The sequence below is a fragment of the Microtus pennsylvanicus genome, chromosome 11 (assembly GCF_037038515.1).
Source record: "Microtus pennsylvanicus isolate mMicPen1 chromosome 11, mMicPen1.hap1, whole genome shotgun sequence".
In the NCBI taxonomy this organism is placed as follows: Eukaryota; Metazoa; Chordata; class Mammalia; order Rodentia; family Cricetidae; genus Microtus; species Microtus pennsylvanicus.
In genome coordinates this window covers 31,015,239-31,303,596 of record NC_134589.1, presented here as the reverse complement: position 1 = coordinate 31,303,596, position 288,358 = coordinate 31,015,239, and the positions used below count along the sequence as shown (strand labels likewise).

At 41.3% G+C, this 288,358-nt stretch overlaps 3 protein-coding genes and 1 long non-coding RNA gene across 9 annotated transcripts; 2 read left to right on the top strand and 2 right to left on the bottom strand.

The window, feature by feature from the left end:
• Positions 1–13,060: 13,060 nt before the first annotated feature.
• On the top strand, positions 13,061–16,051 carry LOC142831851 (uncharacterized). Its single transcript, XR_012907080.1, has 3 exons — positions 13,061–13,285; positions 15,421–15,521; positions 15,880–16,051. It is a non-coding gene; the product is annotated as an uncharacterized LOC142831851 (long non-coding RNA).
• A 45,666-nt stretch (positions 16,052–61,717) lies between these two features.
• Stxbp4 (syntaxin binding protein 4) lies at positions 61,718–214,938 on the bottom strand. 3 transcript variants are annotated; one of them, XM_075991116.1, is made up of 18 exons: positions 214,867–214,938; positions 198,580–198,661; positions 197,846–197,973; positions 195,817–195,949; positions 187,229–187,335; positions 186,847–187,066; positions 185,890–185,968; positions 177,885–177,979; positions 170,675–170,771; positions 168,139–168,230; positions 160,657–160,746; positions 158,677–158,742; positions 139,654–139,830; positions 121,621–121,737; positions 120,583–120,632; positions 118,387–118,520; positions 81,354–81,411; positions 61,718–65,940 (listed from the first exon to the last, which is right to left on the bottom strand). In XM_075991116.1, the coding sequence occupies exons 3-18, from the start codon at positions 197,890–197,892 to the stop codon at positions 65,826–65,828; spliced, it is 1,677 nt and encodes a 558-aa protein (XP_075847231.1). In that variant the 5' UTR covers positions 197,893–197,973; positions 198,580–198,661; positions 214,867–214,938; the 3' UTR covers positions 61,718–65,825. The 3 variants fall into 3 exon arrangements, with proteins under 3 accessions (XP_075847231.1, XP_075847232.1, XP_075847233.1); XM_075991117.1 differs by lacking the exons at positions 61,718–65,940; positions 81,354–81,411; positions 118,387–118,520; ... (2 more) ...; positions 198,580–198,661; positions 214,867–214,938 and adding an exon at positions 131,844–131,903 and having other exon boundaries at positions 197,846–197,968; XM_075991118.1 differs by lacking the exons at positions 61,718–65,940; positions 81,354–81,411; positions 118,387–118,520; ... (3 more) ...; positions 198,580–198,661; positions 214,867–214,938 and adding an exon at positions 158,412–158,572 and having other exon boundaries at positions 197,846–197,968.
• An 18-nt stretch (positions 214,939–214,956) lies between these two features.
• On the top strand, positions 214,957–222,799 carry Cox11 (cytochrome c oxidase copper chaperone COX11). Its single transcript, XM_075991123.1, has 4 exons — positions 214,957–215,386; positions 217,315–217,470; positions 219,061–219,186; positions 219,852–222,799. Exons 1-4 carry the CDS (start codon positions 215,024–215,026, stop codon positions 220,032–220,034), a joined length of 828 nt encoding a protein of 275 aa, XP_075847238.1. The 5' UTR covers positions 214,957–215,023; the 3' UTR covers positions 220,035–222,799.
• Positions 221,659–263,650, bottom strand: Tom1l1 (target of myb1 like 1 membrane trafficking protein). Of its 4 annotated transcripts, none has more exons than XM_075991120.1 (16): positions 263,036–263,650; positions 260,247–260,331; positions 258,458–258,536; positions 253,430–253,579; positions 252,424–252,546; positions 251,714–251,818; positions 250,229–250,345; positions 239,515–239,648; positions 236,098–236,158; positions 235,659–235,776; positions 234,317–234,416; positions 228,494–228,542; positions 226,168–226,273; positions 225,719–225,791; positions 222,324–222,388; positions 221,659–221,794 (listed from the first exon to the last, which is right to left on the bottom strand). In XM_075991120.1, exons 1-15 carry the CDS (start codon positions 263,091–263,093, stop codon positions 222,325–222,327), a joined length of 1,422 nt encoding a protein of 473 aa, XP_075847235.1. In that variant the 5' UTR covers positions 263,094–263,650; the 3' UTR covers positions 221,659–221,794; position 222,324. The 4 variants fall into 4 exon arrangements, 3 of the variants coding, with proteins under 3 accessions (XP_075847235.1, XP_075847236.1, XP_075847237.1); XM_075991121.1 differs by having other exon boundaries at positions 221,703–221,841; positions 263,036–263,182; XM_075991122.1 differs by lacking the exon at positions 221,659–221,794 and having other exon boundaries at positions 222,265–222,388; positions 263,036–263,182.
• Positions 263,651–288,358: the final 24,708 nt, after the last annotated feature.

The window sequence follows — 288,358 nt, the reverse complement described above, 5'->3', positions numbered from 1 at the left end:
AGGGAAGAGAGGGGGACAAGCACAGCCTCGAAACTGTTCACAGTCCTTCTCTTCATGATCTATTTATTCATGAGCCAGACTTCAGTGACATGGCCAAAGCTGACGACATAGGTAGATGAGAAATGTGTCCAGCCCAAGCTGGCTGATTTCATCACTGAAAGAGAAAGCAATATGGGAAGATAACTCCCTGTCATAGAAAGCCATTGCCAGGCTACGCGCAAGGCAGTGGCATGATTTGACGTATCTTCCAGAAGTCCCTGTGGATACTGGGTAGGAAGGGAGCTCGAGAGGGAGGCACAGTTATGACAGCAAAGAGGAAGTGAGAGAGCGGTAGCTGGGTCACGTGTGTGACAGCTAACAGGGTGAGAAGTGGTCTGATTGAAGATGCTATTGCAAATCGCTTTTCCGAATCCCTCAGCAGGACTTTCAAGGGGCTGGACACAGGGTGTGATGAAGAAAGACAGTCTGGGCGAGCGAACAGCTTCTTGGAGTCTCTCATGGTTCTGCTGAAACCTCGGCACATCCTTTTGATCCACTGCTTGGTGGCAGTCAGACCCATTGCCTCATCGCCCAGGATTCTCTTCCTGGAACGCGTCTCTATCCAATGTGACCTTGTTTAGTTTCTGTTTGCTTAATTATTTTCTGTCTCTTCCACTAACAGGCATGATCCGTGGAGTGGAAACGTCCTATCCTGTTCATTACTCTAGTCTCAGCCTGTTGAGCGGTGCTTGACACCTGGGCATATGCAGAGCAGAAGCCAACTTTATTGAATATTTGCTGAATGGATGAATGCATTGAGACAGCTGAGCTACCAGGCACCGTGGTGCATGCCTGTAACCCTAGCATCTTAAAGGTGGAGGGGGAAAGACTGAGAATACAAATGTAGTCTCTGCTCCACGAGGAGTTTGAGGCCAGCCTGGGCTACATGAACAAACAAACAAGAGAGTTCATTCTTTTAAAGGTGATAACAGAATAGAAATTAAATTAAATGACAGAGTAAGAAAAGGGGATCATCAGGATTCTACACATTGCAGAGGTTATGATACTCTTTGAAGATGGTTAAATAATGACCAACGTTGTCACATATATTTTTGACCTTGTTCTTCTAAAGACCTAGTAGAAGAGTAGAAAAGACCAGAGGCTGTCTCTAGAGATTTAAGTGTGAGCCCAGAGTCAGTCAAATGATCACTCAACCACCTAGGAATTTGGGAAGTGCCCCACTCCTGCGACCTGTATTCGTAGGGTCTCTGTGCACGGTTGGAGTGTGTGACGCTGAAGTGTATATCTGTGTTACCAGCGAGCACTAACATTTATTAAACCTAAAATAAAATGGGAACGTTTTAATGGTCGTCATAAAATGTAACGTAAATGCCGTAATTCTTACAAGGGAAGTTGCACAATGCAAAGTAATAATAGAATATAAATTTGGCTGCTTTCACCATGCTGTGGTTTGGCTACAAAATGTCTTCCAAAGACTCCCGTGCTAAAGGCTCAATCTTCAGTGCAGCAATGGGGCTTTGGGGAAATACTTGGCTCATGATGTCTGTGTGGTTAATGTTTTCAGCTTGACCAAAGCTAGAATCACCCAGGAGATGTGATCTAGGCATGCCGGGGGGGGGGGAGTTCTTAATTACTGAGTTGATGTGGGAAGACCCATCTTAATTGTGGACAAGACTATTCTCTGGGCAGAGGATCCATCGCTCTGGTTTCTGAGTGTGGATTTGATGTGACCAGCTGTTTAAAGCCCCTGCTGTCTCAATTACACTGCATTGATGGAAACTGTATTGAACTGTGAACTAAACTAAACCCGTTCTCCTTTAAATAACTTGTTTTTCAGAGCACGTTATCAGAGCAACAGGAGAAGCGGACAATGGATCTCGTCTCATCCACGGGTGAATCTTCTAACAGGCTCACAGGTACATGGACAAGTGAAGAAGACACAGTCATGGGTTAAGCCGTATAGAAGACAGGGTCAAATTGGGGGTCAAGTGAAGTAGGTTGATGGAGGCACACCATGAAAGAGATATTCTGTTCCTACCCATACCCTCCCCCTTCCTTGCTGTCCGACGAGCAGCTTTGACACACCATATATCCCAGACCATGCTATCAAGCCTTACCTCAGCATCACAGTGATGAGGCCAAGGACCATGGGCTGAAACTTCTGACATCCTAACCAAAACATGAGAAGAATTTGAGAGAGTTTATGTAGGGTATTTTGTTGCGGTGATGAGCTATTGACTGATAGATGCGGCTGCCAAATTCATAGTCATGTGAACAAAATAGAGGTTTATTTCTGCTTTCATGATAGTCTGATTGCAATCATTTGTTGCATAATTATTAGATATTCTTTTTAAATAAAAACCTTATAGACATGATAAATGTTGACTAGAAGGTGATCCAATGGTAGAAAAGACCCCCTCCCCTCAAAGAAGACTGCCTGGAAAGCCGTCTTAAGAGTCAAATGCCACAAACTTCACGTCCACAGTTGATCATTGATAAATCTCTTCCTTAAATCTAAGATGCAGTAACTTTTAAAAAATGTATCAATATGCTGGGTGGTGGTGGCACATGCCTTTAATCCCAGCACTCCGGAGGCAGAGGCAGGCGAATCTCTGTGAGTTCGAGGCCAGCCTGGTCTACAGAGTGAGCTTCAGAACAGGCTCCAAAGCTACAGAGAAACCCTGTCTCGAAAAAAACCAAAAAAAAAAAAAGAAAGAAAGAAAGAAAGAAAGAAAGAAAGAAAGAAAGAAAAGGACTGAATCAAATCAAAGCAGCGACGCATCTCCATTGACTTTGTTGTCATTCTGGCCATTTCTATGTAACCTTAACTCTCCTCAAACGTGGGATTCTCCTGTCTCAGGTCTCAGCCTTCCATCTTCTATGATCACAGGCAGGCACCACCATACTCACCAAATCTGAGTCTTCAGCAGATAGCAAATGAAACCGAGTTTACAGCTTCTGTGTTATCCAAAGACATTTTAGAGTCTTTAGTTTGATTCCTGTGCAAATGTCATATACATGCTAACATTTTGTGCTCCATCTAGAGAGAAGCACGCACATCAGGGATGATGCTCTATTTACAAAAAGGCAATTAAGAACTTTCCAAATTTAGTCTTACTCCTTCTGAATTCATCTCCTTGAGGTGAAACTAAGGAGCAGAAGCAAACAGGGTTTCTTTGCACCTGCCTGATTTTTGTGAGAAAATAATGATAATACTTTTAATCATTTGAGAATACCTAATATGTGTTGGGCATTTTATCTACAATGTCCTTCCTATGAGTCCCATAGCAAGGCTGCCAGGAGTCAGGTGATGGCCAATCTGCAGGTGGCTCAATGAAGCTTGGAAATCAAAACAGAAATGGAACGATGAATGTGGGCTAGGCGTAACCAGGGAGAGCTGGAGGTCAAACTCCATTGCATTTGGTTTGGGTGAACTTCTGCTTGCTCTGCTGCTCCAATAGTTGGGTTTCTGGAGAAGATGAAGGAATCGTTTCTCAGTGTTTTAAAGAGTGTTTTCTCCTTCTCTCTCCTTCGATGTTATGTTTTTTTTTTTTGATTCCTTAATATAGCAACAGAAATGTGAGTCTGAAGGAATTGAGAGCTAGAACCTGTTTGATTTACAGTTCAGCAAACAAACACGATTTCCTTAAGTAAACTCTCCAGGAGGGTTGATGGGATCAAGCCTCTTGTTATTTCAGTGCTGTAATTCCAGAATGTACCTTGGTGACTTAACAAAGAGCACTGGTTTCAAATATTGCTCCCCATCTATTGTGAAGGACAAACGTTCGTTGTCGCGTAGAATGTGTAAGCTCGGTAGGAGAACATCACACATAATTTCAGAGATGCTGACTGCATTTGCAACAGCAGAAAAAAAATTCTGAATTGCTTCATTTTATGTCTTATAACCAACTAAGGGTCCTACTGTGTGTCTTTGGACAAAAGATGTGTCGTCCCTCTGTTGTTGATAGTACTGGGATTTGATCCTAGGGCCTCACATACACGACGTAAGTGTTCTATTGCTGAGCGACAGTCCCAGCCCTGAGTTGTTTGTACCTTTTAATTACAGATATATATTTCCATTAACGTAAACTGTACTGGCAAAGGCATGGTGTTTTAGAATCACCGAGTGAATGAACGTTGCATTGACATAATAAAAGTGAAGGAATGATGGTCTGGACAGAAACTCCTGCTCTGAGCTGGCGGTAGGCAGCACCGCATTTGCAGAACTGTCCTTGCAGCCCAGGTTTACCCAGTCACAATTTTTTAAGAGTGGGGTCACAGGCAAGCATATCTAGCATATCTTACAAGTGATTTTGATGTCCATCTTTGGTTAAGATCCCGAGACTGAGCTTTCCTTTCCTGGGATGTATCCCTCAGTACAGTGGTTAGCAATAACACATTACTTTCCTTGGCTGTTTGTCTTCCATTACAAGCAATTATTCTTCCTTCTCTCATTCCAGGAAAACAGAGAATTATACAACGAAATAAAGACCAGCAGATGCACTAGGGTGAGAGATCTGGACCTTCTCATCCTCAGGGACACACATTCACAGTCTGTCATGAATTTGGGTCAGAGGCCACTCACATGCTGGGAAAGGTTTGGGTGAATAATACCTCAGGCATTTATTAATGCTTTCTCTTCATTTACTAATCTGATGAATAGCTCAACTCTAGAAACCATCCATTCCAACTGCTTCATTTTACTTTCAGAGAAACTGAGACCGAAGTGGGAAGTGATTTCTGTGTTCCACAGTTTGCCCTTATACTACGATCTACCTAATGCAATGACCATTGTCAAAATACTAACCAAATTCTTCTCTCTTTTGGGAATGCTGCTTAGCTGGACTTGGAAAGCACACACAGACAGTTGTTTAACATGCTCAGAACTGAGGTCCCGCTGCTCAATAAAACACCAACAGACTGGCCAAGAACTGTTAAGAGAGAGGGGACAAAGGAAATCATCCTGAGGCAAGTCCTGTAGCATCACAGGAACCAAAAGAGATACGACCTCCAGAACGCCTTTTCTATTTGCTTTCCATTTGACGCCAACATGAATTGCTCGCTCAGGAAACATTTCGTGGTGGTGCTAGGCTGACCACAACTTCCCAAGCTGTTTGTTTGTTTGTTTGTTTGTTTGTTTTTCATTCTGGATCTGTTCTGAGATGAGACCTTTCTAAGCCCATTCTCAGTCTCCAAAGCCTAAATAAAACTGAGAAGAGATAGTTAATATGTAGGAATATGTCTGACATCAAATAACACATATTATATCCTTAATATCTTGCTGGATGTTATAGGCTCAATTGTGTCATCAAATACAGATGTTCAAGGCTTTGTCACATCGTGTGACACTATTCCTGAGGAGACATGACCAGATGTCTACTCACTCCAGAAAGGGAACTAATCACAGACCAATGTAAGGGTACTACAAATGTCCACCTTGGTGAGCCAGTGAATTTTATTGGGGTTACATACAGGAGTCTGGGTGAGGGGTACTTAGAGAAATGACTCAGGACAGCTGCATCACCTCCGCATGGGTGACAACAGCTGGGAACCTGGAGACACTGGACTACCTTCAGTCAGCTCTACAGGCTGGAGAGCGCCTTTGCAGGTAGCTCAATTGTTCTGAGCCCTTTCCAGGCAACTTGGATGATCTCTACTGCTTCTAGGTAGCTCTCTTGGACAGTTTGGCTGGTTTGAGAGTGTCTCTTGGCAGTCCTCGTTACTCCTCTGTGGTTGAGGAAGTAGGGACTTAGTAAATCTGGTGAGTTTCAGTGACTCCATGGCACTGTGTTCTACCAGCTTCCCGGAGACAGGCACACTGGACAGTGTATTCATCTGCGTGGAGATGAGGTTTTATTCACTCTCTCATGCTTGTGCTCAGAAAGAAAAAGCCAGTTTTATTATTTAGTGCCCTGGTTAAAGGTAGAGCAGTGGATGGCATCAGGGTGAATTTTCTGTGGGCAATTAACAATAAATGTATTCTACAGATGGAAACAATAGATAGCATGTGTTTGGCGGAACCAACAGAAATGTCTGCAAGTGTCGTCTGTTCCAGGGGTGACTTTCTCCATCCCTCTGTTTATTAGGTCAGTGGCTTGGTTACCCTTCCCCCAGGGTGAGAGGATGACATTTAAAAAAACCCAACTATCCATGCTTCTTCACCCTCACTCAAGGAGAAAGAAGAGCACCAAAGAAAGGTCCAGGACAGCCTCTGCCTATGCCAGCCACTGCTGATGAGGTGACAGTGGCAGTAACAGCAATTGATAGTCACTGAACACGTAATGTGTGCCAGCCTTTTCTAAGAGCCCTTGCAGCGTTCATTCCAAATGCTCACGGGAAGACTGATAGTGTGAGGAGAGACGGGAACTGTGGAAACAATTCAATGGTCCGCCGGCAGATAAAAGAAGAAAAAAAAGGCATAAACATCCAGTAGAAGAACTCTGCAACCTTTAACAAGAAGGAAATGTTTCCATATGAGACAATGCAGATGAACCTTGAGGACATTATGCTCAATGAAATAAGCCACTCACAGAAAGACGAATACCGCATGGCTCCCCATCCGTGAAGTATCTAAGACTGTACGCCATCAGACATGGGATGGAGGGCGCTTGGGGTTGAAAGAGGGTCAGGAGGAGCTGCAAATGGATGAGCATGAAGTTTCAGTCAAACGAGGTAATAATCTCTAGAGAGCTGTCTTAGAACGCTGAGCCACGATAGTGCACTGTAACATTAAACATTTGATATAAATGGTCAAGGGCGTCACAATAAAAAAATGAAAAGCAATAAAAGAAAAAAGATGTAGCGAAAACCAAAGAGCAATAGCACCGCCCTGCTATCCTAATTCAGTCCATGCCAAGCCCTGCCGCTGAGGGGAGGTAGATTTCCCCATCCCTTCTGAAAGTAGATGAAGAATGGACAAACCAGACCCAGAGTGGGTCTTAGGAAAACAGCCGTAGTGTGAACGACAGGCTGAAGCTGCTCCAGCTTTCCTCGGTGATGGGGCGTGATGCGGGCAGAAGCACACCCTCAAAGGCATGATCTTCCTTTACTGCCACTGTCATCTCTGTCACAGAGGGCTCTCTATGTAGCCCTGGCCATCCTTGGGACTCAGTCTGTAGGGTTAAGACAGCCCCCTTTAGAGGGCGGGGTTTGCCTCGGGCGAATGCCTGTCAATAAATGGGTGCTAGGAGAGGCGGCTCGCTCTCTTTTCCTCCCTACCTGTACTACGCTGGAACTTTGGTTCTGTAAGTTTATCATTAAAGTGGTAAATATTCTTTGATATCTGCATTGCATTTATTTTGCGCGGGTACATCAGTCCATAGACCAGGCTGGCCTTGAACTCATAAAAGGTCTGCTTGCCTCTGCCTCCTCCTTTGAAGTTAGAGGTGTAAGCCACCATACCCTGCTCCAAATGTCGAATGTCACATTATCTCCTTGTCCAGGTACCAATGCAGATTAACACAGGAGGCATACCTGCTTTTGGAAAGTACCAGATGTTTACCCAGCCCTCCTCCTGCACACCACAGTCATGATTTTGGTCAAATTACCTAGGTGCCTTTGGGTCTGCTGTAGCTTCCTTAACATTTATAGCAAGGGGTTAAAAAAGCACTGGATTGTCTTCAGGTGTCCTATGCTAATGGCTTGGTTGACAGCCCAAGGGGCTATTAGCAAGTACAGGAAAGCAGTTACAGCATTGGGTGGGCGTCCTTTAAAAACTCTTGAAAACCTCATTCTTACTTCTACTTTCGAAACTTAAGTCCTAACCCTAACCCTAACAGGGTGAGGTGAGCAGTATTCCCCTCAGGCATCCCTAGCCTTGAGGTCATCCCTTGCCACAGGCCAACCGGGCCAAGTGACCACGCCCTGACCCTTCTGAGATGACAAGCCAAGAGGAAAAAGTCCTCCCTTTAAGCCAATTGTCACAGCAACAGAACTAAGACACCTTGTCACTTGTTCTGGCTTGGGGGCATCTGTCATGTCTGTTACTCTTGGTTTACGGCAAGGAGTGCATTCCTCTTACACCCTCTTACCCCCTTTTCCAGCCCCCCTCCCCCAGTCGTGATTCCCTGCATGGAGCAAATGAACTGACTGGACCTTTTCCAACTCCCGAACTTAAGAACTTAATTCCGACTAGACTTAACGATGGCTCACAGAACTCAGAAATGCATGCACTGGGATTTACATCGTTCTTCTAAGTCAAGTGCCACTCTCGCTAGCTCTGGTGGATTTGAAATGAATAACTGACAATTCGCCAGTTGAATAAATATCTTACAAAAAATTAATTCTAATTTTTAATATTTAACAGTAATACTCAATGTTTGCTATCTTGTTACTACTTAAGAAACGATTCGACGGTGTTTATAAAATATTAAAACTTAGGGATGAGGAGGTGGCTTAGTGGTATACTGATGCCTAGTATGTGCATGCCTCGGGCTCCATCCTCAACCCTGACAAAAAAAGTTACACGATATTTGTATTTTTCATAGCAATCTAACTCCTAGGAATTACCTAAAAGCAAGAAGAAGAAGATCATGGCCACTGACATTCTGTCACAGACCAGCTTAGACTCACATACACATAAAGAATGTACATCTCAGCCACGGGCATAACTAATAGACAAGTCTAGTAACAACTCCCCAGGGAAATATTATGTAACTATTAGTAGCTCCTTTTGTTTGGAACACTTTCCCACCCCCTCTGCCTAGCGTCTCTGCCAGCTCACTCCCACTTAGCCTTCAAAACTCAGGGTACCCACCCCTGCACTTGGACGCCCCTCTTCCCCTGCTTATGTAACTCCTGGGTACACCTCTTGTTAAGAGAGTTATAACCTACTGCATGGTAACCCATTGATTTGGCTTGCCAATCTCCTCTCTGGAGTGCATTCATTGAACACGCAACAAGTCCAAAATCATGGAGAGGAAGCAGCAATCAGTTAATCCTAAGCTTGACTTCAGCTGTCCAGGAGCTAGGTTCAAGCCCCAGCCCCGTTCACAACCCCTTCTGCTTATCACCCCCTTTCCCTAAGACCTCGTATAGAGAAGGGGATCTGACTGTTTTCTGGGTTTGGTGGGTGGGAGATTAGAAATGGGGATTCTGAGATACTCCTGCAAAACTCCAGGAACCATTAACCTCCTTTGCATTTTCTTTGGAGGTTTGTTGACTGGACTGTTGGAGTTACCTCAGGTACACACTGAGACTGCAAAGGATTCTTGAGATTATTTTCACTTCACAGTGACCCAGGTTCCCTCTTTGCTTGCAGAATGTCTTGAAGGTGGAGAACAGTGGACTCAGTCTGAGCTCTTAGCCCAGTTTCCTCCCCCACTCAACTGTAACTCTGCTTTTATCTACCTTGTGCTGCATCGGCTTCTGCCCGCCCGACTCCAGACCAAGCGCTCAGAAGGAAGGAGAACCCACAGATCCTCCCTCGGCCGGCCCGCCCCTGCCCGCGCCCGCCCGCGCCCGGCCCCGTCACGTTGGCTGCCGAGCGCACCCAGGCTGCTGCGCCTTGGCGGGGAGGCGCTGAGGGTAGCTAAGGGGAGCGGGTCACGTGAGAGGAGGAGCCTGACCTACTTTCAGCTGCGGGAGGCGCATGCGTACTGGGCTTCTGCGCTCCGGGCGGGAGGCTCACGTGGAATCGCACGTGCCTGGGCGGCCAGGCCAGGCCAGTACGATCCTGGGGTAGCACTGCAGGGGGAGCCGGTGCAGACCGCGGGGTGCGTGGGTGCTGCTGTGGTCACTGTGGATCTGAAGTTTGCAGAGGACTTTTTTAGGAGTTTCGATTGCTCTTTGAAATCTGTAACTCGGAATTTACCTTGTGACTTGAGGTCCCTAGAAGGATCATAGCACCTCTGCCAAGGCGAGGGGGTGAAATAACCTCAGTGCCTGACAGCGCCTCGGGCTCAGTTCGTGGGAAACAGAAAGATGGCTGGAGAGCGCTGGGAAAGAGCAGTGGCTATGAGATAGCTCCGTAGACATCCAGGCAGAAAACTCAAGATACATTGTGTGCCTTTAATCTTTTTTAGGAAGTAGGCTGGTGGCAGTTTAACACTGTAGCAGAGCACAGACTGGCCTCAAATTAGCGCCAATCCTCCTGCCTCAACCTCCTGAGAGCCAGGGTTACAGACTCCTAGCTCTACTATCAGACTCGACTTTGAAAAACAGCTACAAATAATGAATAAGATATTAGCATTTGTGTGAAAGATTACATGCGCGCCCACGCCTACGCCTACCCACCCCTCGGCTAATCCACTAACTCCAGAAAGGTAGAGAGAAGATAAGAGAGGCTGGGAACACAGGCGCTGGAGTAACTTTAATTTTGTACCTTATGGGACTATCTTGTTTTTAGAATTAAAAACCAAAAACAACAAACAAACAAGACAGAACAATTTAATCCTGTGTGTGGTGCCTGGTTTGGGGTTTTATGTAAATCGTTTCCTTTTGCATTTACAGAATCTGCTACGTTGCCAGCTCGACCCAGCGAGCGTCTGAATGTCTAAAGTATTCTGATAACTGGCATGGGAAGTTTTGAGCTCCTCGGATAAAACACCCAAGTGTCTTCACATCTTTAAGAACCTCCCAGGTCCTGCCTGTTGAGGAAAAGGGTATTACCCAGGGATGGCCACTGATCAATAATATTTGCATAACAGTGCCCTTTACACCTGTCTTTAGCTTTCACTCTCTCCATCGCTCTGCTCTGAGCTGTCAGTGAGGACCTTAATATTTCTGTAGCTATTCTGTGGGTAGCTAACAGTGATCCCCCACTCTGACTGGGATTGGCTGCAAACAACAGAAAATAACCAAAGCAAGAACTCTGATGAAATACTCTAACTGAAATACGTAGTAAGACAGCCTTCTAGGGTAGTTTGAGTGACCAGCTAAACAATGCAGCTTAGGGTTTGTTTTTTTTTTTTCCACCCGCCAGAGCTTTCTGTGGCTTCAGCCATGACATTTCATTTTCTGCAATGTTTCTTTCTAAAGGCAACAAATGAACATCTTCCTCATACTCATTGGCCTGGGCTGGGGCCAGTGTGCACATCTGAACCCTTCCTAGAACACAGGATTCGGGACTGTGCTGATTTGTTAGGGTTCATGTACTGGGCCCTGAGCTTTGGGGGAGCCAGAGAATAGAGACCAAAGATAGGAGTGGTGGGCAGAGAGCCACTGTGTCCCTCACACCGTTCCTGCTATTCCAGGCGAGGTGGGATGAACTAAATGACAGCTTCTGACTTCCTGCACATTCGCAGCCAGTGTGTTTGCATTCTTCCCTGAGCTGCACACTTCTCCGGTTTAGCATAAGAACAGAAGAACTTCTCTGCTACTGAAAACACCACCCGAGAAATGAGAAATCAGCATTGCTGATTTGACAGAATTCTATAAAAGGAAGTCTGCAGACACCGTGGTGGAGAGGCTGTTTCTTTATCCACCCAGATAGTAAGCAGTCAGCGCCTACTATATGTAGAAGTACAAGAGCTTTTGGAAAACAAAAGACCAGAACAAAACAAACAAAGAGACAAACAAAAAGACATCCATGACCAAATCCAGAATTCCAAGAGGGATATAATGAGACAGACAGGCACTTGGCAAACATTGAAGGAGTACTAGACATGGAGCAGTTAAGAGCTTCTGTAGAGGCAATGCAGTGTGGCTGGAGTTCAGTGCATAGGCAGAGAGTGGTTGAAGAAAATAGTCAGTGGGAGAGGGTCATGGAGGATCGCTGAGATTCAGTCAAACAGACAGGAGAGACCATACGTGCATATGGCTGGACTCTGAGCACAGGAGCCACGCTTGATTCTCAGAGTTAAGAGGCCAGAGCTCATGACGTGGGGAGATTGTGCCAGAGGAGTGAGAGGTGATGAGAGGAAGGTGAGAATCCAGGATACCCAGGTCCTACTCTCCTGTGGATGTAGATGCATCGTAAGGACTGAAAGGCACTGGCTTCCTTCCCACCTGCTCATGTAGTTACACCACAGAATGGGCAGGCTCTTTCGTATGCGCTCACATATCACCCCCAAGAGTATCTGTCACACTTGTCCTCCCAGGTTCTGGCCCCTGTCTTAGCCTACACAAAACAGGGTGAAACAGGCCTCACTATCACTTAGCTAGCTGTTTGGAAAGAAGAGGGACGACCCAAGAATGTTTGCTGCATGTTAGGAGTCTAGCTTTCTTCCTTTTCCTTTTTTGTGAGACGAACAAACAAACAAACAAACACAACAAACCAAACCCTCAGATACATCGATTCCAGAATAATCAATCTCTCTTTCTCTCTTTCTGTATATGTGTGTGTGTGTGTGTGTGTATAAGTGTGCACTCTCACACAGTGGTCAGAAGAGGGTATTCCTCTGTCTGGCCACTGTCACTCTCAGTTCTATGCCCTTGAGGCAGGGTCTCTCACTGAACCTGGAGCCAGGTCAACAGCCAGCAAGCCCCAGAGATCCTCCTGCCCCCCATCCCACCATCCCTGAAGTGTCGGGCTTACAGAGGTTTATGGCTACCCTTGACTTTAAAAACTTTTTTAAAGATGGATTTATCTTTATTTTTGGTGTATAGATATTTTGCCTGCATGTGTGTCTGTGTTCCATGTGCATGCACGACCTGTAAAGGTAAGAAGAGGACACCAGACCTCCCTGGAACTGGAACTACAGATGATTGTCAGCTGCCATGGAGGTGCTGGGACATTGAAGCTAGGTCCTCTGCAAGAGCAGGTGTGCTCTTAACCAATGAGCCATCTTTCCAGTCCCTATGGTACTTGACATTTCGTATGATAGGGATCCAAACTCAGGAACTTATAGTTGTGTGTATGAAGGGAAAACTCTTTTCCTCTGAGCCATTTGCTCAGTCCAATGGGAAGATTCCTTTTGCATTCCCTGTAAGCCATGGCTTCCTGCTTCTGTGATACACCAGCAAGGCCATAGCTTGTTCTCAGATATAAAGTGGCTGATATGTATCAGTCAGGGTGAATCAGGGCCAGTCCCAGTAACAAAGAAACTCAAACCCTAGTGGTTTGAAAGAGTAATGACTTATCTCTTGTTCCTTACAGGTTGGGGCTCCCTCTCATCTTTATTCTTGGTTGGGGACTGAGGACAGAAGGCACAGCCATTATCGGGGGTCTCTTTGGCAGAGTGAAAATAGAGCTCAAAGGACCTCATGCAACAGCAATGAAATACTCCAGCTTGGAGGTGACTCTTGTTGCGTCTACAATTCTTTGGCTAGCACTAGTCATGTGACCCCCACTCAACCAGAGTGGGTAAGAGTAACTGTGTCTGAGGAAGAAGGATCTGGAATTCTGGTGAGCATCTTTGACTGTGTATCCTTTGCCTCAAGGTGGTTCAACAAAGTCCGACTTCCATGGGCAAGTTGAAATACTAGATATAATATTAATGGTAGGAGTAATAATATATTGTATTCACTGGGAACGTGCTAGCCTTATAGGAATAGAGCTAGACACTGGTCTAAGCCCTTCCCTGTGACCTCAGACACAGAGCTGATAAAAGAGAAGGTTGCTGTAGGATAGAGAGGAGAGCAGACTTAGAGCCATATAGGTTTTACTAATAGCAGAAAAGTTGACTTATTTTATAAACCAGGTTTGAGGACTGGCATGTGTTGATTGTAGATATACATCCACATACACTGTCAAAAGACGATGAGACAACGGAGCTATACATTCTAGGACACTAATACATTTGCAGGACCTTGTTTTCTGTCCTGTCCTGTCATGTCCAGTGATAATAGTTACTCTGTCAATTCAGGTACACCATTTTATCTCAGGGTTTCTTCATCCCAAGCAGTCACAAGGTCTCAAGGGAAACAACAATGACGCCTCCTGCATCTACATTGACGCAGGGGTGATCCCCGGGGGAACAAGACCAAAGTGTGATGTCCTGTGTATAATTCCATCAAAGAGACAGATGGAAAAAGGTGTATGTGGGGGGAGGGCACACACACACACACACACACAGAGAGAGAGAGAGAGAGAGAGAGAGAGAGAGAGAGAGAGAGAGAGAGAGAGAAGAGAGAGAGAGAGAGAGGACACACTCTGTTTTTCTCTCGATGTCTCTATAATTTACCCAGAAGTCACTTGAGAATCTCTCCTCTAGAGCCATTTTCACAGCCTCTGCCAGGAATCACTTACCAAGTATTTCTGAGCAACTGATGGTGATTCAGGAAAACGTTTCATGAATTGGACATGAAAATCACAAAACAACATTAGCTCATGTTTCTGAGTGTACTGTGGAACAAGCACCTTGTTAACTATCCCACAGACCTTACGCCATGGCCTCCTTGACAGAACCCCAGCAACAGCAGCAGCAAGCATAAAGGCCCTGAAGCCGGACCGTGCTGGGCATTCAAGAAACAGCACCGGGCAGTGGTGGCTGCAACACCCAGAACAAAGCGGCTACAGTGAAGGAGGCCATTGAGGCGGGTGGGGCTGCCGCGGACTGAGTCAGGCTTTCTAATCTACTGAAGAATAGGGTTTTAATGAAGACTGTGTTGGGGAGGGGTGGAGACCAGAAGAGTGATGTGGTGTCCAGATTAGGTAAACTCTGCTGGTGGCTGGCTGAGAACAGACCGTAAAGGGGAGGTCAGGGCTCTTGAAGGGAGGTCAACCGTTGACCGCTGCAGCCGTCAGGAAAGCTGACGATGCTCAGCCTAGAGCGGTGGTTACCAGCTACACAGTTCTTTCCCCTTGTGAAACATCCGGCAATGTCTAGGGATCGTTTGGCTTCTCACAGCTTAGAGGGAAAGGAGACTGGTGTGTGTTCCTAGTGGGTAGATAGATTTGACAGATGACACCTCAGAGTGTCCGGCTGCCTCCCCTTTACAAAGAATTATCGAGCCTGGGCCTCGATGTCCCTAGAGCTGAGGCAGAGGAACTGGTATAACGTGGTAACTGGTATGAGGGGGAGGGATGACCGACTTCTGAATATGTCTCGAAGGTAGGACCAGGGGGCTCTCAGTAGACTGGAGATGGGCTGTGAGAAACAGAAAGGGGCCAGGAGTGGTTTTCTGTTTGTCACAGGAGCAGTGAAGAGTGAAGTTTCTGAGGTGGGGAGGAGCAGATTACAGGAGCGAAGCCAGGAACTCAGTTTGAGACATGTTCAGTCTCATCAGGGCTTTCCCCCATCCCTACGGGTCTCCTCCCATACTGCTAGTGGAAAAAAAAATGCATAACTAATCCAAAGCAGGGAACCCCATGCCCGGTTGTTTCTAGTTAACTCTGAATTGCATTGTCTGCACCTCCTGCAGCTTTGCTGCCTTGCTTGTCTTTTCTGTTACTGCTTTTAGTTAATGGGTTTCATTATGACATTTTCATACCTGTGGATCATTGTTCTTGGCTCATACTCCCCCATCATTCTCTCGGCTCTCTTCTCCTCTTCTGACTTAGTCCCCTTCCCAACTCCAGTCTCTTTTCTGTTGTCTTAGAGGAGGACTGGAACAAGATATCCCCATTCTGAACCACCACAGAAACAATTTACACAACTCCCAGGGCAGTTGAAACACCCATCTGAGATCCTTACCACCAGGTAAGCAGCCCTAAGAGGAAGCAGGAGAGCCCAGGACTAGACAGGTTATGTCATGTTTTATTATTTTATGATGTTACAGTATATTGTGCTAAGACTATGTTACATTGCTTGTTATCTTAACTTTTAGATTTTGTTTTAAGTACATGAGTGTGTTTTACCTGCATGTGTGGATACCACAAGTGTGTCTGGTGCCTATGGGGGTCAGAAAAGGGAGTTAAATCCCCTGGCACTGGAGTAAAAGATGACTGTGAGCCACAAATGTGGGCGCTGGGAGCCAAACCCTGGTCCTCTGCAAAAGCAGCATGAGCTCTTAACCACTGAGCAGACTCTCCTGACTCAGGCTGTGTTCTTTTTAAAGAGGAGGAAGAGGAAGTAATGAAAGCTTGAATCTATGATAAGAAAAGAAAAGCTAAAGGACTCCTTACACCCAGAAGAAGGGACAGAGCAAGTTCCAGAAAGAACAGACACTTGGGTGGGCTTGAGTGGCTCTTGGCAGTGGTCTCAACAAAGTCCTGCTGCCATAGGGGGCTAAGCAGGAGAGTGCCAGGTAAGTCTCTGGAAAGACAAATGCTTCCTATTTCTCTGGCCAAGACAGCGGCATCGAGAATCTGCACCTTCTCGGTCATTCCTTCACTCACGTCACTGACCGCTCCCCCTGGGCTACATCACCACGTCAGCTGTCTGCAGTGCCAAGAAGGAAGAGTTACCGTCCCTGTCTGACAGCACAGTGACGTAGATACATGTGCCATTAGTCTAGGTGCAAAGCCAGCTGGAATTTAAGGCTTTGTTGGAGGAGGCATGGGAAGCATCTCACCCCCCTGAGCGCCATCAAGTATAAAAGAGAAATGCTAACTTTGATTTCTCCACATTGCTGGGAAGTGAGAAAACAGAGTCCGTGCTCCACAACCCCACAGCCCTGAGAATGTCTGGGTGTGGCAGATCGCCTGTGTCCAGAAAGACAGCTGTGTCCTCAGGTAGATGTTCCGTCCTCCCCAGGGTGCTTGGCTTCCCTCAGCCCCTCTCCTTGTTGTTGGGACCTTGTGAGATTAGTAACTCTGGTTAGGACAGCTGCTTAGAGGCTGTCCATCCAATGCCCTTCAACTTGGTTCCAGAGGTTCCCAGGGTCTATAGAGGCAGCGGCAGGTGAGAAACTAGAAAGAAAACGGGGGCCACATTCTCTTAAACTTCAACCGTAGCAACAGGTTTTCACTTATTTTATTGGTCTTCATCTTCGTACAAGATTTCATTTAATGGTGGGTTATAAAGCTGGATGTGGTTTGGGAAGCCCCCATCCTATCTGTGTAGAGAAAAATTCTGGGTGAGCAATTGCTTTTGAGGATATCACACGCAGGAAGCTAAGAGAGAACCTGGGTTTTGTAACTGTGTCCCCAGTCACCTCATTGCAGTGGTCACCAGTACAGGGCCTCTTGCTTCTCCTAGAAACAAACAGATCAGGGTCACGCAATAGATTTGCTGAGCGGGGAGAGGAAGAGCTGGGAGGAACCATTGTTTAGGGATTGTGCTGAGAACCACTCCTTGCCTGCAGGTCAAGGTGGTGCTAGGGAGAGCAGGAAGAACAAGGGTGTGCTCTGGGTAAGAAGCTTGCATTCCCCCAGGGAGCACCAGGAAACCCCAAGAGCTGGCAGGTGGTAACCTAGACTGCGCCCTAGAAGAAATAAAGATAAACAGTTCTCTGTCACCATGGACCCAGGTCGCTTTTCCAATCAGGATTCATCTCCAAGCTCTATGAGGGGGACACAGAGGAATCAGACAGGGTGATGGAGAGAAGTCTACAGCCCAGCAGGGGAGTGAGGGGGTGCATGTTAGTAACTGAGACACAGAGAGAGCAATGAGAATCGAGAGAGCAGGGACCATGCCACAGCTGCTGGTGGAGAGGCAACCATTGGTGCTTCCCCCAGAGGTGGCTCTGAGCTGCCACTTGAGGCAATAATCAGACAAGAATTGACAAGGGAGGGCTCAGTGGGAGGTGGGAACAGGGAGGGCCCCATTCATTCTGAAACAGGGAGAGTTCTGAGATGTAGCTTTCAAACATCCACTAAATCCCGTTCCTTCTAGAAGTGGAGGTGGGGTCTTCGGGCATCACTGTACTTTGAAAACCAAATGGGCCATAGCACCATAGCTCCAGATAGCTGTGAGATTTGATTGACAATGACCCCTAGGCTCATCTATTTGAATGCTTAGTCACCTAGGAACTGAGCTGTTTGGGAAGGACTAGGAGATGAAATCACTGAGGGTTGGGCTTTGAGGTTAAGAAGCCCTTGCCAACCCAGCTCTCACTGTCTGCCTGCTGCCTGTGAATCAGGATGTAGCTCTCAGCTCTTCCTCCTGCAGCACGCCTGCCTGCTGCCACACACCCACCATGCTGATAAGGGACTAGACGTCTGAAATTGTAAAGAAGCTCCCAATGAAATGCTTTCTTCCATAAGCTGCCTGAGTTAAGGTGTCTCTTTCCAGCAATAGAACAGTAAATAAGACTGTGGCTCAGGGGGATTTGAGTTTGCTGTCTGAGGAGAAGAAACCAGCTACAGATAGAGACTGTGGGAAGCTTCTGAAAAATATAACATCTCATTTATTCTTCCTCCCAGGGGAAGAAGCTGAGGTTGACAACAAGGGAAGGGACCACCTCATGCCTGTGCAGGTGCTATGTGGATGACATTCACTTGGACTTCTCCCTCCTTTGGATTTGCTTGGAAATCAGTCCAAAATCAAAAGGAATTATCATCCTTCCAGGTCAGATTGAATATGGCCTTTTGGCCCTTCTTCACATTGGACACGTGACATCACTCAAACTGTGGTGGGAAGATAAAGAAGCATTGTCAACCCCAGGCACCTCCTCAAACCTTTCTGGAGAGAAGATGCCAGATGGAGTACTGGGAGGGAGGTATTACAGCTATCCTTGGCTGATATGGTGGTTGGATTCTGATACAATCGGTGCTTAGAAAATTAAGTCATAATTAAAGAAGACTTGGAGGCAGTGAAACCTTGTTCTTCAAACTCCTTGCCCTGGCAAAATACAATGCTAAGTGCATCGAGGTTCACTGTGATGTGTAGACATTGGGGTCTGGCTAATTTCCCTGAGGGATTTTCTTTTATTTACAAGGTCTTTATAATAAAGTTCAGATTACTAAAATAGTTCTGTGCGTTCTTCAGTGGTCTTGAAGTGGAATAATACTTTTTTGGTTAAAACATCTTAATGTTTTACAAAGCAGAAAAGATAGCAACAAAGTATTGCATTTCTCATCATTGTGACACATCACCTGAGATAAAGACCTTACAAAACAAAAGGGCTGGCTACGGTTATGCATGCCTGTAATCCAAAACCAGGAGGCAGGAAAATCATCATGAGTTTCAGTCCAGCCTGAGCTACAAAGTGACACAGGGTTTCGCAAAAGGAAAGTTATATGTTGCTTCCTGACTTCAGAGATTTAAGTCCCTGCTTATGTGACTCTAGTGCCTTTGGACCCACAGACAGAAAATCATGGTAGCAAGTACACGACAGAGGAAATGGCCTGTCTCCTAAAGGTCAGGAAGTGTGTGTGTGTGTGTGTGTGTGTGTGTGTGTGTGTGTGTATGTGTGTGTGTGTGTGTGTGTGTGAGTGGAGGTGGGGCTGGAAATCCTAATTCCCTTTCCAAGGACATGTCCCAATCACCTAACTTACCCTCACTGGGCCCTATCTGTGAAAGGCCCCCCTATTTTCAAATACTGTCACACTTTAACTGGCCTTTAGCATAACGGCCTTTGGAACAGGATGGCAGTGGTAACCAGTATGAGTCAGCATTTTTCTATAAATATGTATGTCTATGTGCAATGGAAACACATGTGCATTTGAACTCATCTGCCTTCTTCAAATTTTAAGCATTAAGCATGCTTTTCTAAACATATATATTAGTATACATATAATACAAAATAAGTGTGTATTTTAAGGAGGTAAGAAAATTCCCCTCTTCCACTTCCCTGGTAATCAGAAGGAATACTCACTCATAGGTTAGATTGTTCGGCCTTCTTGTCTTGACTTTTGGGGATACACTTGTGGGTTACTTGCACAAAAAAAGTCCTAGGTTGAGATGTGGTCTGGTCCTCACAGAGTAGGTGGAGAAAGTCGGCAGGGTGAACGGATGCTTGCGGAGGCAGGAACATAATGAAGGCCTGCCTCCTAAAAGTTCCACCCTCCCACCTGGGATGATAACTGATAACAAAGCCGTTAGTATGAAGTCTTCGGAAAGTATTTCAGTTCTAAACCATTACAAGACATTACTGAACACAGCAGTCCAGGTTGCATTAGCGTATTTTTATGCTTAGATCCAGTTTATACTTACTTTTTAGGAAAGTGAAGGCCTGCGTTTTCTTATTTGAAAAGATTGACTGGTTCACCAAATCTTATGTCCTTGAGCTATCTATGGTCAGAGAGTGTATGGCTGTGGTTCTTAGAGACTAGGCTCAGAGACGATGGTGTGTACAGCAAGAGAAGCATCAAGCGGATCATACTGGCAGAGGGGTACTTATCCTAGCCAGAGACAGCAGACTCTCTCCAGGCAGGCAATGAGGCACAGAGCTGGCCAAAGCACACGTTATCTGGTAGCATTGGCCACCAGAGGTCAAGGTTTGGGCAGAGAAAGGCGCTGGGCACTGAACTTGCCATGTCGTTGTGTATGTGGCTTGGAAAACGGTTTGGTTAATTTAGAAGAGTTCGGCTTGAGCACACGTGTGGTTAGAGTTTGGAACCCAAGTACGTGCCTTGATATCTGTCTCCATTAAATTCGGTTCTGCTACAGTCAGTCCATTGTCACAGCTCAAAAAGGTGACAATGGGGGCATGATTCTGTCACCCACATGTCCTCGTTCCTATCTGTGTGGTCGAGATTTGATCAGCGTGTACTCTGGGCAGTGTATCATCTGCTGAGGTCCGTCACTAAAGACCCCCCCCCCCCCCCGCCGCTGTATCCTCCACAATGGTTCTTCAATCCTATGTCAGTTTAATCACCTTTCTCTTTCTTGCTTGTGAGGAAATCCTTTACTGTAGATCAGCTTTAGCAGCTAATAACCTTGACCCAGCATGAGGTGAATTTGTCAAGCCTCATTTACTAATCCTAACCCCTGAACCGTGAGGTGAATTTGACAAGGTTTATTTCTTAGCGGCTGATACCTCACCTCAGAGTTTTCTCCTGTGTTAGGTAATCCCAGAGCTCTGAGGGCTCTTTCCTGACTCCAGCAATGAGTATAATGAATTGCAGTACGTGGCAATAAACCAAATCCATCTCCACAGACATGTCCAGAATTTGATTTGCTAATTTCTGTTCATTCCCAAATATTTCTTACTCTGTGCGATCACTCTGCCTACGGATTCCAGCTGTCAGGCTACCCAATCATCGGACTTTGGCACTGGACTTGGCTCAGAATCTATCAATTAGCTTTGTTCGCTTAGAAGTTCTTTGAGAATCTAAAATGTTCAGGAAAACTAACGCATAGAAATCATACACTCCTTCAAAAAATTCATCAACACATTTTGAAGAGAATGTTCCTTGAGAGTCTGATTATTGGCTGGTGCTGCTCTGGCTGCTGAGGTGCAGTGGTCAAATAGGTGAAGCCTTAGACCTCGTAGAGCTTCCATTGGCGAGATCAATCATACAAATGGAAAGTCAGGTAAAAATAATGTGTCAGGGTTGGGGACAGAGCTCAGTTGGTAAAGTGCTCAGTTTGGTCCCCAAGCCACTGCAGGACATAGTGTGTGTGCACACTTGTAGTTTTAGTGCCCAGGGACAGAGGCAGAGTGACCCCTGGGCCTCACTGGCAGCCTAGCCTACTTGGCGAGAGACCATATCCAAAAGCAAACAAACAAAGAAAAAAAGTGTATGGTATCTGAGGAATAATACCTATTCCATAGCATATCAATGTGCTTGCATGCACGCATGAACACACACCTACACATACATACATACATACACACACACACACACACACACATCTGCACACGTCCACAAACAGTAATACAATTTCAGGTAGTTGCAAATGCCATGCAGAATAATTCAGGGTGGGACATAGATGTAATTAGCATAATGTAAGACGTAATAGCTGGAAAGGAGGTTAATCATGTCATGATTCACTTATAATATGGATATTCTTATCTTTGAGGGGATTAGTCTTTGCCATATGAGGGTAGAAAATTAAGTAGAAGAAAAGTTAGTAACCTATATGATGAGAAAAAGATGCGATAAGTTATAGTCCACCTATTGCATTTGAAGCTGCTAAGTAGATATGGCAGAATGGAAAGAAATGAAGTTCAAAACATTATACAAGTAGCTCAGCAGGAAAAAATCTATACAAACTAAGACTATATCTTAGATATGATCTGACCCCACCCCTCTCTCCCTTTTACCTCCCAATCCCAAACTTTACAAAGACAAGATACATGTACACCGCTAGGCTGTTCTGACTTGCCAACCTCTCTCTCTGTAGGACTGTTAAGCCACCCTGCCTTTGGAGTGTCACTTAAGGACATAGCGGGTCTACTACCTGCTCACTCGAATTAGCATGTATTCTGCTCACTCACACCTTGGACAGTGTTCACTGCCTAAGATGGCAAATTTAAAGTCAATGAACGGAATAACAGCTGAACTGGGTTTATTAAGTTCCTTTTTCTCACACGTGCTCCAGGTTCAAGGAACGCCAGTCTAGTCCAGAGCCAGAACAATCAGCACAAAATGTAAGGGCTTTGGAACTCGTCTACGTATTTTACAAGGATGCATGTCTTTCAAGTCTTGCAACAACAGCCATAGAGGAAAATTAGGTAAAATGATTAAATGCTGGGTGGCTGGCCCTTTAAGTCCTTGTTCTCTCTTCCTTCTCCTTTCTTCCTGGATTTCTTCTACTTATTCTCTCTTCCTGACAGCCCTGCCTATCCTTTCTCCTGCCTTACTATTGACTAGTCAGCTCTTTCTTTATTAGACCATCAGATGTTTTAGACAGAGAATCACAGCTTCACAGAGTTAAACAAATTCAGCATAAACAAAAGCAACACGCCTTAAAATAATAAACTACAACAGACGACGGTTCACAGGATTAGCTATAGTTAATTACACGGGACAGTTAATTTATAGCTGTTTAGGCTCTATCCTGTCTGCCCTGTAACGCCATTCTTACCCCTACCCTAGTTCATTCTGCAAACATGCTCACTTCACTATAAAATCTACACCTTACAATATGTAAAATGAATTTCACAATAAACAGAAAGCACAAGCCTTCTTACTGATGACTGCAATTCAGAAGTATTTGTGGATGAGGGTTTCAGTTTGTTTTGGGAGGATCATGATGTGCTCTGTTTGGAGTAACTGAAAATAAATGGTATTTGTTTCCACATTTAAGCCCGAAAGTCCAGCCTCCTTATCCCAGAGAATATAACCCGTAGTGCAAACTCTAATTGGCCTTAATAATAAAAACCAGGAGTTAGATATGGAGGTAAACGCTGAAAGATCAGAGAAGTAAAGGAGCCAGCCACTAGAGAGACTTTTTACCTCTATCAAATCCTCAGACTGAAGGGGACAAGATCCTTTCTCCACAGATTCTCAGCCTGAATGGCCCAAGCTACTGTCTCCTCCCACCTTATATACCCAGACAATTCCCTCTCTGTCTCCACCTCCCTAGTGTTAGGATTAAAGGCGTCTGACTCTCAAGTACTTGGATTAAAGATGTGAGCCACCACCACCTGGCTCTATTTCTCTTTGAGACTGGATCGGCCTAGTGTAGCCCCAGGTGGCCTTGAATTCACCAAGATCCTTCTGCCTCTACCTCGTGAGTGCTAGGATTAAAGGTGTGTGCCACCCACCACCACTGCCTGGCCTCTAAGGCTAACTAGTGGCTCACTCTACACTCTGATCCTCAGGCGACCTTTATTTATTATTATTTATTATCACAAACAAAATATCACCACGATGACCAGAATGCACCACGAATAGAATTTACAATTATGGCTAAGAGTAAAGTACAGCCTCAAGTACCTACCTCCAAAATTTCTTAAGAAAAAAAAAAAAACGAAACTTTGGTTGTCTCTGCCATGCAGGATTTTAGGACAGAATAAAATAATTATCGTCAAGAGCCTGGAATGATGGCATATGTCTCTCATCTCAGCACCCGAGAAGTTAAGGCAGGAGGACTAAATAACATGATCTTGTGTCAGGGTACTGGGGGAAATGTACCCCGAAGGAAAAGGGTAAGGGACTGGGTTAGATATCCAACTTCCTTAATCTGGACAATCCCCTAGCGTTTAGGACAATTCTGCTTAAGTTCTCCCACTTTCAAAGCTCACTAAATAATAAATAGATTTCGCAGGATAAGCAAAAGCTTGATCTGGTCATTGCCTTCTAAAATCATTAATGGTTTCTTCACTATTCAGCCCCGAGAAAAGTGTGCAAAGCATATAAAATATACCCCCTTTGTTATTCCAACACTTCCTTGCCTCCAGCTTTTTCATACTATGAATATTCAGCTCTCGGGTTTAAATATTTTTTTTTCTGATCTTTTCTCACGTAATCAGCAGAGTTCTGTCCTATCAGGACACAATTCTATTTTCAATTACACATACAATCTCTCTTGGGGACAATGGGAAGAAGTGAAGTCCTGGCTTCTGACATGGTGATTTAAAAAAAAAAATCTTTGAGAAAGGTGCAGAAAATGGGAAGTGCCTGAGTGAGCAAGAAATGCATCTCGGTCTGAAGAGGTGAGACAGCCCGGAGATGCTAGGCATGATGAACAGGTATGAATACCACTCCAGGAAGTGCCGCCCCATGGTCTTCTGAGCTGAGCAGCTTGTCCGAATGATGCTCAGCAGGAAAGGGCGATAACACTAACACCAGATAATGCTGCTCCACCAAGTCTACGGCTACGATCAATGTTTTGCTCCCCAGTGTCCCGGATGAAAGCCCAGTGCCAGGCACGTGTTAGGTGATAGCTGAATGCGTTTCAGGTACCTGCTGCATGTCTGAATGAAAACAACAGGCAGGCAACTCCTGTTAGGGAGAAAAATGTCCCCCTTCTTGCTGGGGCCAGCCAGGAAGTTAGGAATGTACCAGGGAGATGAAGAAGAGGTTCTGATGGTGGTAGAGATCCCAGGATGGACAGAGGTCATAACAGGACAGAATGACAGACCAGCAGCAAGAAACCAGTACAGGACTCTCTGCTTTCCCAGGGTCTGTCAGGGAGGGGAGGGGGCAGGAGGGTTTAAAAGCCAGTAATTCACATCAGACAATGGTGGTTAATGCCTTTAATCCCAGCACCCAGGAGGTAGAGGCAGGCTGATCTCTCTGAGTTGAAAGCCAACCTGGTCTACTGATCAAGTTCCAGGACAGCCAGGGTTACACGGAGATACCCTGTCTTGGAATAACATAAAACAAAAATCACAGAGCCAGTAACTCTCCTGGAGATAGAATACCAAACCTCAGTGACTATTACCTTCATCTAAGTGGGAACAGGACCTTTCCTATCTCACCCCCTCTCACTTTCCTTGTTAATGAAACTTGGGAGAAGTCGGAGTAAATTCATGGTTTTAAAGAGAAAGTCCCAGGTTGGCAGTACACTGGGGTAACTCTTATCAGCTTGTCTTTGTTCTTGAGCTGAAGTCTGGTTTTTGCCTCTTGGTAGAAGAAGCCCAGACAAGTAATTTCTTTCCTACCTGTTGTTTCTTCAAATGGAGGGTGATGGGAGTAGGAACGGGGTTCATTTTTCTTCTGTTATTGATCGGAGACTCTGGCCCCTCTACTTACAATTGTCCTGGGAGACCTTTGTTTAAGTCACATGTTAAAAATGTTCCTCACCTTGTGGAGGCTCATAGGGGGGTTTAATCACATAATTTAAAATGATTGCTGATTGGAGGTGGGACCTTGTGCTCCCCAGTTAACTTTCTAGACAACTCCAAAGTCGTTTCAAGCTGTAGACATATTAATCTGCCTTTGTTATAAGGTTAAAATATGTTCACTGTCTGATAGGCAGGAGCCATGGGGATAGAATTTCTCCATTGTCATTTCTCATTACCAGATTTATGAAATCAAAATGCCAGGCAAACAGTAATTCCTTTTGGGTCAACTGCCTTTATTTCTACTCCTCATTTCTGGGGATACATCTGATGTAGGAGGGCAAAGGTCGGGAGGAAACATCTCCTGGCTGACCTCCATCAATGCATATTTCCTCTAAGGGCCTTTTGGTGACTGATGGAGATGTATGTCTGGTGTAGACAGTCTCTTCTTTCCCTGGCTATAGGCTCAGAAGACTAGAACGTCCAGCTTCCATGCATATGCTCATGTATATGTTTGTGTGTGTGTGTGTGTGTATATATATATATATATATATATATATATGAACATCCAGTTTCCATAAATGTGTGTGTGTGTATATATGTAAAAACATACAGTTTCCATATATATATGTGTGTGTGTGTATATGTGTATAAACACATCAAGAAGATTAAAGATTCTGGATAGTTATAAATCAAGCTACCGAAAGTTTGCAAAATTATGTGTTCTGTGTCTATGAGTTTTGTGGCCAGATAAGTCCTGTCCATTATTTATTTTAGAGTTTCTCAGTGTCAAAAATTAAATAAAATAACTGTTCAATAGCTCCTGGTTTAACTTAAACTCCTTTCTTAGCTTTGCTTTTGTTTGTGGTGTTAGGGATTGAACTCAGAGAACTCCTGCATGCTAGGCAAGCACGCACTCTACCCCTGAGTTAAACCTCAGTCTCCAGTGAGCTTTCCAGATGGTGTAGATGGTGTGATTATAACTTCCAGACAGAGAGAGCAAGTTGATTGATAACATTAAGGAACCATCCAGCCGAGTGACGGAGCACGCCTTTAATCCCAGCACTCAGGAGGCAGAAGCAGGTAGATCTCTGTGAATTTGAAGCTAGCCTGGTCTATATAGTGAGTTCCAGGACAGCCAGGGCTACACAGAGCAACCCTGTCTCAAAAAATCAAACAAATCGGGAGAGGCAGGGGGAGGAAGGGAAGGGAGTGAAGGAAAATATATAGTTCAATAATACAATAAAATATTTAAAAAAGGAAAACAAAAAATAAGGAACCACTGTTGTAATAGGAGCTGTGGGCCTGCTTTTCGTCCTACCCTGCTCCCGCACGGCTAGCTTTACACCAGAAATAACAACACACAAATTGTATTCTTTTAAACACTGCTTGGCCCATTATATCTAGCCTCTTCTTGGCTAACTCTCGCACCTGGACTAGCCCATTTCTAATAATCTGTGTAGCATCAGTCTTACCGTGAAAGATTCAGCATGTCTGACCTGGCAGCTTGCTTCATGGCGTCTGCCTGGGAGAGGGGAGCATGGCCTCTGTCTGAGCTCACTTCCTCTTCCTCCCAGCATTCTGTTCTGTTTACTCCTCCCACCTATGTTTTAACCTATGAGGCCAAGCAGTTTTTTTATTACTTAACCAATGACCTTCCTCCATCAAACCACCCATAGGCTTACTGGTTTGATATCTGCTGATGTCTGTATTCTCTTTGATCTATTAGTTAAATTCCAGTTTTCCAATTGGCTTAACTCCCTTTATGATGTATTTGTCACTATATAAATATAATAATTTGAAGAAATCTTTACTGGAACACTGAACCTCAGTATCTGAGGAGAGCAGGGAACAGCTTATCCTGGTTCTATGCTGTTGCTGCATCTTCCTTTAGGAGGGAACACTCCTTCCCGCCCTTCTGGGTGAGTTCTGAGGCAGACGCTATGACACTTCAGGCCTCTTTCAGATGGCTAAAAAGTCTTTGGATCACATTAGACATCTAAACATCCTCAGCCTTGCCTAAAGTCTGAACCTTGACTGAACTGAAAGTACCATCATCTACTGGGGGTTCTGTCCACGCTCTTTACAGCCCAAAGGTGGGGGCGTGGGAGAGAGGAAGGGTGTGCTGCCAGGGGATAAGGAATGTTCCTGTCACATCAGTACTGTTCATCACTCTGGTTTAGATGTTTGGCGCCTGTTGTTGAAGGGCTCTCAGGGTGCTCCGTGGGTCTCCTAGTTCTGAGGACAGGATGAACTCTTTAACTCAGTGCCTGAGTGTCATACCACCCACCTCCTAGGTCAAATCTTCTTGATCTCCTAGATGGTCCAATTAACCAGAGAATCCTCGTTTGGCCCGAGGAGAAACTACTATCGGTGAGACACAGTTTCTTTTAAATCACAGCCAAGAGATCCCATCTTCAGGCCTTCCTTCTCAGGCACATGAAATATGGAGCAGATTCCACACAGCTGGGTCCCCACCTCCAGGGTACATTTATGAAGTTCTCTGGGTGTCCAGGTAAAAGCCATGTCTTGAGTGTAGATGAGAGCATCGTTTCCCTTTCTCCATGGTATATGTAGAAAGTGAGGCAGACTGCAGCAGGATGCGGTGTGAATGTGTGAGGACTAACATATCTTATGAAAAGGCTCTGACGTCCAAACTCACTTCCACACAGCCATAACCTTCCTGGGAGTCACGGTGACACGCTCTGTGTGAGTGGAGAGCGTCTCCCAATAAGCTCTCTAAAGGGTTCAGAATGAGTGTCGCTCTAAAACGTAAAAACCCAGCTGCCAAGAGTTTAAAGAGATATCTGGTGTCAAAATTATATTTGAGCAGTGTCTCCTCCTCACAAAATGGCAAAAAAAAGGGCATCATCTTTGTAGGCAGTGAGAAGGAACACTCAAGGTAATAATGATTTATGACTAGCTGAGGATGGGACGTTATTTAGACACAGAACATTGGTTTTCACAGGATATAGTCAGTGGTTAAAAAGCAAGGATAACAATATCAGATTAGGTGGAAAAGATCAAAATGCACATTTATGTATCACATATGATAGCAATTTTATAACGTGCAAGCTTATTTGTGGGTTTCTATGTTTGTATCTTCATAAAATTATTAGAAAGACGCATAATCTGGTATACATCTATGCCCAGTGGGCAAAGTGTGCCCATCAGGAATCAACGTCTTCATCTTTCTAATTTTGCCATCTGATGAAAACATTATAAACTGGCAGCAAGTGGGACCATGATCTTATTTTGGGGTTTGTTTTTTCCCCCTCTTTTTAGCTGTATCAAGAGCGGCACTACTGGCCTTTGAGATGGCAACTAGCCAGCACCGCAAACCAGGATTTTAATGAATTCCCTCCTTCTGATGCCTAATTTAAGCCCAATTTAAAGTGAACAAAACAAACATATCCCATAAAGGGGAATGAGAACTCCTTTGTTGTCCTGGCTTTGAGTCTTGGATCTCTTTAGAACAAGAAAAATAGAGCAAAAGAAACGAGCTAAATAGGCTCGACGCCTCTTCTGTTCGGGCTTTTCTCATTAAGGCTGAATGCCATAAGATGACATTTCAAAAGGTAGGTTTTGGAAGTGTGTCTTTGATTCAATTTCTTCACCTGAAAGTTGAGAAAGGAATATTCTAGATCTGTGTGTCGTGATTCCCCGGGGTGGTTGAATGATCCTTTCACAGGGCTCTCCTAAGACCATTAGAAAACACAGATATTTGCATTATAATTCATAACAGCAAAATTACAGTTCTGAAATAGCAATGAAAACAATTTTGTGGTTGGGGAGGGTTACCACAACATGAGGAACTGTCTGAAAGGGTAGCAGCGTTAGGAAAGTTAAGACGCACTTTTCTAGATACAACAGTAGGCATGTGTGGGAGATATTTCATCTTCAAACATTTTTTATCTCACCTCTTTCTCCCAACGAAAGACACAGACAGACACAAATATGCATGCAAGCATGGAAAGCTTTGTGTGTGTGTGTGTGTGTGTGTGTGTGTGTATGTATGTGCGCACACACATACACAGACAAAAAAAAAAACTTTTCTTCCTTCTGTATGTATATACCACACTCCCCACTAATCTGTCTTCTAAATGCTCCGAATCCCACAGAATAGTGAACTCGTGACTGACCCCCCCCCCTCAGAAGAGATGAGTGAAAGGTAGGATGGAGAGCCACCTCATCTGGAGGCTACATCTGTCTTTTAGCAGAACATGACCAACAGAACCACAATGAGAAGATGCCCACAGTGTCAACATCAGACAAGACACTACACCAACTGCTTGTTCGTGGGACAGAGGCTACCATCTCTCCACTTGGGACAGATGAGATGCTATTTAAAAACAGAGATCTGACTCTAAAATTTCCACCAAATTTCCCAATTTTTTACAATTGAGGTAGTTGCTCTCGTTTGTAACAGATGGATGAGGAAAGGTGGGTTCCGCCCAGGTAGTTTGCTAAAGTCTCTAATATGACATCCAGTGTGGGCCCTTCCCACTAGCTCTCAGGAGAGAAGACAGAATGAGGCAAGCTGAGCCGAGCATGGGGTCTCTGCTGCCTCCCAGCAGCCTTTGGCACAACCCTCCTGCCAGGGTCTGATCTCCTCTCTGCTCTCTTCTCTTCTCAAACAGATAAAGAGTCTGTGTTCCAAGGTCACTTTGCCTTCCACCGGTCTGCAGTCTCCTTGTACACAGCAGCACAGGGGGCGTCTAGTAGACATCTACACCTCACCGTCTGTAATCAAACCAACAGCCCTGAGTGCTCATTACCTATAACCTAGCTAAGTGGTGCAAAGGTTGAGAAAATGATGTGGGAGTGTCATATATCAATCTGTTGATTTAATTGGTTAAGCAATAAAGAAACTGCTTTGGCCCTCATAGGTTAAAACATAGGTGGGAGGAGTAAACAGAACAGAATGCTGGGAGAAAGAAGCTGAGTCAGTGAGTCGCCATGATTCTCCCACTCCAGGCAGACACAGATTAAGATCATTCCTGGTAAGCCAGCTCGTGGGCTACAGCAGATTATTAGAAATGGGCTAGTCCAGGTGCAAGAGCTAGCCTAGAAGAGGCTAGATAGAAATGGGCCAAGCGGTGTTTAAAAGAATACAGTTTCCGTGTAATTATTTCAGGGCATAAGCTAAAGCTAGCCATGTGGGCGGCCTGGTGCTGGGGATGCAGCCCCACCGCTCATATTACTACAAGAAAACACTGTAAAACTGTCATGGATTCTGTGACACTGGTGTCTAAGCTCAGCACTGAGATTAGAACATTCGCCAAACTGGGCAAATAATTTGACCCCTTATTACGACAAAGGTGCAACCATAGAGCTGTGGGTACCACCAAAATGGATCGGATTAGTAAACCATGTTGCCTGGTATTGTGAACCATAAATGGCTGATGTTATCAATGCAACCAAAGCCCAGCTCACAGGCATTCCTTTGGAATCTCCATTTGCATGATGGGACTCTGTTGTGGTCATCAATCAGGATGAGATGAAAGAAAAGATGAATGAAAGACCACTTTTCTACCACCCCTGTCCCTGGCCCTCAAACTATGATTGGGTGTGCGCTCGGAAGAGGGGAGAGAGTTTTAAATGAAAAGTAAAATAGAAGTTTAACTTGGACTAAGTAGTTCTTAATACTCAAGGGTGATCCAGGAAGAAGCTAAATGCATGAGGAAGTAGTGTTATGGGTGGAAGGGAACGACTTAGAAGCACATACAGCTTGGTTTCTGAGGTCAGCTTTTCCAGCAGCACATACATGTACACACACAAACACACACACGAGCACACATGCACACATGTATACACACACAGTTTACAAGTGTAGACATTTTAAAGATACACTATATTGTTTCTTTCTGTGTACACTTGCACATGAATACTCGTATGTTGTGTCTGTGGGTGGTATGTGCACAAGTGTATGCGTGTGCACAGAGGCGAGGCGAAGAACTTGGGTGTTCCGTATCACAGTACACCCGATTCCTTTAAGACAAGCAAGCCCTAGCAATCTGCCCACCTACTTTTGCTCTCCACAGTGTTCAGGTTACCAGTGTGTGCAGCCAGACCTGGCTTTGTCCATGGGTGCTGAGGATCCCAGCTCAGGTCCTTATGCTTACAGAGCTGGCATTCTTACCTTTGGAACCCTCTATCCTAAAATTTGGTATTCTTGCTTATTTTTAAAACAAGTAAAAGTACTATAAAGTAATACTTATGGATATGTCTTGTATTTTAATAAATATATAGTTTTATTTATAATATCTGTACAAGCAGCTAATTATTCTTTTACTTAGGGACTACAAGGTAATTTATAATTTTATACTAATAGAAATGATGGTTTAATATATCCTTTTATTCAAGTACCAATATTTTTAAGAGAAGCTCTTACAAGAGAGCATACTTATTTGAATTTTGTCAGACTTATTTCTGTAAAACTTGCATCAACTCATCTCCCCAGTAAGTGTGTATAAGAACTTTTGTATCTCTTCATATCCTTGTCACGAACTTAAATAAATATTTATACTTTTTGAAAGTTCAAAAAATTTCTAGTTGGGTTGGAGAAATGACTCAGGTTAAGAGCATTGTCTGCTCTTCCGGAGGACCCAGGTTTGATTCCTGGCACCCACATGACAGGTCACAACTGTCTCAGTGCCTTCCTCTGACCTCTGTAGGCATCAGGCATGCATGTAATGGACAGACAGACATGCAGGCAAAACACCCAGACACATAAAATAATATAACATTTAAAGCAAGGAGAGAAAAGCAACAATTAACTTAGAAACCTGATTACTATTTTTCAGGTCATTTACTGTCATGAAGTCAAGCATTTGAATGGGTTTATTGCTTATTTCCCCTTTTATATAAGCTGCCTGTTCACCTGTTCTACTTTTTGACTGGACAAAGGGTTTTACTTTTTCTTGACTTGTGTAAGTGTTCTCTCTCCATTTTTGCCTCTCTCGCCATTGCTGGTAAATGTGTGTGTTATGTATCTTTCCAGTCTATTGCTTGCCTATTGCTTAATACTGCTTATAGTATTTACTTACGATTTGCCCATTTTTTTAGTCTGCATACACATTAGTGGCTGCATTATTATGTTTCACACACTATGTCATTATCCTTTGTTCGGGTTCCCAAATGTCCCCCATTCTCTTTTCCTTTCTTCTCTTTGGTCTGCTTCCTGGCTCCCAATAGTCCTCTTTCACGTCACACACACACATAAATCTAGGTTCTGACTATAAGAGAGAGCAGAATTATTTTTTCTCTCCCATTACCCTATCCTGCTTTTCTCCTTCCTCTTTCTTTAACACTTACTCCCCCATTATAGATCAGTTTTACTTTAATACTGTATATATAAGATATATAATCTAGTTTTCACATATGAGAAAGGCATGCTATATCTACCCTTTTAATATTCTTTTTGGTAGTAACTTTTACATTACATACAATAATGATGGGCATCTGTTGACTTTTCACTTGTCTATGTAATTCTCCTGGGCTCACACATGTTCCTCCTCTTTCTCATCTGCTCCTTCTCATTAGTTCCTTCCCCTTCTCCAAATGGTGTCCCTCATGCATTCATGCCATATATTTATGTATATATGTACACTAGATGTACACCTAAGTATAGTTAGTTATAGATTTCTCATAGGAGAGGAAATGTGTGATATTTTGTTTCTTCCCCTCATTACCCTATGCTGTTCATTCTTTTTCCTTTTGATCCCCTTCTTCCAGAGACCCGATTCTCATGCCACATAAATGTGTATGCCAATTTTTATATTAAAAAGTAGATTCCATGTGTGAGAGAAAATGACCATATTTGTCTCTCTGAGTCCGCACTTTATGCAAATGATGTGATGATTCTTTTTCATGACAGATTACAACTCCATTGTGCTATATAGTATACCTTATGATATACAACTCCCCTGTGCATATATAGTGTGCCTTATGACATACAACTCCCCTGTGCATATATAGTGTGCCTAATACATTCAATTCCATTGTGCTATATAGTATGCCTTATGACATACAACTCCATTGTGCATATATGCTATTTCTTGTGTCTCCTTCTCTCTGATGTTGAGCATTTAGTCTGGTTTGTACATCTTGGCTTTTGTACTGCTCATGGTGTCTTTTGATCTATAAAGGTTTCATGTAATATAGGCAAGTTTGTTTTTCTTGTGTGTTTTGCAGGGTTGGGGACACACTCCAGAGCTTTGCCTGTGTTAGTCAAATGCTCCATCAGTGAGCCGCATCTCTGGCCCTTGTCCTTTGTTTTCATGATGTGTGCAGACCTATAAGAGTTTATTATCTTAATATAACTGAATATCATTAATTCATCTGACATTCATTTTGTTTTGTGTGTAATATTTTTCTTACATATATTATGTAACAGGTATGAATAACAATTTTTTTTGTTTTTTCCTGTTATATGGATCTTTTTTCATTCCTTTTTAACTTTTTAACATTTTACCTAATTCATAAATAAGCTTGGATGTAATTTGCACTTTTAATGGCATATAACATTTAATTTTAAAAAAGCATTAGTATTTATGTATCTAGTACCAAATTGATGGACTCAGGAGTTTAAGGCATCCTGTCATAAACTTTTGTAATGAGTCAATCAGTACAAATTGCTTACTCTTTGCTTCATTTATTGTTCATTAAATAGCTCTTAAACACAAATATAAATTATTGTATTTTATTAGGATTTTTACAGTCCTCTTAAGGCCATTATGCAGATTCAGAGCAAATTCAAAGTGTTTACTTGGGTGAAATTGCTATAAGATATTCCTAAAACTGTAGAGAACAATGTGGAGACATACTTCCTTCCTTACTCTCTTATTCATCTCTCCCAAAATGTGAAGTGTGTTTTGAACCCTTGCCTTCTCTGCTTTGCTTGTATCTGTCATCCCGAGTCAAGCCATTATTACCATTGGCACAAACCATTTCAAATAATTTCATTTATTATCCTTGTTTTTGGGGTTTTCCCGCAATAAGATATATATTTCACATGAGCTTGAGGGCAGGGAGACCGAGGCTGCTAGGTCCCTGGCAGTAGGAGTGTGAGGCCATTTGTTCACATCTCTATGGATAAGAATGAGGAGAAAGAACCCGGGCTGAGAGTGGGGTGAGAGCTAGCCCACATAAGGCCTCCACTCTAGTAACCTCCTTCCTCCAGCTGTGCTTCATCTCCTAAAGATCCGTCACCCTCCCAAAACAGTGTCACATGCTGCGAACCAGTTTTTTTAAGAGAAAGATTTTAATGGTGAGTAAAATACAATGCTATTAGTACTGCATGAATACAAAAACTGTGGCATGTTTGTTTTCTATGACAAGCTCTTCATGAGAAGGGTGGGGAAGATGGTGCTGGTGACTTAGGCTGATGTGAGTTATGGAACGTAAGATACTTGAATATGCAGTAAGGCCATCCTACTCAACCGGAAAGAGGAACCAGCTCTTACAGGAGGGACAAGTGGGATCAGACCAAGAATCAACATCAACTGTTCTTTCTTCCTTCCTTCCTTCCTTCCTTCCTTCCTTCCTTCCTTCCTTCCTTCCTTTCTCCCTCTCTCCCTCCCTTCCTCCCTTCCTTCCTCCCTCCCTCCCTCTCCCTCTCTCTCTCTCTCTTTCTCCCTCCCTCCCTTCCTTCTTTCCTCTCATTAGAATTATTGATTACTTATGGGTATTTCCCCTGCATGTATGTATGTGTACCATGTGTATGCGGAGATCAGAACTCTCTGAGACTGGAGTTACAATTATAAGCTGTCATACTGGAGATTGAACCCAGGTCCTTTGGAGAAGCAGACAGTGTTCTTATCTGCTGAGCTATCTCTCCCGCCCCATGCTTTCTTTCTTTGGAAGGAAAGGCAGGCTGCATGTTCCCAGCTTTGAACAAACACCTTGAGCAAGAGCAGAAGGAATTAAGCAGTGAGTCATCTAATCTGCCTTATTCTCAATTTACAGGAGCCAAACTTCTTCCTGCAGCCCCAACACAGCTTCCAGTGCCTGGAGAATGACAGCGCTCTAGGTGAGGTCACACGGTGAGAGATGGCGCTTTCCCCTTACCACTTTCCAGAGATGATTATTAGATGATCTCGTCTGACTGTGTGTCCCTGTCCCTGTAGATGTGGTGGAAGAATGTACGTCCAACCCTAAACAACTTGGAAGTCTGTGCATACTCTAAAATGCATTATGGATAGAAAAGAATCACTAATTTCTGTCCCCAGTGGAATCACACATGGTAGTGAAGCGACAGGACCACAATGGATAAAATATTCATTAGAAACCCATGAGGTCTGTCACACCCCTTTTGTCTTTTTCTAGTTAATGCTATTGGCAATTCCGTTCCCAAGACGTTTCCTATCTTACCATGGTGAGAAAATGGGATTCGGCATGTGTGTTACCGATCTCACCACTTACCAGCATCTGTGTTATCCCTGGCAAGTCGCTTCAGTTTCTTTGTCTACAAAATTCTGTGCAATGTCACCTTGGCTAAATTCTTGAGAAATTCGAGATCATCAATCCATATCCTCTTACTCCAAGACACAGCCCCTATGTAAAGTAGCTTTCTCTTGTTCTTCTTAGACTCTCTGGCATCTAAGTTATGTTTGAGAGTGAGAAGTGTATGTATGTATGCATGTATGTATGCATGCATGCATGTATGCATGCATGTATGTATGTATGCATGTATGTATGTATGTATGCATATTCCCTGAGATCAGGAGACCCTGTAGTGCCTAGAAAGGGCTAAGCTGGAGAGAGAAGAATGTAAATTTAAGTCATAATGAAGAAGAGAATGTGGGCTGGGGTAGAGGGAGCTTTATTTAGATTTTGAGTTGATTCTGGCACCATTTTATCTCTCTGTCCACAAATTTGTTTCTCTTAGTTCTCTTAGTTATAATGAACAAGTTAAAAGTAAAATATTGTTGCTACTACAAACAATGCTAAAGAATGAAGGGCTGGAAAAGAAGTTCATGGTGCAATTGCAACACTTGCCCTTATGTAAATCAATGACCATTTATGCTAATTCCCCTAGAGCGTAAAAGAGCTTCAAACACGATTATGAAATATCCTTCAGACCGAGTTCCCTGCGAGTTGCCCTGATAGCAACAGTTATCTGGGTTTACACTTGCTCAGCCTTCCCGGGGTTTTTGCCCTTGCAGCCTGCTCTCCCTTTGAACGTGGGACTGAGAAGGAAAATTGCTGAGGAGGCAAATGCAGACAGAGCAGACATCCTAGGGAGGCTTCTCTCGCTCCTCCTTGTCTTTGCGGTGAACATCTCCTCCTGTGTGACCTTGGCAGTTACATCTTGATTGGATTTCTTCCCTGGAATATGTTCAAATTTCCTAGGCATGCTGAGAGGAAAACTGAAGGCTGATGGGAATGAGAAATGCTGTAGTTACTGAGTATCTTAATAGTGAGTCAGGAATTAGACCTTTAAATTTATTTTCATTAATAATGAAAGCAGTAGTAGCCTCCTCTTTTACTCCCCTTCCTCTCATCTATCGGGATCCCTCCCTCCTCTCCCTTTCTCCCCATCTTCTTCTTCTTTCTTAATTTTAACCGTTACTGAGTGAAAAGAAACAACTAAATAATTTAAAATAGGTGTTTACTGTTTCGATATAGAAGGATACAATCGCCGTGCAAAAAGACAAAGAAGCCTAAGTGACTGGAAAACTTGCTCTTGCAATTATCACTTTAAGATCAGTGTGGCTGTGGGGAGAGAGGCTGGTTGGTTCTGCAGCCCCGGCTTAGTGCTGCCATGGAAACATCTGGGCTGCAGTGCGAACAGTGAAGCTTGTCAGAAAAAATCAACTCTGGCACGGGGAGGTGACATTGAATGGAAAATCATTTCGACCATGGGGGAACTTCTATTGAGCAAAGCATATGGAAAACCGCCTCTGGAGGCAGAAGAAAATACAGATGTGTCTCCTGCCTGCGACTGTCCTTATTAAGATGGATAGAGCAGTACTCCAGGGAGAGAAAGAGGGAGGGGAAGAGAGAGAGAGAGAGAGAGAGAGAGAGAGAGAGAGAGAGAGAGAGAGAGAGAGAGAGAGAGAGAGAGAGAGAGAGAGAGAGAGAGAGAGAGAGAGAGAGAGAGAGAGAGAGAGAGAGAGAGAGAGAGAGAGAGTGCTTTGTTGACTTCTTTTCACGGTCCTTTTTGAATAATAGTTTTGCTTTTAATATATGCATCACATTTGTTAATTGTTAAAAATGAGCACTGAAAACACAATTCCTCTTGCAAGCTGACTTAGCTGCATGTTCAATCAAATGTAAAAGCAAACTATTGTTTTTCCATTAGGGTAGATTCTTCAAAAAAAATAATAATAATGATCCTCTCCCGACGTTGGCAGGAGGTAGCTGACACTGAGACAGGGAAAAGGATGGGACAAAGAGGGAGCCTGGTAGGAAGGACCAGGACATTAGGACCTACATCAGAGTGCTTTTGCTCCTTAGTAACTGGTGATCTTAGGCCACCAAGAAGAAACAAAAACTCTGCGTTTCATGTTCATTTTCCCCTTTAGAACGGGAAAGGCTGTAGGGTAAGAGCCCAAGGAAGCGCTTTGTGAGTTACAGTGTGGCTGGGATTGCCCCATTGTGTGCATTCGCTCCTTTTCCCTCCTGGGGAAGAGAGAACAGGCTACCTGCTCCACTGCACAGCACGGTGTGGTCCCACCCTGCAGTGGGGGAGCCTTTCACAAGTTGCCTTTTTCCATAGATGTCTAAGGGGAAGGCACTGTGCTAGGAAGAGCCTGTGATGAATCCCAGGAAATTAATTAAGCTCTAATTACCTTTAATCATAGACAAAATCGAAAGTATTGTAGACAGAATCCCACACCCTGCTAAGGGCTCCAGAGAAAAGGATGTAGGCTCACTGAAAGAGAGGGTTGAAAACAGTCTAGTGTGTCTGGATGTGAAAGCCAAGGAAAGGGGGGTGCGGGTTGAGATGAGGGCTAGGTGGTGCTAGGCTCAAACAGTGTCACTCTAAGTGAAACAGGAAACCTTCAAAAGGTTTAAAACAACTGAGACACATCCATCTTGTTCCTGGGTTATGCTACAGAGTCTTTTTGAGCTCAAATTTTAGCTATTTTTAGAGTACCTTAACACACCCTTTAAAATCAACTCTGGTTCTCACCGTTAAGGGAAATCAATAGATTGGGCTGAGCTCAGTTTACTGTCACCTTCAAAGCTTCCATTGGAGACCTCTGGCTTCCATGTGTAGTAGACGGCGAGCTTAAAATGCTGGTAGCTTTTTAGAACTGAGGAACAAGAAAGAACAGACCGACGCTTTTTTTATCAGAAAAGCTAAGATAATGAATAGAAAATCTGAACTTCACTGCATGTGGGGGAAAAGACATTGTTGGAGGATTTTTGATAATTCTCTATAATTTTTTTTCTAAAACAGTCAAGAATTTACAGAATAATGTTTTCAGCAGGAAAACATATAAAACTCTGTTCTATTATGCTTTCTGTTTTAAAATTTTCTTCTGGGCAGAGTCCCACCACAGAGGGGGGAAAAAAGCTAATTGGACATTTGATTCATCTGGACAGCTGTGAATGGAATTTTTGCTAACCAGCAGCAGATGCCGACTAAAACAGTACAGCAAATGAATGGCCATTGGCATGGGGAGGATGCTAGTTAGCTGCATGTGCCATGCTCAGGTCCCCAAATGTCTCTGAGTCCTTCTCTTTATTTTCCTTGACATTTTTTAAAAATTAAATATGTCTATAAATTAATCGTAGTCATTTTAATGGGGCGTGTCAGTCTTCCCTTTAGCATGAAGAGACCCTGTCTGAGTTTTTGTAGCACTCCAGAGAGGGAATTGGTAAAGCCTTGTTGGGGAATGCTCGCTTTCCAATTGGAAACACGGGGCAGATGCTGGCATTAGGAACACTACCTCTGTGCACTTTATGCGCTGGATGGAATGTCATCCACCTTGGTCTTCAAACAATACTTTTTAGTTTATTTAGGAATGGATGATTGTTTGTTTGTTTCTGAGACATGGTTCCTCTCTGTAGGCCTGGCTGTCTTGGAACTCACTCTGTAGACCAGGCTGGCCTCAAATGCACAAAGATCCACCTGCTTCCACCTCCCAAGAGCTGGGATTAACAGCGTGCACCATAGATGCCTCTAGAGATGAGCCACCTCAGAGAAAAAAAATTGGGTGCTGGGAAGATGGGTTTTCCAGTTTGTTTTTATGCTGGATAAATTTGTTAATCAATTTTGTGTTAGAAGTTGGCTTGTTTTAAGGAATTGCAGCAAGTCACGAGTGAGCTCTTAAAATCACTTGTGCCGTTATAACACATAACAAAAGTATACAGGATCTATCTCTAGTGCCTTTTCCCCCACCCTGTTTGGTGGAGTCTGTCTCTTAAAACTAATATGGCGGTGTTTTTCTAAGCACTACCATTAGTTTAGTATGGCATGTAGGAGCAGCCATGACCCACTCAAACCATCAGGTCTTTCTGTGGCTTGGCATTTTGAATCCCCCCCCCCCCAATGCTCTTCCCTGTCTAAGCCCGGAATTTTGAAAGCAATCAAGATGACTTCCCTCTTGTACCTTGGTGAAAGCCATAGGCTAGCATCCCATTGTGGAGGCTCTCCCAGTCTTCCTCCTGTGCTTTGAGAAACCAAAGCTTTTCTGTCATTTACCGTCCTTTTGAAGGGAACCACACTTTCTCGTGTCCACTTGAATCTCTACAGTGGTTTCCTAGAAGTGGGGTTTCTGAAGGAGAGCCCAGAGAAGTTCTCAACTTTGTTTGCTATTCAAATTGTACAGGGTCCACTTTTGAAAAACTTAGTCTTTTTTCTCCCCACTCCTGAAAAGATTCTTATTTAGTTTTTGGGCTGCGGTGTCTAATTGTTTTAGTAGTTTCCTAGGTGGCTTAGCAGCCAAACTTAAGACCCAACTGGGCCCTAAGCATCCGTTTTGCTCTCCACAAGTCTGAAGAAGATCTGGATTATTATATTAAGGATCCAATAAAGAGAATTTGATTTTCATTCGAGTGCTGGCTGGGTTTGTCAGAAACACACTGGAATGCATGCATGTTCTTCATCATAACATTATTATGGCTTTGCTGTTTATGTTATTCTGAATGAGTTGATTTGTCTAACATCTGTGGGTTTTGACTTCAAGCCTCAGAGAATGGTTATCAATTTATTTTAGAACCAGGTGGAATTATTATGCTTTGGGGTCAGGGGAGGCTGTTCTTGTAATGCCCATCCATCTATTCTTTATTTGTTCATTCACCAATTACTGAGTACTTCCTATGTGCTGGAACTGGTGGCAGATGCTAGGGAGTCATGTATTTTTAAGGATGATCTCAGTTCAAACCCTGGGACCCATACGGTAGAAGGATAAAACCAGTTCCTTCAAGTTGTTCTATAATTTCCACTTGCGTGCCATGTTCATGTCATTCATGAGCAAGTCTATACACGAGAGAGAGAGAGAGAGAGAGAGAGAGAGAGAGAACCTTTAGCAAAAGTAAGATAGTTAGAAAGCTATGAGAATTCTCCATATTCTGGCACTTTGTGTAAACTTAATTTAATTTGGAGTAGCCTGGAGCTACTCAGATGTATAGGTGGGTGACTGGAATAATATGTATGTCTAGCTAAAGGAAGGACTTGCCCAATTTAATACACATGCTTAATAAGTTTTATATGGTCCAAGAGTCTTCATAAGGAAATGAAGACCCCAAGAAGACACACCTGAGTGTATTTTATAAGAAATTTGGTAAAGGGTGGATTATTTTAGACAAATATAAAAGAAAGACATGATCTGATGGCAACAGATTGGGGCAAACTTAGACTGGCTGGTTCATTTCAAGGCTCCTGTGTATTCTTTCATTTCTTCAGCCTCAGAAGCAAGGATGCTCCTTACCTCTGAGTGAAGGAAGGACACTTCCCACATGAGGGTTAGGGTCTCCTCTGGGGAAGGTTATAAACATCCTTCCTATGTTTTAAGACTGAGTCAAAGAAGAAGGGAAGGGTGAAAGGCTGGGAGACTTCCTGCACTGCTGCCTTCTGACTCGCCAAGATGGGCAAGGTATTTGGGGGTCACGTGTTCTGAATCCCACCAAATCCTATTGTTTTAGTCCTGATGTCTTGGTTTTACATTAAACTGACTTGAGTCTCATTTCTGGGAAGGCGATCCTGAAACACTGGGCCTGTGGTGCACACAGGAGCGCCGAAAGAATAGGTGTTGACTGGCTGGCAACCTGTGAGGGTGACTTTTCTTTGCTTGTTGCATAGGAAGGCAGCATAATGCCTTGGCCTTCGCTTAATGAGGGAAGGCAAAAAGAAAAAAACACAATGTGAAAAATCCCTGGGTGGCATAAATGGAATATGCATTTCTGTGGCCTTGGCTCCCGGCACATAACTTCTAAAACTCTTGGCTCTCTAGAGTGGCAGGAATGTCTTCTATATGCTAATAAGGCTAGTGGCTGGGGTCCTAGCCTGGAAGGGGGAAAGGGGCTGATGGTTAATTTCAACCATGATGGTTAATGGCTTGCGCATTCATGTCTATGTGAGAAACCCTCCATTCAATTCTAAACAATGGTGTTTGTGGAGCCTCTGCTTGGTGATCGCATCAACAGTGACAGAGAGAGGTGTCCTCAGAGGGTGTGGGAGCTTCATGCACTATTGTCCTATTCTTTCCTTCCTTTTAACCGTGACTAGGATGTTTTCTTTATAATTATCTAATAATAGCCAACAATAGTCAGCAAAACACTGCTTTCTTTAGTTCTAAGAACTTTTCTAGTAAGTTTTTGAATCCGAGGAGGACATGAGGACCCATACTTGGTAACCAATTAATCAGATTCATGGGAGGCCCAGGTTTTGTGGCTGGTAAAAGAAGTTGGGGGTACCTTGGGAGACTAAGCACTTAGACTGTAGGGTCTAGAATAATCCAGGGTGATTAGCATTGGAGTCATGCTGGAGTTGTTGGATGTGCAGTCATTATTCAGAGAGTTAGTTGTCATGTTGGAGAAGGCTTCAACTTGTCATTGTAAAGTCAAAGACCCAGTTTGTTGGTCAAACAGGGGCAGTGACAGAAGATTAGAGACTAAGACCAGGGTAGGGAACATGAGAAGCCGAGGTCAGGAAAAGAGCCATGATAGATGCCCCGTGACAGAGAATGTCCAGGTTCCAAAACCATCAAAGGGATGGAGACAGGTGCTGCCTGAGGAAGAGGCATTGGAGGCAATGATTTGGTACTTTGAAAAATAGGAAGGATAATCCACTGTCATAATCATTTGAAATAATTTCCCCTGGGAAACAGACTAAGATTGCTTCTGACTATGAAGACCATCCTTTTCCCAGGAACACTGACACCCCAGTGCCACCTGGAGAAGCAGACACTCCTCTGTCCGCCCAGGCTCATGGATACCAGTCTGTATTTTGATTCACAGCTGTCTCATATGCCCCTGAGAAGCTGAGAAATCCGGCCCCTGTGCATTAGGAGACCATTGGGGTGAGAACTGGAATACAGGGCCCATTGTTTCACCATGCTTTAGCCAGAGGACTCTAGAAACAGCCTATTCCCTCCCTGCCCCCACAAGCCTCATCTTCCTCATCCATGCGACGGGAATGAAAGATCTGCATCCCTTGTGTGTAGGACTTGTTGGGAAGAAGCAATTAAATTTCTATGTAAAGATACTTTGAAGGGAAGTGGAGAGAGCTGGCTTAGTGGGTAAGACCACTTTTTACGCAAGCACAAAGATGTTAGTTCAAATCCCCTGCATGAGCGCCCACACACACACACACACACACATTATAAAATATATATTAGAAAAAAATAAAGCCATATATGGCCATGTGTTCCTATAATCCCAGCATGGGGGTAGAGACACGGGGATCCCTGGAGTTTGTTGATCAGCCAACCTAGTCAAAATACTTAGCTTCAAGGTCTCTGAAGGACACCTGACATCTTCCTTTGGCATCCATGGGCACACGCACACATAAACATACATTTACGAGACCCCTCATAGTCCTGCACCAAAATCCCAAGACATGTACAAAGATACTTTAAAAACTGGCCCGGGCCCCAGATTCAAAGGCATTCCATTGCTTAGCTCAGGATGTTTCAGGGGCGACATTGACCTTCCCCTGGGCTATCATTTATGGTCCTAAATTGACGGCTCTAGTCTTTTTCCCTAGCACTGAGGAAATCTCACCATGTGCGAAGATGTGAGCGCGTCAGCAGATGAAGCCTTTATTTTTGAACACGTTAATTTCTCCATCGGCTCTATTTCTTTTCCGAGGGCGTCGCTGTATTGCATTAATGCTCTGAATTGTTAACAATACCAGCTGGCACTGTGAGTATCACTTATGTTCACAGTGTAAGAGTTCGGGGGACAGCGTGAAAGCTGCCACCTAAACCACCATGTTGGACTACCTCCTGGGTGTGTTTGCTGGCTCCCCTTGGGGACAGACCCACCATTTCCTCATCTGGTTTCCATGGTCTTTTATTTAGAATCTGTTTGGCATCAGTACAATTTATTTTGTTCCTCTTTGGTGAATTTTGAGACCTTGTCCAGACGGCAACAGTAGGTTTTCTTTTTTATCTGTTTGTGAGAGTTTGGTGTATATTAAGAACATGAGAATTACCTGTGAAAAAAATAAATACCTGCCTTTTTATCCTTACTCTTTCATCCTTTCTCTGTGTCGATGAACTTTTGCCTGATAAGGCCACCTTTACAGGGCAGAGAAGATGCCGTGTACCCATAGGCTCCCCTGGAGCCCTTTCAAAATGCTACCCACACACGCATGTACATTGCTTTTCTGTTTTGAGCTTAAAGTCCAATTCACTTCCTGGCTGGGGATGACCTAGAACTTCTGCTTCCTGAGGTTGGGTTTATAGGCATGGACCAGCCAACATGCTAGGTTTTATGCAGGGCCAATGACTTAACTCAGGACTTCCAGGATGCTAGGCAGGTCCTGGACCACGTCAGCTGAGCCACACTCCAGCCCCTCTGTGGGCACATGTAATGAATGTGTTGTGACAAGCACCTTTGTGAGCCTTCTGAGGGCATAGAGATTATCCTGTTTTTCTTCATATCCCCATACCTTGGGACAACATTTATCATAAAACAGATGATTAATAACTATTCATAGATAAAGACAGTAACTTGAAAGAGACCTCTGGCTTCGAGGATTCTTGCCTCTGCGGTTTTTTTTTTCAAAAACCAGTTCATCTCAACGCTAAGACAGCTCCTGTTCGGAGTCTAGCTGATTTCTCCTCATTTTTAGTAAGTTTCTCTATTTCAGGCAGTTTTCCGTGATTCTGACAAAATGCGTGAGGTGATCAACAGACAGGAGCAAAGGTTGACCTTGGCTCACGCTCTCAGAGGCTACATTTCACAGTTGGCTGGCTCTGTTGATTTTGGACAATGTTATGGCAGTAGGAACAAGCAGTTGAGAAGGTTCGGAAACAATGACAGAAAGATGAAGGAGTTGGGGGTTCTTGTATCACTTTCAAGGCCATGTTCCCAGTGACGTAACCCCTTTCCACTCAGTCACATCTACTATCTAACCCTTTTCTATATCATCACACCAGATGCCCAAGAATATAACACATGAGCCTGGGAGGGGGGCGGGAGGCAGGCATTTAAAAACCAAATCATAGCATGCTTTCAGTTTTTCTCTGTTGGCCTATTGCCGAGGGGAAGGAAGGTAACAATTGTATCCCTACCTTGAACGATACATGAGAAGTATTCTTCTCTCCACTTTCCTACACAAGAAAATGGTGTGTGACCAGGGTCAAAGAGCCCCTAAGGTACAAGGGAGGTTTCCAAACCAGATCAACTCAATTTGTAGCAACTCCTCCCAATGAAGACAATTGGAAGAGATCTTATGCCCTCTCTGGCATCTGTTCCTTGTGGAGAATCTTGTCTAAACAGGGCCATGGACCTCTCAAAGCTAGCAAGGAGTGTAGTCTTCATTAATCCCCCATACTGATTCACTTCCAACAGAATCATCTTGTAACTCAACCTCCACTCTCTCACACTAACCCATCTCCTTCTAATGGGAACACGTAATTTGACCCTGGACTTACAAACTTCCTTGTACTCCCAGGTCCAGGATAGTGATGTTTCTCCTTGGTGCTTGCAGATGTGCGGAGGGTTGATCCTTTTGCCCATCTGCTGGGACTGCCGTGAGACTCAAAGTAAGCTCTGATGCAAATCATTTGGATTAAAAAAAATCTATCTTTTCTTCTCCCAGATAAACTGTCTTTGGCTTTTCTATGCACGCAGGTTGTTCAGGGCATGTATTTTATGAAACTTCAAAAGGAAATATGGTCATCACGGTAGTTACTGTTTGTAGAAGGCTTGATAACATCTATTAAACTATATTCATCATAACGTATTTTCACTTAGTCTATTAGTTAATTCTTTCTTTGATACTTTGAAGCTACTTTCAGCATGTTTGCCAAGGATCCGTTGGACGGCTACCTGGATTCAGGTTTTCAGCTGAGTAATATAAAAAAATACCTAGGGATGAAATGGACTTCGGCTTGTAGAGGATTCATTTCCGAGGAACATGCCGGTGTCTACCCAAGGAACTTGAGGATATACTCTGAGAGGAGATGGGCTTTGAGAGCCTGAGAGCCGATGGCTCCCAAGTAAAGATGAAAAATGGGTAAGGCAGGGTGGGTTAAGAATGGATATAAAAGGAACCTGTGGTCCAATGAATCACTTCTATTTAATGCCTTTAAAGGAAAAAGAGAGGAATCTTTTAAAACAGAAAGCAAAGGAATGTCGGCAAATACTCAAGGGGATGGTTTCACTCTGCACACACCGTAACGGCTTTTTCCTGTCATTATGAGGTTGTTTTTTGGTGGAAAATATCTCTGTATTCCAGTTGCGAGGAAAGAGCCATGGAACTGAGCAAAGAGAAGAATCCTTTGTGGGTTTTTTCAAGCCAGGAGTGGGCACAGTGCTTTTAACAGGGACCAATAAGATCATGCGGTGAGTGAGAACGCCACGGTGGCTATGATGAAGGGCCATCCTGTTTATGACGGTGCCCTTCCCAGCCAAGCCACAGGGGACTGTGGAGTGACAGGCTTGTGTCTTTCCAGCCCCCACACATCTTTTTCTAGGGGGAGAGGAGCAATTTCAGTCAGCTAGATTTTGGACTGAGGTGACAGCGGGGATTCTGGTTTTGACGCAATGCATGGCTTTGAATTGTTGGCTCACCGTATGATTTGTTCTTCGTATCCTTTTACCCGGACAACATCTTATCTAGACCCCTCCCTCCTTTCTGATGAAGATAACGGAACACAGATACATCAAGTAACATACACCACGTTTACATAACAGCTCTGAGACAGCTCTGTTAATCCAGTCACGCTTCTATATGGCCTGAATAACACGAGTTGCCATTCACTGTTATGATGCTTATGGCGGGTTAAATGTCTTCGTTGCAGAGACAACATCCAGCAGTGGTTTCAATGCTCTCTTGCTTGCTCTTTTGGTTGCATAAGCTCAAAGTCTCCATTTCCTTACCTGTGGAGGGGCGATGGTAACCATACTCATCACAGACGTCAGAGAGATTAAATGAGATAATGACTGTGGAGCTCAGCACAGCATCTGGCACACTTAATACCGAGATTGCTCCGATTTAATCTTTCTGGGCTGTTATGTCATAACCAGCATCCTTAAATCTTATGTTTGGTTGCTATAAACATGATAGGAAAGGTTGATTTCCTCTTCCGTGCTTTCTTTCTCAATCCCTCTGAATCTCTGATTGACAGTTCTGGAAGGCTGTGATTTACTTTTCTTGTACTTTTTGTCCTGTTCTGATGCTCCTGCCCCCTTCTTCAGGTTCTGGAAAGCTTCCTCTGGAGGGAATTCCATGTGTTTTCATCAGAGCCTCATCACCTGCGGAGGAGGCTTTGTCAGTGTGATGACCTGTACTTCCTTAATCCTTTCTGGGAGGGTAAGGGGTCAGCTCTTGGATATTAGATTGTCAGTTTCTGAGACCAATCAAGGGTGTATTGGCTCACATAACCTGTGACTTGTTATGATTTCTGACAGTTGAAGAGAGGTTTTCATAGAGCTCTGGAATTATTTAAAATTTAAAAAAAGCACCCCACAGCAAGCAGTGTCAGCAGACAGCATGCGGCAGCACCAGCAGCAGCATGCAGCAACATCAGCAGACAGCATGCAGCAACACTGGCAGAGAGCATGTAGGAAGTGCAGGGCAGCATGCACTTGGCTGTGCACAATTCTTAGCAGCTCAGTGGCCTCTTCAATTCCTTCTGAAGCCTGACCACCTCTAATGTAAGAAGCTGTCTCCTCAGCAAGGTCTCTGCCTATGCGTGCTTGTCTCTAGTCCTTTCTGTATGTCCTCTCTGGGGGTGAGTGTGCTGCCTACTTTCATGAACAGCCAATTGGAAGGCAAGTTCATCACTCCCTATGCATCATTGATAACAATACATTCCCGAGGGAGACAGAAGCCTTAGTAGAGGTCTGGAACAAATTTTCAAAGCCCGTATAAGACAATCCCGGACATCACTGTATTCCTCCTGTGCCTCACAGAGCCCTTTTGTAGTCTCTTTTGATTTGACAAATATGCTCTTTTTATGTGGGGTCAATTTTGAAGTTTCTGGCCTTTTTTTTGAGATCTGTAATAATGAGCATATGAATCTGAGGGAGAAGAATAAAGAAAGAAAGAGAGGGAAGCTGGGGAGATGGTCCCGTGGGTAAAGAGCTGGCTGCACAAGCATGAGGACCCGGGTTCAGATCCCCGTGACTCAGGTAAGAGCTAAGACTGTGTATCTGCAAACACAGCGCTGAAGAGTGGGAAGGTGGATCCCATCTAGCCAGCCAGTCTAGCAGTAACAGTAAACTCCATGAGCAAGGCAGAAAAACCACTGATGAAGATATTCTGACAGCAGCTTAGAGCCTCCACTTGAGCCTTCAAGGGTGAGCACACATGAGTATCCCTTACCTCCACACACACACACACACACACACACACACACACACACACACACACACACAGAGAGAGAGAGAGAGAGAGAGAGAGAGAGAGAGAGAGAGAGAGAGACAGAGACAGAGACAGAGAGAGAGAGATGAAAATCATAGTATTTGGACATATGCAACAGATTCTTGAGTTACCAACTGATTGACACAAGGCAACAGGATGTCGTGAATTCTTCTCCAGGTTTGCATCCAAAGAACAAGCACTCCCTGACCAATAAAGTAAACCCACCATTTTCTTTCCTCTTCCCTAGGCTGGGAATTCATTATTTAGCCCTAAATTAGTCACTTTGTACCACTTTGGTATTCCTTTGATCTGAGTATCTGGGATCCTTTAAAAGCGAGTTATTGCATGTTTTCTCCACCTAGTGTTAGTATGGCTGTGTTTCCTTACACACTTCCTCACGCTCCTTCCTCCACAGAATTACACGCTTTGACTTGTCAAGGTCACTCAAGTCTCTTCTAATAGGATTCGCTTTGAAAAGACTTAGTATGCAACAAAATTATTCATCCTTGGAAACTCATTTCCTGTATTTATACCAGCTTAAAAATGCACCTAGAGCATTTGTTCCTACACATGGCTTTATTCTGAAAGTTTATTCATGGTGTCCACTATAAAAAGGCATTACCCCCCGAACTACTTTAGGGTTTTATTTTTGAACATTAATTCATGGTTGTTTAAATTGTGAGGAAATGTTTGAAGAAGTGGGTAGATAGATGGTGGCCCCAAAATCTCAATTTACAGCAAATGTCTGGAGAGATGGACCAGGCTGGACACCTTACCCAAAAGCACTTCCTCATCCCACAGGCCTTCCCATTGCCGTATTCCCTGCTATGGAGAAGAACGGACACCATCTTTCTGTCTTTCTCAACCAGCACCTATTTTAGAACAGAGCGCTTTGTCTCTCATCGAGGCAGGGAAGGGAGCGTGGGAAAGAAGGCTGCTGGCATGGAGAACTGACTAGCTGCCTGGCACAGCTGGGCACTTTTCTTAACTTGGACAACAACTTTGTTTAGTTGGCTTCATGACCACGGGAAAGGGTCCCTGAGCACAGAGTTGAATATTTGGCTCAAGGTAACATGGCCAATACGTGGTAGAACTTCATTTGGAGTTCAGTTCTTTCAACCGCATCATTGAACATGGAAAAAATTGAGTACTCTACTAAACTAGATATAAGTTGGTGAGTCTAGGAAAATATCATGAAACATTGTGGGGTGTGTGCATGTGTGTGTATGTGCATGTGTGATCTTCTTGCCTTCATATTTGAATTAATTTTTCTTGCTATGTAGTTTAATGTGGGAGTCTAATAAGATGCCATGTTAAGAATATGCCATCTTAGTTGAATCTATGATTCTTCTAACAGGCCTAGCCTAAAGTAACAGTAAGTAGCTGTTGGTTCAGCATTCATTTAATTATGTTAAAATAATATTTATGTATAGGGGTGCTTTACCTATGTATATATCTATGTGCCATGTGTGTGCAATGCCTACAGAGTTCAGAAATGGGTATTGGTTCAGCTGGAACTGGAGTTACAGACAGTTGTAGCTGCCATACATATGCTGGGAATCAAGCCCAGGTCCTCTGGAAGAGCAGCCAGTGCTCTTAACCACTGAACCTCCTCTATCCATATGTATTTATTTTAGAAGTAGGGATCAGCATGTGGTATTCCCCTATCTGAATTAGCATTAACGTTTACTAAGAGTTTACAGAAAATAGTCTCACTGGTATAATTGTTGCTGTGAATTGCTGGAAGATCACAATCCAAGACTATTCGGGCAGCACAAGTTGGCCTTGATAGGGAAAAAGCAAAAAGACAAAGTTGGGTAGGAAGGGAAGAAGGTGTGGATCTTGGAAAAGTTAGGGGAAGGAGGCTGAATATTATAAAAACTCATTGTACAAAATTCTCAAAGAACTAATAAAATTTTTCCTAGAGGAAGAAACACAAGTATGTCTTTGTTTTCATTATTGTTATGCTGATGGTTGATCCAGGTTTTGAGACAATGTGGAAAACGCTTCAGAGAATGCCACGTCTACAGTAGTGAGTGACATTGTTAACAAACTGCCCTGCAGTGGAATGGTCAACTTTATGTGCCCCGTTGGTTTGGCGTTAGGATGCTCCAGCATCTCATCACACCCACATTCTGGGTGTTTGTGTATAAGAGTTTCTGGGTAACGGTGACAGCCAATGGGTAGACTTGGTTACAGGGACTGCCCTTCCAAGTCACAATGGCCCAGCTACTGAAGCCCTGGTAGAGGGCAAGGTGGAATTGGAAAGAGCTCTTCCTTGCCACACAGCCGGTTTGTTTATTTATTTATTTGGAACATTGCTTCTTCTTCTGCACTATGACTTAGCTTTCTGTTCTCTGGCTTTCAGTTTTCAGATACTAGACTTACCCCAGCAGCTCTCCGGGGTCTCCAGCTTGAAGGTAAAGTGTCTGTAGGATCCTCAGTCCACATCTGTCAATCACATGTCTTAGAGTTGCTATGGCTGTGATGAAACACCGTGACCAAAGCAATTTGGGGGAGGAAAGGGCTTATTCGATTTATGTGATTCCACATCACTGTTCATCATCAAAGGAAGTCAGGGCAGGAACCTGGTGGCAGGAGCTGATGCAGAGGCCACAGAGGAGTGATGCTTACTGGCTTGCCGGTTATAGTTTGCTCAGCCTGACTTCTTAGAGAACCTAGGACGACTAGCCCAGGGACGGCACCACGCATAGTAGGCTAGGCCATCCCTCACTAATCCCTAATGAAGAAAATGCTGTCTAGGCTTGTCTACAGCCCAGTTTTCAGGAGGTATCTTCTCATCTGAGGCTCCTTCCTCTCTGATCATTCTAGCTTGTATCAAATAGAAACACAACTGGCCAGCACATTAGACAGGTAGATTCTTTATAATAAATCTTCGTAAGTATTATCTATTATATTCCATGTATGTATCTACCTATGTATATATGTATCTATCTGCTTCCTTTCTATCTTTATATTTGTTCATATATTCATGATTTATATATTCATCATTATTATCTGCTTGTCTACCTATCATCTCTCTACCTAGCTTATCAATCCACTCCCTCCCTATATATACATGTGCTTCTTTCTTTCTGTTTCCCTTGCTTTTGGTTCTCTGAATAATGTAGCACGCAATTGATGTATAGCAAGCACTAAACCAATGTGCTGCATTTAATCTACTTAATGCAACCCTGTGCCATCTTAAGATGTTATTTGCCTCCTGCCAATGAGGCTTAGAGCACTTACATAACTTTGCCAAGCACATACGATTTTCGTGAGGGATAGTCACATACCCCCAAATCGCATGGCTTTGTGTAGGTCAACAAATTTATCATTTGAATTGATCTGCTAAATGGGGCTGGTAACTGCCCCCCTGAAGGACTCTTGGGCTTAGATGGTAGGTGTAAAGTACTTGCAACAGAATTGAATGCATGGTAGGGGACTCAGAAACACTGGCGTTTAGCGCTTGATTTCCTATCTGTGTTAACCAAATTCAGAAGTTGTACAGCTTGTGGGCTAGATTTGACTCCTCTACCTTAATATATCACTGGCAACTAAATCTGATCATTGGTTCACCTCCATTAAGCTCTAGTGATATTTCATGTTATCCTGGGGGAAAATGTGATTACGGTGCCATTTAAAATTCTGCACAGCCCAGGGAGAGGGAGAGAAGGCACGCTTCCTCCAGCAAGAGGAAATGCTGGTTAGACTGTCTTCATCCTGACTCTGGTCGCCACACTCTAGAGAGCGAGGCAGCTGCAAAGGTCACGGAAGGTGCCTTGTTTCCCAAAAGGTGTTCGATATTTACTTTTTCTCAAGCATGTTTCTTCTGCTCTGATAACTGCTGTCATCTTCCATTACAATAAAAGCTGTCAAGAGGGATTTCACAGGCATGTGGCATTAATTTAGTTATCCCCTCTGTGGTCATAAGAGGGCTTGCAAAAATGAAAACAAAACAAAACAAATCTCTTCTCAACTGTGCATCAGTTCACATTATTGGATGGTGATCATGCATCGCCCAGCCAAGAAGACAGGGTTCCACTCGGAAAGCTAGGGGATGAACACACTCGTCTCAGGTACCCGCTCCTGTGTGCTTCGCTCTCCATTTCCTCTCCAGGCTTTGGGAAATAGGTCAGAGGACGACACGGATTTCCATGGAAAACATAAACATGTCAGTCACGTTTGCTTGTCATGGCAACATTAGATGGAATTATGACTATGTCCTGTCACTGCCAAAGCCTGTTCATTTCCACGTACAGCTTCCGCAGTTCCTAGGGGCTGGCAGCGCAGATCTGACTGTTCTTGAACAGGTAAAGAAAGGCCGAGACACTTGCCCCAAGCACCACGGCCAGAGCACAGACAGTAAAATCTCCGTGCATTTTCGCTGCTTGCCAATTGGTCCTTCATAACTGTGAGAAAAGATCAAGGGGCTCCAAAGGCAGCTCAGTTGGTAGCTTGCCTGCCATGTAAGTGTGAGGCCATGAGTTCAAATTCTCAGCGCCCATGTTAAAAGCTGCTTGTGGCTGTGCAGACATACAGCTCTAGAGTTGTGGGGGAGGAGGGAGATGGATCATTGGCCAGCCAGTCTGTCCAGTTGGTGGGTGTTGGGTTCAGTGAGGGACAGTGTCTCAAAAAATGAGGTTGCAGGTGATAGAGGATGACACCTTCCACGTGCATGCACACATGCACATGTACACACATAAACACATATACATGGAAATATGAACATGTCCACACATCTTATTGTGCCATTACCCAGTGTATTAGCAATAGTTCTCCTGAGAAACAGAACCAGTTCTATATCTATAACTACAGAGATAGAAATAGACGTAGACAGATGAGCTATAGCTAAAAATAGGTATATACTAGGCAGTGAGCTAAATACTTAGAAAGCTAGGTGATAGGTAGAGAGATGATAAATAGGCAGATAGATAGACAAACAGACAGATGGACAGATAGACACAAGGGGATGGCTTACGTGATTTTGAAGGGTGAGCACTCCCACAATATGCTGTCTACAAACCAGAAATCCAGGAAAACCAGAGTGTAATTCAGCCCACGCCTGCAGCCTTGAGAACCAGGAAGCCAATGGCTGAGGCCAGAAGCTTGAGAACCTTGGCATGGGATGGGACTGGTGTGAGGCTTCTCCTGAGGTCTCAAAACCGAACTCCTGAAGTAGTCCAAGAACAGAAAGTAAGTGTACCAGCTCAAAAAGACACAAAAAACAAAACCAAAAAAAAAATCTCCCCTTTCTCCTCTTCGTTACTGGATGGACTTGGGCACTGAGCATCTACAATGATGCTCACCACATCAGTGAAGGTGAACATCCTCTATTTAGTCTACCAATTTGAATGCCAACCTTCTAGAACCACCTTCACAAGACAAATCCAGAAATAAGCTTCACCTGTTTTGTGCCTGTTTCTCAATGCAGAAATGTGACACATAAAACCAGCAATGGCACCCGGCTGAATGTCTTCCCCGCTTTCCCCATGGTTTTAGGATTGTACCCAAGCTTCTCCAGAGTTTCAAGGCCATCTGAGGCCTGACCTCTGGGACCTTCCCTAAGATTATTTCAAGCCATTCTCAATGTATGTATCCCATCATCCACCTGAAAGCTATGTTCTGGTTACCCTAACCCACCCAGGAGCACACTCTCTCACTATTCGGCCATTACTCCAAAGCAGCCCGCAGCTGTCCACTCTTCTACCTGGCTGGATAACGTTCACAAATGAGTTCCCTCTCCATTTTAGATGCGATCTCCTCTAGGAATTCCTTCTGATGTCTTGTTTCTGGTTAGATGCCTCTGCTGTATTCATCTAGCATGCTGCATTCCTCTGCCGGGTCCACCTACTTGCCTGCCTTATCTTAATGCTGTGCCATAAATCTGATAAGAAGAGAACTGTGCACAACCTCATCCACGAGCAGCACCAGTATCCCTGAAAGATGTGTAGTAGTTACGCACCAAGGACCGAGTAGACGGTTGGCTCATTTGTACTTAGGTTCTTGGCCAATGTCTTCCGGCTTACAAATCAGAGTCCCACATTGGAGCACCGGACTGCAACCTCAAGGTCCAAATCAGGAGCAGAAGGAGAGAGAGCACGAGCAAGGAACTCAGGACCGCGAGGGGTGCACCCACACACTGAGACAATGGGGATGATCTATCGGGAACTCACCAAGGCCAGCTGGACTGGGTCTGAAAAAGCATGGGACAAAACCGGACTTGCTGAACACAGCAGACAATGAGGACTGCTGAGAAGTCAAGAACAATGGCACTGGGTTTTGATCCTACTGCACGTACTGGCTTTGTGGGAGCCTAGGCTGTTTGGATGCTCACCTTACTAGACTTGGAAGGAGGTGAGAGGTCCTTGGACTTCCCACAGGGCAGGGAACTCTGATCGGTCTTTGGGCTGATGAGAGAGGGGGAGTTGATTGGGGGAGGGGGAGGGAAATGGGAGGCGGTGGCAGGGAAGAGACAGAAATCTTTAATAAATAATAATAATAAAAGAAGTTGCTGGATTATTGCTTATCCTGGCTGTTATCCATCTGCACCTTCACTTCCTTCTGTGATTGGCTCCAAGCCTTGGAATGAGGCAGAGCCCTGTGGACCACCTTCCCCGGGATTTCCTTTGTATGCTTTGGGGATACATTGGAAGGAGACAGGACAGGAAGGCAAAGAAAAGGAGTAAGCTTAGAACATCTCCCTTTCTGTCTGCCCCTTGCTTTTATGTTACAAGTCCGGCAGGGAGTCTTCTCCTCTGCGGCTCAGTGTTCAGTGTCTTTCAGTGATGTGTGGATCCATATCCTTCAGTCCTCCAAGCAGACATGGCTTCTACCTCTACTGTAGTTATTAATAGTTGAGGAGACTGCCTCCATTACTTGTTTGTGCTCTGAACCACCACCAACCTACCTATGAGTCGGATCTTCGTTCAGACCATCTGTGGTGGCGTCTATTTCCTGCTTGGGTTTTGGTACATGTAAAATTATGATTTCCAAGTTCTCTGGGATGGCTTCTGTCAACTTTAGACATTTGAAAGTCAATCTCAAGCGATCCCCAGATTGTTGCTTTATTATACATAGAGGAGAGTTTCCAGAGAGCTTGCTATAAAATTTCCACTCCCTGCTAAGTTTCGGCATTCCTGCTAGGAGCAGCTGTCCTTAGATCTCAGAAATCACACTCTTCCACACTGGTGTGGTAGCTACACACCTATATAATCCAGCAGGGCAGATAACAAAAGTTTCCTCATTTCATTGACTTGTCACTTGGCTAGCCTAGCAATTCACTGGTGGAGGTCACATCCAGATGCATATAAGCCCAGGATCTAACTATGCTGGAATTAGACATTTGCATGGAAGTTGCAGATGTCATGTGTCTTAGCATCAGCATTTCTCTTTAAAGCTGTATTCCATGATTTTAGGTGTGGTGTGGTATGGTGTGTGTGTGGTGTGATGTGTATGAGTGCAGGTGCCTGCAGAGGTCAGAAGATATTATCAGAGTCTGTGCTGGAGTCTGTGCTCCACAGTGCATGTATGGAGGTCAGAGAAGGACATGCTCACACCACAGGGACTACCAGTGCATATCCCTGGGAATGGCTAAGCTAAAAACTACCGAGGACATGGGGTCACTGGAACTTGCCTATATTATCAGTGGGAATAAAAATTGTCATAGTCTAGAAAGCTGCTTTGAAGTATCGTGAAAAGGTGGGTGCGTAGCATATTTACCTATCATTCCTAGACATTACAAATATGATACACTCAACAGCTCCAGAAAATTTGCAAATGTGTCTAAGATATAGGCGTGGAGAAGGTGAAATTATGGTGGGTTATCGGAGTCTGGCTGGGCCCGAGTATTATAGCGTGGTGATGGAAGCAAGGCCGGAGAAGATGAAGATTAGAGAGGGATGATGTGAGGACAACTTGCCCGGCCATTACTAGCTGTAGCTGTGAAGGAGAGGTGCTGCCAGCCAAGTTCTGCACCCACAGGGAGCTGAGGTCTGCCAATAGCCTGAACAGATTCCCCCCCAAAGCCTTCTGAGAGGAACGCAGCCCTGCTGACACTCTGGATTAATCCCAGCACTGTTTTCTAACCTGCAGAACTGCAAGATGACAAATCCGTCCTGTCTAACTCACTATTGCTTGGGATAATTTGCAATCGCAGAAATAGAAAACGTATACAACATGTGATCGGGTAATTCTTTAGGGGTATTTTATCTAGAGATAGAAACATTTATGTACATGCAAAAAATATTTACAAAAACTCCTTTCCAGCCCCACCCCAAAATTCCTGGAAACGGTCTAATGAACTTCAGAAGGTAAGTAACTCATCAAACTATGATGCGCTCGCACAGTAGGAGAAGTTATGGATGTTGATGGTGGCTGCGGAGCCCCCTCATAGTCTCTAGGAACTGCAGGGTACAGATGTGGAGCAAAGGCCAGCTCCTAGATGCCAGCATTCATCTTATCTTGATGTGGTGATGGTCAAATGTATCTATGCACGTATTGAAATTCACAGGACTGTAGGAGTCTGTCAGAAGTCCATTTCTCTGCATGGTAATTGAAAAATAATAAACTCACATGATAATAACCTAAGCAACAAAACAGCTAAACAGCTCTCATTGCTGACACTTTCTGGGAAATTCCAGGCACAAGGAAGAAGCAGTCCTTTCTCTTCATGTTCTCAACGCCCCTCCCCCTTTCTAGTTGGCGTTCCCAGGAGACTTCCTCAGGTGATTTCTCCTCACTGGAAAAGCAGACCTTTGCTTAGAAAGTACCATTGCCCTTTCTAGCAGGAAACTGGGACTCTTCCCCTTATGGGTCCAGGGGTCCTTCCTGGCTTGCCCTGCCTGGCACTGGAACCTTCATTCTGAAAATCTGAACAATTAGTCACTCAAGTATGGCCCTCCAAAGATATGTCATGTACATAAACTTCAGTTTTTCATGTATGAAATAAAATCTTTGCCCTCTCTCACCAGGCCATATAAATTTTAATTTGTAAATTCTCTATAAATGTGAGCTACAGGTATTATTAGGAACATGAAAATTAGACTTGGGGTAGTCTTAGCATTTTGAAAAGGGAGAATGTTATCAAAGAAAGGTATGCAATTAGAGAGACACACACACACATATAAACAGAAATAAGAGTATATATCTATGTATCCATATATATATATATACATAAACATATACTTTGTGTGGTATGTACATTTTATTTCCTTCAGGTTTTACTCATATCCAGTGCTTTACCACTTAAATAAATAATTCATGCATTTAATTAGGGACCAGTTTTTTATTGTTCAGATCATCAAACAGAAACCTAAAGTTGACACTCAATTTAATGCATGGATTCTCTCTTGGGATGGATGGCAAGGCTGCTCACTATGAGCCAAGAGATCTGACTATAAATATCCTTTTGTCTGCTGTTTCACAGAAAGCCCAGGCTGGACTGCCCATACTCCAACGAAACATTATTATCCATTTAATTTGTATTCTTTTCCTTGGGGGAAAAATGCTGATGGAAGGGGATTTTCTCCCCTATGCACTAGAACAGTCGGGAAATCCAGTGGGGCTAGTTATATATGGGATGATTTCTGCACTTTCGGGTAACTATGGCAATGCACAGCCCCCATGTGCCAAGCCAGGTTGTCAGGAACGTAACTAATTAACTTTGAAGAACAGAAGTTTGAGTGCACTTGCCTCGAAATGCACCAACCTTGTCTTTGGCTTTTAGGGTTTATCATCTTCCCTTGCACACCAGTCATTCTGCTATGAAACCTTGGGCACATCAACACTGTCTGAGCATGTGCTTTAAAACCTGTCACGGCAACCAAGCTGGGCGTTTTATGGCCACACACTTCCTTGTCGTCAAAAATCTATTATGTTCCCAGCATTAGTGGAACTAGTTAGTACAGACATGCTTAGTTAAACTCTCAGCTCATTTTCTCTTTTATTTAACTTGTCTTTTCTTGCCAGAAACAGTTCAAAGAGGTTGTGAAAATTATAAATCACTTTTACTTTATTCTATAAATATTTATTGAATTTTACCTAGTGTGAAATTAAACACACACCCACATCCACACACACTATATGGACTTTGATGTAAAGATCCAGGGTGTAGAAGGTGAGACACATGTTCTGTGGAAATTCAGTAAGACAGACTTTTTAAAATTTGTTTGTTGGTTTTTCAAGACAGGGTTTGTGTATCCTTGACTGTCCTGGAACGCCTCTGTAGACTAGGCTGGCCTTGAACTCAGATTATGCCTCCAAAGTGCTGGGACTAAAGGCATGCACCATGACCACCCAGCAAGGTAGAGACCGACTGTAATGGAGGACAGCGGCAGGATTTTAAATTATAGTGCCTCCAAATTAAGTGACTTAACCTCCAGAGTTTTGGATAAAAGTGCCCATAACAATAACAGACAATAAACAAGATACCTGAGTCTTATTTCCACCTTGTTCTCCTACTGAGTTACTCACATAGTTGCTAACATTGAGTGGAAAAGCCATAGGGAGAGTTGGACTTTTATGACCACATAGAGGATGAACAAAGCAGGGGTAGAGCCAAGTTTCCAAGACCCAGCAACTCAGCTCTTCAGAGCAAACTGTATCTGCGACCGACAATCACTTCTCTTGCTTCTTGGGTGCTTCCCTTGGGCTGGAAGTTTTTGCTCCAACATTCTGAAGTGGGAAGATTAGCTGTACAAGGCAGTGAAGAAATGGTGTTGGCACAGTGATAAACCTGAGCATGGGAGGAGGAGACTCGTAGCAACAGCTTCAGAGAATGAGTGGAAGAGGAACAGAGTCTTGTGGCTAGGGAGATAGCTCAGTAGGTAAGGGTTCTTGCTGCACCTGTGTGATGATCTGAGTTCAATGCCCCCAGAACCCTTGAAAGAAGAATCAGGCGTGGCAGTGTGAGTGCCTACATGTGCAGCAAAGATTCCCCTGGTCTGCCAGCCAGTCAGTCTAGCTGAAACAGCAAGGCCCAATGAAGGGCTTCATCTCAAGGAAGCAAGGCAGAAAGTGATGGAGCAGGATGCTGTATGTTCTCCTCTGGGCTCTGTACAAGCATACGGGTATGCTTGTATTCCAAAGAATAAAGGAATGTTACAATAAACAGCAAGGAATCTGATGAAGGAATGAGGCGGGAGAAACTTCCCAGATAGAGCAGGATACTTGAGTTCTGTAGATGAGAAATGAGACTGGAGAGAAAATTAAGAGTTCAGGAAGAAAAGGATGCTAGGGATGTAATGAAGAGGACTAAGGGGGAGGGGGTAAGAGAATCTGATTTATGCTTTAGGAAGTTAATTCTGAGAGGTGTGAGGGCTAGGTTTATATGGCCAGGTGTGGTGTAGAAGAAGAAAGGCACGGACATGAGAAAGATCTGGAATCAAACAAAGAATGCTTCCAATCTTGGAAGGGAATATATTTAAGAAATGTTCTAGAAATAGTATATATCTTGCTTTTTAGTTATAATTCACTTTACCTACAAAGTGGCACTCAACATGTACCGGAGACCTGTACACGACAACACCTATATGACAGACACTGTGCTATATCCCTAGACTATGTCAGTAAATGAAGGATATGGCTAGGGAACAAAGTTTTTTTTTTTTGTTTGTTTTTGAGGCAGGGTTTCTCAGTAGCTTTGGAGCCTGTTCTGGAACTAGCTCTTGTAGACTAGGCTGGCCTTGAACTCACAGAGATTTGCCTACTTTTGCCTCCCTGAGTGCTGGAATTAAAGGCACGTGCCACCACCAGCTGGGAACAAAGTTCTTGACTGACAGTGGTCTTGGCAAACTCAGTTCCTTCCTCTCTCTGTTTGCTAAGTCCTGTGGGAATATCTTGGTTTGTTTTGGCTGTCGTAACAAAGACCTTAGGCTGGATCATTTACAACCAATAGAAACGTACTGCTTGCCGTTCTAAAGGCTGGGGAGCCCAAGACCTGTGTGCCTTTGCCTTCAGATTCAGTGTCTGGTGTGTCCATGATGGCACCGTCCTGCTGACAAGGCAGAAGCAGCCAAGTTTTTCCTCACAGCTAGTGAGGTGAAGTACTTCCTAGCCGCACACAGGAAAGCCTATCTTCGTCGCACAGGGCTCTCAGATCTGCTTTGGGATGCATTTATCATTTCCAGCTTCCCACTGCACTATGGGACTGGCACTCTTTAAAAGAGCATACTTTTGTCTGGTTTCTTACATCGCATCTTTTCTTGAGGCAATGGATGTTAACGGGACTAGTTGTTTAACTATGTGATAAAGGAGGGAAAAACAAGTGGAAAAGGCTTTGGTTAATTCCAGTGACATGTGCTTTGCATAAAATGCAAATTACTTGAGGGCTCCAGTCACATGTGTCCTGCACTGCACCCCTAATACTCAACCAAGTGTGTGATACTTGGTGTTTTAGTGAATAAACCAACACAAAGGGATGAGAGCTACACTAGAAGCCATGTCTCAGTCATGGTGGCACATTATGGATACTATTTAGCAAACACATGTTGAACATCTACAATGTGGCAGGCACTATGCTACATTCTGAAGGTGAATAAGGTCAGCTAACTTCCTGTCCTCATGGAACTTGGTCCGTTATCACTCCCATTTCCAAGGAAGACAACAAAACAACATCCTGACAAACCGCTGATTACCACAGGACAAAGAAACAGGTGGGGAGGCAGAGAGGAATTTGGCGAAGAGGGAATAGGAACAAGGGAGGTATTTTATTCTTAAAGACTGTTGTTTTATTTTTAATTATGTATATGTACGGCTCTGTTGTGTGAGTGTGGATCCCTGCAGAGGCCGGAGGTAGTCACTCTCTCTGGAGCTGGAGTTAAAGGTGGTTTTAAGCTGCCTAATATGGGGCTGGGAACCCAACTCCAGCCCTGTTAGAGCAGCTTTGTGCTCTTAACTGCTGTAACCACGTCTCTTTTCCCAGCGGTGGTTTTGATACAGCTGCTGATCTGAGTGTCCAACCTGCCCTGGAAGAATAGAAGTCAAATCTAAAATTAGTTAAACAAGGCTGACGGTAAAAAGTCAGGTGAGGGGCTGTGGAGAGGGCTCACTCAGTGAAGAGGAAGAAGGAAGACCTCTGCTCAATCTCCCAGAATCCATGTGGAAGAGGCACTGCATGCTTGGGATCTCAGCACTGGAGATGGAGAGGCAGGAGGGTCCCTGGGCTTACTGGTCAGCCAACCTAGGCAAATCTACAAGTCCCAGGTTCAGTTGGAGACTAATGTTTTAAAAAAAAAATTTATGGGGAATGTGATTGAGGAAGACACTCAACATCCACCTCCAGCCTCCACATGCTCCTGCACACATGCGCGCGCACACACACACACACACACACACACACACACACAGCAGGGGGTGGGCAGGAGGGAGGGAGCTTAAAGAAAATCTAACACCGCATTTAGTATTTATAAAATCATTTTACTGATACAATGATGTTATGTGTGAACAGCTATGGCTAAGACATCTCGGGTATAACATTTCTACAGTGATGCTCCACAGGCCTATTCTGTTTCATTCTTTAAATTCCACAGGCGATTTCTGGGCTTTTCAACATCTTGAAAATGATACACAAGACTGTGAAAGCTTGTATTGTTTGTTCAGTTCTTTCTGTTTAAGTATCATAAAAATGTCAAGTGTGTTGACCCTTCAAAAAGTTACATTTTGCTTACCATCGAGAAATGTCCCATTTCTCCCTAGCAAAAGGATAATATTTTCTGATTATGCAAGCACTTTATGTGTGTGCTATTTCATTCTCTATTTTGACAGCTGCCTTTCATTTGTTATTGGAGAGCCTCTTCCAGCATGTTCCTTCTTACCCTTTCCTAGCCGGGAGGTGGGGGGAACTCGACATTTTCCAGAATTATTCAAATTTAAGGGTTTCTTAGGAAACAAATTCCTTACTTCTTACCCTATATGGAAAAACAAATCAGTAGTGTGTGTATGTGTGTCCACACATGCAAATATCAGGTTGTTGAGGTCTTTAATTTGGGAATCTGTGCTACCCAGAACGATCCTAACACCTTGGATGACCGGGCGTCCAGTAGGTGCTTGCGTGGTGTGTGCTGAGTTGACCAGTCAGGGCATGAGGAAGTATTGCTGCTGTCCCACAGATGGAGACGTGGAGGCTCCTGTACTGTATGCGTAAGAGAGCATTCTCTCTGCTAGTGTAGAAGCCCTTTCTCGTCATCATTCTATGATGAAATCACAGTGGAAAACAATGGGAGCAGCCATGTGTTTGAAACACTGGCTTGTTCCCTGCCAGTCTCTCCTATCACAGCAAGCCAGTCTCTGATGCTAGAGAAACGCTAACACCTAACGATTAAAACACCCATGTTTCTAGGTAGGGATGGGCAGGCTCTCCTTTCAGTGACAAAACTCTGACTGTACTCTGTCACGGTGGCTCACTCACAAAAGTCTCCACACCAGAGACAGCAGTGTTTGAGTGTGGGGTTTTAAAGAATACCCAAATGTTCACTGTGACACTGTTACCGGAAGGAACTTAAAGCAGCCTAAGCTTCCATTAATGAGTTGCTGAGCACACAGACAATGAGTATTCTGAGGGGCAGGAGTTCATGCAGACGTTTGGAAGACAACAGAAATGCCTATATTGCTATAAAAGATGACTACAACATACCAACCCTTTAAAGGGGCGCATGCTTGCCCTTGAGGGAAAATCTTCATTGAAGTATTAGGGAATGGCAGCTTCCAGAAACTGAAATGGACTATTTATGTAGCTTAATTTATTTCCACAGTACTTTCATTTTTTTGAAAGGAAAATAATTACTTTTAAAATTCAGAAGTTAAAAAGTAACTATAATTCTGACTTTCAAGATCATTTTATTTTTAAAACAGCCCAAGGAATGGTTAGCTGTTGCCCTACTTTGCCCTGGTGCCCAGAGTGCTGGTCACGTTGCTGGAGGCTAATGAGCATTCTGAGGGAACAAATGAGTGAGGACAGCCAGGCCTTCCCTTGTCACTCTAGGAAAGCAAGACTTGCAGCAGAACTGACGGCCAATCCACTAAAACATGCACTGGGAGGGATGCAATCATATTTAGTTCCTAAGGCCCAGAATCTGAGTGGGCGAGTCAGAGGAGAAGCATTTCCGATGGACGACCACAATGATAGAGCTAATTTAAGTCATAGAATATCAACTTCCCAAAAAGCAATTCAGGGTTCTATCTGGACCAGAAACGCATCTGTACTGAGCCCTCTTGAGATTCTCTGAGCATCCGTCTCTTACCTGCCTTCTGGACAACATGGATACTAAAGAGGGAATCTCAGTGAGTGGTCACCTGACTCAGCTGATTCGGAGGCTGAACCTCCTTAGCTATGTTCCTATGAGAAGCTCAGATGCACCAGAACCTGCTGGAGTGCTATTTTTTCCTATGGAATTCTTTTCTGACAAACCAGGAAGTCCCTTAGGATTGAGTTCTGGAGCCTTGCAGAGCTGACTAAATCCAAGCAGTTTTGCCCTCTGGTTTAAAGAAGCCCTGGCATCAAAGACTTGCCTCGAGGTCCAGTATCAAGGCATGGGCATGGTGCGATCCATGGGCAACAACCACTTCTCTCTAACCCTAGGCTTCTGCACAAAAGGGGATCACTATGATTCTTGCCTCCTGGGTTGAGATAAGGGAGATGTACTGGGAGAAGTAACTCCTAAAAGAAGCTAGTAAGTAAGATATGCTCACGGCACACTGCAGTGTAGAGTCCTCAGGAAACAGCACTGTGAGTTTTATCGGTCTTTCGATTATGCATTTGACAGAAACAGAGAGGGAACGGTACAAGCGGCAGAAAGGTGGTGAGTGCCACACACACGAACACATATGGACTAGAGACTGCAGGCTTCGCGAGCCCATCTGAGCTTCCCTTCCAAACAGGGCAGCAAGCCCTCCAGTGGGGCATGGGAATCTCCTGAAAGGAATCTGCCTTTCACAACACAGATGCTCTCGTAGAAAGGGGTGTGGGCGCCCATTCGCCTCCTGGGGACAGAGGAAAAAGCTCCGTCTGGGGCTGCTCAAAACAATCCTCTCTGAAGTATCCTAGCGTCCAGCCAGCTGTGAAGACAGAGGTACATTTGCTCCAGGTGTTCTGTCTTTCTCAAGGCTAATGACTCCGTGTCAGTCTGTATTTGACTGACTTTATGTTTATCCTCAAGACATAAAGTAGGAATCCTAAGTGAATTCAGCTTAAATCCTAAGTCTGTAATGTATGCGGAGAGGCATGAGTGAGCACAATGCCCAGGTGTGTTCTCCATGTAGACTCCATATGCCAGGGAAAACTCAATGGAAAGCTTAGGAGCTAGTGACGGATGCTGGCACAGGTGCTAACTCACTTATGAAGTGCCTTTACATGGAGACTCTTACACTGTGTTCTCGGGAGCGCTAGGCTTGCCTAAGCAATGCTGGCCTGCTTTAATTGGCTTCAGGCCTTCGCTCTGTTACAAGCAGCCTGGGCAGTATTATAAGAGATACCTTTACTTCTATGGGCTCTCCTTAGATGCTCCTACTGGCCATGGTACCCAAGCATGGCAAACCACTGGCATGATCCAGGATCTTTATTATAGAAAATATGAGCTGTGGGACAAAGTCTGCTGGGAGGTCACAGAGCAGTCAGTGGGGGTCCAGGGGTGATGGGGGGCACAGAAGGAGAAGAGTGGGGTTACGAAGAGGCCATGATTGAGTGTGGGGTGTCCTCTAGATTGCTGTGGAATGCACAGCTGTGGGCCCAGCTGCATCAACAGAAGGAAGGTGCTCTGCTGGGCTGCAGGCTCCCTCTGGGAGGACAGTGGGAGCAGGGCAAAGGGGACTGGACATGGAATCAGGAGATGAGGCATGAGGCTCAGCCCTGGGTCAGGACGCTCTGTGTCTCTAATCACTGTTTCTCCAGTGCAAGGCATGAATGAAAACAACAGATCAGCCCTGGAGCCATCCTGTTTGGTTTAAATAAAATGAGGTTCGAAAGCGTTTTGTAAATGATAGAAGTCTCCTAGTGATGTAAGTTAGATTGTGTCCTATGAGATACAGATAAAATACAAATAATAAAATAGTTGTGTTCAGCAGCTAGTGGGGTAACCGTATAGCACCCTCCCCAAGTGTTCTCAGATCACTTTCCTAAGCTGTGATTAGAGAGGGGGATCCTCAGACAAAAGGACTTTCCTATGCTCATATAGCTTTTCAGTATAAAGTTTTGATATAAAAACCACTGCATCTAATACCAAATAATGAACTACATACTAAGTTCTATAGACCTCATTATATATGAAAAGTTACATGCATATAAAATCTAATTATATATGACTTTAACAAATGCAACTAAATTCTTTCCAAAGAACCATAGTGGCAGTTGATCTTTAACATGTGTATAGAAAACCACAGTTTCAACCTGACACCCCGTCCGGTAGAATGTGCTAGATTCCAGTTTCTCAGGCTGTGGTGTCTCGTCTCTGGTTGTGCACATGGACTGAAAAGCCGGAAACTCTGAAGCATCACTTCCCATGCAGGTAAGGCATCAGCTTTTCTGGTCTGTTAGCTCTCTGGGACAGTCCTCTTCGTTCTCCTCTGAGCAGGACAGGTTCAGGACACTCACCATGGGGTGGATCCAGGACGTGGTCTGTGTTACATGGCTTGAGAAGAACACGGAGAGGCGATTAGAATGCGAAAGACTGTCTTCCTACCAGCTAAACGAGTATTGATCCTGGGGACACTGCTTCTACCCAGTCGGCAGCCCTTGGGACAGGAAGCAGGTAGAACCAGATCCAGGAGTGCTCAGTCCTGGAGATGTTTCCAGGGTCTTTTGTAAGCATAAGGGGCAAATAAATGTATCACCTCAAACTCACTGTTGCTCGCCCAGTGTTGTCTGTGAGCATGTCCAGTGACTGCCTAGCCGTGAACACCATCTCTCGAGTCTGTCTCCTGCTTTCCTTTTCCAGAAGAATGTCTGCTACAATGAAATAGCTTCTCTGGTTCAGTTCTATTTCTTTCCTAATTCAGTCTCCACTCCAGCCCCGAGACTTCCTAAATGACAAAGCACTCACTGTCATTTACCTGCGAAACACTAGATTCCACCGATTCTGGGTCAAGCACATTCTACAGTGGGATTCTGGGCCACATTTCTCCTTCTTGGAGAGCTACCACACACTAACTCCAAAGAAGCAAATTCTCCTTAAGACTCCTCCATCTGAACCCATAGTCTTATCTCTAATCTTCCTATATTATAAATGCATGTTCAGTGTCAGCTACCTTGGGGCTCAGAAAGCTCCCTGATGGCAGGAACAATTTTCTCATCTCTGCATTCCTGGTGCCTGGTACATCCTCAGAACAAATGACTGGTGTCCTGAAGAGCATTGTGGGAAGAAGGGACAGGACAGAGCTGCTGCAATATGAACTTACAGCAGCTTGACAGCATGCATAGGACCTGCACAAGAGCTAGCCAACCGAAATCCCTGCTAGGTGGGGAGAAATGCATGAAGCCTCACCTGGCCGAGAAGCCATTGGCACCTGATGGACTGTCCTACATGCATGCATGTACAGACTGTACTAAGTAGACTTAGGGAGCTTAATGAAAGAAAAAGAGAACATATGAAGTTGGGAGGGAAACGTCATGGAGGTGGGTAAGGAAAGAAAGGGAAAGATGGAAATGGGGAATGGATTTGATCAAAGCACATTGCACACAGGTATGAAATTATTAAACAATAAATAAAATATTAACAAGAAATCATTATTCTCTCAGCAGTAACTCATATTATCACTCTCTTCAAAATGATTTAAAGGGGTTTCTTATGAAGGCTAAACTTACTAGAGCATCAGCTCAGCTCAGACTCATTTCATTTCAAGGCCCTTTTGTTACCTAAACTGAAATCACCTTTAAAGAAATATCAAAGAGTGTAACCAAGAGGGCTGGAACATACTGTAAGGTGGGACGGACGGCACCGTCCTGCACAGTGCAAACGTTTAAAGGCATGTGCTGGATAACACTGTTTTGTAGATTTGACAGTTTCAGTATCTAGAGACTCAATGTTTACCAGCAGTTCCAGTGTATTGGTGCAGCTCAGAGAGTGTACTTTACATTATTTTAAATATTCCTTCCCTTATAATGTTACCTGAATGGGGAGAGTAGGAAGCAAGAAAACCAAACTCAATTATCTGCAGGATAAGTTCAGGTACGTGCTTTGCTATATGACTCTTTTACAGTGATAATCTATCCTTGAAATATTGATTAGGCAACCATATAGACACTGGTAAATTGGTAACTCAGAGTAGTCAAAAGCAAGATGTCTAAGAAAAAATAAAGTTGCTGACTCTACAACTGATGCTAGAAAGTTCTCCCCGAAACCTGTGCTTGCTAATAACCTTCATCAAGACTTTCTTTAAATTAAATGTATTCATTTATTTTATGACCCAACTGCATTTTCCTTTCTGTCCCCTCCCCCTGCCCACCCAAATCCATGAATCCACTCCTCCTCTGTTTCTGTTCAGAAAAGGGCAGGCCTCCCATGGGTGTCAACAAAGCATGGCATGTCAAGTTGCAGCAGGACTAAGTTCCTCCCCTCGTATTAAGGTTTGGTAAGGCAACCCAGTACGAAGAATAGGTTCCCAAAAGCCTGCCAAGGTGTCAACCACTGCTAGGAGTCCTACGAGTAAACTATACAATTGTCACCCACATGTAGAGGGCCTAAGTCAGTCCCATGTGGTCTCCTTAGGTGTTGGTCCAGTGTCTGTGAGCTCCTATGAGCCCAGCTTAGTTGTCTTTGGGGTTTACTTGTGATGACCTTGACCCCATGGCTCATATAATTCTTCCTCCCCCTCTTCAACGGGATTCCCAGAGCTGGGCCCAGTACTTAGCTGTGGGTCTCTGCATCTGCTGCCATCAGTTACTAGACGAAGGCTCTCTGCTGACAATTAGGGTGGTCACCAATTTGATTACAGGAGATGGCCTGTTCAGGCTACCTATCCACCATTGCTAGGAATCTTAGTAGGGGTCATGCTTGTAGACAGAACTAAAAAAATATCATCCCAGGCCCGGTGGTGGTGGTGCATACCTTTAATCCCAGCATTAGAGAGGCAGAGGCAGGTGGATCTCATGAGTATGAGGCCAGCCTGGTCTACAAGAGCTAGTTCTAGGGTAGCCAGAGATGTGACACAGAGAAACCCTGTCTCAAAAAATAAAAATTAAAAAAACCCAAACAAACTAAAAAACCAAAAACAAAACATAAAAAAACCCACAAAACAACAACAACATCCTGAGTGAGTTAACCCATACCCAGAAAAACAAACATAGTATGTACACATTCATAAGTGGGTATTAGCTGTACAGTAAAAGAGAACATGCTACCCACAGCCCTAGGGAGGCTAGGTAACAAGGAAGGGGAAATAAAGGACCTCTCCTGGGTAAACCGGGGGCGGGTGGGGATGGGAACATGAGGGACTGGGTTGCGGAAGGATAGAGGGGAAGGGTAATGAAAGAGATGTTTTGATGGGGGGCAGTTTGGGGTCAGGTAGAAATCCGGTGCAAGGAAAACTCCCATGAATCATCAAGACTTTTTAATTGACAAAATGTGACCTCACTCAAAGGTCAAACTGTAACTTCTATTTTACAAACTAATTTATATTTGTTTGACTAATCCTATATTCATAGTACACTTTTCTGTAAGATAGAAGCCCAAGATAGTAGTTTGATTTTATTGGTGAAGAAATACACACATACATCACCACCAACCACCACCAACAACAAAAAACCCTACCTGCATACACATCTCTAAATATTAAACATGTAATCCCAACAACTGTTTACTAGAAAAATAAAACCAAGGCAACAAGAAAAGGCTTTTGGTGGCTCAGAGTCAATGACTATTGACTCTTTAGAAAAAAAATAATGCAATAGTACTCAGAACCCATGAGACAGAACTTCTGAAGTCCAGGTGGCGTGTGGAAAGGGCCTGGCAAAGAGTAGACATTCAAGAAATAATCATATCTGGTTTTATTGATAATTGAACACCTTGGAATTCTGCCTATAATGCTGGGGGACAGCCAGTCTTGAGTCTACCATTCAATTCTATGTCTCAGTGAACACTGTGGCTAATGGTCTTTGACACAATCAGTATGATGAGATAATCCTAGATTTACTGGCTTGGAGAACATTCCAGTACTAGAAATCTTTCCCCCCTGATATGTGTTTGGTAATTCGGCTGAGGATGGAGAATAAATCGGTCCAGCTGACTACTCTGTTTAATTAATAAAGACCTCAGGGTTCATAAAGGGAGATGCTGCTGCTTAGAAGGAAAGTTTAGAGAGCTGGTGAATACAGGAAGCTGACGATGAGAAGCAGAAAGTCCTCCTCTGAACATGCAGTACCCCTGGCAGATGCTTCTGTAGAGACATTGTTTCTGACCCGATCTTGGGAGTCACCAACAGTCACTCAGATGTATTTGAAAATCTGAAAGGCCATTTGTTTTTGAGTGGTTGCCAGATCTGTTGCAGATCAATAGCTATCGAGCAGTGGTTGACAGTAAATTGAAAGACATATTGTAGAGTTTATTTTAAAAAAGCCCAAGAGAACATGCTTTATTTTATTGGCAAAGAAATGTTAAGTGAATTATTTAAATCCCATTATAATTATCCTCCTTATGTTTCTTACCTCGTAGCTAGAGGATCAAAATGTGTTCTTTTGAAAAAGAAAAGCAAATTTATTTTTTTCAAAATAAAAATTAAGGACAATCCCTAGCAAAAAATGACTTAAACACAAAAAGTACAATAGCATTACAGAAATCTCCTCTTAGCTGTCTGCGATGTGAAGGATGCCCCTGGCTCATTCTCCACTGCATACATGGTTCTGCATCGCTGTGAGTTTAGGAAGACTTGTCTGGATTATTTTATCATGCCTAAGACAAAGTTGCTGGGTAATGAACCAAAGGTAATAAATTTCCAGTGTAATTTTAGGGGGACTATATATAAAATATATATAACATTAGAAAATAAAAATAGACAAAGACTTCTTAGTATAATTTGTTTCAGGACCCAGTTATGCTGAAGCACTAAAAAAATATATAAGTGGCTACAAAATGCAAGTATTAATGACAGCAAGGATTAAAAGAATATTTGTTTTAAAGGTAACAAATTAGAATTTGATTTTTATTCTGTTTATGACACTTCTTTGAAATGTATAACACATTAAATATTAAGATCCAATTAATGAAACCATCTTTAGGTCTCAGATATAAAATTGTTTACAAAAATCGAAATATATACATATATACGTATGTGTGCGCGTGTAATAGTGGGAAAATTGTTGTCATTGGACTAGTAAAAGACAAATACCGAAAAAAAAATTCCTGGCAAAAATATTCATTTTTAATGAAGATTTTTAAAAAAATTAAAAAGAAGAAGAAAAACATCAGCAGATCCACGAACTCTAAACATTGTCTGTTTTTGATGATGCCACCTCTGCAAGTGTGGCGGGGGGGGGGGGCTGATAGGAGGAAACGGCACTGGGAAGGTGGCACAGTTTATTCCCGGCCATAGGGCTGGCACACAGCACAGCCAGCGCCTCCATCCACCTAACGACTTCTGAGAATTTAACCATTACGTTCAACCCCTCTGTATCCAGGCTGGTTTCCATAGCAATACGTGAAGAGACTCTTGGGATGGATTAAGTGACCTCCAGAAAGGGGCTCTTCAGCTTTGCAAAATGAAATTAATTAAAGGATCAATTCAATGACCATAGATTATATATGTAAAGCTATTACGTCTTTTGAAAAATCTTTCCTATGAAATTCATGAAAGATGTTATGTGAGCAACTGAGAAAACAAAAAGCTTGCGTGAAGCCCGAGCTGGAGGCTTTGTGCCTCCTTCCCAGGTAGTAATCCTCTGCTGTCACGTGTCCTGCCTGTGTCCACTAGGCTGCCGGCTTCAACAGGGCAGGACCCTTTCTGTCTCTCCCATCTCCTGATAGCCGAGTCCCTATGCTATGTGTAGCATCCATGTCCGCCTGAGGCACGCCTCACTATAAACCCTCTGATTACTACTGTAATCAGACCACTGAGAGAAATATGCACCTCATAGACTCGCTTATTTATAACTGATGGTCAGGTCATTCTCAAATGTCATAAGGATTCAGATTTCCCCTACGTGGTTTACGTGTGTTTACAGAAATTGAGGATTATCAGGGCAATTAGAGTTATCCAAATAAAACCAACATAACCAAATAATTAGCATTCCTATTTTCCCTTACCAATAATCTCATTTCAATTGACTTGCAAGATCTATTCACTAATTTGGGAGCAACCAGTAAAACTGTATGATAATTTAAAGAATTTGGGCTAGAATTTATTTTCTTAAAGTCAATGGTCTAAACAAACTTATTAGAATTCCAGACTTTAAGATTTTATTGCTTATTGTAAATAAATACAACCCTTAGTTTAAAAATCTTGCTTTAGCCACTAGAGTAAAAATGCTACAATGTTAGCAGAGGTAACAGAAATGATGAATGGTCTGCCTAAACCTTCGCACCATGACACTGGGGTTTCTCATCCTCCGAAACCCCATCCCTGTTTGCAGACCCCTAACGTCCCCCACCTGCTAGAAGGAGATTTTCTCGGAGACAAAGCGGATACTTATCCACAGAGAGTGGCTGCGGTCCATAGAGACTACTGCAGCCCCCAAACGACATCACAGATTAGATATAGACTTCAGGTTGGTGTGGTGGTACGTCCCTGCCACTCCCAGCCCTGGCAGGTTGAGGCTGGGGCATTGTGAGTTCAAGGCCTACCTAGGCTGTCCTGGTACGAGGCAGCTAGATATGATTTTCTGTCAGATAGGCATTTTCTAGGCTGTAATGTTCTTTGGTAATTATCCGTTTATGCTTTCCATACAAATCTCATAAACATTACTTTTCCCTATAATTTCCACAGTTGACAAGGATGAGATTTAGAGAGTTGAAGTGTTTGTCCAAAGTTACACAGTGGCAGACCTGGGACTGAGAGGTGGGCACTCGTCACTCTTCTTTCCTATTGGCCACATCTGTAGACAACCCCAGCTGGCATATGAACAGGGCTGCCTGTGTGTTACCGGGAAGTTAGGTCTGAATTTCAGGTTTTTCAACCTCTGTGACATCGAACACCTTCCTCGATAGTTTAAGAGACTATACGTGTCAGTGCCCTGGATCTAGGCCTGCCACATTTCTACACAGAGTTAGAAAGCCCCTTCTTGCCTCTCTCACACCCCTGTATGAATTTCCCATTGAGATAATTTATCACCAAAAATTTGGTGACATAAAATGACTTATTCACTGGCTAATGATCAGAAGTCTGATGGGGGTCTTACTGGGGTGCATGGAAAACATCAGCAAATGGCCTCAATCCCTTCTGGGACTCAAGGGGAGGACTATTCCCTTGCTTTTCCAGCTTCTGAAGGCCTTCCACAATCTTAGGCTCATGGTGCCCATCTTCAAAGCAGGGGACATTTCTACTTCCGTCATACACATCCTTATTTGACTCTTCTGCCTTTTTCTTTCTTTGTGAAAAACTCACGAGGTCAGACTGGACAGAGTAGGACAAGCTCTGCCCAGGGTCAGCTCATCAGTAACCTTAATACCTTTTACTATGTAACCAAACACTTCACAGGTTCTGGGGCTTCTCCATACTCGGGGGCTCCTCGACTGCTTCTAAGGTTAGCGCCTAAAGGAAAAGACACTAGCTAAGAAAACTTCTTCTAACTTGTGCAAAGCGAGGGAAATTTTAGCAAGAGTAGGTCTGATGGAAACTAAGTTAAGACAGCCAGGTCTTGGAATATGCCTGTAACCCCAGGAACTTGGAAGCCTAAGGTAGGAAGAAAACCAGTTCAAGGCTAGCCAGGACAACATAGTGAGATGGTGAGTCAAACTGACAAGTAAAAGGAGCTGGGGATGTAATTCAGGGCTTATTGACATGGAACCTGGATTCAAGTCTCAGTGAGGGAAAGGAGCAAGGAAAAAGTGACTTCAGGACAATGCCATGGCCCTCAAGAATTCACCAAGAGCCCTGCTTTTGTACACTGTGTGCAGATAAGGTAATAAGTATTAGATGCGGTCATGGGTATGACTACTGGCCTTGGGGACCTTTGTTCTGGGTCACTGTGATAAGAGGAAGAGGCAATAGAGAGCTCTCTCCCTCTTAGACACACACACACACACACACACACACACACACACACACACACAGAGAGAGAGAGAGAGAGAGAGAGAGAGAGAGAGAGAGAGAGAGAGAGAGAGAGAGAGAGAGAGCCATGCCATGAAAGGATGGGGTAAGCAGGGTAGCTACTGCCTCATACGGGAACCAGTCCTGCAGACAATTTAGACTCCGGCACCAAGAGCTGCGGGAAACATTTTGGCTGTTTAAGCTCCTTGGCTGTGGTATTTTCTTACGCAGCGCTAGTAGACTAACTCAGCAACTAAACAGTGGAGAAAGTTTTGATGAAAAAATTCAGAATTTGTTTTAAAAAAAAGCCTAAAAAGGAGGGTGATGAATGCAGAGGCAATTCTAAAGTGGGCGAAAGAAGAACAACCCCAGCAAGACCACAGGTCCAGAGCAGTCACGTGCTCTCAGGGACTTGGACACTGGAAAACATGCTTCAGGCCAAGCCGTACCTGTCATTGGCTAAGTGGGGGCAGAGCGTGGTGCTGGGTGTGTAGATCTAGATGTTTTATTCATTTCGGGGGCTTTGCCATCCTGAGTAACCCAAGCCAGCTGGCTGGCCTTTCACTTAAATGACAATTTCTTCTCCAGCGCTTCAGATTCCTACACCTCTTTGTAGGTATTTATAGAGAATCCTGGGCAAGCTGTCTGGGCTTGTGATCAATGCAGCCTTTCTGCTCCTGTCCCAGGGCTGTGGACTGGCCAGAGAGCAGTAGAAATGTAGGTTTTGGCTACTGTGTTCTATTTGCAGCTGCACAAATGTTGTCATTTAAAAATCTTTCTCTGACGTATAGCAGCAAGAGCGGGGATGGCCTGGGAAGCTGACATCTGCTCAGAGCTCGCTCTGCACCAAGGACTTTGCCAGGGCCTTCACACCCCTGGGTGCATCCAATTCTCCAACACTCCAACTCTCCTTGTTTTTTAGGTAGGAATCAGGATCACAGAGGGACTGAAATAGCATATCAGGTCACTCTCAAATGTGGCAGTGTCAATGTTAAAATCCAGGCCTAACAGATACCCTCTTCCCCCCTTCAGTGGCTTCTCCAACTTGTCAACGATATTCATTCATTTGAACTTCAGTCCCCACACATGCTCTGATCTGTTCCAGGTAATTACTCCTAATCAGTTATCACAGAGAGAGTCGGGCCTGCACATTCAGCTTTGGGTTAAGATGTACTGCCAGACAGCTCAGCGTAGGTGGAAGAACCCCTTACTGGATGCAGCCTCTCCACTTATTCCTCAGAAGAGGTGGTTTGGGAGAGCCATTTGGAAAGACCCAAACTTCCCGCTTTCCTCTGTGTGCTCTTTTTGGTGGTTCTGATTCTCACATACATAGAAGTCCCCGAGGAGCCTATTCTTGTAAGAACAGTCAACATATTTTTATAAGCCCTGATGTCAGTGCATAACACTCGTCCTGACCTCTTACCAGAAGAATCACAGGTTATATTAATCAGTGGCCACTACCTAATTCTCTGAGAAGTAAGCAAGACAGCTCAACTCATGAGGCCTCAGGGTAGGGGAGAGTTCTTGAGAAAGTCCACTAAAGTGAAGCTGAAATAATCTGCAAAGGTTTTACAAAGCAAAAACTAAGTAGTTCTTATTTTCAACCAGAAACCATGCTTCCTCTCTTTCCTTCCCGCCACAATCTTCTTATCTGTCTACTCACTTTGCTGCTGCCTAGGGTAACACCTATTTGCAAAAGAAAGTCAGGGTCTCAGACCTGAGAATGTCAAATTGCTCATTTTGGGCTTTCTGTTCTTTTCAATTCTATAAATATAGGCCAGCAAGGTAGCTCAGTGGGTAAAGTGCTAGGAATATAATTCGGCATTAAAAGTCAGTATTTGCTATGAAGATTTCTATATTACTGATTCACATCCCTAGGCCATTGCCTCCTACATGGCACTAGGGTGATCCTTGTAGCCAACAGCTTGTGCAGATGTGAGGGCCAAGCATGCACTCTCAGACTGGCTGGAGACGACACTTGTGCAGATGTGGGGGCCAAGCACGCACTCTCAGACTGGCTGGAGACGACGCTTGTGCAGATGTGGGGGCCAAGCACGCACTCTCGGACTGGCTGGAGACGACACTTGTGCAGATGTGAGGGCCAAGCACGCACTCTCAGACTGGCTGGAGACGACACTTGTGCAGATGTGGGGGCCAAGCATGCACTCTCAGACTGGCTGGAGACGACACTTGTGCAGATGTGGGGGCCAAGCATGCACTCTCGGACTGGCTGGGGACGACACTTGGCAGCATGTGTCTGAGTGTCTCTCATCTCTTGTTCTGGGGAAAGACTGTTATTATGTTGAGAACAACCCTATATCCCTAATGCCTGCGACATGTTGAGGAGCTGGAACATCCTGCCAATAGCATCATGAGTATGTTTGGTGCAAGTATTCTAGGGAGCCCACTAAGCTATGATTCATTTCCCAGCCTTTTAACAGATAGTCTGACAACTCCATGGGATCCAGAGAGAGAGAGAGAGAGAGAGAGAGAGAGAGAGAGAGAGAGAGAGAGAGAGAGAGAGAGAGCGAGCGCAGGGAGGGGGAAGGAGGTGAGCGCAAGTGAGCCAGAGCAATCTAGTGAGATCACCTTTGTACTGCTGGGACTCTAAAACTGGTTGAGAAAATATGCACTGTTTCAAGCTTCAAACATTGGAGAAAATTTACAAAGCAGAGATGGAGAGTTAATGTATTTATAAGAGTAAACTCAAATCTTTCAATATAAAGATAAATATAATGAAATCAATTAGTAGTTATGTCCAATTTATAACAAATTTGATTTTGCCAGCAGAACTCATGGTAATTTTGTCATAGTATATGACACATATAAAATGTATGTGTAATTCTAAAGTAGAATCATACCAAAAAATTCCAATAAACTTTTCAAAGTATATGACTTTAAGAGGATGAGAAGGGCTGGAGATAGTTGAGTGGATAGAGTTCAGATAAAGGTGCCTGCCAACAAGCCCGATAACCTGAGTTCAACCTCTAGAAATCACATAACAAACAGCCAGCAGTAGCTCACACCTGCAATCCAATACTTCTATGTTGAAATGGAAGAAAGAGACAGGAGAATCTTCAGGAAGTTTGTTTAACACAGCTGCAGAAACAAGAGACCCTGCCTCAAAGGCATCAGAAGGATATAACTAACTCTGTCGGGGCCTATTTAATCACATTGTGTGAAGATGTGTGTTGCTGTTTTACCTCACCTGCCTAAGGCACCTTCTGATTGGCTTAACAAAGAGCTGGATGGCCAATAGCTAAGCAGAAGAGCATAGGCGGGACTTCCAGGGAGAGAGAGAGGAACTCAGGAAAGAATCTGAGAAGAGGGGATTCTCCAGCAAGATGTGGAGGAAGTCAAATGTACAGAGTTGAAAAGAAGTATGGAGCCACATAGCAGAATGCAGATTAATATAAAGGGGTTAATTTAAGTTTTAAGAGCTAGTTGGGAACAAGTTAAGGTTAAGCTTCCATAATTAATACATCTCTGCATCATTACTTGGGAGCTGGCAGTTCAAATAATGAACTGTCACATAACTCCTGGAAAAGCTATCTTCCAATCTCCATACATGCACTGTAGCATGAAGGTGCCCCACTCTATCCATTGGGGGAGAAAAGAAAGAAAACCAAATAAACAAAAAAGAAGTTAGGTGGAAAAATGGCCATTCATTCAAATAATCTCATTACAGCATGCATAAAGTGTTGGTCTTTTTTTGTCATTAAGTTTAAGGATGCTACAACTATTTTATGGAAAAAAAATCTGTCCCAGAATGCAGTGCTATATTTTACACAAATATATGTATATAGATTTACATATTTATTTATGGCAAGTGAGTATGCCTACATGCATATATGCATACACACAGAAGCACATGTCTGTTAGTTCTATGAAACATGGGCTCTGGTGATGCCAACACCAGTTATTCATGTTTACAGGGGTGGGCAAGAAGCTCTCTTTTCTTTGTTAGAACTTAAGTAGATGATGCAGTATTAATAGAAGTGCAACAGTCATGTGGACGGACAGAAATATTCTACAAGGCCTGTAAGTGCCTGGGCATTCTCGAGGCAGCACTGACAGTCATTCCCTTGCCTGAGGCTTGGCTCCCATCAGATGTAGCAGTTCCATTTCTGGGATGACAGTGACAGGTGCCAATTTCTGTCAGGAGATCATATGCATGCAGACCATCAGCTCCTCTAGAGCCTTGGGAGGGTAATTTTAGGCATTCTTTTTAAGGGAAGTTATTTATTGCCAGGAAAGTATCATCTACCTATAAATGAACCACTCCTCCCTCAAAAGATTAACATAGGCTGCCCAGGCTTAAAAGTTTGGCTCAGGTGGAATAAAAATTCAAGCAAATCAATAACTTTAAAATTTCTGAAAAGGATATTAGGAAGCTTGTGCATGTTTTGCTCATCTGGCAACAGCTTTGATTGTGGCTAAAAACCATGCAGAAACCCCATCGAAATGGCAGAGAGGGAGGGGAGTAAAGAGATTAGCTTTATTTGAAGCATTTTCTTGAGGGGGTGGGCAAAGACTTCATAGAGTGGAAATTAAAACACACATACGTTACTCTGTGGAGACACCAGCATTGGAATCCAGTTTCTCTATGTCAAGTCTCTCTCTCCTGACATCAGAAGGCTTTCTTTTGCAATCAGAGCCACCTGTACCAGAATGATGTACTTGACCCATACAAGGACCCCTGCAGACCCATATTTCAAGTCTTTTGATGAGCAACTCAAACCAGTCTGCATATGGCCTTACAATCCTCTTCAAGCAAACAACTCCTGGGAAGAGGGCAGCTTTCTTAGAGAAACAAAAGAACGTGGTAAAAAGACGAAGAGACGGATGGGCACATCCAGGTCATTGAGAGGTGTGGCTGAGCCTCTGTTCTAATGAGAAGGCTAGCAACCCCTGCAGAATTCACTGTGTGTTTAATGATGGGTGCTCATAAAATTGCTCCCTACAAGAAGGTAAGGATAGGATATAAAACATAAAAAAAAAAACAACCCAACAACATGGGTACAATGGTTCGGCTAAGATCCAACTTGTTGCTTGAACAGGGTTATGCTCTTGGAAAGAAAGACCTAACTCAGAGCGAGTATTCCATCCTTTAGGAGGCTGGGGCTGGGATAGAGTTAGATTTTCTTATTTTTACTCTTTGACCTTCCAATCTACAGAAGATTACTACTTGTTCTTAGAAGCAAGCTATGCTATTTTAAAATGGACAAAGTATAACATTCTACCTAAGTCAACATCTAATTAAAATGTCCTTCCTGTCACCTCTCACCAGATGACCTTAAAACAAGGAAGGCAGCATGATGCAGCCCAATGTAAACGTGGGGGCAGTTCTGGATCCAGGTAACACTGGGTCTGAATCTGGACCCTGCAGTTTGATTGAAGGTAACCTCTTTTGACAGCCTATTCTGCTGCAGCAATGTGACAATGATACCCACCCATGCCCTTTTGGAAAAGAAATCTGTCTTCTTTCTTTTTTGCTTTTCTCTTACAGCACGATTAAGGTCAATGAGAAGAACATATGAGTTTCCAGAAGACACTTTGGGCTGTTTTCTGAGTGGAACAAAGGAGGCTGGGTAAATGTCCACTCTTTTCTATCTTTCGAGCTCTCTTCACAAGAACTGAGCTAGACTTTGGAGTGGCCACAGCTTGCTGGCTTTCTTTTTTGGTCCACTCCTCATATGCTCTATTCCTTTTGGTAGTAGAAGTCAGGCTTAAAAGCTGTTCCATTATCTAAGGGCCAGTGGCTCATCCAATTGGGGACCAGACAGTGAGGCAAACTGATTTTCTGGCTGGTCATATCTGGGTCTGTTTTTTCCTTTGTTACGGACAACTCTGCTCTCAGTACCATTTACTTACAGAGCGCTAGTGAGAACCTGCCATTCAGCTATCAGTACGACACACTGACAGACAGCTCAGCATAGGTTAAAGAACTCTCCACAGGGTGCAAACCTGGGCATTTTCTAAGGCCTCTGAAAGCAGAATCTCAGGTTTTCTTTGGATGACGATTTTCCTTGGGGGACCTTTTATGAGGCACAGCTAGGGGCATGATGAAGCTCATCATCAACATGACACTGTGATGACATGATGTCATCAACATGACACCCTGTGTAATGGTCTTCCACATCAGTAAGAGGATTACATAAGAAAACGTATGGACAAATACTTTTATTGTGCTCCCGGCCACTGAGTAGCAGCTGAAATCTGATGTAAAATACAATCTGGTATTTCCTTTTTCTACCATCTATACAGCATAGGGTAAAAACTCTCCCAAAAATCAGGCATGACCAATGCAGTGTATCAGAGAGTAGGTTTGTCTCCAGGAGAATGATTCTGGAAGTGAGCAGTGGGCTGCTGAGTGCGATCTACACATGGGATTCCAAGACTTCTCTCTACTTCATGCTATAAGCTGCAATTCTGCTTCATCACCCACCAACAGAACAAGAGAAAACAAGCCAGGAAAACTCTGCCAGGTTTATCTACGATTCTTCCTTAAATCTTTACAAATGTGAAATTTTGAATTTATGTTCTTTTTAAGATGATGATTTGCAGGCTTTGTGCTTTCTTGACACAATACAGTCTTTCCATAAAAAAATAATGGTAAGTCGTTATTAGTCATTTCCTGAAGTCAGGATGCATGGGTTGATAGTTAACATCAGCAACTCTACCATGGTAACATACTCTCCTTGTCTGAAGAGAAAATGAAGTTAAGAGAGATATAGGGTCGGATGGTGATAGTACACACCTTTAATCCCAGCACGTGGGAGGCAGTGGCAACGGATGTCTGTGAATTTGAGGCCAGCCAGAGCTACACACAGAGAAACATGTCTCGAAAAACTAAAAACGAGAGAGAGAGAGAGAAGAACCTACCTATGTATAGGAACAGGGTTTAGTAAAGCAAAATCTGCATATTGCTTGGAAAGTATGGTTGCATTTGAAAGGACAGCAAGGGCTTTTCTCTCATAGCATCTGCGAAAAGGATGCACAAGGGGTTTTCTAGGAATCCCTGCCAGGAGGTGAGTTTCCCCTTGTAACTCTCATAACACTGGCCCTGACACTAAATGACTTATTCAGAACACAGTAGAAATGTGACAGCCCACTGTATTTAGGGAAGAACCATCCAGTCCAGCACAAGAGTCTTCCTGCTCAGGACTGACAGTCTAGTGCAATAGGAAAGCTCTTGGGCCAGGAGACTTTGCTTTCGATTCTGGTTTGGTAACAACAGCTGTGGATTCCTGGCAACAACTACAGATTAAGGAAAATGCTAGGGTTGTACACATACCCTAAAGGTCACTGTTACCACACTGGGATCTAGGCTGTTCATATACTGTCTTATTTATTTAGGTCATTTACTCTCTGTCATTTCTTATGGCTACATGAGTTGTATGGTATCGGGTATGCAGTCTGTAAATTTCACCACTAATGTCCAGAAATACTGCCAGTAAACAGAACGATCTGTGTACACTGTACAGCATTTCAAGGGAGTGACTGCTGTTAGTATTATTTTAGGGCATGACAAATGGATTTTCAATTAGATACTAACTTTTCAATAATGGTAATAATATCATCCTACAAGTGAGTCCAGACAGGCAACATTCAGGTTCAAATCATGATTCTGTTCCAGTTTTTGGTTCTTTCCTGGGAAATTGTTACTTGGGTTTTACCCCCCCCCCCGTGACATCTGATATCAGCATTTAAATCACATGAAATGAAGATGGTGAGGTTTCATTTCTTGTTTCTAATTTTTCTAACCTCCAAGAGGGTTTCTTGGTTTTGCTGATTATTCTGCAACTTCCAGGTTCTCTCCAGATGTGAGCAAAATTGCTTACTTGGTTGAGAGGCTTGTACTCACTTGATGAAGTACTTGATTCCATCTGCTGTGTAAGCTTCCTCCCACCCGTAAGGTAAGCCTAGAGTGAAAGGAAACCAGAAATACATTTAATAAGATGATGAAGATAACTTTATTTTCTGGACACCAACCTCCCCCATGCTGACAATTATCTGAGTGCATTTCCTGCACAAAATTATTTTCTTGAAAGGCAGAATTAAGACAATTCAGATGAGCTCTGGCACTCAGCATCTTACAACGCAATAAATAAAGTCCCGAACAGTTAACAATCTGCTTTAGCAGCAATAACTGGATTATGACTTATCATTTACATGTGGTGAACGTTTTTGTCAGCAGGATTCACACAGAAATTGGTGTTTGCAGCGGATGGTTCTTGCCCGGAGGCAGAAGGATGGACAAGATGGCCTCTGCTTGTCTATTCTGGCTCAAAGTTTCTTTAATTGGCTTCCTTTGCATTCCTTCGCTCAGCTCCACAGGGAACTGGGCATGAGTGCCAGATCAGCAGGGGTTTGAGAAGCAGCTTTTGGACAAGACAAGATTCCTTATTAAGTTTGAAAGTTTAGTAAAGTGATTTACAATGGATGGTGGCATTTTCTTTGTTAATTAAGAATTTTGTGCACTGACATAAAGGGCCAAACAATTTGCTAAACTTAGCTTCCATTTCTGTAATGGGATTGAGAATAGTTAGCTAAAAAGAATGAAGTAAGCAGGCAACATAGGGGCATATTCTATATAGGAGTTCTTCTCTCTCTCTCTCTCTCTCTCTCTCTCTCTCTCTCTCTCTCTCTCCTCATTTAATATCCATTTACTGAGGTTTCAACCCACGGCTTATGCATCCACTTATTAGTGTTGTACTACTGAGCTACAATCTCCTCTTTTTAGGGGTAAGGTCTTACTAGATTGCAAGGTTGCACTTGGACTAATTCTGTAGCCTAGGCTTGAGGTCCTCTTACTTCAGTCTCCTAACTAGTTGGAATTAAAGGTCTATGTCAGCGGGCATTTTCTTACATCTAGATTGTGGGTAGCATCTCTTTAGACTGCAATGGTTTCTACCCATTCTGCTCTATCACTGGGTTATATCTTATATATTGCTATTGCTAAAAAGTTTAACTGACCTTTCCAGTAAGCTCTATGACACTGGGTTATCACCGCCCCTTTGATGGGTATAAGATACATTAATACATTGAAAAAAAAAAGGGTTGCATTACTCAGGTAGCCCGAGTCTTAACAACAAATACTACACTTTTATTCCTTCAGCAAGGGGGAGAATAAACATGCAGGGAAAGCTTAACAATATGGATGAAATAAAACTTTGCCTCATTACTATTTTAATTCTTAGAGAATATATTTTCTTGAGAAGAGGGTATTTTGCTGTGTGTGTGTGTGTATGCATGAGTATGAGTTTGTGTGTGTCTGTGTGTTTAAGAAAAAGAAACAAAAGACTTTAATTTATATTGATTCCAGTCTGAGACTGTAGACCAAAATTTTATACCTATCTCTTCCATACGTCAACAAAGCTATCCTGGGGTCTCTACCCTCTCTTCATGAATATATGTCTACTTTTAGTAGTGGTCAGAGCTTCTGAGAACTCAGTACAAGCAAAGTTCTGGAGGTGACATCCCGTGATACAGGAAGTGATATCCCGTGCATGTGTTCTTTCATGTCTACCGATCAGCCATGATACACTCTTGCTGCCCTACAAGACTGCGTTGATTTATTTTTCTCTCTACACTTTCTGCCTTTTTTTTTTAAAAAAAATAGCTAAGTTCATCTGACAGTGATGAGGCCTTTTCCCTCCAAGTAAGACTGTGACTGTGAGGACCTGGCTTATATGACAGAAGCACTCTGATTAGTTTTTGGGAAAAATAGCAAGCTACTGAGGACAAGGAGAACTGTCGTAATGTGACTAAGGTTTTTGCTTGCTAGGTGAATTGTTTGACTGGCACAATTCCATCTGTTCCTCCAATTCTTGGAGTAACAGGCATTTTTTAATGAAGTAGAAGAAAGAGGTACACTTTAATGATGGTCTTTTTTTATTAAAAAGTTTTAGACTTCATCATGGTTTGAGTGTGTGTGTGTGTGCGCGCAGGATGCGTGGGGGGGGGGGCTTGCACACAAAGCATACACTGAGGTCAGAGGCCAGCTTTGTGGCATTATCTCCTTCCACCTTTATGTGGGTTTTAGAGGCTGAACTCAGGTCATTAAACTTGCATGGGAAACTCTTTTACCCACCAAGTGACCTTGTCAGCCCCAACATGATCAACTTAAACATGAGTTGGCTGAGAACTCATTTTCTGAGCCCTAAAGAATACATTTATACCACCCCTTTAGACACAAGGGATATTGGAGAATAGGATAAAAGACTGTAAGAGGTAAAAGATAGGGAGAACAGCTACAAAAAAGTCACTTTCTGGGAAGACAGAGTCAGTACAAGAAGAAATATGGCAGGGGTGGATACTTGCATTGGGTTTACATAAGAATGGTCCATCCACAATCAGATGTAAGAGGACTCAGGGAACCCTACCCTTCATGGTTGAGCTATTCACTAAGACAGATGAGGGTGGGGGTGTCACTGCCTTCTGTTGCATACCCACTGATGTCCCCATCTGGTTCTAGTGGGCACTTTTAATCCAGTGATAATACAGATGGCCCTAGTTAAACAAAAAAACACCCCAAAAGTCATGATTATAAGGAAGGGAATATAGGGAATGGGAAGAGGTATTGATAAGAAAGGGGAAACACTAGTGTGGGAAAGAGAATAATCAGAGTCCATTATATACATGTATAAGATTGTCAAATAACATGACTAATAAAAATTAAAATGATATTTTCTGCCATGAAAAACTAAGTGCCTAATTTTTAAAAGATCAAAGTTTCATAACAACATCATCTGTAAGTAGAACTGGGGACTAAGCCGTCATTAATCTCCCTGTAGTATCTCAGCAATAGAAACACAATCACTATCTAATGTAAAGACAGACATACAAATAGCCAACTTCACATGAAACAGCTCTTTTGGTATTTACAAATACATGATTATGATATAGTCGGTTTTCAATGGTAATGATTTTATTTATTCACAATGATGATTTGGAAGTAATTAGAACATAAATACTTTGAAATAATCATTATTGTTACATATAAAAATTTAGTTATCTAGTTACAAAATCTTTACAGACTTGTAAATATATGATGTTTCTAATTTTTCTTTTCATATTTTTTAAAAACTGTTATTGACAGCTCCAAGCACCTTGCGATTGTTTCTGATTGAAAGGGTTTGTCTCTGAGTTCTCAGATAGTATTCTTTCCGCCAGAGATCATCTGTTTCTAATCAAAAACTTCATGGTGACGACTCCAAAATCTGCATGAGTATCTTGCCAGAGTGAATGTCTGGAACATATTGAACTTAGAATCCTGGCTGTGCCCTAAAACTCAACATATACAAATTCAAACTCATCAAACGATTTCCTTTGTTTCCCCAGAATCATCACCACAGATTCTCTGTTATGTTTCCCCAAGTACTAATTTATTAAGTATCTATTGATTATTATGTGTCCAGAGTTTGCTCGGGTGTTCAATACATAATGATGAAAAATAAACACGGACCTTGATCTCACAGAGATTTAAAACTAAGGACGAGGATATAGCTCCGTCAGTAGGGTCAGTAGACCGTTTGCCTAGGACACCAAAGCCCTGGCTTTGTTCACCAGCACCACCGTATAAACAGGGACTGGGTGTGGTGGTGCACACCTATAATCGCAACACTGGAGAGCTAGAGACAAGAGAAACAGGAGTTCAAAGTCATGCATGGCAGCACAGGGAGTTTGAAGCCAGCCTATCTAAGACCATGTCTCAAATATAAACAAAACCTCAAAAAACAAAACAAAAATCGTACAAAACCCTAACGACTTGCCCCCCCCCAATCATAAACAAGCACATAAGTACAAGAATAAGTTCAAGTAGTGTAGCGAGAATAGGACAGGTGAGAGAGGAACTCAGCTTCAGGATGGAGGAAGAAGTGCAAACCAGTGAGACACGGTCAGCAGGGTTTCCAAGAAGCTGCGGAGAGAAAGCGCAGACCTGGATGAGAACACCGCAGGTAGATGGAGCACAGCCACATGGCTGGCACTCTGAGAATCTGGAAACTGCTCCCTCTGTACAAGCGCAAAAAGATTCTGCTGGAAACATTATTACATGGAGATTTGCAGGCTGCAGCAGGATTGTATGGGACTCCTCTCCCCTCCTCCGTTCTCCCTTCCCCTCCCCATGCTTCTTTTTTGAGACAGCTTCTCAAAGCCTTAGCTGACCTTGAACTGGAGAAGATGTGCTCAATTGAGAATGAAGACGCTGTAAGGGAATGCGGTCCCATTATACTTGTGGAAAGGCCACATAATCTAAAAGACTTTTTTTCTTTTTGGAGATCCACCAAAGCCCAAAGTTTTTACCTGACTGGATTTCAAGGGAAAGTAAGTCCTGCAAGGAGAGAAGGTGCACACACTCACTGGAGACAAAGTATTGCCGGGAACATGGCCAAGAAAGCAATGGACATTAATCCATACATCTGGGAGCCCTAAACACAAGCACAGTTGTCCTCCTGACATAGTTCTTGGCCCCCAAGACTTGACAGGGATACTGTACCCATGATATCTCAGCAGTATGGCTGCATGAACAGGACCTGCATGATGGTAACACTAGCTGATACGGCAATGTGGATGGTGGGAATTTCACAAGGCCTCATCTAGATGAAGAGCTACAGTCAATGGGGTGAGAGCTATGGTCAAATTTTATACCTATGGGTATAAAAGTATGTATTCAGAATACAGCAATGCTCCCATTTGCTTGAATATCGCGTGCAGAAGGTGGGTGATTTCATTTGTTGAGGCTTGGAATCCTGTTAAATGATGTGGTGTAAAGAAGGAAGGCCAAGTGAGCTTAGGGGACTGTGAGAAAGACTGGAACAATGGACCATAGCCTTTAAATGGAGAGAGAAGACAAGGGGACTGGGAGCTGGAGTAGTAGACAGTCTTGGTGAGGATGATCACTGTGTAGTAAGCTTCAAAGAGTTCTGAGTGAGTCAGCACGATGTTCTTGCTGCCAAGATTCACAGTGGGGAGCGAGGGGCTGATGTGGGAGTCCCCTCTGTGTGCTGTGATTACCATTAATGAATAAAGAAACTGCTTTGGAGCGATAGCAAGGCAGAACTTAGGTAGGTGGGGAAAACTAAACTAAATGCTGGGAGAAAGAAGGGCAGAGTCAGAGAGAAGCCATGTAGCCCTGCTGGAGACAGACACCGAACTTTAGCCTGTTAGCCAAAACCACGTGGCAATACATAAATTAACAGAAATGGGTTAAATTAATATGTAAGAGTTAGCCAATCAGAAGCTAGAGCTAATAGACCAAGTAGTTATTTAATTAATATGGTTTCTGTGTGATTATTTTGGTTTCTGGGCAGCCAGGAAACAAACAAGCATCCTCATCCAGGGGCTTGGTAAGGAAGGCACAGAAAACACTGACAAAATGAACTGAAAGGTAAAGGTGAGGGACTCTGATGGAGAATAGCAGGAGCTGGGACAGAGTTAAACAGAGACAGAGTGAAACTGATCGAGACGACACTGGACAGGAAGTCTCTACTAGACCTTAGCAAAGCCAGGTTCATTTGAAAATCTCTAGTATCTCCAGGTTCCAGCTATAACGAATAATGCTGCTATGGACACGGTTGAGCAAGTGAAGTGTCCTTGTAGTATGATTGACTATCCTTTAGGTATATGCTCAAGAGTGGTATTGCTGGGTCTTGACGTAGATTGATTTCTAATTTTCTAAGAAACTGCCATACTGATTTCCAAAGTGGCTGTATAAGTTTGCACTCCCACCAGCAGTGAAGGAGTGATCCCCTGACTCTATATCCTCAGTATTTTTGATCTTAGCCATTCTGACAGGAGTAACTGACAGGGGGACATGGTAACTCGGCACCATTTTGATTTGCATTTCCCTGATGGTTAAAGATGATAAGCACTTCCTTAAATGACTTTTGGCCATTTGAGAGTCTTCTGATGAGAGTTCTCTGTTTAGCTCTGTACCCCATTTTTAAATCGGATTGTTTTGTACTTTGATGTCTAATTTCTTGAGTTCTTTATATATTTTGGAGATTAGCCCTCTGTCAGATGTGGGGTTGGTGAGGATCTTTCCCCATATTGTAGGCTGTCATTTTGTCTTATTTACCATGTCCTTTACCTTACAGAAGCGTTTCAGTTTCAGGAAGTCCAATTTACTGACTGTTTCTCTCAGTGTCTGTGCGACTGGTGTTATATTTAGGAAGTAGTCTCCTCTGTCAATGAGTTTAAGGCTACTTCCCACTTTCTCTTCTATGGAAATAACCTAGATGCCCCTCAACTGAAGAATGGATAAAGAAAATGTGGTACATTTAAACAATGGAGTATTACTCAGCTATAAAAAACAATGCCATCATGAAATTTGCAGGCAAATACATGGGATTAGAAAAAACATCCCGAGTGAAGTAACTCAGACTCAGAAAGAAAAACACGGTATGTACTCACTCATAAGTGTATATTAGACTTAAAGCAAACAATAGCCAGAATACAATCCACAGCTCCAGAGAAGCTAGGTAACAAGGAAGACTCTCAGAGGGACACACAGATCACCCTGGGTAGGGGAAGGGAGATGAGAACACAATGGAATGGGATGGTCAAGAGGGGAGAGCGATGGAGTGGGAGAGAAATGAAAGAGATAATCTTGATAGAGCCACTGTGGGGTTAGGGAGAAACCTGGTGCTAGGGAAATTCCCAAGAATCCACAAGGATGACCCCAGCTAAGACGCCTAGCAACAGTGGAGAAGGTGCTTGAATTGGCCTTTCTCTGTAATAAGAGGTGAATACCCCAACTATCATCATAGCGCCTTCACTCAGTAACTGACAGAACCAGATGCAGAGATCCACAGCCAAGCACTAGGCCGAGCTCCGGAAATCCAATCAAAGAGAGGAAGGAAGAAATATAAGAGCAAGGGAGGTCAAGATGATGATGGAGAAATCTACAAAGGCAGCTGAACCAAGCTCGAGGAAACTCAGGAACCCTAGACCGACAGCTGTGGAAATTCTGTGGAACCGAACTAGTCCCTCTATATGTGGGAGACAGTGGTGAAGCTTGGACTATCTGAGGAGCACCTGGCAGTAGGACCAGGATCTACCCCTGGTGCATGAGCTAGCTCATTGGAGCCCCATTCCCTATGGTGGGATGCCATGCTTGGCCTTAATGTAGGGGTTCTGCCCCAACTTAATGTGCCAGACTTTGCTGACTTCCCTTGGGAGCCCGTACCCATTGGGAGGAGTGGATGGATGGGGAGTGAGCTGGTGGGTGAGGCGTGGGGGTGCATCAGGAAGGGTAGGAGGGAGAACTGTTTCTGGAATGTAAAATGAAATAAAAAAAAAAAGAATTGTCAGGTGGTGGTTGTGTACACCTTTAATCCAAGCACTCGGGAGACAGAGGCAGGTGGATCTCTCTAAGTCTGAGGCCAGCCTGATCTACAGAGTGAGTTTCAGGACAGCCAAAGCTCTTATACAGAGAAACCCTGTCTCGAAAAACCAAAAGAAAAGCTCTACTGTCATCATCATCTCAAGGAGACTCAACCTGTAGCGTAGGACATTCCAGGAAGGGATGAAAGGGAAGAGGGAGGGGAAGGGATGGATCGAGGGAGGGAGAGAGGGAGGGAGGGAGAGATCTTGAATTAAATAGACAAAGTTTTACTAAATATTATGGCATCCATTATATTCCAGGAATTTTTAATTGATTTTGAATCAGAAAAGCTAAATCCACAGGTACTGCTTTTGACTCTAAGTTGAATAAGGTGGTAATAACTGTGTAGGACCTCAGCTTTCTCATTTATATGAGTAATGATCTTAGTTATCCTGCTATCTTGTGGTGTTATCATGAGACTTTTATTAGTTAATACATAATGATACAATTATATGCAAAAGGAGGCCATTGTTATTAATGGCAACAAAACAGGAGCTTCTTCATTGCCCACGATTCCATGCATACATCTAACACAGGAAAAACTTAAATACCTATGGGGTGAATTTTACTAAGAGGAAGTCATACTTTTCCACAGTCCTTTCTTCAGTGTAGGGAATTACACAGTCTCTGCTTCACTGCTGTGCTGCCAGCTAACGATACGATTGCCATCGCCGACACCGGCATTCCCTCACTAAAGCGTTATTCTGTTTCCACAGCCTCAGCCTCGCCACTGCTAACAGCTGATAGCAACATGATTAAATAATACTCCTCAACTCACCAGAACAAGAAGAGAAAGAGAATCCCCAACATCCCAATCTATGCCTTACTGTACTAAACAATGATCTCCTAAGCGAAAATGAACTAGATTCTAGATTTAAAGACAAAATGGTCTGTTTTAAAATCTTTTTTTTGTTAGACTTTAGGATTACTCAAGTTAATTTGTAGTTCTGAACTGTGGTGCCAATTTTAAAGAAACTACACTTAATTTTCCCATGAAAGAGAAATCTATTACACTAAGTGATGGTCCTCACCTATAAATAACCTGATAATTTAGTATTTCAAGGGCAAAAAAAATTCTAAGGAAACAATTTACAAAAGAACCATCTAAGGTTTGGAATTGTGCTCTAAGTGTTCCTGATTGTTAGCCTTGCACAAATGCTTTAACAATAGGCTTGATTTTGCATCTGTGATTTGGTTACATACGGCCATTGTCTGGGGAGCGGGGAGAAGAAATTGCACCTATACATGTATAATGTAGATGTTACATACTTCAAGCTAGAAGCCACACACCTACCCCCAAAAGACAATGCCACATGGAAGGAAAGCACTGAAAGCACACTCCTAAGCAACCTGGCTGCCCGGAGTCTTCTCAGTTAGGTCTCACTCCGTTTGGAGACAAATGTATTCTAAAATAGCTTGCAGTTAAGGAGGAGGGTGAGAAGGCTATCGTCCATTTTCCACATTTCCCTTTCCACACATGCAAACTCTGCATTTTCATAGCATTTGCTCCCAATTAGGGTTTAGCATCCTGATCGCTGGCATGCCAACACCTGACAAGCCAGCTTACGTGTCCTCTTTTCTTCTGTTCACTCCCATCGTGTGACAGAGACTGTAGGTGAGAACACAGAACTTCATTCACAGTAGTCTCTGGGCATTTACTCAATGTTAGGGGAGCCGCCTGGGGATTTGGGTTTGCTTTGCTTAAAACCAGTAGTATCTAGCAGACTTTACACTATGCATTGACCAAACTCAGTATAAAGATTGTTGCAGTTTTCCTGGCTAAGGTGCATGGCCTCATTCTGTACAGCCAGCCTACAGAGACAGGCTAGAAAAGGGATTAAAAGGTCCTTTCAAACATCTTTGTGTTCTGACAAGCTTTGCTCATGACTAGTCAACTTGTCTGACTTGATCAGTGAGAAGAGTAGTAACGGCCAACAGCCCAGAGAGCTGTTCCCACCCATGTTTGTAGCTCGCTCTGTCATTTCCTTCAGGGGCTGGTTCAGATGTCATGGAGACAGTGGTGTTTTCCTGGTCATTCAATATAGAACAGCCTTCTCTGCCGCCTCTGGCACACACTAGCTGCCTTAACCAGCTTTCTTTCCTACCCAAATTCCCTCATTTTTTTTGTTCCCTGCCCCACTGCCAGCAGTATTGTGCACATATACAATTCTTAATTGCTATTTGCTGAATTAAGGAATCAATGTTTACTATGCCAAATGACTATGGTAATACGAACACAGACTATTTAATCAGACACAAGATAAAAGTAGAGGATTTTAGAAAAAGTGTTGAAAGGGTGCTAAATTAAGATCAAATTGAAAAGTTGCACCATTAAGGGTGTACTTAATGACTTGAATTATTTTCCTATGAGTTGACAGTTTCTTCTTTACAGGTGACAGAGATGGAGGAGAAAGGTGGAGGTTTCATTTTTTTTTCTTTAAAGGCAGGTCTTCTCTTATGCATACCTGGCTGGCCTGAAACTCATCATAAAACCAGGCTAGTCTTAAAACTCAACAGAGATCCATATGCCACTGTCTCCTGAGTGCTGCTGGGATTACAGGCATATACCACCATGTCTGGTTCCGAGTCCTTACAAAGATAAACAAGATTGCTTTAAAAACAGTTTGATTAGTATACTACAGATATGAAGGGCAGGCAGCTGGTGAACATGAACTAGTGGGTCTACCGACTGTAAGGGAAGACGCCTGGAAACTGTGCTCTCTCCTTCCCGTTCCCTTCAGGGAAACTTGTTTGGCAAAGAGAGGTTGAGTGTTGCTCTGCAGCAAGCTCCAACACAGGAAAGGCAGACTTATCAAGAGGACAGAAGACAGGTTAACTATTCAAATGCTAGGAAGACGTCATGAGTAATCTCTACTGAGTGTCACTGTCCACTGCCTCACCCTGTCTGAGAGCATACCATATCAGGTTTCCAAAACCCATGTATGAAAAAGAGATAAATAAAAAAAACTATTTTGAAAATAAGTCTTAAAAAAAACCACACTCCTGAGCACACTCCTTTAGTTTTTCCGTGTTGCATAGCAAACTTTCACAAATGTAGCACACGCGTGTATCAGCACCGAGCTCCACGGGTGGCATGTGCAGCATTGTATGACTTGGTTCTGTGCTCAAGGGATTATGGGACAGAAATGAAAATACTGCCTGCGGAGACTTTTTATCAGGACGAAGTAGGAAATTATGCATTTCTAAGTTAATTTGCTATTGACAGAATTCAGTTTGCAGCTCTAGGACATAAGCTGCTCCCAAACGTGCTTCGTTAGACCTAGAAGTGGTGAGCATTGCTTGACACATGACTCCTTCAACCTTCAGACTGGCCTTATACTTCCAATGGACTTGTAGATCTCCAATGTTTAGGTCTCAAAAGCTTGTGGAGGTCACATCCACAAGGGGGACTTCCTCGTTCCCAGTTAATTAATTACACACAGGGTCCCATCATAGGTACACTTAGGCTCGTAGTTCACTGACTAGCTTGTACACACATGTTTGGCAGGAGCCAGGAATTTGAAGGGCTGTCTTAGAACCCTATCTATTGAAGTGCTCACATGTTACTTCAAATAGAGTCCAGGATGGCGAGGGGAGCCTTCTATGTTCGCCCCTAGAAAGGGACATGTCACTGAGAAAACTATGAGAAAAGTCACATAGAAACAATAACAAAACTTTCATAACTAATTTTTATTTTTACTCTAGAGGCAAAAATATTAAATAAACATATAATTTAGAATAGTTAAAGAATTATAAAAATTCCCCCACAATAAACCCAGAATTTTAGTAAAAGGTTTCTGTTCCATTCAGTGGTAAGCAGATGAGAGAAAGTGATAAAAATGGGAAGAAAAGGAGGAGGCAAACAAAGGACTAAAAGGTGAGAAGTTCGGGAAGGAGAGATTTAAAACATTTACGGCTCTTAACTGGATCAGCTGTACAATTTACAGTGCGTGCATGATTATGGACTGAAAAAGGAAAAGAGAAAGACCGAGCAGCTGGGATTAGCAGAAGCTATGTTTCTGGAGAGTACACTTGGGTGGCTAAAGTGAATTAGTGAATGATTGACTCAGTTTCCTGATTTTCCCTCCCTATCAGCTTTGAACTCTCATCCCAGCTATCTCCAGAATATTGGCCAAAATCTCCCCGACAAGTCTGTTGTGGCAAAACTCTGGTCCCCTCTGAGCAAGTGGTCAAGCCGCCCACCTGTCCAGACACTGGACCTGTCAGAAATTCATTCAGGACATTTTCTACCCACACTTGACAAACGTCTCTTATTCAAAGCCTGGGAGATCTATTTCCATCACAGGGCCTAACTGTGCTCGGTTAGATCTTCACGGGAGACCTGCCCTACAGTTTTCCTGTGGCATCCGTGGACCAACCCAATGTAGTCATGCCAAGCCATGAAACACTAACAGTACTGTGTTCACAACCACTCACGACACATAGTTATCAAGCAAAAAGGACCAACAGACACAAGAATGCAGTGTATGCTAAGGAAAGTATTGCCTGTTAGAACCTCGTGTCAGATTTCTCATTTTACCCTGTTATCTCCCATCATGTTCCTTACTGTCTGTCCCTGTGGTATGGCTGTTCATTTTAGTTAAATTAAGTAAAAATATTCTGTCTCAAAATTGCAACACCCTCTCTTTTTCCCTCCACATATTTGCCCTTAGTAAAGCAGACACATATCAAAGGAAGAAATCTAAGTCCCTTCTCATTTGACCAGTGACAGTTACTGATAATTTAGTACAAGAAAAGCAATGAGTAGCCACGTTTTACTTCTGCATTCTGATTTGCTTTGAAAGACATAGACAGCAACCATTCCAAAACAGAGACCAGCCTGTCAACTCTTTTTTTGATTTTATATTGTTGTATGAGTACTAGGGAAGCCTCAAAGTATGCCTGGAATACTTTGTAATACAACTAGTAAGAACAGAAAAACAAAAGCTGTTTGTTGGTGGGTAACCCTAGAGTTAAAGGTTACATAATACTAGGAGGTATTTAGCTTACCTAGTTTGTCAGAATGAGTTGGTCAATGGGGAACAGAAGCTGTCAGTACAAACGGTGCATGAATAGCAATTCATATCGAGATAAATATTTTGAGATGATGGTTGCTTATGATGGCATAAACAAGACAAGAGTTTCAACCTCACATGCCTTATCTCGTGTGCCTTTAAATTATGATGGTTTCACTTCCGCTTGAGTTTGACTTTATCGCTGCCATTTAAAACTGCTCAGAGCTCAAATCTTAAACAGTTCCTTCCATACACACATCTCTCCATTTAAAAATAATTTCCCTCATTATTCCCCTGAGCTATTTTTACTTTGTATCATAAACAATATATTTAATCTATTAAACGTTGCAATATGATTATTTTTTTTTATTTTAATCTTTTTCTTTATTGAGAAAATGAGAAAAAAAAAAACAAGTTTCCACCTCCTCCCAGCCTCCCATTTCCCTCCCCGCAATATGATTATTTTTACAATCATTTTCATCCCCATTTTCCTAGACTCCTTGAGGGTTCTAAATCCTCCTCACACCCAGCGGGTTTCAAAAGAGGATCCTCTGAATAGAATAATTAATTTGTTTCCTTCCTTTTGTTTACTTAGACTGTTGTATTGGTTCTTCTGTGAAAAATTTAAAAAGGCACTTATGTGTGTGTTTCTGTCTATGTGAAAACATATATACATGTGTGTGCAAGTCCATGTGAACATGTGCAGAACAGAAGTCAACCCTGAGAGGTGATGCTTGCTGGCCATAAGCCCCAGAGATCTGCTTGTCTCTACTTCTACAACACTGGAATGACAGTGTGTGTCCAGAATTTTTTAAACATGGCTTTTGTCCTGGCTAGTTTTAATGTCAACTTGACACAAGCTAGAGTCATCAGAGAGGAGGGGAACCTCAACTAAGGAAGTGCCCCCATAAGAACGGGCTGTAGGTAAGCCTGTAAAGCATTTTCTTAATTAGTGGTTGATGTGGGAAAGCCCAGCCCATCGTGGGCAGTGGCACCCTGGGCTGGTGGTCCTGGGTTCTATAAGAAAACAGGCTGAGCAAGTCATATGGAGCAAGCCGGTAAGCAGTACTCCTCCATTGCCTCTTCATCAGCTTCTGCCTCCAGTCCCTGCCCTGATTGAGTTTCTTTCTTGGCTTCCTTCAGTAATGAACTACAATGTAGAAGTGTAAGGTAAATAAACCCTTTCTTCCCCATCTTGTTTTTGGTCATGGTGTTTCATCATAGCAACAGCAACCCTAACTAAGACAGCTCACTTTGCCAACTGAGCCATCTTCTCAGTTCCACTTCTTCCTCGAGGGGATGCTGCCATGCTCCAGAGCACACAGGTAGATAGTCCAGCAGGACTGGACTCCACTTCCCAAGGTACATTGCTGAGTTCTTATTGCAAAGAATGAATTCTGTGGCAGCCATACAGAGAGGATTTCAGAAGTTTCTTTTTGATTCTGTATTATTTTTCTTGATTTCTCTCGTCTTTTTAAAAATTGTTATGGGAACCCATAACTTCATATTCCTTTGCACATTTGAGATAAAATTTATCCTGACACTATTTCTGTTGGTCCAAAATATAATTCCTGGTGTTAGGTATCTAGACATAATAATCACTGTTTGTTTGTGTCCTGACAGGAAGTAGCCTCCTAAGCAATAGACATAATAGACAATCATATAACTATATACAACCACCTGCTAACTCAGACAATCAAGTCTACTTTAAGAATATGACTAAAAAAACCCAGAGACCGTAAATGTCCCTTTATTCTTCCACATTGGATCATTAGATCACCTTCTATTGTCCTTCACTTCAGTATCCACCCATTTCTGGTGATTGATGTGGGATAACTAGACATCCCACATTCTTCACTGATGTTACATAAGAAAATTCAACTTGAAAGTAAAAACAATCAAAGGCCAGTGACTAAGTTGTAGAAAACACGAACTGGCACACAAAAGGGGTATTAAACACCACTCCTTCTATGTCTTCTAAGAATCATTAAAAAGACTAAAAATTAATTCTAATTAGAGTTTTTGAAAATTGGGGGAAGATTTTGTTTTCTACTGAAAAAATGTATGCTTTTATTATCTTCAGTGTGATTATTTGATGACATCACATTTATATATTTAAAAAGTTAATGTGAAATTGAGGCAAGCAGTAAAGGATAGTTTCAGAAATATAATGTGTATACACTGAGAGAACTGAAAGTATTCAGAGGCTTGCTGTCCTTACTTGAGGTGTGATTATTAAAAACATAAAAGAGCAAGCTAACCTTATAAAATTCCATTTATGTAATAATAGGCGTATCCTTGCTTTACATGTTTTAGTATAAATTAAAATGTATAGATATGTTTGTTAATGACTAGGCCAAAATAACTTTCTTGCTCATGGACCTCTGACTAGGACCTGTGCTAGGGTTCTGGATTATTCTTATGGGAAGCACACTCAGAATGCAGCAGCTGTTACTCCTTGCGTTGGCTGCTTAAAGTGGACTGAGAATTATAGCCGGGAAACAATCCAAAAGCAGGATCTTGACTTCTAAGATCTTGCTGCATCTTTCCAGATGACTCCTTCACACCTCGTCAGCGGCATTTTAAACTCATCATTAGAACGGTCTCAAATTTTCCACTTTTTCCAGATTTTACTTCATCAACTTAATAATTTGTAAGGAGTCTAATGAACACATCAACTGGGAACTGTGGAAAGTTAATGGTTGGTAGTGAGAAGCCTATTAGATGCTGATAGGAACCTGTGTCCCTATGTTGTTGACAGAAAATTGGTGAGGTGCATAGATGGGCACGTGGGTTAAACACAGATTGGTGGCTCTCACTTCATTTGGAGAAAGTGAAGAAAGAGAGGGGTGGGAAGAGACAGGGAAACATTAATGGCCATGGAATCTTTAGGATTTATTGAGGAAAAGAAAGTACTATCAGGAAGACTGAAAGACAAATGCAGTTAAAAACATGATTTTTCTTGGTTTCCAAAAGACCAAAATGTATTGGTCGGGTTTTCCCTCTCTTTCTGCTACCCTGTCTTAGTCTAGTTCCTTCCTTTGTGTAGACCTCTGAATGTCTATGCTGTTCTGCCTGGACATCCTCTTTCTCTCTTCTCCCATTCCCCAAGAATTCACCATGTTCATAACTTTAAAAATCACATGCATGTCAAAGATTCAAATTTATTTCTCCAATCCAGTCATTTCTTCATCTAGTCTGGTAACAGCGACTCGGTGAGAACATCTCTGTTTAGATGCCTGTTTCTTTTCTCCAGATTACGTTTTAATATACATCTCAAATCATCCTCTCCTTCTCCACAGTGTCACCTAGTGAGCCTCCTCTGCCTGAACAGGAGCCCTTTGCCTCAGTCTGAAAGGCTCATGCCCATGGCTTGCCAGAGGTCGGCTCAGTTTCTTACTCTGCAGCACCAGGTCTTGCTCACCCTCTCCATTCCTATCACAGCACTGAGCTCACTATCCACAGTACCTTCTTGGTTTCAGAGGATAGCTCTTGGTTTCTTGTTTACTATTTGCTCTCCCCGGCTCTCCACATAAGTTCTATGAGGACAGGGATGAAATACCCATTCTCAAATACCAAGAATCTGGCAAATGCCTGGTATCGGGTAGGACATCAAAGGTGTCTGATATATAGTTAGTATTTTAATTCTATTAAAAAATTCATATTGTTATTATTTTAATAAAAGAGGACTGAATGTTTAAATATTTCCCATGAAGAAATGTCTCTAGAAATATTCTTGGTTATATTTCGTTGACTAACTCATCAGCACTATAACAGAACCATGCACTTGTTTTTATTAATAAAAGGACTGCTTAAAACCCTCACACAGACAGCTGCTCTATCTGCTGACACATAGCTTTATTATTAGTGGGGGGTGCAGAGAGAGAACACACTGGTCTTCTACAGGAAATACTACAGAGATCTGAAATCTAGGTCAGACAACACTGCTCTAAGAGTGCAAACGCCCACTTAGCTGTTGTTGCTGCTTATCGCTAAGATAAGAAAATCATGTTTAAACAACAATGAAAAATTACTTGCTCTGCAGTTATATCTGTTTAACTTACATGAGAATGATCTATTATCATAGCTATCTTTGGACCTTTTACAATTTGAGCATGCTATCCAGCTCTGTAAGAAAGCTCACACTCAGTCTGGGGGGACCCACTAGACAGAAAGCTAGGTAAGAGTGACGCTTCTGTAAGCAGTTTGATCTGGAACTCCCAACAAAGTTTTAGATACCAATTAAGTTTCTCTAATGCTGCCTTGTCACATGTCAAGTCAATAACTAAACAGAAGAGAGCTGCCTGGGACATTCCATGCCTTCATGACTTTCTGCATGTGACAGCATGACGCATGGATAACTGGGTGCTGTGGTCCAGGCAGTCCCAGCCTTCAGAAACAACACTAACTGCAGTCCTGCACTCTGATGGCTGCAGACCCAGTGCAAATACCCAAGGCGCTGCTTTGAGAGCATTTATCGGGGTGTTGGGAAATGGTAACACTTCCTCTGAACATTTAAACAACTTTGGTAAATGTATGTATGCTCATAGGGCTATTCTGGTCCTGAGACATAAGGGGCTAAGGTTTAACAGCAGACACATAAATGATGCAACAAAACATTATTTCCTTGAGTTTGTATTTATGTCTATATTATGAAGTCTAAATTATAAGACTATATATTATGTCTAGGTTACTAAGACTTAGACTGAACACCTAGCCAAAATCTTCTGCAGTTCAGAAAAGACATGAAGAAAAGTGAAGGTTTTTCTGTCATTTCCTACTACAGTTAAATCTAGCCCATGAATCATGCCTGATTAGTCAAATTTAGCTCAGACATAAATCTTGGTTGTAAATTTCAGAACTTGTCAGAGCTTTGGAGGGCAGCAGCATCTCTGCATCCTAACGTGTTACTGGTCCAACTTTGGAGGGCAGCAGCATCTCTGCATCCTAACGTGTTACTGGTCCAACTTTGGAGGGCAGCAGCATCTCTGCATCCTAACGTGCTACTGGTCCAGCTTTGGAGGACAGCAGCATCTCTTCATCCTAACGTGTTACTGGTCCAGCTTTGGAGGACAGCAGCATCTCTGCATCCTAACGTGTTACTGGTCCAGGTTAGCTTTCAGCCCTTGCTCTGGTCCATTGCTGGGGGAACTCTTCTGAGGAATTACTGTTTTAAATTAGTCCTGCTCAGGAGATCCATATGACATTAGTGATCCTATTTTGCAATGATTTATCATTGCAGTTTATAAAAGACAAAAATGGTGGTTTCTACTTCCAAAGATAAAAATAAAGGTATAGTTAAAAATTCAGAAAATGCATGAACAAAATCTGCACTTCTATTTGAGAAGGAGCACATAATTAGCTCCTTTAAAAGAAAACTTCAAGATGATGAGAGGCAAGACGCCACACACATGTAATTTTTCTCTTAGTCAACACTGAACATCGGGAGCGTGCAAAGCACTGTGAAAGTGATTACACAGGGAACATCTGAGCTTCGTGTTCTTCAAATACACAGCAAGTCACACTTCATCTTGATACATTTTTCTTATCTTAGGATAACAAAAGAGCTATGTGGTTGGGAGGAGTGGAGGGAGGGGAAACTGTGGTTGGGACGTATTATTTGAGAGAAGAATATGTTTTCAATTAAAAAAAATTATGTTCGGTCTATTGCATTTATATTTTTTGAAAGGGTCAATGTGTTTCCTAAGGAAATCTTTGGGGGTTGATTTACTGCAAGATACTCAGAAAAGCCTGCAATGGTGTGTTTCCTTAAGTTACTGACAATTCACTGCTTATCCAAGTAACGAAATGACAGCTTAAAAACAAAACAAAACTGTAGAGTTTACAAATACACACCACAGAACCTAGGCACTGCCTTACCAATACAGACAGGGTCAGCTTCAAATAACTTCCACTGAAGAGCCAGGCTAGGGTAAGTTATTTTCTAGAAAGGCTAAGGTTAACAAAAGTCTTTATAGATACCTCCTATGTTTTATCCATAACTTAAGAAAGTTTTTTTCTCCTGAGTAACAAAGAAAAATTATAGACAGAGCACTTCAAATACTTCAAACCAAGGCTGATTGCGGACAATTTATAAAATAGCACTGCCACTTGCCAAGAGCCCATTGTGTCTGATGCGGAGAACTTAGTTTTGTTTTAAACCACGAAGCTGAGAAAGGCAGTCCATCTTTAAAAGCCAAACTGCTTTTAATGCTCTCTGACCAGCTGTTTTAACCAAAAGGCCAACGAGACCATTTCTCTTAATCTCCCTTTTACTTAAAGACATCGTGCTTAAAATAAATGTTAAGCCTTCTAAGAAACGACCAAAAGAAGAAAACCGTTCTCTCAAGCAATCTTCATCAGTGAACACTTAGTGGTTAGCCTGGTCTCAGAACCAGTTTTATTACTATGTCTGCACATAGCACACACACAGTGCAGTATGGATCCCTTAGGGACATATTACTGTTAACGGCCCATCCAGTCATTTGATTATCATTGTATGGCTAATGGCTTTTTAGGATAATAACTCTGATACAGACAATAAAATGCCTTAATTAGTTTATCATCCCTTATTCTCTGAGAAGAGACCCGGGCCATATCTGACTTTATGTGAGGGGACAGAGTGATGTCGCTCTGAAACTAGGTTCCTGGTATTTGGTTCCAGGAACCAAGGTGGCTCCCAATCTAGATTATATTTGCAAATAAGATTTGTTTATAATAATTTTAAATAAAGAAAAATGGCAACGCCTTAGGACACCAAGGAAGTAAAAGATAGTAAATAGCAAATAAGATGTAAAACCTTCCAAACAAATAAAATGGGAGGCACAAGAACAACAGGACAGTGATGTTTGAAAAGGTTGAAAAAGATGGGATCAACTTTGTTCTTTTAAAAAAAGTATTGATTTTTTTGAGTGCGGGGTGTGTGTGTGTGTGTGTGTGTGTGTGTGTGTGTGTGTGACTCATGTGTGAGGGCATGCATTTGCCACAGCATATGTGTGGAGGTCAGAGGGTAACCTTAGGTGTTTGGTCAGTTCCTTTCTCCCTGTCTTAGGCAGCATTTTTGCTGCTACACTTTGTACACCAGGCTCAGTTCCTGCGAGTTTCCAGAGGATCCTTTGGTCTCTGCTCCCATCTCACTATGCATGCTTGGATCACAGAATGCACCATCCTGTCTAGATCTCACATGGCCTCCAGGGACCTCAACTCTGATTGTCAGAATCACTCAGCAAACACTTTTACTCCCTGCCTTAACAACTGTTTGCATGCTGGCTATTATAACAGAAAGGCTCCACTATTTTATGGCTGGGAAAACAGAGGCAGAGACAAATCAAGAAACTCACTGGAATCATGCAACTCCGAAGAGGCAGGGTTTGAACGTAGGCCCTTTGGGTCTTGAGTTATTAGCCAATCAATGCACTTTTAAAATCACACAGACAACAACAACAACAGCTACAATAAGAAGCCCAGTAAAAATGTTTTAAAAAATAGAACCCAGAGATCGAAGGTCAAAAACCATGACTGACTCTTGGTGGCAGGCGATGCCCAAGTTTTTCTAATGGTTAGGAAAACATTCTATTCTGTAATCTTTCAACAAAAAGTCTAACACCATTCATATGTCAGCAGAAGACAAAATAAAGGTGTTGCTGGCCTAAGCTTTCTCTTCTGTCTTAGCAAGTCTCTGTTTAGAAGAGGCTGGGGATGCCGTGAAGGCCAAAAGCTCGCAGAGCACAGATCTCAGGAACCACAGGAATCTGGACACAGGCAGATATTTGGTTAAATGATGTAACTTTCAACTTATGGTATAGAATCACAGTACAGATTCTGTTGAGTCTTCTAACACTTTCTCTTTCATTTTTTATTGTGTATATTTATGATGTATGGCATCTTTTGACATGCACATACCTAGTGAAATGATGTATTTGTCCCTTTTTGTACTGTTTGTGTGTGAAGCAGTTGGAATGCAAATTTGCAATATGCAATTTCAAAATCTTTTTTCTTAGTTCTGTAACTTTTAAACTAGTTACACAGCGGGTCATACAAATGATTTTCTAGCAGATACGGAAATACTTTATGAATCACAGAAGATTAAACTGAAATTCAAAACAGCATTGGAGTGAGATGTATTTCTGCCCTTAGCAACCAAGAAGAACTTGTCTTTTATAGGTCAAGCCTTTCTCATGTGTCTTTTGAACAACAGCACTTGGCACTGATAATCATTCCTTAGAAATTCTCTCCTCCCTAGTATCCCCATTCCCCAATAATCATATCTTCATTAATGCTGTCAGCTTGAATGCTCCCCATCTGGCCCCTCTACTCTACCTCTTTGAGCTGTCTCAGAGGACTTCTGTTTTCTCTCTGCAGTGTCAGGGCTTCAGCATTCAGTAGGACACAGGCACGGACATACTCCCCTCTCTCTTGTCAAGGGCACCACATCCTGGCCTTGCTCCCAAACCTCACTAGACATCTAGCAGCTCCTCAGAGTTCCTACTACTGGGGTTTGTGCTCCTTCTTCCTAAACACGCCTTTTCTGCTGACATCCTTGACTGTTACAAATTTTGCAATCTCCAAGAATCCAGCTGAAAAATCCAGTTTCTCTTTCAGTTGTTATTCGCTCTGACACAACACTTCTGTGAAGTTCCTGATTTATTTATCCAATAATCCTTCTGAATGATGGCCAGTGCACAGTCTGGAGCTGCAGTGAGGATGAAGCACTTCTAATAGGAAGACAAAGCAAGTGAGCAGATCACGAGTGATGACAGTGATGGCGGTGATGATCAAGAGGTGACATCGGACCAGAGAAGACAATGAAATGAAGGAGAGAGCTTTGTGCAGCAGGGGAATTTCATCCTGGGCAGGTGGGACAACCAGTGCCATAGGTCTGGTGGAGGAGCAGGCTTGACATGTCTGAAGGACTCAGAAAGATGAACATGGCTAGCAGGCAGAATCAGAGTGACCAAGATGTCAAATAGTTGTTACAGCACCCAATGAAGGCCCTAATAAAGCCATTCAGTACTCTAGTGCTGAGCAGACAGAATTTCCTGAATCAGAAACACAGCTCCAATTACACTTGCTCCTTTCTCAAAAACACCAATAGCCCTTTATTGTCTGTCTATTAAAACAAAATCCTTCAAAACACTTTGCCAGGCGTTTGTTTACATAGTCCCCACCAACTCTTAACTTTTTTTCAATTACTTCTTTTCATACTTCTTGTGCCAAAGACTAATGCTTGAAAAACCATAGTCTGGGGACCAAATCTTGTCTATTACCTGATTTTATAAATAAAGTTTTATTAGAACACACCTCAACCACTTCTTATTAACAATGACTGCTTTCCTGCCACAATGGGAGAGTTGAATGGTTGCAACACAGACACACAGTTACTTTTTTTTTTTTAGGACAAAAAAACCTTAAGAAATATTTTGCTGAGCCAAGTTGTAAGCCAAATAATCTTTTAAAAATTTCTTACTTATTTCTCACCTTAGATGTTTTAGCTTGTTACTTTGTTATTCATTTACAAAGCAATTCCTGTGTTCTTCCTTCTACCTTCATGAGCCTACATTTATCCATTCTTCAGGGACCATCTGCTCCTCATGCCCCCTTCTTCTGTTCCTATGGTAAGTAGAATAATGTCTCCCTGGAGCTGCTCCCACCCTAGTCTACAGAATCCAGGCTATATGTAAGGGAGAAGTCCAGCTGCTAGTGTCATCTCACCTTAAATTAGCGAGACTGTGCTTCTTCAACACAATGACAGACAGCCTTAAAAGTGGGTGCTGGATGTAGAAGGTCCAGGACTGGAATGAAGCGATATGAGAAAATGTGGACTGGCCAGCTGATTTTAAGGATGGAAAGACCAGAGGCCAAGCAATGTGAGTATCCTAGAGAATCTGAGTAAAGAAATCAAAAATTCTCAAGAGTCCCACGAAGAGCATGAAGCTTTTCACTGAACCTCAGTTTTAGGCCAGAGATGCATTTTGAACTTCTGGCTTTCACAACTATATGATAATATATCTACATTGCCTTAAGTCACCAAGTTTGTGGCAACTTGTTGCAGCATCTATGGGAGACAAGTGTATTTTCCTTCCTTCCAAATCCATGAACATCTGAAACTCTTCTGTGGCCCACTATACTACGGTTGTATCATATTCATATACATTTTGATTCTGTCTATAAATGGTTAGCTCCATAAGGGAGGAGAAGATAGCTCATTTTACATCTCTGTCCATTATAATAACAATGACAGTGCCTTGTCCAGGGAGGAGATCAAGAAATCATAACTAGCTAATATTTAGTGTGTTGGAAAATCTGAAATGCATAATGCAGCATATGGACTAAGGTCAAACAATCAGAATATCCACACAGCATGAATGATTCAGAGGAAATAACTCATTCTAAAAATATCTTAAAAATTCAGAAAGTTAAAAAGGTAATAGTCTTAGCTACACATGGCTATCAGGTTACCTGTCATCTCTCTTTCGAAAATGAATGTTTGGAATAAACACACAACCCAATGAAGAATGACATTATGAATTAAAATGTATTTCTGCTAGTTTAGCCAAAAGAATGCAATCATTCTGACAGATAGCAAAAGCAACGGCACCATTCTTGCCAATTTTCTACTTACAGGTCATGTGAAAGAGGCCAAATTTTAGGGTATATTTTTGTTATCAGTAATGTCCAACAAAGCAATTAGGAATAATTAAAGTACTTGCTAGCGAGGTATAATGCTCAGGTATTCACTGTGACAAATACGGATGAATAATGCTAAAATTTGGTTTCCAAATGGGGTCTTCACAGGGGGGGCTCTGAGAATGAAAATGAATAAAAGATAAAGCCATTTCAATTACTGCCAGACTATAAAAGGTTTGTGCCTTTGTGTGATAAGGAGACACAGAACAGAGACAGAATGAATGAGTCCATCCTGCTGAGAAGCTTATGGCATCTACTAACTCTGAAGCAAAAGCTTATGTAAAACTAAACACAGTTCTGTAGACCGAAAGGAAAAAACAGAACTGTAAAATGGACCACTTTCACATTAAAGATTTAAAATTCTTCTGTATTTTCACGGTTGATCCACTGTCTTTCCTTATATATAGCTGTCTCTCCCCAGGTTATGAGGAGATGTGTCCTTGTAGGGAAAGGTGACTCTTCCCCACTTGTACTCGTTATGGGTGAGATAACTTAATAAGGAGTTCACTCATCAATCACTGCGCATCAGCTATGTGTCAAATGCCATGACAGGTACTGGAGGGTTGAGCTGACTGAGAAGCAGCACATGGTGAGGCGGGAAGTGTGCCTCTGGAGAAGATTCATGACAGCGTTTCTCATACAGCAGCAGCTGTCTGCTTAGGAGGCTGCAGTCTTAATTAAACCTGGAGAGGGGCAACCTTCTCATTCCCTCACACTCCCCTCGATTAGATGGAGAGGTCCAGGGAATAGAGAGGCTGTTTGTAACCTAGGAGTCTGAAATTTGACTCAAAGCTTTAAGAATATAATTTTGTCTCTTATTCCAATAGAAGAGAACTTTGTATTCCCAAGAAAAGTCAGTATTTGCTTAGAAAGGTCATTTCCTTATTAGAGAGTTAGAAGGAAATGATAGTGCCCTGTGCTATTAATTTTCTTTTGTAGTATAATCAATTACTACACTCTGCAGCTACTGAAAACAATACTTATATATGGTCTTCCATATTCTGCAGGGAAGGGGACTGGCAGTGGCTCAGGCAGTCCTCTCTGTAAGATCTCATGAGGCTCCTAAGTGTGGAGCATAGATGAGGTCTTATCTGTGGCTTGTCTCAAGGAAGATCCAAGGCTTCCACCAGACAGTTTGCAGATCCTAACCATGTGAGTTTTCCTGCATAGCAGTTCAACCCTTTGAAGCATCCCAAAATCAAGAAAGCCTAGCATAAAACAGGCATTAAAATCATGTGCAGTGTATTCAGGAAATCCTGTCACCTGGAAGGGGCTGTACCGGTCACAAATAGACTGCATGTCCTGAACATGTTCCAGGGGAGGGATTACACCAGCCCATCAACACAGGAAGCACAGGCCACGAGAGCCATCCGAAGAGTTTGCCTAACACATCATTTTAGACCTTTCCCCTGTTCTACTTCACATCAGAGCTTACCTTTTTCATTACATCAGATAAGCTCAATTTTAATATGTTCAATAGTATGCTAATTAAGTAAATCCTGCTTTAGTGTTTTGGACGACACTGTTTTAATTCTTCAGGTGCTTCTCTGCTCATCTTTTGTTAAACTCATCAAAGAACCATATGAAGCTGATTTGTGTTCTATTGCCTCTTCTTCTTTTGCCAAGACTGTAATTTTATACCATGGAGTTAACTTTTTAGAATCATTGCATCCACTCCTTTCTATTCTCTAAAAATTAAAATGAACTCATTTAATCCAAGTTTAAAAGCAAAACAAAACAAGATAAAACAACTTTGCTTTCGTGGCCTCTGTGATACGTATTCAGGTATGTCTATTATTAAATAATTGTCAGGCCAACAGGTTAAAAGCACTAAAGACCGTTGTGATTATGGCAGCCTGGCAATCAGCAGTTAGCAAATGACCTGTTTTGAGATTTCTGTGCTGGATGGTCCAAGCCTACTCTTGCTGCTTCACCATGGCTTAGATCTTTTCTCACCTCCAGTGCCACTCTGGTGAATCATCGTCACTCACATCCTCGACTCTCTGCTCAGGAACCTTCATCTGAGGCCTTTCTTACCCCCATTCTATCAGACAAATTATTCTGAAATCTGGCATAACCTTCCATAGACACGCTGTAACCAGGAAGTCCCAAAAAATGGTGCAGAGCATCTAGTTAGGGCTGTGCAGATACAGGGGAGGTGATTTTGTTCTTCCACTAAGTTTTAGTTGAAAAAGTAAAATGTTAGTCTCAAGGATTTTTGTTTGTTTTGTTTTTCCATCCGCTTCTTAGAGGAATAACTGAATAATGATAGCTTATGTATATTTGTATTAACAGAGAGATTTCACTGATTCCCAAGGCTTTTAGGTCTCATCGGGGAAAAGAAAGAGAGGAGGGAAAAAGAAGGAATTTGTTTAACACTTACACTGGGCAAGCAGCAATGGAGACTGAGAAGGTATGTATCAAATGGCAGCCACTGAGAGACAGCAGCTGGCCACCCCAGATGCATCACCTTCAATCCTCACTGTGAACAGGAGTTACTGTTCCCTCCTTCACAGGCAAAGAAATGAGGCTGGAGGAGCTGACAGAACCCCAGGCACCAGTCTACCTGTGGCTGGGCTGGAACCTGAACCCTGCAGCACACTGTCTTATCACTACACTTCCCTGTCTCTGAAAAGATAACAAATCAGTTACATAAAGATGTCATTTAGGACAACAACAACTAATTTTACGTCAAAAGTAAAAGCAACTGTGATAAATCTTTTTATCCCATGATACTTAGGAAGCCAGATGCATTAATTCAAAAATTTATAAATGTATAAAAAGCAAGTTTTAGTTATCTGTCTAAGGTTATGAATGGTCTTCTCTAGGAGGCATATTTTCTCAATCTCATATTCTCCCTATTTTACTTTAATTTTTATTAAAATTTGGCATTATGAAAGAAATGGGCAGCATTACCACACCATGTGGTCCTGAGGATAAATGACAGTTAAACCAGGCTAGTATAGAGTCATATTGTTTCAGCAAACATTCCAGAAGCGCTCCCGCGTGACTCCGCACCCTCTCTCTCAGTTTTAGGAGTGTTACAGAGTGTTACACCCTTCCCATTCCCTGCTTCCCATTCAGTGCTTCTCAAGGTTCCTAATGCTGCCACCCTTTACCACAGGTCCTCAAGCTGTGGTGACCCCAACCATAAATTATTTTCATTGCTACTTCCTAACTGTAATGTTGCTACTGCTATGACTTATAACGGGTATTAGGAGACCCCTGTGAAAGGGTCATTTGACCCCCAAAGGAGTTGTGACCCACAGGCTGAGAACCACTGCTCTATATGCGATACATATATGGCCCCAAAGGTGTCACTTAGGTCTTGCTGTGAGGTTTCTATGCTGTCTTATGATTCTTTGTACCTTAAAGAGATGCTTTACATGGCAGACATAATAAATGATTTCTTATAAAAAAAAGTTCAGAAGTTTCCAAGGATAACAAAACAAATACTCTCCCACTTCTCTGTCCTGAGAAAGCCAAGGTTATCACAAGTTAGATACCTTGTACCTGACCCAACAGGACTGAAGTTACATCCTGTGCATTTACCTCTAAGTCATGAAAATTAGACAAACTGGATTTTGTTTATTGATTTTAATTTAGAAGCCTCTATCCAATGCAATCTGCTTGACGTTTTAAAGAGCAATTTCATTCCACACCCCTAAATCCTCAAGCTGACCTTATGAAGATGATATTCCTTCTCTGGAGTCAGAAAGCTAAGTCTACAGAGAGACAGTTCATAATATTTTCCGGCTCTTGGCTGCCATTGATTCTGAGACCGTATGATTTCATATAGTTCTAAAAATGAAAATCAAAACAAAACAAAAACACCCCCCACAACAACAACAATCATAAAACAAACAAAAACCTTGCCAATTCAGTTGTGACATACTCTGTCAGCTATACTCTTATTACACTCAAAGGGCTTACCAAGTATCCTAGACTTGAAACACTGTTCCTTCTAAGCTTGCGAATGAAGTAAGTATTTTCATATTTTTATGACGTGCGTGTGTATGTAAGTGTGAGTGTATGTGCTGTATACACACATGAGTGAAAGCATCCAAGCCTGACTGTTTGCAGAGGCCAGAGGAAGAATTAAGGCTTCTTGCTCCATCATCCTCTACCTTGCTTCCGTGAGACAGGGTCTCTCCCTAAGCCTTGAGCTAGGCCGTGAGCCAGCAATTCCAGAAGTCCTCCTGTTACTATCTCCTCCTCCCTCCAGCAGCAGGGTTATAGGAATCTACACAGACATGCCTTGGCTTTTTATGTGGGCACTAGGGATTTGAACTCAGATCCTCCACACCTGCTCAGAAAGTGCTTTTAACTCCTATCTTCCACACTGGAAATAACACCTATCTCACAGGGCTGCTAACGAGGCTGTACTGAAATAAAACTAGTGCTTAAATTGTAAGACTATAAATGGTAAATGTTAGCAAACCTTCTATATTGATGTCACAAGTTTAAAGATAATATCTGCAATGATAATATTAATATTGTTGTGAACGAGCAGGAGTTGAACTTTTGGAATTAAACTGAACTGTTTTTATCATATTAAGCAATTATAAAACCTGTTACAGTTGCCAACCTGTTTATGTGAACTGTTAACTCCCTGTCCTCACATGAACTCTGGAGACCATCAATTATTATCTCAACAGATCGCCTTCAGTTTGAAAGGAGACATTGTTAGGCCTAGCGGGAAACCATTTCTGTCTGACATCATTTATAGCCTCTCTAGCTACTAGATGGAAGTAGAATTATACTCTAGGCATTCTGTGATTAAAGTTAGTTTTGTGAAAATAACTGGTGGTCATCTCACGGAAGAGTGATTATTCCCTGTCTATTGCCATCAGCATGGATCCTCTAATGCTTCTGTGACCTTTGGAGCAGTCTCCGCATTTGCTCTCCCTTTCTTTTTGAACTCAGTTCACGTTAAAGTTTGTTAGTCATGTTCATTCTAGGATCTATAGGTTGTTGTTTTTTTTTACTTGATTAAATCCTAGACTTTGCACATTCTGCAATCCCCTCGACAACTTTATTTCTGCCTTGAGAGAGAAATGAAATCTTTCTTGTCTACCATGTCTTCATAACTTGAGGCTACCGACAGTATACAGGATTAAAGTATAGATCTGAGATAAGTTCCTGGAAATGAGCTTCTATGAAAACCCATCATCTGTGGTAGCTTTGGGATTGACTCACAGTAGAAATTGGGTTGCATATATTAAATACAAGAAACATGATGGTTTCTTGATTTGTATGACTCAAAGGGCTGTATATATTTACTTCCTATGCAGCAACAGAAAAAGGGCAGATTGCTGCTATAGGTCTGATAGTACTCAATAGCCCAACATCCAGTTTCTCAGAATTTTTTTCCTATTGAAAAAGGCACAAATTTGTCAATTGATTGATACACAGATGGGTCAATAGGGAGGCATGTAGTTGTTTAAGATCCAAGGTGATAGGTAAGTGTTTATTGCTACTGGACACACGAATACCAAACTGAAATATCATAGTGAATTTCAGGTTTTCTAACATCTAATACCCGATGGAGAAGCATAAGTATCTCTTTAAAATAGTCTTTGCTACTCAACGTGACCATCATCCCTACTCTCATCACTATATCCAACTAGCCTTGTTTCCTTCATTCTTGCTACTCTTATACTTCAGTGTAAGAATTGTCTATAAGACTTTTGCAAATGTAGGTCATATTATTTTATCACTGCTTAAAACCATCGATGGTTTCCTGTGACTCTTAAAATAAAAGACGAATATCTTTGCATGCCATTTAAAGCCCTACACGAGCTAGCGGTTGCCCACACCTGCAGCCTTATCTTACGGTGCTCATCTGTTTGCTCATATCTGCTGGGTCCACAGCTTAGTTCTTACTGTCCCTCACACACTGCACAGTTGTTCCTGGCACAGAGCTACTGTATTGGGCTGGAGAAACCCTTCTCATCGTTCTTTTCTAGTTGTGGTGGGACCCCAGCCCTAGCTCTTCAGAAGAACGCTGTCGACCATTATTAAGTCACATCTTCGTGTACTTGCTGTTCCTGGCTGGTTTCTGGATGTGTATAACATTTACTCCCTTCTGGAACTAGGATATTTGCTTGTTTGACCATTTACTTAACATCTTTACCTGGTACATTATCTAGGTTGTTGGACAGCAAGGGAATATGAATAATCCTTCAGGCATTCTGTGTTTTATATTGCTATTTTAGTGCCTAGGTCTGAGTCTGTCCCATTGTAGATACTCTGTAGTTTGAAAAAGAATGAAATACATCGAAATTATTGCCTTTTCTTAAGGGATTTATGTTTCTCTTTGCTTTTCTTTGGGCTGGGAATAAAATTTAATCCAGGATGAAATTATTTTTCTTGAAGCTAACCAGAATTAAGTTGTCCAAGATTGAATTCAATGCATTTTCTTAGTAGAACCATATGGTACTGACCTTTCATTTGTAATAATACAAGGGAATCCATGTTTACCATTTCTTGAATGGTTTGTCTATGAATATCAACAGTCTTAAATACCCAACTCTGAAAAATGAAATTACCAGAGAAGAAATTGATTCTGCAAAAACAGCTTAACTTTTCTCTTTGCGGACACAGTCACACAGTAAGACACTGCCTAGCAGACCAGTTCCAAGAGAAGCAGGTGAATAACCCACAGAACAACTCTGGGGCAGGCAAATCGCACAATGCCAATTCTGCACAGTATGGTTGACTTCCACCACAGAAACATGGTTTTTCTCTGACAAATTCAGGCTAATCATTAAAATATACTATGAGGAGAAATTAAAAAAATGATGGAAGCGTGAGGCACACAGCAGTAGGAATGAGAAGACATGAAGGATGAACTTTGGACCTCAGAGAAGGGAGGAGTCTCAACGAAGAATCCTGAAGGCATTTCGGATGTCACACCACTGCCTCTTCCCCACTTCACACCACTGTCTCTCCCCACTTCACACCACTGTCTCTCCCCCACTTCACACCACTGCCTTGTCCCCATGTCACACCACTATCTCTCCCCACTTCACACCACTGTCTCTCCCCACTTCACACCAGTCTCTCCCCACTTCACACCACTGTCTCTCCCTACTTCACACCCACTGCCTCTCCCCCACTTCACACCACTGCCTTGCCCCCACGTCACACCACCATCTCTCCCCACTTCACACCACTCTTCCCCACTTCATACCACTGTCTCTCCCCACTTCATGAGATGTTTAAGATGTCACACCACTATCTCTCCCCACTTCACACCACTGTCTTTCCCCACTTCCTGAGATGTTTTCTCCTTGGCTTAAGCAGCTTCCATGTTGCTTCTATACTAAATGTGTTACATACTTATAAAAAATTGAGTTATCTTCTTAGAATTGGTTTTTGATCTTGGAAAGGATGCCCTGAGACTTGACAAAGGTATCAGTTATTGTCTCAGAGCATTAAGAGAAGACACACCAAGTTGAGATCCTACTTTTAAGAGTTAAAATCCTGGGCTCAACAGCTAACAGTTCTACTGCTCTAGCAGAGGACTGGGCTCAGTTCCCAGCACCAACATGGAAACTCAAAAACACCTGTGACTCCCGTTCCAGGTGCTCTAATGCCCTCTTCTGGACTCATTGGGTACTACACGGGCATATGGCACAGACATACAAACAAAACACATACTTGTAATACAAGTGAGTTAAAAAATAGAGTTAAACTATTGCTAATTAATGAATCAGCAGAAATGATGGAGGATGCTTGCATAGAGAATGATATATCATCAGAGGGTTGGTGCTTCTGGGAAGATGGCTGAGTAAATCTTAATTAGTCAACCAATTTCTAACAGTTTGGACCTTCACTTTTTAAAATAAGAAATGCTGTAATCAAAATATTTACACATATATCTTTTATTACTCACTTTATAAAAATACCAATAGTTGAGATTTGTGAGTTAAAATATGTGATACTTTAAAACATTTTTTAACATTAAAAAACTTTTCAAAGGTTCTTTAAAAAGATCTTGTGTGTGTGTGTGTGTGTGTGTGTGTACTGAAAAACGTTGTGCCAAATTACATTCCCACCTGTATTTGATGGGAATGTTTACTTTCAACTAATTAGTGGTAAGTCCAGATGGCTCCTAAGTTGTTGTGGTTTTTTTTGAAATGCCTAATATATGAGTAATTTGAGAGAGAAGAAAGTGTATTCCTTACAAAATGATCCATGCCCTGTGCTTCCTTTTCTGGCATCATTTAGGTCCTTGTGGGTGTAGAAAATTTAGCTGCAACTGCATCTCAGTTCTGTGAAACACCAAGCTTAAGACACCAGCTATGATATATTCTTCTTGTTTCTTGAGTAGACACATCTCTCTTTCAGTCTTTTAAAGTGTACACTCAATTGTAAATGCCAATTTAAATGTGCGGGCAGAACTGGAAGGTTTTAGCATAACTACAATCTTAATTCTAAGCTCTCCTAAGTCTTGACCGCTATATTTTCTTGTTTTAATGCAGTGGCCTTTACATAACTATGCATTCATACCTGTTTATAAGAGCTTGAATGAGAAAAGTATGTAAGTATGTTACATATTTCTACTTCTGGCTTTTGACTATTGAAAGGATGTTTTTACAACCTATTTTTTCATTTCCTTGAGAATCTTAAAGGCAGGAAGTTTTAAAGCTATTTTAAGTCAGAACTGGGTGTTTTTGCTTTCGCTTCATGATAATTCTGTCATTCTATATGTCAATCAAAGACGAAGCAGCAGTTAATTCACACGGTGATTACACAGTGATATTGGCCATGCAGATATGACGGAGATTGGAAAAGCGTTTCCAGGGTTCCACTGAAGATGTCTGTGTTCCCTCCATACTGTTTTACTAAATACAGTAGAACAGACCAAAGGTTGTCATGGTTACCAATAGACAGTAGAAAGATAAGGTGCTGATAAAAACACGTCCCCACAGTTCCCCATGGTGATCACACTTTAACTAAAAGCAATATTGTTAAAAGCTTTATATTCAGAAGAGCTCCCGTCTACCTCCTTTCCTAATGGATCCATGCTGAATGAAGCTTCAGACAACAACCAAATACTTACCGGACAGAAAGGAAATTTCAATTACTTGCTGTATATAATTACCATGTAACCCAGGAGTCACCTTAGCAGTAGCATTAGCCAGACTTGGACCATCTTTAGCTTCAGCTCCATGGAGCACTTTCCATGTACCCACTGTATCCTCTAGTTTCGATATGAGACAGTGTGACATCTGTCTCCACAGGAACTCTGATGAGGATGGGAAGGCCATGCTTACAGTGTAGAAAGCATACATGCTCCCTGGAATTCTACATATGGAAATCCTAGCTTAGGTTTCAGGAATAGTCTAAAAATGGATGCAAAATGCAATTGTTTGACATTTTTAGAAGGGGTATTTCATCAGAGTTCAGAAAAACAGGGAATCCAGAATGGGTTCAGGATTATCTTTCATTGTGGGATATTTGTACACTGTGTGAAAATGTATGGCTATCATTGGTGTAATAAAAGCTGAATGGTAAATAGCTAGGCAGGAGGTATAGGTGGGATTTTGGGAGAGAGAAAGGATGAAGAGGAGGAAGCTAGGAGCAAAGACACAGAGAGGAAACAGGAGGTGCAAGAGGGAAGATAGGTAACATCACATGATAGAATATAGATCAATATAAATGGGTTAATTTAAGTTATAAGAGCTAGTTAAGAACGAGCCTAAGCTATAGACCTAGCTTTCATAATTAATAAGAAGTCTCCATGGTATTATTTGGGAGCTGGCTGGAGGGACAAAGAAAGACTTGTTAATAGTCCTCTGAGCTTGTTTTTAAGCTGTTAGGTAAAAGAGAGCTTATCCTACATATTTTTGAGGAAAAACTTTAGTATAACATCCTAGAGTGTATTCATATTAAAAGAAAGTAGAGGCAACTGCCCAAGTGACTATTTCACATTATAGCTTGAAATACACAGATAAGTAAAGCAAAAGAAATGAGGTTGGGGGTTTTGGCTGACTGAGCTACCTCACTCTAGTAATTTTCTGTTTCCTATTATATACATGAAAAAAAATCACTGCTTACAGAAAAAGAAAGACTCATTAAACCTAAAGAGCTATGCCTATAAAGTTGAAAAACACTGACAAAACATGCCAACATTAACAGCTATACTTTAAAAAAGCAGTCAGTGTAGAACTGCTTCCTGGTTTGAAACATCAAAGCACGTACAATCTCACAAAGGATAAAAAGTGCATGCGTCAGATTTCTGTTCTCTTCCAAAGAGGTTCTGCTGAATGTCAAATATTTTCCTTGAATAATCATGTTTGACAGAGATAATGGTTGATGTTAGTGAGGTAATTAAAATTAAAGGCGGCGACGTCCACTGGGCTATGTCCATGCAGGTGCTTCCCTCTGCTCTTCCCACCTAATCATAAAAATGTTTAATACACACAATTCTGAGCTACGCATATTTATCAGAAGTGACTGGGGTTAGTCCTTCCTAAAACGCACAGAGAAATCCTCCATATAATGAATTATTATGTTTTTATGACATATAGCTCTATTTTTATTTATTTATTTATTTGGTTTTTTCGAGACAGGGTTTCTCTGTGGTTTTGGAGCCTGTCCTGGAACTAGCTCTTGTAGACCAGGCTGGTCTTGAACTCACAGAGATCTGCCTGCCTCTGCCTCCCGAGTGCTGGGATTAAAGGCGTGCGCCACCACCACCCGGCTATAGCTCTATTTTTTAAAATGCATTAGATTACATAAAAATTTAAACACACATTCATCTTATAAAGTGAACAGACAGTATTTTAGGGGATCCCTTCCAATCTTCAATAATGGATCTGTTAGGTCAAAAGTTACCAAAGGGTCTGTGAATGTTAGTTCAAGCCAAGCAATGCTACTTACTAGGCAGAATTATACCCACAACTAAATATTTTGACATTAGGAGGACATTATCTCCTTTTCCCTGATTACTCATTTGCATCCCTACCCACCTGTTCATCTGTCTATCTGTCCATCCTTCCTCCCACCGATCATCCACCCATCCAGTCAGTCTTTCATCCATCCACCTGGATGTATTTGGTTCCTGGCTTAGAGAAGGTTAGAAGAAGGGACCAGGATGGACAGAGGAATGCTGGAGCAACACAGATAACGGGAAATATTAAGGGAAGGGACAGAAACAGAGACCACATGCTGTTCTAAGTGCCCCATATTAACCGACACAAGGACGATGGTATGTAGCCACCATGACTAACTCAATTATATCTGATACACTCTAATGTTGAAAATTATATCCTTCAAAGGTGACCATGAAGCTAACATCTGCCTACCCAATCTCTGGAATCATCTGCACGCATGTAGAGAACATGGTAGAGGTTAACGGCATGCAGCTTCTGAGGCTCAGCCCCAGAAGGAGGCAGTTTCCCTCTTCCTCATTTGACCATCTGTGTGGGAGCTTTGTGCGCCATGTATATTTAACTACCAAGGCCTCCGTGCTGGAGAGGGTATAAAAAACAGGTACTGGAGTTGGCATTTAGATGGCCAGCCTACTAGAAACATCAAATGACTGAAATGTTAGGAGTTAACTGACTATAACAACGTCTGAATTCCCTACTAAGAACTGTCCAGCTGAACCTAGCTACTCCACAGGACTAAACAGCAGAATACTAAAATGGTTTGGTCATCAAATTTTGGGGTGACTTATAATGGAGCAATGATTAATAGGACAGTTGATGATAACACTAGCACTCTGCATAAAGCTCCATTTCATCATTCTTTCTTCATTGTACCTTTATGTTTGTATATTTAGAGCTGTGAAGTAAGTGTGAGTTAAAATGCAACCACGCTGCTTGTTAATACAGTGTTAGAGCAGCGCCGCTACAGCAGTGGTTCTCAACCTGGGGGTCTCAGTGCCTTTGAGAGTTCGGTATCAGATATCCTGCATGTCAGATATTTACACTACAATTCATAACAGTAACATTATTACATGAAGTAACAATGAAATAATTTTATGGTGGGGGGGTCAACACAGCATGAGGAACTTTGTTAAAGGGTCTCAGCGTTAGGGAGGTTGAGAACCACTGCAATAATCAGCTGTCTGGATCCCTCAACTAAGCAGAAGCTCCAGTCTGAAGTGCAAGAGTAGCACCCCCTCTGAAATGAGTCACAGCTGTTTACAGATTCCTGCTTTACTGCTGACTGATGGTGTGACCCTAGGCCGCTGGGCCAGCCCGTTTCTTCACACTGGAAAGGAGAGTGCAGCAGCGTGTTCCAGACGGCAGGGACGAAGAGGAGTGAAGTGGTATGTATATCAGGGTTTGAAATTCTCATCCCGATACGTAATGTTGAAAGAATGACGTCAGTACTTAACATCTTTGTTAAATGGGCATTGTAGTTAGTAAATATTTACTGCATAACACAGAACCTCTAAGCTTAAGAAAATTAAATTAAAAGAAAATTTTATGCTAGGATATCTAATATGAGTAGTGCTTTTTAAAATCTTCACAATATTCAAATAGGAAAGGTTATTTAATATTTTCTTCAGGAATAAATAAAATCCACTTCAGATTGGTTCTTTAATAGCAAATCATTCTTCTATAATGGATATGATATCTTTAAGTATAATAATTCATTTTATTTAAAAATGTAATCGTGTTCTGAATATTATATTATCTTCATTTACCTGGTGACCATTTTCTCTCTTTGTATAAAATTTCTCTATTACAGCTCTGTGCACCTATGGACGGTTACTAGGTGACTGTGAGCTGCTGAGGAGCAGGGTCTCAGCTGAAGCATGGTGCCACAAGAACATCTATAAGGAAGCAGGAGGCATTACTTATGAGCAGTGTTGGGACACACTGTGGTATTGAGAGGAAGGATGCCCCATCCCTCCCAGTCTAACATAAAGGAATTATTCTGTCTCATATCATGTTCAAATGCCCAATAAATTCATATTGCTAAAAATTTTTAAGCTACCTGATCCTGGAATATGATTTTGTTTTTAGATAAACACAAAACATTTGCATAGTTTAAATGTGTCCTTTCTTTTCCAGGCTTGGAAGCACTGAGTCAATTAATAAAGTATTGCAATGTCCTTTGTTCAGAATTTTGCCAGGAGCTGTTCACCATTTCAGACAATCGTGTTACACATGCAGTGACCTTGTGCTACTTGAACTGAGAACCAAAGGTGGCTGTGTTAATCTACCCTCATAGCTCTTACTTTTGTAGGGACTCTATGTGCAGATAACAGTATTATAGTTTGACATCGCCTAGTGCTGTTGGGCTGTTGGAGAAGACTTCATCTATTAAGAACATTCTGCCATGAATCACATTCCTCTTATTTTTTTCTATTTTATAGTACTGACATGTTATTATTGATTTTTATAAATGTTAGAGTTAGAAGAATCACCTATAATTTTCAATGCAGGAAAATAAATGGTATGTTGAAAACAGTTATTAAAAGCTGAAATTCTCATGAAGAGGCAGAGTGCCTGGGGACATGATGAGGGAAAGGAAGAAGTGTCCAGTCATTTAGGTGTTCCCCGAGGACACTGTGCTGGGGGTGGGGAGTTACTTAGAAAAAGGTCTGCTTCTCTTGAAACCACAGTGTTGACTTGAAAGATCCTCAGTGCTGACACACGGTTCCCACACAGCGGCTTCTCTTTTCCATAATCAGTATGTTAATGTTTTAATGAGTGGCCATCCATTTTACTGTAGACAAATGTATTTCATGCAATTATACTATCAGAATTGAGTTTTTTCTTCTGCCTTGTTTAACAAATTATCAAAAAAATGCAAAAAAAAAAAAAAGGACAACTTACAGTCCATATCAAGTATGGCACGAACAGCTCTAGCGAGCTCCTTGGATTCCAGAAGCAGGGCTGCTGGGACGCTGCGTCCGTTCCTTCCCAGCAGCGGGAGCGAAGTCTGCGATGGCATCATAACTCTTCTGTTACTGTGTGGGCAACGGAATGGCCTTGAGCATACTGTACAGCACGTGACACCGGTGCATCTTTGCTAAGCCTGAGTTCATCGCCACTGTGTTTGCCCAAAAATATTTCTAATTCTGGCAACGTTATATCCATAGAGCCATACAAGCTCTGAATCAGAGAGACTAGTATCTCTGCTTTCACTTGTTTATTATGTATTAATAGGCATATTGTAAGAAGTCGTTTGACTTTATACATAAGGCGGAAGTAAATGAAGGCAAGCCTGCGTCTTAAATGATTTGTTGGATCTTTTTGTTCCATTTTGCACAATTTCAGACTACACATATAAACCTTAGTTTAATAAACAGATGTTTTTATTCCTAATAATAATATTAATTATAAATTCAATACATGTATATTTACTTAAGAAATTATCTATTAAATCCTCCCATTTGTTTTTCCTAATTACAGAACAGCCTATAGACTTTATATATTTTACTATGACATTTTATTTTATTTTTTATTAATAAATTTTGTTCATTGATAATATCATACTTATATACCGATATGCAGCACATTCTGGCTATGCTCCACGATCCTATTTCCCTCCCACTCTGATAGCCCCCCTTCGCCCTTGTAAATCTCTTTTCCATATTTGTTACTTTTTGTTTTGTGTTCCAGAGTTTAACTAAAGTGTCATCTGAAATAAATGCATTATGACATAATTTAGAACGCAACGTTTTCCTCAAAAAAGAAGACAGACAACTCTAGTTTGAAAAAAAAACAACCCATCTTTTTAAACATGAAGGCATTAACTCACAAGGATGAACTTAAGGAATCCCCAATTCAAACACATAGGCTTTACTCTGTGTTAAGTGGCCAAGGCGACAAAGAAGATGTGGTATATTAAGACGGGAGCCCAGGATTGTGGTAGTGTTTAGCTTACAAGGCACAGCACCAATACTGCAGCTTTTAAAGTGGCCTTTTTTTCTTCTAAGAAGTGCTTTACAGTAAGAACTGGCTTTTGGCTTTTAACTAATTATTTTAAAACTTGGTATTTAATATTAAAATCTGAATTAGTAAAGGTCAAAATGAGACTGAGGGGTGGGGCACAGCTAACATGTAAAACAGAGGTATGGCTACTAAGCGTTTTCAAATCCTTACAAAAACAGTAGTCACAGAATTCACAGAATTATATTGTAAGCAGTACGGTTAACAACAAAAATGACTGATTCTTTCACAATAAGAAATGAAATATTAAAATGAATGCAAAAGCTAGCAACTTTAGACATTATTCCCCCCCCCCCTTTTTTTTTGTTTAAAGAGAAGGTCTCACTGTAACCGTGCTAGCTGGTCTTGAATTCAACACAAATTCTCTTGTCTCGGCCTCCCCAGTACTGGTATTACAAGCAGCAGCCTGTGTGTGGCTCTTATTTCCCCTATTGAGCTGTTGTTTTCTCAATGATAGTAGCTTGGGTTTCTGGAAGTGGTACTGGTGGAGATGGATGCAGTATGAACTATGGCAGTCATGAAGAAATAAGCACTTTTAGTACAGGTCGGTAGGCATCTTTCTTCACTTGACGCTCTTCACCATGTACCAAAGTCTAGGACAGACGAGCCTTATGTGTGTGTTGTAGCTGCTATGAGGAATCCTGAGACAGCAGCATGCTGTGGATAATAACAAATCAAGGTGTAGTCTACAAACATGCTTCTTTTATTTATATCTACCAAATGATGAAAATGAAAGAAGTTGATTGTGGAAATATGTTTTGCAAAATTCTATTTGACGTAATGCATCTGCCAGGCTGAGACGTCTTCGGCGGTGCGTCTGCCACCAGCAGCTTACCCACACACAGACAGGATGTGTGAATCCGCAATCTCAGAGTACGAAGTTACAATGGCTGTCTAAATGCTTCCTGTAGTTTCTTTTAAAGAGATGGAGCCTAAACAGTATGTTCCTGCACTTCCTTCCAAAAAGTTAAAAAGCGTTCAGTGGGAATCGCACTGCATCCTGAAACTACCCGAGAGTATTTTCACCACAATCATTCACAAAGAAATCAGTGTCCACGTGCAACAGTGCACTCTTACCTTAGATTCGAGAAAGGACCAGAACTATCCAGAAGCACTTCCTGCACAGCCTAGTGACAAGTAAGATGGTAAAGGAGATTCGTAAGTTTGAGAGCTTAGAAACAAAACCAGAAACTTTGCTTGATTATTCAATATTTACAATTTCCTCCTTCATTGAGTATACAGATGATCCTATTATGGTGGGTGAGTCAATTATATTAACATGAAATTCTACTTGGAAATAATTATAAGATATTTATTTATTTAAAATATTTGTATTTAATTTATCTCTCTGTGTCCTCTGTAGAGTGTGTGTGTGTGTGTACACTTTTGCAGAGGCCAGAAGAGGGTGTTAGTTTCTGTGGAATTGGAGTTAAGGTGGTTGTGAGTCACCTGACATGGGTGCTGGGAACTGAATTCGGGGGCTTCCCAAGAGCGGCAAGCACTCCTAACTGATAAGGAAAGCCAACACTCTAGCACTTCATGATAGTGTGAATAGTTACCCAACTATGTCTACATGGTATCGGGTTTTTAGGAGAGTATTAAAGCACAGTATGTTTTATTACATGCATATTTATTACTAACAATCCATGTAATATTAGCTATTTTTCCTCTAAATCTGACTGCAAGTTAGAATCGCTGTTTTGAAACAGAGATATTTCTGTACTCACCAAACACCATGACATTTTTCTGTGACAGTACTTATTCCCCTCCCTCCTTCCCTTCCTCTCTCTTTTCTTCTCTCAGCACTGGGGACTGAGTTTAGGACATCAAATGCTAGGTCAGTATTCTACCATAGAAGTATATTTCCATCCCTCCTCTTAACTTTTTATTTTGAAACAGGGTCTCATTTAGTTGCCTAAGATGGTCTTGGATTTGCTCTATTCCAGCCTCAGGATCCCAAGAAGCGAGATTACAACCTTGTGCCTTCAGGTCTGACAAGATTTTTTAACCAAACAATGTAATATAGTTATAGCTCAGTATGTACAGGGGAGTGTTTTCAGGATCCCTGGGTCTATCAAAATCCACAGATGCACAAGTAGTTTAGAGAAAACTTACCTCTACAAAATGAAGGAGCCTTTCAGTAGATGCCTTAAAGGTTTTCCGAGCCATTTCAGATTTTCGCAATTGGCAGTCAAGAACTGTGACCCTCTTTCTCAAGTCCTGGACACTTTCCTGGACAAAGGCGGTAAAAGAAACACCATCCATATTTCTTCAACTTTTAACAACAGTAGTGTCTAATTGACCATTTTACTTACTGTCTCTCTTTCTAAAATTGGTTCTAATTTAGATGAGAGGTGGAATATGACTGATCAAATATTTAAAGGTTAATTTCTACACACCTATTTTAAGTTCTATGACATACTCTATATATGACTTTTATTGATTTTTACATGACTTATAGTCAGCTTATTTTTTTTAAGAACTTGTTTTAACACAGGGCAACAGAAAGCCTTTCATGGAAAGCATAGCCAAAAGTGCTGAATATATGCACACACAAACACATATAGACACACACAGACACACAGACACACACACTCCAATGTATGGTTGAATTAGTAACAGAAAAATAAAAGCATTCTATGAAGAAAGCAGTAATGGCCAGAGAGCCATAGCAGGGGAACGCTGAAGCATCATTTGCTCTGAGGCATGTCCTGATCCTGGAGGTCCACACTGCAGGTTTCATCAGACACGTGGCACGCAGAACTGCAATGGGTAAATGAGTGAGACGGTTTTCATAGATCAGGCTCTCTGAATTTGGCTCTGGTCAGTAAAAAGTCTGTCCTGAATAATTTCCAAGTGTAAATCCCTACCCAGTAGAGTTCAAACAATGGTTGCTAGAGAAACAAAAGGAGATTTGGGGGCTGAACTTGTATGACTTAGGTGACATAAAAATCCATAACCCGAAATTATCACCTAAATTGGTCTTAGGCAAGAGAAACAAAAGTAAAACTTCTCTTGAAGCTATTTTCTAAATTGAGATTTCAAAGAATTTCCATAATATGTGTCAAAAGAACACAAATGTACAATAAAAAAATCACTAAACATAAAGAAATGTTTTTTATGAATTGACAATCAAACAATTAATCATCAGATCTAAAAGAGTATGTATATATTTATTAGTCAGGTACATAAACATAATTATGTTTGTAGTATATTTAAGAAAGAGAATTGAAAATACAATAGGCCAGAAGGTGTTAGCTCATGTCTTTAATTCTAGCTCTCAAGAGGCAAATGAAGTGGATCTCTGAGTTTGAGGCCAGCCTAGTCTATAGAGTGAGTTCCAGGATAGCCAGGCAGTAAGGGTTGCACAGAGAATCTATCTTGAAAAACCAAAATAAATAAATAATAAAACAAAATAAAAAGTATAACAGGAAAGAAACGCAAAATAGACCCAATGTGACATAAGTCATTTTAAAAATACAGTCATTAAGTTAGAACACAGGAAATAATTTCATATACCTAAAAAAATGGAGAAACTAGAAAACAAAAGTTGAAAAAATTCTGAGGACTGAACACAAAAGTTAAAAACTGAAATATGAACAGAGGGGAGTCTCTTAAATTGCACGTAGATTACCAGAAAGAATCAAAGGGAAACATCACGGGGGTTGGAGAGATGGCTTGTAACTTAAGATCACTTTCTGTTCTTACAGAGGACCTGGGTCCAGTACCCAGAACATACAGGGCAGCTCACAAACATCTGTAACTCCAGTGCTAGAGATGTGACACACTTTGCTGACCTTAGCAGGCACCAGGCACATACATGGTACACATATATGCAAACAAAATGCTCATGCACTTAAAATGAATTAATAAATAAATGTTTTTAAAGAGCCAGACATTGTAGATTGTGGTGCACATGCTTAATCCCACACTTAGAAGGCAGAGACGGAGCCATGTATGAGTGCTAGGGTAGGCAGGAATGCATTGTGAGATCCTGGAGAGAGAGAGGGGAGGAAGGAGGGAGGGAGGGATGGAGGAAGAGAAAGTGGGGAGAGAGGGAGGGAGGGAGGTAGGGAGAGAGAAGAGAGGAGAGAGAGAGAGAGAGAGAGAGAGAGAGAGAGAGAGAGAGAGAGAGAGAGAGAGAGAGAACAATCAGGATGAGCATTTAGGATTTCCAAAAACGGCAAGACAATAAACCTCCAATTAGGAAGTTAGATGAATCCCAAATAGCACAAATTATAATAGATCAGATCAACAAATGATTCACAAGGTTAGACACTGATATCAAAGCCAAAGAGGTCTTAAAATCCTACAGAAGGAAACTCATTACAAATTGACTGATAGTTGACACAATAGCATGAAGTAAAAACAATGACAAAGTTATATGCAACACAATACTTTAAATGCATCTAAATATATTTTAAAAGTTGCAACAAAATGTTTTTCAGAGAAACAAAATGGAGAGTTTATCCACAGAACTTCACTAAATGAATCTGAAGCCACTATTTCAGCAGGAAGTATGAATAAGAGGTCTTGGACCACATTATACACAGCAAAAGTGAAAAAGTCAAAACAGAACTAAACTTCTACCAGACACAGAAATTAAGGAGGGAGAGATGATTAGGTTTATGTTCAATAGTGCTTGTGATATGTAGATGGGGGAGGTAACTATCATTAATTTCACCCAAGAGCTTGAGAGATGGCTTAGCAGTTCAGAGTACTGGCTGCTCTTGTAGAGGACTCAGTTTTGATTCTTAGCAAGTACATGGTGGTTTATAACAGTATTTTTGCCAAGATAGCGAAAAAAAAAAAAAAAAAACAAACGAAGGAAGTTCCTGCGCTGCAGTCAAAGCATGGGTGTGCTGGAAGATGTCTACCATATGAAGAAGCAGATCCTCATTCCAACCTTCAGTCAAGGTCCAAGCCTCTGTGGCTGCAGAGGAGGCCTAAATACTCTCACAATAGAATACCCAGGAGAAACAGGCTTAACCACTATGCCAGCATCATTGGCCAGACTGCTGAGACAGCCATGAAGAAGACAGAAGATTACATGTGTTCGCTGTGAAGTCACATCCAGCATTCATCAGATCAGACAGGCTGCTATACTGATCAAACCTGACATAGAGAGGGGATATCCATCTGGCTCATGCTAACAATGCTCTGGATGTTGCAAACAAAATTGGAACTACCTCATCCGAGTCCAGCTACTAATTCTAAAGACATATTTGTTATAAAAATATTGGTGACTACTGAGTCCCAGGCCACACAAGTCAGAATGGGTGAGTGGCCCATCTTCCAGTGGAACACTGTACCCCTCGCTGGATTCTGTCCCTGGTGAACCTTCCCCAGGCCAATACTATCCCAGCTCCTACCTGGCCTTGCAGCTACTGGGCTCCCCACCCCAAATCCCAGCGGACTTCTGCCACTGCGGCGCGGATCACACCAGCTACAACTGCCTCACTAGTCAACAAGCAGCTTTTCCCCAGAACTCCAACAGACTGCATAGGCCCAGACATAATCCACACCAGTTGGAAGAACAGATCCCATAGGCCCATGTACACACCAGCCAGAAGAACAGTCCCAGAAGCACTACCAGAGGTCAAGCTGATTCGAGGTACCCCAGAAGACTCAGGTTTTACTGGGAGGGCAGGCCAGATCCACAGACCCAAGAAAATTCAGCTGTACCAGATGCCAGACCATATCAATAGACCCAAGGCCTCCAAAACTCCAGTGGAGATACCCTATGGAACCAGTCACCAGAACCCTTGGCCATTTAGGCCAGAAGACCAGAGAAGAAACAGAAACCAAGGAACAAAACACTCATCCAACAAAGACAAACAGAGGAATCAACACCTACACCTATAATCACCTCAAATGCAGATGATTAAACACCAATGTGAGAACATAATAACAGAAAAGGCAATTTGTCACTACCAGAACCCAGCTGTCCTATGAAAGCAAGACCAGAACATTCCAATGCAGCTGAAGCACAATAAAACGAACTAAAAATAACGTTATGAAGATGATAGAGGTTCTTAAAGAGGAAATGATAAAGATCTCTTAAAGAAATGGAAAAAAAGACAACCAAAAAATTGGAGGAAATCTGTAGTAATATGGAGCGGCGGCGGGGCTGCGTCCCCAAACACCCCAGCCGCCTGGCCTGCCCGGCTAGCTTATGCCCCAAATAATTACACGGAAACTGTATTCTTTTAAACACTGCTCTGGCCCATTTCTATGTAGCTTCTTCTAGGCTAATTCTCACATATTAATTTAGCCCATTTCTAATCATCTATGTAGCGCCCCTAGGTGCGCTTACCGGGAAGATTCTAGCCTAAGTCCATCCTGGGTTGGAGTTTCATAGTGTGCGTCTGCCTGGAGCGGGTAGCATGGCGTCTCTCCTGCATCTGCTCCGGAGAGGAGAGCTGCGGAGTCTGACCTCACTTCCTCTTCCTCTGGGCGTTCTGTTCTGTTTACTCCACCCACCTAAGGGTGGGCCTATCAAATGGGCCTAGCAGTTTCTTTATTGCTTAGCCAAAGGAATCAACAAATTGATATATGACACTCCCACATCACTTCCCCTTTTTCTGTTTAAACAAAAAAAAGGAAGGCTTTAACCTTAACATAGCAAAATTACATATAACAAAACAGTTATCAAGTAAAAATTACAATAATCTTTATCATAACTAAGGGAAACTATAACTATAACTAACTATTCTTAACTCCATCAAAGACTCCAGAAAGATACAATACTACATAAAACTCTAGAAATGACAGAGACATCTCGCTGCCTGGACAGTCACCCAAAGTTCCTCTGTACCGTTGGGGCATCCATCTTCAGCCTTTAGGCCCATGGTATGCAGCAGACATTTCCATAAAGCAGGAAAATTCAAAGTCAGTTCAGTCACTATCTGTTATGTCCTGCAGAATGTCTCGCAGACTCTTTCATGAATCAGGAACCCCGAAAGATCATCTCACCTTAGGCAAGTTCAGTAGTCCTCTCTCTGTGGGTTCTCTGTGTCCAGTTTATGCAATAGTCCAGGCAAGAGCAGTTTCTTGCCCAAATGGCTATCAAACTCCATAAGGTACCTCTTCGATGCCCATCTTCCTCTTGAAGTAGATTGGTGCTGCCAGGAGCAGAGTGTCTCATTGTCAGGAAAAGTCCTCAGTAATTAAAACATTAAATGTCCTATTCTGTAATCTTTGAAAGACATGAAGAATATCTATCTAAAATATCTCTCTCTATATATCTAGAAAATCTAACTAACATGACTGCAAGCTTTACTATTATCGATGATTATCCATTAACAACCTATATTTCTTAATTATGCAGTACATATTTAAATGAACTACACAATCACAATACCTTAATCAAAATCAGAAACACTTATACATATAACAAAATTGACCTTAAAATCCATACCAATGCAAATTATTCATACCTATATCATTTCCCCCTTTAAATGTAAAAGAACATTTATAAACCATATTTGGGAACATGGGCGCAGTTTTTTCTCTCCAAACTGCTTCCTGCTGAATGGGGGCGTCGTTAATCAGATTATTTAGGGTGTAACCTGTGTGCCAGGTTTATCTCAGTTGGCAGTTGAGCAAAGCAATTTTCTGAAGATGTTCACAGCAACCCTTCAGGAGGACGTGGTCCATCATACCAAATCGGAATAGAAGAAATCCATAGAGTCTCATCCTCTGTGAAAACAAAAGAAGACTCTCTCCAAAGCATCATATCCTTAGACCCAAATTCTGAAATCGTAATACCCTTATATCCATTCTGGTTTAGCTTGGCAGCCCATGTAATGAAATGTCTGTCTGTACTTAGCTCCTTTACAGTCAAAAATTTTAAAGAAAACACAATGTACATAATCCAGACTCTCTGTGAATTTTCCATCTTTTACGTAGCTTATTTTTCTTTATTTCTTTTAATCTCTTAACTATCTGTACTCTGTCTCTTTAAAGACTTTACCTTTTTTTTTTTAACCATTAACTTTATTCTCTATATTCCTTTTCTTCTCTCTCTCAAGCCTACGTACATTCATCCAACAGTGTGACTCGTTTAGTGATCTGAATCTGTCCTATTGTGAATCTGCAATTTTTTACTATCCAGGAGCACTTTTGATTTACACCTTTAAATCACTAGGCGCTAAGCTGCGACATTTCTAGGTTAACTTTTTGCTTTTTGAGCGTACATCTGTAGACCAGGCTGTCTTTGAACTCTCGGAGATCCGCCTGTCTCTGCCTCCCAGGCATTGGGATTAAAGGCGTACACTACTATACCTGGAACTCACAGAGATCTGTTTGTCTCTGCCTTCTAGGCACTGGGATTAAAGGCGTGTGCTACCACACCTTGAAGTCACAGAGGTCTATCTCCCTCTGCCTCCCAAGTGTTGGGATTAAAGGTGTGTACTACGACACACAACAACTCGCTTCCTTTTTTTTTTGTTTTTTGCTTTAAGAACTTCAACTTTCAGCTTGCATATATTTTTAACACACAGTAAATCATTTAAAATTTTGCTTTCTCTTTGACGCTCTCTTTACTGTATATCTCTCTTTTTCTGACCACAAGAGCCTTTAAATTACTGAGCAATATCAGTAGGACTAAAGGCGTGGCTTTGCCGGCTGGATCCTTAGCTTTCCAGCCTCACGGCTGAGGTACTGGCTGTAGCCATGTTTATAGCATTTCAAGGTCCCTGCCAGCCAGCGAGCTACAACAGACAACACTCAAATCCTCTCTCGGTAGCCAGCCCTCCTGCCTCAAACAGTCAGAGTTTGCCCTGTCAGGATGGCCCAGAAAGCCGGCATTTTTAAACGGTACAGCTTTTTTCCTGCTACGGCTGAAAACCGAAAAGCATGCGTTCAGCTTTTCGTCAACACCGTTTAAGTGTTTCGTGGCAGGACCTCTTAATGAGCTGCTGGGTTTTGCAGCTAAAGCTGAGTCAGGAAGCCTCTCTTAGATGAGGCGCTTGCTTGCCTCTAGCAAGCAGAGTAGACCCGAGAAATTGCCACAAGAAACATGCTTTACTCTATTCTTTTCCAAGCTTTCTCAGGCTTTCTGTGGACTCAGTTAGCCACACGTCTGGGCGTCATCTGTTGTAATATGGGGAGCGGCGGCTGGGCTGCGTCCCCAATACCCCAGCCGCCTGGCTCCGGCTAGCTTATGCCCCAAATAATTACACGGAAACTGTATTCTTTTAAACACTGCTCTGGCCCATTTCTATGTAGCTTCTTCTAGGCTAATTCTCACATATTAATTTAGCCCATTTCTAATCATCTATGTAGCGCCCCTAGGTGCGCTTACCGGGAAGATTCTAGCCTAAGTCCATCCTGGGTTGGAGTTTCATAGTGTGCGTCTGCCTGGAGCGGGTAGCATGGCGTCTCTCCTGCATCTGCTCCGGAGAGGAGAGCTGCGGAGTCTGACCTCACTTCCTCTTCCTCTGGGCGTTCTGTTCTGTTTACTCCACCCACCTAAGGGTGGGCCTATCAAATGGGCCTAGCAGTTTCTTTATTGCTTAGCCAAAGGAATCAACAAATTGATATATGACACTCCCACATCAGAAATCAATAATTCTCTTAAAGAATGTCCAGAAAACAAAACAAACAAACAAGCAAACAGTTGATGGAAACAAATAAAACTGTTAAAGACCTTAAAATAGAAATAGGAGCAATAGAGAAAACACAAACTGAGGGAATTCTGGAAGAGGGCAAGTGATGCAAGCATCACTAACAGAATACATGAGATGGAACAGAGAATCTTAGGCACTGAATGTACAATCGAGGAGATAGATTCATTGGTCAAAGAAAATGTTAAATATAAAAGATTCCTAACATAAAAATCTAGAAAATCTGGAATACTATGAAAAGACCAAACCTAAGATTAATAGGGATAGAAGAAGGAGAAAAGTCCCCGCTCAAAAGCCCAGAAAGAATATTCAACAACATCATGGAAGAAAAATCTTCCAACCTAAAGAATGACATACCTAAAGAGTTACAAAAACTTACATAACACCAAATAGACAAGACCAAACAAAAAAGTCCTTCACCACATAGTAATCAAAATACTAAACATACGGAATAAAGAAAGAATATCAAAAGCTTCAAAGGAAAAAGGCCAAGTAAAATATAAAGGCAGACCTGTCGGAATTAAATCAGACTTCTCAAGGCAGACTCTAAAAGCCAGAAGAGGATGGATAGACCTCTTGCAGACTCTAAGAGACCACAGATGCCAGCCCAGACTACAATACCTAGAAAAACTTTCAAAACCATAGATGGAGAAAAAAAGGTATTTCATTACAATGTCAAACTTGATCAATATCTATCCACAAATCTAGCTCTACAGAAGGCCCTAGAAGGAAAACTCCAACCCAAGAAAGTTATCGACACCAACAAAAATACAGACAATAGATAATCCCACACTAACAAAACCCAAAGTAGGGAAATACACACCAGCAAGACAAACATTACATCAGAGTTAAGGGCTATAAAAAGATTTTCCAATTAAACCAACCTAAGAAGCAAGCTGGGGGGGGGGGTATCCTAATATCTAACAAAATAGACATCAAGTCAAAATTAATCAAAAGAGATGGAGAAGGATATTTCAAAGTCATTAAAGGACAATTCCACTAAGATGATGTCTCAATTTTGATCATCTATACCCCAAATACAAGGGCACCCATATTTGAAAAAGAAACATTACTAAAGCTTAAATCACCTATCAGGCCCCACACATTAATAGTGGGAGACTTCAGCACCCCATTTTTACTAATGGACAGGTCATCTAGAGAGAAACTAAACAAAGAATAATGGAATTAATAGATGTTATGACTCAAATAAACCTAACAGATAACTACAGAATGTATCACTCAAACACCAAAGAATATACCTTCTTCTTAGCACCTAGCGGAACCTTCTCCAAACCTGACCTCATACTCAATCACAAAGCAATTCTTGAAAGAATCAAAAAATTTGGAATAACCCCCTGTATCTTATTAAACTACTATGGATTAAAGTTTGAGTTCATCAACAATACAAACTACAGGAAGCCTACAAACTTACGGAAATTGAACAGCTCTCAACTGAATTACCACTGGGTCAAGGAAGAAACAAAGAAATTAAAGACTTCCTGGAATTCAATGAAAATGAGTGGACAGCACACCCAGGCCTACAGGATACAATGAAAGCAGTGCTAAGAGGAAAGTTCACAGCACTAGGAGCTTACATGAAGAATTTGGAGAAGTCTTATACTAGCAACTTCACAGCCCACTTGAAAGCTCTTGAACAAAAAGAAGCAAATGCATCCAAGCGGAATAAATGAGAGTAAATAATCAAACTGAGGGCTGAAATCAAGAAAGAAATGAATAGGCTAAAACAAAGAATCAATGAAACAAAGAGCTGGTTCTTTGAGAAAAATCAACAAGATAAACAAATCCCTTTCTAACCTAACTAAAAGGCAAAAAGAGAATATCCAAATTAACAAAATCAGAAATGAAAGGGAGATATAACAATAGACATTGAGGAAATCCATAAAATCATTAGGTCATACTTCTAAAACTTGTACCCTACACAATTGGAAAATCTAAAAGAAATGAGCAAATTTCTTCATAGATCCCACATATCAAAAACACAAACGACAGCTCTTTCTTTAGAGTATGTGGAACAAGGGTAACACTCCTCCATTGCTGGTAGGAGTACAAACTTGTACAGCCAATTTGGAAATCAATATGGTGGTTTCTCAGAAAACTGTGAATCAATTTACTTCAAGACCCAGTGATACCATTCTTGGGTTTACCCAAAGGATGCTCAATAATACTACAAGGACACTTGCTCAACTATGTTGATAGCAGATTTATTTGTAATAGCCAGAACCTAAAAACATCCTAGATGCCCCACAACTGAAGAATGGATAAGGAAAATATGGTACATTTACACATTGGTGTATTACTCATCTGTTAAAAACAATGACATCTTGAAATTTGAAGGCAAATGAATGAAACTAGAAAAAAATCATCCTGAGTGAGACAATCCATACCCATGTAGTGATAGGAGGAGCGGCGGGGCTGCATCCCCAGCACCCTGGCCGCCTGCATGGCTAGCTTATGCCTGAAATAACAACACACAAACTGTATTTATTTAAACACTGCTTGGTCCATTAGCTCTAGCCCTTACTGGCTAATTCTGATATCCCGATCAACCCATCTCTAATAATCTGTAAGCACCAGTCTTACCGGGAAGATTCTAGCCTACGTCCATCCTGGGTCGGAGCTTCATGGCGTGTGTCTGCCTGGGAGCGGGGCATGATGTCTCTGCTCCAGAGAGCAGAGCTGTCCGTCTGAGCTCACTTCCTCTTCCTCCCAGTATTCTGTTCTGTTTACTCCTCCCACCTATGTTTTAACCTATGAGGGCCAGCCAAGCAGTTTCTTTATTATAATTAACCAAAGACCTTCCTCCATCATACCCAGAAAGACAAACAAGTTATAAACTCATCAATAAGTAGATATTAACTGTAAAGTAAAAGATAAACAGGTTAGAATCCACAGACCCAGAGAGGTAACAAGGAGGGACCAAGGGGGCACACATGTATCTCCCTAGGAAGGGGAAACAGATCTCCTGGTTGGACTGGGGGTGGCTGGGGATGGGAACTGGAGGGATTAGTTTGGAGTGGGTGGGTGGGTGTAGGGGGAGAGTACTGAAAGAGATGATTGGAAGCAGAGGGCTTTTCAGAGTCAGGTAGAAACTTGATGCAAGGGAAACTCCCATGAATCTATAAGGATGACCCTAGTTAAGACTCCTAGCAATAGTGTGTTGGAGGAGGCTGTTTGTTCATTCCCGGCTGCTCAGCCCTGAAATAATCACACAGAAACCATATTATTTGCAATAGTGTTTGGCCAATAGCTTAAGCATATTTCTGGCTTGCTCTTATGTCCTAAACTAACCCATCTCTATTAATCTGTGCATCACCACAAGGTCATGGCCGGGCTCCAGCAGAGGCATCTGTCTCTGGCGGCAGCTACATGGCTTCTCTTTGACTCCATCTATTCTCTCTATAAATATCTCTTTCAGCCTGGATTTACTCTGTTAAGCCATTGGCTGAAAGCAGCTTATTAACCAATAGCAATAAAACATATTTACAGCATACAGAGGGGAATCTCACTTCAATAATGGATAAATATCCTGAACTGGCCATCTCCTGTAATCAGATTGGTTACTACCCCAAGTGTTATCAGAGAGCCTTCATCCAGTAACTGATGGAAACAGATGCAGAGACCCACAGTCAGACATTAGGCAGAGTCCAGGGAATTCTGCTAAAGAGAGGGAGGAAGGATTGTAGGAGCCAGAGGAGTCAAGGACATCACAAGAAAACCAACAGAAACAACTAACCTGGCTCATAGAAACTCATAGACTCTGAATCAACTGAATCAGGGTGTCTGTATGAGACTGACCTACGCCCTCTACATACATGTGACGGTTGTATAGCATGGTCTCTTTGTGAGACTCCTAACGATGGGATCAGGGCTGTTCCTAATGCTTTGGCTGATTCTTGGGAACATATTCCTCATACTGGATTGCCTTGCCCAGCCTAAATACAAGAGGAGGTGTTTAGTCTTATTACAACTTAATATGCCATGATTTGTTGATACCCATGGAAGGCCTGCCACTCTCTGAACAGAATAGAGGAGGAATGGATTAGGAAGGGTGGGAGGACAGAAGGGAGGAGAAACTGCAATTGGGATGATGATAGATAGATAGATAGATAGATAGATAGATAGATAGGTAGATAGATAGATAAAATTTGGAGACTGTACATAATTTTGAAAATAGCAAAGGGAATTAAATGTAACTGGGTAGGGGTGCACAGAAGATATCTGAATTAATAAAAAATTCCAGTTAAATAACTTGAATACATGAACAGCCATATTAAACAAGTCAGAGAAAAAGATGAGCCAGGTACTTTAATAAGTGAAAGTTTATAAATGTAAAGTTATTTCCAATTAAAGCTCAATGCTAATAAATGTCTATGCTGGGGGAAGGGAAAGTAGGGGTGGTGGTTTCCAACTTTCGTTGGCCACAGACATAACTGAAATGAACAGAAACTGAAAAGTTAAAAGCAAACAAATTTTTAAACATATATAAGTAAATATCAAACAAAGTAAGTAGTTATTTCAGGGTCAATGGAAAATAGTTTAGACGGAATCCTATCATTTTCATAAAAGATGGTGGATGAACCCAAGTCTTAATGTATCTAAAAGCACTATTTCAAAATATATAATTAAGATTAAAGAAAGGAAATCCCAAGAGCAATTTTAGTATGTTTCTCTGAATACTGACCATTTTAGAACACAAAGACTCGTGTTATATTTAGGAAGTGATCTCTTGTGCCAATGTGTTCAAGGCTGCTTCCCACTTTCTCTTCTATCAGGTTCAACGTAACTGGATTTATGTTGAGGTCCTTGACCCATTTGGACTTGAGCTTTGTGCATGGGAATAGATATAGATCTATTTGTAATCTTCTACATGTTGATATCCAGTTATGCCAGCACCGTTTGTTAAAGATTTTCCTTTTTCTATTGTAACATTTTAGCTTCTTTGTCAAAAATGAGGTGTTTGTAGGTCTGTGGATTAATGTCAGGGTCTTTGACTTGATTCCATTGGCTCATGTGTCTGTTGTTATGCCAATAGCATGCTGTCTTTTATTACTATAGCTCTATAGTAGAGTTTGAAGTGAGGGATGGTGATACCTCCGGAAGTTTCTATATTATACAGCTATTTTATACAGTTTTTAGCTATTCTGGGTTTTTTGTTTGCCCCTCTAAGACTTCTAGCAAGAGTGGAGAGGGTGCCCAAACTTGCCTTCCCCTATAATCAGACTTGTGAACACCCCAACTATCATCAAAGAGCCTTCATCCAGCAACTGAAGGAACCAGATGCAGAGATCCACAACCAAGCACAAGGCCAAGCTCCGGGAAAGAGCAAGGGAGGTCAAGATCATGATAGAGAAATCTACAGAGACAGCTGAATCAAGCTCGTGGAAATTCATGAACTCTAGACCCAGAGCTGTGGAGTCTCCATGGCACCAAACTAATCCCTCCATGTGTGGGAGACAGTGGTGAAACTTGGACTATCTGTGAAGCACCTGGTAGTAGGATCAGGATCCATGCCTGGTGCATGAGCTAGCTCATTGGAGCCCCATGCCCTATGGTGGGATGCCATGTTCAACCTTAATGCAGGGGGAAGAGGCTTGGTCCTGTCCCAACTTAATGTGCCAGACTTTGCTGACCCCCCTTGGGAGCCCTTACCCATTAAGAGGAGTGGATGGGGGTGGGTTAGGGAGACTTGGGGGAGGCAGGAGAAGCGGTGGGAGAACTGTGGATGGAATGTAAAATGAAATTAAAAACATGAACACAAAGATATTACTATGAACAGGGAGGAACTGAATCCCTGATGTCCTTGACCTTGGTAAAAACATGGGAAAGTACCTGGTATGGCAGATATCTTATCAAGTTCACTTTGACCATTTGCAAGAACCAAATGCACATTAATCCATGAAAGAAACATCAGCAAATTCTTCTGGGTTATCATCCTAGAAACTAGATTCTAGTCACAGATAAGAACCTTTAATAAAAAAAAGAACCTTTCTGTGCCTCAGTGGCATTTATAAATAAGGGCGAAAAATTCTTCCTAAGTTAATCTAGATATTTAATGATCTTACAGTAAAATTTGCAATCATTTTTTGGTCGTATGTAGAGCAGTATACAGAATATGTGATAAGAGGGCCATGTAGCTAGCACACTCTTGGATAAAAATAGGTAGACAGCATGATCAGACTATCATAAAAGACATAGTAAACAACAAACTGTTATCTTCAGAAGTAAAATGTAGACCAGTGAAAGAGAATAGAGAGCCACACCCACATGGAACCTTAGAATCGGGTAGAAATGACATCCAGGTGAGTTATCAAATGAGATTTGTAAGTGAAGGATGAGGCAGTGTTATTCATGTGGAACAATGGAAGAATAAGAATGTTCTCCATCTTGTGTAGTGCTACAAAACCAGTTATAGAAGTATCAAAACTTTACAACTTCTAGAAGCAAATACGAACAAATGTCTTTGTATCTTTGGAGATTGAAGGACCTTTAAAAAGACACCAGAGGGGAACAATTATAAGTGTGGTGGTCTGAATAAGAATGGCCCCACAAGCTCACATATTTGAATGGTTAGTCCTCAGTTGGTGAACTGTTTGAGAAGGATTAGGAGGTACATTACAGCCTTGTTGCAGAGGTATGTCAGTGGGGGCAGGCATTAGGCTTCAAATGTTGAGGACATTCCAAGTTAGCTTTCTCTCTGATACTTGTGGATCAACGTGCAAGCTTTCAGCTACTGCTCCAGTGCCATTCCTGCCTGTCTGCTGCCATGACGCCTACTACGATGGTCACGGACTCAAAAACTCAAATAAACTTTTTCTTCTATAAAGTGGCCTTGGTCATGGTATCTTAGCACAGTAATATAAAAGTAAGACAGTAAGTTTTCATGAAAATTAAGAGCTCCTTTCTATTTAATTATAGACTAGAAAAGAGGCCACAAGTCTGAGAGAGTAGTTTTATAATATATAAATTAATAAAGGATTAGTAGCCAGGAGAATCACTACATGTCTCTAAGCAAAAGACAAATAGCCCAATGGGAAAACAGCAAAAAGATACAAAAGCAGATTTCACTCAGAAAAATAAGTTACTACTGAATGCATAAATATATAACCAACTACTCTCAAGAACGGAAAGGCAAATTGCAGGTTTACAGCATTTGGGGATATGAGTGAGTCCATCAAGATTGATTCAAGCTTCCAACCTCCATGAGTGAACATGGCAGTGAGAAGAGACGAGTTCTCATGAGCCAGTGCCTATGGGTTCCAGAACACCACTATGTTAGTCATTAGTAACTAGGGGAATCCAAATTAAACCATATTGGCATAACAATGATTATACCAACCAGATGAATAAAAATCCAAAATAAAAGAAAGTTAAGGACCAGTAAGGGGTGAATGGTAATTCTAATCCATTCTTTATGGGAATACAAATTAGTTAAAAATACTTTCAGTCACAATTAGGCACTTACTTATAGAGCTGAACATGCAATTATCATTCAACCTGGCAATACTACTTCTCATATGTAACAATTACACATGCGGAGAAAGTTTTATGCATCAGAATGTTCTCAGGAGCATGGTTCACAGTAGAATGATACAGAAATAATAAGACTTCCCATCAAATACAGAATGGGTAACTACATGGTGGTAATTAATGAAATGAAGGCTAAAGAGAAATACACCAACTAACCACAAATTAACCTGGTAAACAGGCAAAACTAAAAAATAGGAAGTAGATATGCAAGTATTAAAATCATCAAGAAAATGGTAGACACTAAATCCAAGAAAGTAGTGAACTCTGAGGGCAAGGGAAGTGGGTGGGTGTAATCTGGAGAGGGGTATTGTGGTCCTTCACAGGTATCAGTAATGCTTTATTTTACTTTTAAAAAAAATCTTTGTTTTTATTTTTGTATTATGTATGCATGTATAGTGTATGTGTGGGTGTGGTTGCCCTTGGAGGTCAGATAGGGCATTAGATCCCCCTATAGCTGGAGTTATATGTTGTGAGCTACTCAATCCAGATGATAGGAACAGGTCTTGGGTCTTCTGCAAGAGCAGAAAGTACTCTTAAGTATGGAGTTATCTCTCCAGCCTCAATAATGTTTTATTTCTTATGTTTCAGATGCATTTTTCAAAAGTCCAAATATAAATTAGAAAATATATGGATAATTTAAGGGAAAATTATAGTAATAAATAAAAGCATTATTACAGAAAGAATCTAAGTCTAAAAAACCAAATATTTAGGTGCTCTAGAGATAGCTCAGTTGCTGTGTACTCTATGACCCAAATTCCACCTCCTGTACCATGTAAAAGCCAGGCAGAGTGGTACATATGTGTCATCCGTCTCTGGAAAGGTGACAAGAGCGGGATCTCTGGTGCTGCAGGTCCCAGTGCGAATGTCTATAAACACTCCTTTCCCCTAACCTCAAAAGGACAGGGAGCTCTCTAGGAAAGATACCTGACGATGACTTCTGCCTTCAACAGGCAAGTGCACACAAACATGCAATCGCATGCTAGTCAATCTGTGCCCCCTCCACAAACAAAATAAGTAAAAGCAGATAATTAAATATCTCAATCTTTGTTCTGTAGCACCTAGGCCAACTGATCCTTAAGCAATCTTACACACAGTTGGAAAAGTCACTTCTTCCCTTCTGGTATGGAAATTGGAAAATACTGAATGTTGAGATGCTTATGTCTAATATCTCTTCTTTAAAAAAAACTCACTGATTTTTAGAGAGGCTCTTATTAAAAGGGATCTTATGACATCCCATATAAAGCTACAAAAAGGAAGAACATGAATTAATTATATTGCCAGGCAACTTAGGACCAAAATATTTCTCACTGAGGAGGAGATAATGCAATAACCGAAGCTTTATACAACAGAGCAGCACACGGGGAGCTGGAGGGGTCGCTCAGTGGGGAATGGTGCCTGCTGCCCCAGCCTGGGGACCTACGAAAAAGCTGGTGGACAGAACTGACTCCACATTGTCCTCTGACCTCCATGTGCACACTGCACATGGCCTCCTACCTCCAAACACCCCCTCTCATACATGCTACATTTATAAACTAACAAAACAAACAAAGCAAAAAACACTGGAATAGTTTTATGCAAAGCTCTTAAAAGTATAATTACTTAAAAATACAGGGCTAACGAGTAGCTCAACAATAGAGCACCACCCTAACATATATAAGATCCTACTTTAATCTCCACTGTCATAAAAAAAAAAAACAGCAAAAATTTTAAACTACCAAACACTGGCAACTTTCGCTTTAAAAGTAACTAGTTATTTTATTTAAAATATTTCTAATATTTTGGCAATTTCTACAATAGTTTCACAATAAGGTTAAGGTTACACGGCACAGCCACAGTTGTTTAGAAATGTACACAGATAAACAAATGTCTGTAACTGACATTCCTAAGAGCTGCTGCTTTCTCAAGTGCTATGTGTTCCTCAAGGTCTGCACAATGTGGGGTGGGTTCTCTAGCCTTCTGAGAGCTGGTTTAGATGGCCAGATACGCAGGAAATGGTGAGGGCTCTTCAGAGCCCAGCAAAGAAAACCTCCTATTGTCTGTTAAAATGTTTTTTATTCAAACTACTTTCACTTTCATTTTGTATGTTAAAGAACGTAAGCCTTATATGCATAAATATTCATAAACAGCTCAAATTTGCCTTGTATTCTCTTGAAGGCTGAATGGGCTAGAGATATAAATATCCATTACTTATAACTGAAGAATTTCTACAAAGCTATAAAATACCTGCTTCAAATCATTCCAGTTTATACTTTCAGTGACATAACACACACACACACACACACACACACACACACACACACACACGTGCGCGCGCGCACACACACACACACATGCCTACTATGTTTTTGAAGGTTAGTCATAACTAAAGATGGTACACTGTAGACAATTTCCACATAGATAGAGATGTTCAGCTTGCTTCCTGCAAGGTACCTAGGATCTTGTATTGCAATTTAAGAGCTGTTCTTGAGGAGTCCAATTGAGTACTCCTTCCATTGAAAGAAACAAAACAAAACAAATTCAAACTTGGTTTCTTCTCATTAGTCGTCGTGGGCCTCATGCAAAACTTCATTAACTGTTACACAGCCCCAAGTTCTCTAATCAAAGAGCAAAACTCATCCCCTGAATCCCCTCCTTCCATCACCACAAAACAAATTAGCAAGCTCCAAAACAGAAAGAGAAAACCAGTGCCATCAATTAAATGTTAAATAGTTCCAGGCCTGAATGGCTGAATGGAACAATGTTGACCAGTGACCCAATTAATTCGGGGCCCGTGCTTTTCCATCTCCAGGCTTTCTGGATGACGGCAGGCTCACAACTTCCACGCCACCCTCTTCACGACACAACATCCTATCATTGAATAATAGAAGACAAACACTGACCTAGTTTAGACGTGCAGATGAAAAGAAAATGAAAACAGGATACATGACCGTGGCAAGGAAACCATGGTAACCAGAGAGGGCTGTTTGCTTACTTTATTTTGCTCAGAATAATCAGCAAGCTGAGCCTTTAGCTCAGCGATCTCAGCCTCCAGCAGATGGATCACTTCCTCATAGTCCATTTCCATCCCATGCGCCTGCCTCTGTGCAGCCTCAGCAAGATGGATCCGGCTTCGCAGAGCTCGTGTTTCCTCAGCGACAGCTTTGGCTTCCTAAGGAGTTAAAAGTTAGTGTGGAGTGAAGAAAATACAAAACATACTTCTGAGGTCTACACAAAGTATTTTTCTCATTTTGGCAGTTATGACTCCAAAGCTTAACATGTCTATGCTCTTTATCTTTCACCTAAAAACTAGTCAACATGTTATTTCACTATGTGAACTAGCTGCCCTGTCTTCTGTTGGTTTCTTGGAATTTTTTTGTGTAATTTTTTTTTCCTGTATAAAGATTCTGTATGAATCTTTAGCATCACACACCTAGCACTGCTTTTGGAAAAATGAAGGAAGGTAAAGAAAATTGAAAATCCAAAATAGATGAATAGGAACTGATCCAAAAGACAAAAAGAGTAAGCTACTGAAAAAGGAATAGGTGGAGGGGCTTGTGTTCTCAGGAGGCTACTTCAGTTTCATCAGATGCTGGGGAGGGGCTTACAGTGCCTTGGGGCTTCGTGGTGGACCAAGACCAAGGCAAAGCTTTCTTCCTGGATATCAGACTATTACTTCTTGTTTTGACAGTAGCATAATTTATAGTTGTTTATCTGTTGGATCCAATATTCAAGAGACAATGGGTTAAACACCATTTATTCATGAGCAAGCTGAACAAGGGCATATAGTAAGACAAATTTTGAGTCCGGGTCTGCTTGGCTTCAATACTAATGATCTCTTTTCATCACTGTATTGTCTTTGAATGACAGAATAAAACAAAACAAATAAACAAAAAAATGCTCCAAACACTAGCTATACTTTTCACTTTGGAAGGTTAGGGTGGCAAAAGCCATTTGCTCTCTCAAAATGCGCCTTGTTGCTAGGTCATAGTCCCTTAGGACACCCATAAAATTTAGCATGGCAGCTATTATAGCATAAAACTCTTCTTTAGAGAGTGCAGGAACCTCTCTTCTCTGTAATGGAACTTTCTGCTCCAGTTGTCATGGCTAATATTAAACTATGGCTATTTTGACGTTCTTGAAGCTGTTATGGAGCATTCGCTTTTGCTGGAGCATGAAGTACTGAGAGAAGCGTGGGTGTGGGGGTATCCGCAAGGGTCTGTTTTCACTCAGCAGTCAATAAGTGTTTATTATATGCCAATCTCTGCAATACCCATGAACAGCATACACGGAAAACTCTCGCCCTTCAAAAACAACATTCCAGTGTCGAGAGACAGACAGTAGGTTGGGCATGAGTTCGGATCTCAGTTAGAAGACACTGTCTAGAGACCCACAGAAGGGACCGTGCCATGATTCCCCGAGGAGAAGCTTTCTGGGCAAAAGCAGCACATGTGTAAAGGGCCTGGGATCGGATTGGGCTTTTTATCTTTGGAGAACATCGAGGCAGTAGGAGAGGCAGAAGCAATGAACAGTACGGGAATGACAGGGACATAGGGAGGATACCAGGGCAGACAGGTAACACGGGTGAGTGTGGAGACAGGATGGCCTGAAGAGCATTCACAGGCCATTTGAAGGAGCTCGGCTTCCCTCAGAGTGAGGCAGGAAGGGATTGGAGGGCCTTGAATAGAGAAGTGATAGGAACTGGCTTAAGTTTTAAGGGGGTGCATTACTCTACCTAGTTAAGAACAAACTCTATGGGAGGACACAGGTGGGAGCAGAAAGAGGAGGAAGGGAACAAGTAAAACTAACTGCGGTTGGCCAGGGTTGGAGAAGAGATGGTAGCTGAGGCAGTTAGAGTTCTAGTGCAGATTGGGGGTAGAACAGGCTAGGTCATCAACAATAGGAAGTCAGCATCTACTTCATACAGACAGCTGTGGGATATGATGTAAATCCAACACAAAAGGGTAAATAATACCTACACCCTTCTGGCTCAGCCTGGAGCATAAGGTATGATGTAGATAAATGGAGGAAGGAGTGGTAGAGAAAATAAAATAATAACAAACAAACTAAAACCAACATGAACAAATGAGCAAGAAGGAACGCGGCACATGAGAAACCATGCCAGGTGGGTTCTGACTGAGGTAGAGGGATCCTATTGGAAGACAGGGTTTTAGTTGGTTTGTTGTTAGAAGAGCTATATAAACAAATGAATAAATCAGATTAATTTTAAAAGGTAAACCTGGCAGCTGGGTGCAAAGTGGAGCAGTATGAGAAATCAGCTGTCTTCTATACCTGTCACTCAAAGAATTTGATTCCCTTATATCTGAAAACACTTGTCTTATACCGTCAGAGTGCCTTTAGAAGTGAGAGTACGGAGGAGAGAGGGGGATCTACCTAATGTACGGCACCTGTCAGTCCAAGCCCAGGTAACCAAGAAAGTTACTAGTGACAGACCTGGGACGGCTTCCCACCCGATTGCTGCTGTGCACGCTAGAGGCACCAGTTTAACATACCAGTCCTGTTCTAGAGGCTGTGTGTGTCGAGTCAGCTAACTGCACACTGCACTATAGGGTATGTCTAGAATCATCCTCATTTTAAAGACAGGGCACCAAAGCACAGAAAGTTTAGTGTCAAGGCTGGGATTTGAACTCATGCAGTTTAGTGAACAGAGTTTATGCTCTTGGTTACTAGTTCATATACTAACTGGTCAACTACAGGAAACGTTATAAAAAATAACTTTTAGGTACCAGTTACCACCAGCATCAGCCCTGCACTAGCTTAGGATGTGGTTTTAACAACAGACTTTCAAACACATTTGAGGACACCGCACTGATCCCCATTTTCTATTCAATCAAAAAAAAAGAGAAAGGAAAAGAAAAAAAAAGAAGCTTTTGAAGTGAGGAGGAAGGGCGGGAGAATCACCCCGGCTGCAGTGAAGAATCACTAATTTGATGCTCTGTCCTCTTCACACTCGCATCGTGCAGCTTTTATTCCTCCATAAAAACAGCACTTTTATTTTTGTTCAAAGAATGCTGGTTAATTAAATGAAGAATCTGGATGGGATTTGTGCAGCTATTGCAGTGCAATGACGGTAATACGGTGTGAAATACGGCTGGGTGGTAAGTGATGCAGAGGTTTTGATGCTGAATAAATTCATACCATTTCTTTTGTAAATGCCTACCTGTCAGGCGGGTGAATGTGACCCCTTAGCAAGGTTCTAGCCCAGTTCCCACTGAATGGCTGCTTGAAAGATTAGAGCACTGAACGATGCCTTTTAGAGAGAGCAGTAAAGAAAAGATAACAGCAGTGGGCCGGATTTAGCGAGAGGATCACAACAATCCATGTTCTCTTTTCCTCCCAGGCTGTCTTCTAATAAATAACTGCAAAGCCTCCTATGTCAGTAACAGTTGAGCTAGAATTTTCTCAGGGCCTCACCATCAACATGAAATCCCAATTAGGACAAAGACAGTAGTCACTTACTGATACACTTTGTAAGAGGCAGAATTCAGATTACAGAGGGAAATCTTAAAAGAAAAACAAAGACGTAATAAATAGCAGGTCGGGAAAACCAGCCAGAACATGCTTTTAAATGCTAAGTAGTAGGACTGAACTCAGTGGAAGAAAATCGCGAAAGATGAAGTGGAGGAAAATCCTGAAGATGATGTACAATCAGAATTTTAGTAAGGGCAACAATGGGGAGATGCCTTCAGTCCACAGTGCCTCTTTGTTAAATAAAGGTTTGCCTCCCCACAATTTTGCAGTGAATCTTTAGGAGAGACAAGGCCAAATTCTTCTTTGAAAATAAAATGCATGCTGATGATAATCCTTGTAGGCCACAGATACTCTGGCCTTAGCTAAAGGCCGCTGTGCTGTATATTTTCATAGATGCAGCACTTCACCCACAGAGTAACATGATCTACAACAAAACAAACAAAAACCTGCTTAGTACAAAAGCGTACCTTTGCACGTGTCCTCGTTAGGTCAGTATCTTAGAGCTGAGATTCACTTTTCTCTCATTTTCCGTCTATATGATTCTGTAAGACCCAGTATGTTCATCTATGGAGTGAGCTTTAACAGCTATAAGACCATAATAGCTCTTCCAAGAAGGTTAAAGAAACTATTACCATCCTGCTCTAGTTCTTCCTTTGTTTCTTTTTACTATTTTTTTGGGAGGTGTTGTAGGAGCTGCAGGGGGGGGGGGGGATGTACATATCATCTATGCTGACCAGGTAATTTATTAAGTAAGGACTTTCTTGAGGTACTTAATTGGTAATACTAGCTGTCTGGAAATGTAATTTTTACACGCCTTTTTTAATAATAAAAAATTACGGGAAACTATCCTCTCTGTAGGTATGAGTGCTAACAGTTCCCCGAAGTAGAAGTATTAACTGCAGTTGCAAACGTGTAATTAGCTCAGAAGTCCACAACACATACAAGCTCTGTAATTTATAAGCCAATCAGTAAATCTTCCAAATGTCAGTGGCTGACAGGAGAAAACAGCAGATTGCAAAGAGATATGTTTTTAGTAAGTTATGCTACCCAAGCCCTGAGAATGCTTCTTATCAGCTTCCGACATTCGCTCACTGGAAAGCCGGTCTTAGTCTTTGATCCTATTTACAGTTTTCAAAAAGATTAGGGCTTGCTGCAGGAAGACGGCTGTTTGGTGAACGAGAAATGTTTAAAAGCAAGTTATGGCCAGTCTACTTAATTTGTGTACCTGACTTATTTTTTAGCTGTCTGAAAGGATGATCTCAATGTGCTTTGCAGATACATTCATAAATGAATGAACAACACACCCAATAATGTTAATGAATTTACAGAAGACTCTAACTTCACAAAATACTTTTGGAGACACCCTTTGGCTGTGTAACCCAAACTGGACTTGAAACTCAACGTAGTATGGGCTAGTCTCACACTTGAGTTGACCCTCCTGCTTCTGTCATCCGAAGGCTAGGACAGGAGGCATGTAAGACCAAGACCAGCTCACAGAAAACATATTATCTATCTCTATGCCCCCACCTTTCTTCCTATCTTCATGGGTACTCTAAGTCTAAAGACTGTACCACTTTACTCCATCAGCCATTAAACACTTGTGAAATCCTCAGGGTGCAATTCGCAGGCATTTCCTACTTCCTTTCGTATCCTCACAGCAGATGTGCGTTTTTACCATCTAGTACATGGGATGACAGCCGCATGAGAGCTCGCCTTGCCTACTGTGCTTGCCATTGCAATGTGCTCTTCACGTTTCTGAAGGATCAGTTTACCTCAGTCATCGGTCAGCTTCCAGCTGCAAACATGGTCCACAGTAAAATGTATCCTCCTGCTCCATAGTTCAAAGTTCCCCACTACCAGCTTCCAAGAAAGCTTCTAGCGTTAGTACATTGAACTGTTTCCCATGATGACACACACAAAGATTCACACATGTGCCGAAAACACCTCTACATAAGAATCTAAAAGATTCATTTCATAGTATTTATCAAGCAACTGAGATTATGTAAAATCTAAATAGAATGAAGTAAATATCAAAGTTAAATGTTGCACTTCACTGTTTGACAATTATGTTACTTTTGCACTGAAGATTTGTTTACACGTCCTTTTTAACACGTATTAAGACAGTAAATGCTGTCAAGGATGATAAAATCCTAAAGGCTTACTCCAACTCCACCCAATCCTTATTCTGCAGTGTGTGAGGCAACACTTTTTTTTGTTGTTTTGTAAAGTGTGTAACATGGATAATTGGTAAGTTCAGAAAACAGGGTTTAGTTTATATGAAAAAAAATAAAATCTCCGCTGTACAAAGAATGAGTCGCTTAAACTTTTTGGAGGAAAATTAGGTCAATCATATTATAATTAGCTCTAATTAACCTTCCCAGGCGTTGCCAACTTCTTTACCTGCAGCTGTCTCACTCTAAAAGGTAAAAACTCATTTCTGCCTCGGAGCAGCAAGGAAAATCAAAATAATAATTTTCAATCTCCTTCATAAAGAGGAGTTCGTAGTCAAGGACAGGTACATAAGTACATAACTCAAAAAAGTTGTCCCATGTGATACTCTACAATATAAACATTAATTAGTTTAAACCATGCTTTAGTGTCAGGACAGCTTACCCCTGAACATGTACTTTTTTAGCGTACTGAAGGCTGACATAAAATAAAGAGCTGTTTGCTCATGTTAGCTCCAAATGTGCTCAAGAAGAATATTTATAGTACTGGGAGCCTTTCATAGAGTTTAAACCCTTTTTATGGACACAATGCAGCTTAGTGGCTGCATCTTTAAACATTAAACACGGAGAATTCGTCTAAAGTTTAGGCCTTAAGAGGCTCTGTTGTTAAAAGAGAAGTGCATTCCTTTCAAATTAAATGAGAGAGAGAGAGAGAGAGAGAGAGAGAGAGAGAGAGAGAGAGAGAGAGAGAGAGAGAATGAGAATCTTGTAGCATTTGGCCTAAGGATGTAATGTCCATATAAATATAATATCTGATTCTAGCCAAAGAGCTAAACAAAATAGTCTCTTACCCAACCAATAATTATTGAGAAAGTGCTGTAAAGGCTGAAGAGCTGAAACAAACCTTAGGCTATGTAAGAATTGAGTCTCTAACAGAGGGTGATATCACAACAATAAATGGTTGCTGTAGGGAACCATTTTTTGGGAGGGGGATTGTATACTCTGCTACTATATGCTGATACAACATTTTCAGCATTAAATAGAGATAAGATGGGGATCTGGGTAAATATACATCTGAAATATGGTCAGGAATAAACTTCTCCAAAGATTTTAAAAATAAAAAATAAGTAAAAATAAATTGAGAACACAAAACCACTAGTGTTTATAAAATGAGAGAAGGGATTTTTGTACAAGTTAAATATTTGCTTCAGGGTCAGAAGAAATAAGAATCAACATCTACCATGTAAAGAGATCTCATCTACTAATGTGGGGAAATGGGATCTTAAGAGTATGAGAGAAGACGACAATGAAGCAAGAGAGGAGATGCAAATAAGACAAAGGCTGTGTGGAGAAACCAGGGAGCATCATTTCTGCCACATCAGCAAGTGCAAGTGAGACGGGCCCATGTATGAGAAGGAGTAATGGCGTGGAGAGGAAATGGTCCCATGAGAACATCCAAGGGTGTGTCCTATGACACTGGGCTTCCAACAGAGGGAACTCTGGAGAGATACTGCAACCATGTTGTAGCCATAGCAACAATTGCTAAAGCTTGCTTATGGTGCTGCATCCACTTCAAGAGCATTGCTAAGTGGAAGTGCTGCTTTTATTATGCAAGAGCTGGGATGGAAATCTCGCTATTCTGGAATTCAGGCACAGACAATCTCAAAAGACAACAAACCAATGTACATTTTTAAACAGAATAATTTACTTCTGCAGGGTCATACAAGACTACCCCAGTCTTGTTTTGAACTCTTCAACGTTTCGTGAATAAATCATCGCTGCAATGTCATGAGTCCCGTTTGGCAGCAGGAGGACTGAAGTGTTCCTCGCACAGCAAACTGCCAAGATAAGACTTTTATAGTATCAGCCACCTTATCACTACTTCCTCCTTAGATCAAATGCTCTAGTTTGTCAGTCCAACTATTATATATTGCTCCAACATTTCAAACAAATGTTTGGCATCTACACAGATGTCTAAAGTGTAACCTAAAAGGTGCTCTTTCAGTCAATGATCATGGATTTTTTGGAGTATATATTTTTTTCTTAGGTAAATAAGAAAAATTATGGATGGTAAGGGCACTTGGTTTTATATACAAATATGCCTCTAACAACCCACCAGCTCCAAGGTACCTAGTAAGAAAAGTTCACTAGAAAAAGATGATTTTGCTCTATTCTTTTTTCCTCTGACATTCCTAAAGGCTATATGTTTAGCCTTCATGATCTCTCCATATAAAACCCATACTTAATGAATTCTTTAAAAGGTCTCTGTGAATTCTCTCTTGCAAGTTACTATAGACAGGTACAAAGTGATTGACTGGAAGATGGCATGTGGTCCCCTGCAGAGCCAGACCATAAAAGATGCGTTGTATGGAGTCCTATCTCCACCAGTTTCCCATAGGGAAACCTCCTATAGGTAATGGTATAACCAAATTAACTGCAGGTTTCCATGAAGAAGAATATTATCACTTTCCTTCCAAATTCCACCACTGAAAATGGTCTCTAATTAAGTCAGCATGATCAAAAGGAGTTTATAGTACAGACAAGACAGAAAAATGTTTCTTGAAATCCTTAAGACACCAAGATCTTTTCTATATTAAAGGAACAATAACAAATTGGTAACAGAAATTCTGAAATAGACAACTATATTAGAGATTTCTGGTATAAAATATCTGAGTGGGCTAACTTGTTAAAGAAAGGCTTAGTTAGTTCACAGTGTTGTAGATTCAAGGTCCCAAGAGCATGATAATGACTGACAAGGTCACTTGGCTGTGTCATATCATGGTACATGGTGTTATGGGGGAAGTGCAAGTGAGATGGAGCATTCCTGAGAAGGAGCCATTGCATGGGGAGGAAAGTGTCGCAGGAGAACATCCAAAGGTATGACCCATGACCGGAAGGTCTTTCTAGGTTTTAATGGTTTTATTGCCTGTTTATATTTTTACCTGGTTTGCAACACAGGAAACTCTGAGGAGATACTGCAACCATATCGTAGCCATAGCAACACTTGAGTTTGCTAAAGTTTGCTTGGAGTGCTGCATTCACTTCAAGTGAATCACCAAGTACAACTGATGTCTGTACAAACAGGATGGTGACTGGGAGCCTGGGAAACCGCATCGCCTGCTCCCTTTCAAGTAAGCTTTCCTTACCTTAGGCGCTTGCTAGGGCAGAGTTTAATGGCAGGGAAAAGAGAAGTCATTTTCTGATCACAAAAAAAGAGAATTAATGCTGAAAAATACACCCAAGTCTGTTTGCTCTATAAGCTTCTCTAATCACGCTGCTGCCTAGCATTATAAGTGCTTTGTAATTGTTCTCTGAGTACTTTTTTGCTTTGAAAAGCACTTCTAGGGTTAGTAGTAATTCACAATTATAATATCACAGAACGATCTCATGGTCATAAAATCTCACCCAGTGGTCACATCCTACATGCTAATAGTAGAAAATCACAGCCAGGAAGGACACATTGAAATAGTCCACCAACTTCTCAGGGAAAACAGGCTTTATACTGCTCTCATCAACCAAAAGGAACAGCTGGGGGTCTCTACAACAATCCAGGTGGATCCAAGACAGCTGAGTGAAAATAATCATTGAGAAAAGTGACTTGCTATATGGTTCCATTTGTGTAGCGTTTTCAAATGACAAAGGTAGAGTGGACAATGGATTAACAGCTGTCAGGCATCAGGAGGGCAAGGAGAAGAAGGTAGCAGTGGCCCCAAAGGGTAGCATGAGGAGTCTCTCTGTAAAGTGTCTTAAGTGGGAAGCAGAAGCTCTCTGTCTAAGATGACGAACATTTTACTATAGCATGCTTTTGGAACAGAAAGGATTGATACAACAAACATATGTATTTTTCTTTTTTTCTTCCCTCTAATGATGAGATGGTATTTTAAAATAAGTACTAATAATGCTATTGAAAACTATTAAAAGTTCAAATTATTAAAAGAAAAGAAGGTATTCTGAGGTCATCCAGACATAAAAGTTAGAGGTGTCACTGTTGATACCCTAAAGGAAATACACTCCCTAGAAGTGTGGGACCGTAGCTATGGCTCTTTTCAGAGATGGTTAACCTGTGTTCAAAGTTGTCTTTCTTGCCTCATCCACAAACCAAGCTGGAGTTGATAGCAGTGTGTGCTGTGACAACGTCCATGCCAGAGAATCCTGAAGTGACTCGATTTCCCATTTCGTGCCCTTCTGAAGTCTTCTGCACAGGTGAGGCAACCACACACAACTGGACCGATCTGATCCCAGTGAAGTTGCCAAGTAAACAACCTCCCGTGTTCCAGCAGAGCAAAGACTGGTTCGGACAAGCTAAGGATTTTGTCTTTGGAGAATTCACCAACTCACTGTTGCCTGAGGTCATAACACTAGCTTGGAAGGAAATTTCAAAACTACCCGAGTGTGCGGGTGGATTTTAGAGAGCTGGTGATCAAAGGGAACTGCTACAGGAAGGGCTCATACCTGTTAGAAGCTGTTAGGACTTGAAGGGAAAAAGTGACAAGTACAACTTCATGGGAAATTGTTCTCTTAATTTTAAACATCAGGGCTGGGCTATTCTGTAGGGCATGAAATCTCAAAAAAAAAAAAAAAAAAAAAAGAGAGAGAGAGAGACAGGTTTCAGAAACCAGTCCAGTCAATTCATTACAGAACTAAGAGTATGAAGAGTCATGGTAATCCCTGGTTGAAGAAACACCAGGGCCCCCATCCCTAAAGCTTGTTCTTTTATTTTTTCTTCTCTCGGTCTTCTACCCACTATCTCTGCCTTCCCTTTAGTTACCCATTGCTTTCTTTTTAGGTCATTACACTAAAGATAAATCAGCATCCACATTTTTAAGTAGCTAAAGAACCTTTGAAAGGAGAAATCATGATGCTTTTAGGATTGGTTCATCACTTTATATAATAAAGTCTTGAAATGGGTTAATAAAGGATCTTTCCCTATGAATTACTGGTCAGAGTGACCCCAGAGCTCCCCGTCCCCCCAAGAACTCATACTATTGCCATTGTTCTTGCTTGCCTGCCATAACAAGTCGGTAAGATGCTATTGCTGAAGGCATAGCATACTTTGGTTGCAGGACACAGAGAAACCAAGCTGGAACTGACCTAGGAGCTTCCTACTGGCTCGCTTCATAGTGCTAAAAGCTTCTATGCTATGAGACAGAAAGGCATCAGTGACTTCCCCATTAGAGGACCCTGCATGCTACAATACCCGCTTGCCAGACAATGCGTGCCCACTGGTACAACAGCAGTATGACTGATATGGGCATAGCCACCCACTTTCTGACTGGATGTAAGGCCCACTGCACAGGAAGCGTTCATGTAAATTTGGGAAAACAAGACTAACGTTGTTTTGTTAAAAGGGCATGGTGTCAAAACGCCTGCTAAATATTTATGATTCAATGCACCGATTAGTGCTGCTTTCCACCCTGGTTAGAGAAACTGCTTTTTCCAGCAAGCAGCAGTCATTGTAGAACAGTAGAACTGACCCAAGAACTGAGACTAAGGGACTGTTGAGTGCTCTGCCCTAAAGACAGCATCTAAATTAACCTCTTCAAGGCTGAAGACGCAGGGCACAGTGAATTTGAGAGCTGAAGGGTGGGAAGAAAGTGCTAAGAAATGCTATATTCAGGGCAGGACATGGCCATGGTACTCAGGAATTCACAACGGCTATGGTGACCTGCACAAAAACTGCAAAAGATCAAGACAGCCAGCATTCAGGCATGGATGTGGGAGAGGTTGAGGCTCTATTCCTGGATAAGGGAAGAGCTATTGGCAATTAATGACTATTGAAGGAGGGGGTGTCACCCTCTTCAGGGGTGTACTCATTGGCAGGTGTAGAACACCATAACCACCAACCATGCATGTACCACATGGACTCAGAAGGTTATAAAGAGAGAGAGAAAGAGAGAGAGAGAGAGAGAGAGAGAGAGAGAGAGAGAGAGAGAGAGAGAGAGAGAGGACATTAAGATGGAATGGGGAAGTGTAAAGGGTAAGGGAGGAGATGGAGTGGGAGTTAGGGGTGGAAATGATCAGAATACATTATATACACATAGGATATTGTCAAAAATACATCAAAATATTAAGAAGAATAAAATTAGGATATTCTACTGATAAAGAATAAACTAACTAGCAATATGACCAAGACAGAGAAAGAGATTGAGCAGGGTGATTTTACAAAGATATTAGGAGTATAATATTTTTGCGATATATAAAAACTGAGGAATAGTGAAACACACTTTTGAAGTGTACAATGAACTTGCTGGCAAGTTTTCTTTTGACAGTCAGCAAAGAATGACTGAAATTAGCTATTAGTGCAGAGTAAATGCCCCACATTTGCAATCCTGGCAGCTGCGTATCGGAGTCGGTTGGTGCAGAAAGGAAGCCATTTTTTATTAAAGTAAGCTGGTAATTCCAGTTATGATAAAGACAGAAAAAGTACTTTGAACATATAAAGTCCTTTAATTAAGTCGCAAATTCCCACATACCCTAGAAACTTTCTAACAACACCAGCGATCAATAGATTTAAAATGTGTAAATCAACTACTTTTCCATGGTAACAGGAGAAATATCTGAGCACGTATTTCAAAGAACTTCCAAATTTTGATGAAATGTTAATTTTTAGCCAAAAAAGTTGAAATGTTTAGAATAGATATTTTAAAGAAAAAATTCTGCTAGATAAAGAGAAACAAGTTTTTATTACACCAGATGGTATCCTAGCTTTGTTAGAACAAGACATTGAATTTATTGATGTTTTCAAAACAAGAGTTTATTGTTTTATGACACCATAAGATAGATACATATGGTAGGAAACCCAAAAACCTGTGCTTAGCTTTCTGATGCTCAGTGTACAAAGCTGCGATGGCACAGTTTTAGTCCATCATCTAGCAATCAACAACAACAAAAAGGCCGTGTGAGTTACATGTTCTCATCAATATCACACTGCATACGAATGAACTAATTCACATGAAACTGACAAACGGGAAATCTGACTTCTGAATGTAAAACAGTAGGAAACTGCCAATGAAATTTGTAACGATACAAACAATCGTAACTAGTTTATATTTTCCTTATATGTATTAACAGGTAAAACCTAGTTATTGATAAACATTATACCAATTGGCTGCAAAGCAAAAATGATCAAAATATGTTTTGTAGCTGATACTGTTTAGAGCTATGACCAGTATGTGTAATTTCCCTGGAAAAATGAAGCTATATTACTGAGTTGAAAAGAATGACTGAATAGTTAAGCAGATGTAGTTATGAAAAGATAAATTATTCTAAAAAACTTAGTTTTGTGAACATGGATACAAATATTAAGAAACTTTGGGATTTAATTCTAAGAGACTTTTAAAGTATGTTTAGAAAAATCTGAGCATATGAATCTGTTTTCACATAAATTTTATTATATTAAATGCAGATTCAGTATTTCCAATAAAAATTTAATATAATAAAGATGTTTTAAAAGTGCAAAAGTAATACTGTTATAAAAATAAAGTGCAAATACATAAAATATCTCATTAATAAAATTTTAATATTGTTGCATGCCAAAATATTTTAAATGGAATAGATTTCTTTTATTTAATTTTATTGTTTCTTTCTGCTAGTACAAAATTTAACTGTCTGTAACTGGCTTCTATATTTCTATTGAACGGTGTTATTAATGTAAAAATTCAGAGAACTTTCAATTAATTATTTTAAAATAATTAGTTAATAAATAAAATTAGTTAAGTAAATAAAAGATTATTGCAAAAGAACAATCTTTTATTTATTCTTCAAGTACTTCCTAATCTGGTGTCAAATTCATCTCTCATTTTTCCTTCTTCCCTTCTTCACTTTCCCAAACAGCCAAATACCTATTCTGTGGCAGCTGTCCCCAAGAAAAACTCTCTACTCAGGAGACAACGCGAAGAAGGAAAACCTAACAAGTACATTGTAAAAGGGGAGCAGAATAGGTTAGCACTACTCAAAATCCTCCCACCCACATGTAGGTGGCGGTACAGGAAGACCTAGGGACTGGAGAAAGTGGAATAGAAGGGATGGAGAAACTCAGTGGAGTAGAGGTGAGAACATAACAGAAATCAGTTGGGGCAGGTAGTGTGTAAGACTGGGGATAAGACTGAGGACAAGATGGCAGATCATGCTGGGCATCAGGTCAGCTTCGACATCTATTCGCCGGATTTTGAGCTTTTACTAGATATGACAATAAATCCTATAGAGTTTTCTGATTTTTAAAAAAATAATTTACTTATTTTTATTTTATGTGCATTGGTGTTTCTCCTGCATGTATATCTGTGTGAGGGTGTCAGGTCTCGGGTTATAGACAGTTATTAGCTGACATCTGGGTGCTGGGAATTGAACCTGAACTGTCTAGAATAGCAGTCAGTACTTTTAACCACTGAGCCATCTCTCCAGACCCTTCTGTTAAGTTTTTAAAGGGATATTTATAGTTAAGTGTTCAATCTAGATTATTCAGGGGTAAAGCAATATCAGGAAGGAAGCTGACAATATCAGGAAGATGAGCTTGGACCAGAGAAGGCAGTGGTAGAGAGTGGTAAATACTGTAATTATAAACATTCAGTTAAAAGAAATTCAGCTGACCCCAAATTCTGTAGGGTCAACAAGTTGGATGCAAGTAAGAAAGAATGTAATCAGATTACGGTTGGAGTGAAATGCCCCCTTTTCTCATTTGTCAAACACCATTGGGGGCAGGTGATGGTTGAACTTGTAGGTAAATATTCAACTGCCTGCATGATTCGGACTCAAAATTTTAACTTAAACGTCACTTCCTGCTCTCTGTATCTCCATGCTTCTATTGACTGATTATGGTGTTGATGCTAGAAGAATACTTCACTGCTGTTTGCCAAGGATCAGCTGACAAAAATGAACACATGTCAAGTCAGAAGCTCTTGGGATCAGTTACAGGATGACGTCATTATCACGTAATCAGACACAAAGATATAAACACAGTGAAAATTAAATATACAAATGGCCTCTGGCCCTACAGACATGCTTCTCCCTGGCAGGAAACAATGTTCACACTGTTATAAGCCCACTTGATACCCTACCCCATCTATGAGAAGTTCTCTAATCCCTCAGCTAGAATTTTATTTTCCCTCTAAATTAAAAGGCTAAAACAAATTGCATTCATCTTTTAATACTTCTGTTATTTCTAACAGTCATGTTAGCACTGAGTGCTTACTGTAGGTGATACACAGCGGACTGTGTAGATTTACACTCACTCAATTCTGATGAAATTCTTGGGAAGAATCCTATCATCAAACGCAGGTCTAGGAAGGCAAAGTAGCCTGATGGAGGTCAGCTAAGATGGAGAAAGGGTGGGGGTCTAAAATTGACACTCATCCAGTGGGCTCTTATCTTCCACACTTACACTTCTGCGCATTCACCATCATCACAGGAGAGTAGGAATCTTGACTCGGCACACTTTCATCTCTATCTCATTCCCGTTTTGATACAGATGACTTATTGATAAACATCTGAATTTTTTGTATAATGGAAAAATAATCATTTCCGAAAAATAAATACAGGAAGGCCTCATGTGGAAAGGGTAGGCATTGCTGGAAAAGACAGTACAACTGTTGATTCTTTCTTTCCTTTCTCCCTTCTTTTCTTTCTTGGATTTGTCAGTCTTAATGTAATGATTACATCAAAAATACTTGGTACTTAACAACTAATATACCCCAAGAATTTAGAAAAGCAGAAAGCTTTAATTAAACATAGTGAGAACATTCCTCAATTTACTTTATACATAAAACTTAAATAGGAAGATTCATAAATCCCACTTTCAGAACACAAAGAAACACTGAAATCTAAAGCATACTGAAGATACAGGTACTGAAAACACAAAAGGAAAAAAGCTTCAAAGGGGCCAGTTAAGTGGCCCAGAGGGTAAGGATGTCCATGGCCAGGCCTGACAATCTCCATATGCACTCAGACACCATACACGCATGTGCACACAGGCATGCACATGTGCACCGCCTCACATACTTTAATTAAAATCTAAAACAAAAAAAGTTGAACTGCAATTCTAGTATTTTGGATGCTGAGGCAGAAGAATTGTCATTAGTTTGAGGCTGGATCAGGCTACAGAGGAAGGCTGAAAACATGCCTGAACTACATAGGTCTTAAGGTTTTTTCATAGGTATAAGAAATAGCATTAGGAGGGGCTGGAGAGATGGCTCAGTGGTTAAGAACATTTGCTGCTCTCGCAGAGGACCTAGGTTTGGTTTCCATCACCCACATGGTGCCTCACAACCACCCATAATTCAGATCTATGGAATCCACAGCTTCTTCTGGCCTCCGAAAACAGGTACACATGTGGTACAATATGTACATGCGAGCCAACACTCACATACATAAAATAAATAAAATTTAAAGAAAAAGAAAGAATAATAATAAGAATGTTCCTATATCCTCCACCCAGATTTACCAAACATACTAGATTTAGCCTTTGGCCAATATGTTCCTGAATGAGATACAAGGTATTCTTATAAAGCATGGATATATAAAAGCTGTTGCAAGAATACTGGATGTTTTCAGTCTCCTCTATATTCAGCATGTGTATGTATGTGTATGTAACATATATGCATGCATATAGTTTTTTAACCATGTGTAGTAAATTTTATATATCATAGCCCTTTATCCTTAAGCACAACAGAATTCCTAATAAAGATAGGTAACTCTACTCCATTTAAGAGTTCCAGGTTCTGTTTAGCTCTTTCATGAGTCTGATCGACCTTCTACAGTCCAGATTGTCACAGCACCCAGTAATGTCCTTCTTATTCCCCCCACTCCAGTATAGGATCCAGCCTAGGAGCAGCTATTTATTTAGATTTCCTGTCTCTTAACTCCTCTTCATGTGCAGCTTTTTTATCAGGTTGGGAGGGAGGGTTCTGAAGAATACGACACACATACACGCACCTTCCCAGGTGTGCCCCAAGTTTAGACCTAGGCGATGCGCTCAGTCAGAATAGCACACAGGTGACACTGTGTCCTTTTCGGGATATCACATTTGGAGTGAAAATGACTTCTTCTTTGGTGAGGACAACTTTTAGCATGAAACTGTTTTCTCAATTTTCCACTGCATAATTACTATTTCTCCCTTATAATTAGCAGTGGTTTGGAGAGTTACTTTTAAACCACATAACTATGTAGATATCTTGTTCATTAAAATTTCCTCCTAAATTTAGCATCTTAATTTGCCCCTAATTCAATCCTTACTGAAACATTCAAAATGCTTCTTTCCAAATCTAGCAGTGGTGCTGCTGTTTCCAGTCAGCACTCCGCAATCACCATGAGCCAGAGTGCTCCTCTCTGCCCATCCATTAGCTAATCTAATTATACATGGTACGGACTTGGGAGTTATTATCATTCCACGGTGCATCATTTACGACCATGACTAGTGCCTCATGTCCTGGTTCTTCCAGATGTGGGCACAGAAGCCCTTGTCAGGCAGCTCCTCATGGTATGGCTTTGTCAACTCTAGCACTTTCTTACTTCGTGACGTTGCTCCAGGCGTAACTGAACTTACCTCTCAGTCCTGAAATCTGTCATCTTCCTGGAATGTACACATGGTGAGGGTGGGAGGTTCTGGGCCCTCTGAGTGGCTGTTCATTCAATGCTACAATTCTAATTCTGGAAAGTTTGGCTGAAGAACTCTCAATTTTAGCGTTTTCTTTTTCTGACTGATTTCTTCAAGAAATCATACAATTTCCTGTCGTGTTCCCAGCGCACCCGAATATAAATGTCTACCACTTTGTTATGCAATTGCTCTGTGCATTTCACAGCACGGAAGCTTTAAGTCACGTGAACTTTTGCAGTTTAGTAAGGATTCAGAATTTTTTTTTCTGCTTTAGAAATAATTTTATAGAAAGGTCTTAGGTCGAGAGCACCCTCTTCTGCATAGGTGCATTATGGGCTATATAACCGATGGTCTCAGGGTGAGAAGTGGGCGGATTGGTATGTCTTCTCTTTCTGTAAGACCTTTCCTTTTGTTCTTGGGTTTTCTTTCTTGCTGTGGGATTCCCCTCTGTATGCTGTGAATACCACTGATTAATAAAGAAACTGCGTTGGACCTATTGCAGTGCAGAACAGGGCAAAGCGGAATTCCAAGCAGATAGAGGAGGAGAGAGTAGGCGGAGCCAGGGAGATGCCATGTAGTGGCTAGAGGGGAAAGACACCCATGCGCTGGTACCCGTACTGGTAAACCACGAGCCTTGTGGTAAAATGTAAAATAATGGGAATGGGTTAATTTAAGATATAAGCACTAGCTAGCAATTCTTAAGCAATTCTTAAGTGATTGGCCAAAGAATATTGCAATTAATATAGTTTCTGTGATTATCTTGGGTCAGGGCAGCTGGGAAATGAACAAGCAGTCTCTGCCAACACTTTCCCAATCACTGACTGGTCCAAGATATTCTGTTAACTCTAATTCACCTGATTCTTCCCCAGAAGCAATGGCTCTCAGTGGCTGCTCCTTCTGTGTGCATACTCTTCTGAATCCTGGTGCCGAGAGCCATCAAGACCTGACCGATGTTCAGGATTTGGACATTAATTATGACACCTTTTCTTTCTGGGGCTGATTTCACCTCTATTTTATCAATTCTTGTTTCTCCCTACTCCTTTCAGAGTCCTTAATGCCTTCTCTGGTGTAGCCAGCCTTGGTTCAGTGGCAGGCCATCCTTAGGACTTACTTTGATGTACTTTTGGAGGCGTATTCTGGTTTCTGTTACTGTCGTATTAAGGATATGAGTCAGTGTGGGTAGGTTTGTTTTCTTGGCCAAGTTAATGCTTTCTATGAAGGCAGCGTGAGGGGGATTCTGAATCAAGCAACCACCCCTGATCTCTAACAGGGTTCTATTAACCCTGAATTCTTGCTCAGAGTGTATCCAGTGTTTGTGCTTCTACTATTTGTCTTCTTCTAATCTACTTCCAATTTTGTGAAGACTACAGACAGTGAAAGCAAATTCTTAATCATTTATTATCAACAACTAACTGTAACAATGCTCTCTGGTGCAGTTTGGGAGAGGAGGGCTTGTTGGGTTTGTCTTTACTAAAATCTTGAACAAAAGAAAGAGAAAACAAAAACAAAAGGAAAAGAGAACAGAAAAGCAACAAGACTGGTCGTTATGGTCCATGGAAGCCATAGCAGAGTTGTAAAATCTTGTTTGAGTACCAGAGCAGGACTCTAGTGGGTATAAACTCCAAATGCTCATTCTTAAGAGTTCTGGGTATTCTCAGCAGCAAATCCTGAGATATGAGGAAGCATGTTGTTTTAAAAGCTTGGGTAGGCTCATGTACCTCCTCCATGGACCCACCATCCCCACCCACACCCTACTCCCACAAGGACTTACCTGTTTCACAGTCTGTAGCTCTTCTGTTAGCTGTTGCCTATGTTTCTCTGATTCAAGTAATTTCTCCTGTGTTTAAAAAGCACTGAATTAATAGCATGTCATTTTGACACAAAGTACAATTTCTAGTCCTCTGTTTCAAAGTTTATTCCCTAAACATCAAATTGATAAAATCTCCTAATGCAGTTCCTGGTTATTTTTCTGGTTTCAGATAATATTCACTAGTAGTCATCTAAGTATAACTGTAGTAAAAACGTTATTACCTTAATGTTATATGATATCAAAATCTGAGATCCAAAAGAAATCAGTCAGTACTGAAATTGGTAAAAAGGAACTAAATTTTGGTTGACAGCTATCATTACCAAAGAGCTACCAGACAAAGGGCCTTATTATTCTGAATTGGACATAAAAAAGCTCTAATCATACCAAAGAAAGACTGGTTTCCTAATGTAATTTTAGCTCATTTTCGAACAATTAACTCACAAAAAGGATATTACTATTATAGCTGCAATATGAAATATATAGTTGAATATGACATAATGGTAAGTATTGTCATCTTTGAACCTAAAATTAAATCAAGTATGTACTCTGAGATTATTGCATCTCAGGTGAGCACAGAGGCTAAAGCTGTCGAAGGACGATGACGGGTAGCAGCAGGCCATTTCTACTCTACGATCCTCACTTAACAAGCTCTGCAGCTCTGTGTGTCCGTGTCCGTGTGTGTGTGTCACAGTGTATGTGTGCATGTAGATACCTGTAGTGCAACAGCTATAATAACTGAAAATACAAACATTATCTCAAGCAAATATTTATTGATATACTATTTATATAATCTTTAAGTTTTAAAATAAATATATTCATTTTATTTTATTCATATGAGTGTTGGGCCTGCATGTATATCTGTGTACTAGATGTTTGTTTGGTGCCCACAGAGGTCAAAAGAGGGCACTGGATCCCCTGGCACTGGAGTTATGGATGGTTGTGAATCATGATGTGGGTGTCAGGAATAGAACCCAGATTCTCTGTATAAAAACAGGCATTCTTAAAAACTGAGACATCCCTCCAGACCTTATGAAACTTTAGAAAAGACTGGGTCTCAGAAAAAAAGACGTAGTGTAGAGGAAATTGAGAGCAGAGTCTTTTTTATTCGGGGACTTCAGGTTTTACAACACTAAATATGTTCAATTACAGTTCATGAACTTTAAAGGTGATCTTGATTGAATGGCTCCTCATGGGCCCTTGTTTAAATGTTACATGAGTGTAACTTGCACAGTTTTAAATTAAAATTCTAGTAATTAATATTGACATTAAAATAAAACTCAAAATATGTCATTAAATCTAATGGTGATAAAATTTAGAGAAATTAAAATACATATTATTATGGTAAAGTGATCATAGTGTAATTATGTTGCTTCTCTTGGAATATACAATGACTTCCTGTGAAAGTCAGAATTTAACTTAAACCCAATATTCCATTAAGAACAGCACGCTACTATAGAGAGCAAATCACAATATTATTGTGCGTTTGGAGCATATGTGATGTGTTCTCTCCTGAAACACAGTTTCAAATTGCATTAGCAAAACACATCATCCCACAGACATGGCCCTGCACCTGGAAAAAAAAATGTATTTCCGACAAACATCAGAGGATTCAAAATTGTCACAGCTTTCTTAGCTGGCTCCTCAGCTATACCTGCTGTTACCACCAATGTGAGAGAAGAGAAGGAAGAAGAGGAACCGGGTCAGACATGAGAGGAAAACCTGCTGTGCACATCGGATCTTATGCACTATCACAAAGTGAGAAAAAGTGAGAGGGGAACTAAAGGATGGCTCTGCTCTCTGAAGACAATTAAACAAATGACTTGGTCCTGTTTGAAACGAACATACTGTGATTAAACACAAAATGAGCAGCAATACTTCAGAATCCAATATAGGATGACGTCTTTTTACAAGGAAATGTAAGGAAGCCGAGGACGTGCTCACCTTAAGCGCATGCAGTTCCTCCCGAGCAGCATCTCTCTCTTGTTTAAGTTTTCCCACTTCATCTGCTTCTAGAGAATCACAGGGAAGAAGCTGTCAACATTAAAATACAGAAGTTATGCATCAGGTGCTAACCTTGAGAACGGAAAGTCCTGTTTCACTACCCTCAAACTTTTGCTTCATGACAAAATTCAGGTTCTACTTTCGAGTTGTTTGATTAGGTAAAAGAAAATTAATGTATAGGGAGATTTCTCTCTTAAGCTTCACCTTTCCTGTTGTTCCTTATAATTTATATGATTAAAAGATATGCATTTATATTTTAAATTTTAAAGATGTATATTTTTGTTTTATGTAAGTGTTTGTTCCTGTGTATATGCAGCAATGTGTGTTGTGGCTATGGGGGCCAGAGGAAGGCACTGGATCCCCTAACTGGAGTTACAGATGGCCCATGTTGATGCTGAGACCTTAACTCAGGTTTTCTGCAAGAGCAGCCAGTACTCTGAACTACTGCATCATCTCCAGACCCAAGCTGTCTTGAAACGCTCTCTGCTGTAGTGCTAGCCACTGCCTCACACGCTTTCTGGAATTTCATATTATGAGTAGTAGATTCTTATTCCTACATCTATACTAGGAGAGGAGTGAGATGGTTCCCTTTCACCCATAAACTAAGTGGTCAGAATCACTGTCATGCTCCAATTATGACTCTTCAAAACGTTTTCAGTTCCTCTCCTGCTCTGCAGATATTTCAAATAGCTTTCTTTGTATCTGTCAGAACCTTTAACTTGCATGCTCCATTCACCCATCCATCCATCCATCCATCCATCCATCCATCCATCCGCCCACCCACCCACCCATATATCTAATCTAATCTCCTGAATAAGAGTTTCTTATTTCCCTATATCTATTGAGGTCTCATCATTCACAAACATACTAATGAAAAAATGGAGTTATTGTTAGCTCATTCCTCTCCCCTGGTTCTCACATATAAATGGTCAGCAAGTTCCACTGACGACATACATTTTTTGGTGTTCATATCATAGATCTATCACTCTTTCACACCCAAACCTGACACAGTTGCTGTACTTTAATATTATCTCATATTTCAATTTTCTCTATCATTCCCTCCCTACAACTTAACCCCAATTTTCATTTCCCATAGAACCAACACACACAGTTACTATTTCTAAAAAGTCACTCTGATTATGGCACAATATTCTGTTTCATGCTACTGATTAACATATAAAATTATATATTAGATTAGGCCCTTTAAGATCGAACATATAACCTTTAAGTATATAATTAGAATTTTGAAGACTACCTTCTGCTAACAACCACATTTTATCTTTTTTTTTTTCTGTTTCATTCTAATACTTCTATTGGTTACGGCTGGGTGGTGAGACAGGGTCTCACTATGTAGCCCAGGCTGGTTATGAACTTGCTTCAATCTCCTAAGTGCTACGTACAACATACAGCATTACACCCAACTTCATTTTAAACTCTCCAGTCACCTCTGAGATTGCTAAATTCAACCTACCTTTTAAAATGAATTCAAATGCCAACTTTATTATATACCCCCCTAAATGTTCTAAGTTCTGTTACTATTCTGGCCTTACCTCGTAATGCACTTTCAAAATTGTAATTATTTGTGTACTTGGCTCTCTGAGAAGCTATACAAAGCAAATTTTATCTATCTTAAGTAGCATGTGTCATGGTACCTTACACAATGTTATTACAATTATCAGTACATATCTGATATAAGATGGGTCTTTAGAAGTTATAAGGAGTTTACTGATAAACACAGTGTGAATTACCATTTATATCCTAACTTAGTGTAAGCAAAACATTACAGTTTCATCACATAACCCAGTCTGATATTTTCATTCAGTTTTATGTCATTTGTTAAAACAATAGCCTTAATACAACAAACTAACAAGAGCCTAAACTGTGAAAAATCTACTTTTAGGAATTCACATTTACATGTCCACTGCTATTTGAAAATAATCCATTCATGATATTTGATTAGACTGATATAGACATCATAATGCAATGGACTACAGTCTGCTGCCAAGTCTGGAGTTGTGTTGGGTATGGATGTAGGCTCTAACCTTCCCTTTCTGTGTATGACCTTGTACTGGCAGCAGGTATAACGCTGTGTGAAGTTTTTAATATAGAAATGATTATTAGAATCACAGCAAGATATTTGTATTTGGGGTTCTAAATGCCACATTCTCCTAAATCCAGAAGTTCATTGTCAAATAAACAGGAGCAGGCCTGACATACACTGACTTGGCGATTCCTCCTTAAAAAGGCGAAGGCCTAGCATCTGAGTCAGAGAAAGCAGTGACCGGAGGAGCTGGTCATAGGGCATGCACTCTGTGATATGGTCATGAAGTGCAAGAAGGATGGACTCCATCTCTGTAAGGTCAAAACAGCAGCTCCATGTCCAGGTGAGAATAGAAGCTGCCTTTGAACTTCGTGAGAGACTTCTGAGTGGTGATTTCACATGAGATGCATGACAGGGTTGGGTAGCTGGTGACACACGCCTTTAATCCCAGCACTCCCATTTAAACAGAAAAGGGGAGATGATGTGGGATTCCCCTCTGTATGCTGTGAATATCATTGGTGAATAAAGAAACTGCTTTGGACCAATAGCAGGGCAGAACTTAATTAGGTGGGGAAAATTAAGCTGAATGCTGGGGGAAAGAAGGGCAGAGTCAGGGAGAAGCCATGTAGCCCTGCAGGAGACAGACACCAGAATTTTTCCCAGTAAGCTACAGTCTCGTGGTGATACACAGATTAATAGAAATGGGTTAAATTAAGATGTAAGAGTTAGCCAATAAGAAGCTAGAGCTAATGGGCCAAGCAGTGACTTAATTAATACAATCTCTGTGTGATTATTTTGGGGGTCTGGGCAGCCAGGCAGCCAGGAAACAAACAAGCAGCTTTTGCAACAATTGAGATTGACCTTGACCTTAGTTTCTAATTCCACTTCAAAATTCTTTTAGCTATGAGATTAAGAACTCTATAGCCATTGGTAATATCCCCACATTTAGGCTTAAACATGTGTCTTTTCTTCTTTACTCCATTACATTCTACTTCTACTTTGGCTAAGATTCCTGCTTGACTCTACCTACCTGAACCACTTTATCTTTCTTCAAGGCTGAAGGTACAGAAACGAGTCACTGTCCTTAACCTTTCTTCTTAAAATGCCTTACAGTCCAGGGACTGCCAGACTCGAGAGAAGTGACCAAATTTACTCCCAGGCAACAGAGAGCCTACAGGACACACCGTCCCACGACGAAAACAACTGACTGCAGTCAGAGCCTGTTCTCTGGAGCAGATCCTTTTAGAGCAGCCGGTCTCCTCAGTGGATGACGCCCAAGGACAACCTTGCAGTGCTACAGCTCAGGTATGGATGGGTGGGCTCACACCTTGACCAGGACTATTTAATTACTCATACCTCCTGGCCACGACCCAATTCTTTCTCTATTTAAATCAAAAGCTCATTCCAACAGCCTGGAGATGGACCTGGGAATCACTAGACCCTTTCATCCTAATGTGCTGCAGTTGACTGAAACGCCTGTCTCTGCTTTTCACACAAAAGGGGAATAAAAACATCAGCTATCTTTACCAGCCATGAAAGACCATTTGAATTCATCAACTATCTCATCAGCCACAAAAGGAGAACACAAGCATCCCATGTAAAATAATTATAAACTTGACCCAATTATTGTGAAACTAAGGCTGCTGGCGGTAGCCATGGTGGAATTTCCCTATCTCCATAGATCGTCAACATCATATACCACAGAATGACTGTTTCAGAGTCGACACTCCACTGTTTTTGAATTTAAACACGTTTGGGACTCACCCAATGAAACAAAACCTTAGTTTTTATTTGTTTTTGGTGAGCTACTTAACAAGCAGTGACTTCTATAGTGCTGTTAAAATTGTGATATTTTATCCCCTCATTAATTACAAAATGAAATTTTTAATGAAATAGAATTCAATAATATTAAATGAGAATTCAGTGTGTGCCTTTAGAGACTTCTTTAGTTGTACATGTGACTGAGATGGGAAGTACATTCTTATTATGGATTCAATTTGGAGAAAAAAGAAAAGCTCACACTTGACAATAATATCTTCTGTGTGATAATGAGCAGAAGGCAACAAATAGAATTCCATAAATCAATAATGACTATTGCACAACATTTTGATCTACAGCCTCAACAGGAAATCATTTTGGCACAGAGAATTTTGCACCACTGCCATCAGTATGGGGCTTTTGCTTTCAAAGTATTGCAGATTGACTACGCTCTTTATCTGCTCTAAAATCCTGTTGGTAAGAGGAAGCAAATTACTCATTCAGAGCATGTGCCTCGCTTTGCAGCTGCTCAAAAAGCTCTGCCTGCTCACGCAGATCCCTGCATTACTGGCACATCATGAACCAGCATTGCCTTGGCTGGAGAAATGGGTGTATCAACCTTGAGAACTCTTCAGCAGTCAGAGACAGACACATCTGCCTGGAACGTTCGGTAGCTAAGCGCTTAAGACCAGCATCTGCAGAAGGAAAGAGGGCTCTAAAGTTCAGGTTTTGCTAAATGCCACAGGATTCTTTGTAATAAGTCTGTGCCTTCATTCCGAATAGCCAGGTTCTCTCCTCACAGCAACTGAGCAGCTAGGTTTTCGGGTGACCGTGATGAGTAAAATGATCAGTGATAAATAAATTATTGATTTTTTAAAAAAAGTGATTTGAAATGTTACAAAAATGTGGCATAAGTAATCTTTAGAGGATCAGGTTTATTTTTTTCAATAAGCTAGTCATGCAGCTAGGCTCTGCATTTCTAGAAACATATAACTAATACCACTATTGAAGCTCCCTGTCCATAAGACCTATTATTTAAAAGCAATCAGGCTATGACTTGGACGTGGTTTGTTCTTAAAGGATTCATGTTTTGGAGACATGGTCCTGTGTGTGCAGGGGTGAGGTGGAGGGTTTTCAGGATGTGAGGCCTATTGAAAGGTAATTGCTTTTTGGTTTTCAAAATGTGATCACTTATTCTCATGAGGGTTCCTGCCTTTGTGATACCATCTGCCTAGAGTCCTTCCCCACAGGTCCATGCACTGACCTTCTCCAATCTCTTCAACTTCGTGACTGTAGAGCTGCCAGCTAGAAAAACTTCTTAACTTAACCAGCTTTAGGCAGTTCATAATAGTAACAAAACATGCACTACTACAATTAGAGCTCTATAATTATGAAAGGTGGGTTAGAGTGCAAATTTTCAGAGGAAAAGACAAGGGAATTTTCTTATTTATAAATTTAAATAGAAAATAAAAACTTTTAAATATAAAGCTGTAGCAGGATATCATTCAAGGTATATAGAGAATGGACGAGCTAATATATAAAATGAAAGCTCAATTTCTAAGTATAAAATATTGGTGTATAAATTTAAAAGAACAATTACAGGCACTAAAAACTATTGCATTTGAATTCTATTAGATGAACTGTAAAGTGTTACAAAAAGTATAATTGGGCTGGAGAGATGGCTCAGAGGTTAAGAGCATTGCCTGCTCTTCCAAAGGTCCTGAGTTCAATTCCCAGCAACCACATGGTGGCTCACAACCATCTGTAATGGGGTCAGGTGCCCTCTTCTGGCCTGCTGGCATACACAGAGACAGAATATTATATACATAATAAATAAATATTTTAAAAAAGTTTAAAAAAAAGTATAATTATTGGAAACAAAAACACTAGGATAATATACCATTGAGTTAAGAAAACACAAGAAAGTATAGTAGACGATACTCAATATCTGTACCCATCTAAAGTATATGTCTAGCAGTATATTCTCATGCCATATAAAATTAAACCTAGTGATAAAAATAAAAATTCTTTTTCTAATAATATCACAAATTATACCATATTGGGTAGTTAACCTGATAGAAATATTTGAGATGTATATGAAGCATGTCATACTTATTTCTCTTTTCAAAAGAAGAACAAAGATATAAATAAGAGAAATGCTCAGTTCATAACCAAATCATTCTATAAATTCAATGCAATTACTATAAGGTAAGAACCGCAAATAGTTGATATCATGGCAAAATCATCTAAAATATCAACTTCAAATAAAATGCAAGACGCTAACAACAACATTCTTAGCTTAACAGTATCAATAAAGCCAGTATTAAGTAATTGAAGAATAACATACTAGCGAAGAGAAATAAATGAACAGAACAGACGGTAGGATAAAGAAGCTACACACACAGTTACATCTTTACTATAGGCTTAATTTTGCTTTTAAGTCAATAGGAAAATCACAGGAGGATAGGTTTCTAGGTGATAGTGAAACAAGGACAAGTAGTTCTATATACATAAACAAGAATACATTCTGGGTTAATTCTGTATGTAATTACATGCAGTGTATGTTTGGGCTGAACATTTCCCTTGAACAATAAATACCAACAGTCCATAACAGAAAGAACTAAACAATTTGATGATGTAAATTTCAAAGTTCTGTAGATTAAATGACTAATAAAGTTAATAAGCTTCCTAATTATATTTTACTAGGATATAAAAGCTAGCAAAACTTGGTTTTGTTTGAGCTAGCCCAAGTGTGGTTGCCCCGACTTTTCTGAGTAGGGGATTGTCATTAGTGACTGAAATGGAGCACATGTGGAGGAGAGTAGGTTGGGTTTAGTAATATATGTCCTTAGCATCATGTCCCATGGGAACGGTGCAGATTGTAATGTATAACAGAGTTGTAGTAATGTATGTCCTTAGCATAATGTCTCATGGGAACGGTGCAGATTGTAAAGTATAACAGAGTTGTAGTAATGTATGTCCTTACCATCATGTCTCATGGGAACGGTGCAGATTGTAAAGTATAATGGAGTATGCACTTACAGGCAATGATTCCAGACAGGTTAGGATGGGCATTTGCATGACTCTGTTTCTAGCTAATGATAATGCATGCCTTCCCACATGGCAGATGGTCAATACCGCTGAACTGAGGGGTGGAATGTAGGCACGGGGGCCTGAGAAAGCAGGAGACAGAAAAACCTTCTACTTTTGATTAACCTATAGTTTTACATATTTGTTGTGTGTTTATGAACCTGTGCGCACTTGTGTCCATGTACATGAGCACACACGTGTATGCATATAAAGAAAGAGGCTGACATCAGGTATATTTCTCATTTATTTTCCACCATTGTTTTAGAGACCAGGTCTCTCATCGAACCTGGTATTCATGCCAGTTCAATAGGCCAACAAGGTCCTAGAAATTCTGTCTGCCTACTGAGACTGGGATTAGCGGTGCTCAAGTCCTACCTCTGTGTGAGTACTAGAGACAAGCTCAGGTCTATACAACCACATGATTTAAGAAATTAAAAGCCAGTGGAGACTGGAGAGAGCGTCATACTTATATGACCCCACAACATTCAACCCTACACTTGATTAACACATAAAACTTAGATAGCATACTCTACCTGTGAGTCCAAGATACTGGAGATTTCATGGACACCAACATTTACTTCATCCAAATGCAAGCAAAACAAATTTCTGGCAACCTGGACAAAGTCTGAAATTAACACATTTTGATAAGAACATAGCATTTATTTTCATCCAAACAAGTATTTCTTTCTTCTCTGGGAAGTTAAAATTATGAGCTTCAAGTTAACCTACATAAGTTATCCTAAAATTGTACTGGTCAAAGTGACAGGAAAATATAAACTCAAATAATAGAGAAGCCATTTTTTCTCTCCTTCAATTAGCTTTGGTCACATAATTCAGTTAAGAAATAACAAGGCAAACACATATCACAGATATCTAATTCTCTAATTCTCACATTATGCATACAATGCTCTCTGGAAAAAATAGGCAATATTATGACATAGCTTTTCAGAAAGAAAGAATCAAAGGGTTCATATTAACAGCAACAGTGAGTCTATACAACAATTGTATGTGCTTAGAGACCATCCTGACCCCATTCCTTCGTCCTCTGAGGCAGATCCCCTAGTCTACAGAGGAGCAAATCTTAAACTTACCGAGGTCAAGTGGCAAACTGAGCATCAGAACAGCCCATAACTTAGATACACTGGGATGGTCTGCTCATTTACGTATCCACAGTAAGTTTTAATTGGAGCTCTTACACTGTAGTGTCAAATAAATGTTCTCTGTTTTCACTTTACAAATTTCTGCTCTTACTTCACGGGTGAATTATCTTTTCTCATCTTTTTAAGGGTATTAATTAGTTTATCTAACATTATCTTCTGCTCTTACCATTTCTGTTTCCTTTTTTTCCGTTCATCTGATACTTTCGGGTTCCATATTTTATTTTTTATTTTTACTTTTTTTTAAATATTTATTTATTTATTATGTATACAATATTCTGTCTGTGTATATGTCTGCAAGCCAGAAGAGGGCACCAGACCTCATTACAGATGGTTGGGAGCCACCATGTGGTTGCCGGGAATTGAACTCAGGACCTTTGGAAGAGCAGGCAATGCTCTTAACCACTGAGCCATCTCTCCAGCCCCGGGTTCCATATTTTATGTGATCTTATCAAATGTCCAGAAATCTTTGACTTTTGAGTTTATGCTTAACAATAAGGCACTAAGAAATTGGCTGGAAATTATGTGTGCATAGCAAGCCTTGTCAACTGGAAAGATTATTTTATTATCAGAAAAACAGTCTGGTGGTCTGCTGGCATTTTTGTTTAGGTTCTTGAGAGACATGCCTTAAATCCCCTGCTAAGATTATAAACATGGATGCAAATGTCACTGAGCATCGGGATACACGTTTTGAGCAATGACTCACTACAGACAACTCCAAATTCCCCTGCTGCTAGTAAGTATAGCTACACAATATCTCTGGTTTAATTTATTAATGAAGTAAGTACCATTCCCCCTGGAAGATTAAGGAAATAATAGGTGCTACACTGCTTGAGAAAGGGAAAAGCTAGCATGAATAAATGTATTAGCATGTCTAAGAACTCTGATTTCAATATGTAGCATAAACCAGCCTAAAGTGATAATGGTACTCTATACTAGCTTGCCCTGCCTGTGAGCCCTCCATCTTCAGATGCCTGGGCTTCTCCTGCCTCGCACACTAATGTAGGTACTGCGCTCTCTGCACCCATCTCTGTCCTTATAAATTGTGTGTGTGTGTGTGTGTGTGTGTGTGTGTGGTAGGGGTTTGTTGTTGTAGTGGTATGTATATTTCTGTTTGCTGTTACTACTATTTGGGGGATGATTTGCAAGAGGAGATGGGACCCCAAATATCTGTTTTCCTCATTTCAAATATAAAAAGTGAACTTCTTTATTTCATCAGAGATGTTTTAAAATGATACAATGTAGCAATTATTATATGTGCTATAGAAAAAAATGCTAGAAAGAAAGTAACCAATACATGCAAGTAGTAGAATAGACAAATAGGAAATAGTTTTTGGTTCATAATTTAGTGATAGATATCAAAATTCCAAACCATTGTAGGGGCTATCCTATTAAAAAAGAGAAGAAATTGCTACATTTGAAAGTATAAATGCAGGTTTATAAAATGTCAATAAATACAGATTTGTAATAAGAGCTACTGAGAAACCATCAATATGCCAAGAATGGAAATCTTGGTGCATTACGCCATCTCTAAGAATAACTACTCTATGCAACAAAAACTTCCTATTCCACTATCTGAAAAAAAAAAGTAGAAGTATTTAGTGAAATTAAAATTTGTGTATTTTGTACTAATTTCTTTTGTTATTATTAAAGCAGTAAATAAAACATGCAAAAAAAATGTGATTGACTAATGATACTTAGCGCTGAAGGGGCCTGATAAAGGTCTCTCTTTTGCTGACCCAGCCAGGTTGGCATCAGTGGCTCGTTTTAATGTACCTATTAAAGAATTTGCAGTAGCATGATGTGAGTTTTCATTCTCCCTCTGAGGAGCAAGCTGTCTTCAGGAAAATAGGTCACAGTAACTTCCACCGACTATCTGTGGGAATACAGCATGATGCACAGAAGGCATTACCTCCAAAAGATACTGTCCCCTTTGAGTCGGCCTGGACTTGCTGTCTCAGGGCTTCATGTTGTTCCTTTGTTGGCTGAACACCGAGGTAATTGAGAGCCTGGAAGGAAATAGACTACGTGAAGCAATTTTCAAACCTCCAAAGGGTAAAACATTTCACTAGAACTATATTTTACAATGTAGTCGAAAATCAAATCACCACTGGGGAACTGTGACCAGAATTAGACCCCTTGGAAAGTTTGTTGACTGTAGGTTAACTCCCTATAAACGATTACCTTCCTGAGCCTGCTGCCTCCCACCCCCACAGCAAATATCCTGGCAAATGCCATATTTACAAACATGACAGCAAGTCCAGAAAAAAGAAATATTTTCTAGTTTATGTGATTTTGCAGAAGAAAAATAACAGAAAATTTTTACTGAAGTCAAATTTATAGATAACATTAAAAAAAAACATGAAAAGCGGGGTGATGGTGGCGCACGCCTTTAATCCCAGCACTCGGGAGGCAGAGGCAGGCGGATCTCTGTGAGTTCAAGACCAGCCTGGTCTACAAGAGCTAGTTCCAGGACAGGCTCCAAAGCCACAGAGAAACCCTGTCTCGAAAAACCAAAAAAAAAAAAAAAAAAAAAAAAAAAAAAAAAAACATGTAGAAATGAAGTTGATAGAATTGTGTTAAATGGAAAATATTCTTAATTTTGGCTGGTTTAGGGCTACACATAACTCCAAAGAAAATAAAGGAAAGGTTTCCCTAACACTTATTTCTCCAGCAGGCTGACCTGATGACGACCTGATTTCTCTTGGGGTAAAGTAACTTCTGTCTTTACAATTAAAAAAAAAGTAGACACTTCCACTTGTACTCTCCTGCCCTTCCTATGATCTTTGGCCTTAGATAGAACCAAGCATAACTTCCAGTTAAGACATTTGCAGCCCACTTTGATGAGGTCCTGGGGCTATGTGCTAGCCAATGGGGAAGTGCTGGAGAGCATGCAGGAAGTCTCCTATCAAAAGCAGAGGAAGTGGTTTTCCTTAAGGCAAAGGGGAAAAAGAAAGAAGTAATCAGGCACCCTAACTCACCAGGCACCTCCACGATGATGGTGAAATAGGCAGCCTATCTGAAAGGCTGAAATGTCGGTCCCTGACATTGGGAGTCTCTGTGCTTCTCCCTGGTTATTTTCTTCTGGATTTCTTTATGGTAAGAACATTGTTTCCAAAGGAAACCACTGCTATTTGGAATTCTCTAGTTATATATATATATATATAGCAAACTAATTTGAATGCATAAGAACTTACTGGGTGCCCTATCACTGGATTTTAGCAAGAGTACATACTGTGTCAGTTAAATTAAACCTAAACAAAAGTTATTAAAGGTAATTATGCTTGTCAAATGTCTTCTCATTTGGAATATGTTCAAGGCCTTTAACCAGACTTGTTGGTGCTGTTTTTCAGGCACGCGATTCTGTGCAACGGTATCAACAAACAACATAGTCTCTAGCCTCAAAAATCATATGGTCTTTAGGGTGAGAACATGCAAATAGTTTTAGTAAGCACATGGTTTTATTTATTGCAGGTGTATAGAGTGCCCACTATCAAGAAAAGCATTTGTTTATCTTATAGGCAAACACACAATTTGACTGGGCGCAGTGGAAAGATACAGAAAGAAGGTTGAGTATCAGGAAAGATTCTTAAAGGGTTTTGAAGGCTCGTCTAGAACCATTCATCTACCATAACAAAGCCAGAATTATTGTTAATATAACATCAAGAAAGATTTTTAGCATTTGTGTATGTGCATGTCTTTTCATCTTGAACAAGTTATAAATATTTTTTAAAGAGAAATCAAAGAATACCTATGTAGTGGCTATCTTAAAATATTCAATGATATTTATTTAAAGTACATACATATTTTCAAGAAATAAGACTACAGATTGGGTCGAAAGCTTCATCTATCAATCATCACAGTAAATGCTACCCTAAAGTCAACACATTCCTCTTGCCCATTCTTTATTATTACTTAGTATCCAGGTACATGTTCCCTAATTAATGTCCACTTGAATGTGTGTACTTAGAATTTTATACAAATAATATAACCTAAAAGGATAACTACAAATTTTTAATTTTATCTTAACTTAATTATTTTGCAATTGCTTAGTATTACCTACATACATAATTCACTTTTTTGTTGTATTGTCTTGAATGAATATATTTTAATTTACTATCCATTCTCTGATTGATAGATTTATAATTACATCAAGATTTTTAGTATAAAACACTAAACATCTCTTCTTTTATAGATGCATATAAAGTTTTCCACTGCATATGCATATAAGAGGAGGTGGTGGCACACGCCTTTATTCCCAGCACTCGGGAGGCAGAGACAGAAGGATCTCTGCGAGTTTGAGGTCAGCCTGTTCGACAAGAGCTAGTTCCATGACAGCTAGGGCTGTTTCACAAAGAAACTCTGTCTTCTAAAACCAAAATAGATAAATACATAAATAAATTAATTTTTAAAAAGAGATGGTGATGAGCCATGGACATAGTGTCCACTCTACTGTCCTCTCTTGTTCTTCAACTATGAGAACTATGATTACTCTTTTACACATGCCAGCAAAATATAAACAATCTTAGCTTCTTACATTCTGAACAGAACAGAATTTGTTGTTTTCACAAATGAAGATTTGTGACAATATCAGAAATATGTTGTTAATTTGAATTCTTCTAGTTACCAGAAAATGAGACATATTTTGCATGTTTGCTATCAAAATTTGACACACAAGTTGTTAGAAATATTATTTAACTTTTAGGACATAGTGTTTTCAGATATAAGTATTAGTACTGGTTGGGAATCTGGATTTGGTTTGCACTACTGACAACCAACACAGTAGATATTGCCCAATGTCCTCTGAGAAAGAAAACTATTTTCCTGATGTTGGGACCCACTGCTCTGGGGACAATAACTATTACCAGTTTATATGTATTTTTCAGGTTTTTTCCTCTGAATATGGTGCCTGTTTATAAACTTACATTTATTAAACATTTTTTTTTTTACAAATTAAGCTTTGCTCTATGTAACATTTAAAAGTTATCTGTATATAAAGACTTCTGTAAGGCAAAAGACATGGTTAATAAGACAAAACGGCAGTCTGCAGAATGGGAAACAATCTTTACCACTCCCACATTATTTGACAGAGGGCTGATCTCCAAAATATATGAAGAATCCAAGAAACTAGACATCAACAAACCCAAACAATTCAATTAAAAAATGGGGGTATAGATCTAAAAAGAGAATTCTCAACAGAAAAATCTCAAATGGCCAAAAGGCATTTAAGGACTTGCTCAATAGCCTTAGTCATCAGGGAAATGCAAATCAAAACAACTCTGAGATACCATCTTACATGTATCAGAATGGCCAAGATCAAAAACACTGATGACAACTTATGTTGGAGAGGATGTGGAGTAATGGGAGCATTCCTTATTGCTGGTGGGAATGCAAACTTGTATAGCCACTTTGGAAACTAATATGGCAGTTTCTCAGAAAATTGGGAATCAATCTACCTCAGCACCCAGCTATTAGACTCTTGGGCATGGTGTGGGGCAATGATCTGTATTCTGTCAATTATGTTTTAAATAAATGCTGATTGGCCAGTAGCCAGGCAGGAAGTATAGGTGGGACAACCAGACAGGAAGTAGAGGTAGGTCAATGAGAATAGAATTCTGGGAAGAAAGAACTCTTGGTTGGCAGTGTTACCCCAGACACAGAAGAAGGAAGATGTGACCTGCCCCGCTGGAAAAGGTATTGAGCCATGTGGCTAACATAGATAAGAATAACGGGCTAATAATATGCATTATAAGAGTTAATAAGAAGCCTGAGCTAATGGGCCAATCGGTTTACCATTAATATAGACCTCAGTGTGATTTTCTTTGGAACTTAACGATTGTGAGAACTGGGCAGGACAAAAACCTCAGACTACATGGGCATATACCCAAAGAATGCTCAATCATACCAAAAGGACATTTGCAATAACCTGGAAACAACCTAGATGACCCCCATCTAAGAATAGATAAAGAAAACAGGGTATATTTACACAATGGAGTATCACTCAACTGTAAAAAAACAATGACATCATGAAATTTGCAGGCCAATGAATGGAACTAGAAAAAAAAATCATTCTGAGTGTGGTAACCCAGAACCAGAAAGCCAAACATGGTATGTACTCACTCATAAGTGGATACCAGATGTAAAGCCAAGGATAAGCAGGCTACAGTCCACAGCCCCAGATAAGCTAGGTAACAAGGAGGACCCTAAGAGGGATACATGGATTGTCCTTGGGAGGGGAAATAGATGAGATCTCCTGAGTAAACTGGGGAAAGGATGGGAGAGACTGGGGAGGACGGAACAGGGGATGAAAACATGAGGTAACAGGATGGTTGAGTTTGGGGAGGGATAAAGTGGGAGAGCAATAAAAGAGATATCTTGATGGAGGGAGCCATTATGAGGCTAGGGAGAAACCTGGTGCTAGGGAAATTCCCAGGAACCCACAAGGATGGCCCCAGATAAGACTCCTAGTAACAGCTGAGATGGGGCCTGAATTGGCCTTCTCCTGTAATCACATTGGTGACTACCCTAACTGTCATCATAAACCTTCATCCAGTAACTGATGGAAGCAGATGTAGAGATCCAAACCAAAGTAATAGGCCAAGCTCAGGAAGTCTAGACAAAGAGAGGGAGGAGGGAGTATATGAGCAAGGGGGGGGTCAAGATCATGACAGGGAAACCCAGAGACAGCTGACCCCAGCTCGTGGGAGTTCACGGACTCTAGAATGACAGCTGGGGAGCCTACATGAACCAAAGTAGGCACTCTGTATGTGGGTGACAGTTGTGTGGCTAGATCTGTTTGTGGGGCCCCTGGAAGTGGGACCAGGATCTATCCCTGGCATATGAGCTGACTTTTTGGAGCCCCTTCTCAATGGTGGGATGCCTTCCTCAGTCTTGATGCAGCAGGTAGGGACTGTGCCAGGCTTTGTTACTCATCATGGGAGGCCTTACCCTTTCTAAGGAGTGGATGAGGGGGGTGAGAGCGAGAGGAAGGGAGGGGGAACTGTGGTTGGTATGTAAAATGAATAAAAAACTTAAAAAAATTATCACAGATCAACATGTTGTATATTTTCCATCTACTGTGTGTGTTCTGCAATTGTTCTAACAGTACACTGTTAACTAAACCAGCCTTTCAAAGTTCCCTCTCTTACTACTATTAGCTCATTTCATATCCCCACTTCCTCGTCATCCTTGTACAACAATGGTCAGACTTTGTTCTAAAACTAGTCACAAATGTACAGAGATTTCCCAGATTATTAGGGTTTTCATTTCGAAAGGCTTCTGTGAGAAGTAAAACCCATAGTTTCCTCTTGTTTCAGAAGGGTACTTCTGCCTGGAAACTAGTAGCAGGTGAGAAAAGACATATGTTCTCTGCTATATGGCAAAACAAAACAAACCAACCAACCAAACAAACAAACAAACAAAAACAAACCTGGGCTTAAGGATATAGAAATATTCAATCTAATCAATAGAACACAGAGAGGGAATATAAGGCAGTACAGCACGATGGTTACCGCTAACGAATATTAAAATATGGCAATATTTGTGTAAGCAAACATAGTCAGAAAATTCTGGGAAAAGAGATAGATTTGATCATCATTTAAACAATAGGAAGATTTAAACTGGTGGTGAGAAAGGCACTACTTGGAACCAAGCAAAGGTAGAAAGATGAAAATAATTATGATGTTTATTCTAATAACAATGTGTTTGTTCTAGCTATTCAATTTCATTTTCTTCTACAAACATGAAAGTCAGCATCTAATCTCACAGGACAACAGAGGGTGTTGAATTCCAGCACTGTATCCAAATGTGGTACAGTTTTTTTCTCAGCTCCTCAGAAACCCCATCAATTTTAAAGCACTTGTCTCCTTTTTTATTAATTAATTAATTAATTAATTTACTTTTGTCTTAATCATCTTCTGTTACTTGTAATGATGCTCTCAATGCTTTCCTCTTCCTAGGGATATTTGTTAGTACCTTAGTGCATTGCCATCATCTCTTTAAATTCCATTTGGACCTGACTACTTTCTTCTTTACAATTTAATAATCCTTTAGTTTTTAAAATAATGAACAATGTTGCATTAATTCATTGCACTTACTGCTACTGTATATGAAGGCTACTAAACTTTGTTATAATTTCAGTTACAGCTTGCAATATATCATATATTTTGTGTGTGGGTGCGGTGGGTACATATATATGGGCACACATCTCTGTATGAACACCAGAGGAGAATATTGACTGCTATTCCTCAACCACTTTCCACCTTGTTTTTTGAGACAGGGTGTCTCATTGGCGTGGAGCTAGCCATGTAGGCTAAGCTGGCATCCTAGCTGGGGGTTTTATTTCTGTGGTCAGTACCACGACCAAAGCAACTCGAGGAAGAAAGCATTATTGCAACTTACAAATCTCAGGTCAAAACTAGAGGGAGTCAGGCCAGGACCTCCAGTCAGAACATGGAGGCAGGAACTGAAGCAGAGGCCATGGACGGGTCTGCTTCCTGGCTTGCTAACCCAAGGCTTGCTCAGCCTGCTTTCTTATACAACCCAGGACCAACTTGTCAAGGGTTGACAGTACCCACTGTAGGCTGGACCCACCCACATCAATAATTAATCAAGAAAATACCCGACATACTTGCCTACAAGCCAACCTGAGTATGGCATTTGTGCTTTGTTTGTTTGCAAGTGGGAATCCTTCCCAGATGACTTCAGCTGTGTCAAGTTGCCATAGAAGCCAACTAATACAACTCCCTGGCCAGTGGACTCCAGGGGCCTGCTTATCTGTACTTCTCCACAAGCCTGGCTTTTTAAAATGGGAGTTCTAAGGGACTGAACTCAGATGTTTAGATGGCAAGCACATTTACCATGCAGTGAGCTATCATCCTAGCCAAAGAGAAACTAATTTGCATGTCAGATTAGAACCAGAGGCTTTATTTGTACTTTACACTAGTGAACTACTATGAACTTCCAAACTTCAATGTTATTAAATAATTGAAACGCAAGCTGTCACTCATCTAATTGAATAAGCTCATCCAAGAAACCAATGGTGCCACAACATTCTCCTCTCCAAGAACGAGGCAGCTCTTTCCTGCTGTCTTGTGAAGAAAACGAAATTTTAAGGGATTTACCATTTCCAGTTTCTCTGCCTTCAGGCGAACAGAAGGATTTAGGGAAATCTTTCCTTGTGGTCCAGAATCATCATCAGTCCAGGCAGGAGCAACATCTAGGAGACAACAGGGTGCATATTAATTGGAGATCTAATAGGAACAGAACTTTTCATTTGACAAGCTGTGTTCTGGGCTCCTGCTGTTCAAAATAATTCTGGTTAAACAGTTGGCAGGTCTTACTTTTGTTTTTATGAATTTTTCCCCTGTAAGTCTAGAATGTTTCATATAAATCAGCTTTACTTGAGTGTTAAATATGCTATGCAGCATGCTTGAGTGTTAGATATGCTATGCAGCATGGTAAATTCTGCATTATGAAGTCCCATGGAAACATTAGCCTAAAGACAAAGTTCTAACCATTATGATGCTCACCTCAATGCCATGGTAGCTGGAAGGTAAAAGCCTCCCTGTTCAAGCAAGGGAAATAATATTAGAGTCAGAAAGACCATGATACTTCCTTGACTGGAAAAGAGAGTACCGCTGTGGAAGTAGTCTGGAAAAACGCAAAGTGCAACTTCTAACACTTATGCACTGAAGGATGAAGTGGACATGCAACTTTCTGAGCTAAAAAAAAATCCTGTTCCACTTTACAGAAGTACTGAGTTTCTAGCAGTAAACGTGGACTTTTACAGAGTTAAACAAAATGCTCTCCTCATCCATTTCCCTGCATGTTTTCAATGCGGCTTAATTATGCAGATATGCTTTTTCCTGTTTGCCAGAATGGAAAGTTAGATGCCACCAGAGGCCAGCCCTTGAGAACGATTTAATATGCCACAGTTTTAAAGACAAATTTCTACAATTTATGTCAATCCTTCCTATCTAAGTTGTCACTGTTCTAAATACACTCTTAAATGGTATTTTACTAGTTCTACATAGAAACAAGAGGAAGAGAAAAAACTTTTTGAAATGTCACATCTTTATGCAGTGTTTTAATTTTTTTTTAATTTCTCAGAGCATCTGTCTCTAAGTACAGAGTGATTTGCATTCTCTTTCTTAAGAACATAAGAAGCACATATGAAAATAAAGAGTCTTCCTCTAAACCTTTAACACATCCTCAACATTCTATGCAAAATCTTTAATATAGCTTATAGGTGTTAAGAGTAGATATAAAAAAAATTGTCACTGACTTTTAGTTCCAAATGGAATTAAACCTTGGGAAGGGTTGACTCTAGTGTGACAGAATTTTTACAATTCTGCTAAAAGCAAGAAAGATTCTTTTGTTGTCATGACATCTAATTGCTGGCCATGAGGTTAAAATAAAATATCAAATCCCTATTTTGAAGTATTAAAAGAAACTATGTAGCAAACTGCCAGTGTGGTAGAGAAGATTACTATGGGCTGAAATGGCATGGAAGAGCAAAAAGAGGAAAGGAAACTCTGTTTCTCAACTTTAAGGGTGCATCTTGAGATCTGTTTTCAAATTGATGCCTAACCCACAATTAAGGGTCCCTAACATCTAGTCAACTCATGCTAACCTATCCATGGTTTCAGTCCAAGTCTAACTGGGCTTAAAAGACTGTTCAAGTTAAGTATGTAAAAGTGTCACTGAGTAGGTTAAAGCAATGGGCAGAGGAGAGAAAAGTGGACACACATGACAGCCACATACACAAGACACAGTTTGACTGTTTGCCTACAGCTAACTGAAAATCTGGTATGGCAAGAGGCAGAAATAACAAATCAGCTCTATTTTCCCCTAGGCACCCCCCACACCAAACCAAGAAATTGACCCAGGTTGTACATCCCGGCAGCGACAATGACTTTATCTCTAGTGACTCCACAGTCTTCATCAAAGTAGAAAGACTCCAACTGATATTTGTCAAGGACGGTAAAGACAAAATTCAGTGAAGGCATAGAAACAACTACAATACCTGAGAAGAGACACTGTGCAATGAGGAAAGGGAGATAATGCGAAACTACCCCAAGGCTTGGCTCCCCAGCAAGCACCGTACCTTGGCAGGAGCTCATTTCTTCAGCCTACCTTCCTCTCCATACTGACTTCCAGGCTAAGTCCTGAAGAGGTGCATGCACACCAGAGCGTGTTGACAACTCAGAACTGTTTAAAGCATAATGTCCCTCAGACCTCAATTCCAATGACTCTATCCCTGTCTCAACCTCCCATTTGCTCCTCTCTGGGGGCACTCTGCTTCTGTTCTTTTTTGGATGATAAGAAAGGAAATGCTCTGTAAGAGTATGACCAACACTGTAAAACTAAGTTTTAAATGTTACACAAAACTTTAGAAGGTATTTTTCCCAATCAGTTTTATTTGAGTTCTAGAAGGCTGAGTGCAAAGGAATGAAGCCTTGTCCCACTGCTCCCCTAATGGCGCCGTTTCTTATTCCCTGAGGAAGGGCTTCGTTTATCTGCAGTTCACTCAGAAACTGTGTATTAGTCAACTCGGTGCCATAATGAACAATTCTGAATTCTTGAGCTAATTCACGTAATGGACAGATAATCTTAAGTTATCTTCATGTATAATGCTGATCTTAAAACTATTCCAACCAATTTTATACTTGCAAATAATTCTGAGATGGAAACAGAGAAGAGCTATCTTATGTTTATTTTTGTTGAGGTTAATATTAAAACTTGTTCACATTTTTACAATAAATACTGCACTGGTTTGAATGTGAAGGATCCCTGTGGGCTCAAAATCTGAATAGTTGGTCCTTAGCTGTTGGTTATGTGGGGAGGTTATGGAAGTTAGAGAAGCTTTGTTGCACCTAGCTTGTGGAGGGTAGTCAGGAGGGCTATGTGTGTCTTTAATGGTTTATATTCACTTCTGAACCTGGCTTTCTCTGCAGCCTGGGACGGTAACCATGTGAGGAGCTTTGCCTCACGCTCCCACAGTCATGGGGTCTCTTAGCCATGCCTTTCCCACCATAATGGGCAGACTCTTCCCTCTGAAACTGTGACCCCAAATAATCTTGTCTTTTGGTTGCCTCTGTCAAGTATTTGGTTCACTAATGAGAAAACTAACTAATGCGAATACCAACTGACTAAAGGAGTCTAGAAGATGATAGTTAAGGACCTAATACGGGAACTCTATGCTGATGTACTTACATGCAGAGAAACCACAACATATGCAAGTTATCTGGAGACAATTTTGAGGGTTCCCCTCCCTGCATTGTGTAAAACCCCACCCAGTAAGTCTTGCCTACTGCATTTATGCAGAAATGTAAACGTGGATCTGAGTTAATGCTAATTCTATCCTAGAAAAAGTCTGTTAATGTTTTAATATTTTAATTTTATAAATGACTTACTTAAATACATTTCTTAGTAACTACTTTCCTATTCCAAATTCAAACAGTTATTCTTATAGCCATTGGTACAAATCTCACTTTACAACGGAAAGATCTGTGCTCTCATCAGCACTGTCTCTTAGGGACTGTGGCCCCTCACTTATCTGAGCTCTATGCTTTTGTTCATGACACATTCTTAAATTAAGATTAATGTCTTCTGCCTGTTTCCTTTAAGACGAGGATAATGCTTGATTTTTGAGAAGCTAAGGTGTCTTAATTGTTTTTTGCATGGTATGATGAGCTCATTGCTGTAGCCTGGTTTTGGAGGTAGAGGGAAGGACATAAAATTGACTCGCCAGGAAGAAGCCCTCACTTCTGCTCTAAAACCATGCTCTTTCTCTGGAGAGCTATCTGAGCTACATGTTAGCTTATGTTTCTGCAATATGATTAACAATAAAAATACTGCTGAAAATATACCATGTACCAGTTACAATGCTAAGCACTTGACATGTGTGACCTTTAATCTGTAACTTCTTACTGCAACCATCTAATGGTCATGGAGCTAAGAAATCAGGATCAAGGTTTAGGATCTCTCAGGCTGCTCCTGTGTTTTCCTGTACAACGTGCAGTTCACTGGCTATTTCTACTGATTGTATCGGAGCTGCTTGCTCACTCTCTCCTTAGTCTACTTTGTAAATGTCTTTACATTATTGTGTACCATACAAAATCCATGTGCATGTATAAATCTATGAAAAAATACATGTACATTTTAATGTTTTTTTTTATTTGAGTGATGAGGACGTTAACCTCATCAATTATTTTACAGTAATATTAAGTAACTCACAGAGATCCTAAATCTCTCTGGAATTCCTGCTGTGCTGTGCTTATTGTTAACTAGGTAACGTACACTGAACAAATGGCTAAAGGGACTAATTAGCTTGGTCACTTTAAAAATTGGAAATTTACTACATACATGATAGATAATTTACAATATAATCAAGGAATAAAGAGCCCTGACTTTCACCATGGAGCAACTCTGACCGACCCAGCATCTTGGATTATCTGCTTTATTCATCTATCCTCTTCTTTCCAGGTGAATTCTCAATTTAAAATAAAAACAGTGTATCAAGAGACTGGATGTTAATTACATGACAGAAATACTAATTAATAGTATTTCCAGGAATCACTAAATTGTAGTAATTAAAAGGTATATAATTTTGGCTAAAAATTACTAACCCCCTGGAAGATACTTCTCCCGATCAGAGGAAACATATGTTGAATAGAGCATAAATCCCTGGAAACTCTGTCTTGTGGTGACTGTTTTTCATTTTTTGTGTGCTGGGGATTGAATACAAATGTTCATGCCTGGTAAGCATGTGTTCTTCTACTAAGCTATACAATTTGTCCATGTTGCAGTAGCAACTTAATCTAAACTAGTTCTCTTTATTTTGCAATTCTTAGGAAAAATAGTGGCATTAAAATTAATAATGTGGTGTGGGAAGTCCTTTTGTTATGTGTTCTTTTTATTGGTTAATGAATAAAGAATCTGCTTGGGCCTATGACAGGGTAATAAGAGCAAGGCAGAAATTCCAAGCAGAGAGTGAGAGAGGAGAAAAGAAGGCAGAGTCAGAGAGATGCCATGTAGTTGCCGAAAGAGACAGATGCTGGAACTTTACCCAGTAAGCCACAACCTTGTGTTGGTACACAGAGTAACAGGAATAGGCTAATTTAAGGTATGAAGAGTTAAAAAGCCTGAGCTAGCAGGCTGAGCAGTGTTTTAATTAATATAGTTTTTATGTGATTATTTGGGGTCTGGGCAACTGGAAACAAATGAGCCTTACAAATTGGTGCCCAATGTGGGGCAGCTACATCCACATAAAACCTGAGAGAACTTGAAAAGAAATTCTAGACACAAAAAATGGAGTTTAGCACAGCTTCTTAGAAGCCACTTTTTTTTTTTTTCCGGATGATCTGTTTGCTGGCAGTGATCAGGGGCCACCACGGCTCCTTTAAGAGAGGTCTTCCTGATTCAGCATTGGCAGCAAAGCCTGTGTGGCTTCTTGGGGGGGGGCATCCTGGTTAGTGCTAACAGTACAAACAGCTCTGGCTCTTTCAGGAGGCCTATAACTTAAATGGAATCTGTTAACAGCATGTTACAAATTGCTTAATAGTGACAGAGATCCACTGTGACCCTGTAGCTGGGGCGGTTGCATGGCTCTCAGGCAATAAACATGCCTCTGCCATGTTGGACTAGGCAGAGCCAAAAGGCAGGGCTGTGGTGTTGGTCTTAGTCATGCCCACTGTACAATTCAATGTCTCTCTATACAGGGAGACATTGAATTGTACAGGCTGCTAAGCTAAACCTATATCTATAATAATATATACTATCTATATATTATACATATAGATAGATTATTATATATATTTTAAAGGTGTCTTGACTGGAAAATTTGGGTCTAAGAATGTGTAACTTTGGAAAAAACCTTCTGCTATTGTTTCCACAGAGAATGAAAACCTATGGATTTTTTTCCAGACTAATGTGGTTTGAGGGATCAAGACCCCCAAAATCCTCCATAAACCTTCAAAAATACTTTATACAACAAAAACAAAAAAAAAATTACTCCCAAATTCCCAAATACTGTTTATAAATATTTATTTACATTTAGAGGGGAATATGATATAGAGATAAATACTTTGCATTGGTATGGATCTTGGTTTATTGATAAAAATTTAAGGTCAATTTTGTTATATGTATATTTCTGCTCTTGATTAAGATATTGTATTTGTGCATATCATTTAAAAATGTGATGTATAATTAAAAACTACAAGTGAATAGTCATCCTTAATAGTGAAGAGTATAGTCATGTTAGTTAGGTTTTCTAGATGAACAGAGATATATTTCAGATGGATAGGTATTCTTCAAGTCTTTCAAAGACCTACAGAATAAGGCATTTAAAATGTTTTAAGAACTTAGGACTTTTCATGACAATGAGACACATCTGCATCTGACAGCACCAATAACTTCAGACTCTTAAGTTTGAAGCCATTTGGAGTTTGTTAGCCATTTGGGCAAGAAACTGCTCTTTTCTGGACTGCTTGATGGTATGCTGTATAAACAGGACATGCAGGACCCACAGAAAAATGATTGCTGAACTTGCCAAAAGAAGGTGAGACAGTCCTTCTGGGTTCCTGCTTCATGAAAGAGTCTGCCAGACATTCTGCAGGAAACAGAAAAAAGTGACTGACAAACTGCCAATATAAATGGAACTGTCTTTAAATTTTCCTGCTTCATAAAAAAGTCTGCCAGATACTATGGGCCTGTAGGCTGAAGATAGATGCCCTGAAATTACATAAGGACTTTGGGTGACTGTCCAAGCAGAAAGATGTCTCTGTCAATTTTAGAGTTTTGCAAGTTGCTTACGATGCACTTCCTGTTAACTTAAGTAATATTTTAACCTTCTGGGGTCTTTGGTGGAGTTAAAGAATAAATAGTTATAATTATAGCTTTCCTTGCTTATGATAAAAGATAAAATAAATATAAATATTGTAACTGTATCTGTAATTCTTACTTAATACCTGTTTTATATATGTAATTTTACTATGTTAAATTAAAACCTTTTTATTTGGACAGAAAAGGAGAAATGGTATGGGAAGTTCTTCTGCGTATTGGTTAATGAATAAAGAAGCTGCTTGGGCCTATGGCAGGGTAGAAGAGAGCAAGGCAGGAATTACAAGCAGAGAAAAGAAAGAGGAGCCAGAGAGATGCTATGTAGTTGCCAAAGGAAACAGACTCCGGAACTTTATCCAGTAAGTCACAACCTTGTGTTGCTACACAGAATAATAGGAATGGGCAAATTTAAGATGTAAGAATTAGTTACAAAAACCCTGAGCTAATGGGCCGAACAGTATTTTAATTAAGGTAGTTTCTGTGTGATTATTTTGAGTCTGAGCAGCCAGGAAACAAACAAGCAGTCTCCACCTTACATACATGTGGGTTGCACTTTGAATTATAATTTAGCAACATGTAACTATCCTTTTAGTTATATAAATATAGTTAATAAATTGTCTTCTTTAATTTTAAGAGATAATTTTGGTGTAAGAATTATTTTTCTTGATATTTGAAACAATAAGATCGTTATGGTTTGATAAAAGTTTTTTTCTATGTGCAGTTTAGACAATTTTCATTTTATTTTATTTTTAAAATATCACTAAGTCACTTTAGGGTGATTCAAAACAATATCAAAGTCAGTATTGCTGTCGTTTCTAATTTATATCCACACAGTATCTTCCAAAACAAACAAACACAAAAAACCAAGCATTTTTTCAGTTCTGTCCCATCTATATTGTGTTTTCAGTGGTACAGTGTTATATTTCATGAGTACTTCAGTAAAGGGCAATAAATTGCATATTGGCTATAGAAGCCTTTCATTATTTAATTATAACAATCTAACTATTGCAACTTTACAGACATTTATTATAATGTACTTCTTAAAATGTATTAATTATTATAATGCACTTCTAAAAATTTCAATTCTATGTTCAAATAAATTTCCAGCGAGAGCAAAAATTTAACAGGAAGCACCAAATAATACATTCATTTCGCTCTTTTATTCATTGAAGGAAGAAAAGTATAATATACCCTTCTTTAAACTCTATTGAAAGTCATACTATGAATTCATCATTGAGAAAGGATAATTGAAGAACAAAATTACAGGAATTAATGGGACTTTACCTGAACTGGATGCATCTGTAGGGCTGTTGTCCAAAGAAGTAATTGGAGTATGTTCTGTTTTATTGTATCCATGTTTTGTCTGTGAAAGAAAATGAGGGAGACGATGTTTCATTTTCTAAAGTAGGTCAAAAACTAAACTAGATGCTCATGTTAACATTAATAGAAGGTTTAAAGAGATCAAAGCAATATTACAAAAAGTATGAAGCTCCTAATATTTGGTATGTTTATCTTCAAAGAAAGCATTTCAGAGTTGAAAGTAATAATGATTTTATCTATGCAGTGTCTAAGATAACAGAACAGAATGCCGTGTCCCTTGCCTTTCAAAAGATGCAGTCTAAGGACTCACAGAAACCAGGCTCTCTGGTCACCATATACCTGGAGCAAAACTTAGCCTATTGACTCAAAGTATACCCGATTCTTGTTTTATTTTACTCTGAACACAAATTTAAAGAATCTAAAGTCTACTTTAGAATTGTGATTTAATAGGACAATGTAGCAGATTGAAAGCAATTATATTAATGTGGATATAAAAATTCTCTATTTTATAGAAATCAAATCAGTAAGGTGAACTATTTCATAGGACACACATGTGAGGGTGAGAGAAACACTGTAGATAAGATAGTCTGGGTTAACCTCAGTACGTATGGGAGAAACTAGGGACTGAACACACACATACACAAACGCCCCCCTCCCCCAGAGTACCTATACGCAGTTAGGCAGAAGTGCTGTCTAGTTGTATGTTGATGCTTTATTAATTTTTTAAAGAAAGGATACGTTGTCTTAAAAAAAATCTATGTTTTTGCATCATAAAAACCTAAGAAGGGAAAAAGTCTTTCAAGGAAATACTAACTTATTAATAAGCATTATTAATGAAATTACAATTCTATGTTGACTAAATCAACATAAAAAAACATAAATGCTTTATGGACTGAATATTAAGCTGAAATTTAAGAGTACCTGAATTTCTTTACAAGAAGGTAAAATGGGGTTCTGAGTCTTGGGAGTGGATGAAGTCTTTGGAACTAGTGCTTCGGGGGGAGGGGAAAGAAGATTAAATGCTGAGGTTTGAGGTCCACAGTCTTCTGAAGCTTGTAATGGGGATGGACAGCAAACATTTCCTGGATGGCCACTGTAAGATTTTTGTCTGATAAATGCTATCTGCCAAGGAGATTCTGACCTACGATGAAAAGAAATCACTTTGTGGATATGCAACAAACACAAGCAAATTCAAAGATACTGTTTCTAGTAGAGTAAAAAACCTTTCTTTACAGTATTCTCAATCACCACCTTTTGATGTATATGCTAATGACTCATCCTATCATATGGATGGAATTGTTACCTCAACTTAGCTCTGGTAATTATGCTTTTTGCTTCTTCAAATGATACACCAATCATAGATTCCTTGTTTACTGAGACAAGTTGATCTCCTGGTTTCAAACGTCCATCCTAAAAAAAAAAAAGTCAAAAAGAAAATTATGAAAAGATTAAAATCATTTTAATAAAATTAGTATAACAAAAGTAATTAATTTTTATGAATAATGTCATAAACACAGAGTGAAAAAAATTAGAGACCTCCAATAGCAAAATGTTTTATTAATGCCTGGTTAAGGAATATACATAAGTAAAATTGTGTGGTTTATTCAACAGCCCTCATGCTAACGAATCTGCCTACTGTAGGAAACAGGCCTGTATTCCAGGAAGACACTTGTTCTCAAAGCTTAGCTCTATGAGTCTGATAAGATTCTGACTGATAACGTGAGCCAGCACTCACTGTACATTGAGTATTTCAGAACAGGACACTCATCCACCCTAGAATGAACATTCTTGCATCTTTCCTCTGGTTAATGGAGATGTGAAGATACATGAACATACAGTATGTACCTACCTACACACACACACACACACATATGCACATATAATACAAACATGCATGCATATACATTCACACACACACACACAAAATGTCCATACAAGCACAAATACACTGATATTTTAAAAATGAGGTTAAGAAACATAACTATATTGATACTATCCAAATCTCAGTTAATAATCGAGCATCATCTTTTTTTTTGCTGTTATTTATTTATTTATTAAAGATTTCTGCCTCCTCCCCGCCACCGCCTCCCATTTCCCTCCCCGTCCCCCAATCAAGTCCCCTCTCCCTCGTCAGCCCAAAGAGCAATCAGGGTTCCCTGCCCTGTGGGAAGTCCAAGGACCACCCACCTCCATCCAGGTCTAGTAAGGCAAGCATCCAAACTGCCTAGGCTCCCACAAAGCCAGTACATGCAGTAGGATCAAAAACCCATTGCCATTGTTCTTGAGTTCTCAGTAGTCTTCATTGTCCGCTATGTTCAGCGAGACTGGTTTTATCCCATGCTTTTTCAGACCCAGGCCAGCTGGCCTTGGTGAGTTTCCGATAGAACATCCCCATTGTCTCAGTGTGTGGGTGTACCCCTCGCGGTCCTGAGTTCCTTGCTCGTGAACTCTCTCCTTCGAGCATCATCTTTACTAGACTTGCTAGTCCTCCTGTGGCCAGGCAACTAGGCTGTGCATATAGCATCATGGCCACGTCACACTGATTTTACTGGCTGTCTCTGTTAAGCCCTGGCCCCGTGCATAACTACAAGTACGTACGCCCCAGCATTATCAATTTACTAGACTGATGTGGTTGCTGGGCCAGCATCTTAATCACTTGATTTTTTTGTTTGTTTGTGTGTGTGTGTTGTTTTTCTTTCTTTTAGTTCAAATGAGAAGGAAAGTTCTGTTCTTTAACAAATTCTAAGGTAGTACTCTTTTTTCATTAGTACAAACACAGAAAGTATTATTTCCGGTACTATAGAAAGAACAAAGGATTAAATTCTGAGGATCCTCCAAAATCTTGTTTGCTAGAAGACTGGTTCATGGCTTGGCGTTACTGGAAGCAGCTGAAACTTTGGGAGGTGGGTGACTGGGAGGCACTGGAAGCACGGAGGACAGCCCCCAAAGAGGATTATGAGATGCTGGTTTCTTCTCTTTGATCTCCTGGACCTGAGATGAGCATTTTCACGCCATCACATCCTGCCAGAATATGTTGTCTTATGCCAAAAGCAATGGGCCAATCAAGCCGGGACTGAACCATGTGAGTGTATGAATCCAAACAGACCATCGGTTGGCTAAGTCAGGGATCTAGTGTAGTAATGGAAGGCTGACTACCACACAAGGTTTAAAAAGGTTGGTTTTTACTTTTGATAGTGTTGGAACAATCTCTACAAATTCAAGATCCTCGACTGAAAATCTAGCCTGAGCTAGTAGAGTGCTCAGCGACAACTGGGACGGCTATACCATTCCCCTCATGGACAGCTAGGGACATGGCTGAAGATGAGGTAGAAATGTTCTAAGAAGCAGAGGTCAGAGAGAACTGGAGCGAAACAGTATCCATGGAACATGACGAGACCATTACATCCATGAGCTCACAGCAAATGTGGCTGCCTGTACAATACCCGTAACACAAATGATCAAGCCGGTCGACATGCCAGCATGAACCTCATACCTGAGAGGGAACAGCATGGAGGTTAGCACTCAGATAGATCTGGATTTGAATGTGAGCTCTGCAATTACTAGCTAGATCTTTGTTAACAATGAGAAAAGGGGATGGGAGAGCACATCCTTTTGCCTGGAACCAGAAACTAAACTACAGACATCTGGAGCTAACTCCTATATTAATGTCTGTTACAGAAAAGCACCGTGGGATACAGAGGAAAAGGCTAAAAAAGCCCAGATGGGAGAAAGGGTTTAGACTGACCTGCAGCCTCCTGCACTCTCTTCTCATGCTATACAGATCCCAAACCTGTATGTGTTAAAGGGACACCTTGCAGACTGTACTAGAAGGAGGAAAGAAGGCCTCTGGTCACAGGCTTCTAGTATGTATACATATTTCCACTTTTGAACACGTCTTTGCAGCAGTTAGTGCTTGTTTTTGCCTCTGATAATGAAATATCAGCTGATCAGATGAATTTCTGAACCTGTTTAAAAGTCAGAGCATGTGAATAACAAAGTCACTTTTGTAAAAGTCTGGCATCCTAAGAGAGTGGATTCTGCCCCAGGTAGACTACATGCAATATATGTGCAGATACGACTTGAGGGAATGCCGAAGTCTCTACCACTCACAGGTTATGGAGCAGCTGCACCACATGGCAGGCAAAATGCCAGGCATGTCTAAACATTGAACTTCAGTTTGAACACTCTCTCATTTGATGGTAATGTACATGTCAAAATAATAATGAGCTCCTGGTCACTTAAGTTCTTCTGTTGTAAACAGCTGTCATTGTTCATTTCAATTATGATTATATTATAAAGTTTTAAAATAACATATTATTGCATTATCAGAAGCCATCTACTGAGCATGATTCTGACAGAATTAATTCATTATTCAGAAAGGAAATGGTGCTTCTGTGAGTCTTTGAGTTTCTTCCCCAAGCTATGAACTAGATGTAGCCTTCTTTGAACTGCAGTGACTACTGTAAAGATAAGAAAGTTGCTTAATGTCTCTGAAACTCTCTACTCATTTTCCTAGCAAAAAAGTTGGTGCAAGTACCTACAATGCAACCTTAGTGTAAAAATCAAAGAACCCAGGCAAAACGCACTGTAGGTGGTCAATAAGGTGAATCTGTCCCAGGTGAGCTATGGTTCATCTTCAGGAGCTCAGTTACGCTGCTCTTGAGAGAGAGCCCACAGCTAGGAAAAACTTGAAACCCCTTAACTTCCTGAGCCTGTTGGAAACTAACCGTTCCAGCTTCACCTCACACCTATCTCAGCGTAAAAGTTCCTCCTCCTCTTCTCAGAGAGCGCTCCTCACACCAGCTGTCATCTACATAGTTCAGTGATTTTACACATGGCCACTTTCATCAAGAATGCTCCCATCTGCTCCCATTCCTCCACAGGATGAACCCTCTCACATCACAAGCAGGCTAAACACCATCTTTGCTGAATAAAACTCACACTTACTTACCTCTGTCATAGCACCTACTTTATACTGACTATCCTACTTCATTTACTCCCACCCTTCCCAAATTATAACATATTAATGTTGATAGAGCTCTCAGATGAGTCCCACCAGACCCTGCTACCATGCGGTTCCCTAGCACAGTGCAAAGGAATCTGATGGGTCAACAATAAGCGAATGAGGTCCAGGAACTGGCCCGAGGAAGTCAATGCAGTTACGTAACAATGGGAACAACAGCAGCAAGGAGGAGAGTGATGCTGCAAGGTGAACTGTCCTGGCTGCTGCTTCCTCGCTGTTGACCAATGGGATGGTTTCTGTCTTCCACAAGCCTTGCCTTCTTGTGTATCCAGAGGCTTTGGGCAGAGGTCAGCCATGTGCTCAGCATCTCCTCCTCTGAAGTGAAAGATGGCCTTCCAGGCTTTGTGAGCCATGATTAACTGTAGATGCCTATGTCAATGGGACCTTTATCTTTACTTACAAGGTTGACAAAAGTTCCTCAATTTATCAAAGCTAAGATGGCAATAAACTCCAAGGGATTTTCTTTCTTTATGGAGAGAGAAAGAATATTGACTGCCAAGTACACCATGGCACTGTTGTGAGAGGCAGTGCAAACTCAGACCTAGGAGAGTAAATATACCCTTACGGGCAAACAGGCATACTGCATAGCTACATATATGTTTATTATGTATAGAGTTTATATATGTATGTTAAACATGTCTTAGTCTCGGCTAGATGAAATATGAAATGTTACTTCATATTTGCAGAAGCTTTCTCCTTTATCTTATCAAAGAAAGAAAACATTCAAAAATTTCAAAATTATTATCCATCATCTGATATATTGGGCAAAAAAGGAGACACACAGACAGAAACGTGACAGATCATGGCAACATCCATTCATTAATATCTGAGTGAATCACCCCGAGGCAGTCACTGTAAAGAAGCCAGACGGCAGTCCTTGCCATTGACTAGGCAGTGGTTCAGTCTAGAAAGATGATTAGGGAGACGGATGGTCCATTACAACCTGAGTTAGGTGACATGAAACATGGGAACAAGCACTAGACACACACACAGGAATGATAAAACCTGGCCTTATCTGCAGGTGCACTGGAGGACAGGAAACAAGTCCTCTGCCAAGTGTTCTTTAAACTGATATCTGGAACAGTAGAATGGAAGGAGGTGCCGTTCCCAGCTTAACGGAACAATATACTTACGCAGAGATAAGGAAGGGTTGGCTCTGTCAGAAACAGGAAATACAAGCTTGTAAGTGGAGAAATGGAGAAAGAGAGCTGAAGGCAGAAGGGGGTCTACACAGAGGCCTGTAGGTTACTAATACTAGTTAAGGGAGTTTGGTGGGAAGGGACATAGGCAAGGTGAATTAAGAGCAGATAAAGCTACCGAAAATGCCAATAAAAACCAACGCCAGACTAAAGAGAGAACTTAGAGAAACTGTTCAGTCAAAAGACTGCCTATTATGCAAGCAGAAGAACCCCAGTACAGACTCCCAGCACCCACAAAGAAAATGCATGCAATTCCAGTGCGGGCAAGGGAGAGAGAAGCGGATACTCAGAGCCAACTGGCTAGCCAGTCTAATTTCATCAACCAGTTCTAGAGTCGGTAAGAAACCCCATCTCAAAAGATAACGTAAAGAGTGACACTGGTGTTGACTGCTGATCTCCACTTTCACGTACACATACATGTACCTGTACGTACACACACACCACACAGACACACAGACACGGTGGGGAGGGGGGAGAAAGGGGGAGAGAATGACTAATAGGCTCAAAAAAGAGCAAAAACGTCAATAGTATGTGCTAAAATAAATTAAAATACAGTGCTATGATATGCGAAGAAGGAAATGAATGGAAAGGAGTTTTGAAAAGTGGTTGAGAAGAGGCTATTACTTAAGAAATGAGAAGAAAGTCTGAGATAAGGATCATGGCTTGTGCCATTGTACCTCAGAAATGTTGCTTCTGAGACACATCTAGGACAGCTAAGTGAAGATTTTCATCAGGAAATTAGAAAGCTGAATATAAAGATGAAGCGGGTGTTGAGTCAACAGGTTTAGGAATGTTCTTTGAGTACTCTAAACTACCAGGGACTAGCTAAGGGTATGGAAAGGAGCTTCAGATTCTCATATTTCCTTATTCAGAACCTGGTGCATTTGTTCTCAGTACTGGCTGCCTAGAGTTCTTAGAGCTAACACAATTCTGCTACAGAAGATCTGATGCCCTCTTTTGGCATCAGACTGCAAACATATGATAAACACACAGAAAAAATGCATATGCGTGTGCACACGCACACATACACACACACACAGAATTTTTAAAATTATACCCTAGTTAAAGCACATATGAAATTCAGAAAACAATTAACAATTAATAAGTCTGGCATTTTAGTACAGAAAACTTTGCAGCCTATGTTTCTATGAATATAACTACCATGTAGAAATTCTATACAGATTAAAATTGTATTTTTATGTTAGATTAGTGTAATACCAGCTAGTCAGGAAGTTAAGAGAAGAGGGTGGCTCAAGTTCTACCCGGACTCCCACTTTCATGTACACATACATGTAACTATACACACACACACACACACACACACACACACACACACACACACACACCACAGACAGACAGACAGACACACAGACAGACAGAGAGAGAGAGAGGAAAAGGAAAAGAGAGGGAGAGAATGACTAATAGGCCCAAGAAAGAGCAAAAAGATCAATAGTATATGCTAAAATAAATACAGTGCTAAGATATGTCCAAGGCCAGCCTGGGCAACTTTGTAAAACCTTGTGTCAAAAATAAAAGACTAGCAAGAGTGATAGGACACTTACTTAAAATAGAATCTAGATCACTAGAAGCATATTATCAATAAAATATCTGCAGTAAATATGCATTATTTTGTATTTGCATATAGCATTCTGAAGGAAATATTTACAAAATAAATATAAGGACAGGAGGATTACTTATTCTTCTATATGTCTTTCTAATTGGTTTTATTCTTTTGCATATGACCTGAACATTAATAACTTCATGCTGCTCTCTAGTGGTAAATGAAGAAAACAAGCCATTAGAAAGTTTTGTCTTCTAGAACACCTGAACCAAGAAAAAGTATATATCATGAGCATAATTCTTAATCTGCTATATTTACAGCAGGAAAAAAAGGCACTTAAAATTACTATGTTCAATTTATTAGTCTGATTTAAAGTATTTATGGAAATGAAAGGGTATAAATTTTATCAGGCACCTTGAACTATTATTGCACCCTACCCAAAGTATCTTAGTTAGCAGGGCATGGTGATCTTTAATATGAACGTCTGAGAGGTTGAATTAAGAGGACTGGTAGGAGTTGGAGGCTGATGTGGGTTATGCAGTGAGTTCCAGGTTAGCCAGATCTAAAACAAAGTCTCCGTCTCAAACAGGCAAACAAGCAAACAACTTAAACTATACTAAATCCTCAAGTCTCCCATTCTCCCCACCCACATCTCTAAGCTTTAAAACTGTACTGAGAGAAAAATCTCTTAATTCTTGCCAAAAAGATTATTGGGGAAAAGTGGATTGAATTTGTTTAACTTTAACATTAATCTATGCTGTCTAATGATTTAACTTGAATAGCTTAAATGTAGATCTTTATAATACCTTAAACTGGCAATAATTTAGAATTCAGAAGGTATTTGGAAAGATGCTTAGTGTTTCTCTTGTGATGAAACACCATACCCAAAAGCAACCTGCGCAGGAGAGAAAACCATTTATTTCACCGACACTTCCAGACAACAGTCCGTCATTGAGGACACAAAGGGCAGGAACTGAAGCAGAACAGGAAGCTGGAGACAGGAACAGATGCAGAGGCCATGGAGGAATGCTTCTGACCTGGCTTGCTCATCCAGAACCACTAGCACAAGGTTGCCCACACCCATGATAGGCTGGACCTTCATGTATCAATCACTAATTAAGAAAATGCCCTAGCTTTCCTACAGCCTGGTTTCTCAACTGAGTTTTTCTCTCTCAGATTAATATAGCTGTTTGTGTCAAGTTGACATACAACAAGCCAGCACAGAGATGCCTTCTGAAATGAACAAACCTAAAACGGGTCAATCCTCTCTCTCTCTCTCTCTCTCTCTCTCTCTCACCTTTCGTGAGAAAATAAAAATCTAACTGAAAAGACAAACTGTTTGCTCTGTAAGAGTCTACAGTGAGAGAAGGGTAAAAGTGAAATTATTTATTTAAGAAAACCCTGAAAGAACAATTTTAAGAATAAACTTAGAAGATCCTTAACCAAGATATCTAGGTTGACATAAATAAAACCTCAAAGGGGTGACAATGCCAAAATCATGACATTTTATTAAGTTGCTAGAGTTTTGATTAAAATCAGGCCCTGACTTTCTTAGGCACCAGACAAAGAAATGGATGGTCTATCACATTCATGTGATTAAGGAAAAAAGGCTAGCCACTATCTGCACTTAATTCTAGATCTAGTTTCTCATTCCCAGGTTGAATCTAGTCTCTTGTGGACAAATAATAAGGTCAGCTAATGAGTCAATGAGAATTACTGCAAACCAGGAAATGAAACAGTTCAGTTTGCTGCTTCGTTTCCTTTTGCAATTAGGAGGGCAATCAGACGCAGCTCAAGGTCAGGTGACCAAGGTGATCCAAAGTCAGCAGGCACATAGGCAACATGTCTTCAGATACAACTTCTCTGAACTCTGCTTCGGAGATGATTTGAACAGTGTGCAATCAGAAGCAATGCACAACTGTGAGTTCGTTTCTGACATATTGATTACCTGCTTCCTGGAGAATTTATAGGGTAAAAGTCCTTGAGGGTAAAGGTCCCCTTGTAGCTTTCACTGAGGACATTCAACTCATATAAAAATTCTTCCTGAAGGAAGAAAACAAATCTTGCCACTGGTGCTTTTCTGTCATTATTGATTATTTTATGTTTACCTTGTAACAGTCGCCTCCAGGAACGACTTCCTCAATATATACCAATGGGCCTTCATTCCTGTTAATTCCACCTAGGATCTTTAAACCCAGGCCTGTTTCCTTAGTAACTGTAATCACTTGAAAGGCAGGATCCCTAGGATAAAATATATTAACACTTACAGGTTAGACTAGAGGTCTATACATAGTTTTCTTTCAGCTATTTATTAGATCAAATTGTCAGATGTATATAACTCCAAATAGTTAATGCACACTAGCAATGACATTTGAAGAGTATCATTGAAAAGAAGTCAAATGAATTAATATCAGTATTTTCATTTCTCACATAAAACATAAAACAATTAGTGACAGCAATATGTCTATTTCTGAGAAGTATAAGAAAAGCAGTTGTTAAATGTTGCTTAATTAAATTCCAGGATTTACTACAAAGGGCCTGAGATTTGTTTTTTTTTAATCTGTTTATAAGATTGGCTCTAAAACCAAACGTTTTAACGTATCAGGTAAACAACTTCATATTTATACATACTAAGAGCAAAATAAATTTACTTCCATGTAAATCTCAAAACATTATCCTTTTAATTTAGGAAAATTTTATTGTTACAAAGCACTTGCTTCAGTTGTAATTTCTGCTGCACATGAGAAATGCCACCAAAAAAGAAGTGCCCGAAGAATTCAACACAAGGTAGGTATGCCACCAAGTTGTATTTCTGAGCAAGTTGGTCAAACAAAACGTAAGCAAAGTTAGAAACAAAGCTGGGCTTAATACATTTAATATTTGTAAAACCTTTGTTCTAGTTGTTTACACATACACACACACACACTTTCATTTTAGACTATTTTGAAGAGTGGAATATAAAAATACATACATACATATGCCTATATCTATTTTTGTATGTATACATGTCTATGCATTTGTTTATGCAAAACGAAGAACCAAAAACAACTGAAAGAATAATGATATTTATCTATAGGAAGACTGAGGGCACAGGACAAGACAAGTTAGAGGAGACCTTCCCTGCTTGAACCTTGTAAAACATACTTTATCTGTTTATAAAATATTTACCAGCTTCTTTGGTTGCTGTCCACAAACCACTTGGTAAGGAGCCTTTCTACAAGCCATCGTTATCTTTCCTACTTGAATTTGGCCTTTCCTATTGGATTACTTTAGTATCCACAGGATACTAACAAAATCAAGTGTGAGGAAGATAGATATTTGCAAAACACTTATACTGCCCGCTAGGAACCATTCTGCTACTGTTTGACAAGGCCCAAGTTAGCCTCCTGAAGGATGAAAGATCAGATGGAAGGAAGGGAATTCAGCCACCCAGCCTTTGAGCTGAGCTGACAGACATTGTTATGCCATCTATTGCCCACCAGAATTTCGTAGCCAGCCCACAAAACTATAAGGAAAAAAGAAATGCTTATTATTTTCAGACATTTGGGGATTGTTAGTCAGCAAAAGCTAAACTTAGATAATTTCAAAAGAATCAAACCAGATTTAAAAAACAAAAAAACCCACAATCTGTACCAGGAATTTTAATGAGCATGCAGGGTTTACTTTGTAGGTTATTTACATTTTACTATGGTTTGGAGGGGTCCCCCAAAGGCCTGTGTTAAAAGGCTTGAAGTGCTACTAAGAAGTTACTGCTAGTATCTTCAAGAGACAAGGCCTAGTTTCAGGGCTCTAGATTCTGGGGGAATGGCCTGGGAGCGACACTGAGATCTGCCTTTTGGCCACTATGCAGTAAAGAGACCAGCAGGAACATGATGTGGCTGTGTCTCCACAGGCTCAGAGAAGAGGCGTGAACACACACTGAAAACTAAGCCAAGAGTCCTTCATGTTTCAAAGTTGACTGTCTCAGGTGTTACGATCATGGCGATGGAAGGCCCACTAGCACGCACCAAAGCCCCAGTAATCAACGTGTTATTTTACTCACAGCTCAGCATTGCTTCCCTAGGCCACACAGCCACAAAACAAAACTTAAGAGTGTATACCTTTCAAAACATATTAAATTACATTTTAAAAAATTACTTTTCAAGTAGGCTGGATGATCCTGCAGCAGATGTATATTTATTCATGCTTTTACCACAGTTGTCTTGGATTTAACAGCTGTGTAAAGGAAGAACTTGAAGAGTCTAAATATTCTTCTTTTCTTCAGACTAGAATAAAGAAAATTTTTCAAGTCTTAGAACATTCCAATGTAGCTCCAGTGTTACATAAAGACATTATATAAGTGGGACTGAAGAGACGACTCAGCTATTAAGAGCACTGCCTGCCCTTCCAAAGGTTCTGAGTTCAAATCCCAGCACCCACATGGTGGCTCACAACCACCTGTAATGAGATCATATGCCCTCTTCTGGCCTGCAGCCAGACATGCAGGAAGAACACTGTATAAATAATAAATAAATAAATAAATCTAAAAAAAAGACATTATATAAGAGTGGCAATAAACAACATAAGCCCTTATATTTTTATTGCTATATTTATCATGGGCTATGACATTTTAGTCATTGATGGTAACATCTGAACTATCAAGACAGCTACAGATAGATGGACTGATCCCAACATCGCTATGAACATATTAAATTCATGCTCTTTAGTACAGGCAACGAATGCAGTGATGTTTTCAGCAGTGATTACTACTTCCATGAGTGATAAGCTTAAAATGCAAAGGACTGGAAAGCGTCTCCTGTAAGCACAAGGCTATGGAGCTCAGAAAAATAATTACAGAATATAGCTGAAGAAAACAGAAATTCCTATCTCACCAATTCCCTCGAGGGTCTTCTTGCAGATTCTATATAACTGCAGCTCATATTACTCCACTTCACGTGTTTCTTAAGCACTTTCCTATGAAAAGGAAAAAGACATAGTTCTAATGTCTTATATAACTCCACAGTGAATAATACAGCGTTGCTTAATTAAAATAAACTACATTCAGGCAGAGATTCACTATGGGGGTGTGAGAAACGCGAGTGAGGCCGAGGAACTTCCCTTCAACACCAGGAGTGCACACTACATGTAATCCTTTAACTCTCACTCAAGAGTACTCCTGGGACGGAAAGAAGAGACATTCTAAGGATAAAGTGTCATTTTCAACCAAAAGCAGGTCTTTCCTAAAATTTCTTTTTAACTGTGACATGGTGTGATTGATTGAAAACAGCCAATACTTTAGGGTTGAAAACCACATCTGGATCCTTTTGTACAGTCCTCTTAACTAAAGAACTGAGCGAGGAGATTCAAAGGCATTGTGCTTCCCCACATCCATGCATAGTGCTTGCTTCCTCAGTTAGAAGTTGGGCTTTGGAGCCTACAGAAAAGATCTTGGCACTCATTTCTCCGGCCTCCAATTGATATTTCCAGGCTTCACTAAGTCTCAGCTTCGTTGATATAACAGGCCCCTTGAGCAGTGATGTTTCCGTCAGAGTGGAAACTTACCAAACTGTTCCCTTTATCTTACATTTGCTGTAAGTCAATCACAGAGTCAGAGAACTAAAACCAGGGGGTTTATCCTACCTTTTCCCCGACCACTGTACACAGGAGAAATAAAGACCTCTTCTCTGTAAAAACCGATGGAGCCCTGGACAAAGGAACCAACAATCCATCTTTAGGGACCTTAGTAAAGAGTTATACTCCCTGGGCATTAACAACATAGCTCGGCATTCCAGCACCTACAGTAGCAAGTGGGATAGTGGAGGCACTCAGGCCATGAGTGGTCACAGAAATGATGCCATCAAGCCACTGCACTGCCATCAGCAAAACTCCAGTGGCACTCAGTACTAACCCCTAGGAAAGGAGAGGTGATGACTTGAAGACACAGCTTTGATTGATACTGACTCGGAGTTTGGAGCCATTGTGCCATAGAGAGCGCAATTCTAAGAGTGTTTGCACGGACTTTTCAGACTGCTTTAATAATGGAGCACAGGGAGGCACAGCCCTTAAAAAGGGACGTTCAGATATAAAATAGGAGTAGTTACTGTTTATTGACAACATGTGTCAAAGATTATATGAAATATTTCAGAGGCACTTATTTTATTGTATATCACAGAAAATGTAAGAGATGTAAGTTGAAAAATCAAGAATTACAACATTGCCGTGTGCTAGTGACATGGCCTCAAAAGTCAACTAGCTTTCTGGAATCATCTCATCCTAATGTAGGAATAGCAACACTAGTACAAAGGATGATATGGAAAAAGAAAGGAGGGAGGGAAGGAAGGAAGAAAGGAAGGAGAAGGGGAGGAAGAAAGGAAGGAGAAGGAAGGAAGGAGGAAGGAACGAAAGAGGAAGGAAGGAAAGAGGAAGGAAGGAGAAGGGGAGGAAGAAAGAAAGGAGAAGGAAGGAAGGAGGAAGGAAGGAAAGAGGAAGGAAGGAAGGAAGGAAGGAAGGAAGGAAGGAAGGAAGGAAGGAGAAGGGGAGGAAAGAAGGAAAAAGGAAGGAAGGAGGGAGGAAAGAGGAAGGAAGGAAGGATGGAGAGAGAAGGGGAGAAAGAAAGGAAGGAGAAAGAAGGGAGGGAGGGAAGGAGGAGGGAGAAAGAAGGGAGGGAGGGAGGGAGGGAGGGAGGGAGGGAGGGAGGGAGGGAGGGAAGGAGGAAGGAGAAAGGAAGCCCCAGCAGATTTCCAGTGGTTACTAAAGTGACTAAGATCCCCATCTAGTGGCAGTCTGTCCTCATAAAACAGAGGTCCTCAAGCCTCCTTGGAACACATCCAGAAGTAAGCATGTATTAATGCTAGTCTCTATACTGGATTTCATGTAATGACAAAATTTGAGTTTTAAACAAAATTCTATTTTAATGCATTAGAATTTAAGTGCCCAAATTATTTCACTCACTTAAACATGCTGAGCAGTGCACTAGCTGGTTACAGATAACAAGGAGCAGAAACCAGCTTCAGAGACAGACAGACAAACGCCAGAAGGTGTGGGTGTGCTGACAGTGCTGTTCACAAGGGGGCTGAGGAAGTGTGGAGGAAGCCTGCCTATCCCAGAATCATCGCTGATGTTTCTGTGTTTAGTCATCACTAACCATCAGTAGAGCCTGGGCCACTGTAGGTTTTCTAATCCAGAAGCCTCTCAAGGCAAACATTTTTTTTTTTTAACACAAAATTTACAGAGAAACCATAGGATTTATCTATTATCACAGGCCAGAGGCCAAGGGTAACTTAAACTATTTTTTCTAGCATTAAAACTCAAGGCTTTTCTATTCCAGCATGCTATGAAATAATCTTTTGTGAAAAACACCATGCTAAGCCCGCCCAAACTGGATGTATGTTAATGGCAGTAACACATTATCTCTTTCCATGAAGAGTACAGAAACTTGCATAATAGCACGAGTTTAATCTTAGCCATCCAAACAGTCTGTGTGTGTGTGTGTTACTTGTTAACAGCCCTGCAACTGTGGATGCACATGCACACAGGTATATGGTACCTCTAATTGTAGGTCAATGTCCGGTGTCTTTCCTTTCCCGCTTTCTCACTTCAATTTTTTTTTTTTTCTGAGACAGCATGTCTCGGTGAATCTGGAACTCACCAATTCAGGCTAGCTGGCCAGTGAGCTATAAGGCTGTAATAATAAGAGTGGATGGCCACCCCAGGTTTTTTACATGGATTCTGTAAACTCAGGCCTTCCTGCTTGCATAGTAGACATTTTACTGACGAAGCTATCTCTCCAACCAAATCCAAGATTATTCTTTAAATTAATTTTTTATGTAAGCGCCTTCTCCCATGTTCATTTCCTACCTCCGTATTTTATTCATGCATGTGTAGTGTAAGTGTGTTTGTGTGGGCATGTGCGTATGTGAGCGTGCAGGCAAGTACCTGCGGAGAGGCTTACATCAGGAGTCCTCCTTATTCCCCATCTTAGATTTTGCGGCGGAGCCTCCCACAAAACCCGATAGACAGAAATGCCTCTCTAGCTCCTCAGCATGGGGATGACCAAAGGATGCCGTCACACCAGGCTTTTTATGTGGGTACTGGAGCTTACCAACTAAGTCATCAATTCCATTTCTGTACCCCTGGTTCTTTGATACAAGCTTGTAAACCGTTTAACCAATAGAGGTTTTAGCAATGTTATCCACAGTCACACATACAAGCATGACACATAAGTACCCACCACTTTGACAGAGTGATACAGAAGTAAACATTTTTTTCTTTTACTAAAAATATAAGCACTCAATGAAATATACTGCTTCTCTAACTTGCTGAGTCAGAAGAGAGACAAGATTAGGTCAGCAGAAACAGAAACTGGGAAACTACAGAATAGCATTTTCTTTAATAAGATGAATTCATTTCAGAAAACTAGGCTTTACTGTGATATATCAATCTTTCCTCTTATAACTTAATTAAACTATAAATAATCAGAAATCTTATCAGATAAAAAATATCTGGCCATCATGTATACAATCTTTGATTAAGACTTGGTAATTTATAATCTCAACAATTTCTAAAATGAGATATTTTACTATATCAAATACACAAAAAAGTAAAATAGGTAGGTATAAAATAAGAAATGATAGTAAATAGTAACAGGATGAAATTACCAGGCATGTCATAAAGAAACTGATAAAAATTTCAACTACCCCCCCAATAATGTCTGTTATTCTAAATGTCACCAACATGATTAATTCCTAAATTTTTTGAAGTCTTAATGAAAATTGTATCTTAAAGAAGCCAGAGATTTTGTTTTAAAAATGCTGCTTATTTTGCCATTTTCTATGTTTTTTCTGTTCAATATCCACCCATCAGCACTAAAACTGCAAACACAGTTTTCTGTTTTTGGTTGTGGACATGTTATGTAAACACAAGCGGCTATATCCACTCATCTTTGAGATTTCTGTACTTCAGTGTGAAACAGAAACTCCTTTCCCACTCCAAGATAAATAAGTCAGTCCCACGTATTTTCTTTTGAGACTTTATGACTTCATTTAAAAGTCCTTGATAACCGCCATAAGATGGATGTAGAGGACATCCTGGCTTTTCTCCCTGGAAGATCATCCCCACATCTGACCACACTTACAAGCTGCTTACCATCTCTGATTTGAGATGCAACCTTCAGACTAATTCTTGTATTTGAATCAATTCTTGCCATTTTCATTTGATTTCTTTGATTAGACTATTTATTCATGCACTAAAATTAATTAATTACAATTAATAGGTTTTATAATATGTTTCTACATCTTATGAAACAATTCTCCCTTTGTATTTTATTTAGTCAACTTTTCCTAGTTGTTTGGGTTTTATATGTATATATTAATTTCAAATTTTCCTTAATTAAAAAAATGAAGCAACGGTATGTAAGAAAATTATATTATAAATGAGAAAGTATTAGTACCAATTTTTATGATCTTATTCTGATTCAAAGAACTTGATATATCTTTTGTGATATATTCTTTTGTGAATTCCTACAGGGTTCTAAAGTTATCTTCATATCAATCTTGTAAACTGAAAGTTAGTTTTTCAACATTTTTTTTCTTAAAACTTTTTTCAAAACCTATTTGGTGGGACAAGCACGAGTGTTGCGGAATATTAATTTGTGTTCCATTTGTTTATACCATGGAATATTTGTTTAATGATGCAAAGATGGGTTGCATTCTTTTATGTTGCATTTGTTTAACTCTGTGAAGCTGTGTTACTTTGCCTGTCTATAACACCTGATTCGTCTAATAAAGAGCTGAATGGACAATAGTGAGGCAGAAGAAAGAATAGGTGGGCTGGTAGGCAGAGAGAATAAATATAAGGTGAAATCTGGGAAAAGAAGAACAAAGAGAAAGAGAACAAGCAGAGGAGGATGATAGAGGCCAGCCATAGAACCAGTTACGGAGTAAAAAGACAGGAAGATATGCAGAAATGGAGAAAGGTAAAATCTGAGAGGCAAAAGATAGGATAATTTAAGAAAAGCTAGTAAGAAACAAGCCAAGCTAAGGCCAGGCATTCATAAGAAATAACAAGTCTTGTATGTAATTATTTGGGAGATGGGAAGCTGATACCCCAAGAGTAAAAACAACCAACAACACATAAGAACCTGAGTTCTATCCCCAGCACCCCTGTATAAGGCTGAGTACCCTTGGACTCCCCATGCTGGGGACTTGAGAAGGGAGGGCCACTGAGGCTTGCTGGCCAGCAAGTATAGCAAACTTACGACTTCCACTGTTAGTAAGAGATGCCTCAAAAATAAGGTGGAGAGTGACAGAGGACACCTGATTGCAACTCCCAGCCCTGCAACATGCCCATACACACACTTAAGTATGCTCGCTCACACGTGTACACTGAATACATACACTGGCACTCACACACCAACTACTTTGTAAATGATGAAAAGATTTAACTGTAGTATCTTCTAGGAAATAATTTCTCTCAGACTCCAAGCTCTGTAAACAATTAGATGTCTTAAATGAATAAAGTTACTAGCAAGCCAACACACAGCAACACAGTGTATACACGTGTGTGCGTGCATGTACATACACACACCCTTTTATCAAAAACTGCCCGTCTGCAACACGATGATTTATATACAAGTGCATCCTAACACCTCAGCACACACATGCACACAGACTCTCCTTACCATAAGCCATTGGACTTCTTTCTGTTGTCATTTCGAATATTAAAATAATATATCTCGAATACTCATAAGAGCTTTTACAAGCACAGTCTAATACCTACCCTTCCTTGACAGCATGCTGCTATATTCATTTCAAAGCATTTTACAAACTATGAGGTCAAGAAACCCCAATGTCTTTGTAACCATTTGCCCTCAGTAAAAAGATCACTAGAAGGAAAAGGAAGGACAAAGTGTGATACCCAGTCAAGAGGAGATTTGTTGGTTTAATAGCAAGACTCCAAAATCTAATAATGATGATAATAATAGTAACTCATAAGCCCCCTAAGAAAGCTTCTTTTCTGAGACTTCTGGCCATATAATAGGTCTCTGAAGATGCGTTTCACTATTCCAATCAAAACAGAGGGGACTGTTAGTTCACACTGAGTGGAAGAACTTATCTTGTATTGGTAGGGGAGTAGAAAGGTGCTCAATGAGGCTCTTCCTAAAGGAGGGGACTGCTCCTCTTTCCAAGGATATAAGAGTGAAATTTTACTGGGGCTGGGGTATTCACATGCTATATAAAGAAACTAGTTTCTGGGTAGAGCAGTAAGGAAATATAGGATACAACATGATTTGTTCACAAAAGATAATTAGTCATATTTATTTAGTCATATTTATTTAAAGAAAGGAGGTTTATAAAACTCTCTTTGAAATAAAAATTTAACGCATAAGTGATTGTGCACAATAGAAGAGAGTATCAGTGGGCACGGCTACATCCCTGTGATACTAGCACAGGGAGGTTGGGGAAAGAGGAGGCTCATGAGTCTCATGAGTCTTGACACAGGGAGACCCTGTCTCAAGAAAGTAACAAAAAAGAAAAAGAAAAAGAAAAAAAACCAAAACAGAAAAAGGGAAAAAGAGGAGGTTAGAAAGAAATGAGAGGGGAACACAAAACATTTTAAGGACAGGCTTTTGGGGAGCCATAAAGGAGGTAAACACAAACCCAGGGTTTTTATTAAAGTCAAGATATCTTTTTAAAAGATAGAGTATTTGTACTTATTCTTTGAGAATATCATACATGTACATAATGTGTTTTGATCATATTCAACCCATTTCTTTCTCCAATTCCTCCCACACCCATTTTACAATCTCATGTCTTCCTATTTTCTCTTTTCTAAAAAGTAACCCGTTGGATCCAATTAGTTTTGCCCATATGTGCACGGATATGGAGCCATAGGATAGCTTCTAAAGATGGGTATTGTAACACTTTATGGATAGTAAGAGCTGACTTAGCAAACATATAGAATATCTGCTCATGAATGCCATCATGAGTAGTTCACCTAGATGGCACTTCTTGGCCTGTGTGCAGATATTTTTGTCAACCGGATACAAGCTAGAGTTATAAGAGAAGGTAACCTCAATTGGGAAAATGCCTCCATAAGATTGAGCTGTAGGTAAGCCTGTAAGGCATTTTCTTAATTAGTGATTGATGGAGGAGGGCCCAGTCCATTGAAAGTGGTGCCATCCCTGCCCTGGTGGTCCTGGGTTCTATAAGAAAGAAGCCTGAGCAAGCCACGAGGAACAAGTCAGTAAGCAGCTCTCCTCCATGGCCTCTGCATCAGCTCCTGCCTCTAGGTTCCTGCCCTGTTTGAGTTCCTGTCCTCCAGTGATCAAAGTGATCCAGAACTGAAAGCCCAATAATCTCTTTCTTCCTCAACTTGCTTTGGTCACGGTGTTTCCTCACAGGAACAGTAACCCTGGCTAGGACGATGCAGAAGTGTACCGCAACTGAAAGAGTGCTTGCTGTCTCAGGTCTGAGCTCCACTTCTGCTGCCCAGCTAGCCCAGGCATCTGAGAAGCCACTAACTTATATGTGGAACAGCAAGCACATGCATGTTCTAATTTTACACTACAAGGACTCCTGTGCTTTTGGAGGGAGGACACGGATCGTGTTTCTGATATCCATGTCTCTTAAGATGATTGCAGGCAAGAAGCAGCCTGTGATCAGGTCATCTGTGTGGAACCCGAGTGGGAAAAGCATGCTAGTCTAGCCACCTCACTCTGCAGTCACTTCAAAAGGGAGTGAGGGCACAGTGATGCTGCCTACCCAGTAAAAAATAATATTTGAATATGTAGTGTAGCGAGCTGCGTAATGTCACACCTGATGGAGATGTATAATCAACTCCTGAGATGATGGCTAAGGCCTGACCTATGCTATGATCACGCAATGATCATCAGCTGCCTGCATATGCGTGGGCCTATGGGCAGTGCCCACCTGGCAATCCGGGATTGGCAGCCCATGCCTACTTAAGGGCTGGGAGAGGTTTGCCCGGTGAGAGAGGGGAAGGGAGAGAGAGAAAGTGAATAAAGTCCTGGAATAAACTGCAATGAGAAGAGCTCCGGTGTGTCGTGACATCCTTGCTGGATGAGGTGAGGCGTGACAATGTAGTTTTACAGATGATTTAGAAATGCCCAACACTGGATCTCATATTAGAAAAGAAATATCCCCTGTTGTGAAGTAAGACCTGCAGGTTCAGATCTTCCTTAAGAACAAAATGAGCCAGGAGGTACATGCCTTTAATCCCAGCACTCAGGAGGCAGAGAGGCTATCTCTGTGAGTTAGAGACCAGCCTGGTCTACAGAACGAGTTCCAGGACAGTCAGTGCTGTTATACAGCGAAACCCTGTCTCGAAAAACCAAAAAAAGAGCATCTTTAGAAACAGAGGTTGCAACCTGTTGTGTACCACACCACAGCAGAGATTCTTTAAAGTCATATCAACTATGTATAGATCACGGGTTAAGAACACTGGCTTGGCGGCCTTTGTTCAGGAAAACTACTCTCCCTCTTGTGTGTTCGTTTTTGCCCTCTCGGTTCCTCACTTGTCTCTTCTCTAAGTCTTAAAAAAAAAAAAAGGAAAAAAGGGTGGGGGTGATTAGGAATGCCTCCTTTCACTTTCCTTATCTGATCCTCTTTACATAATGTGAAATTTGCACGCGGCCAAGATGAAAAGATGAATGAAAGAGTTACTTCCCCATCTCCTTTACTCAGTATCCAAAGGCAATATTCACTAGTGCGTTTTTCTTTTCAGAATGCAAGCAGCTCAGGAATTGCTGCTCATTTTTCCTGGGGTGGACAGGTAAGAATCTGCCAAAAGCATATAGCCTAACCTTGTGGAAGATACTGGAAAATGCTTCAAAAAAAGGACTTTGGGCTTTGTGAAACATGAGCTCTGCACAGCAGTTTTCTGGAACAGCCCCAACTTCTTCCTGCTTGCTTTCATGTGTGTTCCTCCCCCAATAACTACGTTCATCCCATGTAGGTATGTACCAAATTCTTATCATTGGTGAGTGCACCAAGATTTCTGCTCTCTGTGGTGTGAGAAAAACAATAAACAGCTAAAATAAAATATGTTATGTTTCAGATACTGGAAGGTAATGTCAAGAAAAGGCAAATTTAGAATAGGGGACCAAGACTGTCAATAAGGGAGCCATGACCAGGGAGAGACATGAGACAAATGGTTCTTGAAGAGCAGCGCACAAGTGGGTATCCACAGAATATGGAGAAGTGCAGCTGGACCACGGTGAACGGAGGCAGGACAAGAGTACAGGGGTAGCGGGGCCTACACTACCTAACCTTGTGCACAAGGGTAAGGAGCTTGGGTTTTTGATTGATTTTAGTTCAAGGAATAACTTGACTATTCACTGGAGCCTGAGATCTTCCTTTTGCCTTTATTCTGTCTTTAACCATCTAAGCTTGGGCTCTCTGGTTCTGCATTTCCACTTGGTTTTGGGCCTTTGCCTTTAACGTTGCTTATTCCAATAGGTAGATTGTTCTTTAGCTCAAACAGAATGTCAGTCAGTGCATTTGAGATAAGATAGGTGTGTATTGTGTGTGTGTGTGTGTGTGTGTGTGTGTGTGTGTGTGTGTGTATACTCATTTCTAAAATGACCAGGACTGGCTATAACAAGGACCTAATATAAAATGAAAACACAAGGTTCCACATTAAATAACTATTAACATATTCAAGACAGAAACAAGCAGAGAATCAAGTCAAGTTCAAGAACTATTTAAATTAGAGGGACATTTCAGAGTAGTGTCCTGTAAGACTGGACAAGCCACATATTTAGAGGTGGCTTTACTATAATAAATGTTACTAGAATGAGGAGCATGTACAGTGCATAAATGAATATTTTCTATTCATCATATCTGTTACTTAGACAAGCTCATTAACACCCACTAAAGAGGACCAGTCTATCAAAAAGGCATAAAAGCAGCTGTCAGGAAATAAAGAAGGAAACTAAGAAATTCTGCGGCAACTTGATGGCATCGCTGTACACTAATGGGGATATAGTGATTATCTAGCCTGATTTCAACTAAATTACAACTCCTTTTTCTTACTATTTATATAAATATGTATTCCTTCATACTGTGAGCTCAATTATTGTAATAAATACTCCAAAATAAACAGCTGTTAATTCTATTAAAATAATTGCTAGGTATCACATTGCTGGATGAATCCAGGAATTTTATTAGGCAAACAAACTGCTGGGAAATACAGATCAATGGCTACATATTTAGGCTGAAGCTGCAATTACATTATGCTTTTAAAATACTGAAAAATATGAGCCAGGCATGAAGGTAAACATTTAAAATCCCAGCACTGGGTTTGGGAGGGGGTGTGTGACAGAGGCAGGTGGATCTCTGAGTTTAAAACTAGAGCTTCATCATCTTTAAATTTACAGAAAACAAACAACCAGGTTAGACAACAATATGTGACAGCAAAAGGTTTATAGGGCAATTTATTTTACCTTATCAGTGGAAAACTAGACATGACCCTAGCTAACTAGAAAGAGTTTACCAGGTTTAATTATTTTCTGCTGAAGAATGCCATTGGACATTAGGTGCCAAGTCTTTAGTGCCAGTACAGGCTTTACATTTTAAATGTGCGGCCGTACTTCTAGCTGCAGAACAGGGTTAGACTAGCCCGGAGGAGTTCACATTCCATCCATGGTGGAGCACTCCTCGGCATTAGTTACCACTGTGATTTATGCAACATCGTGAACACACTCAGACTCACCAAATTATAGCCTGGGGTTAAGCATTCATCCAAAGCTGTAGAGAAAAGCAAATACATTTCGGCAGTTTCTAATACTGCAGTATCCCTCTAGCCGCATATGCCAGTCTCGTATTATAAGATCCTTGACCTCAGGCCTCCACACGGTTTTCTAACTTCAATCTTATGTTTAATTCCAGTTTGTTCTAGTTCAGAAATCATTTTAAAATATGCTGTCTTCTAAATAGACAACTTAGCACATTAATGATTTTAATCAAGGCAGAAGAAACTTGTCCTGATATTGAAATGGAAATGGTTCATTTGTTGTTACTACTGTCCATTGCAAAACTGCTTTCTATACAGGGCACAGAAAAATACCAGGAAGCAAGGAGTCACAATCATTTTAAGCATAAGCTCCAGCTGACACTACCCAGCTGACTTTGCTTGTGCAAGTGATTTCAATGCTTTCAGTCTGTTTTTTTCCTTATCTACAGAATGGGAAGATTGACCTCAAAGGGGGCTGGGCTTGGGAGAGGGTAGGGGAAAGGACTATATTTTCAGAATCAAGCTTCTCCTTTGTGGCCTTCCTTCCTTCCTCCAGGTCTTCAAAACTGCCTGCCGCTAACTATAGTCACTTTGCTTTTGGCTTTGCCCTCTTTTCTTTTGTCCTGCTGAATGTTTAGATGGTGCCCAAAATGGAGCATATTCTTTGGGTTCATATACCAGGCAGAAGCAAGCTCACATGTCTATGGCCAAGTTCTCAGCTATGGTAATTTGCTCAGATACTGGGGGAAACAGGTAGTCTATATATTAAAAATAACAGTAGACTTACTTCTCGTGTTGGGCACACATACACAACTGTAACTATACATCCAAGTTGTCTGGGTCTGTTTGAGAAGGTCTAGGGATAATGACTACTTCCGGTTCCTGGTTTTATTTCTAAATATCACTCTCCACTATAGGAAACCAGGCCCTTGCAGTAACGGCTAATACCAAGGTTAGGGCAGGAAGAATGGAAGAGGAGCATGCCAACAGTACCATTCACCCTTAACTGGAACAGAATTCATGGGTCTGTGTTGATAAAAACACAGAATCAAAAATATGCAAAGGAGTTAACACTCTGCCTTGCAGATACTCCCAATAGCTTCTCCCCACAAAATACATTAATTGCATCTTAATGAGTATAAAATGATTTTATGACCCTTGCAATAAAGAAACTTGGCTGGGTATGGTGGTGTACATCCCTAATTGCAGTGCTGATGACTGACATAGAAGGACTGTTAGTTTGAGGCCAGCCTGGGATTCTCTGGGAGACTGTCTCAAAACAAAAATGTAAACAAACAAATCCTTGAAAATACATATACTGGCAGGTTTTGACTGTCAACTTGATACAAGGTAATTATCAGAGAGGAAGGTGCCTCAGTTGAGGAAAGGCCTCTATGAAATCCAGCTGTAAGAAATTTTCTCAATTAGGATCAATGTGGAAGGGCCCAGTCATTGTGGGTGGTGCCATTCCTGGGCTGGTGATCCTGGGTGCTTTATGAAAGCAGGCTGAGCAAGTCTGGAAGCAAGCCAGTAAGCAGCATCCCTCCATGTCCTTAGAATCAGCTCCTGCCTCTGAGATCCTGCCCTGTTTGAGTTCTTGTTCTGACTTTCTTCAATGATGAATAGCAATGTTGAAGTATAGGTCAAATAAACCCTTTCCTCCCCAACTTGCCTTTTTGGTCATGACATTTGATCACAGAACTAGAAACCATAACTGAGACATTACATTTAGTAAAGAGGTAAATACCTCACAGTCATGAATCAAGTTGAATTTATGTGATCCCTAAAGAAATTCAATGAGACAAGCACCTCACTTCTGTGGTTTCTATCAGAGGCTCATAAACCATGAGAAAGCACCGCACACAAAAATCAGACACATACTGAGGACACTATAGCTATTAACTAGCTGCTACTATTTAAAAAAAAAATCAAGGCCGTATGGAAAGGCTAAAGAACTATTTCAGACTGGTGAAAACTAAAGAGGCAGGACAGCTAAAAACAAGGGACCATCCTGGATTGGAGTGTAGACAAAAGCTGGAAATAACTGGGACAAGTGGTGTCTTAGAGTTTCTATTGCTGTAAAGAGACACCATGACGACAAGTCTCATAAAGAAAACCAACTCATTGGGTGGCTTACAGTTTCAGAGGTTTAGTCCATTATCTTCATGGTGGGGCATGGCAGCATGCAGGCAGATATGGTGCTGGAAAAGGAGCCACATACTGATCCCACAGGCAGCAGGAAGTGAGCTAAACTAGGCGTAATTTGAGCATAAGAGACCTCAAAGCCTACACCCCAGTAACACACTTCCTCCAACAAGGCCACACTGCCCCTCCCTATGATCTTATCGGAGCCAATTAAATCCAAACTACCATAAGTGGTACTAACTTAAGCTGAATCCACAAATACCATGGTATGAAGTTATGAAGGTACATGTTCCTTAAAATCATGTTGAAGCCCTAGCCCCAGTGCAGCTCTATCCAGACTACTCTATTACTAAGGTTAAATGAGATTATAATGGAGAACAAGTGATCGATCAGATGCAGTTAGTGTGTCTACAAGAAAGACATCACAGCCGGGTGGCGGTGGCATATACCTTTAATCCCAGCACTCGGGAGGAAGAGTCAGGAAATGTCTGAGAATTCAAGGATAGCCTGGTCTAGAGTGAGTTCCAGGACAGGCTCAAAAGCAACAGAGAAACCAAGTCTCAAATCCCCCAACACCCCCTCAAAAAAAGACATCACAAAGCTTGCTGCCTTCTCCCAGGCATGCCAGTCCACAAGTGTACTACAGGCGAGGGAGGACCCTCATGAGAAATCCATTAGCCAGTACCTTGCTCTTGGTTTCCCAGTCTCCAGAAACATAATACATTGTTGAGTAACCTAGTCTGCAGTGTTTTGTTATGGTGGCCCAAGGTGATAGCACAGTAATATTGAATTGATGCTAAATACCTGCTTAGGATGGCTGTGCTGTGTCCTTGTAATCAATACTTCTGTAAGTATTAAGTTTACAGTTCCAGAATACCATATGCCTGCTCTCTTCTCAGATGGTACAGAGATCTTTAAGGTTAGGGAAACTAGGTGAAGGAAAAGTGGGAAATTTATTACGTCTGCAAAGATTATGTAACTTTTAAAATTATTTCAAAGTAGAATTGGAGATTGAAAAGTTTTAATTATCATCCAGAAACATTTTTATAAACATGAACTGTCATTTTCTATTATCGTATTGGGATTGGACTGATGTCTATTTTATTAAAAGAGAAATCTAGAAAGACTTACATCACTTTACTGCAATCATAATGGCTGTACCTCAGATAGTCACGTTCAGTTAATAAATAAAAACATTCATGATTACAACTCTATTAATGACATATTTATACAGCTGCTTTGAATAATCTGGATGGAAAAATACCTGGAGACAGGGTGGGGGGAAAGGAGGAGGGGAAAGGCTGAAGGAAATACACTGTTAGCTTCAAGCACATTAAAGTTAGCATAGGATTTTTTAAAAGAAATTACAAGCATATTGTCTGTCTCTGTGTGTGTGTGTGTGTGTGTGTGTGTGTGTGTGTGTGTGTGTGTGTGTGTCTGTGTGCACCATGTATGTGAAGTGCCTGAAGGGCTAGAAATACTGGAACTGGGGCCAAAGCTCTGAGTCCCCCAGTGAATCCTGGGAACTGAACCCAGGTCCTCTGCAAAACAGTAAAGGCTTTTAACCTCCAAGCCGTATCTCCAGGCTCCTAGTAAGGAGTCTACACTGTAGACAATTAAGAGGTCTTCTCCTAAAAAATCTGACAGTCTGGTGTAAGCTTCACGGTGCATACACAGGGAAAGGATGATCAAACACTGCCATAAGGAAATGAAAGCAAACTTCTAGAGTAAGAGAGGTGTCACTTGTGTGGCCATGTACCAGAGTGCTGCAGTAGACAAGGAGTTAGATTTTATCGACACTACAATTTCGCAGCTCTGTGGCCACTAACCAGTTACTGATCCAAGGCCTCCATCTCCTCAGCTACTACAGTTGCCTCACGTCTGCTTCCACCCTTGCCCCTTTCACTCTCATCATGGGACTAACAGCTTTTTCTTCCTTCAGTGTGAATAAAACCAGATCAAGTTTCCCCACTGTTCCTAACACTAAGCTTCTCTTAAAGTGGTTTCAATAGCTTAATCGGGTCTTTGTGTACCCGCGGGGACCCAATTTCCTTCCACTGTCAGCTTCGCTCAGTCTGCAAGGTTCACACTGACCTTGGTTGTTGTTGTTGTTGCTGTTGTTTTGTATCTTATCCAATCCACCCCTGCCTCTGGACTTGTGGGTGACCCAAGACTGTTTTGTGGGTAGCTCTTTTTCACGGTTCAGGAGTAGGCTCAAATGTCACCTCTAGGATGACCTTATTTTACCTTTTACAGAGAGACATCATGCCCCCAGCTATTTTGATACCGACCCTGTTAGCTGAAATCCCCTTATTTACAGGTTTATTTTCCTAGTCCTACAGTAGACAGGGCAATCAATAACAAAAGTGTGTGTGTGCCTGACTTATTTGGATGAAGCCCCAGTCAACTAAGAAGTGCGAGGGATAAATGTTGACTGACCTACAGTTCTTTAGGCCTTCAGGTTTCTAACGCACGAAGGGGGTTTAATCAGACCCACTCTTGCCATTAGATACTAGACCTAACTTTATAAAGATCTTCCTATGCCTGCAGCAGTGGGAAAATCACTTCATCTGCTTATCCTCATGCACCACTGTGATTTCCACTCACGAAATAAGGTCAGCAGGTTATGGAGAAGTTAAAATAAAATAAAAGAGATGTAAGGACAAGGCCCCAGTAAATTCATCAATGCTTAACATCAGAATCTGCTCTTAGCTGCTATTTACTAGTGGTCCTTGTTTGTCCTATCAGCGAACTGAAGACGGCTATTGCATATTTCCCGGGGGTCTTTGCCTGCCCGATTCACATTCTTATTCCTTCAGTCCCCCCTATAAAAGGCCCTCATATCTTGGTCCTTCTGTTCTGAACCGCAGTTTGCAAGCGGTTCTCTGCCTTGATGTTCTTATGGGGTGAATAGCAAAGGAGTATCAGCGCCGTGAAAGGCGTCTGCAAATGAGCTGAGAAGATGCAGAAGTCGAGAGTATTGGAGAGGGATGCAGTTTGCACAGTAAGTGTTCCTGAAAGAAGGAAGTTTGTCTGACCTCAGGTCAGAGGTAGTTAGTGAACTCCAAGCCGGAGCCCCGCGCGAGAGAGCTGCCGCTGGGCGCCGCTGGGTCGAGACAAAGGCTGGTGGAGTTTGGGAAGATGGGTGTGTTACAGTACAAACCCCAGTGAGGAACTTGCATGTAGAGGGCCAGATGCATTTACCACAAAGTAAACTAGAGAAGTATTAGAGGGAAACAAACTGCAAGGTACAGCCACCTAGGAAGAAAACGCGAACTTACCCTCTTCTGGCCACCCGGCCTCCGTAGCCCGGCTACTACCTGAGGAATCTGGTCGTCAAGGCAGCGGCGGGGCTCAACCCGGCTACCGCGAGACTAGAGAGGTCTCGCGAGTTCTCGCCTAGCGGCCGTGACAGGCAGGCGTGCTTTCCGGGGGGTTATGGGAGGATTTTGGTGTCCGGGATGGAGGTCGGTGGCTCTGTGTGGCCGGTGCTGGAGCCAGCCCGGGTGGGCGGGCTGGACTGTGGCGAGTTCGGAGCCGGTTCTTAGGCCCTGCTGGAAGGGGCTCGGAGGTGCCGGGCGGGGCCTGAGGCTGCTCGGGACATGGGAGCGTCCGAGCGGGGTCCGCCGTCTCGCTGCGCAGCCGCCCCGGCGGTTGAGGAGCAGCAACCCGTACCAGCGCGCGCAGGAGGACGAGTGGCGGCGGCGGAACAAGACGGTGCTCACCTACGTGGCCGCGGCCGCCGTGGGCATGCTGGGGGCCTCCTATGCCGCCGTGCCCCTCTATCGGCTCTACTGCCAGGTAGGGAGGGACGAGGTGCATGATGGAGCCCTGCGGCGCCATCGTCCCTGCTGGGCCAATGCAGGCGGAGGCCACAGTTCTCCAGTTGATGCGACTTCAGATCGGGTCAGACATGCACCGGGGAAGACCAGTTCCGGGAGAGATGGAGCTGGTGCCACGCCTCAGAAGGAATGAGCCTTAGCACAGGGACAGGGTACTCCTGGCACTTCGTGAGTAGAGAGGTTAGACAGGCTGTTAGTTACCTGCAAGTTCACGGGACACCCCCCCCCCCAAATAAAAAGATTTTCCAGCATGCCAGTAGTACTGAGACCGACAGAAATGAAGTAGTTAACACTCCTGAGTGTCTGTTCACATGCTTTTGTCAGGTTAGGCGAGGTTAACATTAGGTCTTAAAAAAAAGTAGCCTTAAAATCAAGTTCCATGTTTAACCCTAGTATGTCCTTGAGAATGCCCTGCTACTGTGAAATCAACAAGTTTTAGAACAAGAAATAAAGTAAGTATAGGATGCCATGGAATGCAATGGTCCCTTTTTATGAGCCAATTAAAATGAAACCCAGCGATACTATGATTGCCTCAGCTAGTAGTAGATCTGGGCTTGAGCCCAGGATGTCATTTTAATGACTGTTTGTCTAGTTTAGTTTAAGCACTGAACTTGAGAAACTTTAATCACATATGTCCTAAGAATATATAAGGAATTGATATTGAAGGAGAACACTTAAATTTCTTTTTATTCAACTGACTTAAATTCTTTAGGAAAAATAGTTTGTCTTAAAACTCAGTCTCTTAAACAAAATTATATATATACTTGTTAAATAAAGTCAAATACTTGTCCTGCAGTTCATCTCTTAGTTTTAAAGTGGAATTTGACAATGTTGAGAGAAATTGCTGAAGCTAAGTAACTTGTGTAACAAGCAAAAGAAAGATAGTAAAATATTAATACAGTAGTTTTTTAGAGTCTTCCATTAGCCTCAAATTTGACCTTTTGTTTTTCTAGTATAGGCATGGTAAATTATCTGGGAATCAGAATTTTGATTATCTTAAGAATAAGAATATCTTGGAAGTAGCATTGTCCCCACATCTGATAAAATGATAGTAATGAGCCCGGGTCCTCTGGAAGAGCAGTCAGTGCTGGAGAGATGGCTCAGCGGTTAAGAGCACTGACTGCTCTTCCAGAGGACCCGGGTTCAATTCCCAGCACCCACATGGCAGCTTACAACTGTCTGAAGATCCAGTTGCAGGGGATCTGACACCTTCACACCAGAGCACATAAAATAAAGTTAAATAAACCATAAAAAATACTTTAAAAAAGAATTCCTGGTTCTTTATGGCAGTTGACTGGGAAACCAAAAATAAAAAGCTTAAAAAAAGGTCAGGTACTCATTAACTGTCAATGAAGTATAAAAGATCTCTGTGTTTGCAGAGAATTACAGGTAAGTGTCAGATAATCATTGCTCCACCCACACGGGGAAACATTTATGATGCCCTGGGCAAACAGAATATACAAATGAAACTCTGAACTGATTTCAGCTCTGAAACCTGTGGTGCAGAGACATGGACAGTTTTGTGTTTTAACTGAAATGACTGGGTGTGGGTAAACTGGTTTTCGTAAGTGAAAAATTGTTTATGTAAACTAGACTAACAGTGAAGGGAACTGTTTAATGAAAGGGTACATGTCAAAAGTCTTGCTTTCCACTCAGTAATAATAGCTTGTCTTCAAAATCTGCTTTTCAAAGTGACTCCTTGCTAGAAACAAATAGGACTCACTTTACCAAATACAGACAAACCGTTGACACAGAGGAAAAGATCAGGGGTAGTATACAGTTTGGCTCAAAGTAGAGCATTTGGTTGTTTTTCAAATTTTACTTTTTTCCAGGAGATACATGGAGATCTAAACACTGTTGCTTAACGTATCCAGTGTCTTGTTCTAGACTACTGGACTTGGAGGATCTGCAGTGGCCGGGCACTCATCTGACCAGATTGAAAACATGGTGCCCGTTAAGGATCGAATCATTAAGGTCACCTTCAATGCCGACGTGCATGCCAGTCTCCAGTGGAACTTCAGACCTCAGCAAACAGAGATATATGTGAGTGACGAGTAGGTGCATCTGTTAACCCATCTGTGCTAAAGTGTTACACCATCTAAGCATCTCAGAATGCTTAGATGTACACCTCATGAGAAGATAGAGTTGATAATATTCATGGGATCTAATTAACAGAGTGGAATTACTCAAGGAATATGTTAGTGTTTTGAAACATTTACTTTTTCATATTCCCTACATTTAAATGGAATTATGGCATTTGGGGTTTCTGTGATAGTCCCACCGTATACCCCAAGCCAGCCTCAGACTCATGACCCTCCTTCCTCAATTTAGCCTTGCTTGCTGTTATTCTTGATTTCTCAGTGCATTAACCTTTGCTTAAATAAGGGTTTTATTACATCAGTTTTACTCTGGTTGTAAACTTATTGTAATCTATTTAATGTTAGTTTAACATTGGTATCCCTTAAAAATATTCAACCATGCCATTAAGATCTAAATGAATTAGAGGTATAGACGGTGCTGGCTATATTTTAACTTTTAATCAATTGAAACAATGTCATGTGTTTATAATCATGTGATTAAAAGTTGACTAAATCCTAATGTTGAGTATATATCATGTTATATAGCTTCCTGACTTTTACTATGATATAGGTGATAATAGAAAAAATGTGGAGAATCATTAGTCGTAGTAAGTAATTGACTGACATATTAGAAGCATTTCTGTCCATCAAAATAAAAATATAATTTTGAGAAGAAGAGAAAGTACTGAGGTATGAACCAAGGGTTCTATATGTGCTGGGGAAGCACTCTACCATTGAGCTAAACATATAGACTAATGTTTTCTCAGACTCATGACCCTTTAATGAAAACATTTTAAAGATGTGAAGTAATTATTTCAGTAGTAACAACAGTCTAGCATCATTGTATCCAAAATCCTTTTGAATTGTTAATAATTATAATCCTGAAAGGATTTGAGGTAAATGCTTTTTAACTATAGATTACTCTCAAAAGCCTTAATTTCAAATGTTATTTTAACAAACCCTTATAAAACAAAGTGCTTCCCCAGTTTAGTGAACATCACTTAATTTTCTTTAAGGAGTTTGTAGGTTATGATTTTGGATACTGGTTCAAATTGCATGGCGATAATTAGGATGATGGCAAATTGGTACATCATAGAATGTCTTATGGAAATTTTTTACAGCCTTTTTGCTTTTATTTCTCAAAGTATTAGCTCCTTTTAGTTTAACAAATAGTGTTCAGTCATTTTTACACTGGTTATAAATGTAAGTTATTCAGAATTGTGCTAAGTTTAATATTGGCACCCTTTAAAAAAATTGGCAATCATGACATGCAGGTTTAACTGTTATAAAGTAGCTGGGCTTGAGCTGTGGTTTGCCTGACTTCTTGGACACATTGTAAGTAATTTATAGAAGATTCAGACAGCCAGCTGGGACATTTATAACTGATCTTTTATTGGTATGAGCAAATACGCAATCTGAAACTAAGATAGGTTTGTGGCAATGTTAATAGTACATTGAGATAGGAGTATGGTCCAATGAATAAAAAAATAGTATGATTCTTAATTTAGCGGGGGGAAAGAATAGCATCAAATATAACGTGTGTTTGTTGAAACAGGTGGTACCAGGAGAGACTGCACTGGCATTTTATAAAGCTAAGAATCCCACTGACAAACCAGTAATTGGAATTTCTACATATAATGTTGTACCATTTGAAGCTGGACAGTATTTCAATAAAATACAGGTAAACTGAATGTAAACTTTATGATAAAAGTATGTGAAACTGCTTATTATAAATTAAATGCTTTTAATTTCTAAAAGTTCACTTTCTGGCTGGATATTGTGGCTCATGCCTATAATCCTAGTACTCAATAGACTGTGATGGGAGCATTGTCATGAGTAGAGTCCAGCCTGGATATGGGTATGTAATGGATTCTAAGCCAAGCTGGCCTGCAGTGTGAGACTGCAGAAAAAGGACAAAAAAAAAAAAAAGCCTAGATCAGTACTTAGTTCTTCTAAACATAAAGCCATTTTTGTGTCTTCATGCTTGCACCATCTAGATGGAGGGGGAAACCAAATTTATGTTTGTTCCTTTTGTTTATTTGTTTTGAGACAGGGTCTATGTATCCTGACTGTCCTGGAGCTCTGTAGACCAGGCTGACTCAAACTCACAGACACCCACCTGCCTCTGCCTTCCAAATGGTGGAATCAAAGGGCTGTACTACTATACCTGGCTACTGTATTCTAAGATTAGAATTAAATTGCTTCTTAATCCTTAAAGCAAAACTCAGTCTGTGCAGAAAAGATGCTGTTATCCTATGGTGGTGCTTAAGGGCAGGGAATGAATATTGCTGTGTTTAAGTAATACAGAGGAACCTTATTAACCAAATATCTTTCTGTAATTTGTAGTGCTTCTGCTTTGAAGAGCAAAGGCTTAACCCACAAGAAGAAGTAGACATGCCAGTGTTTTTCTATATTGACCCTGAATTTGCAGAAGATCCAAGAATGGTGAATGTCGATCTCATCACTCTTTCTTACACCTTTTTTGAAGCAAAGGAAGGGCACAAGTTGCCAGTTCCAGGCTATAATTGAAGTAGATTCCAAGGCCTGCTTCAGATTTGTGATTTTTGGAAAATCATGTATTGTGCTTTCTCAGAAGAGAAATATTCTACACTAATGTATATTGAAACCTTGTATTTTAAATGATTCTATTTCTTTCTTCTCAACTTCATTTATCTCATTTAAGACTGAGAGAATGGGTTCAAGACTCAATCTGTGATAAAAAGATGCTGCTATCTCTGACGGTACTTAGGGGCAGGAAATGAGCATTGCTCTGTGTGCAGTAATAGAAAAGGTATGATATTTATCGAGACATGAAGAATATTGACTGTTGGATGTACCACATGGGTGACTGTTGAAAACTGCACAAAAGGTCAGGGATTTTAATCAGTGGGTTAAATTGTTTGCTTTATAGGCCTTGACAACTTGTTCTGGTTGCTGGAACCAGCCTTAAATGAGTGAGTGGAGTAGCTGACACCTGTAATCCCAGTCCTGACAGTGAGGCGGGAGGTGGAGCCTGGAGAATCTCCTCGCCTTTATATGCATGCTATGGCACACGTAACTGCTTTAGTGGTTCAGCTTAATTCTGTAGTGTTAGGACCTTCACACTTTTACCAATGTATCTGAAAACTCTGAAAAAGAAACTATACTCAAGTGGTTTTAGTTCATAGACCTTATCACCAAGCAAGGTGGCTGCTACTTCTCTGCAGTATAAAGTGACACAATTTAAAATTGTTCATTTATTTTTGAGTATGTGGGAAAGGTGAGTGACACATATGTACTGGTCAGCAGACACACTGTGGGAGACAGTTTTCTCAAGGTTGTCAGACAAGGCAACAAATGCCTTACCTGCTGAGCTGTCTTTGGCTGAACTGACAGTTTTAAAAACTTAAAGAAGAGGAAGAGGAATCACTCGGTCTGACAGCTCACTTCAAGTTTGTAATCTTCATTCAACCGTGGCTTTTCCTGTTAAGATTGTGGGCTTATTTATTCAGAGTATTGAATAGACAATGACTTGGATATGATGATAAAGTGATCTTACAGAAGAATTACACCTGCTAGTCTGTGCTGGCATTTATTGTCATAATTCCAAATTCATTAATGGATGAAGTAAGGAAGAAATTGTGAAGACTTATTGACATAAATGCTCTTTGAGGTAAAAAACAATACAACTCTGACAAATTAATAGTAATTTAATTTTAAGTGAATGATGCACAATTTTGTTTTCCAGTATTTGTTTCAAAATGTAAATTATAATAAAAGGCAAGAATGTTTAACATTACAAAGGCCACCTGATGCAGTGACCTGCTCAGGCACTTGAAATATAAGTGAACAAATCATCAAGTTTAAACCAAAATGTTATTTATATATAAATGCAAACTGACTTCTACATTCAAATTCAGTTAAATGAAGGCACTCATTTTCTTCTTCACTTCCTGCCCCATCTGTTCACAATATTTTGTAGTAGGACGATCTTCAAGTACCCTTATATAGTTCTGTGGTGATTTCTATTGGTAGGAATGCCTGCGCAGCAGAAGAGTCTTCAACTTAAACAGTTGACCTAGTACCAGAAAGTTTTCCTTCTGCTGAAGTTGTAGTTGTTATAGTCAGCTTCTCCTGAAATCCTGAGCCATTGTCAGGAGTAGCAGCGTTAGCTGGGAAATGTTAACTATTCTGTTGAGAAGTGGTCCACTGGATTTCCCTGTTGGCAGGACTTGTCTTTCAGGCCTCCGTGGAGCAGGGACTGCTTTATCGAGCTGGTCCTTTGTGCTGCTAATTAGTGGAGCATACTCCTGAAATAAAGGGAAGACATTGGCCCTTCTCTGAATTTCCTGAGAGACTGGAAAGCCATACAGTTAAGCAGAGGAAAGGTTGGAATAGACGTTTCCATGGTTGGAGATAGAAAGGAGTAAAGAGTGAGCAGGTCAGTGGAGCCCAGGCATTCAGTGGTGTGTAAATAGGATACCTGGTGCCGGAGCAGTATTGATGGTCCAGCTAACAGGTATGGACTGCACACTGACGCCATAGAGTTGTATTAAAAAGACAACGTTTACTGATCATCTTTTTTTTTTGTTAGCATTAATATTTATATACCCCAAACAAGCTTCTGTATTTCCATGCCTCATTTCTAGATGATAAGATAATGGAGAGTGTATGTCATTAATGAGCACTGGTCAGTGTTAAATAATTCAGAGGAACTTGGTACTGTGCTGAAATGGGTGTCAGACTCGAATGGTGCTTATAGAGTTTAATACCAATATGCTAATTCCACTGAATTATATGGAATCTATGTTGCGTAAGCTGGTGGGTTTTTTTGTTTACCTTAGCAGTCACTGTGATTTTGAGCTTCTTTGTGGTGGTAAGCGTCAATTTCTTCATAAACAGCTCTGAAACAAAGCCACCAAGGTAGAAGAATTACACTTCAATTACAAAATACTGTATTAGCACCACCAAAACAGAAAGTACAGGCTTCTGGGGTGGGGTGTCGCATCATATGTGAATAAAAAGATCTTTATCCTATACCTCATTCTAACATAAAAACATTCTAATGTTAGAGTTCTTTCCCATGCCTATTCAAGGCCAATTTATTCTTTCTTTTGATTTAAAGGAAAACTGGTTCGTATTTGGGCAGTTTGATTTTTTTTTACTTTAAAACAAATCTAGTTTTAAAATAATTTAAAAATATTAAGTCTGCTTTATTTAACATTGTATTATAGTCTAGACTTGGGAGAAACCTTTAACTTGTGTTGGTCATTTCTGTACCATTAATAAATTATAATTTTTAATAATTTCCCTAAGTTTATATGTAATTTTATAGCTCAAAAATTATCTGTACCCAAAGGTGGCATTCATATATAGAATATAGCAAAACACAGCTGGGAGAAATCTCCCAAAATAACACTAAAACAAACCAAAGTGATCAGCTTCATCAATTTTACCATGTTTCTAAAACTTTTAGACTTACTTTCCATAAAGTAATCTTACCTTTTACCTCTTTAAGCCACTGATCTCATTATCTCTCAGGAAGAAACTTTATGTATTGTTTCCCATTTTTATATGGGAACTTAATATGTCCTTTCTCAATCCCTCCAGTTTATTTTCATGTGCATTGCCCATTACTTCCACGATCCTGTCTGCCTGTCTTCTCAGACACCTCTTCAGCAAATGCCTTCTTTTCCAAATCTTCAACTTCTCTAGGTCCTAACCCTCCACCTTTCATGCCAGTGCAGTCTCTCATCACATAGCTCCTAGAACCTCCCTCAATAGTCCTCTAGTTCCCAAGCCATGCCCATCTCTTTACATTTATCTTGTAAGATATTTGTATGTATTTTCACTCTTAATTTTTGACATTGAAATGTGGCTTCTGTCCCCAATTCACTAAAATAGCTTTAATAAAACCTATGTGCATGTAGCTGAATCCAACATCTAGTTTTCGGTTCCTGACCAGGTTGTACTGTGTATAATATGTTCATCATAGCTGTGCGCAGGTTAAACTTCCACACCCAGCACTAGATTGCCGATTACTTTCTTCATTGTCTGTGTTGGCATTTCCAATTCATTGACTGTGCTAAATCTGCTTTCTACTGTGTGTGTTTTTTGTTTTTGTTGTTATTTTGTAGACTTGACAAAAATTAGCAGTGCTGCCTCCTATGGTTACCTCTAGCCTTCATTTACAGTAGTTCATATACACTAGTTACTATATCCCTTCATTGACATATTTGCCGGCCAGCTTAATTTTTTCTCCACATTATGTTTCATGTTTATAAGAGCAGAGAGCTTGTCTTGCTCAAAATTAGATATTACTCACGCCCTATTATATACATGAAATGTTGAAGGCGATGTGTATACTGAAGATACATAGATATCCTCCGAAAGAAAATTTTGGCCTGGGATTCCTGGCCAATCAGTGATGTGAAAACTCTAGAACTAAGAATTTCTGCTTTTCCTTAGAAGTTCCTGGATTTCATGAGACCTTCAGTAGAACTGAGGCTCTGAGTCTCCAGAAAGCAAGAAACAAGGTGGTAAAGAGTTCCAGGGTTTCTCTCCTCCAGCTTCCCTGCTGACCATCTCACCTCTGGTACCTAGGACACAATATACTTACTTAAAGCAGTTAGTTAATCTGAATATGCTCAGGAACCTGACATATTTGGACATGAAATTTAACTACGTAAGTACATGTGTTCAGTGATGCAGCCACTTTTATCAAGCTTAGCCAAGGGAAATTCCACCATCCTTAGGAAAAGTGCCTAGCAGTTGGATGTGGTGATACGTGCCTATAATCACAACACTCAGGTCAGGGCAGGAAGGTCTCATCAGTCTGTTTGATAGTAAATGATACCAAAATGGCTGTCTACTCTGAGGGTTTAAATAGACAATATATCTAATGCTTCCATGTGCCAGGATATTGGCTGTAAAACAGGACCAAAGCAAAATATATATGAAGAGAAACAGGTTAAAAAAAAAAAGGAATAAGAGCTAATGGGACAAGCCTAAACTAAGGCTGAGCATTCATAATTAATAGTCACCATGTCATGATTTCAGGGATGGCTGTCCAAGAAAGCCTGCTACAATTGGCAGTCATGGGTACGTGGTGAACTACAGAACATATTCTGTACCACACCTTTGCTAACATTAAGAACACAGCTATGGTGCTTATACAGTATCACAAATCTTTAGAACTACTTGAACATACTAGTTTTTAACTATGGGTAATTGATTCTTTTTTAAATGTACATTTTAAATTCTGCACAGGCCAAACAAAATACAACTGGGGACCAGATATATAGACTCCAAGCTGCCAGTTTCTGATTGATGATTTCCAAAATCTTGTTTTGAGCATTTTTCACAACGGGGATAATCTTCCACTCAAGAGAATAGGTATTAAATCTGTAATAGGGAGCTGGAGAGATGGCTCAGCAGTTAAGAGCACCGGTCACTCTTCAGAGGACCTGGTTTCAGTTCCTAGCACCCACACAAATGTTTACAATGGTCTGTAACAACAGTTTCAGGGGATCTGACACCCTCTTTGCATTCACAGGTACAGGTACACATAGGCTGCACAGACATGATGCAGGCAAACACATAAAATAATAAAACCCCTATAATATGCTTACCATCCCATATACAACCTGGCAAACAGGAAACCATTCAGTGATGGTACCTTAAGGATTTCAAATTCAAAGCATTTTTATTTTCCTTTTGGACAAGGTCTTGCCTTGTGGCCTACACTGGCCTGACTCATGATCCTCCTACCTATATCTCTGACATGCTAAGAGTATACTGTATGGCTACACCTGGCTATAAAACAATTTTAACATTAATGGTCACTTTTAAGGATATTTTTGTCATGTTGAACACAAGTTCTTTTACATGTCTTTTGATTCAATTCTGGGGGAACAGTTTTAAAATGTGGCATTAACATGTCAGCAAAGAATAGTGTCCTTCTCAAGCTAGAAAGACACTTGCCACCAATCTATGCTAAATGCCAGTTCCAGTTACTTCTTAGGGTGTGACTAGCATTTTTATTTTTCAGTCACAGGCCAAGAGCAATAAGGCCATTAAGAGCAATGGCCACTATAAAACCTCATAAATCATTTTTAATAAGGCCATAAATTTCTGCCAAATGCTAAACAAAGTTAAATGATTGACCAAGCTCAGCTCTGTCCTCAAAGAGAACTGAGACAAAACATAAATTAATGATTTTATAAATGACTTACTCTGTAGCAGGAGCTAAGGGATCAAATTCCATTACCTCGTAGTAATTGGGTGGTTGGAGATCATTGTTTAACACTTGCATGAAGAAGGAAAAAAGACCATTAAGTACACATTATGCTTGTGAGGAGCATGCACAATTCATAATTTGTTTAGTGTAACTTAAATATTTAATTTAAATGAGTCTAACAAATACAACCAAAACAGACGGTTCAAATGTTACTAAGTTCCATGAGTCTATGCATAAAATAGGATTTCCAAACCTCAACTATAATTTTATTTATTTTAGTGTGAACCAAATACAACATTCAGTTCAGCACAAGTATTTTTATAATCTAATGCGAATTATAATGAATGGTGTCAGCCCTGAGTTTATTATATGTGTTTTCAAAGTACAACGAGCTCTCTGCATTTCTCTATTTTTAAGTCTTTGACAGATCCGGGTCTTGTGTACCTGGATGATTGCTGGGCAAGGGTGGCTGCCTCTGGCTCGGCGGTGCTGCTGTGGCAGGCTGTAGGCTAACTGGCTGTAGTAATACTGAATTGGAGTGTTCCGGAAACTGGAGAAAGCACAACACGTTTTCAGGCATACATTCTACATTAAGCATTTTTGTTACCAAATGGCACTGCTCCAAGAGTCATACATTCAGCTGGGTGAGAACTAGTCATTTTTACTACTTCCGTTTTTACCTAATAACTACTTGTAAAATTGTCTGCATGGTTTCATGCTTATTACATTCCATTTCCCCCATAAAATGTAAAATGGATTTTAAAATACTGTTTTTAAGGAAGAATCGGAATTGTGTGGCTCCATCTAGCTTGTTTCGCTCAGAATATGAAATCTCAGCCTTGAAGAGGAATGAAGTTCAGTTCACAAATAATCATGCAGCAATGCTATCAAGACTAAGAAAGATAAGTCGTTCTTTATCCAGGTTTAGCTAGCATAGCCAAATAAAGACAGAACTTGAGAGGCCGAGACAGGAAGATGGCAAATTTGAGGTTAGTCTCATCTACATAGCAAGACCCTATCTCAAAAATCAGAATTACACTTTTTGTAATTTCCTCTTTCATCCTACAAGTATGTCACTTTCTAGCTGCCAGGCACTATTAAGACAAGAAATAAAACAGACCAAGCACCTGCTATATCAGACACAAAGTGGAAATCAGTGTCCGGTGGCCTGTTCTATGGTGAAAGAGCAGGTGAACTGGAGGTACAGTGGGAGTCTGCTCTCACATCCTGGTCACAGGGAATGCCTCACCACTGGGAACCTCCCGGCTGAGCACTGACTGGTTAATGAGAGAGGACACAAGTAATTATGGTTGAAGCATGGTGAGTCGAGATAGGTCAGGGGTGAGGCAGGAGGGTAATGGTCAGGCTAAGATCGGAATTCCAGGCGTTTACAGAACAACACGGAGGAAGACAACCAGGTGGAGTTGGGCAGAGGAGTGGCATGCCTGGGGGAAACTGCTCGGCTTTGGTTTCTAAGAGCACACTGTGATGTGGGACGGGTGGGAGAGAAGCCTTGGGAGGCAGAAGCTTAAACAGCTCTGGAGACTTTATGACTGTATCCAAGTGTGATCACTTATATTGGGGTGGGAAAGTGGAGAGGTGAGGTGTGTAGGACAGTAAACATGTTTTCAAACCAAGGTAAAACTGAGTCAAGGGATGTTTACCAAGGCTTTTGACATAAGCGCCTGATAAAGGGCGTTGACCACTTAATGAGGCACAGAGTCTGCTAGAAGAACTGGCAGATAGGACAGGGAAGGAAAGGGTGAGGATAGATGCAAAGTTGATAGAATTCTGAGTTCAAGAAGCAGGGTCTAGGCTGGAGAGATAAAATCTTGTTGATCGTCGAACCTTGGTTATTTTAAGGCAGGGACCAAAAGCTAGGCATGGTAGTGCATGCCTTTAATCCCATTATTTCAGAGGTAAAGGGATGAAGCTGAGGAGCTCATGGCCAGTGAGAAAGAGGGAGAAACAAAAGATTCTAAAGGAATGAGATAGATAAGATAGAAAGTCTGTGATATTGAAAGAAACAGAAAGTTTCTGATATTGAAATATCAGGAAACGGAGCCACGAAAAGAAATGGAGAGAAATGGGGCTGGAGAGATGGCTCAGAGGTTAAGAGCACTGGCTGCTCTTCCAAAGGTTCTGAGTTCAATTCCCGGCAACAACCATCTGTAATGAGGTCTGGTGCCCTCTTCTGGCCTGCAGACATACACACAAGACAGAGTATTGTATACATAATAAATAAATATTTTTTTAAATAAATAAATAAAAAGAAATGGAGAGAAACAAGGAATATGTGAGAGTCATATGTACACACGAGAACAAGTGAGTAATTGTTAAGACTGGGACTAGAATTATAGCACTAGTTTAAAACACTGATAACCTTCACTAGAGGGTTTAGAGAGAGAGGGATGAACAACTCTGAAATCTTTCCAAATATAAACAATGTTAAAGGAACTACAACTTTTTGTTTCTTACAGTGCTGGTGATCAAACTTAGGGCTTGTGCATACTAGCTAAGTGCTGTACCACTGAGCTATATTCCAAGCCCAGAAATTATGTCATTATTATCTTTAACCATATTATCTGAGAAAAACAAAATAAAAGTTATCTCAAAAGACTAAGGTTGCCAACAATGGCTGTGTCACCCAACTAACTGTAAAGACCTTTTAAGAGTATGCAGAGTGGAGCATCAGAACTAACAAGCAGTGCTTTGGTCATGAGTATCTGCTGCCTAGGTGAACTGCTAGCAAGAGGGTTTGGTTACTCACATCATACGTGTGACTTGAGGCGAGGTTTTGGCTGGTCCTTTGGGCAAACCTAGGATAGTGTGATAACACAGCATGATTACCCTACAGCGAGAACACAAATGCAAAAAGTAAGATGATTTCCCAGATCTGAAAGCAAAGCCTGTCTAGCAAACCTTCAAACTACACAAAATGACACCCCACTTCAAACTCACAAAATGACACCCCACTTCAAACTCACAAAATGCCAACAACTACCATCTGGTTTCAGTGCCCTTCGGGGCCATGAAACTCAAAATCAAACACAGCAAAGGCATCAGTCCTTGGCAGGAGTGGACTTGAGGCCCTGGAGTATGCACAGTACATTAGTGGAAAGCACAGCCCTCAGTCTTTCCATTCGTACCTCCCACCCATTACATCTTGAAATATGAGAAGCTGTACGGAGAGTTCCCATTCTGGTTAAAGTGGAATGGAAAAAGTCAGGAATGTGAAAATGGTGGCAGGCCGACTGGGAAAGGACAAAATTTAAGTACCTCGGAACTACTGTTGAATTTACCGTCTTTTGTATTCTCTTGATTTGAATGCAGCCTGAACCCCAGATACAGACTTAAGTGATGACAGAACTCAAAGAAAAGCAGTCATTTGCTTGCAGGGAGCAAGAAGGACACCCCTAGCTGCCTCTGATCCATCTTCACATCCCAAATATAGCCAACCCCTTGGTGAGTCCAGAGGTAACCGGTGGGCAGGAGAGTAAACTCTGAAGTGAGGGAAACTTCCTCTCTATTTGGCTAAGCTGTGACTTAGCCAAAAGCATGGGATAGCCATTGTTGCTTTCTGTCCCACCATTTGTCTGGAGAAAGCACAGCAGGAGAACGATGATTAGGTAATTAGATAATAAGGTGACCAGAAAAGAGAGAAGGGGAGCTCCAGGACACCAGAGAGTACCAGAGAAATGACAAGGCTGAGAGAACTCGGGAAAACAATCGTGTAAGGTTGTTATGAAGTCCTAAGACAGAATTGCTTTCAACGTCCATGATTCAAATGATGTCAAAATACTGAGAACTGGACACACAACCTACCACTAGACTTCTGACTGACCACAGGGTAGTACATAGGCAGGATAGATTTGAACAGCACAGAAAGAGCTTTGAAAAATCAGTGATTTTTGAGCGCATATTAAAGAGGCAGGCTGGAATTATAAAGTGAATCTAATCAAGTTCTTTGCTTCATGAAATCAAAGTATCAACATTTATAGACCAGATTTCTCCAAAACCAAGCATCTACTAATAAAAATAAAAAAGCCAAGGATATAATTCAAAATGACTAGGCGTATAAAGAACCAGAAAACATTTAATGTAGTAAGAAGACAAGCAATAGAAATGACTACCCAGAGAAATGGATGTTGGCGTTATCCCAAAGAGATGTGAAAGCAGCTATTGCAGTACAAATATTCCCAAGAGGCAAGCATTCAGTAACCCTTTTAAAAATGGAAAAATAGAAAGGGTCAGTTAACAAAAATCATAAATAACAAAGTGGAAATTTTAAAAATGAAAAACTAAATAGAAACAAACTTCAAATCAGTTTAATTGTAAAATAGAGATGACAGGACAGTTAGTGAACTTGAATGTGGATCATAGACATCATCCAGTTGAACAAGAGTAAAAGAGACCAAACAATTGGCCCTAGAACACTTAGGTGGTAATACCCAACAACTGTTATCACAGTCTCAACAGAAAGGCAGGATGTGTAGTACTGAAAATAAATACGAATAAATAAAGGCTGAAAAGTAGTTTGGCGGAAGACATTAACTCATAGATTCCAGAAGGCCCGTGTAGTGAATTAAATTTTATCCACCCTCTCCCTAAAGGATATGTTTAAGTCATAATGCCTTGAACCTGTGTTGTCTTATTCAGAAAGGAGATGGATCTTCAGAGGCATTCGTCACCTGAATGATCTGTTTGACCTTCAAATCCAAGGGACAGTGATCTTAGAAAAGCTTATCGAGACTGTAGTTGCACAAGAGAGAGCCAAAGAGTAGCAGCAGAAACTGGAATAAGCCAGAGAAGCCAAAAAATGAATACTAAGTCACCAAGGAAAAGGCAGAGGACAACTTGTTACTGAAAAATGCTAGAGACTGAATTTCAGACTTCTTGCTTGCATAACTATGAGGTAATAAGTATCTGTGGTTTTGAACCATCTAGTTTGTGGGAATTTGTAATGGTAGCCATAGGAAACTAAGGTACTCAGCCAACACTACACAAATATGTCAAAAGAAATCGTACCCATGCATCACAAACTGCTCAAAATTAAAGAAACAAAACAAAAACTTAAGGCAGAGCACATTATTTACAGAGAAACGGTTCAACACAACATTTTTTTTTTCTTTTCTTGTTTGCCACTGGTTTGTAATTCTCCTGGGATGCTTATAAAAACTTAAGATTTGTGCTACTGAGCCAGAACCTATGGAGGCCAACAACGTGATATGTGATCTGTGACTTAGTGATTTCTGCTGACTGAAGGATGATGTGGAACATTACACATTAAACTGAACACTGGTAGCGGAGATTTGGTTTCTTTAGAGAGTTTCATGGAGACATTTGCCACAAGGCACATTTTTCTGTATTACTCATTCATTGTCACATCGCCCAACAAGGTTAGCAGGATGACAGGGAAACAGTTACTTAGCTGGCAGTTGAGCCAGACATCAGCCTACAACATTTCAGCATGTGCTTGTCCTATATGACCGAGACTAGAGTGAGCCAGCCTATGGTATGGTCTCAGTTTGATAACCCATGAGGGTGTGACTGGTATTTCATTTCCTAACATAGAAACCTTCTTTCCTCTTCCCTTATATGTCTTTTCTTGCCTACTAAAAGAAATTCCCTATTTGATTCTTTCTCATTCTTGTCCCTACAGTCTTCTCCTTTTTAAGTGTAGAAAAGCAGTTAAGGGGGGCTGGAGAGATGGCTCAGTGGTTAAGAGCATTGTCTGTTCTTCCAAAGGTCCTAAGTTCAATTCCCAGTAACCACATGGTGGCTCACAACCATCTGTAATGAGGTCTGTGCCCTCTTCTGGCCAGTAGGCATACACACAGACAGAATATTGTATATATAATAAATAAATATTAAAAAGTTTTAAAAAAAGAAAAGCAATTAAGTAATTGGGTATACAAGTGTTTAATAAAAGAGAAATAAATTGATATTTCCTGATACGTTGGACAATAAGTAGGAACCCAATCAATTAATGAGTTCAGTAAACACCAGGGAAGGGAAAAAGAAAAGATGAGATTAAAAAAAAAAAACAATCATACATTTTTATGTTATTTTGATATCAACCTCATGAACATGGTACCAATTTCCTAAAATATATAGTGTCTGTGTGTGCACACACATGCTCCTATGTATAGAAACGTAAACATTAGCCTTGTCATAAGACAAATCCAACCTGCTGGTTCTTTTATCTAGTCTATTCCTAAACTCAAGTCACTGCCTTTTGTTTTTCCTCATTTTTATGAGGAATGACATAAATACTAAGAATTAGAATCCTTACACCACTTTCTTACCCAGATATAGTATGTTCACACTGCTTGCCATCTTTTCTCCGGTGTCACAGTGAAGATAGTTTTTCATGTACGGAGTCTCCTTTTCCCCTAGCTGTACACTAATCATATATTATAGAACTATTTGTTTAACCAGTCCCCAACTAATGGATACTTACATTTATTAGCCACCATTGCCCACTGATGTGGAATGTCTTTCTGTATATGTGTTGCTTTTATTGACTAATGAATAAAGCTGTTTCAGCCAATAGTATAGCAGAGTAAAGCTGGACGGGAAATCTAAACAGAGATAGATAGATTAGATAGATAGATAGATAGATAGATAGATAGATAGATAGATAGATAGATAGTAGGCGGAGTCAAAGAGACGCCATGTAGCTCCTGAAGGAGAGAGATGGCTGGAATCGTATGAGAGAGACAGCTAGAGCCTTACTGGTAGGTCACAGCCTCATGGAGCTACACAGATAAATAGTTAATTTTAAAAAGGAGCTAGCAAGGAAGTCACTGTTGTAATTAATACAATTTCTGTGTGATTTTTTTGGGTCTGGGGAAATGAAAGAACAGTCTCTTTTTACAGCCCACCATACTGTAAAGAATAGTCTTATAAATACCTAAATGTATGAGGACAACATAACTGCCTAGATTTAATATCACAGGTCCAAAGCAAATGCAATGTTCGCTTTATTAGATAATGTCACTTATCCCTTACGAAGTTACATACTTTTTTCTACAGCCAATGAATTCTTATCAAACAATCTGAGAAGTAAAAATAAAATATTTAAGTCAAACATGATGGTTCATGACCATAATCCCTACGCTCAGGAGACAGGTAGGAATATATCTATGAATTTATGGCCAGCCTCAGCCACCTAGTGAGTTCTGTGTCAGCCTGCACTATAGAGTGAAACATTGTAAGAAACAAAAATAAAATAAAATCCATAAACCAACCAATCTTTGTGTTTTGCTGACAGTTCTCTAAGAAATATGGAAATCATACAAATGTTTATGAGTCACTGATCACTTTTTTTTGGTGATCTTGCTAATTACTGTAGATTTTAATAAGTTCCATTCCTAAGTCCCAGTGCCTTCTCCTGTACAAAAGGAACAGTGATTATGGCATGAAACAAAATAACTTTGCCAAATAATTATATAAAATTAACCAAGCTACAGAGTGTTGCTATACATAGGCAATTTCATAAAATTAGTGTGGCCATTACTCTTCCAGTTTTGAAGATCATTCCTCATCTTCCTTTGTCACTGTATTTCCCATAACTGAATAGCATGAACAAAATCAGAGAAACAGACTTACTGAAGGCTTACTGTGGGGTTATTACATAGTGTTACATTAGGAAATGTACATTTATTTCATGTGCTCAGTGTGATTCCTAAGTAGTATTCTTAGAGGAAAATGAATTCACAATGGCTAATGTTTCATGCCGTGCCACGCTGCCAAATGGAAGTAAGGCTAAGACTTTAACCCAGGTCTTTCTAACTGTAAAGTCTCTACTTTTCTATACTATCTGTTGTGTAGTGGTTTCCTCTTGGAGGGAGGCTCCTTAAAACACATAATGCTTAAGGGGGAGAGGAGAACACACGACAACACAGACATGGCACAACACACATACAACATTCCACCCTGTAGGGAATCACCTCGTGCTCAGGAAGTAATAAACACAATGGCTTCAGGAAGTCACTGAAACTGAGCAAATTTACTACTCCCCCCCACCACTCCTCCCCCACTGCCTTTTCCCAGCATATAAACTGTAAGGGCTGCTGAGAGACACTCTCAGACAAGATGAGCTGCCTAGAACAGACTTAGACCAGCAGAGCTATCTGGAAGAACTGGAAGAAGCTAAGGCCAGCTAAGCTACTTGGAAGAAACCAAGAAGTCAAACAGCCTAGAAGAGGTCCAGAACAATGGAACTTCCCGAGAGACACTATCCTGTTGAGATGGTTATAGGTTGTACAGTTCTAACCAGATTCCCAGATATCATGAACTGATATCCATGCTGGGCTAGGCTTTTTGGTGCTGCAACATCTTTGAGTCATTTCTGCCCCTGTATATGCCCACTCACCCACATTCCTATAAATAACCCCAATAAAACTCATGGTTCACCAAGTTGGACTTTGGTGATAACTGTACTTTGGTCTCTTGTATGTACCTTATCTGGGCTGGATGGATGCTTGTTCAGGTCTCCCCAGAAATAGTGTCATACAACACCATGTTTTCTACCATAAGGAACCACAATGCCATGGCATTAGTTCACTGGTGTTACTGGCATACTTACAGGGTAGGTGTTTCTGTGTTTTCCGATGCTAGCAAATCCAACTGTGGTTGAAGATTGGAATACAAGTTGCTTGTTATAACAGGACTCGGAGAGCTGACACCTAAAACAAAATGCATTTCTTTGATTTTTTTAAGCCAATTTTTATCATGCTTATAGTTACCATCATTAGTATCCTCAATTTTTCCCAGTTAAAAGAGATTGATTTGGATACTTCTGTTGCCATAAAATGATACGGTTTCCTCTAAGAGAGTTTAAAAAGCATCATTTATAGGAGACATAAAAAGAGACAAAGACAGACAACCCCAGCCACGTAAAGAAGCTGTCATAAATGGAAAATATTATCTGTTGGAGTTTCCAAAATCTCAAGCTGATCCAAACTGGAAAGGATTGTGCATGTCTTCTGCCTAGCATAAAATGTGGACAGCTAGGATTTCTACAGGGCTCAGCCTTCACGTCTAAGCCCTTAAGCCCCCATACAATTAAGACACTGAAAGGGAATATAACTATCTTCCTTTGCCCCAAATCTATAATGAGAACCCATGAAAACTCTTTGGGACAAGTGGTCCCACCAAGCTCACTAGCTAACATAAGCAAGCTGCCAATAGTTCAGAGATGAAGAACGCTTGTAAGGAAACCACAAATTCAATACTATGTACTTTTGCTGTGGAAACACCAAAATATAAGAGAAAAATTATGGTTTGGCTGAACTAGAATTTTAGATATTTTCTTCATCTTGAATATTTTGTAGCCTAACATATCTTGTTGGAAGTAAGAATGGAGATAGTACGTTGGATAAGGTGGGTAACTACAAGCCTACAGTGCATCTGGCAAATGCCATTTCATTCATCTTCACAAGTGTTTCAGGAAACCACCCCCTCTCTTTAAAAAGTAAGGCAGTCTCAAAGGTTAGGCGGCAGAACTGGACCTCCAACTTCCTTTTCTAACTGCCTTCACATTTCTCTCCCATCCGGTCTTGGTTCATAATTTCTGATTTCCTCTGCATCAATTAGTCTCTTATTTGAACTGTGGCATAGCAAAGACATCTAACAATAATAGTCTATATTCGGAAGAGATTTAAATATCGGCCAGTGAAAAGCAAAGCCTCTGTGGGTCAGGTAAATTCCATGGGCTTCTGAGTCAGCGGGAAGAGTTCTAAACCCTCCCCTACACACCCCATTCGTTTGCTAGATCCAACCCAACTTTTTTGCAGGGAAGTGATTACATCTCTGATAGTCAAACTGACTTCAGTCCTTCTTAGGGAGGCATTCAACTGAAAAACCAAGGAGAACTATTTCCTATCAGGTTCCAGCACTGCTGAGACAAGGCCCAGTTGCTTATTTACTTAAGGCTGAAAGCTGAGCATTCACGGTATTGAGTGCTTCCCCATTGGACACAGGTGTTGGCAGGATGGGACTAAGGTCGAGAAGATCACAGGAAGGAGCAGATGGCTCATTGGAAGTCTGAAAACAGCAAAAGAGAGACAAGTTACGGGGACAATCATGCAACGTACCCTAGCTCTCTCCAAACACATTCCTTTGGATCTTTTCTGAGAAAAACATCAGGCCATGACAACTTAAACTTCACTGCACTAAGCACATGAATGAATCCTTCCTTAATTAGAGACCCTCCTAGCAATTTAAGATGGAAACCACACGGCCAAAGCCACTGCAGGGTGTCGGTGTTTTCATCTTTTAAAGAGCTGTTTCTAGGGAACCTTTGCTTCCTGAAGGATAATTAGTAAGCTACTTCATCGTTGTCTTTAGACATTTCTAATCACTTACATTGGTAGTTTCATTCAGGTTCCTATTCTGTTCCAAAAGCCTTTGTTGGTTTCGAGTAAACCTGTTGAAATTAGCAAAGCGCAACGTCACTTACAAACAAAGCTTAGCGTTATTAAATGCACAGACAGTCACTACAGTGATGCAGTCCCATCTTTATTCAATCCCAGGAAATACCTTTAGTAACTAACTCTCTTCCAGGGGTGGGGATATGGCTTAGTAACACAGTTCAAAGCTCTGCATTCAGTCCCCAATACCACAACACAGCCACCAAAATCCTGTCTTCTAGTTAATAGAGTACAAACCTTCTTAGAAAAAACTGTGAGGAAATAAAAAAGTTAAAAACAACATATTAAATTCCATGTTCTAGAAATTAGCACTGCTACTAATATGTGCAGTATGTTTGTTCGCTAAGTGACTTTACTTCTATATTAATTTACTTACTTAGAGATAGTGTTTTGATGAGTAGCACAGGCTAGACCTATAATCTTCCTGCCTGAGCCTGTAGGGCTAGAATTATAGACACATGTTCATACATAACTTAGGTAAAGTTATATTTTATGCAGTTCTGTATCCTAATTCAATTGTGTTGCATTGTTATAGTTGCTTAGAGCTGTAATTTTAATGCCTGTAATATTTTACCATAATAATCAACAACATTGCCAATTCTTATTTTCAAATATAGGTTGTTTCTTATTTCACCATTATAAATAATTTTTATAAAATCAATCTAACAATTGCACAGATGGCCCTGAGGGAAATGTGAGGCAGGGGCGGGGAGGAGGCAGAAACCTTTAATAAATAATTAATTAATAAATAAATAAATTTAAAAAAAAGAAAAGATTAAAAAAAATAAACTAAAAGAGTTGTTCAACTAAACAAAGAAGTTATCAAAAAAGTAATGAATTTGGAAAGGTACTTGTGTGTGTATGTGTGTGCACGTGCCCACACGCGTGTGAACATGCCCATGCACGTGGGACGATTAATAGAGTGAGAAGAGATAAAGACAGGGCTGAGGGAAAGAGTAAGCAGGGTGAATTATATGCATGTATCAAATTGTCAAAGAATTAACTTAATAAAAATATTCAAGTGCACGAAAAGTAGTTCAGTGTTCGGTGCTCAGTGTACCATCAGGAAAAAAACCTGACCTTTTACAGTTTGGGCCCACTGTTTGTCTACCAAAGTAAAAGAGAAGCAGTTAGGACTGTTTAGAGTAAAACCCCGTGAAGCTGAAGAAGTCCACATTACTCCCTACTTTCTACATGCCTGTGAATCTGACTCTCTGAGCCTTGGTGTCCCATCTGCTAAATGGGTATAACATCGGAGCCATTTCTTCAGAGATGCAAAATCAGATCTCTGCAGAGGGATAACAGAGGCAGTAGATGTGAAGCTGACTTTAAATTAAAAGTTGCATTGGGAACTTATGGTATTACCATTATGACATTGACTCTAATAGTCTAAATGCTTTAAAAGCTTGTTCTGTATCTGAACACACTTAGGTGTTAGATCAGTGATTCTACCTGTGTTCTGATCCCTTTGGCAAAACTCCATCTCCAGAAACCCTTATATTATGATTCATAACAGCAGCAAAATGATAGTTATGAAGTAGCAACAAAAATAATTTTATCATTGGAGGTCAATACAACATGAAGAACTGTATTTATTAAAGGGTCACTTCATTAGGAAGGTTGAGAACCACTGTTTTAGATTCTTCTAAAAAGCATGCTTTGCCGAATGGGGTGATGGAGGTGAATCTTTGGGGACTTTGAGGCCAGACTGCTATAAGGAGAGTAGCGTTCTCTTCTAATGATACCCATGTCCCGCTTCACTTGGTGACAGGCGAGATGGAAACTGGAGGCCGGAAGACTGCAGAGGGAATGGAGTCGGCTAGCCGTTTAGCTTGGCTAGCAGAGTCTCTGGATATTAGAGACATACTCACTGCAGTCTTCAAAAGAGTACTTGGAAAGAAAGACTCAGAAGAAGCAGTCAGAGTGGGAAGATGCGAGCCGTACTGAAGCAGGTATTGGCACTGAAGAAGGAAGGTAGAGGCCATGGGCCAAGGAAAGCTGGCAGCCTCTCCTGGCTGCAAAGGTAAGGAGATGGAGTTTCCTTTGGGACTTCCAAAATGCAAGGCAGCCCTCCTGACATCTGGAGTCCAGCCCAGAGACAGACACTTGCATCGCCCAACCTGGGGAACTTACTTTATGATCTAATAATAATAAATCTGTGTTGCTTCGAGCTATGGAACTCATGGCAGAAAAAACAAAACTGGCAAGCATCTTTTCTAGAAGCCCCATTTCTCTCTCTGGATTCAAGGACCACAGTCACTGTGGTCCATGTTGTTCAAAGCTGAGTCAACACAAGCAGTTCAGTTTCCTGATCTAGATCAAATAAACAAAAGCTCCTCCTTAGAGGGGGCATTTAACCAGTGGTCTTATGATTGGCAACAGAATTCTCCCAAATGAGAACCAGACAGCGGCTGGAACACTGAAAACCATGTGGTTGCCCTTGGACATATTTCTGCTTAGAGAGATTTACGTCACAGGAAAAGGCACGGCTCATCAGTCTGTCCAGTGCTAAGAACATGGTGACTGGGCTCACAGTCAGGTTTTCTTACAAAAAGTTGCCATCCCTAAGGGAGAGTGAATGTGAGACCCGGAAGGAGAAAGGAATCACCACAGTACAGCTGCTGGCTTTGTCTTCCCTATTCTCTTGCCTAGTGGTTGGGAATGGGAGAAAAAGAGTGAAAATCTTTGTGATTTCTAAAGTCTAAATGGAACATTAATGTGGAGGGAAAAACAGTGATTCAGTGCAGGACATATCAGGGGTATAATTCAATGGTAGCACTTGCCTATCAGGGACCAAGTCCTGAGTTCAATCCCAGCGTCACACACAAAAATGGAATGGGTGTCAGTATGTGACTGTTAGTTGTTTTTATTATATATTATCTCATTTACTCCTGAAAAAAATAAATCAACCCCTCCAAGGATAGAAGGTTTTGGTTTTGTTTGTTTGTTTTTTCAAGGGAAGGCTTTGGAATGTTAAGCAACTAATCTATATCCCCTCTCATTACCTAGATTTACCTTTAGGTCCATTCACCTCTCTTTTATACCACTCACATCATTCTGCATTTGCTGGTTAGAAATGTAGCCACCGTACACTTAAGTAGCCCCAGTGATGCTCAACGGTCACAGAACCTTTCCAAAGCTGTCTACTGAGTCACCTCAACTGGGAGGCGCCTGCCTGGCATCTGGGGAATACTGCCACACAAGAAAAAACTATTCTATTTCACCATGCCACTCCTATTGAGAGAAAAAGATCTAGAAAGAATATTCTCTTCCGGGTTCTCCAGAAGGAATGACATCTGTAAGGTGGTGAAAGCAGAGCTAGAAGAGGGGCAAAGGGCAACCATGGGCTCACCGCTCATATCCAAGGATGGCATTATTCAGATCCTCGTTCACTTGAATTAGCTCTACAGTCACGTCTTCGTTTTCCACCACCACCAGCAGGTCCATGATCCTCTCCTGCATCTCCCGACCCGTCTTGTAAAGTTTCTGTCAGAAAAAAAAAAGGAGATTTCTTCTTCCGTACCAGGGATGCTCTTTGAAAACAACAGACACACCAGCCTACATGCACCTGTGGTCACTTCCGGCTGTCACCCAGGGACCATTAACACTTTTAACTGTGGACAGTTCATCCTGCCCATCAGAGGGCCATGAAAGGTGGCTAATTTTTCTCTAAAACAACAACGTGGTACACTGAAATGCTGTATGGAAATTCTAGAATCCCTGTTTAATAACTGAGCTATTTTTGGGTGGGGGTGATCACTTGTTTTATAAGCTTTAATTTTCTCATTATAAGTGAAAAATAACCACTTGTCACATCGACCTCCAGAGCTGCATGAAAATCAAATGAGATGAGTGAGACCGGGAGTTCTGTCACTACAAAGCATAAACATGAAATGCCGTTGTCATCATTAGCGATGGTAGAAGTAGTTAGGAAGCATTTACAGCACAGGGGCAGAATTTTACTTCCTGTTACATGCACTTAAGCCTTTAAAGTTTATAGCTCCATCCCATTCAACATAAACGGAACCAGGATTTAAAAACTCATCATGGATAATGACCTTATTTGGACTACTTACAATCACTGCCTTGAGCCAAGACATTACCCCACAGCAAGCCTTCTCTCATCAGCATCATAGGCATCCATAGAACACTTAATGGACTCAGAAGCCCTGAGGCTTAGTCTGGGGCATCTACGTTTTCCTTAACAAGCACACCAAAGAGTTTCTTAAAGCATCCCGACATTTGAAATCTGCTGCCTTGCAATTGACTTCCTCCTCCTCCTAACAAACATCCAATAAGCCTAAGGTACACAGGCTGATATTAGCATCGTCTCCATCCATCTTGGCCACAGTCTGTGCATTAGCATAGCAGCAGGCAAAAATGCAGGGATGTCTCCACTCTCACATAAGAACATAAGAACTTGCTTACATATTCTATAATTATACAATCTGACTTCTCAAGAAAGGTGCACCAAAAAAATATATGTTTCATTAAACCATTTAAAAATCTTCAGTTGTTTATTATGAGACTCCTGACAGGAAATCCAGCAGTAAATAAATTGAACTATTACTAAGTGGCATTTTGACTTGGATGTAGAAGTCACCACCTCGGCAAAAACATAAAAAAATATTTAGAAGACAAAACAAAATAGAAAGGAAAGGTGAGGGGCTGGAGGGAGAGGATGATGGGTAGGTGATAAATGAGCCTCATACCCACAATGTCAAGCCAGACAAATTATATTATTTGTTAATGGCCTGATTGCTATTCATGTACAGGGTGTCAAAAGTTGTTTCTTAAAGCCCCAGATCTTAAGTATTTCATGCTTTTAGGGCCATCTAGTCTGAGGCAATTATTCAACTTTGCACTGTAACATGAAAAGAAACCAGGAAAGGAAGTCCCAGAGTAGGTGGGGCCAGTGGTAGACTGCAGGCAAAGAGATAAGACTTTAGACTCAGTAGACCAAAGGTGGCTCTAACACAGTCATAGGACACGAGTTGTTTGAAGACCTACAGGGCCTAGTATATAGCAGGGTATCAATAAATGCATTATTATTGCTTGAGGAAGGGTCACTAAAAGATTTCCCAGATAATATAATCTATAATACTCGCACTATTGCTTGGGACCCAATACCATCCAAAGAAAGAATCCATAGCATCGGATAGACCTCCCTCTTCCCAAACAATAAATGAAAGATTTTCTTTTATTCTAGCTTCCGATGGTACAGAAAGTTTTCCTCTTGTTGTTCACGGGAAGGCTTGCTAGAACAAGGTCAAAATCAAGGACTACAACGGCGTTAGATGCCCAGGACAAAAATGTAGAAATTAATTGAAATGAATCTGCAGCCAGCATTAATAGCCCCAGTCATGTGAAGACCCTCCCTTTGCCCTTTGGAGAGACAGATGGAGCGGAAACTTGAAAGGAACAGGGCATCTCAGCGGGCTCACAGAGCAGAATGTGAAAACCTCTTCAAAAGCCAGCCCACTCTGATCTCTGCAATTGATGTCTGTCTCAGAGGAGGGCCACACCACCTGCAAGCAGCAGAGACCAAGCACTGCAGAGAAAAAAAAAACTTGGGCCCTTGTGGAGCTAGGGATGCAGGGAATGGAGAGAGCCTGACAGTGGCCAGTGGAGATGTCCATCACAGAACCCGGGATTGTCTCTCTGTCATTAAGGCAAAGACGGGCTTCTAAGCCAAAGCCAAAGCGTTTAACAATTCCAAAGGCTCTGGAACACAATGAAGAAGCTCATCAAGAACTTTCTTTTACCCAGCTGACTCTTGTCAGGACACTAAGGAATTCAGATAAAGCCCTTTGCAGGTTCAGCACCAACTATATAGTCAGCCCACATTCACCAACAAGGAATGTGCAAAAAAAAAAAAAAAGCCAAATACCCCTTCGCAAAGGTATAAACAGGAAATGATATGAGTGCATGAAGACTTCTCTGGAAATGAAATCTGTATAGCAATATCCTTATTATCTCCCCACAACACATTTCCTCTCCCACAGCACTCCCCACCCAGGCTGCGAGACACACACACAGCACGCCTCTATCTGCTCAGAAGGAAAAACTCTCTTACCCTAAAGCTGAACAAACTGTTGACATAGCTCTCATAAAAGCATTAACTTATTAAAAACTCCTTTAACTCCCCACTCTATAGGCTCAACAATCTATTCTGCAGCAACTTCGGTTCTAACTTCTTGTGTCCTAAGGTGTTAATTCTTCAGCAGAGCACTGATGTATACAACTCAACAGGTATTTAATTAACTCCTCTAGTACGAAAAGCATGCATGGGAAATAAACCTACACAGTGCTGCTTCTGGGCAGCTAGTCAAACATTAGCTTGAAGGCCTGTGAGGATGGATGGCTCCCTGGATCAGCTTACGATCCCACATCCTGTGATCCTGCTAGCACTAATTCTGAAGAAGGGGGGAAGTCTCACAATTGCCCCTCTTTAGAATCTGAAGTACTGGCAAGTAATCATAAGAAAAACTTCTGTCCTAAACGACTTGGTGGTTGATAATGCTGTTTGATAAAGTCAGCAGGAATTTCCCTTGCCTAGGCATGGCCAGAACCTCCTGGGCAAGGAGAAAATCCTGTTATACAACTTCAGAGAACAGCCTGAAACCAAATATGAAGGGAAACGTGATATTCCTGAAGACAGGTTAAGACAGTGAAGGGAGTAACTACCCCCTTAGTAGCAGACATTCTTTAGATCCCTTCCCTTCTTTTTTCTCCTTGCTTTGTTTCCTGACCCTCTGGGCTAAGACTGCCCTTTCTAACTCAGAAAGTCTCCCCCACCCCGACCCCTTTCCCATTTCCAATACTTGCCAGAATACTGTTTGCTGTGATAACTCTGGGCGCTCTCTCTCTCTCTCTCTCTCTCTCTCTCTCTCTCTCTCTCTCTCTCTCTCTCGTCTCTCTCTCTCCTCTCTCTCTCTTCTCTCTCTTCTCTCTCCTCTCCTCTGCTCTCCTCTTTCTCTCTCTGTCTCTGTCTCTGTCTCTGTCTGTCTGTCTGTCTGTCTGTCTCTCTCTCTCTGGTCTCTCTCTCTCTGGTCTCTCTCTCTCTCCTCTCCTCTCCTCTCCTCTCCTCTCCTCTCCTCTCCTCTCCTCTCCTCTCCTCTCCTCTCCTCTCCTCTCCTCTCCTCTCCTCTCCTCTTTCTCTCTCTCCACCCCCTCTACCCCCCACCTCCTAAGCAGCTGCTCAGAATTCCATTGCTGAGCCTGCTGGGTTTCCTGACCTTCAACTCAGACAGCAGGATTTTCTCTCCAGTCTCCAGCCCCCTCCTTCCAGCAGCTGCCAGCACCTCCTGCTCCTTTGCCCTGCTGTTGTTTTCTCCAACTTTTGAGGTAGTTTTCAAACTCTTTGATCTACAAGACTAAGACCCTGCAAAGGGAACCCCGTGTTTCACATTACACTGTGATGAATTGCAAAACAAAGGCCTTAGTTACTGCCTTCAGGTTCCTTCCAAAGGAGCCAAAGAACTGATTCAAGCCCATAGCGAAAAGTAATAAATAGGTTAGCTATCTACAGCCAGTCCTGGGTTCCAAAGAGAAGTGAATTGGTTCCCACAAGTATTTGCTTGGGAAGGCAGTTTATCCATCACGCCACCCTTTGCACAAATCGTCCCCTTTCTGGTTATGCAAGCTCATCTCTAAAGGGAAGGAGACAGACCCCAAGATACTAGAAAAGTCTGTCCAGCTTAGTTTCTTACAAGTAAAAACCACAAGAATGGCCAAAGGACAATTGCAAATTCCCCTTTACTTTCAGGTTTTTCTTTTTTCTTTTTTTCTTCAACTGGTTTACAAACTATCTTCCCAGGATCAAATTTAAGTTTCCCATGATCTTGCATTTCTCCAGTAAGTTAATCCAAAGCTTCCTGTACTTAGAGTTTCAGGGTCTCGGTTCCCTTATTCTTCTTCCCATGTCTACAGAAACCAGGCAAAAAAAGAAAAGAAAAACCACTAGGTATGGTGGCACATACCTGCGACTCTACTCAAGAGGCTGAGAGGCTGGAGGGCTGTGTGTGAGTGCAGGGTCAGACCGGCCAGCACCACTAGACCTTGTCTTAAAAATGGAAATAGGAAGAAAAGAAAAAGGGGCATGTGGTGGTGGTGGGGTGTTCTCAGAAAGGGGAAGTACCCAGAAGAACACTAGCTGTTCAGGGTAAGAGAAAAGGGCCCAAAGCCAAGTGCACAATGCCAAGGAAGCAAATACAGGGCAGATAGATCACAATTCTTTATTCCATGCCCAGATCAGACATATTTAAATCAAACTGGTTGCAGCCTCTCAAGCTCCACACTTTATACCTGCAAAAGGAATGCATGCGGTCTCCACCCAGTGAAGGTCTAAGTCCGCAGAAACACAGCTGTAAGGAAAGGAGAGGCAGCAGATCTACCTGAGGTTCTCAGGAAGTGCAAGAGCCCTGTGAGTCAGCTTTGGGATCTAATGGCTTAACATGGACAGGAGGAACAGGGGGGGACTTCCAGATGAAAGGACACGGGGAACAAGTTCCAAATAAATGAAGTCCCCATTAAAATGTGAGCAGAAGCACAGAAGACAAGACGTCTTAATGCGAACAAAGGGTCACTGGTTACGTACACGTGCAGGAAGGGCCCAACATGTTCGAGTGAAGACTTCTATTTGCTGACCACTTTGCTTCTGTCTGCCTTCCAGATCCAATGACCACGCTTACCACCCTCTTCTGTTCTGTTGGCTGCATCATAAGGACCTTAATGGCCACTTGTTTCTGATAGGGTTCAACCAACTGGGCGTACTGGCGTTTTGTGGGAGGAAGGGATGAAGGCATGCTCTTGGTATTTCACATGTCCACCACTTCTGCCAGTGATGCCAATGTGCTCAGGACACCCTTTATGCATAATTCCTTCCTCTCACCAGATTTCTCATCCCTGATGATGACCACCTAGGCCAGTAGTTCCCAACCTGTGGGTTGTGACCCTTTGGGGGTCACATGTCAGATATCCTGCATGTCAGATATTTCCATTATGATTCATAACAGTAGCAAAATTACAGTGATGATGTAGCAATGAAAATGATTTTGTGGTTGGGGGGTCACTACAACATGAGGAACTGTATTAATGGGTTGCAGCATTAGGAAGGTTGAGAACCACTAATGCCGAGCTCCAGAATCTCCTGCAGTTTCTATGAAGGTGGCCAATCAGGAAGTAGAGCTTATCACCCATCACCCAGGGTTTATCTGCTGCTGGTCACCTCAGTTCAGATAGGTGTAAGGAAAACTGAAACAGTAAAAAAATTAGAATCTAAAAAATCACTTTTTCAGCCACTGTCAATCTTTGTTATATTTATCTTTAAACATAGACTCCTAGCCATTTCTCTCCATAGACAACTACATCCAGTTCATTGTTTGATATTAACCATAGTGATTGATTAAGATAAGAAAGTTAATTAGAATTTTTTTAAAAAAATGGCAAAAGAAATTAAGAACAACTGAGAAATGATGGTGCACACTTTTAATCCCAGCACTTGGGAGGCAGAGACAGGAGGATCTCTGTGAGTTTGAGGCCTGCCTGGTCTACAGAGTGAGTTCCAGGACAGCCAGGGTTGTTACACAGAGAAACCCTGTCTCGAAAAACAAAAAGAAAAGAAAAGAAAGAAGAGAAACTAAGTAACTCTGTTCACACCAGAGCATTATGTATTTCTTACAAAAAGCATAGGAAGAAAATGGAAGTTCAGCGCTGTGTAGTCTTTGTAGCCAAGCCGATCTGTGTCAGAACTGAGCATGGGCTGTATTCTAACGTTGACTCATCACGGAAGTGTCCTTGCTATGCAGAGAAATACACAGCTGTGGGCTCTGGCATCAGAACAGCAACCAACAATCATGCTTGAAAACAACTACACGTCTCCACCCACAGACTGAGACAAAAAGACATTTGTTCCTAATGAAGTAACATATAGAACACAGTTCACATATTCAAATGGAGCATTTTGGCATATATTTTTATTGAAGGATTGTTTGCCATGGATGGGCGAGAACATTCATTCACTTCATTCTAGGGCTTGGAAATTGTGAAGATCATGCGAAATTAGGAATATTGCTGTAGCAATTTTTTAAAGATTGCTATGTGCAACATAACCTTTTATTTTAATATTTGTTTTTAGATTTTAACTTAACATACTTGTTAGCAACACAAGCTACAGATTTTATATCTAAAAAGGAGTCAATTGTGTCTTTCTTTAAGGATTACTACATATAAATTCAATGATTGATTTTTCTTTATTCTCCTACACTAATACGCTATCATTAATATTATTTTTGTCCATTAACTATTATGTAATCTCTTCATTTCATACAAATAGCAAAAATCCGATGAAAGTAAAGAACCCCAAGAATGCTGAGCAAAATGAAAGAGTGCTCCTAAATAAGATATTCTACATAAAATATGCCTACACTGGTGTTGGAAATTAATGGTTTGAGTCAAGCGTCGTGTCACCCATCTGTAATCCCAGCATTTAGAAGGCTGAAGCAGGAGGATTGCTATGAGTTTGACAGGCTGGGCTTCACAGCAAATACAAAACATAGCTTGGATTATAAATTAAGAGTTGGGCGATATTATTTTGAAGTGTGTGACTTTTGTTTATGCTGCATTTGATTAACTCTGTGAAGCTGTGATTCCCTGTCTGTCTAAAACACCTGATGGTCCTAATAAAGAGTTGAATGGCCAATGGCGATCCAGGAGCAAAGATAGATGGGGCTGGGGCAGAGAGTATAAATAGGAGAAAGGAGGAAGAAGAGGAGCAAGAGAACAAGGAGAGGAGGACATCAGGAGTGGCCACCCAGCTACACAGCCAGCCATAGAGTAAGAAGTAAAGTAAGATACACAGAAGTAAGAAAAGGAAAAAGCCCAGAGGCAAAAGGTAGTTGGGATAATTTAAGTTAAGTAAAGCTGGCAAGAAACAAGCCAAGCTAAGGCTGGGCATTCATAACTAAGAATAAGTGTCCGTGTGTGATTTATTTGGGAGCTGGGTGGTGGACCCCACAAAAAGTCAAAAGAGTAAAACATTACACAACAAGTAAGACCCTGTTTTCTTTTTTAAATTATTTGTTGCTCTAAGTTATATTACTGTCATAAAGTATTATATATTTAGCAAGCAGAGATTCTTTGGTCAAATAAGTTTGCAGATGTTGGATTAAGTGGCTTTTAAAAAAATGTCATACTATATCATAAAGTTATAAATTTTTAAAGGATAAGTATAGTAGGCTATTTATTTTGTTTGTTTGCTTTTGAGACAAAGTCTCACTGTATAGCTCTGGATGGCCTGAAACTCACTATGTTGACCAGGCTGGCCTCCAACTAACAGATCCACCTGCTTCTGCCTCCCACGTGCTGGGATTAAAAGCTGTGTATCACTATGTCAGACAAAACTAGTTTCGCAAACTTTCCATCTATGTATCATTAAAAAAAATCATTTATACCAAACAAAAGAAAGGTTTTTAAATTGTTTCCTAAAACGTGGTCTTCCTTTCCTAGCATTAATGTCACCAGAAGGATCTTTTAACATTAGATCTGGTTAGATAGCTTCTCAGTTTCTGTGCTCATTCATTTACTTATTTTTTGAGACAAGCGATCTCATTCTACGGTCCAGGCTGGAGATGTTTCTGCCTCAGCCTCCAAAATGCTGGGATCATGTAAACACACACCACGTGCAACAGAGTCAGTGTACGAGGAATTAGAGGCAAAGAGTGCCTTTAGTAAAGATGGTTACTAGGTCACCTGACCTGTCTGTCTTGCCCGTAGCCAAGATGGAGGTAAAGTATCTCTTTTAACCTTAAACAAAATGGCAGTAGTCACGGGGTAGCCCTTAGCAAAGATGGGTGGTTAGGCCATTTGACCTGTCCTTAGCAAAGATGGCACCTGTCCATGTGTTGTAACTCCTTCCATTTACCCCCACTGACAGAGGGTAGAAAAGACTCCTAGGGTCCATAGTCTTAACATTAATCAATAAAGTCCTAAGAATCTACCAATCTAACTCTGACAGTACTAAACACCATATTATACCACTAATCTCATAGCCACAAGCTCAAGATTTCAAATTCCCATTGGTGGTTTCCTAACTACAGACCTCAAAGATACTTTTTATTCTGCAAAAACATCTGTCACAGTATTCTGGCATGAATATACTGCCATTTCGAATGTGTCTAAAACTTAGCATTTTCACAAACTCAAAGACTTCTCGTAAGTTTCAGGAAGTCGACTTGTATTCACCTCAAACAGGTTAGATGCAACCCCCTCACACCACCAATTACTAGAACCTAAATAGCCAAAGCCCACACCACTTTTCCCTGTTCTTGATGGCCCCCTCCTTAACTTACCAGGACCTAATGAAAAGAAAATTTTCCTAAACTTAACCTTGTCCTCTGATCTGTCATCATCTTGCCAGAGCCAAGAAATACCAGACAGTTTTACATAGCCGGAGCAGAAGTGAGACAATTTGCTCAGCTACCCTAGGATGTGGAGAGCTCCCCAGTTTTCTTGAGTCAAAGGTTTCAAGGCCCACAAATCAGCAGGAAAGAGTCTTGAGAACCCAGCGCCCCACTCGCCATTCCACCTGCTAGCCTCTTTAATTTCCCCACTTTTTTATAATAAGAAAAAGGTGGGAACGTTAGGATTCAGGCATTATGCTCGTCCCTGTCACCTGGCAGGACCCACCCAGGCAATACCCTGGCCAGCCCAGGGTCCTATGGCTGCTACATAGTCTGTATGCAGGTGCAAAATGTCCCTTTTAAGAGACAAGCTCTGCCATTCCCGCTCTCTCTTCCAAATGTTCTTCTAAAGAGGCAAGCAGGTTTCTCTTTCTCTCTCTCTCTCTCTCTCTCTCTCTCTCTCTCTCTCTCTCTCTCTCTCTCTCTCTCTCTCTTTCCACATAAGCTCTGTATGCATGACATATTTATCTGTCCCTCACCTGCCAAGGGCTTCCACCTGCGGCCAAGGTCCCTCCCGCCCAGAACACCACCACCACCATGGGAAATGAGGAGTGGGGCTCTAAACAATAAAACCATGAGGAGGGTCTTAACTTCCTGATCGTTTCCCCCTAACTGCTTCTTAAACCAATAAGGATGAAATGGAGTTATACATAGGATTGTTTCCTTTTGTTAGATAGAGTCTTGGCATATTACTCAGGCAATCTTGAACTCCTAGGCTCAAGAGATCTTCCACCTCAGCCTCCCAAATGCTAGAATTGCACACATGACCCATTGTTCCTTGGTGCAAGTAATAAATACTAAATTTAAAATCAAAGCCGGGTGGTGGTGGCACACACCTTTAATCCCAGCACTCAGGAGGCAGAGGCAGGGGATCTCTGTGAGTTCGAGGCCAGCCTGGTCTACAAGAGCTAGTTCCAGGACAGGCTCCAAAGCTACAGAGAAACCCTGTCTTGAAAAAAATAAAAAATAAATAAATAAATAAATAAATTTAAAATCAATAACTAAGAAAACAGTAGAGGGAAGGTGAGCATAAGTAGGTACAGATGTAGGAAAAAGTGTGGGATAACCATCTAGCCACTCATGCGTGTTCAGGTGCTAAGTGGCCCAGTATTTGCTCCTCCACAGTCTAAATACTCGTAGTACTCAGTGTCTTCCCCACTCACAATCATGCCACAGACTGACATATGTTTATCCAGGTACTTGTAATACTTTATGATCTGATTTACAAACCAACCTAGCCAAGGCCTAGAACAGCCCCTTCATTTCTACACTTCTAACTACAACACAACTACTTGGTGTTTGTTGAGCAGAAGGACATAAGGCAATTTTGCATACTTCAAATGTAAGTCTGGACTGCATATGACCGAGCTATAAATTACAGTAAATTATTTTTTATAAAAGGACTAAGGCTCCTCCTGTCTGTCACCACTGCATTTCTGACAAGATGATGACTGTCTCTTTTCATTAAGTTTAGACATGAAAGAGAGGCGAGCTGTAAGGGGATGGGCCATTAGATGCTGTTAACAAGCCTTCTAGCTCCAAGTTCCAAGGTCCTCAGAAAACAACTTTCCCGAACTCTTTGCTTGCTTCCCCCCGAGCTCATACCTGCAGGAGCTCTATGTCTTCATGGTTTGCGGACCCAGGAGTGTTCTCCCTCAGTATGGCAGCCATCACTTTCACGTTCATCCTCACCATATCCAACTCGCTGTGCAGTTTCCCGATCTGTGGCGAGCAATGGAAGCCTCCATCAGTAAGTGTGACACACAGACAGCTGGCTGTCTGGATTTCTGCCCACAGGACACATGCTGGCCATCAAAGGCCTTTGCAAAATGTAACATTTTCAAACATACAGAGGCCTGCCTCAGCATACGTGCTAGTATTTTACAGACTAGACCCTGCTGTTCCCCGAATAGACTTCGCATTTCCTATAAGAGATCCACAGAGAGGCCTCAGGAACGTTACAGATGAAGAAACAAAATGATCTGGACCAATAAGGTTAAAGTAGGAAAAACCTAGTGACAGAAGTTGATAGAAACCTGAAAAAAAAAAAAAGAGGAATGCCATCACCTATTATCCTCAGCATCTGGAAAACAATCAGAAAAGAAAAGGAAAAAGAAAGGAGGCGCAGTTATAGAGTTACCGTGGTATTATACGAGGAAAGATAAAAAATTATTGTGGTTTGAATTCTAAGGGGAAGTAACCACGTGGCTTTGTAATATAAGAAACACTGAATAATATTAAAATGAAGCCTTCAAACTCATATAAAGTCTCCAATGAAAACTTTTAATACAAACATATAAGTGAACATCATAAATTAATTATACTTATCTAGATCTCTTAAAAACAGAGACAAAGGAAAAAGATGCAACTCATTTGGTATAATTAACATAGGCAATAAGACAACTGGCTACTGGACTCTCTGAAATGAAAAGAAACAAGAGGCAGGGGGTAGACCTCTGACCTAGTCCACAGCCTCTACTGGTCAACATTCTTTCCTGTAACTTATTTATTTATTTATTGTGTATGTGTGTGTCCGCGCATGCGTGTGTATTTATGTAGGTGGGAGAACCCCTTTTGCAAGCTGGTTCTTTCCTTCCATCATATGGATTCTAGGCATTCAACTTAAGTCATCAGGATTGGTGGATGGCAGCTTTACCTGACAAACAATCTCACTGGCCCCCTAAAACTTTGTTTAAGTATGTGAACACTGAATTCAGACAAAACTCAATGGTCTAATTCTGCAAAGAAATAAACCATTGTGACATAGTTTCTCTAAGTGGCAGTCCCTCCTCTCACAGGAAAGGAAGGAGATACAGAGGCATGCGGGGCTATGTCTGCCACCCCAACATGTGGGAAGCCGAGGCAAGGGAATTATCAAGAGTTGTAAACCAGCCTGGAATACATGGTGAATTCCAGGCCAGAAGAAGCTACACAGAGGATATCTCGTCTTAGAAAGCAAAATGAAGATGTTACTTAATTGAGGGTTGTGTTACATTACATTTACACTTCATAATGTTATTAAGAAAACTCAAACTGTAAGTCCGATGCTACAAAAAAGGCATGAATAAATACAGTTGTCAGTGTTGTTACCTGTTCTGGGACTAATGAAATAGTTGGAGTCTTGGGAGCAATTATAGAAGAAAGAGCAGGTGCGGTAGGGACAGGTGCTGATCGATTTGGTGAGAGCTGAGCAGCCTGTCAATCAAAAATAAGGAAATATTATGATATGAATTAACAAACTCACCTCAAGGCTGGCTCCCAGCCGCTGGCTCAGGCTCTCTCATAAAAAGTCCTGGGTAGCTGGGCAGTGGTGGCGCACGCTTTTAATCCCAGCACTTGGGAGGCAGAGGCAGGTGGATCTCTGTGAGTATGAGGCCAGCCTGATAAACACAGTGAGCGCCAGGACAATCAGGGCTATACTGAGAAACCTTGTCTTGAAAAACCAACCCCCTCCCAACAAAACAAAACAAAACAAAACAAAACAAAACAGTGAATAGCTCCCTGGGTCAGGCCTGTTCTGCCACCGTGAGTGGACAGCCATAGTTTCAGATCATGAGAATGATATTCTAGGTCAGTACTTCTCACGATCAGTGCACGTAGAAACACCCAGAACCTTCTCAGAAGGAAGACTCAAGCACGGTATAACCCATTATGGTCAACCCAGGTTATTCTATGAGATAGAGACATATCTAATAAATTCATCTTTCTGCTAAGCTCACTAAACTACGGTTATCCCTTTCAATATGAAAAGACCCAAGCAACATATATCACTTTACATGCATCAAAGAAAGGCCTCCTACCTCCTGCTTTCTCTCAGGCTCTGCATCCGACCGTGGGAATTGAACCCCTTTCTTCAGCAGGTCAAGGTACACTTCTTTCACTTCACTCACATCCACACCTCCTGGGAAGCCCTGTGACCAAGTCTAAATTCAAGAGATAGAAAGTTCCAGAGTAAAAAAAAACATAGCAAAAAAAAATCTTAAAGCTGATGATAGAAAATGAGGAATTGAAAAGTACGTACTTTATTCAGAAAGAACAAGCTAGTTTTGAATGTTGTGGACAGAATAGCCATTTTCAAAGGCTAGAATACTACGAAATATTTTGACTCCCTTCTTTCAATATCTTGACAAACACTGGGATGGATACTATCAATCACCTACTAGTGCCTAAATCTAAACTTTGAACATTCTAAAATCCTAGCTGTAGCTTTTCTGTCAAACAACTCCAGGACAGAGTTTCTATACCTGCAGAATGAATGTACACATCACTGCCTTTCCCATGTGACATGGACATGATAGAAACGGAAATGGAAGTAGGGAAATGGCTACTGGTTCTTAAGCAGAAGGACGCTATCCGTTGTCAAGAACTATTATCTTACCCAACAGAAGCTTCAAAATGTGCAGCTAGGATGTAGCTCCCGCGGTAGAGAGCTTGCCTAGCATGCATGAAGCCCTGGGCTCAATCCTCACACCACTGCATAAACTGGGTACTTAGGAGGTGGAGGCGGGAGTATCAGAAGTTCAATATCATCCTTGGTTTCATAGAGAGTTAGAGGCCAGGCAGGACTAGAGAGAGACCATGAAAGAAAGAAAAGAGAGGAAGGAAGGAAGGAATAAAAGGAAGGAAGGAAGAGAGGGAGGGAGCGAGGGAAGGACAGAAGAAGGAAAGGAAAGGGATAAGAAGGAGAAAATAAAGAAAAAGTGCTTTATGGTTCAGTATTAGGTAAATAAAGGATCATTCTGCACCACTATCTGTCTACACTTAGAAATTCCCCATTCCTTGATATAAATCAACAAACAGACTTACCTTGATGAAATTCAAGATTCTGTTCTGAATGTCCAGCGGCAAGGTGTATCTGGGATTCAGCAGCTTAGCTAGAGTATCTTTAATGAACTCCTTCTTCACAATCAGAGACTGGAAACTTGGACCACAGTTCTGCATGCACATGTCAATCAGCTGAATGAAGGAGCACAGTCCAACGTTAACAGTTCTCTAGGGAACCAAGACCAAACAAATCCTACAGAAGGATGATTCCCGCTAGTGTTCTAATGAACAAGCACCGTCTGTTTCCTATACTACTCAACTATATGGTGAAATGGCAGGTTCAAGTATCATGAGGAAGAGGCAGCATAATGAAACTACCCCGGGGCTAGAACTGATGAGGTGACAGGGTACAAACAGAGCACTCAGCAACACGTAGTAGCAGCTGCCACGTGCTAAACGCGATCCACGTTGTGCTGCTGGATGATGTAACACTTGTGCAGGTTATCTAGAGTCAACCTTTTACCTCCTGGTGTCCTGGCTCTGTTAACAGTGACACACCCTCTCGCTCCTAAATGTTCTGCTTTGGTAAATAAATTGTCGTCTGTCTGGCAATAGATCTTTATAGGCAAGCGTGATTATTTTAGAGTCCGGTGACTGTGGGGGAGTTTTATAGATAAGGCTGGTGCCAACCTGGGCATTGAAAAATGACCAAGGAAAACAAAAATAAATATATATGTGTGTGTGTGTTCTAGATGGATGCTGCTGCTTTGGTTTGCATTTGGAATACCCCACAGGCCCTAGACTTTAAAGCTTGTTGCTATTTGCAGGTAGAAACTGTTTTAAATGGTGCCAGTGGGATGTTCTGGGTCGTGGCAGGGATAGCCTCAAAGATGATTATAGAACTATGATCTCTTTTTGTCTTTTTCACCTTCCAGTCATAAGACGATGATTTTGCTCTGCCACAAATCTCTGCCATGGTGTGCTGCCTAGCCACGTGATGCCTAGCCACAGACTACTCGATCATAAGTGTCTGCAACCACAAACCACAATGAGCCTTCTTTACGAGCTACCTTAGGTAGATCGTATAGGGATTCCTGGAAAGACTAACGTAAACCATGTGCACAAAATCTAAAGGTGTCACAGTGTATGAAGTGTCACAGTGGGCGATTTGTACTCTGCTTTGTCTCTAGCAGGGGCTTCTTGACATCGGCAAATGGAGAATGCTGGAAGGGTACCATGGATAAAGCCTGTGAGGGCATCATCTAGACTATACAGGTGTTTGTCTGGCAAAATAGAGTCCAGACATTACCCAGGAGTCCCTGAAGGGAATTTGTTCATTAACATCATCTATAAAAATTCTTTCTGGGCCGGGCGGTGGTGGCGCACGCCTTTAATCCCAGCACTCGGGAGGCAGAGACAGGCGGATCTCTGTGAGTTCGAGACCAGCCTGGTCTACAAGAGCTAGTTCCAGGACAGGCTCCAAAACCACAGAGAAACCCTGTCTCGAAAAACCAAAAAAAAAAAAAAAAAAAACCAAAAAAAAAAATTTCTTTCTGGACTGGTACCAGCAGTACTTTACCTAGGGAAACTGGAAGGTGGACAACCGTGGAGTGATAGGGTAGGTATAGACCCAGCACAGGATGAACGAGGATGTTGTGAGTTCACCAGGGAGAACGGAATATGAAGGAAGAACTTTTGAGTGTATATTTACTGAAGTAAGAAAACTGAGAGCTAAGAGATCTTCACTCTGCCTGGGGCTGAGGGTACCTTCCATGGAAGGATGAGGGTGGGTGGGATAATATGACTGGGAACCCTAGGTAAAATGGTTGGGGTGAAATGAGGTATTCTAGGTTTGAAGGAAAAGTTGACATTCAAATATGTTTATCAGAGAAGTCTACAGGCACAGGTCGGGAGAGTGAAGGGCCATGAGGCAGCCAACAAGGTCACCGAAGGGGAGCGGAGAGGAGGGATGCTGGAGACACTGGGTCAGTGAACTGCAAGGGAGGTTGTGAAAAGCAACAGAAAAGAAAGGAAGGAAGACAGGAACAAAAGAAGAAAGGACAATAATGTTGGTAAAGTCAAAAAAAAAAAGCTTCCAACAGGAAGGGAGCTAACAGTTACTAATATGGACAGTCACCTGAAATGTGCTCACCGTTCGGTGAGGACATTTGCCACTTTGAATAAAACAACACAGGCACCAAGCTAGCTAATAAAAGGATGAACTGGGATGGAAAAAAAAAACAGCATGAAGAAAGCTGATTTCGAAAACTGATCTACAGGCGAAACTAAATCACCATGCCACTTCTGGTTTGGGAGACCAAAGAAACTATGGCCGGACCTGTCACCAGGAAAGCGGCCCTGGTGCCTGACTTTCCCGACGTGTGCTGTATTTAGAGCGTCACTTTCATGAAATAGCAAAAGTAAGCAGCAGGACCAAAAGCTATGCTTTTGAAGCAATGAGACCATGGACGCAAACAGAAAATATCGAAGCTGTGGACATGAAGCTACTGAAACACAAAAGGCAAAGAGGGAGAGAGAGGCAGAGCCCGCACCAATGTGAGATGACTGTGGACGGATGTAAGCTGGCTAGACGGGATTGAAAAGGCAAAGCAGAAATGATGCTGAGCTTGACCAACTACTAAAGTGCATTTTCAATGGGTGAGAGGCTGAAGACAAGGCCATCTATTCAACGGGAACTTAGGGAAATACTTAGCCAACTGCTTGTGCAGCCTTGGATAAGATGTCTAGCTTCCACGTCTCCCTTTCGCTTACAGTAAAGTAAATGATGACTCTCTTGCTAAGTGTCGCCCAAACCAATTTTTATCTTTGGCATATTAATATTTTATGGTAATGGGGTAACATTCCTGGAAGGTACACGCACAAAAATAAGAGTCAACACGCAGTTCTGGGAGTTAACATCTGGAGATCAGCAATTATGCCCTTTGTGGTTTTCCGCCGGAATCAGGAACGTCAGGGCTCATTATTTCTGCATCATTTCCTCCATTATGTCTCCAATCCTCACTCCCCCTCTCCCCCCAAGCTCACATGGATCCTAAAACATGCTGTGGTAAATGAGCAAACTTATGAGTCGTGGAACATACTTTGCTATCTAGTGCTGGTGAAAATGTCCTCAGATAACCTGACTTTGGAAACGGGATAAGTAGAAATCCATAATCTGGAGTGGGAGAGAGAGCGCGATAGGAACCAAGCAACCGAGGAAAGCAGACGCGAATGACTCAAAGCTTTACCGATCTATTTTTGTGCCTAGTTAAGCAAATCACTTCTGTGAACTTGTGGCAACGCTGTCTGCATAACGGGCATTGTGCCTCTTTCTAGGAGCTTGTCGTATGAAAGGTGATGTATCTGAGAGTGAGGCACAAAGCAGGACCTCAGCAAAGAAGAACTACTGAGACCATCCGTTTTGATAGAGAATATTCTAGCATGACAGAATGTGGTTATCAGCAGAAATAAGAAAACCTTCACAGACAGCTGGGAGAAAAAGCGCTATTGTGCAGTTTTGCTTCTCACTAGAGGTATCTGAAGCAGGTACAGTGACAATACTAGATTTCAGAGCTCTATCTGGATGAACAGCAGCGATCCCATCAAGGCAGGGCTATTCTATTATAACAGCCACATTTAGGAGAACGCTGCCTTCTTCCCCTTTCTTGTGTGATAAACTACTGGGGGATACTCCCCTTTATATATCTCCTAAAATCGCTGTAACTCTTTATTAGTGCGTGTTCCTTAAAGTACTAGTACATTCATTGACTCTCAGGAACTTGTTCAACCACTTTGCATTCGACAACGACAGTAGTATTTGCTGAGGTTAGTCACAATTGACTCATTCTAGAAAGGGCTCTCTAGCTTAGAGCAAGCAAGCTGAGAACCAACACTGAATGCAAGGCAAAGCAGAGCTATTGACTCCTTGGGCTGGGAGTGTATCTCAGTGGCATAACCCGAGTCTCAAATGCACAAGGGCACAGATTCTGTCTACTGCATTGCAAAAGAAAAACACAAAAGCTACTGGCTTCTTGCTAAAACTATGCCACTAACTGTTGGTAGAAAAGTCAGATTGTGTCAAAGACCCAACCAAGGATAACAAGTCCGTGGAGGACTCAAAATGACAGACAACATTAAAAACATTCATAACTGACTTAGGCTCTCAGCACTTCACAGAAATAAAACTGAAAGCTCACATATGTGATGACTTTTTAAATATTCTATTGGTAAACTGGTAATTGTCCTTGACAGACATGGGGCAATTCCTTCTGTGACTAATTTCTTTCTTAACTCAATTTAGCCTGACAGAATACTCTGTATTCCATGTGAGCCTACAAAGTGGGAACTATACCCACACCTGCCTTCCAGCCTTCTGGAAAACACTGTCATTACTCCTCAAAACAGTGTGATGTTGGCCATACCTACGTGTGGTCTAACTTCCAGAAGAAATGAGGAAGACATACACTTCATTTCCAAAGTAAAAAGGGCAACTCAGCAATGTAACTGAAGAGGCATATGGTCAAACCCAGGGAGCAAGGGGACCATTTCAATAAGAGCTTTCATCCCTATGGCAGAAGAAAATTGTGCTCAGGAGAATTGCACAGAGCGACAGGGAATGTTCCATAAATTACATCATCAGAGTAACCTGATTGAAACATAAGGGGCTGACAGTGGCCCAGGGTTCCACAGTGGTGCTGAAGGGAGGTAGAAAGCTGCCAGCGAGCCATCTTTCACAACTTCAAGTTTCTCCCTCAAACAGAGCAAACAAATACAAACACACACACTTACTGATCCCTTTATCATCTACTAGTCTGAAACCACAAGTTCCAAGATTCTGATTGGGGGAAAAGCTGATTCTGTGGGAATATTTTCTTTCTACAAAATTAGATGGCACTGGAGTCAAGTGGCCTCCCTTCTGCAGTTCTCAACAGATGAGAAGCCTTAAGCTGCATGGTCCAGAATATTATTACCCAGTGGTCATCTCTTAGACTATGATTATGCTTTTTAAGTCATGAAAAATTCTAGGCAAGGAAACCCCACAATCTTAACTGTAGCAGTAAAAGTACTTACTGACAAAGAAAGTTGTATTTCTTTGTGGTTGTAGTTTTTGGAAATCCTTTTCTTCAATGCCTTTACTGCATCTTTTGGCCTGTGGCAATAAACACATTGAGATCATCAGTTGGGAGGTAGAAACCGTCTCTACGAAAGCAATGTGCAGTATGAAAATAGGAATGGCTTAAAGAATAAAGCCTGACGTGGAAGTCCGCTGCCACCCTAGGTGGGCCTCTTAATTTACCACATCCAAGTTTCCTTGTAAAGTAGATAGATCGCCACACCTGCCCCCCACCCTGTGAGATGCAGTTAAGTAATTTCTGTAACTGTAGTGCATAGAAAACACTGGTTATGAAATGCGTGCACACCTGCTTCTGTCAAGGTGCAAAATCAGGCTACAAGAAATGGAACCCTAAAACAACAAAAGAAAAGTGATCCCTTTAAGATGCTCAGCATTTCCTGAGTACCGCGTTTGTAAGGGGATCTAGGAATCACAGCAGTTTGCTGATTCTGATATGCTCAAACTTTATGTTAGGAAGATCCGCATGGAGAGAGTCAAAGTCTACTTTATTAGATTTCCCTTTTGCATGATCAATGAAGAAATCGATGCTAGTAATGAAAAGGCTCACAGAGGGTCTACACTCAATATTACAGGGCATGGAATATTATAAATGTGGCTCTAGGGAGATGCTGAATAGGTAAAGCATCTGCTATCCAAAGCTTGAGGACCTGAGTCAGGATCCCCAGACCCAGGTAAATTTATGGTGGACGGATTACAGGCTGCCTCTCATTCCAATGCTTGCTCAGCAGATAGAGAGAGGGGGTCTCTTGGGATAAGCTGGCTAGTCGACTAGCCTTACTGCAGAGCTCTGGGTTCAACTGAGAAACACTGACTCATCAGATCGGAAGGAGAGCAATTGAGGAAGATCCTTGATATCAGCCTCAGACCTCCACACTAAAGTATGCTCACACACGTGTGAACACACATGCCTTCATGCATACCACATACAGACACACATTTTACAAAAAAACCCTGTAAACTCTTACAAATGTTAATACATAACCAATAATTATGTTGCCATGTTTGCTGCACCAGCACACACTAGACTAAATCTTTTTTTTATCAATTATCCCTTAAAAATGTTCAGGGAGGTGAGCAAGTTTCACCTTTTATCATAGCCTATAGTTGATTAAATTCAAAGGAGTCGTCCTTGTAAAGTTCTTTTTCCCCCCTTTTCTTTCTTTTTAATGACTTCAAGTTTAGATAGTGTATGAATACACAGCACAGCTTGTCCAAGTACGGTATGAACAGGGTGAGCTGGCAAGATGAAGGATAAACACTGTGCCCTGACAAGGAAAGAAAAGACTGCTCAATTGTTTCCTGACTAATCAAGAGGGTTGGTCACCACCGGCCTGGACACCAGCAAAAGCCACCCAGCTTGCAGCTTCTGGATAATGCTTTTGTTACATAAAACACTGGCAACCAGAGCGTGAGAAAGTTCTAAAGAAAAAAATAATAATTTATCTTTCTCTAAAGAAAATACTTTTTAAGACGAGGAACTGGAGCAAGGCAAAGACAAAATTTAAACTAGTAAAGAAAAGGCAAAGGAAGGGACAAGCTCTAATGAACTCTTGGGTACTCTGCATGCTGGGGTAAGGCAGTTGTCCCCAATGTCAGCCTGTCATCTTCACAGGGTAGGAGGTGCCTAAAGGACAGCAAACACCCAAAACTTGGCAAGGGAAAACACGCTGCGGTTCTGACATATCTTATCAGGGCACAAATGCGTAGACGCCCCCGTGAACTTACCCATCCTGCGTGGTGTTAATTATGTCACAGATATGCATGAACTGGCCCCAGTCTTCAGTCTGAACTCCAGCAAACGTAGCCTTCTCTGCAAAGACAGAGCTGTTTGTGTTGAGTCTGAGACACAACGGCATATAAAAAAAAAAAAAAGATCTCGTCTCCTTGAAATAATCTGCCTGGTGCACTAACAAGTACTATTAAGTCTATGCTACCAAAGGGCAAGGTGATTCTTTTTCCCCTCCTAAACAATTGCCAGTAATTCAGGAATCAATCAGAAGTCAGGTTCAGAGGGCTGCTGTTGCAATGGTAATGAGTGAACCATTAAGAGAACCTATAACAGCTGGCCACAGGGCCAAGAGAGACCAGTTAAATCTCCATCCTCCAGGCTCTTGCAGAAGATGAAACCAGCTCTCTGGCACACGGGTAGTCACGGGCCAGGTGTACTACACATTGAAGGGACTCTAGCCAGCCCGGGTCTGGCAAACACGGCCCTGGCAGGACTTGCTCTTTTCTCTACTAAATTACATTCCTAAAGCTAGCCACCAAGGTCTATTCCCTTATTTGGCCACTTCCTCCTCCTGAGGCTGACAACCATGGTTCAGCTATTAAAGTATTGAAGTTCAGTAATCAGGTGCCCCCTTTGGCTCATCTAATTAACATGCCCAATTAAAATCAAACACCTTAACCTAACATGGGGTTTCCTCCTGTAGCTTTATAAACTGCTATTTTCCTAAGTGCCACTTCTGTCTCCTCTCTATCCAGAGGCAGTCCTTTGTCCCTCTGGGACAAATACCCATTTTCTGCTCTCCCTTGTTCCCCTTCGCCTTCTGCCTCATCCTCTATCTTCTGTGTTTGTCTCTTATTCCCTGACCCCTGTCCCTCTGGGGCAAATAAATCTCTTTGGTGCTAAGAACTTGGTCTTGGGTATCCTGAGCCAATACTTTGCCTTTTACACGTTACTAAATCTTTTCTTGTTTAACAGGTACAAGATGATGAAAGAATTTCGGAGAGAATAAAAAAAAAAGTTATCCAAGGTTACATATCAAATAGAACTTGCATTCAAATCAATATTATTTGATTCCACTGTTTGTATTTTTTAATTATGTATTTGGTGGTGTGTGTGTGGGGGGGGGATGAGAAAAAGGGAAGAGCTAGCCCAATAATCAAGCAAGTCAACTTCTGACATCACAGTTCTAACTGGTGGATTTATACACTTACACCTGACATCCCCTCCTCTAGATGGCCTCTTTAAGAACACAGGAGGGTCAGAGTCTCTAATGCAGTGGTTCTCAACCTTCCTAATGCTGCAACCCTTTAACACAGTTCTTCATGTTGTGGTAAGCCACAACTATAGCATTATTTTCATTGCTACTTTGTAACTGTAATTTTGCTAGTTAATGGTGTTTACTGGCTTCTGTGACAAAGATCCCCAAGCATGGGGCAAACCCTCGTGTTAGACTTGAGTCTGGCATTGAATGGCCAAAGCTGAGCAATCTTGCCCGTGTTGTTAGGAAGAGCTTTACTCTTCCATCTGCGAGATCTGTCCTCCTCCTCCTCCCTCCCAACTGCTCATTCCTAGAGAACTCCTATCCATCCTTCAAAGGCCACGGCTGAGTTCACTTTCCCCTTTTCCTAACTTTTGGGTGCCATAAATGCTTCCTAGTATTGCAAAGGTTCTTACAGTTGTTACTACAGAATATGAGTATTCTTCTTATAAGCTTGTGAGTTCCCTGAAGGTTGACACTATGCCTTCCTGAAGGCATCTAGCTGGTAGTTCCTGAATGTTTACAGAACTAAAGGCTAATTTGACATATTGCTGGGGTTTCATTTGCCTTTGGAGATTCAGCATGGATCCATTTCTGCTCAGGACGCATTCTACTACGCATTACCAAGCAAGGAGAAAGAAATGAAGAAAGCATTTTCCCTGAAGGCAACTCAGGTTCAAGTTCAAAGGTGTTCCCTGTCCCTACAGCGGTTAACATACCCTCTGCCTAAACTCTGCGAATCTAAGCCCTGCTTACAACTACCAGGTTCTAAGGATTTCATCACCCCACTAAGGTCCCGACAGTTTGCCTGTCATTAATTCGTTCTGGTGCCACACCCTGTCCTTAAGGGAGGGGTTGGGAGAAAGAAGGGATCTTAGTGTAGTCAGCGACTTCTGAGCAGAAGAACAAGGGAAAAGGGAGAGCAATATTGGGTTGGAGGGCGACGCTTGGGGGCCTCTGAGTCCTCAGAGGGCCCCTCTCTCCGTCCTCAGCACCACCAACACAAATTTTCAATCTCCCTGTTTAAGCAAAAAGCTACTCAGTTCGCTTGAGCTGTGCGCCGGAGAAAATTGGTTTGGAGAAACCTGCCTCTCCAGGTGAGGTCATGCTAATTTGCTTCTCTGAGCCTTCTCTTCCTGGTCCGTAAAATGGGTATAACAATAAAGTGATGGGAGCGGACGCACTTTATGAAGAACCTTGCCCGGGTCAAGAAGTTTCCACTTTCTCCTCCCAGCGGTTCCAACACTCCGCTCAGTGCTACGGGTCACCTGCTTGGCTCTACTCGCCCAGCTGACATCCAAAAGGAGATTCTGTATTTTTTTTTTTTTCTGGTATAAAAGAGCCAAGAAAGAAAGGTGGGCAGCTGCCTCAGGTGGACACAGGTGGCGTGGGAAAGCTGCGGGGGAGGGTAGCATTTCCTCCAACTTGGTCCAACTCGGCCCCGCAACAGTCGAGAATGGAGTCGAGCAGGCAGCGCTCCCACGGTCCCCAAAGCCAGTCGGGATGTTGCACCCCGCGCCTCCTTACCTATGAGGTGACCCACGGAGGTAGCATAGGGATCACGGTGACTCTTCCCAAACGCCATGGTAGCTCCAGAGAGCCCTCCCAGGAAATCCGCCTCCACCGCCCTCCGTCTGGCGACTCCACCCGCCCGGTGCTCGAGGCTCCACCTCTCCGCTCCGCTCCAGCGCTACGCCGCCGCCGCGAGGCGCCAGGCAGCGCGCCCGGTGGGGACCCGGGGGACTTGGCGCACCTGCTGCGCACGCCTGGCTCTTCCCGCGCCGCGTGACCTTAGGTGGGCTGGGAGCCCGGGTGGAGCCCTGTGGCCCCGCACCCCAGGCCTGGGAACTCAAGAGCCTAGCTCCGATATCTCCACTTAAGGGCCGAAGACCGCTCCTCTCCCTTTAGAGACTAGGCGGTGTGGGGTGGTTGCAAATACAGAGCTGAGGAATATTGCTAAGTTAAGAGAAGGACGTGGGCCTCTCAAGTCATTGTCACACATCTCGAGAACGATGAGATCTCGCCCATTCCCATTCCCACTCCAGCGATCTCTGAACAGATTCTTGCGCCCTGCCCTTTAAGTCTACGGAATTGGGAGGAGGATGGGCTGTCTGTCTAGCACAGCGACGGCCTCCCTGGAGCTCAGGCTCTTTGTTTCTCTCTTGTTTCCAAGAGGAACCATGGGACGCCGCCACACAAGCTCTTGGCTTCTAACTCGGTCTCCTAGGAGCCCTACTTTCCAGCCTACTGATGAAAGGAGGTGGGGGCTTTCCTGGGGCTCTGGCAGGAAATATGTTTGGAATGTAAATCCACATTAAGAAACCAAACCCCTTTGTAGCTTCTCCTTTGGAACCAAAATTTCTTTTTCCTTTAAGATGGTAACATCAGATAAAACAGCGCCCTATCTCTAGGATGTCTCCTGAGAGGCTGGGCTACTCAGCTGGTGGTAATTTTTGCTTCCTGTGGTTAACTGGAACTCAGCTTCACATATAAAGTGAGCTGATTTTTCTCCCCTGGAAACTAGGAAGACAAGGAAGAGCAAGCGCACCTGGCCTGACTTATATTTTGGTCTTACATAGTTTAGCGTAGATGCCCAAACCGATTACATTGTGCTTCAAGTGGCTAACATCTATTTTATTGATCTCGAAATCTTCTTCCTTATCTTCCTCCTTCTGAGTGAGTTAACACCAATATTCTACAATCCAAAACCTCAATATTTTTGTTATGGTAATGTTTCTCATAATGAGCTGGGTTTTAACGGAAACAGGACATGGTTATCAGTGTTACCAACTATTTCACACGGTGCCATTTATCCACTCCCATGGTCAAGCGTCTTTACAGCTGATGTTGAGAACCTCTTTCGGTGATATCAGCCTGGTCTCTGTTTCAATGTTATGGTCGCTGGCAAATCATTTGATTTCCCTGAAGTGTGCCCTGGAGCAACATTAAAGAGAAAGTCAAATTCAGCACTTGCTCAAGTACAGATGTCTGTCTATGGGGAACAAGAAGTAGGAAGGAACTGAGAATCCCCCTAGTCGTTTACCCCCTGCTTCTACTGAGGGGGGGCCAGGCTTTCTGCTTCCCTCTGTCTGATTCCCTTACACAGCAAGACTGAGAGAGAACAAGAGGAAGAGTAGCAAGAACTGTGCCCTGGACACAGTGACTGATGGTGACCACCCATGATCTCTCTCAGGGGTGCCTGCACAGATACTGCCCCCAGGATGCTTTGGTAGCTGTAACCATTTCTTTCTATGCTCTGTCACTTTCTCCATGATCCCACTCTTTTCCAGAAGTGAATATCAACTCAGTGTTACTGTGGTCTAGGAGAAGGATATTAGCAGCCCCAGCCAAGTTGAGGTCAGAAGAGAGGCATAATTCTAGACAAAAGTAAGGATTAAATATCTAGATACCGCTGGGCTGGAGAAGTGGCTCAGTGGTTAAGAGCACTGGGTTGCTTCTCTAGAGAACCAGGGTTTGATTCCCAGCACCCACCTGGCAGCTCACAGTCACATAACTTCACTCTCTTCTGACCTGTATGGGCACTGAATACACACATGTACACACCAGGTGCACAAACATACATGCATGCAGGCAAAATACATACATAAAATAAAATAAAGTTAGCTGGGCGGTGATGGCACATGCCTTTAATCCCAGCACCCGGGAGGCAGAGATAGGCAGATCTTGGTGTGTTTGAAGCCAGTCTGGTCTACAAGAGTTAGTTCCAAGACAGCCAGGGATGTTACACTGCACCATAAGGTCACGGAGATTGCTGATGAGCACTATTGCGCCCAGCCTTACGCGGCTGTTGGCAATTCCAACTCAAGTCCTTATAGTTGTAGGGGCAAATGCTTGTAAGCACGCCAAGCCCTCTCTCCAGCCCCGATAAGCACTTAAGTACGTATGTGTAAGTCATGATGTTAGGTAAAAGTGAGCGAGACACCGCTTTTCAAAATGTGCCCAATGCCTGCAACTGGAAACCTTTCATTCCTGTCGTAAGGAAAGTAGCATGCATTTCATTTTTTATAAATAAGTTGAGATTCAGGAAGATAGAGCTGTTAAATGGCTTGGCTACATTTTGAGCCATGGTTGTCTGATTCTGGAGCCCATATTATACTGCCAATATTTGAAGCTGGTGACTGAGTGTGACATTTTACTTGTTAAAGGATTCTGTTTGATTCAAAATGAGACCTTGAAAAATGAGGCAGTCTACTTTTCTGGCACTGAGTTCTGCTTTCTTTCTTTCTTTCTTTCTTTCTTTCTTTCTTTTTCTGTGCTCAAAAAATGCTAATGTGTTTTGGCTAGAACCATAAATTAGACGTGTTCTCCAGTCATTGCATGGTTAGTGCCATAGTAGGTATGAAACCAGACTTTACAGATTAAAATAATTAATGCATATACTTTTTCACAAGTCACACTGTTAGTGAAAAACCATTAGACTCCAGATTCTGTGACTTTCACCACCGCGCTATTCCGTCCTTTCGTGATCCACGACTGTAGGCACACATTGAAAAAGTAGGTTCTGAGGGAAGATGCCCGAAGAATGAAGGGACTGGGGGTGGTAAATTTGCACATATGTAAAATGAAAGTTACTATATTCGAGTGAATTCTATTGGTGATTCTGTTTCTCGCCACTGAAATGTTTCAATTATCAGAACTAGATAAGGCTTTGGAAGTCACACAGTCTCCCTTATCAGCACTTTAGAGCCACATCCAATGAAAATGAGTGGCCAGCCCAAGGCTAACCAACCCCAGACTAGGATGACACAATATAGGTAGAATTTCTCTTTTGCATTCCTTGTTTTAGTGTTTAAATGTGAGCCTCCACACTCTATAGTAGCTCCTAAAGCTTTCTCTTCTGTCTTTCCCATTTGGAGGGGATCAGTTCCAAACCTTACCCACCCCTTCCCAATTATTTCTATGGAAACTGACTTCTGTAGCCCTGTGATGAGCTACTCTATCCTCCAGGCTCCATCTTTATCTCTGCGAGAGATCTTCCTTTCTTCCTCTAGGGTATCTCTGCAGCTCCTCCCTATCTTTCTTCTCTGCTATTTCCCAATGATTTTCACCTGTTTTCATTTCTTTCTCTGTTGTGTTAAACCTAAGCTTCCATATCTTTCACAGCCTTTGCTTCCTCTTCTCTAGACCCCTCCACCACATTCTCCCTTTTCATTCGTTAAGGGAGCCTTTTCTGAGCACTGCCATGAGCATTGAGCCTTTCTCTCCTGCCTTAAGTGTGTCTCTTCTTTAGAACCTAGCTGATTGCTCAGGAAGGGCTTTCCTGCTTTCTAAATATAAGTCCCTCTGGGGAATAGGACCACATTGATTGGCTCGTGCATTCTGTCACTTAACAAACTTGAAGAGATAAATATTGAATGTATGCATACCCCTCCAAAATCTTAAGCAGCCCTGCTCTTCCTTAGATCCAGTGCCTTCCCCTCCCCTCCCCACGCCCTGGGTGGTTTGGAAACTGAATTCAGTGTGACCAGAATTATATACTTAACCCCTTCCTCCACCATCTCTAGCCAACTGGACTGTCTTGTTTTGACTGCACTAGCTATTCTCAGATTCAGTGCACAAACTGGTGGTAAAGAGTGTTGATGCCTGCATGGGTCCACCCCAGGACTTTCGCATTTGAATTGTCGTGGGTGTATAAAGGGCATCAAGATATTTAAATGTCCTCAGCTGACACCATAAGTTCCCATACAGGAGATCTCGGCATTCTTTCTGACTTTTATTTAATTGGTTCTCGATTCCCTGTGTTTTATGCCTGCTCACTTTCTGCCTGTTCATTTTTCTCCATGGGCCAAACACTCTTCACTCTGGCAATTCTTCAATATCATAAGTCTGTTCAGGGATAAAATTCTGCCCGGGTTTTCATGAACCCAACCAGGGACTCGTGAATCCAGTGGCATATTATTTCTCCTCGATAATCACATGTTTTTTTTTTTTGCACAATAAATTTTGCTCACTAATTTTGAAAGCCATATACACACTTTGTTTCCAGTGATTTTAAACAATGCTATAATTTTATAATTCCTGACCATGGAAAATGAAGTGAAAAGCTTTTCTGCTCTTCCTTCTGGAAAAGCTATCAGGTTCGTGAAGAGGCTCCTTTCCCTCTTGATCTTCCTTCAGGACACTATTGCTCCATTTCTATAGAACTTGGCCTGAACTCAGAAGACCCAGGGGGAGAAGGAAAAGTCAGAGGAACAATGAAAGTAGCTGGTACTTGGCTTCTGCAGACATACGCCAGAGGGCTTTGGTTTTTTCCAGTAACATTCAAGATGATCTTACACTCGTATTTTCCTAAAGTCGCTTAGAATTGGGAGGAGAATTCAAAATTTTTTGTTTCAAAGCTTGGTTCACTTTCCATCACATCATAACCTCCTCCCGCCAAAAGGATTCTGCCTTTGATCTTGGAAAACATCTGCAGCATTGGGCCCAGTGTTCTCTATTCTAAAATGCAAAGGAGAAGGGTGTTGACTGGTCTTAAATCCTTCCACAGCTGTTAAACTTTAAACCACAAAAAGATTCACTAACTTTTCTCTTTATTACCCAAATTAAAAGAATCACTCCTGAGATCTGGGGTTCAAGGGCAATTCTTGGGTACATTTTTGTCATTCCAGTGGTTTCCTATTAAGCTCAAGACCAATGTTTTTTGTTTTTTAAATTTGGAAATAAAGGAATTGATATTTTTATAACCTAAGCCAGGAAGCTTTCAATGGATTTTGCAGGCTCCTCCACTTAACTCTTTTGGGACTTGTCACTTCGTGTGTGTGTGTGTGTGTGTGTGTGTGTGTGTGTGTTCATTCCTTTGGAATTCTAGCTCGAGCTTCCAAGACAGATTAAGTGATTTAAAATTGCAGCTCTCAGATGAGAAAAATAAATCCAAGTTCAATAGCTGTTTTTGAAAACTTTGAGATAATGTTAGTTTAGCACCTAGGAAGGTTCTGGGCATGCAATAAAGGTCAGCAAATATTAGCTGGTGATTACTGCCATTTCCTCCTTCTAGGCTACTTAAAAGAGTTGGGCTGGGCATAGGACAGTCTCAGTGGGATGCTGTTGGAGGTTTGGGTGGGAGCTAGGACAGGCTCAGTGGGATGCTGTTTGGAAGTGTATTCTGCAGAAAAGTCGTGAAAGAGCAGCCCACAGGAAGGGTAACAAACATCTAATTTCGAAATCAAACTTTATTCAAAGGCCAGTGTTCCAACTTGCTGATTCATGGTTGACAAGAACTCCACCCTTTCAGAAGGTTAATGGAGGAGTTTCTCCCGCACATAGCCGAAAGAATGAGAGTCAGCATTAACCAAAGTAACACTGGCATAATAAATGTCAATCGTATAGCTGGTACTCAATAATCACGAAAGCTAAAAGTTTAAAATAGGCTCCCTGGCCCGATTCTACTTCCCACCACCTTGGTAGCTCTCATTACAACATTTGTTACCATCTGAAATGGTCTTGAAAGTTTTGTTCGCTGCCTGCCTATTTCTAAGATTTAATACTGCCCCTTCAATGGTAAGAACATGCATTGGCTTATGGCTTCGCCCTCCTTTCAAATCCCTGTCAGGTCTACCTAATGAGGTAGAGATTCGATCCTCCAACTCCCAGTAATCCTGCAGAAACTCTTTAACTGTGATATGATATAATATTCACCCCCTTTTGAACTTAAATCACACCCCCCCCACACACACACTTTCTATACAATCCCGACTGGTCCAGAGCTCACAATGCTCCTGCTGCAACAACTTGAATATTGGGATTACAGATGTTACCACTCTGCAGCTACTTGGTGCCCTTCAAACCTAAGACTGCATGTAGCCAACAAATGCAGATGGTCCTCTTTTCTCATCTTCTATTTCTCTCCTGCTACCGTTTGTCGTCAGCTACCTCTGCAGACTCCCTGAATGTGTTTCTTCTCTTCCCTCTGGAGATTAGCAAATTACTGTTCTGGATTCCTAGCTTCCTCCATGGCGCTAATTTACAGCTTCCACCTCCTCATGTCTTTTCTTTATTCTCCTTGTCTTACTGTCTTTGTAGCATTTAGTGCAATAGGAGATGGTTTTTATTTGATTTGCTTGTGTATGCCAACTTCCTCGTCTTCTGGCTCCCTATGGACAAACAGAGTCTCTCCTTTGTCCATCACTGCATTTTTCTGTGACTCCAGCACTGCAGCTCGTGGGCTGTGAGCCTCCTGTTGTAAAGTTACACTATCAGTTTAGAAACCACGACGACAAATGAAAAGCTTCCAGTGTAGCTACAGGAGACTGCCTTCAAATACGTAGAACTTTGCTCCACATTATTTTGTTTATAAAATATATTTTTTGCATCTGGATGTTTTGCTTGCATACATACATGTGTGCCGCATCTATCCCTGGTTCCCATATAGGTCAACTGAGAGCATTGGATCTCCTGGAATGGGAGTTACAGAATGTTATGAGCCACTGTATGGGTACCAAGCAAACACCAGTACCCTGCAAGAGCAGCAAGTACTCTCAACTGCTGGGCCATCTTTCTGGCTCTAATGGATGTTTATTTTAAATAGCATCTTTAGATTTCTTAGAGATATTTCTTTCTTGCATGGATGACTCCTGTGCACGCAGGAGAAAGGATAAATAAACAAAATAAGTTCAAACAGATGTGTTTTCTGATACAGAGCCTGCCTCCCTGGAGTCACGCCTCAACTCAGAGTCAGGGATGTACTGAGTCTCTCTCTTCAAAGCCAGCTCATCTTTTGAGCCGCCATGAGCACCCGTGATTTAGCGGTTTGGAGTGAACCTCTTCTCCAGATTCCCTTTATAGGAAGTTGCCGACACTCCCAACATGTTTTGAGGATGGTACTTTCTTCATTTTACCAGAAAGTATTCACAAAAAATTGGTTGGACCAGAAGTGGGAGTCATTTTTCTTCCCAAGCACATCCTGAAATAGATTGCAGACCGAAATATCAAGGGTGCTTTTAGTTATCCCATGAGTCACTAGGGATGACACACAGATACCCAGGCGCTGTCAACTTTGAGAACATCTCTGCTGTCACCCATGTAACAGAGATTCTAACACATGATAAGGTGTAAGATGAACTTCAATATTAAAGATATGGAAGGGTCTATGTCTCAGGATTTTTTTATTTCTTCCTGTAGATACTTTATAATAAACCGCATATCAGACAAATCCTAGGTATATTAGAAAATCTTTCTTGGACCTTTAGATTCTCGAACGAATAATAAACTGACAGTGGCTTTGTAAGTTAATCTGGAGACAATTTTAAAATGTGACTTTAAGTTTTTCCCTTTCTTTTCTTCCCTCTGGGACTTGGTGCTTCCGTGTAGCCCAAGCTGGCCTCTAGCCCAGTCTTCCTTTTCCAGTCTCTCATGGGCTCTGTCACTCAGTTACACATTTCCTTATCCACTGCATCTTAAAAATCCACAGATGTATAATTTATAATATCTACTATTGAAAGAATGAGAGTGCTGTTCAAATTTTCTTTTTTTTAAAATTTCTTAGATTTAAAAAAAATACCAATCCAAGTTCCCACTTTCTCCCCTCCTCCCATTCCCTCCACACACCCTCTCACCCCACCCCCGTCCAATCCTCAGAGAGGGTAAGGTCCAAGTCCCTCCCTACTGTATCTAGGCCAAGCAAGGTATCCATCCAAAGAATAGGATCCCAAAAAGCCAGTACATGCAGTAGAGATAAATGCTGGTTCCACTGCCAGTGGACCCCCAATCTGCCCCAGCAATTCAACTGTCAGAGGGACTAGTTTGGCCCTATGCTTGTTCCTTCCCAGTCTGGCTGGAGTTGGTGAACTCCCATTAGCTCAGGTAGACTGTTTGAGTGGATGAACCCTGAAATAGATTGACTCCTTTGCTCATATTCTCCTTCCTCCCACTCTTCAACTGGACTTTGGGAGCTCAGTTCAGTGCTCCGATGTGGGTCTCTGCCTCTGTTTCCATCAGTTGCTGGATGAAGGCTCTATGGTGATATTTAAGATATTCATTGGACTGACTACAGGGAAAGTCAAGATCGAGCCCCCTCTCCTCTGTTGCTTAGGGTCTTTGCCGGGGTCCTCCTTGTGGATTCCTGGGAATTTCTCTAGGGCCAGGTTTCTGCTAACCCTATAATGGCTCCCTCAATCAAGATATCTCTTTCCTTGCTCTCATCTTTGTCCTTCCCCCATCTCAACTACCCCATTCACTCAAGTTCTCCTCAACCCTCCCCTTCTCCCTTACTCTTCCCCTTCTACCTGCCCCTCTCACTCCACTCCCATGCCCTCAATTTTGTCAGGCAATCTTGTCCATTTCAAATTTCCAGGTATATCTATGTATGTTTTTTGGGGGTGCTCACATTATTACTTAGCCTCTCTAGGATCATGAACTATAGGCTCAATGTCCTTTGTTTGTAGCTAGTACATTCTCTTAGGCATTTAGAAAGCGGTTGATTTTAGGGAATGGCATGATTTTTTTACACCACGAGAGGGCAGTCTTGTTTAACTTTTCGCTTTCACCCAGAGCCTAGCTGGAAAGCAGCTCTTGGGCAGAAATCACTGGAGCGGGAGAAGGGCTCCAGGAACTCAACTAACTGCATTTTCCGGGGTTTCACCACTGAAGGCTAGCTGTTCATTGCTTTTCCTTCAAGGGAGGTGTCGTGTGGAGGAGTCTCACACTCTCATGAAACCTGTCATAGCTAATTTGCCAGAGAGGAGGAGGCCTAGAGTGTCAGCTGTTTGCAGGGTAGGTAGATAGACAATGTTTCTGAAGGTTGTGTTTGGGATTTGAACCTCCCGGTGAGAGATGCATACCCAGAGTTGTGCAAATGTTAAAATACAGAAAAGGACTACCTGGAGGGGCCTTATAACTGAGAAAGATATGAAGGCAAGGGGCGTCGACGTGGAAAGGTGTTCTGATTAGTCAGCATAAATGCCAAGAGACAGCATCTTATATCTTACATGCCTATTAGAACTTGTCTTCATTTACTCCATCTCGGTGAGTTTTGTCATATGGAGGCATAACAAGAATCCCTAAGCCAGCCCGGGAAACTGTCTAGTAGACAGAGAATTGCAATTCAGCCCACGTGATAAATATTTAGATGTGCTGTCACGAGAGCACAAGGTGAATCTGCCTTAGCGAGGAGAATGAAATCTTGGAGCCAGGTCTTGTAAGGTGCAGCCAGCCAGGTCTGTTAGTAAAGGATCCCCCCCCCCCCCCACACACACACTCTGCAGTGACAAAGAGGGGAATGAAGTTCTACCTCATAAGCCTACGTCCCGCACACTCAGTACACTCTGTACTTCAGCCTTCCATAGGCACGATTTAAATCCTTTGGCTTCTCTGTCCATGTAATGTAGAAGTGGCAGTCGGTTCTAAAGCTTAGTTTGCTTTATAGCCAGCGGTCTTTCTATGGCAGACCCAGCATAAGAACACATGGCAGCTTCGACGCCTTCGTTCTGCAAACACAAACCCGGTGCTACCGGATGTGTCTGCCACAATATTAGGAATTAGTGATCAGCATGAATCTTTGCCTACAAACGTCAACAGTCAAGTAAGGGGGAGCTCAAAATCAAGAGGGTAAAGGTACTTGGTGAAGATATTATGGCAAATACAATTTCCATCAAGGCTTACTTTGTTATCATGAAGCCATTTGAATCATAAAAAAAGGTCAAGGTGACCTTCAAAATGACCAAGATAGAGTTGTAAAAAGAAATCAGTGCTTCATATCTGTCTTAGCCTTAATATGCAAGGTGAATTCCCTACCGTGTTCCTTCCAGACCCAGCAGCACCAATTGCATTCCAGAGTTAAGTAGGAACAGTGTTCATATTTAATAATGCTTTGATATTTCTTCTCAGTGTGCACAGAGGTGTAGTCACTCATGTAGATGAAAGATAGTAAAGAGATATCATGGGATTGATATCACTTCAAAATGATTAATTTTTTATTTTGTTCATAGCAAAATAACCTGTCTGTAATTAAATGTTTGCATGCTTCTTTAGGTTTAGTGTACTTATGGACCCAAGGGATTAAGATAACCCCACTGCTTGCTGAAGCCTTTGGTATTTGAATTCCCACAATATTCCTCAGCGTCACCTAAGAAAAATCCTTGACAGTATCTTCTCAGTGAAGGTCCTTTTTCTGAAAGAGAGGCATCCTGGAAAAGGCCAGAGAGTAAATGTGTGAGGGTTTCCTGACACCTACTCATTTTTGTCACACATACACACACTGGAGAATAAAAACAGTCTGTCCATATCTAATATAAATAAAATGAAAGAAGAAGAAAAAGTAGATGTCAGGCCAGATTGGTCCCATAGACTGACTTCCTACATCCTTGTTCTAAACCATTGATTTCTCCCTTTTAAGTTGGTAGGATGAGAAGAAGAAACACTGAATAAGGGTAACAAATGAGTTAGCCACTCTTAAGGTGACCTATAACAGCCCCAGAAGAAGCCTAAGAGGAGATCTGTGTACCAAGTCATGTTTCTTAACAGACAGACAGGTAGACAGACAGAGCAATTGTGGCCAGTGTCAGCTGGTTCCAGAGTTGTGAGTAAGCTGAAACTCTAAGTAGAGAAAAAAAAAAAAAAACCCAAAGTTAGAAAAACTGCATCCACTAAGAAGTTAGTAAATAGTATCAGGAGTGGAGACTATGGGCGCAAGAGGGGATTTATCCAGTTCATGATGCTGAAGTTCTGCTACCACAAAAGACCTTGGGAATAATTATGCAGTTTTTAAAAGATCCTATTGTTTTGAAACTACACTCCAGCTTTCGTTCCTGGGCCCTTTGGAGTTCCTATTGTTCACAGCTTATTTCGTATTGCTACAGCAAACATCAATGGGTATCTATTGCCGAGTACCAAGGGAACGCTCTCCCCCGCTTGTAGGTTGGGAGCCAGAATTGTTTATCAAATATTCATTACCCAGTATTGGCTACGCAAGGAGATTTCTCTGTTGATCTTTCCTTTTGAAATTTGTGTCGTCTTTCTGTGCGCTGAAAAACCATAAGTAGTTTTTCCTTAAAGATGTTCGAGCATTTTCCCTGAGGCATTCGGCAAGAAGAGGAATAGATGTGTACCCTCTAAGGCCCCTCAGAGCTGTTCTGTGGGGTGTGAGGCCTCCGTATGGTTAAAACTGTTTCGTGACAAGTCTAGTTTATTCCGGTGGTTGCTTCTATTGGACCTTGGTGAAAATCTTTTCAGATTTCACACCTAAGCGCAGTCTGCCCAAGAACAAGTTTCAAAGGTTACATGATTAATCAAAATGCCTTTATGTCCAGTTATCCCCAGCCTGAGACACATCCTTCAAATTGTGCTTAACAGTCCCTAGGGCTTAATTCCATCCTTGTCATTGCTGACAAGGCTTAATGGTCCTCTTTTCTGACTGCCAATCTTAAGATAACAGATTTTGGAAGAAATTTTTATCCTTTTCTTCTACAAGATGGGTAGAGAAGAAAGTGCAATTTTATGCCATTCAAGGTGAGAATGTGTTTTGTCTTGGGAGGAATGAATTCTTAGATTTGTTAACAGATCTCCCTGCACAGCTATGCTGTGGGACATTTTATTTCTCTGATTTATTCTTATTTTTTTAAAAATGGTCTTCCTAGGAAAAAGTATAGCAATTGATTATGCAATATCAAATTCTTAGCCCTGCAAACATACTTACAAGTACCATTATAGGTACTAAGCTTGTTATATTTAGGAATATATATATGTATATATATATAATAATTAATGAGAAAAGAGACCATTAATTTGGAAGAGAGGAAGGAGAGTGATGTGGGAAGATTTGAATGAGAAGTGAGGAATAATGCCATCATTATAATTTCAAAACTAAATTAAAATAGAAAACTAATTTTATTAACTGCCAAACACTGCATAAAACATGGTATCTTGCTTTGGAAATGGTTTCTTAGAGATTTAAGAGTACATTCAAGTTATGAACGTAGATCTCTTAAGCATTACATTTTGAGAGGGGATAAAAATAGACACTCTTATCATCCTGTCACTGACCAGACTTCCTTAGTCATATTGCTAACATTTGTAAACTCAGAAGGTGCCCGATTGGCCCAGTATCTCACAGTGAGCTACATCTCCGTTGGAGTCCAATTTTGCCTCAGTGTGTGGAGGCATTAAACTTTCCCGCTTCAATGGCCACATGCCCACCAAGCTTCAGAACATTTAAAAATATTCTCCATGTACAGAAAAGAAAATCCCTAGTATGAACAACAAGATTCCCCATCCTTTGGTGTGCGTGCATGTGTGTGCGTGCGTGCACACACACGCGCATGCGGTATGTCCTATTAACAGGAGAAGTGCCTTACCTGAGAGTTATATTTAAAATAGCAGTTCAAATAGTCAGTGTGTCACATTGATGCTCATTGTGTGTTGACCCTCTGTTAGGCACCTCAGAATTATGCTCCTAACCAGAAAAGGTGGTTCAGGGACTGACTGGTGCAGAGACAGCCAGAGACCTAGGGTCTGGCTTTGTTTGACACGAATCTTGTCTTTTCTTTATGGGAAGCTGTACTCTATGCTGCTTACATGGCTGTCTCCTGTCCTAATTAATTTGGGGGCTCTCGGTTGGGTCTTAATTACAGATCTATTAATTCATGAGAAAAGCTGACAGAAGTAGGATTTTCTGAGCAAATCGGTAGAAGACTCACCAGAAATTGGTTCACAGGCAAGTTGCTACCTGGAAGCGACTGGGATCCTGTAGGAATAATTTTGGTTAACTGGCGTAGCAGATTTGAAGGAAAGGAGACACTGACATCAAAAAGCACATGTATTTTCTACTGATGTCAGAAAGGTGCATTGTGGATGCCATTAACAAAAGGAGTGACAATGGGGGTGAGATGGCCACTTGAAAAGACTTGAACAAATTCCCTTGGAATAAAATAAACACAATAGAAGCCAGAGACAGGGAGAGGGAGAAGGAGAGGGTAAGGAATTGAAGGACTATTTTTGGTCTTTTAGTTAGTGTTTAATTATTATTATTACTTGGTTTTTCGAGACAGGATTTCTCTTTGTAGCCTTGACTGTCCTGAAACTTGCTCTGTAGACCAGGCTGGCTTCAAACTCGGAGATTCGCCTTCCTCTGCCTCCTGAGTGCTGGGATTAAAGGTGTGCACCACCCTGCTATGCTTGCTTATCTTTAAGCAGGGCTTGTTCTCAACCATAAATATATACCTAGAGAGAAAGGTGATCTATAGAAGGATTCTTTTCATTCTTAGTAAGGCACCTAGCATCTACACTGGAGAGTGGTCAAAGTATCATCATCATCATCATTGTTATTATTATTTTCTCTTAAGTCTACTTCCAGTTTTGGAGCTTCTCTTCTTGTTGAGAGAAAAAAAAACCATGCCAAGAAAGAATGTATAAAATCCTCTGGCTTGTGAAAAGTTGTCTGTGGCATGTCTTTGCCCTGGTCAGTTATAGACAAGGGGCAGCAGACAAGATACAGCCTCTTCCCATTTGGAAGCAGACTTGGCTATGTCCTCTGCTGTCTGAGGGCCCCCCCAGGAAGAGGAGGACTGTTGTATTTTAACATATTGTAAGACTTCCACGCTTGCAAGCAGTTGGTATTCTTAGTATTTTATCCAACACAACACTCTTGTCCCTGAAAGGCTGAAGTGGCCTCTCTTTAACCCTGACTCGTCCTTGGGAGGGATCAAAGGAGAGAGAAGGAAGGAGCCTAGTGTTGTCTGTGGAGGTCACTACCCGACCTCAAGGAGCAATCAACTATTCAAGTGATATACCAGTAGATGGAGGGGGGTGTTCTGTACTATGAAATATCCTCTTAGGAAGGAATTGGATTTGCATAGAAAAGGGCTTCCTGCATTCAAGGAGACCTTCATAATTACTAGGATGCAAGATCATGAAACAAACAGACATAATGGAAACGTCTTTCTGCCACCTAAAAGATAAATAACCGTAATAAATAGTATTTTAAAAAACATACCCCCTACCTTTCCAAAATACTACTTTGCTTGCTTTTAAAAGTCCCTGGACAAAAACGGGCTCCTTAAGCTTATTTCCTGTGTGTTCTCGCATATTTATGTGTTGATGCTCTGGTTTACCCTTTAATCTCTGCTGCATTCCTTAAGGAAAATGTTATTTTTTTGAAAGGCATGAGTGTAAAATGATAGTAAGTGCTATGAAATGAACTCATTAATTTTCCTGAAATTTTTCATTAGCAAGGGCGTTTCTATAGGTAAAGCATGTGTTTATAATCTCTGAACATCCCCGAGCAGATCCAGGGCCTCATTTTCTCAAGTGAAAGGCTTCTGTTTTCCCCCTGACCCTAGCAACCTCATTAGTGGAACATCCTTTCTGTTCTTTCTAAATGACTTGTAATCACTATTACTGTAACACCAAGCTGAAATCTCATACGAAGTAGCGGCAGTAGGTCCACCCTCCTGGTCATGTTTTCTAACCAGCGCTCATCCTCATGAGGCTTACTGTAATCGCTCAGTTTTCAGTCTTAGAACAGTCATGCGACAGACACATGAATTGTGAGAGAACCGCCACTTGGGGACCTGTTAGGTGCTATGGCTCCTCACCTGTGCTCAGTATGTCTGGGATTGGGTCTGAAAATCTACATTTCCCAGGAAGCTCCCCTTGGGATTCAGATACACTGGTGTAGGTGGTTCTTCTTTCTATGTGTTGCTTTCATTGGTTGAATAAAGAAACTGCCTTGGCCTTTTGATAGGGCAGCCCTTAGGTGGGCAGAGTAGACAGAACAGAATGCTGGGAAGAAGGGAAGTGTGGCAGATGCCATGACTCTCAGACCAGAGACGGACGTAGGTTAGAATCTTGCTGGTAAGCCACAGTCACGTGGTGATACACAGATTTAATAGAAATGGGTTAATCAAGATGTAAGAGTTAGCCAATAAGAGGCTAGAACTAATGGGCCAGGCAATAATTTAATTAATACAATTTCTGTGTAGTTATTTTGGGGGTTAAGCTAGCTGGGCAGTGGGACATGGCCTGCTCTTCTCACTACAATGTGTAGTTGGGATTTTATTTTCTGTGTTGGTGTATGTACCTGCTTGTCTATATGTGTTCTGTTAGGGTCCTGGAGAAGTCCTACAAAAGACCATCCATGTATATAATCAACAAGAGCATTTATTATCTATAGACTAGAAGTACCAGCATGCTGGGGTCACACATCGAACACAAAGGCAAAAATGGCAAACCCCCACCCAACTGAAAAGAGCTTATAGGCTCTTTTAGACACAACTAAAGGACATCTAAAGGCAATAAGATCATTTCTAGCTATGATTGGCTTACTCCAGTGGCAATCATATTAGTACATTTCTAATTGGTTAGGGCTAACTGGGGTTGGCTAAGGCTACAATTTTTCCATTCTTGAGGAAGTTGGCACAAGTCCCAGACTATGTCCTTATTTGGTTATTGGCTTGAGGTACCTGAGGGTTAGTGAGTTGGCCCTGGCCTACCACATGCAATTCCCTTGGCCTTTACTGTGTGTGTGTGTGTGTGTGTGCGTGTGTGTGTGTTGGGGGGGCATCAGTGATTGTTTGTCCTTTGTTTGTGACTTCCTCAGAAATTATCTTGTTTAGTTTCAAGAGGCAGGAACTGAGGCCTAGTTCTTAACTGAGTTATTAGGAGCCTGTCAAGGTATTTGCCTGGCCTTCTCATGCACCATGTGCTTGTAGTTACTGTGGAGAACAAGGAGGTGTCAGAGCTCCTGGGACAGGAGCTACAGGGAGTTGTATCTGGAAACCAAACCCATGTGCTCTGTAAGAGCAACAGAGGGCCTTCAACTGTTGAGTCATCTTTCCAGCCCCTGGAATAATACTTTTACATTACTGTTTCATCAAATTCCTAGCCAACACGGTTGGCCATGTTCATTTTACTGCTAGTTGGAAAACACTTTGCATGCTTATCATGCAGAAAATTACACACAATTTTTTTCTAAAGCAGTTTTGGCCTAAGGATTGCTCTACAAAATAAATGAACAATAAAAACGATGTTCCTTCCACCATGTTATTCAATTGGGTATTTTTAAGTCTTGGAGAGCTTTATTCAATGTATGCTGATCCAATGCACTTCTTACTCATCCCCCAACTCCTCCCAGATCCACTCCACTTCCCTACCCCTCCAAACTCATGCCCTCCACATATATCCCATCAAACCCAATTTATGAAGTAGCTATTATTTGCAAGAATCTTCTGAGTGGAAAGCTCTTCTTCTTTTATTTAAAACATTTCTTCACATCGGGTAAATAAAAATTGAAAGAGCCTTCCATGTAAATTTTTATTTGTTCCACAGTTCCTGTGTCTGTTTCTCTTTCTTTATCAATGAACTCTCTCCTATTTCCATAAATGTGAAGAATAAGGTTATTTTAAAAATTGACATAATGCTAATTTCTGGCCTCTGGGACATTACTAAAGCTAATTATTACATTCACACCATTCTGTATCACTGACCTCCCATACTTTCTTAGTTTGTACCAGATTATCCTTCTATAGCAACAGGTCAGTTTTCTCTATCCCGAATTTAAAAGTCCCACACCTCTGCTATTTTGTTTTTGCTTTTTTTTGTTTTAAATTACAGATAATTCAGAAAAATATATCCACCCTCACCTTCTCTCTGATCTCCAGGCACTTTGTATCTCAGCTGTAGCCCTGCCACACGCTGGCTGCTCTTATTTTAATTACATAAACGTGGCTTTATTTTTCCGTTGGAATCCTGTTCCCACTGTAGCACCTTAACCACCGCAGATGCCCTCCAGCTGTCCCTCTGTTCAAGTATTTATCGCAGTTGTGATTGGTCAGCTGTGAGGATGCCCTTGGCTTTCTTCTCACCTGCCCTCTGTGCTGTGTGGTAAAGGTCTGAGGTGGCCACAATGTGCAGACTTCCTTCAGCCCCTTGACTCTTCCTATTTCTCTGCCACTCTTCACCTAAGAAAAGATTTCCTAGGTTAGTCTTTTCTGCATTCTTATCAGCCACCCTTTGAACCCATGCTGAGTGTCCTCTTTCCATCAACCAAGCTTCTCTTACTGGGATCATCTGTGACCCAGAAAGGTCACTTTGTTGTGTCCTAGTAGCTCTGAGACTCCTTCAAAATGGCTCTCTTCTCTGAGCCATTCTTTTTGCTTGATTGAATGATACCAGTGAACTTTATGTGGTCCTCAGATTTCTGCTACTGTGACAAAATCCCTGAGAGAATTGATACGCAAGGAGGAAAAGCTATTTGGGGGCTTATAGTGTCAGAAGTTTTTGGTCCATATTTTGTGGGGGGGGCAGTGAGGCAGGAAGTATGGAGTGGAGCAAAAACTGTTTATTTTGAGGCAAATAGCACCTAGCAAACAAGAAAGAAAAAAGTTGGGGTCCCTGCAAGGGGCCAACAACCTGATATTGCCCTTGAGAGCAAATGACCCAACTACTCTCCCCATACTAAACCCCCAATATCCTAAGGGTTCTACTACCTCCTAGTAACACCATAAGTCAGAGAGTGAGCTTTTAGCATTTGGGCCCTTGGGGACATTTGGGATCCAATAAGCTTCTTTGTTTATTCCTGTCTCACAGATTATTCTTCTTCTAATGGCCTCACCGGGTCAAGTCGATAATTACTGCACGTCTCTAGGGCACTCTTCTGAATTCTCCTAATAGATTGTCCTGCTTGAATTCTTTCTTTATCATTATTTATTAGTAGTAATGTTTCTATGCATGCATGTCATATACTTTGATTTTACTTTCCTATCTGTTATTCTTTCTCTTCCCTCCATACCCTTTCTTCCTTCACCTGCCACATCCTAGTGCACTTCTGAGCTTAGGTTTTTATTGCCGTGAAGAAACACGGTGATCACGGCAACTCTTAAAAAGGAAAATATTTCATTGGGGTGGTTTGCTTACAGTTCAGAGGTTCAGTTAATTACCATCATGGTGCGACATGGCAGTGTGCAGGCAGACATGGTGCTGGAAAAGGAGCTGAGAGCCTTACATCTTGCAGGCAAACTGGAAGTGGTCTGAGACACTGGACAGTATCTCAAGCATATACGAGACCTGAAAGCCTGCCTCCACAGTGATACATTTCCTCCAATAAGAATACACCTATTTCAACAAGGTCACATCTCTTAATATTGCCGTTTCCTCTGGGGGCTATTTTCTTTCAAACCACCACAGCTACCCTCCTTACTTTCATGTCTTTCTCCATCTCTAGATTCCACACCAGACAGAGAAAACATGTGACTGGCTTATTTCACTTCCATCCATTTTCCAGAAAACAACATAGTTTCATTCTTTCTTGCTGTATAAATTTCATTTGTATATAAGCAATACATTTTCCTTATCCATACATTCATTGATTGGACATCTAAACTAATTCCATAACTCAACTGTTTGTGAGATTGTACTGCAAAATTATGGGTGCATAGACATTCCATTCTTTTGGGAATATACCCAGAAGCAATATGGCTGAATCCTATAAAAATTCTGTTTTGAATTTTTTTGAGGAAGTTTTATACTGGTTTCCCATTGTGGTTAGAGTAATTTACATTCCAGCAAGCACTGAATAAGGCCTTACCCCTGCCAAACAGTCAACAATACTTATTGTTTTTGTTTTCTCTGCAAAAGTCATTCTGCATTGTGAGCCATGAGAAAGCATCCCAGAGTGATTTGCAGTTCCCTATGGGCATAGGATCTTGAATATCTTTACATGTTTTTATTGACCAGTTATACTTTTTTATTTGTAAAATGTCTGTACAGTTCAACTATGCATTTATTGATTGTATTATTTGCTGTTTTGTTCATTATTTGGTTTTTCTGAGTTCCTTTATGTTCTGGGGGAGCATGCCCTGTTGGAGGATTGCAGGATCATTCTCCTCAACTCCTTAGACCATCTCTTTACTCTGTGAATTGTTTTTTTCTGTGTAGAAGCTTTTAGATTTGAGTCAATCCCATTGTCAATTCTTAGTATTTCTGAGATTCTAGAGTCCTATTCCAAAGGTCACCGCTTCTGCCTGGATCTTGAGCTATTTCTTTGTTGAGCTACAGAATTTCTGGTCTTATATTAGGCATGGGATCAATTTTGAATTGGGAATTCTGGGGGGTGGGGCACAGTATGAAACAAGAAGATCATCTTCGAGTCTTCCATATGCAGTGGATATCCAAGTCCCCCTGGGCTTCTTGTTAAAGAAGCCATCTTTCAAGCAATGTTTATTGTTGTTTTGTTTGTTTCTTGGTGGGGCTTTTTTGTACCTTTGTCAATTATCCAGTGACTGAAAACTCTTCCACCTTGAATTCTTGCCTCCCTGCGTTCCAACAGCTTGAAAATAGTCTCTTAAAACAACTCGCCAACGTATCAGCGGCTCCTTTTGGCTTACAATTATCAATGGCTTTGGTTCCTTGATTGGCACTCACCTGTGAATCACCTACCTTGACCTGTGTTAGCTCTGTAACAGGGATCGTTCCTCACAACTTCAGCGTGTACTAACCTGGAGGACCAGTTCAGAGCGCTGAGCCCCTGAAAACATTGCCAGGAAACCTGGAGTAGGTGCAGAACTTTCTTCTTATCTGACAGAATTCTGATCAATACAGTAAAGACACTCAAAGATAACATTTTGTTAAAAGTTTGCATAAAGATGTGACACAGCAGAACAGTATGAGTATATAATATTCCCTTCTATGATAATGTAATATAATATTATCAAAATCCTAAAACCTATGAGGGCTGGTATGACAGTGATAGAAAATGCGGTAGTGTGTCATTGGGAAGATTTTTTAACCTCTGGTCTGTTTCTTCAACTGTGGAATGAGGATACTATTGCCTATAACATCTCTGCAGGATAAAATATGGTAATAGATGTGTAAGTGCTTTATACAGTATACTGTTATTTATGTCTTTGGTGCCATTCCTGGCATAATGAAAAAAGAATAGGATTCATCAAACAGATTAATCTTAGAAACTATTTCCAGTGTTTCTCAATGAAACAGTTTATAAACAGCAAGGGATTACAATACTCCTGGTCATTTCATATACAAATGTATGCACTGAACTTTAGTACCAAAGGATGAGAGCAGAAAACACGCTTTTGCCCTTCAGGGCTATTTCTTAGATGAGCTTGTGAGAAAAAAACACGAGGGAAGTAAATCAAGAGAACGTGGTTCTTACACTAATTGATAAGTGATTTGAAACAAATCATTGGACTTCCCTGGACCTCCATATTCCAGCACAATGAAGAGTTTGCTCAGCTCTCTAAAATGCTTCTGGCTCAATAAATCAATAGTCCTAATTGAGAAGACAGGGCATGCACACATGGACAGATACGAGGAAGCTCGCAAAGTAATTTACCAGCAAGTACTCGCAAATACAGACAGCATCTATTAAGTATCTAGGTGAGTCAACTGGAAGAGCGACCCGACTTGGGTGGCCCTACGCAGGAAACACTGACATCTTGACTGGTGAGTGTCATACCTACAAATTACCTACAGTAAAAAATTAAGAATGATGTGCTCCTTCCAGGAGTCTGACCTACATGTGCTAAAATTTCTTCGCTACGTGAGCTGACCAATGAAATTCTCCTGGTGTCTGTAAGCGCTGGGTACTTTTACATTTATTGCTTTAGTTAATTTCAGAAAGTTTAGTGACTTGTCAAACATCACCCAGCTAGCAAATGGAAGAAAGATACTCCAAAGAACCATCTTGCTTCTTAGCCCATCCTTTCACACATGACCTCATCCCATTTTTATGCAAATGGATTTGATGCTAGACCTTAAGGAACCTGCTCTGTAATAGAGGCTGTGTTTGTCTCCCCACAACCTTTGACTTGTACAATATTTTCATATTTCTTAAAAAGTGAACCTTTTCTATTATTGCATCCTCATTATTTTGTTTTTAAATGTTGAGTTTAAACGTGTATATAGTTCACTTGGATTATTCTCACCCCATGGCCTCTCTTCTTGCCCTCCTTTTCCATTCCTCTCTCCTTCTTACAAATCCTCTTCTTATATTCATGTTTTTTTAAAATTGCTTTGTGTTGTGACCTACTGAGTATAACCAGGGCCACCCACATGACTGGGTGTGACACTATCCATTGGAACCAGGTGGTCCCACCAGTTGGTGTACAACTAAAGACAATGACTCCTCCTTCCCCAGCATCCACCAGTCTACAATAGTTCACCTGGGAGGTCTCAGGCCCCATGAGCTGAACTGTGGCTACCAATGGGCATCAACGTAAATAGTCAGAAGATAGTTTAATGCCATGTCAAATTAGCAAAATAACACATTCCACCCTAAGGCTATAACCTCCCCAGCCATGGGAAGCTTTCCCAAGTTTACTCTACCAGGGATGGATTCCATTTTACAGAGCAGACCTCAAATCCAGCCAGAGAGCAGTTGGTTACCTTCATAGCTGTAAGGCAACTGTTGAAGCAACAGGGCTATTTTGACTGGCAAGTTGGTATCATAGCTTGCAAGGTTCACAGCTGCCCAAAACTGATGTGGTTGCTTCTCCACCAGCATCTCTCACAGCCCTCTCTGGCACTGTGAAGGCTATCCAGAAGGGAGGGAGACGCTGGCTCAGTTTTAGCCAGATATCTCCCTAGTCTAGAACCAAGGTGTGTGGTGTCTTCAGTGATGGGCCTTAAAATCTCATTCTCCTGTGCATCTGCAATAGCCCGCCTAGTGTGGAGAGCCTTGGGAGCCTTCCTGACTAACAACTCTGTGGAAAACAGCCCCCTCCTGGCACCTCTATTCAAGTGCTTTTCAAAAAATACTTTTAATGAGCTTATAGAGTAATTGATTTCCAATTTTTTTCAGTGCTAATATCTCAGGAGCTAATACTTTAAGTTCTTAGTAATCCTCTGTGCGTCGTGGAGAACTAGTGACCACGAACAACCTCTCATGCTCTAGTCACAACCCCAGCAACAACGCCTATAGTGAAACATTCTTCTTAGTTTGGAAGACACAGTATTCTCCCCCACTCTCTCTCTGTGCGTGTGTCTGTAAAACATTATCACTAAGTTTCTTTGTGATACTCTTCCCCCGTCCATCTTCTTAGTCTTCCCCATATACCTGCTCTGGTTTAGCTGCTGGAGGATTTCCTTGTGTTGATCCTAACAGTTGAATGCAGGGTGCTTTATTAAGATGAATGCATGTGTCACCCCATGCCATGCTAAGCATCAGCTTCTCTGGAGGGCAGCTGCGGTTCTTCCTTAGAAAGATGTCCCTCTCTGAGCTTTCTGGGGGGGCGGGGAACAAATTGAATGTTCAGACCATTCTGTTAGTGCCCGAAGCAGCTCCCTGTCTTTCCTGTCACGAGTCCTCTATGGGAAACCTTCCCTAAAATGAGGTGAAAATAAACCGAGAGAGGAGTATTATCTGTCATGCATCAGGCCAGATACCCTGGTTCAGGAAGCTCAGAAACAATAATGTGAAGTCATATTCTTTCTCAGTCAGAGGCAATTGCAGAGTTCTGGGTTGCCCACAGCGATCTGGAGTCGGGGCTGGGATGTCAGTAGCATGAGCGTGCATGTGCAAGAGTCGTTCAGGTGCTTCTCCCTTGAATCTGGGACTCTTCTTTCAACACTGTTCATCAGAGGGCATGCTGCGTGGTGGTGGCGGCATCTCATGCAGCAAGCTTGGAATCATTTTTGAAGCTGGATTTGCATGAGCATGCGCCTACAAAGTTCTACGTTCTGTTCATGCACGAAAACAGAACTTGAGCTGATGGAGTCCGCTTGGTTCAAGTATTCATAGTGTAGAGCACCCAAGTGAGGTGTGTAACCCGCGACCGTCTGAACATGAAGATATACTGGCAGAGGATGGTCGGCTACAAAGTGTGTAGTGGAGTAGCTTATATTCAGCTTGTTGTGTATTCTTTTCTCTGAAGTTTCTGATTCAAATATGTATACATACATACATACATACATATACATTATATGCATGTCATTTATCAGTAAATTTAAGTAAGAATTTTTTTTACTGTTGAATAATTGATTTTTAAATATTTCAATCCTATTTGAAATCAAGTTGCCTGGTTTGCTTTTTCTGTTACTAGATTAAAAATAAACCGAATCGACTACTACATGTCGTCGTCATCCTTATCCACATAATCTCAGCACTGAAAGTGCAGATAACACTGAACCCTGCATAACATGACTTACCATGCAAACACCTGATGAAGTGTAATGTCCAGATTAAGTAAGGTAAGAGATTGCCAATAATCAACAAAATAGAATAATTCAAGCAATATAGTGAGATGTACGTTGCATGAATATAGATAGTCCTCTTAACTATCTTATGTTACCCTTTTTCTTCTTGAAGCATTATGTGATGATATAATGCATATAAGATGAAGGCTGGAGTTATCACGCTGCAGTGGAAGGCCACTGTGGGAATGGTATCTCATAACCAAACCGCTATAAGTGAGCAATGTACACCGCGGATACTGTGCAATGACTGACATGCCAAGCAGGCAGAGTGACTGCAATGGTGTTTTCAGTGATGGCTTGCAGAGGTCATGAGCACCTTGCAGTGGCATGCAGTTTAAAACTTAGGAATTGTTTTCTAATATTTTTTTTCCTTTTTCCAGGCTATAGCTTATTTAAGGCTAACAGAAACCACAGGAAGCAAAAACATTGCCAGGTGAGGTGGTGCACACCTGTAATCCAGCACTGGGGAGGTGGGGGCAGTCAGATCTCTGTGTGATTGAGGCCAGCCTCAATGAGAGAGCTCCAGGACAGCCAGAGCTTCAGAGTGATACCCTATCAACAAATGAACAAATAATGAACGAACAAACAAACAACGTGGCTCCTTGACTAAAGGGAGACTCTGGAGTATTTCCTGTTATTGAGCTCGATCGAGTGAGTTGTAAGGGATGTGGAGTAAAATTCACCTCTTCTTGGGGTGTATTTGTGTAAATTCTGACAGATGCAAACAGCTGTGCAACCATTGTCACCGCAATCTAATGTGTATTTTTATTTCCTGCAAGACTTCCTTCACGGCTTCTATAACTAGTCTTCCTTTGCTCCCTTCCTAAGCCTGGAGCAGCTACTGATGTATTTCTTTAACTAGCCCTTTGCCTTTGCAAAATGTGACGTAACTAGAATCTGCTATCTTCATTTAGAATAAAAATTTTGAGCGACATCTTTTTTTTTTGCATGCTATCATACTTTCCCCTTTTATTTCTAAGCACTAGTCCATCATCCATATATATTATACTTTTATTTGTTAATTTATAACTTATCAAACAATTTTCTACCAGGTTTTTGGCTATAAAATAATATAAAATAATAAATCTGTTGTGAATGTTTGAGACGACTTTTGCTTTCCTTTTTCTTGGGTAAAATCTTACAAGTGAGTCATGTGATAAATTTACATTTCATTTCTTGAAGTTATTATATAGTTAATTATGTTTGTGTGTGCATGTGTGTATGTGTAAGTACGTATGCATATACCTGTGGTGGGCAGAGGTTGACATTAGCTGTTATGTTTTTTGAGACAGAATATCTCATTAACCTGGAAGTTCCCAATTTGGCTAGACTGGCTGTCCAGGGAACCCAGGGATCTATTTGCCTTTCACTGTCAGCACTGAAATCATCACTGTGTGCTGCTACAGCCTTTTCTTTTCTTCTTTTTTTTCAGACAGATACTTGGGATGGAATTCAGGTCCTCATGCCTCATGCTTGCACAGCAAACATTTTACAGAGTGAGCCATCGCCCCAGCCTCGTGTATTTCAATAGGTAAATAGTTTTCTTAATGGTGATGTATGGTGGTTAGTCTTATGTCAATTTGAGACAATCTAGAGTTATCTGAAAGGAGGGAACCCCGACTGAGAAAATGCCTTTATAAGATCAGGTCGTAAGCCATTTTCATAATAAGTGATGGATGTGGGCTGTGC

What these genes read in the sequence shown, in the direction of transcription:
- Tom1l1 (XM_075991120.1), bottom strand. Translation starts at nt 263,093, where the DNA reads ATGGCGTTTGGGAAGAGTCACCGTGATCCCTATGCTACCTCCGTGGGT. An exon ending in ATTAACACCACGCAGGATGG is followed by an intron (nt 258,537 to 260,246) that starts GTAAGTTCACGG and finishes TTATTGCCACAG; the next exon opens with GCCAAAAGATGCAGTAAAGG. An exon ending in AGCCTGAGAGAAAGCAGGAG is followed by an intron (nt 251,819 to 252,423) that starts GTAGGAGGCCTT and finishes TTTGATTGACAG; the next exon opens with GCTGCTCAGCTCTCACCAAA.
- Cox11 (XM_075991123.1), top strand. Translation starts at nt 215,024, where the DNA reads ATGGGAGGATTTTGGTGTCCGGGATGGAGGTCGGTGGCTCTGTGTGGC. An exon ending in TCTATCGGCTCTACTGCCAG is followed by an intron (nt 215,387 to 217,314) that starts GTAGGGAGGGAC and finishes GTCTTGTTCTAG; the next exon opens with ACTACTGGACTTGGAGGATC. An exon ending in CTCAGCAAACAGAGATATAT is followed by an intron (nt 217,471 to 219,060) that starts GTGAGTGACGAG and finishes TTGTTGAAACAG; the next exon opens with GTGGTACCAGGAGAGACTGC.
- Stxbp4 (XM_075991116.1), bottom strand. Translation starts at nt 197,892, where the DNA reads ATGAATAAATATACATCTGCTGCAGGATCATCCAGCCTACTTGAAAA. An exon ending in AGCTACAGACTGTGAAACAG is followed by an intron (nt 139,831 to 158,676) that starts GTAAGTCCTTGT and finishes TTAACTCCTTAG; the next exon opens with GAAGCCAAAGCTGTCGCTGA. An exon ending in GGTCCTTTCTCGAATCTAAG is followed by an intron (nt 118,521 to 120,582) that starts GTAAGAGTGCAC and finishes TTGCCCACACAG; the next exon opens with TAACAGAAGAGTTATGATGC.